Source organism: Alligator mississippiensis, chromosome 2 (assembly GCF_030867095.1).
Source record: "Alligator mississippiensis isolate rAllMis1 chromosome 2, rAllMis1, whole genome shotgun sequence".
Taxonomy (NCBI): domain Eukaryota; kingdom Metazoa; phylum Chordata; order Crocodylia; family Alligatoridae; genus Alligator; species Alligator mississippiensis.
The window spans coordinates 180,060,725-180,313,628 of NC_081825.1; the positions used below are offsets into that span (position 1 = coordinate 180,060,725).

At 46.9% G+C, this 252,904-nt stretch overlaps 4 protein-coding genes and 1 long non-coding RNA gene across 9 annotated transcripts; 2 read left to right on the forward strand and 3 right to left on the reverse strand.

Moving 5' to 3' along the window:
• Window positions 1-255: 255 nt before the first annotated feature.
• PKP3 (plakophilin 3) lies at window positions 256-40,622 on the forward strand. The gene is made up of 14 exons (XM_006275059.4): window positions 256-437; window positions 15,649-15,823; window positions 24,924-25,015; window positions 25,779-26,497; window positions 27,300-27,423; window positions 27,754-27,958; window positions 31,639-31,813; window positions 32,355-32,472; window positions 32,981-33,148; window positions 34,012-34,197; window positions 35,267-35,420; window positions 36,232-36,424; window positions 37,081-37,168; window positions 38,769-40,622. Exons 1-14 carry the CDS (start codon window positions 369-371, stop codon window positions 38,802-38,804), a joined length of 2,502 nt encoding a protein of 833 aa, XP_006275121.3. The 5' UTR covers window positions 256-368; the 3' UTR covers window positions 38,805-40,622.
• Window positions 2,782-9,210, reverse strand: LOC132248671 (uncharacterized). Its single transcript, XR_009459988.1, has 2 exons — window positions 9,008-9,210; window positions 2,782-7,715 (listed from the first exon to the last, which is right to left on the reverse strand). It is a non-coding gene; the product is annotated as an uncharacterized LOC132248671 (long non-coding RNA).
• Window positions 40,623-42,960: 2,338 nt separating the features above from the next.
• SIGIRR (single Ig and TIR domain containing) lies at window positions 42,961-67,047 on the reverse strand. 3 transcript variants are annotated; one of them, XM_014604265.3, is made up of 10 exons: window positions 66,654-67,047; window positions 60,029-60,358; window positions 58,193-58,391; window positions 55,946-56,076; window positions 52,887-53,027; window positions 49,957-50,100; window positions 49,284-49,386; window positions 48,300-48,450; window positions 45,374-45,548; window positions 42,961-44,021 (listed from the first exon to the last, which is right to left on the reverse strand). In XM_014604265.3, exons 1-10 carry the CDS (start codon window positions 66,760-66,762, stop codon window positions 43,819-43,821), a joined length of 1,686 nt encoding a protein of 561 aa, XP_014459751.3. In that variant the 5' UTR covers window positions 66,763-67,047; the 3' UTR covers window positions 42,961-43,818. The 3 variants fall into 3 exon arrangements, with proteins under 3 accessions (XP_014459751.3, XP_006275120.3, XP_059578501.1); XM_006275058.4 differs by having other exon boundaries at window positions 66,757-67,046; XM_059722518.1 differs by having other exon boundaries at window positions 66,647-66,712.
• Window positions 67,048-79,030: 11,983 nt separating this feature from the next.
• ANO9 (anoctamin 9) lies at window positions 79,031-143,073 on the reverse strand. Of its 2 annotated transcripts, XM_006275061.4 has the most exons (24): window positions 142,852-143,071; window positions 115,634-115,696; window positions 112,438-112,554; window positions 110,873-111,009; window positions 110,240-110,289; window positions 109,673-109,731; window positions 109,306-109,388; window positions 104,365-104,499; window positions 103,475-103,571; window positions 102,980-103,040; window positions 100,807-100,889; window positions 99,503-99,607; window positions 98,022-98,186; window positions 97,885-97,921; window positions 95,131-95,242; window positions 94,619-94,676; window positions 93,076-93,173; window positions 91,958-92,115; window positions 90,786-90,938; window positions 89,685-89,832; window positions 85,827-85,934; window positions 85,300-85,393; window positions 84,226-84,338; window positions 79,031-82,059 (listed from the first exon to the last, which is right to left on the reverse strand). In XM_006275061.4, the coding sequence occupies exons 1-24, from the start codon at window positions 142,855-142,857 to the stop codon at window positions 82,032-82,034; spliced, it is 2,268 nt and encodes a 755-aa protein (XP_006275123.2). In that variant the 5' UTR covers window positions 142,858-143,071; the 3' UTR covers window positions 79,031-82,031. The 2 variants fall into 2 exon arrangements, with proteins under 2 accessions (XP_006275123.2, XP_059578502.1); XM_059722519.1 differs by lacking the exons at window positions 79,031-82,059; window positions 84,226-84,338; window positions 85,300-85,393 and having other exon boundaries at window positions 85,843-85,934; window positions 89,685-89,737; window positions 142,852-143,073.
• Window positions 143,074-157,629: 14,556 nt separating this feature from the next.
• Window positions 157,630-237,506, forward strand: PTDSS2 (phosphatidylserine synthase 2). 2 transcript variants are annotated; one of them, XM_006275057.4, is made up of 12 exons: window positions 157,630-157,921; window positions 179,492-179,593; window positions 197,436-197,518; window positions 205,718-205,785; window positions 210,641-210,775; window positions 211,907-211,957; window positions 216,574-216,687; window positions 220,226-220,344; window positions 221,157-221,271; window positions 225,119-225,264; window positions 232,636-232,821; window positions 234,816-237,506. In XM_006275057.4, the coding sequence occupies exons 1-12, from the start codon at window positions 157,731-157,733 to the stop codon at window positions 234,958-234,960; spliced, it is 1,455 nt and encodes a 484-aa protein (XP_006275119.1). In that variant the 5' UTR covers window positions 157,630-157,730; the 3' UTR covers window positions 234,961-237,506. The 2 variants fall into 2 exon arrangements, with proteins under 2 accessions (XP_006275119.1, XP_059578503.1); XM_059722520.1 differs by lacking the exons at window positions 157,630-157,921; window positions 179,492-179,593; window positions 197,436-197,518; ... (1 more) ...; window positions 210,641-210,775; window positions 211,907-211,957 and adding an exon at window positions 211,987-215,354.
• Window positions 237,507-252,904: the final 15,398 nt, after the last annotated feature.

Genomic DNA, 252,904 nt, shown 5'->3' on the forward strand with positions numbered 1-252,904 from the left:
AGGGAGCTTTGCGCAGCAGGTCAGGACAGCTCAGAGAGCCCCAAGAAAGTCCTGGCGCCTCCCCAAGGTCTGCCTTCCTATCCCATGCCAAGGCGCCCTAGCTGCCAGGCTCCACCACAACCCCAGAAAGTACAAACTTGGCTCTGAGGATTTTGCTTTTGAAATGCGCACAACAAAGGCAAAGCAACCAGTTGGATAACATCGGTGGGCGTCACCTGCTCCCCACTCCCAGCCCAGCTTGTTCCTGAGCTGCACAGACACAGCTCCTCCACAGCTGTGCAGTCATCGTCATCCTCCTGCCTGGCTGGGGAAAAGGGATCTCTACCTCCTCATTGGGCCCAGGGACCTTGGCGGCCCCAGGCCACAGCATGTGGGAATCGGCTTCCATCACCAAGGAAATGATGCAGGGCAATGCACACCCTCAGGCGCCCAGCAGGGTATGTCTCCCAGGCCCTTCTCTCCTCTGCAAAGCGGTCTGGTCCTTCAGAGGGTGGTGATGGTGGGGGTTCAGTGTGTATGGCATAATAGTAGGTGCAAGGCTGCTCTGAGCCCCAGCCCACACAGGAGCACGTTGCGGCTTTATGCCTGGACTTTGCTGAATGAGGTGGGAGGTCAGTGCTAACATGGGTTGAGAAGCTCTTGGGGACACCTGCTGCCAGCACGTGGGGGTAGACAGGGGCTGAGGCATCTTTGGTAGAGAGGCTGCAAGCCCCCTTAGCTTCCAGCTGCATTGCAGGGGTGACTGGCTGGCATTGATGGCTGTAGACCTGCTTGCAAGGTGCATACAGAGGGAAAACGAGGCCCAGGCTTTAATGCGTTAGCCCAACTTCTCGCTGTCGGTTCCTGTGAGCAGAGGCACTGGGTGCGGACAAAGCCCCTGAGGGTGAGGGCCATTTCCCCCGCAGTGCCAGCAACTTGGGATATTTTCTGTGCCAGGCCTTGGACTTTGCCGCTAGGCCCCTTCAGTTCAGAAGGAAGAAGCATTGTGAGGGATGCCCTGCCCAAGATGGTACCATCCCCTCCTGCCACGCAGCTGCAGCTGAGGTGAACAGGGCTGATTGCTCCATCGGGGAGCAGGTACCGACCTGTGTTGTCCCAGCAGTGCTTGCCTGTGTGGGTGGCTGCTCCCCAGGCGGCAGCAGAGCCTGGCCATCCAGGTCAGCACAGCTTTTGCCCAGGCAGTCGGGGCTGGTGGACAGAGCACTGACTGGCACTCAGCAGACCTGGGTTCCATTTCTGGCTCTGCCACAAGCCTTCTGGGTGACCTTGGTCATATCCCTTTACCTTGTTGTGCCTCAGTTTCCCTACCCATAAGATGAGAATAATGCTACTCAGTGCAGTGCATCTCCCTTGTGAACTGCTTTGGGCCATGCCGGGGGATGTTCTGTATTGTCCCTGCCCCATGAGGAGGGGACAACAGGGCAGCTCGGGACGTCTCTTCTCTGCAGTCCTCGCTTTAGGCTGATATTAAGAGCCAGAGGATGGTACCACTCCAACAGCTGTTTTGCAGGGAATGTCTGGGGGCCATAGGCTGCACCACTAGCCTCCCCTGATAACACATGATGCCTCAAGGAAAGGGCAATGTGGCCATGTGGTCTGGGCAAGACCCAGAGCCATGTTCCCACTGCACAGGGTGAGGAGACTGCTGGTGGGACAGGGATAAAGGTAATGGCATTGTTCTCAGTGCTTCTGGTGGCTTTGCAAAGTAGGACCAGGGAGAGAAGGGAGGACGGAGCACAAAGAGGGGAACACAAAGTGGTGCGATCACAGACTGGGGTGCTGCTCTCTTTGTTCAGGGCTCAGCTGAGGCAGCTGTTGCAGGAAAGGATGCTGCTGTGGCAGAGGGACCCAGCTTGGATTTGCCTTACAGGGAGACTTTTTTTTGCTGCTTCTCCTTTGCTGCTCCGGCTGTAGGTTCAGACCAGCCCTTCTCTGAACATGGCTGTGTTCCCTGACTGCTGTGGGTGCCTCAGCCCGCCTGGCCCACAGCGCAAGGAGCTGCACGACTGCTCCACCCACCTCATCCCACAACAGCAGCAAAAAAAGCTTACCTTCCACTTAGGGGTGAGGGGCATCTTCCTCCCAAAGTGACACTGGTGCATCAACCAGGGTTTGTACCAGCCAAGATTTTGGGCCAGGGTCTGGGACTGGCTCTGTTAGCTGTTCTCACACTAAAGCCAAGACTCCACTTGTGATCCCAGGAGAAATTCAGCTGCTGGCCTCAAGGATTTAATTTGCTGTAAAAAGGGAACCCAGGGCTCATGTATTAGCTCGTGACAGGGGTTCAAATCCCAGCTTTGATAAGAGTGGAAAGGGACTGGGGAGAGTCAGGGAAGTCCTTCCTGGGCTCAGGGCTGGAAGAGCCAAGTGCACTGTAGTTGAGGACAGATGAGCCTTGGCACTCAAGTAATGAGAATGGGACCTGAGGAGGGGGCAGGTAGGACTGCAGGGTGCTGGCAGAGCTGAGAGGCAGCAAGAGGGCTGCCCCTGTTGTTGTGGTGCAAACGGACTGGTGAAGAGCTAGGGGTGATGGTGGGATAATGAGGGGGTGGGGGGCTGATCAGGAACAAGCAGGGATGCTGTGGTGGAGCAAGGGGACAGCTGTAGAATAGTTGAGGGGCTGCAAACAAGCTGGCAGTGCCTTGGCAGAGCATGTAGGAGGAAGCCTGCATACAATCTGCTGTGTGTCCTCACTGGGCTGGTTTCCTGGGGCCAGCAGTCTGTCACTTTTACAGGGTCCATTAATCCACCACCAATTTAAGCTTGAAAGAAAAATGGTACTTCACATCCCAAATTGGTCTTTAATCACGGTGCACTGACTAGTCTCAGGCCCTCTTGGGAGCAAGTTCCATCATCCCTGCCCCATGCATGCTCCAGCACACTGTCGTCCGCTTCCTCCCTGGCATGCACTGCAGCGCTCTTGCTTGCCATGACTGGGTCAAATTGGGCTCTGCTTCGAAAGGCACTTAGAGTCATAGAGAAGTAGGGCTTGGAGGGACCTCAGAGGTCATTTGGTCCAACCCCCTGCCTGAGGCAGGGTCATCCCTATCCACAACATCCCATACAAACATAATCTAAACTCTACATAAGACTATCCTCAACCCTAACACCCTAACCTGCCACAGGGAAAGCAGGGGAACCACAGCAGTTAATATCCTGCTTCTATAAAATATTGTCAATGTACTATCAAGAGGTCCCAGGTAGCAGTGTTGGAAAAAAATCACTCCCTGCTTTAGGACTTACAGCCTCTCTATCCCAAGCTCTGCCAAACTCAGAAAGGAAAGGACTTTGGGATGGAAAGGCATGTGGTGACCAGAGAATACTGTTCTTCAGCCTATTTGGCCAGGGGTAAATAGAGCTCAGGGCTGGGTGGGGGTTGCTCTTCTGGGCTGCCCAAAGTGTCGTGCAGTGATCACTCCATGCTTTATTCTGCATCTGGTTCCATCTGGCTGTACATAACCCCTCTAGCTCCTTGGGGAAGCTCGGCCCCTAAAGGTGCAGTCCCCAGTGCCATATCTTCCCTTCCAAGCCAAAACAGGACTGGAGCACGTAAAAACCCACCAGCCAGAGTGCACAGGGCACTCTCTTTGTGACTACCATTTCCCATCGTAGATATGTATTGTCTTGTTTTCATAAGTTGGTGGCATCTCTTACATCCCGGATGATATAGCATCAGGTTTGCTTTGTCTCTCTTTATACCTCTGCCAGTCTTTGGTGATTTCAGGTGTTTGTTGGAGAAACATCACCTGAAGAACAACCCCAGCCTTGTTAGTGTTAGCCTGTAATTTAACAGTGCTAAATAAGATCAGTCTGACTCTGAAATCCATTGGAGTAGTAGGCATTTGATTGTTACTGTACTGCTTTCCGTCAGTCTGTTGGGTTGGGGGTAATGAGGACTAGTGATAACATGGCCAAGCTCAGGCATCTCTGCAAGCAACTTATGTTCATGCCCACCAAACTATGGCCCATTGTCAGACAGTACTGTGCCAAGGATACTACATCTAGCATGGTCTTCACATGTACAATCGCTTGGTTAGCTGTAGCATCTTCTAGCAGAAGTAGGGCTATCTCAGGGAAGGGAGGATAACACTTGGACAAATAGATTTTCTTTCAAATGATGTGAACAAATCTATGCCTATTTTGTTCCAGTGTGGCCAGTTTTTCCTATTCCACAAACATGGGTTTTCCCTGTGACAGGGCCTATATTTTTGGCTTGTGAAACAGGCCTTAACAGTTTCCTCTAGCATTGCAATTATTTTGTGTGTAGTGCATTTGGCCCTCCCATAACTAAAGACATGAACTTTTTTCCCCTCCATAAATTAATGTCAAAGCTGCCTTCAGCATGACTGTATTGACATACTGTGTTAGCACCTAAGCCACTGCTCTCCATTTCTGACCACACAACAGTAAGGGGACTGTGCCATTACTTGCCTTGAAGGCATGTGAAGACAACTTGCTTTTACTTTTCCAGTGACGGTATCTCCACGCTATGGCCTCATTATCTCACTTTTTAAGTGTCTCAATCTCATTACAACGATTTGCATCCCACGTCTTTTGGACACCTTTGCCCAGTGATGATCTCAGTGTGCCAAGTCAGACAGCTAAATAAAGTCAGATTTCCCTACCTGGTTCACTGTTCACAGGAATCTAGATGCCTTCCTGGTTTGGTGGGACAGGCAGGTCAGTGATGGCTTCAACCTTAGTGTGATTCCTCTATACACATTGTGCTAATCCCTCTCTTGCAGGTATGACCATTCCTTAGCACAAAGTTTATATTTGCATTTGTGTAGCTCAGATTGTTCAGAACCTCTGGTCATACTCTTCTACTGTTTCTCCCCAAATTGAAATGACACTGTAAACCTCAGCACTCTCTCTCCCAGTTGAAATAGCTCAGGCACATAGCACACCCAAATGGCAGTTTTGGAATATGCATAAACCTGTCCTCTGTAGGTAGAAAAGCACCTGCTATCATCTCAATGGCAATGCCAGCATAAAAACTTTTATAACATAACAAGTCCATCAATATTTTTCCTCATTTTAGGTAGTGGAAAATGTTCCCCTTTTATATATTTATTTAATACTTTTGGGTTCATACATAAGCAAGAGGTTGTTTCTTTGCAATATGGGGGCACCTGCCCACTCTGCTAGTTTCTTTACTTGCAGTATGATTCCCAGAGCAGCAAAGCCAGTTCTGCTCCTCTCTTTAGCATCTGCTTTAGTGCAAAGGGAGCTTTTGCAGGGTTAGGAATTGTGGCACAGTCAGTCTCTTTTGTCTTTGTTCTCTACTCTGGGAATTTTCCTCTTCTCTGATCTGCTGACCACATCTTACTCTGACAAATTGTCTGCCATTGCGGTGGCAGGTCAAATGGTCTTGTCTCCTCTGCTCTGTAACTGTGGCATTTGGTGCATTTCTCCCTTTCCTTTAGGGACTGTGTGGCTGTGGTGTGTGGGAGGGATGAGACCAGATGGTTTTGTAGACCCTTTGGACAAAATGTTGCCTGCAGAGCATGGGCACAGAGGCCCAGGAAGCCCCTTCCAGTCCTGTGTTCTTTTTCCAGGGAAGACGCTCTTAAATTCTTCTTTAATTTTTTTCATCTCCTGCCCCATTTAAGCGTGGTCTGGTTTTTACTCAATTTTAGGTGCTCTTTTCCCTGGTAGAATTACACACTGTATCTCCTGCAACTTACGTTCATCTGCATGTTGAATTCTCATACCATGCTGAGCTAATTCACACTGAGGGCGTAAATCCCAAGTTGTAGCCATTCACTTTCTACTACCCAAGCTTTTCCTTTTAGTGTCACTGACACTGGTACCACATTGGCTGCTCCAACAGAGCCCACCTTAAAATGAATAAACATCTCATTTGTTCTTGGATTGACTCAATTGTAGCTTTGCCTTCTGCTGCTATGAAGAGTTTGTTTGGGCTAGTGGAGCTGTTGTCTTTTATATGCTGAGCACACTCTTTAGGTGCTTGCAAACCCTGCAAAATTATATAATCCATTGATGTTCTTGCAACTTTTCCCAGATGTCGGGCAATATCTTGGCCTGAGTTGGTGTCTGCAGTGTGTGTAGTTTTATGTGCTGCTGTTGTTTGACTTGGACTTGGAGATACACATATGTTTCTGTCTCAGGTCTCTCTTGCAGTATTTTGGGATCGCGATCATGTCTACCGTGTTGGAGCACTGTCTACCCACCAGGTGCTTTTTTTGGACCGGGTGACTTCTGTGACTTGGCAAATTATAGTTGCCTGGTCAAGGGTTCCTTCTCTAGTAATCTTTCCCTGATTGGACACAACACACTTATTCTGGATTAAAATGACTAAACTCTGTGGTAAAAGTGTAACGGGCAAATGAGTGGAAAAGTGACAGCGGCAGTGGCCAAGTCCAAGTGCCTGCCACCCTTTTCTAACCCAAACTGGGTCATTCCAGCCCGCAGCTGAAAAGGTTGCTGTATGCTCTGGCAGCTGCGGCAATTAAAGCTGCCACCACTCTGCCACTTTAAAATTTCTGAACTACCAGGGAGCCCCGCAGGCTGGATGACACGGTCCATCACACCGGATCATGCCAGCATGAGGTTGGCCCATGGCTGAATCCAGCACAGAGCTGGGCCAGCATGAGAGGTTGACCCCACAGCAGACCACATGCTAGATCAGACCCACGGACCGACCCCGCACATAGGATCCGGCCTGCAGCCCCATACCCTTCGTCCAATCTTCAGGGCCAGTTGGTTGGGCGATGCTGCTCTGGACAATGTCATCATCACAGGCCAGATGTTTGCTGCCTGCAAACCTGGTGTACCTAGTGGCCAGGCCCTGTAATATCACCTGCTGCCACAGCCAGTTTGACAGAACTGCTCTCATGTCACCTGCCCGCTGCTTGGAACTGAGTAAAAAGCCAGATACATGACTCTGTAGTAATCATGATGTGTATCTGAACCCAGCGTGTTTTGTTTAGGATCCTAACAGAGATTTGTTTTTGCTTTTTAATCAGGGATCAAGTTACTCCCCACAGAATTGCAGGATTGGCTCTTTAGCCAGTTGCTGACTCTTCTAGGGTTTCACCTGTTTTCTATGCCCTGTACTTCAAATCCTCTTTCACATGGTTCATTCCCATGGGGATGGTAGCACTCCTCCAGTTCCATTCAGCATTGTTAGCCTCCTCTGCCCAAGTGACCGGAGAACCATTAAGCACATCTGCCTGCCTTTGAACTGGTACTCATTGCTTCCACGTTTTTAAAAATATATATTCCATGTTCCGGGTCAAGTCAACCAAATCAATTCCAAATCATATCAATTGAGCAGAACTCAATCGTTCCAAAACCCTTTCTAAATACCATGTATGGTGCTACAGTTAGTGAGTATCCTTCATCCCAGGCTCTCCCCCTGGGACTTCAGATACTCCCAAATCCATTGGCAGTCATCTTATATGCAGGCCTAAGCCTGGAGGCCTTGGGATTCAGATACTATCACTTGATCTTAGTCCACAAGACACTTGATCTGAGCCAAAAGGCCAGAAGCACATACTCTAGCACTGCTTGGCTTCCTTCCAACTGTTTTCCAAAATGCCTGGGAGTTCAGGCTCTGGTGAGGCTCTTCATTGCAATGGTCTTCCAGTCGGGGTATTTTCTTAGTCCGTTTCCTCCTGGTACCATGTGATGTGCACAATCATTCAGGGCTTGCAAAGGGTTTGCTCTGCTTTGTGTCCAGTTCTGTCCAGCTGTGGATAGCAACAATAGCTTCGTAGTGCCTTGCCCAGAATCTCTGTCTGGGAACCTTACCCCATAAAGTTGCAGGCCCTGCTACCCTACATAGTCTCCCTGCAGCTTACAGCCCCAGGTGAGGTCTCACCGGAGAGGTACACCCCACTGAGGCCACGCCAGCATGTACCACGCCTGGCGGCCATAGGCCGATTAATGCACAGGCCAGCTGGGCACAAGCCCAGGGGCCCCTACCAATTTGGGGCCCCAGCATCCTCATCAGCAGGGAAGTGAAAATGGGGTTTTAAACTGGGCTCTTAAAGTGAGTAGAGTGCACGCCTGTCTGAGTCTATGTGTGCAAATGTCTGTGTGTGTGCCTGTGTTCATGTCAGGGAGAGTGTGTTTGTGTCTGTGTGTCCATGTGCAGAGAGTGAGTGAGAGTAGAGTGCATGCCCATCTACATGCACGCCTGTGTGTGCATAGCTGTGTGTGTTTGGCCATACTGGGGGAGGGAGCTGGGGAGCAGGGAGAAGAGGAGAGCATGTGCCCCTCCACCCCCAGCCCAGCAGGGTCCACCTAGCCTCCCCTGCCAGCACCAGGAGGGGAAGGGGCCAGGTCCCATGGGGGCGTCCAATTTTGTGTTTGCCAAGAGCCCCAGTACCTCTTAATCCACCTCTGCTGGGTGCACTATAGCACCATGTGTCTTGGGGCAGATGCAGCAAGGAGACCATTAGTTACTGGGCTGGCCTCTGGTTGGGATGTCTGGAGGTAAGCTATGGGGGGATCAGAGTACACTGCAAGAAGAGAGGTTCCCTGTGCAGTGGTCCATCCTCTAGGATGTGCCAGGGGAACTTGGCTGCCCCAGCAGCAAACATCCCCAGCTCACACCTGGCCTGCTCACTCCCCAGAAGAGAAGCTGCTGGGTGGGAGCCATGGCAGCGTTGGCACACAGTGCTGCCTCCTGCTGCCTCCCGCAGTGCTGAGAGGAGGAGCTGGGAGGAGCCTCCATCCACAGGAATTTGCCCTGGGAGGGAGGGGGGAAGTGTGTTGACTGCCAGGAAGCCTCTCTGCAGCAAAAGGCCAGTGCCGACTTGTGCTGGGAGAGTTACTGCCTCTCTGAGCCCTGTCCCTGCCCCACCCCAGGGGAAGGCTGGGATTCACACACTATCATAGGCTGGGGGGGAGGAACAGCAGCTAGGGGTTGTAGATGGGTCTCTGCCTGCAGAGACTTACAACTCTGTTGCCCTGCTAGAGGGACAGTTTCTTTAGCACCGTAGCAAGGAGACAGGAGACAAGCAGTGTCAGGTATTACCTTGACCTTGGAGCCGCGCCAGCGGGCTGAGAACAGCAGTGCGTCTGGCTGAGTAATCCCCAGCAGCTGCTCTGCTCCGGGCTGCTACGACTCACTGGAAACTTGGAAGACTCTCAGAGCTGGGCCCGGATGGGAACTTCAAGGAGCCATTCCTCCCCTGGTCCCCCATTAGCACCCATGTCTCCAGACTCCCCAGCAGAGCGCTTGGCACCTGCTGGCTTTGAGGCCTTGGAGACAAATGTCCTTGACAGTTTGCAACCCAAGGGCCCCCTCCTACCCCAGGTGCCCCTCCCCTACAGCCCTGGGGCACTGCGCCCAGCCCTGGGAAATACTGCAGAGGAGAAAGGTGGGGCTGCAGAGAGGGATCCCTGAAACAAGCCCTGGATTAACCCTTCCAGCCCGAAGGTAGTGCACCTCTCCCCATCTAGGGGGTGGGGATCCCAGTAGGGGTTAATGAAGTCACTGAAGATTAGATCATCTCATCCCCCATCCCTTATGCCCACACCATGAGAAGGCACTGGGCATGCCTTCCTAGCTGTCCCTTTCTGGGCCATGTTACAGCTTTTCCTGCCTACTTGCACCCTAGCTAAATTCTGGCTCAAGGGAACTTGGGTCTTGCAATATCCTGTGCCAAATGTCCCTCTTCCAGGTAGATCTGGCTGTGTCTTCACCATCCTCCGCTACTGATTTCTGTGAGTAGGACTGGTCACAAACTCCTCCAAGACCGTTTCAGGTTGGACATAAGGAAGAACTTCTTTACTGTCTGAGCCCTCAAGACTTGGAACAGACTGCCACCAGAGATGGTGCAAACATCTACTCTGGCCTCCTTTAAGAGACATTTGGGTGTTTATCTTGCTGGGATCCTTTGACACTAGCTGACTTCCTGCCCCTGGGGCAGGGGGCTGGACTCAATGGTCTTCTGAGGTCCCTTCTAGCCCTAATGTCTATGAAATCTGTTCTCGTGGTCAGGATGGGTTTGGGCACCTTCCTCTAGCCCTCAAGACTATCCATCTCCCCCCCAGGGAGGTCACTGTGAACTGGAAGGAACCTCATAACTCTCATGAAGTACCCTCCCACTCCATCAGAGAAGAAAGCACAGTGGGTCATGGGACATGTCCAGTCCGGGATCCTGGTCTGTGGTGAAGAGTGGGGGTGTTAGCCTTCCAAACTACAACTCCCAGGAGGTGGTGTATCACCATAGGGAAATGCACCTGGTTTGGCTGGGCTATTCTTTAGCTGTTGTAGGCTAGCGCAGTTGGCAACCTCTCTGCTAATATTACATCCTTTCCCCTGCACCTCTACCATGAAATTGGTTAAAATTGCTGTGCCAAAATTGTAGCCTTGGCTGTCTTTAATTAAGGGCATGACAGGGCTACCTGAATGGAGGCACCAAGCTGGGAAGAGGGGATGGAGGCTGAGGGAGCAAGTCAGGCAAGACGCTTGGGTGGAGTGAAGGGAGGTAGACTGAGCGCCAGAGGTAGAATGAATAAGGCTTTGCAGGGCTGTTGCCCCTTTCATCTGAGGATCTGCAAGCCACTCGGAGCCAGGGGTTGGCGTCAGCACACCCAGTGTGCGTGCATTCCTGAGCTGTTCTATTTTTTTATTACCAACGCTTGTAGATTGTGCTGTGGGGTGCACTCATGTTCACATGACTAGCCCAAAGGTGGTAACAGTGAGTCAGTGGCTGCAGAAGGAAAAGTACCCCAGTGTCCTGGCCTTCAGTGCCTTGTGCTAACCATTAGGCCCCGTTGCATCGGAGAAGAGAGATGAGGGGAGGTGGCTGAGACTGTTTTCACTGTTTTCCTTTGTTCCTGGATGTTCATGTCTTGCTCTTAAGAATAAGGTTCTGTGACTGCTTTGGCCAGCTCCTCTTTTAGGCCCTGAAAGAAGTCCCCTTCTAGTACCTCCATGGAGGCTGGGCCCATTCTGGCCCCAAATTTTTTGTGTTTCAGGAGCTCTAGAAGGACGTTGTCTGTCAAACTCAAACTTGCTTTGCAGGAAGAGCTTTGAGGGACTGTCGGAGTGGAACCCCTGGGCAAGAGCAAGGATGGTTCAGGATGTGGTTCCCACATTGGATTGGGTTGCAAAGGCTCCCTGTGGAGAAGCGCAAGGGTCAGTATCGCATAGGCAAGCTCCTGTGAACTTTTCAGGGGTGGGGAATTCAACCCCTGGATTTGGAGTTCGCAAATAGCAACCAGACCCCTGGAGTCGAGCACTGAGAGGTCCCCAGCACGGATCTGAATTTCCATTCTGTGAAACGATTGTCAGAGGAGTCTGGGACCCATGTGTCAATCCATGTCAAACCCTGGAACACTCATGCTAACTAGGTTTTACTTGTTTGGTTTTTGTCGCTCCATCAGCTTACTTGTTCTCGGATAAGCCAGCAAGACTTCCTGGAGAAAGTGTGCTTGCTGATGGATACAAATTTCTTAAATTAATAAATGATCAGCCACAGACCAACCTTTCTGACCTTCTTCAGACCTCATACATAAGCATAAAAAGCTGTGTCCCCAAACTCGCTTTTTTTTTTTGAGGTCACTTTTAAAATTCACATGACAGCAAATCCAGATAATGCCCTTACAAATGTGTGATCAATCTGATTGACCCAGAGCATTTAAAAATCCCAAGACTTGGCTTAAAAAGCATGAAATTTCAATCAGAATAAACATGGGCTTCTTATGGGCTTCTTGTAATTTGTCTTTTGGTTTTTTGAGCCAGCAGGGACCATATTTGTCACGCTTTTCTCCACAGGTGCAAGAAGAATTTACATTAAAAAAAAAAACAAAACAGATCAAAGCTAAGATTCTTACATAGCCCCATGACTCCAGAAGATGGGGCTTTCAATACAAACCATTGATCAAGAGGAAAGGTTCATTAATATAGCCTCTTAGCTGCTGGCCACTGTGCACTGTAAGATATACACGACATTTTTAAATCAATGCTGCGTGATAATGTGTATGCAGAATTGAAAAATGAAAGGAAAAAACACTAAAAGATCCGAAGTTAGTCCTAAGATGCACCTGCTAAGGCAAAATAGAATGGTAATTGGCACAGGTTAGGAACACATTGCTTCATTGTGAGCCTTTCTTCCAAATGCCCTGAGAGTTGCCACTGGTGTGAGGGGGTAGATCTGCAGGGGAGGCATGGTGGGAGTATGAGGCCTGGGAGCTCCCAGCTCAGCACCTGACTCACTGGCTGGATAAGTCACCTCTTTGTGCTTCAGTTTCCTGCTTCATAAGTCCCGGATAGCCCATCCTTGCCTTCCAAGGGAGGTGCAGGCATCCTTAATTAGTGTCTGGGGACCATTAATAGCAGATTAGTCACCCAGGTTTTACTAGTTGGGTGGGCAGAGCAGTGGAGCTATCCTGGGCTAAATAGGTCTTTTCTCATCGCATTTGAAAAGGGAAGTAGGGGTAGGCCTGGCTGTTAATACTTGTCATTGTAACTTTTCTGCATATCTGTAGTATCTCTCATCCTGCAGCATGTGGAGCATTGCAAGCTCCACTTCTGTAGTGGAGGCCTTTCAAGGGACAAGGGCTCTCTGGAAGTGATGCTGAGGGGAGCAAAGCAACTGATCTGGCTCTCTGGCTGGAATGGATGTGATGTGCTTTCCCTGTATCACAGCAGTGCCCTGCATCTGCACTTTGTTAGAGACAGCCTGTGTCCCACAGAGGTGACTGTCGAAACAGGCAAGACAGACCCAGAGTGGCTAGGCAGAAAAGATGGTTCTCCCTGGGTTTTAGCTGGGCCCTGACTCAGATGGGCGGCATTAACCTGTCCTCGTTGTAGGTTTCCATCAGCATGTGGGCTGAGATTGAGTGTAGGGAGTATTTGAGGTCCCAGACTGAAGAGTGGGATGAAAGATGCTCGCTGGTTGTAGTGCCATACATGGTGTTTAGAATGATTGTGTTCTGCCTGCTCAGTTGATATGGTTTTGTAACAATTGAGTTCTGCTCAATCAATATTGCTGGGATCCTTTGACCCTAGCTGACTTCCTGCCCTTGGAGCAGGGGGCTGGACTTGACTTTCTGCCCCTGGGGCAGGGGGCTGGACTTGATGATCTTCAAGGTCCCTTCCAGCCCTAATGTCTATGAAATCTATGACATCTATGAATATGATTTGGAACTGATGTGGCTAATTTGACCTGGAACACAAAACATATTACATAAAAAAAAGAAAAACAAAAACGCAGCCCTGATTGTAAGTGCCAAGCACTTGGAAATCAGTTCCTTTGGTAGCTTGCCCAGGCTCTCCCCACTCCACACCAAACTCCTGACACCTGGGCTAGTGACTGAAGCACAGCTCCTTGCTGGGAAACCATGTGCACCTAGGTTTGATGATGCACCTTCCTTCTGCCTGGCAAGACACCCTGCCCCTGGTGTTGGCTGGGCATGTTAGAGCACGGGGGAATCATTCCTGGTGGCTGAGCTGGGGCCTGAGTGGTCAAACCTGCTTTTGAGTGCACTTGGGTATTGGAGGTGCAGGTGTCTGAGGCTGACCATGCCCTAGCAGTCTGCAGGTGAGGGGATGGGCACTGAATGGGGGCTCCTTTCCTCCCCAGCTCCTGGATGGTTTTATGAGACCACCAGCCAGGGATTTGAGCAGTGGGACTGCTGATCATTCATGGCCCATCTTGTCATGTGTGTATGCATGAGATAGAGTTAATTTGGCACGTGGAAGAACCTTACCAATCCCTGCAGCCCAAGCAGTGGCACATGTCCATCACCAGCACTCGCTGGGCACGTCTATATGAGATGCTAGCAGTGCAGTAGCCTAATAATGCTGCACAGTAGCACATCACAGCACAAACAATGCTAATACTCTACTGTGCAGTATTATTTGGCTACTGCACAGTAGTATCACTTAAAAGGCATTCGCCGGTGCTTCTGCACAGTAACTCTGGTTACTGCACATTTATTTAGTACTTGATTATACAAGTGGAGTAAGTGGGAAGGGAATTTGGCCTGTGGCACATAGGGTTTGCCCTCCTACAGCTGCCAGCATGGGCATGCTAAAGAAGTCCAACTCTGACCCCTCTCCATTCCTTGCCCTGTGGTTTCATGTGGGGTCAGATCCTGCCAAGTGAAGGGAAAGTTTGACTGTTTCTGCTCCACTGCACGGCCCCCTGAGAACTAGCTGCATTAACCCGATTCCCTGGCCCTTCACCAGCTAGGAGGGGGCTTGCTGGTTTTGTTGCCCTGGACAGGGGAAACACCATTGATCTGGGTCCATGAAGGCAGTTTTCCTTAAGCGCCCGGAGAATAACTGTTCTTCTGGTGTGGTTTAGTCCTCACCGAGGTATTGGGGCTTAAAGCCCACTTTATGGAAATGGGAGGCTCCTCTCTACCTTGCTCCTGTGGCCATATGGCTGAGGGCAGGCGAAACTCGGGGGCATTGGTGATGCATAAGGGGTGCACGCGGGTGCACGTGCACCCCCTGAGATTGGCAGTGCACCCCCCTGAGAGGAGCGCCACCAATGCTACTGGCAGTGCCTGCAGGCGGTCGCCAGTCGCTGCTGGCTGTTGTCAATCACTGCTATCTGTGGGTGGTCGTCCACTGCTGTTTGGTGCTCACTACCTTCCCCGGCCACCAACACTGGCACAGCTGCCTGCAGAAGCTCCCCGCTCACTGCCACTGCCTGCGGGTGGTCGCCATGCCCCCTCCCAGCCTCCAGGGACACGTGTCGTTCATGCTTGGGGGCATCTGAACCTCAAGCCTCTGGGTTTAGGGCTGCACATAGGATGCCTGCCAAAAGACTTTGGAAATATCTGAAGCCCCTGGTGGGGGTGGAGGATGTTTGCCGGTTGTAGGGCCACTTATGGTTGTGGACTGACTCATGGATTTGGACTTGATTTGGCTGATTTGGCTTGGCACACAAAAAATGTCTTTAAAAAAAAATTACAGTGAAATGGCTCAATATCACCACTCAGCTTTCCCTGGTGCCATCACCTCAGGCCATGGGCAGAGGGGCTGCTCAGCTACCCAAACCCACCACTGCCCCCAGAGGAGACTGCATGGGAGGGACTGTCTGGTGCCTGAGGCTCCCAGGCCCGGCTACGCCCATAAATCACCCATGCTAGTTTGCACAACTGACAAGGTGTGGCAGGACAGGGGCTGGCTTTGCCTCCTTAGCTTTCCACCTTAACACAGAGAGGAAGCGGGGCCCCGCCAAGGCCTCACCTGCTTAAGGTGGAACTGGCAGACCTGCTCGGCCTTAAAACCGGCTTCTGCTGCGACGTCAGTTGCTATGAAGAAGGGTGTAACCCTGTCCCTCTGCAGCCCTGGAAAGTCCTGCCCCAGGAAGGCAGGGCATGGACAGGGACAGGGACAGGGGTAGCGTGGGCTGAGGGTGTCCCATGCTATTTCTCCAGAGCAGCTGGGACTAAGCAACTCCCCCAGGAGTGCAGAGGGAGGATCCAGCAGCTGGCCCCACCTGCACTCCTGACAGACACGCTTTGCTCCCTGGGAGACTTAGCTTGGCACCAGGATTGGAAGAGACGGAAGGGAGAAAGGAAAACTGGACTGGTGGCCTGGGACAAGCAGACCTCTCCCTCCCCCCGGCTCTAAGGGGCAGAGCGAACCGGGTTCCCTGCCCACCCAGGACCATGCAGGAGAATAACTTCTTCTTTTCGGCTTTGCAGCCCGAGGCGGGCGTGTGCTCCCTGGCGCTGCCCTCGGACCAGCAGCTGGACAGAAAGAGCAAGGTGACACAGGATGCGGCGCTGCTGAAGAGTGCCCGGGTGCAGGAGCAGGTCCGCATGAGGATGTTGCAGAACAGCCAGGCAGCCAACAGGGCCAATGGCACTGAAGGCAAAGGTAGGCAGGAGGGCGCGGGCAAGGGTGTGGGCCTCACGGCTGTGGACAGAAACAGTAGTTACATGAGGGGGACATCTCAGTGGACAGCTGGCTTTGACCCAGGGCACTGCCCCTCTCACCCGTCACCTCTGGTAGGGATGAGGCTGGGTGAGGATTGGGAGTCGGGACACTGGGGTTTGACTCTGAGCTGTGCCCGGCCACCCCAGGTAAATCACTTCTCTTCTCTGTGCCTCAGTTTCCCCATCTCTGAAATGAGGCAGAGTGTAGTCACCTGGCTCACAGGGGTTATGTGAGGCTCTGGCAGTCAGAGTTTGTGTGGTGTGGCTCCTGGCTGGGGAATCATTGCTATCATTCCCATGCTAATGGGGGCACTCCCTCCCCAAATATGTAACCTGGAGTGTCCAAGGGGTTGGCTGTTATTTATTCCCAAGCCCTGCTGCATGGCTGAACGTGCTGTGGGTGTCGAGGGGCAGCATCTCTCGCCAGCCTAGGCAGGCGGCAGGGGGGGACTCTGATGGGGGACAGGGGAGCAGAACTTCTGCCCGCACCCTGGTGTCAAAGAAAGCAGGAAGCAGGGGTGAGCTTGTACCCATCTCATCAGGAACCTACCTCCCCTGTGGGGCTCAGGTAACACAAAGCAAGGGGCTCCCACCTGTTGTTGCTGCTTCTGCCTTTAGACACTCCCTCCTATCCCAGGGAGTCCAGCCCGCACTTTATCTCAGTCCCTGCCTCTCCCTAGAGCCTTCCCTCTGGACACAGTCTCTGGTTTTGCACCAGCCTTGGTTGCCTCTTAGAGCTGTTGCTCTCCTCCCCACCCGGCCCAGAGGGCACAAAGACCTCCTTCCTCCTTGACATAGCCAGAGGATGAGACAAAGTGGGGGAGGCAATCTGTGGAGTAGGAAGCGGCTGTATACACAGAGACCTACCTCCCCGGCAGCTCTTCACCGGGGCCAGGGGAATCCCAGGATGCTGGAATTCATGCAGTTTCAGGGTGAATTTGTCTTCTTCAGCATTCAAAAGCTCATGATTTTGTCCCCAGGGGAAAAATTCTTCCCCCGTTGCTAAATGAGCCCCTCTCACCCTCAAGACCAATAGTAGATGTCTCCCAGTTTCTTCAAAAGCTGCTTAGCGCAGGTCTGTCCAGGGGTGGTGTGGTGTGGCGGGTGGAGGGGAGAAGGGAGGTGGGAGTTACACTGTTTTCTTTCACTTTATTCAGGGAACATCTGGATTTGGTGCCAAACTAGGAGGTGGAGGTGGGGAGAAGATAAACCCCAAATCTGAGCCCCCAATCCCTGCCTGATGTAGCTGTGAGATGTAGTTAGCTGCATTAGTCTGACGTCAAGTAGCTGTGTCAGGAAACCCCACCTCCCCATAGTTCAGCAGGCATCAACCAGGAGCAGTTTGCCTACTGCCAGAGACCAGGCCCATGGTAGACTTGGGTGGGAGGGCTGTTGACTTGCCATGCCAGGCTCCAAGCTGGCCCTCAAAGACCTGGCATGGTGTACTTGGTTTATCAGTGCCCCGTGGGATCCTCCCCTCCTGCTCTCCCCAACCCTGGCCCCTGCTTGTGTTCATCAGCAAGTGTCTCCAACACTAGCTGAGATCCAGGCCAGGGGCACAGTCCCCAGTTCACTCTGGTCCCCCAATTCACTTGAAAAACACTGAGTGGAGATGGCACATGAGGCATCCCACTCAGTGGTTTCTGCCATGTGCCTTGACAAAATATTTAGGTGCTACTGAACTGGTCAGCTGCAGTCTCTAGACTGGTGTTTGGCTGAGGGGCTAGAGAGTAACTGCCCTCCTGCCCTGCTCCCTTTTGCTGCCCAGTTCCTCCTCAGAAGACCAGCTTCTCTAGTTCTTAAAGCCCAGGACCATGAGTCAGGAGGCCTCGGGCCCCATTGCTCATTCCTCCTCCCCTGAGCAATCCTTCCCACAAAAGCACTGTAGGTACAGCATGTCACTCTGTCGCTGCATGCACACTTTGGACCCCTCCACACAGGGCAATGATGAATCAGGCCCAATGGTTCTGGATTCTGCAGATATTTTCTGTGTTTGCAAACTATGGGACTCGGGCATGGCTTAAGGCAGGCAGCCAAGGTTAGATCGGATTCCACTGGCAACCTAACCCCAACCTACCCCAGCTCACATCCTACAGCCTGTGCAAAGCAGCGTGTCTTACTTTGGGTTTAGCTCCATTCCTCGGTCTCCCTCCCTGCCCAATGCAAATTGACTCGCAGAGACATTGTAAGTGATGATTGGTGTGGTGGGTGATTATCATCTGCACTAAGACTAGAAGCCTTCATCCCAAACTAGAACCCCACTGTGCTGGGCATGGGATTGATGCCTGCGAAGTGCTCTGAGCTTCTTGGATGAAACGCAGACGAAAACAACCATGTCTCATTGCCCCTATATGTCCTCCCCCGCCGTCTTCTCCCCAGCAGGTGAGCAGTTGCCGTGCCCATGTGGAACTTTCTTCATGATTTATCTCTTTGATCTCTCACTCAGAATCTAATTAGCAGGGCTGTGCCCACACCCTGACCTGGTATTTTCTTCTCATGGATATAAGAAGCTGCTCTTCTGCAGCCTGAAGCCCCTAAGAGCTGCTCTGGTGCGGCCTGGCAGGCTTCTCTGAAGCTGCTTTTTTCAATGAGCTCCATGCAGGACATCAGCATGCCTCAGCACACAGCCATGGAGCAGCTGGTACACCCCAGGCTCAAACAGGCTGGCTATTGAACCCCCAACATGGGAAGAAGCCCACTGGCTTGTCCCAGTACGTGTAGCTGCCACAGGAGGAAGTCAAGCCTTGTGTCACCTAGTACATTCCAGACATGCATGCATATTCATGCACGCACGCGCACACACACGTGCACACAGACACACTCAGAGACTTGACAGGCCTCTCAGGCAGGAATGTATGCAGGCTACCACACCTCTTCTTCCCCTGCTCCATATCCTTCAAGCTCAGGGCTGAGGCGGAAGGGCATTTGACTTCAAACGCCCTGTGTTTTCAGTCTAAGACTTGGTAGCAGCCATCCATGGAGGCAGGGCACTGGGCGTTTGTCTATGTGAGGACAGGTGGCGGAGGTTAGATTAGGTTCCATTAACATATGGAAGATACAGCTAAAAACTAAACTCGTCTTGTTCCTAGCGTGGATTCAAGGGGACAGCTTTTCACTGCCCAGACTGCAACATGGGTGGCTAAGCTGAGGTGAAAAGCTTGTGTCCTAGCTGGGAATAAATCCTGGCTTGGCTTCCATGTGTTGGCCAAACCTGAGCTCATGTCTGCCACCTCTCCTGACCTAAACCAACCCCCTGTCATCTCCTCTGGCTCCAATCAGGTGCCAGAAGACATTGCTTGCAGGATGGGACATGGTCTCCTGCTTGGTTGAGAGAGGCATAAGGAAATCATGTTCCAGCTCCTCAGCCCATGCACCCACCTGCCCCTCCAGGTGTTTCTTCCCACGGCTGTGTGGATGCAGAGTCCCGGGTTGGGGACTGGAAGGTACATCACACTCAGGGGTGGGGCTGGAGGAGCTGGGCCAGGAGGAAACGGCTTGCCAGGGAGCAAGAGATCCAGACCCCCAAGGGCATACCTGGAATGTGTGCAGGGTGAGAGTACAGGGGTGCAGGCCTCTTTCCTCAGCTTCTCCCCACAGGTGCAAGGCAGGAGCCTGCTGCCTGCCATCACCATGTAGGGAGATCCACGGCACAGCTGGGCTGGCCCAGGGCTTTGCATGCAATTGGATGCAAGTTGGCTCAGAGCTCTTGAAAGCTGAACATCCCAGTGGGGCCAGGACTGCAGCAACCTGCAGCCAGAGCTGTTGTCAAGGGCTCACCCCTATCCTGAGATAATGGTCAGCCCTGCCAATGCAACCCCATCTCTGAGACATCCCCCGGTCACAGCTTTTCTCCTGGGAAGGAAATCCAGCTGGGCTCTGGCATGAGGCTGGGCTTCAGTAGGGGACAGAGGAACACTGAAGACCCTGAAGACTTACCTCCCACTCCCCCATTTGTTTCCCACCACCACAGGGCTGGGGGTGGGGGAGAGGGAGCCTTTGGCTTTGGGAAGTGTTTGGGAAGGCCCTGGTAGCCTGTGTGCGTTCCAATCCAGCGGGACTGGAGAGCCTGATGGGGGGTGACATGAGGTGACATGAGGCCTGAGACATGTCAGACGTGCTGTGCAGAGCAGGAACCCTCCTGATGCTGAGGGTTCATTGATGTCTGCTCCTGTGACTCTGAGTCCTAGACCCAATCCCCCATCTCAGCAGGATTCCCTTGGATTTTATACTGTTTGCATCAGGCCTGGTCTTGCAGCTGTCAGTCAAGCTGCTTCCTAATGTTTAAGTGCCCAATCCGAAGCCCACTGAAGTCAGTGGGAAGCCTCCCATCTGCAGTTTTCTCCTGTGAGGGATTGGGCCCTGACATAGGAGTGCCAGAGGCGGCTGGGCGGTGGTGCCTGACCTATCTGATGTGCTAGGACAGGCGTCTTCCCCTCCCTGGATGTGCTGTGTTCTCTGGACTTTGTCACATACTCAAGGGTTAAGCCAAGGGTTATACATGCTTCATAAAACAGAGTGTGTTAGGGACAGTCAGAATGACAATGTGCTGCATCAGCCCAGCAAGCCATCATCCAAACAGGGTGTGGGCAGGCCAACCCACTCCAGCAGAAGCAAGGAGGGACAGCAAGGAGTGCATCGGTGATTCATACTGCCTTCATTGGCTTGCCGGGCCTGGCGGGAGCTGGAGGCTGCCCTTTGGTGCTGTGCTCTGCCTGTTGCTCCAGCCCTAGTGCTCTCTTCTGGGGTACCTCAGTCTTGGGGTGCAATCCCCTACTGCTCCCAGGCTGGGTCTCCATACAGCTCTGTTAGGACACCTCGGTCTTGGTGGGTAACACTCTCTGCCTTTCCAGCCAGGGACCCTGTTCCTCACACTTTGTCGGTAACTGCTCCTTGCTCTTTTCTGTTCCTCTGTGTTATAAGCGACCTCCCTCTGGGGCTGGCATGTTCTCATTCTACAGGAATCTCCCTGCCTGGTGTGAATGCCAAGCCTGGGACCCACGCAGGCTTCAGGGACGGGAGATGTGAAGGCAGCAGGAAAATGTCATGTATAGCAAGTGCAGGGCAATCAATCACCCAGAATACTTGGAAGTGCCATTACATGAACTTGGCCAGCAGTCTTCCCAACACTATCAGTGCCCCTGGCCTATGGGTGGCCTCCCCAAGAGCTCTGGGCACCCTGAGCCCTGGTGGCTATCATGGCTGTACGCTCACTCGGGGGGATGTGGGGCTGGGATTGAGGACCCTGCTCTCTTCCCCAGTGAGAGAAGGAAGGATGCTCACACTGTAGGCTGAGTTCTGCTTTCTGATGGCGCATGTGGCAGTAGCACGCCACATACACCTGCACTACATGGACCTTTGACCTTGAAGTGCTTTTTGCATTGCCGCTGAATATTGTGAGCTATTGGCAAGATAACAGAAGAGCCTGGCAGGTGGGAGAAGCCTCTGGGTTTCTTCCTCCTTTCCAGTGGCAGCCCTTACACTCCCAGGCTCTGGGAAGCTGAGAGACTGAAAGCAAGCCTGCACCTCCTGGCCTCTGGCTGTCTGTGGTCCACCCCTGGGGCTGTGTTCCTGGCACTATCGGTTGCGCTGTGTACCCAGCGATAAGCAGCCATTCCACCTGTGTTGGCAATAAGCGCACAGAGTCCCTGCCCCCTCAGGTACTAACCGCCACCCTGTGCCCTATCCCTCCTGCCACAGGCACTGTGCAACAGCCAGTTAGCATAGCAGGGCCACAGCATGGCCCTGCAAACAGCACCAGCAGGGTGCTGCTATAGTGTGTAGGGCAGGCTGCAACTGGCCTTTTCTTGCAATAGGCCTCCAGCCAAGTCCCCATGGGGTGCCACAGGCTTCCTCACCAGCTGGGACTCAGCTGGGTATAGCCAGCACTGGGATTCCCTCTGGTTTGTGGCACATGAACTTGTAAGGACTTCCCCTGGCCAGTAGAGGACAGTGCCCCCTTTTGTCCCCACTCAGCTGGGCCTTGGACCATTGCCACTAAAAGCTCCTCCCAGACCTGAGTGCCAGCTCCATCTGTGACAGCACTTGAGCACGTTCTAGCACAGTGATCCCCACCACAGCCATTCCCAGTCCAAAAACACAGATGCCAGTCTGAAACCTGCTGCTGGGAGAGCTCCCAGGCAGCAGGAAGGCCTTTCTCAGTGTCTGCCCAGGGATTTGGTGCATCAGCATGGTCCTGCCAATTGGTTTGGCTTCCTACCCACAAAAGGGAAGACAACAACCCACATGTGGGGTCTGAGTGCCACATCTGGAAATGATTGGCAGGGTAGTGGCAGGGCAGTTGCTGGGCTCCCTGTCCCATACTGGGGTTGGCTGGCAAAGTAGGGCATCTCTTTGCAGCCTTGCCCTCTGCTGTCTGGGCAGGGCTGGGAAAAGACAGGAACCATCCTACCCTGAGCATTGGGGTCCCCACAGAGGCTCCTCAGTGGTGGAGTCAGCTGCTCTAACCTTCTCTGTACATGCTGGGGTTCTCATGGCTCTGTTTGTTCCTGCTGCAACCATGAAGGACCAGAGCGTGTTGGCTTCCAGCTCCTCCTGATGGCTCCCCCCAGTTCTGGGACACTGATGTCCAACTCACCCAACAGGGCCCCAACCCCGCACAGACTGACTCCCCAGCTGGTCTGCAGGAGTGTATCGGAGCAGTGTGTTTACATAACATCCCAGGCCTGCCTGGCATCTCTCAGGCTCCTTGTTGTTGGGATGAAAGTAGCTGCCTGAATACCTGCAGGCTGGGGTGTAGTCTCTGGGACATGGGGCTGGGCCAGGCAACCTTGAGACCTGGGCAGCACTTGCTTAGCTGTAGAAGTTGGCAAGGTGGCACTTGAGCCAGTCTCCCCCTCCCCTTCCTGATCAGAACAAGTGCAGGCCTGGGCTGTGCAAAGTCTTGCACAGACCTGTCAGCGCACCCCCTACCTCACAGCCCTGCAGGTATGTGATGCCCGCATCCCTCTACCAGTACACCCCAGTATCAACCTGCAGTCATCTTGCCATCCCAGTCCTGGATTCTGGTCCCCACCAGACTTCTCCAGTACCCTCAGTCCTAGCACAGAGTTTTGCCTTTGGAGAGGTGGTAATTGTATATAAATCTGGAATGGTCTGTCCAGTCTCAAGTCAAGAGTTTGCAGTGGGGACCAGACAGATGGGACCAACATGTAAGGTGGTATGCCAAAGAATGTATTCGTGTGAGTGGCAGTAAACTGTGACTGCTAATGCCTCAGGCAGGCTGTAGCCTTTTCGATTCTGGCTGCCTTGAAATGAACTCAGTCACTTTTTCTTTTTAAATTGGGCTCCTTGCAATTTAGGCCAACTCTGCGTGAATAAGCAGCAGAATGAATCCATTAAACAACCCCCAGTAATGGCCATGATTTGGTAGTGTCCCAGATAAGTAAGAGGAGAGATGGGCTGTGCCAGTGTCCCTGGCAGGGAAATAATTGTTATTCTTTCTACGGGGATATCACAAAAGGATATTAGACTACACGGAGGCAGTGTTTTAGCAATGGCATGGGGGGCGGGCCTTGATCTGTGGCCTATACTCCTTCCACTGCTAGAAAACAAGAGACCCGATCTCTATTGGCTGGTCAGTAGGGCAAGTAACACCCAATGGATTGGCTTCATTGACTGGAATTGTTTCCAAAACAGACACCAATAAAACTGGTGGCTCCACCTCTATAGTTAGCTCCACAGGTGAAAGCAATCGTAAACGGTAGGTCAAGGGAATGGGGCAGATGTTCAGCATACCCCAGGACCCTTTTTGGTACCAAAATAACAAAGAAGTGCTTGGCACCCAGAAATTCAGGTCTTATTTACTCTGGCAGACGTCCCAGGCAGCTGCACAGCTAGGAAGAGGAGGACATCATACACCTAAGCTGCTGCTTGCATGAGAGGGGAAGGGATTTTTGTTCAGGCCACTTGAAACTGTTGAACTCAAGCCCTTGATAGATAAGCTGCTTTTGGCAAGGCTGATCTTTCAGGTAAGGGCTGTGAGAGCTGGTCTGAGACCTCCCAGAACCCCCCAGCCAAGCAAGAGGAGACAAGAGGTGATCCTGATTACACTGTTATTTTCCCAGCAGCCAAAGGGCAAGGATGATTGATCTTAGATCTCACTGAAACCAATGTGGATCAGGAAAGGGATCGGCGAGCTCCATAGTAATATGCTGCTGTGAGCCAGAGGAGACACGGCTCCTGCCCCACAGGAGTTTAGATTCTGCAGACCCGGAGCAGTTGCTTCACGGCTCCCTGCTCGATGGTCTGCCACTGGCAATCTTGGCCTCTGAAGAGGCTGAAGCTGCTCAAACCCATTCCACCTATGACCCCAGCAGAGTCTTAGTGCAGGTCTCCCGTGGTGCACTGGTGATTCCTGAAATAATCCATCATCTGCTCTGCCGTGGCACTGATTCCCAGGCACAGGTGGGGCACCTCCCTTCCGCTTGCCAGGCATCCTGCCAGCTCCAGACCTTCTAAAAGCCCTTTGTTAGGAGAGGGCTTGAAAGGGGAGTTGTGTACAAAGGGAAAGTGTGTAGAAAACGGCAGGGGCGGGGGAGAGGGAACAGGAGCCAGATAAGCTTGGCTGTGCTGAAAGACCGAGTGTGTTTGGTCAGAAAAGGCAAGTGCCTCCCAGGCGGGACTGCAAGACCCCAGCTTTGCTTGTGGGGCCAGACCAGCCCTGTAGGCACAGCAGAGCTGGTGCAGAGATTGCCCCTTCCTCTGCTCAGTCCAGACTCTCAACCTGAGCCTACTGACCTCCTGGGGATGGTCCCAGATCTCCAGCCAGCCCAGGTGCTCTGCCAACCTAACTCACAGCGGGAACTCTGTGTAGACCCAAGGCTGAGTACCAGCCCACTGCTGAGAGTGGGGGCCAGTCCCCATCTCCAGACTGCATCCCTTGCCCTGAGCCAAAGCGCCAGGGTGCCTACACCCATCCAACTGGTGTCACACTCAGCAGAGTCTGCAAGGCTCTGAGTACACAGCTCGCTCCTGGTTCTGCTAAACACTGCCTGTCTTGTCTGTCTGTCTTTGTCCCGCAGGTGGTGGCTCCTCCCAAATCCAATACAACAACACCCTGAAGTCCTCCTTCAGCTCCAGGTCCCAGACCAATGGCTTAGAGCACAAAGGCACTGTACGTATGAGCTCACCTGCTGGGTGTGGGTAGGCAGACCAACCCACCCATCTGTCTGATCTACCCTGTATACAACACATCCCACTTGCAGAATTTTGTATTATCATAGTGACTGAAGTGTTTTCCCCTAGTGCCAGCTGAGGAAGGAGGAGAAGCAGAGAAGGGGGAATGATCCAGTAACAAGTGACCCTTCCATGGCATAATAGGAACACTGGGCTCATAGCAGCCTCAGGGTGCTCGGGGGACATTATATCTGAGCCCTTGTAGCACAGAGCGGCTAAATACAGGCCCATGGGGTTCCCTGGTTATCAGATGAAATCCTGGCATGAGCAGTTGCCCGGCTTTCATTCAGTACAGCCAGGATTTCACCCTTTGTCAGTCAAGGGGCCCCCATCAAATGTGCTCAGGGTAGGAATTAAAAGATGCCATTAAAAAGAAAAAGAAAAAAAGAAGAGTCCCATAACCTCAGGCTGGGAGCTGAGATTCCTGGCATGATCAATGATATCTGATCTGCCAGCTAAATGATGGCTTCAGTTATATCTGTTCAGCCCCTATCTCCAGGGGATGATGTGGTGGAGGCTACACAGGTACTGCTGAGGGCAGGAGGATCTCTCCTCCAGGTAGCAATGGTGAGCAGAAGAAGATTCTGCCTTAGCTATACAATCCCAGCCCAGGAGTTTGCTGGGCTGGAAGTTTTCAAGGAACAGAGTACTTCTGCTATTAAAATGGGATGCTGGTGACTCTGGTCTCCTCCTTCCCACAGCTGTATCAGCCAATGGCCAAGGACTACGGCACAATGAAGTCTGCTGGGTGGTCTTCCCGTTCAGCTGTGGACCTCTCATCCCACAGGAAAATGGCTGCCATCAGCAATGGTGGTGTGCCAAAGGTCTCTACCTATGGCACAAACTATGCCCCCATGCCAGCCACCCACACCTCACGGCCAACCTCTTTCCATGAGCGGAGCTACCGGGGCCGGCCGAACTTTGACACCATGTCGCTGCATTCCTTGCGCCTGACAAATGGGCCGAGCAGCCCCACGGGTGCAGATGATCGGTACAGCATCATCTCTGAGCAGCTGGATCCAATGGCCCATGGTTCCCTCTACAAAGGCAGGGCCGGTGGTGGCTTCACCAGGTCCTACACCTTCGAGAGGCAGATGAGTGCCGGCTCCAATGCTGGGATGAAGGGCCCAATTGACTGGATGGATGGCGTAGAGGCACGTCAAAACCGGACCATCCGTGCGCCTGCCATGCGCACTCTCCAGCGCTTCCAGAGCAACAACCGCTCACGCCTGAGCACTGGCTCCTTCAGTGGCCTCCAGACGGGACTTGGGAGCTCTTATGTGGGCACAGTAGAGCGCAGCTCCCGTGCCCCATCTGTGCGCAGCCTGGCAGAGTCCAACCACCAACTGCAGGACCTGCGGTCCAGTGGGATGTACAATGGGCACCACACACTGATGTCCCAGCAGTCCTACTCTGGCGGGTGAGTGCTGGAGACAGACCCATGGCTGGTGTGTCCTGAGAAGCTGGGCTGGGGACAGGAACCCACTGAAATTCCTGCACAGGGGATGTAAGGAAAGCAGCTTGCCGCTCAGTGGCAACCCCTACAGGCTGGTGTTGGAGCAGCATGTCAGGCTCTGAAAAAATCCCATCCTAGTTATTCATTTTTGGCCAGGGGTTGATGACCACATGGTGCTGGGCCCAGTGAAGAATTATGCTGGGGCAAACTGGGGGACCATAGGCGCCAATTTGGGTTTTTGCCAGCAGGTGCTTGCAGATGTAAAAAACCCCAAAACCTAACACTTTACTTCAAACTTGGCACATGCCCGCACTGAACCCCACACATGCACAAAAGAGGCAGTGCATTACTTCAACCCAGCTCTGCAGCATCTGTGGAGATCAGGTGCTTTAGTGGGGCTTTTTTGGCACTTTTATCTAATAGCTGATGGAATCAGCTTTAGCTAAAAGTGCCAAAAAGCCCCATTGAAGTGCCCAATCTTTACAGACACTGCAGAGCTGGGTTGAAGTAACACGCTGGTTCTTCAGGTCAAGCACACTTTTTTTAACATCAAAACCAAAATGGCCATAGCTTGTGGGTACTGAGCACTGACTAACATTTTTCAGTGGGTGCTTAAGCCCCAGAACACCCACGGAGTCAGCGCCTATAAAAGGGGCTCCTTGATGTGGCAGGTAGGACATGGCAGAGCCCTACATTAAAGCAGATTAGGAAGGAGGGCCCCCTAGGAGGATGTGGTAATGCTTCCTGACCCACCTTTGTCTTTCAGATTTGATGACATTGACTTGCCGTCAGCGGTGAAATACCTGATAGCCAGCGACCCGAACCTGCAGGTCCTGGGAGCTGCCTACATCCAACACAAGTGCTACAGTGACAGCAATGCCAAGAAGCAGGTGAGGGGCAGTGAGGATGGGGCTGTACCCCAAGGCATGCAGGCAAAATACCCCCTTGATCAGGGCTCAAGTCTCGCAGTCCTGTTCATGGGTATACACACTGGTGGAAGATACTGAGAGGAGGTGGCCCTTGTTAGTCTGCAGGAACCTTTTTTTGCCAAATAGTGATGCAAAGGGAGTTGGAAGGGCCTGCTCTAACTTTCCTGGTTGGGGGCAGGTGTGGGCACAGATGGCAGCAGGGCAGGGATCCAGTGGAGGCCAGAGCAGACTCTGTTCTCAAGAGTTCCCTCCATGTCTCAGTCCCACAGCTGTTGCTCCCTCTCCTTTCAGGCTCGCAGCCTCCAGGCTGTGCCCAAGCTGGTGAAGCTCTTCAACAGCCCCAACCAGGAGGTGCAGCGCCATGCCACCGGCGCCACACGCAACCTCATTTATGACAACGCTGAGAATAAGCTGGCACTGGTGGAGGAGAATGGCATCTACGAGCTGATGCGGACGCTGCACGAGTCCGACGATGAGCTGCGCAAGAATGTTACAGGTGGGGGTGCACACACACAGGAGAGGACACCGGGTGGCATATGAGCACTATTGCTAGTGTCCTTGTATTCCAGGGGCACCTAGAGGCCACAACACAGTATAGGGCTCTGTGGTACTACCTGTTGCACCCAGAATGAGACAGCATAAGTTGTCCCATGGAGCATATGGTCTATACAGATAACAGGGAACCCAAACATGTGTTGCTAAGAGTCACATGGTCACACAGTAGGCCAGTGGCAGGGCAAGGAACAGAATCCAGGTCTCCTGAATCTCAGTCTCATGCCACATTGTCTACAGCAGGGGTGCACAACCCCCACAAGTGGCACAGGCAGCCTTTGTACGTGGCACACAGGAGGTCAGGGAGAGGACAGGCTCTACAGCAATAGATAGGATAGGCAAGAGAAAGCAGAGCAGCAGATCAGACAGGGAGCATAGGGCAGGGAGCAGGAAGAAGAGCAGCAGGTCAGGCAGGAGAAGGGTACTGGAGTGGCTTTTGGACAGAGAAGGCATAACTTGTGGCATGCCTGCCAAAAAAGGTTGGCCCCCATTGGTAGAGTGTAGCAACTTCCCCCTGTTGTTCCTCTGATAGAAAATCACCATCCTCCTTCTCCCAGAGTCCGTCTTCTGGCTCCTTATCTGTGTCGGGACCTTGTTCAAAACCAGCCTACTGGCTTTTGCCACCTTCCAGGGACATGCTTATTTTACAAAGCACACAGGGGCCCAGGCCTCCATGAAGTGCAACCAGCCTGGAGAATTCCGCTCTGCAAAGTCCAGTGGTTTCTGAGCTGCATGCAAAATCAAAACCATCATAAAGCTTTGCTTAGAGTGAGGACATGAGGCTCAGTTCCTTGGAAACAGCTAAAAAAAATACATGCCACTGCTGAAAAATAAATGTCTCTCTGGGCAGAGCCAAGCCTAGACAATTTCAATGGAGAGAAGTTATCAGAAAGTCAGGAACATCTAAAAATAAGAGGTTGTCCTGAAAGTCCATCCAGCACCTTCACTCCAGAGGCTGTTTCCAGGCAGCTGTGGATTCATTTGGGATCAGGAATGGCTGATGTGGCTTTATCATTGTCTGTCGCCCCTTTGGATTCATACTACAGTTACACGACCTCCCCATCAAGTGGCACTAAACAAGATACATACTGGGAGAGGAGGAGGGTTGAGTTGAGCAGGTTGTCCTTTTCCAAAATGTTGCATCAATGTTTTTGTCCACAATGTCAAATGTTGATAGAAATGTCATTTGTTGGAAATGTTCGTAGACCACTTTGCCCATTTCTGGCTTAGGGTGACAGATAAGATGCCATTAAACCTAGTCAGTCAGCTGGTGGCCTCCTAGCCCATGACAATGTAGCCCTGGCAAGTAGCTTTCCTAGTTGGATGTGATTGGGTGTGAAATGTGAACGCTAGCAGCATTTGGTAGTGTGGAAAGCTGGCCTAGTGATTAAACTGCCAAGCCTAGGACCTGAGAGATGTAGGTTCAGATCCCTGTTCTACTCTGTCACAGACTGGATGAATCATTTAATCTCTGGGCCTCACTTTCCCTTATCTGTAAAATGGTGATAACAGCACTGTTATACATTTCAGGGTTGTTATCAGGGGACATACAGTAAAGATGGAGTAAATATTAAAGTGACAGAGCCATAAAATTCAGGCAAAAAGCACATAGTCAGGCTGTGGCTGTACTCTACCGCATGCTAGTCAGGCTGTGGCTGAACTCTACCTCACATTATGATGAGGCTGGTGGCTGAGCCTGGAGGCAGGCAGCCAGCAATGCAATGAGGGCACACTGCTCCCCTCTGCCTTCCACAGTTTCAGTACCAAGAGCCCCTTCAGTCATAGCTCTCCATGCTTCCCTATTCAAGCCCACAGTGGCCTTCCCTCAGGTGCTCAGGGGGCCTTCACACAAAGCCTTCTTGGCATGTATGGGCTTGAAGAACAAGCAGCCTCCCTTAGTAGGTAGTCAGGCAGCTCTGGGTCTTATTCTGCAGGACTAGGGGCAAAGGAAGCTGCAAATAGTTGACGGGGTGGGAGGCTTAGACATTGCCCTAGGTACAGGGCAGGCAGCTGGAGACCCAGCTCCTGTTCTGAAGCCTTGGCTAGAGAAGAGGCATTGTTGCTTTAACTGGGTTCAGAGTTCCTGTGCAGGGGGGAAACCAGGCTGGTAGGAGCCAGGCCCAGGCAGATACAGAGGCTGGGGAGGGATGCAGGATTCCCACACACAGGCTGGCTGCTGCTGTCTGGAGCAAGATGAGTGGTGAGGGGGGAGAGAGCCCTGGCCTGGGGCCAGCTTCCACCTGGCTATGTGTGTCACAGGCAGTGCTGGGCAGGGAGAGGCAAACAGCAGAGATTACATTTGCTTGTATTAAAGGGCCCGTCTAATCCTGCCCGCCAGGCTCCGATTGTCTCATCTAATACCAAGGCTAATGGGAAAGTCGGGCCCAGGACCTATGATGTGAGGAGCTCAATGCCTATTACATGCATAAAGGAGTCCATGAGAGTGGCTTTAGCTACATTCAGTCTGTAAATGGAGAGAATAATCCCTAAAGAGCTTGGTCTGGGGCTGGCTTTGCCTTGCGTGGTAAACAAATCGTCCCCTGGCCTGGTGCCATTGCCCCTGGCTCCCCACCCCACTGTCCTGGCAGGGGAAGATCAGAGCTGCCCCCTATCCCACTGCTTCTTGGGGACATGGATGCTGGCTTTTACCCCCTCCCCACCTTCCCCCACCCCAAAGGAAGATCAGAGCTTCAGGGAGTCTATTGATCTTGGAGAACCCAAGCACCTCACAACTATGAGGGTCTCCTGATTGTTCTGGGAGATACTGCTCCCAATTTACAGGGGTGGACCTGAGGCCCAAGGCAATGAAGAGACTTGGGGAAGGCCATGCAGGTAGTCTGTAACAGAGCCAAGTCCAGCTCTCCTAAATTCCAGTCCAGTCCCTTATCCACTAGGCACTCCTACCATGGGATGTCTTGGGATGCTCTGCTTTCTCCTGAGGGCTGTGGGAAGCAGGAGGGAGCAGGGAGAGCCCAGTTTCTGGAGCAGGGCCCCTTGGGGAGCATCGGGAATGAAGAAGGCGGTGGGTGGCTGAGCCCACAGGAACCCCATTCTCCAAAGAGGTCTTCCAAATTTCAAGGGGACCCCCCAGACAGCTTATTCTTTGCCGCAAAATATCTTTGCAATCCTGTGGACCTGTGGGGCATGGGAGCTGCTAGAACAGGCTCCTGCTCAGCTCAGATTCAAACAACATCCACCTTCTCCCATTTCCTCCTGCTGCTGTATGTATCTATAGTGCCCACAGAGCAGGGTGGCTCCCTGGGCTCCTCAGAGCTCCAGGGCAGCAGCTGTGTGTCCCCCACCCCCCAACCGCCAACCCAACTGTGTGTGTGGTTTTTGACTGAGGCCTCTGCAGCCCCAGGTAACTGGGCCACACCTTGGGAGGCTGCTGTTTAACAGAGAGCAGAGCCAGAGCTGGGGTTTGCCTGGTGTGGTGTCTGCTGAGTGGGTGGACTCTTCACCAGGCCCTGTTTCCATGTCTGGCAGGCTCAGTGAGCCTTAGGGACCACTGGTCACTGTTGCTGGAGGCCCACTGAAGGCCAGGAGTGGGAAGGGAGGGTTTTTGCTCTGTGCTGAATGCTCCAGGGGGCTTAGTGCTGCTTGCTTCTGCCCTGGCCCTTGCAGGGATCCTGTGGAACCTCTCCTCCAGTGACAACCTCAAGGACCGCCTGGCCCGGGACACCCTGGAGCAGCTCACCAACCTGGTCCTGGTCCCACTCTCGGGCTTGGGGTCCCCCACCGTCATCCAGCAGAATGCCTCAGAGGCTGAGATCTTCTACAACTCCACCGGATTCCTCAGGTACTGGCTGCCTGATGCCCATGGAGCACCCATGGCTCCAGTCCAGCTGTCACAGAGGCTGATGGCCAAAGCCAGGCCTCCAGGGAGACCTTCACGGCTCTTCTGCGTGGGAATGGGCATGCCTCTGGGCCCTGGCCACTGTACAATGGGTGCAGGAAAGGGGCTGCTGGGACAACTTAACAGCAACGAAGACCATGTCTCCCCCAAGATTTAGGTTCTGCTGCTGGTGCCAGTGCCATGAACAAGGCCTACCACACCCCAGTTAGGTTGTTGTATCCCTGTCAGCCCTCCTGTTAACCTGGCCGGAAGTCAGGGTCAGTGCCCCAGGGCAGCATTCCCCTGAAAGGTCACATCACAGGGGTTTTGTGTCTCTTGCTGCAGCACTCAGTGTTGACCATTACATTTAGAGATGGGATATCCCCCAACATGGACGGTGGGTATGAGGCAGCAGAGGAGGTGGCTCCTGGCAGGGCCTGGAAGTAACAGGCTGGTGGGGGCAGGACTCTTCCTCACTACAATCTGCCTTGTGCTCCCTATGCAGAAACATGAGCTCTGCCAGCCAGCAGACCCGGCAGAAGATGCGTGAGTGCCACAGGCTGGTGGACTGCATGATTCACTACATCAATAGCTCCCTGGAGGTGGGGAAGTCGGAGGACAAGGTGAGCCCTGTGCCCTATGGGGAGACTGTGTGCATTGTTCCATGCTAAGCAGCAATTTCCACTGCCCCCTACTCCCTGGATTGTGGGTGCCACATATGAATGTTGAGGCTGGGATGTGGCTCTGCATGGGCTGAGGGATCAGGAGCAGGAGGGAAGCGCAGTGTTGCCAATGGTTCCTCCTGGCTCTGATTTACTGCAGTACCAGCTGCCTTACTCCATTCCTTACATACACACCTGAACCTTAATAGACTCTGCCCAAAAGGCCTCATCACCCCTGCTTACATGGGAGATCCTTGTCCAGGCTGATCCCCAGTAGCTTAGCCAGCCCTGCAGCATTGGAGTGATATCATCAGATGTACCCGTGACACAATGCTGCCAGGCCAGTGGTGGGTCAAGCCAGCCCCACCACAGAACAGTGGTGACCCATCCAGTCAGTGGGCTTCTGAAAGGTGCTCTGACTGGCACAAACAGCATAGGCTGACACCCTCTTCCCTTCCCCATCTCCCAGAGCGTGGAGAATGCTGTCTGCATGCTACGGAACCTCTCCTACCGCCTCTATGATGAGATGCCTCCTTCCGTGCTGCAGCGCCTGGAGGGCCACCGGAGAAATGACGGCACCACTGGGACAGGCGAGCTGGTGGGATGCTTCAACCCCCAGAGCAAGAAGGCACGAGAGGTCAGTGCAAGAGGAGCACAAGGGTGGAGTGGGAGGAGGCAGGCCAGCAGAGTCCATGGCTGCCATTTTGTGGCATGGCCACTCATTGAGTGGACTAGCAGTGGCGAGACAGAGTGAGATAGGGCTGGACATAGAGTGTCCAGCCAGCTAGTGACACAGAGTGACAAGCTGGGTCCTGACACAACCGAGGCCTGACCTCAAAGCACATCATAGTCAGTGTGAGTCTCTCCAGGACTCCAGTAGGCAGCAGTTCGAGCCTTGCATTTGCAAGCATAATGTCTGCAAGTAGATCCCTATGCCAGAGCATGACTTGTTTGAACCCCAAGAAGGCTAAGCACAGGCAGCTGTGTGGCTAAAATTGGCCAGGTCAGATGGGTCACGTGGTGCCTATCTCAGTGTGCTGGTGTCCCCCATATGAATACTCATTCGTGGACATTTTAAAACAATCCCTTTCCACCTTCATAAAAGGCCCCAGGGTGGGAGGACAACATGTCCCTGTATAGTGAGAACTCCATAACCCCTGACACAGGGATTCGACCCTGAATTAGCACTCAGCTGCCAGGGTGATGGAGCTGAGGCCCAATTCACAGCATGTGTGCTCACTTACGTGGTTTGACATTAGCTCCCTGTGAGCATTCACATCAGTGTAAACGAAGGGGAGCAGAAATGGTGTTGGATCACAAAGAACTGAAGAAAGGAGTGGGCAGGAAGCTACGAGGGAGAGGTGTGCAGAAGAGGGGATGATATGGGGATGTAGGGCTTATGGATGGAGGTGATAGGAACATCTGGCTGGGAATATGTCTGCAGGGCCTGTGTATAGTCAAGTTTATTTGATGGCCTCTCTTCTCTCCTTGATCTTGCAGCACTACCTGAACACAGATATTGTAACCTTTACGGAGGTGTCCAAGGACCCCAAAGGGATGGAGTGGCTCTGGAACCCCCAGATCGTGGGCGTCTACAACCGCCTGCTCCAGAGGTGTGAACTGAACAAGCACACGACGGAGGCTGCCTCGGGGGCGCTGCAAAACATCACAGCTGGGGACCGGAGGGTAAGGCCAGGAGCAGGGCACAGCCCCACCCAACCCAGCCAGGCAGGGAAGGGGAAGAGTCCTGTCCTCCTAGCCACAGTCTGGGAACAGCCACCCCCACCCCCACTAGCACAGTGACCTCCCAGAGTCTTTCACTGCAGAGAACGCAGTACTTAAGTCACTCCTGGAGGTTGCATTTGTGGTAGAGGCCCCTTGGTGAGCAGAGCAGGGAGGCTTCTCGCGTGCAGTTGAACGGAGCTCCATGTGAGCTGGTTGTTTCTCAAGGCCACAGCCCTGTGCCAAAGAGCTGCAGCCTTCCCCCTCCCCTTCGCCTGCCACAGCATTGTGACGCCACCCTGCCTTGAGGCTGCTGTTTGGCTCACAGCTTGCCAGGGTGGGGACTCCCCTTTGCCAATTCAGCAAGTCCTGTTCAGGCTTGGGTTGGGACCTGCCTCCCACTACCTGGAAAAACTCCTGGGGACAAGGGAGTGGCAAAAGGGAAGAGGAAGACAGATTACAGGAGAAATTGCTGCTCTAAGGGCCCAGAGGGAGAAGGAGGCATTGTACCCACTCTCCAGAGAGTGGTACCCCCTGTCCAGGCCTGACAAGTGTGCCTTAGGCCTTCCTTCCAGCTGTGTAGTGGTCCCTATGACAGCCACTTTCAGGGGAGGGCAAAATGAGGGTGTTGAGGGGCAGGGAGGGGAGGAGGTGATAGCACAACAGACTGGACCTTGCCCAGTGGCATAGGCACAGGGACCAGAGAAATGTTAATAGAAATGGTATGGAGGGTGGAAGGATGGGTAAGCCTGGGAGGGATGGGGAAATGCATAAGCTGGAATCAGAGGGCAGGAAGGTGGGTGTGCTGGGGCTGGCTGGATGGGAATGATTCATGGGTAGTGGATGAGGATATGAGTGTGGGGTTTGTGGGCTGTGGATGAGGATGGGAGTGAAGGCAGGTGGTCAGGTAGGTTGAGATTGGGGCTGGGGCTTGGAGGGGTGGGGGATACATGTGCTTGGGATGGGGCTGGTATTGAGCAGTTCAGGGGGTGCTACATGTCTAAATCTCTCTTCCCCTATCCCCCTTTCCCAGTGGGCAGGAGTGTTGAGCCGGCTGGCACTAGAGCAGGAGCGGATCCTGAACCCTGTGCTGGACCGGGTCCGCACGGCCGACCACCACCAGCTGCGCTCCCTGACAGGACTGATTCGAAACCTGTCCCGTCACGCCCGCAACAAGGATGAGCTGTGTGAGTCCCGGGCGCCCGTGGGTCATACATGGCTCCAGCCCCACTGTCAGAGGCTGATGGCCAAAGCCAGGCCTCCAGGGAGATCTTCAAGGCTCTTCTGCCTGGGAATGTGGGCGTTGGGGCTGCACAGACAGTGCCCCGCATTGACTGCCCCTGAGATGAGCCAAATGTCTTGAGGTCCTCCTTCCTAACACAGTCACACCAGCCCCATCACTCATGTCTCCCTCCTGGGCACATCCTGACACCTTCTTGGTAGAGAGGCTCAGTCCCACCATGGTGGCACTTGCTCTTCTTTCTGTGGCTCATGACAACTGGAGCATTTATCATGGATCCAGATGCACAGTGATGGGGGGAACCAGTGATTAACCAGGGACTTGCAAACTTCCACCCTATCCCTGCTGTCCTGCTGTCATCCCCAGGACACACTGCCCCATTACTTTTCTTGGCTTTATTCTCTACCCCATCTCCTTAGCACACCCCAAACCTGGTCAGTGACAGGCCTTGTAGAGACCCCATGGGTGGAGAGAGAGCTGGATGGAGGAAGAGTTCTCTGTTCTTGCTCTGTATTACCCCCTTCTCTCAACTTAGTGCCACCTGGGAATCTCATAACTGAATAGGCTCAGACCATTCAGTGAGCCCAGCCCAAGCCCCCTTCCTGTGCTCTCCAGGCATACCCTCCCACAGCCTGGAACATGCTTTGGGCCAGTGGTCTCCCCTCTGAGTTGCCACCTGCCCCTGAGGCCATGGGGCACGCCACTGCAGGAGCTTTGCTGTAGCCATAGCTTCTGATGTGTCTCCTTTGCCTTGGCAGCAACCAAGGTGGTGAGCCACCTCATTGAGAAGCTCCCTGGGAGTGCTGGTGACAAGGAGCCCCCAAGCGATGTCGTCGTGAACATCATCGCAGTGCTGAACAACCTGATGGTGGAGAGCCCCATTGCTGCCCGTGACATTGTCTACTTTGACGGCCTCAGGAAGCTCTTCTACCTCAAGAAGAAGAGAGACAGGTGGGAACTGGCAGGGCTCCAATGCCCCCATGCCCCTCCCCTGCCAGCATCAGGCCTCACCCCCAGCCCCAGCTCCTCAGGCTCAGAAGCTCAGCATGGGTCAAGGAGAGACTTCTCCTAGCTCCACTTCACCTGGCTGCCAGGGCCTGGTGAGATGTGAGAAGGCCAGCACCTGTTAGTCCCCAGCCAGCCTGCCACCCTCCTTATCACATGACTATGTCACCTCAGCTTGAGACTGGCCATAGTTCCCTTGGACATGCTCCAAAAGTTGCCCTGTTGTGGTGTGCGGGCATCCCAGCCAGGGGCAGTCATCCCAGGCCTGTTCAGTCCTGCTGCTGCCCTCCTGCAGGTGGCTAAAAGCCACCCAGCTTTCTTTCCCCCAAGCCTGTGCCAGTAACTCCTGCAACCCCACCCAGTGTAGGGCTCCTGGTGAAGGCTGCTCATCCCTGATCCCTGCCTGGAGCAGTGATCATCAGTCTCAGTGGGCTCGAAGGCCTGTCCCTCCTGTTTTGCCCACCAGTGCCAGATCCTCACCCCTGGTTCAGAGGGACTTCTTTCCTCCTGAGCTCACCCCAGTTAGTCACCATGTTGCTCTGAGCTCACTTCACCTCACCAGGTGTCTGAAGGTTGCTGCGTCCTGTCTCTATTTGCCATAGCTCAGACAGCGAGAAATCCTCCCGAGCTGCCTCCAGCCTGCTGGCCAACATGTGGCAGTACACCAGGCTTCACCGGGACTACAAAATGGTACACTCCTCCCTCTTCTCTGTGAGCTGGGGTGGGCAATGTGAGCTGTGCTTAGCCCTAGAGCTGGGTAGTTTGGCTCAGGGGGCAGGCTGAGTTCTCTCTCCTGGGGAGTGGGGGGCTTCACATGGTAGGACTCTTCCTTGCAAGAGGATGGGTTGACTCAAAAAGTCAAAGAGAATGGTCTGCCCATCCGGTTAAAGTAGCTATGGCCCACCAGTTTCTGTAGCCCACAGAATACCAAAGAGCAATGGAACGAGCACCACCTCCAGCTGCCTCTGCCTCCCCAGCTGAAACGGCCAGGTACCCCTTTAGAGCCAGACACGTGGGGACAGTCTTCAGTATGACTCTGCCTATAGCCTTGCCCCTGAAACCCTGGCAAGACACCACCATGCCTCAGCTCAGAGGCTGACTAGCACAGGATGAGAGTTGTGTTGCCCTGACGTGTTAACAGCCACATGGTAACTAAAAGAGTTGTCTGGAAATTTTTGGAGCAGCTTTTGATGGGGAAACGCAGCTTTGCCAAAACCTAAACATTTCACAGGAATGTGTCAGATGAGACAGCGCAGTGTCAGCATTTTGTTTCCTTCCCCCTGGCTGGGGGAGGCAAGCTCCCTGCCCAGCACCTTCCCCTAATCTCCAGGGCCCTGCAGCTCTCTCCCAATGAGGATTTCTGTGGCATGAGCCAGGAGGTCACAGGTGAGGCTCAGCCCATGCCCCTTAGAAGCAGTCCCATCCTGGGACAGAGGGCATGAAAAGACATCCCCAGTGCATCATTATGTGCCTGTCCCCCTCACCCCCAGAGGAGGCTGGGCTCAGTGGTTGCTGTTCCATTAGGTTCCCTCCCTCATGGGGGAAGCTCCGGGCAGGGAGGGCCCAGCTGCAGGGAGGTGGAGTGATGACATACCCAGCACCAACACAAGCTGTTTAACCCTCATCTGGTTAGGAAGGGCTGGGGACTAATCACTGCTTCCTCTAAAGCACTGAGGTGCATAAGCAAGTGGCTGGTGGGTCTGCAGTACCCTGTCCTCCCTACAGCTCTCCCAAGAATTCCCCATGGGATGGGGCAACTTCTTCCCCAGTCACACCCTGAGAAGCAGATGACCCCAGAGCATTGTAAGGGGGCACTAGGTCACCAACCCCAGGTCCTAGTGTGAACTGGGAGATTCAGCAGCAACTTGTTCATGAGAGTGACATCCCCTGAGAGTGCTCATTCATCTCCCACCATCTCCTGCTGTTTCACATGCCCAGGCCACACACTCACTAGCAGCTGCCTCCTCCCACTCTGCTCCATTTCCTCTCCTGTGCCCTGTGTAACTTAGCTCATAAATCAAGGAACTGTCTAACGGCCTGTCAGCTGTGGCCAGATACCCCTCATGGAGTCCACCCTTATTTTGGTGTGACCCACCTGGTGCTAGATGAACCCCATGAACTCACTTTCGTTTTTTAAGACCAAGTCTACCACAGCAGAACCATGAGATACCGGTAAGGGGGGAAGGTTTCCAGAGGGTGGGTCTCAGTCACTTTGGGAAGGGTAGGCCAGCCCATGCACCTTGCCCCTTGCCCCACCACTCTTTATGACAATTCTCTCTGTGCCTTGCAGAAGGGCTACCGGAAGGAGGATTTCCTCAGCCTGTGAGGACAAGCGTCCCAGAAGAGGCAGAGATGGGACTGATGAGCCCTAATGCTCCTAAGGAAGCCGCCCATGTAGCTGTGCTCATTGACTCTGCCCCAGGAAGCCTCCTTGGTGCGGCTCTCCCTCTCTTCATAGTCCCACACCAGCAGCAGCTTGGCTCACCTGCCTTATCTTTGCAGCCATTACTGTTTCTTATGCGAACACACTGAAAGCCCCTTTCCTGCTGGGGCCTTCTGGGGCAGCCTCGCTTCCTCCTTGTGTTGCCTTGAGAGTTCAGAGGACTCCGGTGAGAATGGAAGACTCTGAGAAGCTCCTGGGACTCATGGTTGCAGTGCTACCGGAGGTCTACCAGTGCCGGTGGGGACACAAAGGGACTGATGCACAGTGTTCCTATGCTTCTGGATTTCTCCTCACAGAGTGACTCTCTGAAATTAATACTCTTCCTCCCCGCCGCACACCTCCCCAGAAGCATGTCATCTTCAAATTAAGGAAGATCCAAGATGCTTGTGGAGTCGTGGGGGGTTTAGAGGCAAACGGCAGCTATAGAGAGGGAGCTTAGCAGCAGGAGTTTCTTAGTGGCATTGGGGCAACGCTTGTATACTCGTGGCAGGGATGTCTGTTACGTCACGCTCAGAGAACAGTGAGGGTAGGGAAGTGGGTTGTGCAGACATGTGGTGGGCTTGTAAGTCTAAAGGGCTCAGGGAGGCAAGACACTATTCACACACAGAACGGTAGAGCTAGAAGTAACCGCTATTCAGCTAGGCTGCCCTGGAGTTTCCTGAATTACTGTAAGACATCCAAACAGACCCTCAATACAACCAGACCCTTCCCTCAGATGCTATCTCCCTGGCTTTTATAGCCCTGCAAGAGTGTCAGCTGGCTTGCAGGGAACATATCAGAGGATATCTCCCTCCCACCAGCCTCCCCATGGCCAGCCTCACTCTGGTTTTCTCTAACACTTTCCCAATTGCATGTTGGTTGTTTGGGGATTTGCAGGACTCTGTCTTGGCTCAGGTAGGTGCATTTTCTGCTAGCTCCATGCAAGCCTGGTATGCCCTAACAGCAGGTGGATCCTGGTCCCCCCACCACCGTTTGGTAAGAGGGCACATTTCTCTCCCACCTCCAAAGCTCTTTCAGGTCCTGACTCTCCTCAGAGGAGTTCCCCGGGTGCTGCCGAGCATCCCGTTAAGCAGATCCTCCAGGAGGCATCCTCTGTGCCTTATCCAGGACGGATGCAGTGTGTGTGTGTGTTATGCTCACCTTTCCCATCGCCAGATGTACCATAGTAACACATCAGAGGGTATTTAAGGTGGGTGGGGAGGGGGGAGGTAGATTGTGAGGTGTGGTGCTGTGGGGTACCTGGTGGGGTTTGTTTTGCTTTAGAATAACCTGTATGTAATACAATTGCTTGAGGAAAGAGGTCTCTGTGGGCCTGTACCAGGCTCCCTGGGAGTTATGGTGCATCACAGGTAATGGGGCATTCAAAGTGAGATGCCTACAATAAACTGTCTTGAAACTAGCAGGAAATTGGACAGTGGCACGGGGAAAAGAGCAGTGCTCTCTTGGTCACTCAAGACCCCATGGCTCTTTCTGTGGTACCAGGGTGTCTTTGGCCACGTTCCACGACCTGCCCAGCACCTGTGTTGTTTCCCCTTCTAACAGCGGGAGTGCTGCTGCCATACTGCGCTGTCTGTGCACCCTCGAGGTGGCCACAGTTTGGTGGGTGGGCACCCGGGCCTTGCAGCAGCAGAATGGTTTGATGCGCTTTGGGATGGGAGCAGCATGTAAGGGACGGTGATTACAATTAAGCATCTGACAGAGCCTGTGCACTGTGTTTGGTTTATTGCTGTCACCCTCGGGAGCCCTTGGGGTCCTGGGGCTGTTTTAGGCTGTGGGGAGGGGACTGGTTCTGCGCCTCCTCACCTGAGAAGTCAGTGCTGTGGGGAGGCAGGGAGCCAGCAGGCCAGCTGGGGCAGCCGTAGAGGGAGTGGCATGCTCGCTTCATGCACAGCGCGGCCTTCCCTGCCCCCCATAGGGGAAAGCTGTGAGCCTGCTCTGTGCCATCCTGGATGGAGCACCCCACTGCCTCTTGACAGGTCCCACTTCCCTCCTTTCTCACCCCAAAACCAGCCAGGCAGCTGCCACAGGGGACAACCAGTCCCTGAGAGCCAGTCCCTCAGAGTTGGGACTGCACCACGAGGGACACAGCAATGGCTCGTGAATTGCTGTGAGTGTTGCCTTCACTCTGCTTGCCGCCCAGTCCCACCACAGGCAGGGTGTCCAGGTGTCTCTGGGACCTGTTCCCCTCTGTGTGCATAGGGGAAGCATCTGGCTCAGCTGTCTCTCATGGACAGGCTATGCTGATAAAGCTGCTGTCTCTGGTCTTCCACTCAGCAGCCCTGGGCCTCATCCTGTCCATGGGCTCGTGTGGGGGAAGGCAGTTTCCTGGAACCAGTGTCACCACAAGCTGCCTTGAGCCCTGTGGTTGTCACCCGTCCACGGGGGCAGAGGTCTTCTTAAGCAGTTGGTTTCCTTGCATCAGATGCAGGCAGGCCAGCCAGCCCACCTCCAGCTGCGCAAGGAGACACTCTTCATAACCCTGTGCCATTCGTTGGGCATGGGCTTCCTTGTGTGTACATCAAAGGGTGAAGGGAAGATGTCTCAGGAGCTGCTTAGATCCCCCTGACCCTTCCTGCCCCACAGAGGAGCAGATGCTGCTTCTGCCTGTGTGACCCTCGGAGCACGGGAGCTCCCTTTTAAAATGCACCTGAGCAAAGTACTGAGATCAGATCAGGAGCCAGCGCTACACCAACTCCCTCCCTCCCCACCCCTGACAGGGAGGAGTCTACATGCCCCAACAGGTCTCCCCCAACCTGGGCCTTGTGCCTGCTGGAGGGACCCAGGCTGGGATTCGCTGGCTATTGTGTTGGTTTGTTTGTGTGGGGCTTTGAAGGCAGGCCAGAGACCAAGAGACCAGGGCATGAGCAAGCGATGGTGCTGCCTCAGCAGTGTTGACATATGGAAAGCAATAAAGAACTAGGCAAAGGGCATGGGGTGGGGCTGCTAGCAGAGCAGATCAGGGGAAGTCAGGAGTTGCTTTGCTGGAGAAGCAGCTTTGGCAGGAATAAACTGTGGCTAAGGAGAAAATCTGCTGCCTGGGGCTGAGTCTCGGTCCCAGTTCTTGCAAGCCACTGCCCCCTGAGGAAGGGGCATCTGCTTTCACAGCAGTGGGGCAGAAAGGGAGGCTGCTGTCTCTCAGTGTGTTTGTCTTCCTAGCTATCTGCCCCTCTCTGCAATCTCTGAGCCAGGCATGCAGTCCTCTCTGTTACCTAACTGAAGGCCTTGAACACTGGTGGTGCAGTGGGAGGGAGCCTGGGGAGGCATCCATGTTGCCTGTGCACTGTGCATGACCAGCAGTGATGAGGTTCTGGCTGCCCACCTGGTAAGGGGTGGGGGTCAGCATGCCCACGCTGCATGCAGCCAGGAAAAGAGCTCTGCCTGCCCATGCGGCAAAGTGGGGAAGCCCAGTTGCCCACAGAGTAGATATGGGAAGCCTGACTGCCCACCTGGCAGAGGGAGGCAAAAGAGGTGGGAGCAGCTGCCTGTACAGGGCATGGAACCTGGAAGGAAGTGGGACGGCCCTTCCCTAGCTCACAGACACTACCTCTTTTTATGCTACAGCCCTTGCTGGAAATGAACATAGTCCACATTTCCTACACCATAAATCTGGCCTGCACTGCCTTCTGGCATTCCTTCTGCAGCTTAATGTGGGTAAGCAGACGGACACCACCTGGCAGAGGTGCTGTGTTAGGTGAGCACTCTCATCCTGAACGTTGGCATAAAGGTAGCACTAGGAAAACTGCTATCAGAGTTGTGACCCCCCTCAGCCTGCAGATGCTCAGCAACCCTGGCCTGCAGTTCCTGCTCTTCCAGCCAGGAGGAACCCAAGGCTCCATCTTGTTGCCTGCCATGCCAAGGAGCTAGCTCAGGATTAGCTCCCCCAGAGCTGCACCTCACTTCCCTCGTACTGCAGTAAGAGGCAGGAACCGGGCTCTTTACCATAAGGCCTTGTCATGTGCAGCATGGACTTGGTCACAGGCTGCATCTTACCACAGAGCTGCTGGTGGGTGCTGTGGGGAAGGTGGAGGCCAAGACAAAGTTAAAATGACAACTGTTTATTTGAACTGCTGAAATTGGAATGATGAAATGGGCAGAAATGGTGAGAGATGCTGGCAGTCCCCAAGGAACAGTGCTGGGCAGCTTGCCAGTGAGCGAGGCAGGCAGGCCAGGAGCACTTCCTGGAGAGAGCTATATGCCCGTGGTCCTGCCCTTCCACCAGGAAGCACCTGTTATCACCTCTCTGGCTCGGGCAGATCAGCCACTGTGCTACTGTAAGGCCATGCCTTTCTCTTCCTTCAGTCATGGTTCCCTGCTGCCTGGCCTCTTCCCCAGGCATTGCAGCCGATGGCCCAGGGCTCCACTAAGAGAACTAAGAAGCCGATTGCCTTTCTGGGTGGTGGCCATGTCCCCATCCCAGATGCAACAAGCTCCGGTGGCTTGCTAAAACCAGCCATGAGACACTATCACAGATCCTACTGATCATGCCAAACCCTAGCACCTCAGCAGCATCCATTCCTGCAAAACCCATTCAGCAGGGCTAGCAAATCCTTAAACTCATGCTGAAGCCTGAGGCACCAGCTTTCCCTGAGTGCTTTCCTTTCCACCAGGGCTATCAGACAGTTCCAGGCAAAAGGCTGAGTTCTTCTCTCCCGACAACTCCCCTTGGTGTCAAACCATTTCTAACAGGCAGGTACCTAGAGTCTATGCTGGGCCATAAGGCTTCAAGGGGCCGGTGGAAACCAAGCTGTGTCCCTGGCTTGACTCCCTGTAGGAAGCATGCAGGAATCAGAGTGCTAAAGGCCATACTAGGCTTTTGGGATAAAGAAACTTGGTTGAATGGCTCATGTTCCTCAGGGGGACACCACACCGACACAGTCACCTGCTGCCTTTCTTCCCTTCAGAGGTCGTCCTCTGTCACAAGGCAGTAGAAGTCAGTCCTCGCCCCGTAGTTGCGAGACCCCAGGTCAGAGACATCTATTTCATTTCTTTGGCCCTCGCTCAACTGCACCTCTTCCATCGTGCCACCTGCCAGTGCTGTTGGTCCGTCAGAGCTGGTCACTCGAGGAGTTGGTGGGCCTCTGAAGATGGGCCCTCGCAGGCCTATGGGGAGGGAGAGGTATTGCTACAGGTATTGCTGGTACTGAGGGAAGCCCCTGAGATACGGTATGGGGGATAGAGTGGAAATTCTGGACGTGGGCTCCAGAGGGTGTTTTCTACCACAAAATAATTCAAGGGCAATACCTGTCCAGTCACAAGTGTCAGAACAGGCAAAAATAAGTTAGGTACTTAAAGAGCTGTTGGCGTGAATCCAGGTCTCAGCATCCTAACACACTACCTGCTGTTGTCCCTTCAAAGCAAGAGGATGCCCTGGCAGCCTGTGGGAGAGCTGGACTGGGCCAGACAGGGAAATGCAGTCATTCTTTGTGCTGGAGTTCAGCAGACCAAAGGCAATGCACATTCACCACATTTAGGGCCCTGTTTCTTGACAATTTGCCTGCAACGAACACCCAGTGCAGTGACCCTGGCCAACAAAAGCTGTGCCAACCCCATCTTCCCTCCTGACAATGAAACCAGTGAGGACAACCAAGCTGGGCTCTCCGTTACCAGCTGCTTGTAAACCTGCCTCACGCCATGCCACACCATGCCACAGCTGTTCCAGAGGCTTAGGAGAAAGCCACTAGCAATGCCCTGGTTCTGAAGGTGCCATTAGCCACTGATTTAACCCCACCGCTCCCTCGCTGCCCTTGTTTTCTAAGGCAATGTGGAGGATGGGTCATGGCCTTCTTTGCTCTGACCTGAATGGTGGGGCTTTCCCCCCAAAAAGGGAAGAACAGCTCCTCCGAAGTGGAGGCACTTACCAACACATTCAGTGTGGTGGATGGGAAGTGGGGTTAGTAGCTATCTACAGCTGGTCACTTCAATTTCTTTTGTTAGAGTAGTTATTTGAAGATGATTTGAGCAAATAATTGAAACATATGGCTCAACTCAGACTTCCTGGCCTCTGAGGCATGAGAAGGGGCACTGAAACTACTGCTTCGAGGGAGGGGGCAGAAGCCAAAGCTTTCCTCTACAAGATGTCTTCTCCTGGGACCCATCCTCACATCTTTTCCTCTCATCTGGGCCAGACTGGAGGACCCTTTCATTTTTGACACAGGGCTGACGTGCAGCAGGAGCTGTCCCTGAGAAAGGATGTGGGCTGGCCCCCGGTGTGCAGGCCCTTGTTCACAAGGTGTCAGTAGGATATCTGCCAGCAGCCCAGCCTGTATGTTCTGGCATGACCCCCTGCTGAATGCTGCTCAAGGATGAGGGCGGCTAGCCTCCTGGGGAAGGGCACGTTGTGCCCAAAAGCTTGTCCAGCACCTTTTCTAGCTAAACAGTTGGTCCAGTATAAGATACCACCAATGAAAAAAATCCCAGAGCCACCTAAGAACCAAGGGAGATGTCGGACATACCCAGGTCTCCCTCAGGATGTGGTTCTCCTCGGTGCTCCAGGGAGCTGCTGTGGAGAATCAGCATGGGGTCCTTGTCCTCCTGGAGCTGGGTTTGAGGATCTCCCATGGCGTGCTGGAAAGAAACTTTCCGCGGCAGGGCCAGACATAGCTCCTTCCAGAAGTCTGAAGAAGGGGTCTGTATTGGGGGTGAGAACACAGGTCTCATTAACAGAGTTTTTTGGGTTCAAACTGCCCTCCACCTTGTGAAACACCCACACACTCCCTGGCACTCTGGGGACAACTTTCAACAACTCTACTTGTTGAGAGACTTCTTGCGGGGGGGCGGGGCGTGACTTGGGAAGCATGTACTGAAAGCCTGTCTCCCGGGGTGTTTGTGGAGGTGACAGTCCTATGGCTGCAGAGGGAGTTTGGCTAAACTCACTGGGGCGAAGGGCTCTTTTCTTCTGGTAGAGTTGAGAGGTTCCAGCAGAGTTCAGAGCCCCACTGCGTGCTGCACTGTACCAATGCACTGCAAAGAATAACTGCATGCCCTGCAACACGCAACCTAAGCACACAAGATGAAGGTGCAAAGAAAAGAGGCTTGCCCGAGGTTGTCCAGCAGATCAGTGGCAGCAGTGGAGAAAGACATGACTTGATGTCCTGTGATCCATCTGCTGAGGCAGGTTCCTCCCTCCGTCTCCTTCAGATTACTGGCATTCCCCTGAGGTCTCCTGCACATGCCCAGGCCCCAAGAGAAGCATGGTGATGGTGGTCTATTTCTGTCTCTCCAGCAGGAGTTTCACATCATCTTAACCAAGGGGGACCGCTGGGTTATCCACTGGCTGTGCCAGAAACCATCCTGAGGCTGTGCTATAGGTACTCCAGGGCACTCCAGACCCTGGCAGCCAGGCTGCAGGGCTTCTGCTGCTTTAAACATGGACTCTGGCACTTGCAATGCTCTCTCCTCCCTTATGGAGAACCTTGTAGCTTCACTTTGACTGAAAGACTCCCTGGAGCCAGCATGGACAAGTCCCTGCACATACTTGCAGTCCTGGCAGCAAAACTCTGGTAAGAACCCTGCTCAGACAATGGCACCTCGCCCGAGCGAGGAACCAGCAGAACCTGTGTGGGGAACTCTGAAGAAGCACAGCTGAGGCTTCAGGGGCTGGGAGCAGCAGGTCTGGGCTTGGGTTTGAAGGAGAAATTGCTCTGGGAATCAGTACAGTTTTGTTATGGAAACAGAATCAGGCTTAGGTCCAGCTTTCCAAGCTAATATCACTTCTGAAATGCAACCCTTTGGTGGGAGCTGATGTTCAGGGGAGAGCTGTATACCAGGGTCTCCATGATCTCTGGGTCTTCACTAAAAGCCCTGGTTCCTATAACCACCAGCCCCTGAATCCTGGGATTCAAGACACTGGGTTTTCCCTTCTCATGAGTCAATGCTGGGATTAGAGATTTTGCAGTGTGAATGGTGCCCTCCTGTGGCAACACCTGTGCCATCCCACTAGCCATTAGAGGGCTTGCAGTAGTATAGACCAGGTTAGAAAGACCTCTCTGAGGACTGCAAGTCACATTTCTTCCTTCTTTCAGTGATGAGCAATAAAGAAGGAAAGAGCCTGTTGTGAGTTTGGGGCTGGCCGTTAGAAACCACATCAGCCTTACAGGCATGGAGCACTTTGACCCTGTACTTAGAGAGACTCCCTTGCACTGAGCTCTTGCGGAGTATACATAATGCATAAGGCTACAATGCCACCTCTTCCTTGACTCCACGTAGGATCTTTATTGGGCTCTTCATGGCACAGAGGATGTACTGCCAATGCCCCTCCACATGCAGACACTAGCTGCTGCTGTCGCTCAGGTGGGGGATCAAGGAGCAGAAACAGTGGCTTTTCATATGCTCTTGTCATGGAAAGAGACCATGAAGCTTGTCTTCTGCTGTACATGTCAAAACCAAATGGAGAAGGCAGTGCATCCATGTGAACATAATGAAAACAGGGGCTTGAACTTCTGGCCTCCATTGTAATCCTTGACCTATGTAGAACAAACACAGGACTGTGGCTGGCCGGAGGGAGCTGAAATGCTAACGATATGTGCAGGCTGCTACTGGCTTGAAGGTCCTGGGGCAAGTCACTTACAGGCCAGTGATTTCCACCCCGTGCAAATGCACACACGCATACACACACATGCTTACTTGCTGCCCACACCAGTCTCAGTAGGAGCTGAGCTCATATCCTGTACCTGTAACCTCTCTTTCTGTGCTGGTATGATCTCTTTGCAGAGAGCTGACCTGGCTTGGCTGCTGCCTGTTGCCTTCTCTCAGGTTCTGGAGCCCCTTCATGGCCACCAGCATCAGTAGTTAAAGCTGCAGCTCCATGAACCTCTGGGCTTGCCTTACTTGAAAACCAACTGATATTTTCTGATTTGACCAGCTCTGTATGAGACCTCATATTCTCTCTTACTGCACCAGGGTTAGGGTTGGCTCTTGCCTCCAAGAAGGAAGGCTTCAGCATCTCCTGGTAGCCACTACATTGATAGTTCACTGGGGCTTTCCCACTGTAGGGCAAGGGCAGCAATAGTAGATGCCCTGAGGAAGAACATAGAAGGACAGTGCAGGGAAGTGTCCCAATAGGATAGTGGGGAGGATATCTTTAAGACCCCACTTAGCCTATCTAAAGAATATCTTCAAGGCCTCACTTAGCATATCTAACGCTGCTCTCTCAGCTTTGCAGTAATGGAGCTGCTTCTGGTATGTGCTGTTGCAGTGGGCCTGTGGGGCTGAGGCAGTCTTTGGCCCTTCCCCTCAAAGAAGCATAGCTTCTCTTCATTGCTTCTTGAGAGTCTGACATGCGCTCCTCCCAGAAGAGCTGTTTCCAGAGTCTCTGCTGTAGCACAGTACAAAGCAGCACTGCTGGGATCTTTCCATCCCCACCTCCCACACCCAGCTTACCATTGAGCCAGTCCGCCAGAGCAACAGGGTTACAGCCTTCTTGTGCTGCTTTAGCAGGTTAATAGCTGGATGCACTATCTCCCGGTACTGAGTTTGAAAAACTATGAAGATGGGCCTCTGGGACAACTCCATTAGTCTCCATAGACCTTCCCTGGAAAATAAGATAACAGTTCCAGGGGGTTAGAAGTGTCATGCATGGCTTCTGCTCAGCTAAGGCTACAGGTCCTCATTGCTGCATAGTCCTAACCTAACTGCAGAGTAATGGAAAGACTCCCACAGACTTTGAGGGGCATTGGCTTGGCACTCGGCTTCTTTGTGAGATGGAGCTATAAGAACTGAGGCAAGATGTTAGGACTCCTATCTGTACTAGGTGGGGAATGGGGAGCAGGGAGAAACCTCTGGAATTAAGGGTCTCTACTTCTTTACGTGCCAAGTTGCAGCCTTCAGTAATTTTACCAAACTTCCACATGGCACCGCCTACCAAATGTTTTTGGAAAGTCAGCTATTGTGGAGGATAAAACTAGAACAAAATACACTTCTAGCGTGGGAGGAAAACAACAATTGTTTCACTCAGAAGTTCTCGGGTTCCATTGTTCTGAGCAGGGACTAGAGAGGGGCTGCTGTGGGGTCATTCTGTTTTCATGCAAGTTTAGTATGTGAGCTTGGCAGCTAGGTTTTATCTGAAGGCTCTGCCTGCACTGAGTATGCTCCAGCCTCTGTAAGACTGAGCAGGATTTATCCTGAAGTTGTTCTTCTCTGGTGCTAGGGGGTTCTGTAGTTTTAGGCACAGGGGGACTCAAGCCCATGCTCTCAGGGCATGGCAGTATCATGGAGAAGCCGCTGACTGCAGCTGTGGGAGGGAAGAGGTCTGTTTGCCAGGCCACAGCAGAACTGTGGGTCACTTGAACAGTCTCCTGGGAATTACCTCGGTGAGTGGGAAGCAAAGCAGCAGCCTGTTGCCATGTTCAGTGGCTGGCCAGTTACCTGAAGTTGTTGTTGCACCAGTCTTGCTCTAGGTATGCGTTGGAGAGAACCACAATGAGGCGTCTGCACCGACTGACATTCATGATCAGGTCTGCTGAAGGCTCTGTGGGGGTGGGACAGAGAAGCAGCTCAGCGGTAGCCATGGCAAAGGATTAGCAGAGCCAGCAAGGGACTCTTCCTTTGGAAACAGGCTGTCCTTGCATCCAAACCCAAATAAAGAACCCTCCATTAAGAGGACTGTAGCCTGTCGAGCAATGGAAGTCATAGCCCAGTCCCTCTTAAAGTGCCCTTTTCCCACCCTCCCCTTGGGTTACAGTACCAGAGCTAAAGAAAATATTTCCAGCTGTTATAGCAGGGAAAAAGGTGTCAGGAATTCTGGGTTTCATTCTGTGGGGAAGCACTGATCCTTCCAGTAATTGTTTTCCCCACCTACAGAATACTCTGACATCGCCACCTGAGCAGGTTTAATGTTAGTAAAACTGCTCCATGGAGCCTGAATGCAAAGGAAGGGATTGCCCCAGAGAGCAGCCCAGTGTCATCAGTAAATGAGAACTTTTTGCACTCCCAGCCAGAACTCATCAACCCTTGCCCAAAGATGACTTTCTGGAAGGGGAAGCTTCATTCCCTCCAGGGCAGAGATGAGACAGGAAGTAGTACTGGAGGAAGTCCCCACCTGAGTTGGGCAGGATGGTCTTATCATCTAGAAAGAGCTTGTAGCCATAACGGTTTTCCAGCTGTGGCTTCACAATGAAGTTCACAAACTTCCTGTCATCTGAGGAGTTCATGTAGGACACGTAGGCATCGTAGAGTTTCCCATCTGTAAAAAGTGCTCAGCAGATCAAGAGGAAAATAGACATGGGCAAAAGAGACACACCACATTGTATGGCAGATGAGGAAGTTTGGTTTGCCTCCGCAGCCAGCTGTCTTCATCTGTGCTACTGACCAGGGAGAGACTCTACCCTCACCCCTTGTGCTGGACTCTCCTGGTGGCAGGGCATCTGTGTTAACTTGCATAAATGGTAGAAATGGCAGGCTCTATATCCACAATGTCTAACAGCGCTAAAAAAACTTGCCTGTCATTAAATAAAATTGAACCCTAGATCCAGGTGGAATAGTGCGTTCCAGAGGTGGACAAGCCTCTGCTCAAGACAGGAGAAGGATCAGAATGGGAACTGTGTCTATTTGTCATATGCCCTAGTGCCCTACTGTCCCAAGTACACACAGAAGTGTGTGGTAGTAGATCACAGCCATGGTTTGTATGATGCTCGAGGAAGGGACTATCTTCAGAGGCATTTGGAGAGCTCCTAGCAGGTTGTGGGTGCTACTGCCATCCAAATACAAATCCCACAGAGATGCTGGCAGTGGCTCCAAGAACTTGCCTTCATCAGTTCTCAACATCTCCACACTCACACATTTTCAAAATACAGAGAAATATGAGGTAAAATATATTTATACCTGGGACTGATGTTAGGGAAGGTGATGAAGGTTTTTTTTAGCACTGGCAGAAGGTCAAAAAGCTACAAACTGGCTATGGATAAATGGATTGGAAATTAGAAGCAGCTATCTAACTCCTGATGATTGCTCGTTGTTGCAGGGAGTGAGTTCTGTAGCCCACGAGACCCCTTTCAGTCCTAATGCTATTCCCAGATATTTAAAAAAAAGGACCATAATTTCTCTAGAATCTGAATTCATCATATATGGCAGGGGAAAAAATCCTGAAGCAAAAATGCTTAGCCTGGAAATTAAAAATGTATGCTTCTGCTTCAAGGAATCCCGAAGTGTTGGAAAGAATACATATAGTTAAGATGATCCAAACAACCTTTACTCTGCCCCATAGCACGAAAGCCCCCAAGTAACAAGAAACTCGGAGACAATTTGAAGGATATTTGTAGTGATTAATAAAATGCTAATGAATTTGAGCAATGGACTGAAAAGGTTGCCTTTATGTTTTTGGTGGCACTGTGGAGCAGAGTTAAGGTTGGCTGGGTGGCTATCATTATGCATCTACATGCTTTCCCACATTTAGAGGGTTTGTGGAGTTACTAGGATTCCTAACTGGGTGCAATAACTTCTGCTACAGAATCATTTATCAATTTCCACTTTTACAACAGTCTGGAAAACCTGGTTTATGGTTTAACTTTTTAAGGTGTGATTAGGCCAATTAAGTTAACCTGCAAGCAAAAGGAGGTGTTGACATTCTTGTTTGTCCAGATGAACAGAAACAGGTTTAGCTACTCTATAAATGGCCACTCCTAAAATTGAAGTATATCCACAGGGCTCTGTATTGCTTGAAGTAAACCGGTGTACCGTGTTTTAGACAAGATCTCACAATGGGAAGTGTCTCTCATAAAAGTTAGGGAAATGGGAAGGGTTGCTTTCATGGTAGTGAAGGAACTCCCATATGTCTGGTTCAGTATGATGATAAATTGTACAAAATTATATCCCTTTAGGTATACATGATCATTAACACATTGTCTTAAATATATTGTAGGTGTGACCTTCACAGAGGACAGTCTGGTTATCCTCTGTCCTCTACTGATATGAAACCAGACGCCTTTATGTCCTCTTGAGGAGAAAAATAGAGGACATAAAGGTGTTGGGTTTTATATCAATAGAGGACAGAGTAGCAGAAAACCGGAATGTCCTCTATGACGGCCATCCGATAGATGTCATGTTATGGTAAGTGTGTTTTTTAACAACATACTAGAGAAGAGTGCAGTTTCAGAAATCTCCCTAGGCAGTTTTTCCCCAAGCTTTTCAGAAATTAAACTGGGATGAGATGTTATGAGAAATTTCAGAGCAATTAGTTTAATTTTGATATAATGGGTTTGACCTTGTGAGGAAAAATTGTGCTTTTAGTACAACTCTAGACTCTATCCTAACTTCATGTAGAACCAAGATTCTCCACCAAGGTGTTATGAGATCCTTTTAAGGGTGCCATGCAATATTAGCACTATTAGGTGTGCAAACACCTACACATAATTCACAAGATAAACCCAGAGATTTCAAATAGAAATCCATAGTGGCAAAAATATTTTGACCTCTTTAGTCTGATTTCTTTTCAACAGAAGAATTGTTCAATTATTTTTCTATAGTCAAAAAATTAGTGAAAGATAAGAGTTGGTGTTTTTTGATGGGTGCCTGGGGTATAATAAGGGGTGCCCCGAGTCTAAAAAGATTAAGAACCATTGGCATAGATGGTAGCATCTCTTCACTGTGTACTAAAATGCTAGAGAGAGCTCTTAAACCAAAAGATGAAAGATTCTAACAGTGGACCAATGAGTTGCAATCTAGATGTATTAGGGATCATTAAAAGTGGCTTGGCTTTACAGAATCATGTAGCCCAGGGGCATGCTGAGAGGATGCAGGCTGGTTCCTTGGGTGGGTGCCACCCTGTCAGTACAGAAAGGCAGAAAGACCACTTGGATCCAGCATAATGCCATGAAACATCTACTTTCCAATCACTCTCCGTAAAGCTTTAAGAGAAGCGACAAAAGCCCAGAGTGTCTGGATCCCTGAGACTTTCCAATGTACCCTCTCTCCCACCACCAAAGCGCAAACCATCCTGGCATGACCAGACCTGACCAAACCCCAAGCACCTACCATTGAGCTCTAGCTCTCCATAGTGGTTCCTGTACCAGAGCAGCATGTTCAAGCGGCACTTCACGTAGATCACAGCCACAAACAGCAGTAGAGCCAGGACTGCCAGGGCTGCCAACACTGCCCCTACATGCCCAGCAGCCTCTGCAATTATCAGAAATGGCATTTTCAGTACAGTTAGCAGTTGCAACCAAATGTGGTGCTGCTTTAAGTGAGAGGTTTAGTTTGTATCCATGCAGGCAGTGGTGGGTGTTATTGCTTGAGGCAAACCTTGAGTGGGGTTACTGGCCTTAGAGCTTTAAGCTAAGACCTAGGGCCAAGTACAAATCCACCTACAAGAGGCATTTACCCAGCTCTCAGCATCTAAGTCACTAAATACAACCTTAATCCACCCTGTACCACAGCCATTCAGCTGTCTAGCTTTCTTCTCTCCATGTTGTGCCTTCTGATCATGGCTCTGTGAGGCCATCCTGAGCCTCTACCTTCACTTATGCTCTGTGGTGATTCCCAGTTCACCATGGGGAATGTCACTATTCAAGAGGGAGTGCAACTGTGCTCAGTGAGGAAGCTAGCTTGGGTCTAAACCCCTGCTCCCAATATTTTTCCTCCAATGCAGAACCCACTTTAGGAGCAGAAGCCAGAACCTTCCCTCTCAGACTAGTGCTGTTTGCACTGGGCTGCAGTGCCCCAATCCCAATTTTTATGTTCTTCTTCTGGATCCACGACTTCTCCTGTTGGCTGTCCAGTGGACAGCTTCAACATGAGGGGTGGAAGGTGCTCTTGGCCCTGCTGAGCTCATGGTCTGGTTTTTACTTTAGGGCACGTTGCTGAAAAGTGGGAAATGCAGATTCTAACTTTCTGGATGAGGGAGCCTAGAAGCTGGGTCTCACACTCAGTGAGCACGTGCCCTAACATTAGGCACCATTAGGTTGTGGGTCGTCTTTCTGCTCCTTCTCCACTATTTAGAAATCTCCCCCTGAGTAGGCCCCTTTATGATGTAGGTGCGTTAAGTTTTTCACTAACAGACCAGGACAGAGCTTTGTGCCTTCTTGGCGAATGAGGATCTCTGAAGGCAGCCCTTTGTCAGGATAGGAGAGCAGTACATCTCCACACTGAGGTTAGGGTGCATCTCTAGGGCCCAACAAATTGTCCACTGAGAGAACAGGAAAAAACAGGGCAGGGGTTTTGGGGTGGCTTTGGATCACACACTGAGGCAGGACATTAAATTTTTGCATTAGCTGTGGGACACATTTTAGAGGCAGAGCAGGCTTTGGGCCCTAGCATGCTGTCAGTTTGCTAGCTAGTATGACAGCAGCACCCAGAGGCATAGCTAGCTATCTCAGAGCCCTTGGCAGAACTGGGGGCATGAAGAGGAGGTTGTGCTGAGCACAGGAGAGCAGGGGTGGGGGGACGGGCAGTCTTACCTACCACAGTATGGGCTTACCCAGGAGCTGGAGGCTCCTGCTGCAAGAAGTGGGGGTGGCCTCTTCCATGGGAGCCACTGCTGCTGCAACATCTACGAGGTTAACCTTTTCACACCTGCTACTGAATTGTATGTGGAACGATACTGTACAAGCCTTTGGGTGTGAGAGGGTTAACCCAGCAGTTGTTGGCTGCACAGCAAAGGGAGGGGAAGTGAGGCTGGCAAGAGGATTCCTGCCTCCAGTCTGGGATGCTGCCTCTAGCCCCTGGGTGAGCCAACAGCCAGCCCTAGTTAAGCTACTGGCAGCACCACTTGCTTGAAGATGGTGCCCTGCACGTACAGGGGATAGACTCTACTCTCAGGGGTCTTTCACATCTCTGCCTGTCAGAATAAAGAGTACTGAGCTAGATCAATTGCAGGTTAAAGTAGGAGCACATGGATCATTTGATCCAGGCACCAAGCTACAAGGGACCCCTCACATTTTGTGATGAGATCATGAACCTAGGAGGTCCCTGTATCTAGCCATAATCTCATCAGTAATCTCTCATCAGTAATCTCCCTATTGCAGAACAGGGTTCATCTATCCCTTCTAGTGTGGGGGTGAACTCTTTCTCTCTCTTCCTCTCCCTCCCTATGCTAATCTGAAGAGACCCTTCAGCTGGGCTGGATCCAGAGGTCCGTCATCATCAGTTCTTTCACTGCTGATCTAAACAAAGAAGTCTTGAATTGGGTGAGGAGTTTTTATGGAAAAAGCATGGTTTCCCTCCTCTTAGGTTATGGTGCCATCCTGTGGCAACTTTCTATCATCCTATTTAAAGAACACTTCCTATTTAACAGGGAACCCTTTGCTGTTCCTGCTATTGAGTAGTGGTGGGAAGGGTTTACTTTCAAGACAGCTCTGAGAAATTTCAGCAGCAAAATGAGAAGTTACTTCAGGACCTGGCCAAAAGGGTTAAACACTCACACTCCATTACAGGCCAGAATCAAAACCTGACTGTCCTGTATCGTATAAACTTGGACCTACCTCTCCATGTCCTGTTTGAACCATTCCCCCTGCTTAGGCTGATTCTGCTGCTAATTACGGCACAGACAAGAACAAAGTGCTCCAGAAATCTGCATCCCTCTTGCTCACTGGACAGAGCTTGGGAGTGTGTAGATAAAGCCTCCCCATTATTTGAAAGTCTTGCTGCTAACCATTCCTCATACTCTGGTCATTTAATCGGTGCTGGGATGATGGATGTCTCTTTGTACAAGAGTGCTGTTCGTGGACTAGTGGCTTTATCACCACTGAAATGCCATGTTTTCCCTTTCTTGTCAGACAGTTCTAGTCTGAACACAGAAGAACTGTGGCCTTGTGGACTCTGACCTGTGTGTCTGGAGTCCAAACCCTTTTCTGGAGTCAACAGGTAGTCAAAGGAAGTTTGCATCCCATGTGGTCCAGAACATGACTCTGTCCACAGCTGTAAATATCAGAGCTGGATATGGCAAAAGTGTTACCAGGGCAGGCATATAATTCCCAACACAACTTGGAAATGCCCAAGGGACTCTGCTTCTACCTGGTAGAACCCCCTCTACTCAACTGCTCCAGCCCTTTGCTACATCATTACCAGCATGGGGTAAAAGCTCAAAGAGTTACTACCTGATCTCTGCAGTGTAAATGTGGCTGTGATGTTGCTAGCCAGGCAGGCAAACACACCATAGTTCTCATCGCTTGTCAGATTCACCGACAGGAGGCTGGACATGAACTTCTCTGATGCGTTATCACTGCGCCTGAAGGACAGAAGTGCCTTGGGTTAGCATAGAGCTATGCTGAACATCTTCTGGAGGGAAATGGAAGTAGACATCAACTAGGAGACAGAGAAATACGAGAAGGCACTTCTGGATAGAATTAATCTCAAATATGGCCCAGAGGAGCTCTAGCTTGTTGTCCCGTGCTACTACAAGGAACTGTTCAGCCTGGGAAAGTAGGAGGGCCAAGATGGAATAACACAAGTTTCCATCTCTCCCATCTGCCAGGATTCTGGTATCAGTTTGCTGCCTCTCCCTTAGCATCAGCCTTTTCTTAGCTTTTGTCCTTTGCACCACAAATGAGAGGGCAGCTTCCACCTCAGCTGGGAATTTCCTTGTGCTTAAAGACAAAGACAAAGATTGGCAAAAGCAGGGCCCTAACCGCAGACTCCTCGACCTACATTTAGGAGATGAACTTTTGTTGAATGTCATTGACTGGCCAGGTTTGCTTTGCTGATTTCCCCGTTGTGCAGCCAGCCAGGGAAATGGATCAATGTGCTTAAACACATGCACAAGAGCAATTATTTTACAATGGCAGCTGTTAGGGAGAATTTCATATGTCTTGTGTATGCAGAATTTAGCAGCCAGCTCTGTTTTCCACCCATTCAGCCACCATAACACCCCTCCCACCTGGACCTCTTGCTGGCAATGACATAATACTTTTGGCTGCAGTATAGAAGCAGCCCCTGTTCTCAGTTCTAGTGTGGGGTCTTTTGCTTTCACAAACCAGTACAGCCCCTCTGGGGGAGAGAACATGCTTTGGTAGATAAGTGATGTCTGCCAGGTGAAAACCTTGAAGCTTACGTTAACCCTCTCTAGGAAAAGGAGACTTGTTGGGACCTGCTGAACCTTGCATTTCCCTGTGGGTACACAGAAAAGATAGCTAGCAGATGTCTCAAAGTATGGGAGCTCCTAGCAACTCTGGAGTCTCTGTGGGGAAACTCCTCTGATCTCAAGGCCTGTGAATGCAGCAGCACTTAGAAAAGCTAAACCAAGCTGGCTGAAAATGTGAAGTCAGTGCACAAACACAAAAGTGTGTTAATCCCTGACACAGGTGGTCCTGTTCAGAGTGAAGCAGTGTTAGATCACTGCCCATTAATCCTCCATGGAGGTTTAACATGCTGTAATTCACGCACATTAAGACACTCTGACTTCATGCTGGTGTTGCTGAGGTTGTTCTCGAAGCCAGTGAGTTTCGACTCCTAGCTATGTGCAACAGGGAGTCTTGTGTTGGCACACTGAGAAATGTACAGAAACCACCAGCTGGCCTACATGCATACTGTTGCTCATGCTGGGCTTCATTGTTCGTTCAAGTCTGTATTGATCTCCTCTGTTCAGATCAGGAGTAATACCTGAGGGAAAGGGGGGATATATGTCCATGTAGCCATGCTTTTATTCCAGAGATATGAGTTCAGATCCTGTCTCTGTCACAAATGAATCGAGGCTTGATCACAGTCCACTCATTTACAAATACAAAGTCCCCTGGGAAAAAATCAACACTGTTTTGTCTTGCTTCAAGAAGCAGAAGCTGGGAACTGTAAGCCAGGAGTCCAGTACACTCCGAGCCAGTGTATAACTGGGGCTGTGGTAATAAGGGTAGCTCGGCTTAAGCTAGAGGTGCACTGGGTTGGCTGTGAGGGGCCTCTGGCTAGCATAGCAGGGTGTGGTCTAGGCTGGCAATGAAGTGCCCTGGGACAGTTGTGTCTGAACCTGGAAGAATAAAGGTGCCACAGACAAAGCTCGAGATAAATCTGCAGACCCTAATCTGTGTCTAGGGCTTGAATCAGGGGTGAGGGAGCACTTGGTTGGGAGGCTGTCTCGCTGGAGGTCAGAGCACTGGCCAACGGGTCCGTGATTCATACTGAGGTTTTCATTAACAAGACAAAGCACTGGGATTTGGGGTACAGTTCACTGGAGATGGGTGCTAGCAGGAGGTGAGTCCAGGGCACCCCCTGAGACAAGCCCTGTTTCGCATTGCCTCAGCTGTCCAGTTCATGGCATTTGCTGAATGACTGGAGCAATTAGCCCCTCCCAGCACCAGCTGTCAGCAGCCTCTCCCAGGCCCCAGTTTTATAGGCTCATAGGTCAACCTCCTTACCAGGTTTTCTCCTCCAGGGTGTACTGGCTGCTCTCGTTGCCTAGCCAATGGCCATCTTTCATCCAGCTCAAGATGGGGTTGCAGTGTTCATCAAAGGGCAGGCGCACCGTGCAATTCAGTGTTATCTGGCTCCCTAAAGTAGGCTCCAAAGTCTGACTGCTGGATGGGGAAAGGACTTCAGGTGGCACAGTGCAAAGGTCTGTTGGAAGGCAAGAAAAGGCTGAGAGACAGGCTTTTTAAAGGGACACTGTCAATTAAAAAATCTGTGGGAGGATCCTTTCTCTTGGGCATATGCACAGAGAAATCTAGCAGCATAACTATTCTGGTAATTACCCTGCATAGACACTCCCTACAATTAAATCCTTCTATTTACAGTGGAGGAAAACACTTTTCCTCTGTGCATGCAACAGCACTCTGTAAACTCAGTCAGCCCAGCATGCCTAAAGTACAAGCTGTTCAGCTACTCAGTCAAATAAAATGCAGACATGCAAAATTCCCTCTCTGTACAGTCTGTGATGGGGCGTGTGGCTGGTCACCAATGACAGGGAACCTTGAATTTGTTTAGCAGCTAACTAAATTCCTCCATTAGCTCAAGTATTGGGATTTGGGCTCCTTGTGCTCTAGGTCCTGGCTTCATTCCCTACTGACAACTAAGGGGTGTGCATAGAGCTAGCATGTTCAGTAGTAGCAGCGGGTTCAATTTCAAAGAACAACAGCAAGTATTTTTCAATGACATTTTTCACCCAAATTTTCTGTTTTTCCACCAGCATGAATGACTAAACACAGATGGGGGCTGGGGAAGGGAGACTTAAGAGGCGCTTGCTCTTGCAGAGAGGAAATGCCTTAGCGCTGCCTGCTGTTCAAATGCCCATCTCCTCACAGCGGGTCCTTTTTGTCCTCTAAATGCCAGCCTCCTTTCCGTGCCAAACCCAGTATTTACTTGACTTCAACTGGGGTCGCTACCTTGTCCAGAGCCTTCTTTACATTATGCTTTATCTGGAAATGCCACCTTGGATTTTTCCAGATCTCTCCTGAAACTCTCCTCTCTGTTCCCATTGGGGTCTGTCTTTCTCCCCTTTTGCAGCCCAGTAACTATTACATGGTGTCAAAGTGCAGCTCCTGAGACTGGTCTTTGTGTTTTTCTCTGTGAAGTGACCCTCTGAGTGTGTTTCTGTATCTGCCTCTGAGTGTGTCCCACACAACATTTTTTATTTGTGGCCCAGCTGGAATCTTTGTATCCTTTTAAAATTCTCTGTGCAGATAAAACAAATGGAATTTAGCTGGAGGGAGAACGCAAATCTAGTTTTTAGGCCTTTTCCCTCAAACCAACACTACTTAGAGCAGTGCATATGCCCCCAAGACTTCCCCTCCTGTGCTCAGGCAAGCATACCAGCTCTGGGTCAGAGGGACACTGCATGATATCTGTGTGCATATCTGTGCATGCTATCAGTGTGCATATCTACCAAGCCTGAGCTGGGCTGGGCTAGGCAGGGCAGATAAGTACCCCCCCCCGAGCTCACCAGTGCTACTTCCTGGGTTATCCAGCAGGAAGCAGCAGGGTTTAACTCAGGGGTGGACAAAATACAGCCCACGGGCCAGATGCAGCCCGCCAGGCCATTCTATCCGGCCCATGGGGCCCCTAAAAAATTTAGAAAATTAATATGTATCTGCCCCTGGCTGCCTGTCATGTGGACCCCAATGGCTTGCCAAAACTCAGTAAGCGGCCCTCCAGCCGAAATAATTGCCCGCCTCTGGTTTAAGTCCAAGGATGGCATCAGCCTGCATGCAAGTGGTCCCCCTCACCATCTTCCCTCCCCCACTGCCTTCCCCACCTACCTGTCATGGTCAGTCTCATAGTGAAGGAGGCATTTCTCTGGCCACCTAGGTACAGCGTGCAGGTGTAGTTCCCAGCATCGGTGGCCTGCAGGTGCAGGAAGGTGAGGTAGGCTGTCCCATTGGTGTGTTGTGTGCTCTGTAGGTGGCCCTGTGTGCTGAGGTTCAGCGGGTGGCAGTCTTTGCTCCATTGGAGGTTAAAGTCCTGGATGGACTGAAGGAGCTGGAGGCTTGACTTGTCCAGTGGGCAGAATAAATGATTAACGGGTGGCTGCTGGCTCCACACGTGGTGATCGTAGATGCGGCTGGAGTCCAGGCAGGAGAGATCAGGAACTGATGGAATAAATTAAAACAGCTTTTCAATTTGGTCTCTTTTACCAGCTTGCGTACACCACACATATCCAGCAGGGTGGGGGGTTGGGTCTAAGTAATGCTCCCCATAGCAAGAATGCATCTGAGACCACTGTGCCACCTGAACCAGCCAAAATAAGACAGCCTCCAGAGCCCCAAGCCCAGTTGTGCTAGGCACTGCATATGCATGTGGTAAGGGACAGACCCTGGTTTAAGTAACTCATGTTTGAAGTAGATGAAACAAAATATTGTTATATCCATTCTATGAAACTGAGAATGAGATTATTTTATATTCTTGCCCCTCTCTGCACTAGTCACTTATGCTGTACAATAATTAGCCTTTCTGAAGGGGAGGTAGGGAAGTAGCATATGTCTACTGCTTTACCTGTGTTGGCTTATTTTATCACTTCCTGTGAGAGGATTATGTGGCAACGTGATTATGGTGGCAGTTCAAAGGTAGTTACACAAACTGTAAAATCAAACTGAACAAAACCCTCTTTCTTTTTCATCCCAGATGCAGAGACCTTACCCTCCCCAGAGAATGTTATGACCCTTCCCCAGATCCATAGCAAGGCTGTGCCACTTAAAAACACATTACTTTGAGAGTACAGCATCCCCATAAGCAAAACCATACAACTTGAAGCATGTGCTACGTTGATTTAATAAATTAAATTTGACCAAAATATCATGGCCTGCATGTATGCTTAATGGCACAGGAACTATGCATATACTTTGCTCATCCAGCAACAGGTTAGCCCTTGTGATCATGGACAGAGTACAATAGGAACTGAGAGCCAGAGATTAAAGACTTGCCTACAGTCTGTAGTAGAGAAGAGGTTGCAACATATATCTCTAGCTCCACATAGTACCTCAATTCATGTATGGAACAGGCCTAGGGTGACTGACATCTGCACTGCACTGCACTGCATGGACAGAGGACAAACCTTCACTTCCTAGGATACTGAGCAAAGTCAGGAGGGAGAAACAAGGAGCTGATAGGCAAGGGAAGGCTCTGGGAGTGAAATGGCTTTTGTCCTAGATTACCTGATTTCCCAATGACATGGGAAGTTAATTCATCAGTGTAAGTATAATTGTGTAAATGCCCTCCCTAATCCCAGCAAAGTCTGTGCTATGGAAGCCTTGTCAAACCCTCCTCTTCCATCTGACCTTGGCTTTAAACTCTGCCTTATCTCCATTAACAGTAAAACCCACACCCTGCTCTATTTAAACATCCAGAGTGTGGTCCTGGTGGGAGCAGGGCTCTGGCCCTGCTGATATGTGAACATGCTGGCTTTGCTTGCTGAACAAACACTCTGAAGCCAGGCTTCGGGGACTGCCCTCAGGAGAAGGACGTGTCACTGCTTGGGGTTTCTCCCTTCTCAGAGCACACACAGCCAGCCTACCCGGGGGGTAGATTGAGCTGCAGCACTGAGCAGGGCTGTCTTTCTCTTGTCCCCATGCTTAAGTGGGATCCAGCCACACAGTCAATGAATGCAAGGCAGGGAGTTCCTTCTCTCCATAGGCTTCCTGCCCATGCACCTCATTCCTCGTACCTCAGTGAAGGTCTGTAGCACTCCTATGGATTTTTAAGCTTTTGGGGTCCCCCGACCATCCTCAGAAACAGATGGAGTGGGGAGGAAAAGCCTTGTTGAGCTCTTCATCCAAGGAAGACAAGTGGGCACTTCTATCTTCTCTGGTGCCCTGGCCAAAACACTTTTAAAGGGTTCAAATAATGGGGCTCAAATGGATTTTGGTGGCAGGACATCATTACTGCTCTTCAGCCTAACTGTTCCTCATCTCAGTTTCCCCCCTTAATGCTATTTTGTCCTAGATTAAGGACAAAAGACCAAAGCCTTTGTAACCTCTTTGGCCCTAGCTGCTCCTAGATTGAGCCTTATGGAGTCTTCTCTTGGCCCAGCCAAATGTATTTAGTTGCCTTTGTCTTCCCACTCCAACCGGCTCTTCCAGCCTCTTTGTTATGTTAATCAGAGCTGCTCCCTGCCCTGTTTAGAAGAGAGCTGTGCTTTCAGCTTACTGTGCCTCCAGGCTTTAACTACAAACTTTGGAAGGTGAAAATGCCCTGACTGGGCCAGATGCTCCCTGCCCATGTCTTCCCATCAGCGCAGGGAGGTACAAGCTAGGGAGCAGCCTCCCATTTCCATAAAATGGACTTTAATCTCCAACACCTTGGCAGGTACTAAACCATGCCAGAAGAAAAGTCCCGCTCCTGTAGCCATATGGCTGCAGGCAGGCGAAACATGGGGGCATCCGAACCTCAAGCCTCCGGGCATGGGCCTGCCCATTGGATGCCTGCCCAAACACTTTGGAAATATCTGAAGCCCTTGGTGGGGGTGAAGCATGTTTGCCTGTTGTAGGATCACTTATGGTTGTGAACTGACTCATGGATTTGGACTTGATTTGGCTGATGTGACTTGGAACACAAAAAATGTTGTTAAAAATAAAATCAGTGCTGGGAGGTAGAGAGGAGGTGGGATGCATCTTTGTTCAGCTGACCTCCTCACACCACAGCTAGATTCTTCCTGCTGCCCTCCTTAGTGTACTGATGGGTCCCATACTGCTGACCTGCAAGGAGGGAGTGTGGTACTGAAACCAGCCACTGTCACCTGCCCTGCACTACTGGTGTGCAACAGCAGCTGAGCACAGATCCTCCTGTTCCTCTGTTAAAGCCCCAAGTTTGACAGGGTATCACCCCTGGAACAAGAGCCCATGGAGGGAGGACTGTGAGGGGCACACACTTCTTGAGGGCACTGTATCCTTTCTGACAAGCTGGCAGGCTCTCCCGCAGAGTTCCTGTGTCCTCAGCAGCACTGCAGAACCCGGCAACTGCCTCCAGCGCAGACAGTGGTGCAATTTATTTATAGTAACTAGTCCTTTTTACCCTGGGTGCTGCGTAGCTCAGGAAAGTTTGTGCAGCCTGCATGTCAAGAGCAGGGACTTGGGGCCTGCTGGGCTTTGGTGGAAGAAGGTGTGCACTGATGTACGCGGTGTGAGGGTACTGTTGACAAAGCAGTGACTTGTTGGTCACAGGCTTGGCTAGTGTAAATCAACCCTGCTCTGCTGAAGTTGCCATTTTGATTCTCGTGAGCAGCACCAGACATGGGCAAGAGAAGCCCTAAAGCCTCTTAATGTATCATCAGTTGAGTCAACGCAAGCAAGGACAGAGAGTCCAAAATAGTCAGTGAACAGTTTACAGCAGAACGTGTATGGGGTGGGGCAGGCTGAGCTTGAAGAGCCTTCCAAATGCAAAAAAGCCTCCAATAAAAGTGTTGCATCAACAAATGCCTTGTTTTGACCTTGTCAGTGTTTTTCCCAGTGCTGGTACCATCATAAACAGGTCCTGCTTGTCCGGGAGGGGCAGAGAGAGGGGCCTTATCGGCCTTCCCTGAACCTGGCTCCACCAGCATGGGCTGAGGGCTCCATGACAAAATGGGCCTCCCAGCACTGTTCTGGGGCTAGGCATGCAAGCCCCTCAGGCAAGCTGATCTCTGAAGAAACAGGTCCTCATTTCCTGAGAAGAGCAGTGAAGCCACTCTATTCCATGGGGTCAAGGCCTGGAGCTTCTCCTTTGGCTTGAACAGCAGCTGCCATCACTCTGTCGCCTTTCACACTTCCCCGTGTGACTGGGTGAAAGGGACTTTGGGACAGACAGAAAACAGGAGGGAGAGTTCTCAACAGGAGCCTAACAGGTTATATGAGACCCCTGTACCTTGAGGGTCTTCAAGAAGAGACTGGACATGCACCTAGCTGGGATCATCTGACCCCAGCACTCTTTCCTGAACAGGGCAGGGGGTGGACTCAACGGCCTATTGAGGTCCCTTCTGACCCTAACATCTATGAATCTTTGAATATGCAGAAGAAAGGGCAGGGTGCAGTGGGTGGGGAGGTGCACAGGCTACCGCTAGGAACATGAGCAGGGTATGCAGAGTAAATCTGAGACGAGGGCAAGACCCTTTTTCCAAACAGGTGAGAAGGTTTGGGTTCAGTGCGGTTATGTCCAGTAGCGACTGGAAGAGACTGACGACCCTAAGTGAGAAAGTGGAAGCTGGGGAAACGTGCAGCCTCTTCTGTGAGTTTGGAAACTTTCTAAGGAGCAGCATAAGAGTGTTTGGCCTTGGCCAGGGAGGTCCTCTCCCCGTACTCCAACCCCATGGAGAGCCCTCCACAGCTGGAACCTTCTCATTCCTGGCCTGCAGTGGGCACATAGTAAAGATGGCAGAAAGGCCGAACTGCAGAGTGTTTGAGGAGGTGGGTGGGCAATTTCTGCTTGCTCACATCCTTCTTCTAATTCCCACCAACCTCATAGCCCCAACTCTGTAGCCTTGCTCACAGGCAGCAGACGGGTTAAAGAGCAAGCACTGCTGCCCTTGAACAACATACAGTACTCCAATCTCTGGCCAATGCTGCCCCCTCGGATATCTTCACGCTCTCTCTCCTTTGCAGTAGCATCTGCTTTCACTTTTTGGAGAGGCTGTGTTTGTCATCCAGGATGTGTAGCAAAGGGCAGTTTGTGACCCTAGGCTAACAAGAGGCAGGGCTGCTCCTCTGCACTGTTCACTATTGATAAGGAATGAACAAGCCCAGAAGTGCTCAACCCCCAACCCACAGGCCAAATCTGGCCAGTAGAGCCGTGTAATCCAGCCTGTGGGTCTCCCCACAGGTCCAGAAATGTGGTAGTGGGGAAATGGTGGCAAATAACACTGCCATCACTCCCCCACTGCCAAATTTTCAAGTCCCACAAGGCTGGATCGGCCCCGGCCAGGCCAGATCAACCCCAGTTAGGCCAGCCTCACATAGGAGTTTTGGGCCTCATTCCCATGTGGCTGGGTCAAGTTGGGGCCCATGAAGCTGTGCAGGAATGGCCTGGCCAGGGCCTGATGCAGCCATGCCAGAACGGGCCCCCTAGACAAGCCATTCCCATATGCCTGGGTTGACCCCCTACCAGGCCAGCACCACATGCCAGACTGGGCCAAGGACCAGATCCAGCCTACAGACAGCCTGGCACCATTCATCTGGCCTGTCAAACAAGCCAACGGGCAAAATCTTGAAGGAAGCCATATCATATCATTTTGTAGCAACCTACAAAACCCAGTTGATTTCCCAGCTGTTGATGGCAAGACTGCAATTTATCTGGAGCTAGGACACATGCATTGGTTTTTATACTATGACCTGCTCCTAGGTAGACATGAAAGCCCTGAGCTTGGGGGGCTTGGGGTAGCCTGGGAGACATGCAAGGAAATTTCATAGCTGCTGCCTGCTCACATAGTGGTCAAGGCAGGGCAGGGAATCTCTGTGTATTCCCTCGGGCAGTGGTTCTCAACTTCATTAGATTCAAGGCACCCTTGGAAAATGCCAGCTCTTAGTTTTCACTCATTTTTTGACTACAGAAAAAGAATAGAGCAGTTCTTCTGTTGCAAAGCACCCAGAAAGACCACAGCAGGTCAGACACCATGAATTCCTATTTGAAATCTCTGGGTTTATCTTGTGAAGCATCTTTGCGCGCTGAACAGGGCTAGTGTTGTGTGGCACCCCACAGTGCTCTTTAAAGGCTCTGAAGGCACCCTGGGGTGTCACGGTACCCTGGTTGGGAATAACTGCCTTAGGGTTATATCTTAGCCTCTGCTTTGCTCTTGGCCAACTCAGGGGCCAGATGACTACGGTAGGCTATGATAAAGCAACATGTCATTGGGCTGTACTTGTGCAATTGGTGTGGTGCTGCCAAAACTCAGGAAGATGGTGCCATTTGCTGCCCTGGCAAACTTCAACTTGGTGCCAAAGGCCAGAGAGGTGGGAAGCAAGGAGTCTGGGACAGTCAGCACAGGATTCCTAGAGGCCTAAGTTGAGAAGGAGGGACAGATGGGGGTGGCTGTGGGTTCGGGCAGCAATAAAAGCTGTCAGTATTGAGCCGAGATTTAACCCCTGGACTCAAACAGCGGGGAACCAGGGTGGAAGGGATGCCACAGCAGGGCCTGGACATAGAATAGGACCCCGAAGATGAGACAACAGAGACTGGGGAGAGAGAAGCTTGCAGAAGGGCCTGGGGGCTAAGCAGCAGAGACTGAGGATGGAGGCAGACCCTCAGAGTTAGAGGGAAACAGAAGGGCCAGGAGCGGGGACCGGGGAATCTGGAGGGTCACTTATCTGGGAAAGAGGAAAGGAGAAAAGCCTGTGGATCAACCTGCCTGCTCCTTTCGGAGAGAGACAGGGAATCTCCCTTTCCCACCCAACCAACCCATAGTCATTTCCCCTTACCCCTCACCTGGCGGGGCTGCTGTCCATTCGGGCTTGCTCCCAGCAGCAGCTTGGGGAAGGCCCAGGGCCCACAGCACGGCCGTGCCAGCCAGCAAGGAAGCCAGGCTCACCTCCATTGCAACTCATTCGTGTGCCACACACCGCAGCGAAGGGAAGCACAGGGGATGAGAATCACCATCCCCAGCTCCCCCTTCCAGCTTCAGGCCCAGGCCTCCCGTCCCAGGGACTGGGACTGTGCATCTGTCCCCGCTGTGCACTTCCTGCCAGCCACCTTGCTCATGTGACTGGCTTGTTGTGGCCTGGCGCTGCCAGTTAAGTCATTTCGTTTCATTGTTCCACCCATGCCCTTGGTTTTGTGCTCTCAGGGCTTGTTCCACTCTCCAGCCCCAATCACAAGCCTCCAGGCTGGCACTGGGGAGAGCCAGTCCCCTCCCACCTGCTCCTGTGGCTCCACCTCCCTTTCCACCTGAGCGCTGCAGGAAAAAGGAAACCAGCCTGCACTGAAGAAATAATTAAAAAAAAAAAGTCCTGAACCCACCCAACCTGTTGCCAGGAGGAAAAAAAAAAAAAGCCTGACAAGGAATGTGCCGTGAGAGGCGCTGCGGCAGGTTGCACAAGAGCTCCCTGTCACTGTGGGAACAGCTGCCTCATGGGGCTGATCCTGTCACCCCAGACTTGTGCCATGTACCAGCGTGCGCAGGCCTCAAGCTGTTGTCATGGAGGAAACACAGAGCTGCTCCAAGCCTGGGGGAGACACAGAGCTCCCCCAAGAAGGAGCCTGGCTTTTCAATGCAGCAGCAGAAAGCAGAACCATTAGACAAGACTATACCTGTACACCTGTACTAAACCTTTCTTCTAAGCCTAAAACGGAGGCTTGGAGATTTTGCAGAAAGCAGGGCAGATTTGCACCTTGTAGGCCAACTAAATCAGAGATGCATCACATAAGCTTTTGTGAGCAGGGGGCTTACTTCCCCCATGCACGTATGCACTCCGTTTCCCACCTTTCTGTATTGCTGAATTACTGTTTCAACTGAACCTGCATGTAGGGCCAAAGCTTGCACTTAAGCATTGGCGGTGCGTAGGGGGTGCATGCGGGTTCACGTGCACCCCCTGAGATTGGCCGTGCCCCCCCCACGGAGAGATCAGGTCACTGGGGGACACCCCCCCACCCCAGGTCAGTGATTGGCTGCTGGGAAACCCCCTCCCTCCCCACCGGTCAGCAATCAGCTGCTGGTGCTCCCCCCTGCCCTATTAGGAGGCACCAGTTGCCCATGCACTTAAGTGCCTGATTCTGTCTGGTACTGAGTACCCACAACTCCATCTGAAGTCACTGGGAGTCCAGGCATTCAGCATCCTTTTGGATCACAGCCCCCATCCTTTACAGACTGACTATAACTAGAAAACAGACCAGCTTCCCAAACACAGCCACATGGATTCAAAGTCAACAGGCCAGCCCTGTCATATATCATTGCAACTAATTGCAGAAATACTGTGGGAAAGGAACAACTGGAGCTGTACAAGATTTTTATAGAGTCAATCTAGTGTGCTAATCTCTTGGTTTTCATTGATGATTTAAAGGCATTTACTAATTTAAACCAATTCCCAAACTATGCTGATTGCTCACTTAGCAGTGAAATGCAGCTAGTTCTGGGGTAAATTAGAGCAACTGATAAGGAAGCACCCAGCAACCTATACTTATTAACAAAGCATTGCTAAAGCAGTTAACATCCCCTAGGAAATATGTTAAACTGGGATGATGGCAACTCAATCCTGGAGGTATGCAACCTGCCAGGGCTGAGTTTAGAAGAAATAAGAAGTATCTCTGAACTTTCCCCACAATCTCACGTTTGATTGTGAGATCTTCGCAAAGGGCCCAAATCTGCTCCTATGGAATCAATAGTAAGACACAGTGGTCACCATCACTGAAGGACAGTAATTTAAATGATCACCCCTTTTTCTTGCATGCTGTGATAAAACAGTAGTATTAGCATGTTTAGATTTCTCATTGGACTTCTCAACTGATGCTCCACTGAGATCACATTTCTCAGGGTTATTGCACTATGCTGCCTGCAGACTCAGGCAGGCACCACTGCATTGGTCACAGACTATTTGTGCAAGTGCAAAGAGTGGTAGAGATTTAGGGTGGTTTTTTTCAAAATTCTTAGCCCAGGCTTTGCTGTTCCCCACTCCGCAGTGGGACCAGAGCTGGGCCAATACCAAAGACTTTTTTGTTTTCTAAAAAAAATCTCCTCCTTTAATTTTGATTTTCATAAAAATGGTCACATGGATTTTGAAGCACAGCCTGGAAACCACCAGGAAAATAGGCTCTCCTGTCAATCAGCTGCCAGCAACTGAACCCCACCCTCAATATATCTGATAATGATAAGTAGGTTGGCTGTCAGTTGCTGTCTTCAGCATCCCGTGTAATACGTGGCTTTCTTCACTAATGGGTTCTCATGAATGGTATCTTAGCTTCTGTAACAGAAGCTTCTTCTTTATTGCACTGTGCTACTTGATTTGCAAACTCCATTACTCTTTCTCATACACCTGTATTTTTTTTTATTCTCAGTATTCAACACTGAATTGAATAATGAGAAAATAATCTATTCCCTATACTCCAACTTCCTACCCATGCAGAGAGAAAAAGCATTTTTGGATAAAGAATAAAAAGTTATTAAAGCGATATTTTTTTCTGTCCTACTTGAAAATAAAGTGTGTCAGGTAACATTATGGCTCTAGTGGGAAGCAAACATACTGAGATAGTTTAGCAAATCCAGGCAGGGATATGTAATGACATTAATGGGGGAGAAATCATTTTCCTTTTTTAATAACAAATGGGCTGAATGCTTTGGAGGTTTCAGGAAGAGCATAAAGCGAAACCACAACCACTTGGCAGACAAGGTTATTTGGGTAAATGTGATATCTTTTATTAGACCAGCTGAATAGTTGGAAAAATCATTTTTTGCAAGCTTTCGGGCACAGACACCCTTCTTCAGGAATAGGGAGAGTTTGCTGGTGTTCTCTCTAGGGTCGAATAGAAGCTTAAGCCAATATGAAAAATGCAGGTCTATGAAAATGTAAATTTGTGGCAGAGAAAATCAGAGGGGATAGGTGTTAATGGGTGTGACACAGATAGTTGGGAGGGGGGAACACAAGAAGGGAATGTGGACAGATGTCAACAGGTGATAAAATGTAGCTGGTACAATGTAGAGAGGTTCGCTAGGGTTATTGGATGGCAGGCAGGTTATAAAGTGGCATAAATCCAATATCTATATTTATCCCATGATTTTGTTGTATCAAGTAGATTTATGAAGTGAAGATTTGTAGGCTCATCTACAACAGGTGTTTTGTAAATTCCCTTTGAGGATCCGAACTCAGAGACTGGAGAGAGAGTGGTTGTCTTGTAAGAAATGTGCATCCACTGTCTTTGATAGATTTTCAGTGTGCGTTCATTCTGGTATGCAGGTGTTGTTGTGGAAACACCACGACCACTCTACATTTTGTCTTAGTCTCCTATTGCTGGGAGCCCTATCATAGACCAGCCACCAGATATGATCTGAGATCACTGGAACCTGTAGGCTATCTGTGTGTTGCTAGAAACCATGACCTAGACCAGGGCTATCCAACTGGTAGCCCATGCTTTGTATGAAGCCCATGAGGAGCTAAGTCACAGACCTTGAGCTCTCAGTCTGGGTGCTGTTCTCCTGCTGCCTTCTTCCTCCAGCTGTTGCTTCCTGCCCCTACATGTAGTGGTGGGAGGGGGGGCACAATGGCCCAGGACTTCTGTGTGGCATGGGGGTGCCTGTGCAGTGCAGTAAGGGGGGATGCCCACTGCACAGTTTGAACCGCCTTGTTCTAGAAGAATAAGCAGAGATACAAGGAGTACAAATATGGGTGGATCTGAAGATGGAACCAGGTAGTAGATCTTGTGGTAATGGAGGGAAGTGATCTGTCAGTTTGACCCTCTATCCAGCTCTGGAAGGCAACATAACAAAGAAGGGAGGAATGGAAAACAGTTTGCCAGAGAAGGACTCCATCATTACTCAAGAGATGTTATTATCAATTTAAGGTTGGTGAAAGGTGCCCACTTGATTGTTCAGGAAGCTGGTGTTTCCCTTCATCCATGCAAGAGGTACTGCCCAATCAGCAGCAACCCGCGCTGTGCTGTGCCATCTCTCAGCTCCTGACATGGCAGGAGATGGATGCCAGTACTGCTGAAATGGCCAGTAGTTTCAGTGCTGTGGGTTGCTGCCTGCTGGGGTCTGCCCTGACTGAAACTGTCCCTCTCAAGTTTGATTCTTGGACCCTGATCTATCTGTTGGAAGCCCATGTTTTCAGCCCTGGGCATGTGCGCTTAGCTATGTCCTACCCCCATGAAAAAGACATGAGGGAAGGAATTCATTTGATTCAGCAGCCGGATTAAGCAATAAGTAGCTAAGTTATACACCTGTCAGAAAATATCAAGGGGGAAAGGATTAAAGATGATGTTGCCTCCCTCCTGTCTCCACCAGCCTTTTCAAAGACAGCTCTCTTTGCAATGTGCTGAGCTGCAGGCCAGACACATCACACCTACTTTTCTTTTCTGTTTGCAGCCATGCTGGGTCCCTGTCTTTCTGAGAAGTAGGAGGGGACACAGCATAGCTTTGCTCGATCACTGTTGTGCACTGGCTCTCCCCAGCTGGAAAACTCCCCTCCCTCTAGATCTTCAGGGCAGTAGAGAAGGAGAGACCCTCTAACACAATTCTGTGGTTAAAATATATTTTCAAATGGGAGGCTAAACTCTCTGGTGAGGTCATGTCATTGGTTTCAATGGGTCTGTATCTAGAGGGGAGTGTAGCTCTATGTAAACAGTTATACATTGCCTTTCTCATCTGCTTTTGAACCTGATCCTCAAAATGTTGAATGCCCTTCCCTCCATGAAGGCAGCAAGCTCCAAAGCACTCAGCAACTCCCAGGAGATGTTCAGCCCCTCACATGACCCTGCCGTGGACAGAAATTACACATCAACTGGTATGAGTGGTCGGAAACCTGTTCAAATTTGTAGCACAACAGAAATTCAGTGCACATAAACTGCTTTCAAAGGCTGGGTACAGACTTTCATGTTATGTTGGCCCTTTGGTGGGGGGTGCAAGCCTTAGACTGGGTTCTGCCATTTTTAAACAAGTCCATGTGTGTGCCAAATCTCTATTCTGTTACAGGTACAGACCAGTTTCCAATCACTTATACTGGTAAAAGTATAATGTCTGTACTTGCCAAAATGGCTGAAACTGGTTTAAGATAAAACTGGATGGATGTAGTATCAGACTTAACTAATTTGATTTAGGTTAAATCTGTTTATTGGACTTCTGTCCCAGATCCCCTCCAGATTCAAGTTAATTCACAGTCCCCCAGCATCCCAAGATGCTTTGCACCTCCCCCACAAACCTCGCTCACAGGGTGTGTGGGCCAGCCTTGGCCCAAGCTGTCTGCTCCAGCATCCCCCCAGCTTCTGGCCTGGGCCACTGCAGGCCTATGACTACATTTCTGAAATCAAAAGTGAATATCTGTTCACTTGCTTATCAGTTCAGTCTATATAGTTTAGACTAATCTGCGTATATTGAATCGATTCAGCCTTGGACTTTTTGACTGTCTGTACTTAGTGCAGATGTCCCACTGATCTCTACTGAAATGTGGCTGTTGCTGTTGCGAAAACAAGACGGGTGTTTAACAATGCATATAAACACTGTATACTAGTTTAGGATAGGAAATGAGGAAGATATTGAAACCAAAATGAGATTGTCAGGATGATTAAAAAAACCCAATTCTAGCTTTTCCAAGACTTTGGGATAAACCTCTCTGCTTCTTCAAATCCAGAGTTCAGTTTTCCTCATTCAAAAGACAGTGCATCCCTTTAAAGCCCTCCTACTGCATCTGTGGCAGAGAGCCTGGGCAATATGCCCAGCTTCCCTGGAATTATGATCAGTGACATTTATTTCTTGCCATTGTCTGCCTCACAGCACAGGTGAACGAATGCACTTGGGTGTGGATGATTAAAACTAAAAGAACATTGAAAATCCACCTGCTATTTCTGCAGCTAGTTTCTTTTAAGAGGTTTGTTCTTTGTGCTTTTGTTGGCTAGGACACTGCCAATCCAAGCCGTCAGATTTCTGCTATGGTTAAGTCTTATAGCACCAAGGATGTGCAAGGTATACAGACCGCTATGAAGGCACAGGGCCAATTCTTAGTTACTTTTCTTTAGTACCTGAGGGAGGCATAGGAGCAGAGGTATCTGAGCTACAGTCTAAGATACCTGGGGAATCTGAGCATGGCATAACTGCTTCCCTATAGGCCATGGGAAGCTGATGTTAGTGATAACACCTTGTGCTCCACCCACAACGGTCCCTACCTCACTCAATCCCTTTCTCTTGGATGTGACCGTAATGCTGGGGCCTAGAGGTGACCAGTGTAGATCCCTTATGCTAGCCATGTACCATTCAAATTAGGCTTCTAACACAGAAGAGAGTCTCAGTCCCCTTATATAGCCCAAGCATTGTAAAGGGGCTTAGAGTGCCATCCCTTAAAAGCTGGGTTGATTCCGGTTCTCAGGGCTGCATTGGTTAGAGTAGAAACACAGCAAGGGAATGCTTTTATTAAAAAATAAATCCTTCCTGTCTAATTTTGGGAGACAAAACCCCATAGAAACATTTATAGCCATATTTTTTATTGGTCCTTTTACAGTCAGGATTGCCCAGTGTCAGGCCACTCTCATGTGCACACACCTGCCTGCAGCTCAACCATAGTCTGGTGCAGCAGAGATGGCAGCAGCAGGACCAGGTGGCAGCTGGCAAAGATAGCAAGTGCGGGCACTCAGGATAGTAACCACTTCATCTGTCCTAGCCGTTCTACATATCCCAGGACCCCTTTCTCCAAATCCTCACACCTGCCAAGCTTTGGGCAGCTCCCTGTCCTTTCCCAGCACTACTTGGAGCAAAGTGCATTGACTATAAGCTTACAGGCATGTAGGTTGTAGTCGTGTTGGTCTAAGGACATAGGCAGACAAGGTTCCTTGGGTGAATCTGATATCTTTTATTAGACCAACCCAAATAGTCGAAAAATAATTATTAAGCAAGATTTCAGGTTCAAAAACCCTTCGTCAGGCTAAGGAAGTTTCAGCAGCTGGTGTGTGCTCTTCCTGGATGGAATGAAAAGTAAAGAAGCCAGGGGCTGAAGTTCACAGTCACTTGTTAAGATGGAAATTACCTTTGTTGGCTGATTTTCATGCCATGTCACCAGTGCCTAAAATCTGGCAGTCCCCATTTCAACAGTAGTTGATCACTTGCATTTTTGTCGAATGCCACTTCTGTTAAAGTTTGTTTTACAAAATGATTATTTTTGGCCAAAGTTGAGACGACCATGACCTATTAGACAACAGTTAAAAAATCAAACAAACCCATAATTCCTAAAGAACGAAATCCAGGGAAATTCAAGAGAGTAAATATTGGGATATTCAGGAGATTAATGCATGTGGGATGTCCGACTGGAAAGTAGGAGCCTTAAAGGACTGCTCATTGCTGCTTTGAAAAAGCCCTGATAAAAATTAACTGAGGCACCAGTGTTTAAAAAAAAATGCCAGGTGGCCCGCTAGTGACAGGTCATTCACTTTTTCCAGACCTATGGATTTATTCACAAAGCTGAGGGACCTCCAGCAAGTCACCAGGCAAAAACAGGTTCTCAAGAAACCAGCCCACCATCTCCTGCAATGAGCTGTATTTCAGATCTGCCTTTTCCTCACTGATCAATTGTCTCTGGGCCAGCACATTTTTATTTCCCCTAGATCCTTTTATAGAAAACTAGAGTGAAATTCACTTGAAATGAAACAAGTCTCCAAATGAAATGCTTGGGGTTTAATGCCACATTCATAACAACCCGCTTATGTTCTCATTTCAGTGGGTGATTTTTCCAGAGTTTTTAGTACTCAGTCAGTATTTTCTTTTAGCTTTTCAAAAAAAAGAAATGACAATGCCTTTAAGTCTTTTAGGTATTTTTTTTTTTAAGTGAAACATGAAAGATGAAGCTAATCCCTCCCATCTCTGCTCTTTTTCTACTATTCAGCTCATCCTATTTAGGACATTGATTCCAGAATTTCAGCTCTCAGCTTCCATTATTAGAAATAGGCTCAATCCATGAATTTGAGTGTAATATCTGAGCTTTCTCTAACTTTAAGGGGTCTTTTCACTAGGGATCGAAAGGGGAATTTTTCTACTTTATTTCAGAGAAAAAAATAGTTGTGAAGTTTGGATCCAGGTCCTCACTATTACAATGTTTATCTCTAGAGTGATTTATTCCCTACTCAATACTCTTCCTGGCATCCACCATCTCCAGCCATTCTGTTCAATAGCCATTAATAGATATATCATCCATGAATTTATCCAGTTCGTTTTTGAACCTGGGTATGTTATCTGCCCCCTCCCTCTCCTGTGGCAATGAATTACTCAAGTCAACTACACCTTGCATAAAAAATACTTTCTCTTGTTAGTCTTATGTCTCCTAATCTGTGTGCTAATTTCAATGGGTGCCTCCTTGTTCCAGTTTTCTGGGACTTGGTGAACAACAGTTCCCTATTCACTTTGTCCCCACTCTTCATGATTTTAGAAACTTCTGCCGTATCCCCCCTTCAGCCTTCTCCTTTCCAAAATGGAGTTATAGCCTTTTTTAAATTTCTCCTGCTATGGCAACTGTTTCAGGCCCTTGATCCTTTTGGTTGCCTTCTCTGTCCCTTAGTTGCACTCTTTTGACTCCAGAAAAATAGCCTAGAAGTCCTAGCAGAGAGACGTCAAATAGGCCATGGCAGGGCACAAAAAGGTTTGTTGCACATTGCAGACTCCTGAGTGATACCTCTGGGTTATCCATTGAGTCCTGCAGGCACCTCTCACTGAGCTGGCACTGTGTGGCACCCCTGGCACCAGGGAAAGGATCTGCAAGCGTCCTGGGAGGGTGCTACACTACCTGGGCTTGAGAATTGCTGCCGTGCAGGTTGAGTGGGGAGCAGAAGCACCGCCGAGAGCTCGGGAGTGTTACTACAGTGAGTGCTATGGGGTGGCTGTGGTGCCAAGGAGGGCAGTGGGGTGGGCATGGGGGTGTGGCATGGGAGGGAGCAGGCAGGGTGTAGGTAGGGGGAGCCCCTGGGGTGAGTAGAAGAGGGATGCATTCTGGAGTACAAGGGGGTGAAGGGGCACCTCTGAACCTGGGCCCAGTGGTGGCCCATCACCACATCAGGAACACAAGGGACATTCTGGGTACTGTAGTTGGGGGGGGGGGGGGGGGATGCAGGGGAAGGCTTCCTAGTGAAGCTTGGGGGTGGGGGGACTGCAACTCCCAGCATACACTGGGTGGGTCTGCCGTGTCCTGCAGGTGGAGCTCACCTGGCCGGTTGGGAGGAAGCAGGGATGAGTTTCTGTGGCCTGGGCCTGCCTCCTGAATGGGCTTTGCTTCAATCTCAGCTGCTCCAGAGGTGGGTGGAGGGCACTGAGCCTGGGCTGCTGTGCTTCAGGGAGAGGGGGGTCCAGCCCTGGGCCACTCAGCAATGCAGTAGGGCAGAGAAAGGGGCTATGCTTCATCTGGGCTACACTCAGGGTCTGCTGCTGTGCCTGTTGAGGTTCATAGACATCATAAGCGAGTAGGGCTGGAAGGAAGATCACGCAGTCATCTGGGCCAGCCCCCTGCTCGCCTGTATCTGTAGCTATTCATTTTGGTTGGTCTATAAGGTGCAAATCCACCCTGCCTTCTACTTGACTTCATATTAATGTGGCTCCTTGGGTCTCTGAACCAGCCCAGTCATATCTGGTCAATCTGCTCTAGAAAACTTCCAGGGATGGACCAGCCACAGCTTCTCTAGGCAACCTGTGACAATGCCTGATCCCCCTCAGAGCCAGAAAGTTCCTTCTCATCTCCCACCTAAATCCCCACTGCTGCAGCTTGAAGCTGCTGAACTGCTAGTACCCAGTCCTGGCCCCTACAACATGGGCAGGGGCAGTCCCTAACACAGGGGCGGGCAAAATGCAGCCTGCGGGCCGGGTGCAGCCCGCTAGGCCATTCTATCTGGCCCGTGGGGCCCCTAAAAAATTTAGAAAATTAATATTTATCTGCCCCTGGCTGCCTGTCATGCATCCCTCGATGGCTTGCCAAAACTCAGTAAGTGGCCCTCCGCTGGAAATAATTGCCCGCTGCTGGGATGTAGATTGGTGTTGCTCCATTGAGTTCAATGGAGCTGCTGTGGACTGACCAGAAGTCCAGGTTCTCACACTTGAGAGTAAAATTCAACCCTTGGCACATCCATGAGACTCTGATAACAATAGTAGCTCTGTTATGAACTGACAACAGTCTAGGCAGCGGCTCTGTACCTCTGTGACTGTTCCTTACTTAGGAATTGCTCCTAGGAGTTTAGCTGGTCTAGGCTCTCTCTGTGCTAAGTTAATGCTCAGTGTTTTGCTTTCTTGACATGGACAGGTGGGTCACCATGTTAGAGGTGCCACTCTGTCCTGCCAGCTGCAGTTCTTGATAGAGGAACCAGTTCAGGAGCTGTAGTTCCTGATGCAGCAGAATAAATAATTTGGGGGTGGAGAGGAGGTATTGTTTGGTAAATGTGACTTGCTGCCAGGTAATCCTGGGCCATGGGTTTTGTCAGATTTTATCAGTGATAGCACTGGGAGCCCACATTTTTTGCCAGAAATCAAACCCCATGGCCTCTCTGAGTGCTATTCCAGTCTCCTTTCCCTTCCTGCTTTGCTGGTTTGTCTTCTACTCCCTGCCCTGTGCTCCCTGCTCTATCTGCTGCTCTCCTTTTTGCTCCCTGCCCTGTTTGCAGCTGTGCTGCCTGCCCTTAGCCCAGTCTATCACTTGCTACACACACACAGGCTGCCTATGCCACTTTTGGCACACATGCCACAGGCTGGCCACTCCTGAGTTACACAGGTCAGACCTGACCCTGCTTATGAATGAGGGATCTTCAAGGACAATCTCTATGTCAAAAAACAAGACTGAGGATTTGGCACAGGGTACTCCTCCTTCTCACTCTGAACTAATTTATTCCTGCCCAGTCTGGTGTCAGAGCTCCTATTTTTCAGCAATTCAAGAATAATTCAAGAATAATTACATTTTCCTGTCAAAATTCTCTGTGCAGTCTCAGTTTGAGACCACATGCTCCCCTGCTTTCTTTGCAAAACTGTTGTATTGTAACTGAGTGTAAGTAAAGAGTTGTTGTGTTCCAATCCAGAGGTGGCTGCATGAAAAAAGTTTTCATGTCTGCGGTCTGGAAGGACCTATGAGATGAAGGTTACTGTATAAATGTGAGATTACTGGTTACCACTTTCTAAATGCATTTAATGGTATTAAGCTTACTGAATTTAAGCTACTTATAGTAGCTTTCAGGGATTTCAGCCAAAGGCATCTCAAGGCTGTTGGTAAAATGGGGCATTAGGGTTCTGTTCCAAATTAAAAAATGATAATGATGGTGCAATATGCCATGTAAAGGCATGGAAGAGATTTAATCATTATTGCTGCTCCCCTCCTTGATACTTTTTCAAGGAAAGAGTTGGTAGAACTTGGCTTTGCACTCATTTTTAAAAATAGGACTGAAGTTATCATAGAATTCATACTGTGTTAACTATGCAAGTACACATGCCACTTTATACCACTTTAACTGCAAGCTTAGTTACAGTAGTAAAATAGCTATCCTGTGTATGCTGCTATAGTGGGATAAAGATTTTTAATATGGGAAGGGAAATAAACCATACCAATACAGACATTTTCTATAGTGGGCTAAATGCATCCACAATAGGAAATTGTACTACTGTAGCCGTCAGTAACAAACACCCTAATTTAAATTATTATACAGGTATAAAAAATGGTGTAAACCTGTTTTGTACCCCCTTGGATGCATTTAGGGTGCAAATTTTTAATAACACATATGATTATGTACATGTTTTCTCTACCACTAATCCCAAGCACTGACTGTAGCATCTGAGCACTTTACAAATGCTAGTGAATTAATCTCTCCTAGAAAGTAGGGAAGCATTATTCCCATTATACCAGTGGGAAACTGAGCCACAGGGATTAAGGCTGAGATTTCCAATGCCAGCTAAAGGATTTGGGACACCAAGGTCCAGGTTTCTCAGACACCTTTGAAAATCCTGTCTGGATTCGTCTACAGTCAATACAGTCAGTGTATGACGCAGGTGGAAGCTGAATCCAGAGGTCTGGGTCACATTGTAATACTGTTACAACTAACTGATTTTTACACAGGTTCATTGTCTTGCTCAATGGCATGTAATTAAAACAGTTTTCCTGTTTCAGCCTTTTCCACTCCTGAACCAGCCTGGTTCCTTGCCTACTAACAAACAAAAGCAGCACTTTTAAACAACAGTTTATTGTATAAAATTGCATTGAATAAAATACAATTATAATGTTATTGCACAGTATCTCAAACAACCATTCCAATATATTTAAGTACTTTTGTATAACATACCTGGCAACTAAAATGAGGAATGCAAGAAAAAAAATGTAGTGCAGTGATTTTAGGATTACTGCCCCAATCAGCAAGCAGATGGCACAGGCATACCTTAAGCATATGAATGGTCGCACTGGATTTCAATAGACTACTCACGTGCTTAACATCCAATGTGACTACTTGTGCATAAAACGACTGGTGTCTCCAAGTGCCCTGCTGAATGAGAGCTCAGTGCGTTTAGCATAAATACATTCTTACGTTCTCTGTTTCATGATTCGATGGGTCTGATTTAAATAACATAAAATTACATGGAATGCCAAGCCTAGTACAAGGCTGAGAAACCAAAACTTCACAAACCGGGAAACCAGAAAAAAATAATATTTTGACTAGTGCAACATTCATTCAGCCCTTGTGCTCGATCTGTGTTTTATAGCATAAATGAACTAAATGCTGTTATATTTGCCAAGTAGTGCAGATTATGTATCTACTAATTTTACTTTCTCTAATAGCCTGTCTTCTGAGTGCCTTGTTACTTATTGTTAATTTGCTTTGGGTGCTAACGTTTTTGCTTTTAATTTTCCTGATTTTGTAGAAAAACTAAAAAGTCTCAACATGCTCCTTGAAAAGTCTTGAGGATTTACCTAAACACCAAAACTATACTGGCTTTGTGGATTAAATCAGTATGGTTGAACCACTGCAGCTTTGTATATTGACACTCTGAGGGTTTAAGCCTGGTTTACACTAATTTAGCTTGCCCATGTTAAAAGGACTGAGTAGCATGTCCCAGACCCCACAATGGTCTCCAAATGGGTAGATCCCTGGCTCTGTGCTTGAAGGTAGGTGCTTATGCAAAGTTCATTCCAGGATCAGGATGCAAGAGGGCTTTTATGGATCTAAGATTGTTTTATTTACGCTCTCTTACTTTTATTAACTGTGCACCAGCATTTTTTGGGTGTAGCAAGACTTTCCCTTCGCTGAGGACTATTTGCATTCTAAGTGTGACTCAAAGCTCAGAGTCTCTGGACTTATTCACGCTAAAAAAAAGTAGGTGTGCCTTGTCTTCCACTGATGTAAATGGGCATAACTCTAGTGAATTCTACATGGGTGTGCTGATTTACATCTGATGAACGTGTGCTTATGGACTTTTTTTGTTGATGTTGTCATAATTAAGCAGAACATGATTGGCTGAAATACTCAAAACATATTGGGCAGTTGGGTAGAAACCAAGCATGAAAATTGTCATCCCCAGAGGCACATTTCTCAGGTTATGAGCCAGTAAGAGTGCATTAGAACAGAAATGGTGCTGCAGCCTTAATGATGGCTGTGTGATTGTTCAAGTAAAAGAGATAATAATGGCTTCCTGAATGATGGAAGGGTTTGGGACCGTGAAGGGACTCCACTCATTAGAGGAACACGAGCAGAAGCCATGAAATTCACGGGGGACACAGAAAGTAAACTATCCACCGCTCAGCTGGAACAGCCAGCAAAGCTTTCCTTGTTAGCCCAATGAAATGGTAAATCAAGGCTTATGGTGATTACTGAGAATAAAACCAGGTCACTCTGTGAAGATGAGTATCAGATTTCCTGATGGTGCTGAAGCTTTACTGAATGCAATGGACTTTTGCAGATCATTGATGAGATTACCCAAGACCTAGACTACGTCATCCTGTCCTGGGCCTAGATGTGCTGTTGTGAAGACAAAGCATAGCAGAGGAAGGCCCCAATTTACTTCTGTGGTGCTAACTCCAGTTGGGATAAACTCCACTCATGCAAACCATAGCTTCCCTTGTGTCCACTTAAGAGTTTGTACATGCATCTTAACATGGACTAATAGTATCCTGATCCTGGCAAATTCCCTATGTAGACAAAACCTCAAAGTGCTTTAGATATTTGATACTGAAGCCTTGCATTATCCCTATGAGGTAGGTAGGAAGGTAAGCCCATTTCATAAACTGAGGCACAAAAAGGCTAAGGAACTTGGCCATGGTCATGGAAAAGCAGAGTAAGAGAAACAGTCATTAGATCTCAGTGCTTCTGTCTGTAGAGAACACTTTCATCTAGTCAAGAAATGTCTCTGAGAAGTAAGGCAGGAGAACTAGGTGGACCATACAGACTGTCCCAAATCCTGGGGCAATTCTGATGAAATAATCTTGTACCAAATGAGTCCCCCACTGGGCACAACCTGGACAGAGAAGCATGGGTCAAGCTGAACAGACTGATATGTGGATACAGATGCTTCAAAACAACACTTCACCAGACGAACATCTTGGACAGCCCCTGTATGAATCAGGTGTCCACCAAACAGCATAGCACTCAATCGAACGCTGCAATCTTTACAAATGCCCAAGTGGGGCAGATGAAATCTGCACATTGAACAATAATGCCAGACAGTGGCTCATAGAGTGGACCTTGTCTGTTCTTTCTATTCAGTGAGGTGGGAAGTGGGTTCATCTGTAAAATTCCCGCCTGCCACTTATGGTAGACAAGCATGACAAATTTGGCAAAATCTACACATTTTTAACCTTCTGTGAATGTGGCAAAATGCTGGACATTTTTCTGATGGTCCAGAGGTTTTTCCCCCAGTCTGATATCTTTGAAGTGCAGCCTTTCTTATATCATCTCTTTCCTGGCTGTGCAGTCCATGCACTTCCTCCTCAGAATACTATAAAATTCAAAGCAATCTGCTCATGCAAACCGAGCATTATATTATTTCTTCCTTCTTAAGAGTAAAGTCCAAACTTAGTGGTAGTTGGGGAATGAGCTTGCAGTTTCAGGGTTTGAGAGGAGTGGTGGTGTGGAGGGATGCCTTTGTGATGTCTCCAAAGCCTGCAGCCATGTCCTGTTGGATAGTAGATCTGCAGTTTCTGTGCTTCTGATTGCTATATTCTTCTCAGGGGGTCGCTACACTTCTGTAGAGTGATCCATTACACTGGAAGATACAGAAAACAATCTAGGTCATTCCAGTAGCCCCAGAAAGCACATGTATTGAAAATAAGAAGTGGATCTTAGATGAATAAAACTATTACGAAGGGATGATTGAAAAATATTCAGACAAGAACATTCATGGAAAACTGGGCTTTCAATTAAACTATGTTTTTTTAAAGACTCCTGCTCAAAGAAAAATATCCATTTTATCAGAAAATCAAAGGCTCCAAAACTAAAATAGTTTAATTTGGACATGCCAGCATGTTCCCTCATGGCAGTAGCATAATATGAGGTGGGTGAATGGGGCACGTGCTTGGGCATTAAGGGGAATGGCATTAAGGTGCTTGGGCATTAAGTAGATGGGGGTCATTGTCTGTTCAGCTTGCACTTCTCAGCTGCATGAAGCAGGCAATATGTCATGCAGCACAAGGCATTTTGGGAATTGTAGTTTTGTAGAGCAGCAATAGCGTTCACTGCTTCTGGGAGAACTGACTCCATTTTTTTGCCATCAAAGTCAGCCATGAGAGCAGTTGTCTCTCCTAGAAAAGTGGTCTTGTGGCAATTTGGGAAGAATGTTTCCATTATCCTATAAATAATGTGAGTGACTAGCCCTTTGTCTGACTCTATTGCTGCCTGAATGAATAGTTCAGTCAAAGGAGGCTGTGAAGGGGTTGTTATAAAACCAGCAGGAAAGGTAAAACATCTCCTGAGATACCTAAGTACTTAGTTCAAAGAAGTTGAGAAAACTATATCTGGGCCATCCACTGGGGGAAGTAACCTAGCTGGTTTAACTCAGGTTTTACTTCTTCCCATAGGCAACAGGTAGGGGGAAAAGGGGGGGGGGGCATGTGCCCCCCCGAGATTGGCCCTTGCCAGCTGGGGAGTGGGCAGGACAGCTGGTGCCCCCCCTGAGATTGTGGGGGCACTGAGCACTTCCAGGTATGCCACTGGCACTTCTGCTGGTGGCAGCTATCATCCCCCACCCCGCAGTCAGAGATTGGCCACTGATGCCCCCCTCCAGTATCAGGAGGCACCAGTCGCCCATGCTTCTTTCCAAGGTGACCTTCAAAGGAGACCTAGGGTACCACAGGCACTAGGAAAGGGAGAGGGCTTGGGTCAGCAGGGAGAGGCTGCCCCTAGTTGCATCACTGAAAAGAAGCTGGCAGAGGGGGCATGTGTATAAACAGAACAGTACTCAAGACCTGGGGAAATTACCACCACCTCCTAGATAAATTACATTTGGCTAAAGGAGCATGCCATGCTACTCTGTGCTGGTTTGAATCTGCTCCTCTGAGTGCTGCATGTCCTCTGGAGAAGTCAGTCATGCTTTTTTCTAAAGAAGTAGTTTCTCGAATCACTGCAAACACAGGGGGTGCCAGGCTTCTGGAGGAACCAGTTTGCTGGACCTGCCAGATTAGAGTTTCTAGGGGATTGTAAATCCCAGTCTGCCCAACAGCAGGTGAACTGTGGTATTCCACCCCAAAAGAAGTGAAGTCCTCACTTATAGGGCGCAATCGGCAGAAGCCTGACCGGGACAGTGGGGCCAACAGCCTGTAACTGATCTTGAATTGCTGAGTTAGCCCAGTCAGCAAGAACCAACAGTGGACTGGTCCTTCTCGTCTCCAGTCTACTTATAAATTTATAAATGGGTCTAGCAATGAAGCTACCTCCGTTTCCTGCAAGAGACTTGCCAATGCCCCCATGACTTCTCCCACATGTCTCTGGAGTTCCTGCTGAGCATGCAGATTAAATGCCACAAGGCTGACCTGTGGTAGAACGGGTGCTTCAAGGCCCAGAATGCCAAGGCTCTGCCAGTGGCACAAGGAGAAACCCTTGACCAGCACAGACCATTTCTACTCGAAGCCACTGTGTCAAGGCCCACAAGGAGCAATCTCATCCATTCGTCTGCTGTGCCCAGCCACTCCTGCCCAGGGCAGCCCTCAGGGGAGCATGAGCCAAGGGAGGGCAGCAGGCATTAAGACCATGGCAGGCAAGAAGACAACCTTTTCTCTGATGATCTCAAAGCACTTTACAAAGCTGAGGAAGCCAGTGCAAAAAGGTGAAGTGATTGGCTGCAAGGTCAGGCTGCCAATCAGATCCGCACTCTGGATATCGCTGTCTCCAGACAGGGAGAGGGCCCCTTCAGTGTTAGACTTAGGGCAATACCTACCTGAGTTCTTCCTGAAGATGCTTCTTTTTTTCCTCCAAGTTCTTATTCTTAACCCACTGGGGGACATCAGGGACGTACCAGGCTGCGATCAGCTTGATGCATAGAGCTACGTGCTGAAAAGAATCAAAGAGAGTCCACCATGCAATCAGGACCCATGTCTCTGGAGACTTGAGCTGCACTTATTGGTTGAGCAGGGACAAGCAATCACTCCACAACAAAGCTCAGCTGATTTACTGCTATCACATAAGTGATACATAATCTGGTCCAACTCCCACTGAAATCAATACAGAGACTCCTATTGACTTCAGTGGGAGATGGAGAGCTGCCATGAAACATACAGTATTGCCTCTGCGGAGTTGGAGGGGGGGAGGTTGTTTCTTCTGGTATGTGTGTCCCCCTCAAGCTATCAGGGGACTAAAACTGGTGCCCTTCTCACGCCAGTGCTGAGAAATGAGGGCCCCATATCATGGCATGAGGTCTCCAAAGAGTCCCTTGTTTTGCTTGACTTTACCCCTGTCCCTGGCTGCATTTCACTGTCTCCTTTGAAATGCTGGCTTCGCCATGGTACTGTTACCAAGTGGGCCTTTGTTACCAATGCAGCTCCCCTGTGCTGTGAGCTGCCCCAGCTAATGGCAGTGGTGTTTCCTTGGTACGGCAATGGCATTACTTGAAGGGCTGAGGGCACAAGCGGACAAGGCTTTCCAGCAGGACGGAGCAGCAGATGCAAGGGCACTGGGGTGAGGGCAGGGGAGGGAAGAGAAGAGCAGGAGCGAGTGGTGTGGGCAACGGCGGGAGTCAAGTCTGATGAGAGGTGAATGGATCAGGGGGCTGATGCAGCTGAGGAGGAAGGCTGTGAGCAGAGAGGAAGAAGGAAACTCCCTCAGTTCCCAGCTGGACTACCACAGAAGCAGCCTCTTCAGAGAGTCCTGCCACTAATGCATAAACCCTCACCCCTGCTGCCATACTGCTTTCCTGACATAAATGTATGATTCTCTTCCCCATCCAAATGCTATGGGAGGTTGCCTGGGCAGCCCTGGTGCTGCTGCTTGCTGAGGCCCCATTCATCACACTAACCTCAAATATAATCAGGAAGGCGAGTCGGGCTGCAAACACATGCCAGAACTGCACAGAGTAACTGTAGTCATCATTGTTCCTGTAGTCCCTGTACCTGAAGGACACAGTGCATCAGCCCCACCTGCACAGCCCCTCAAACCCCATCCCTGGCCTGGTTATCATGGGCTTCACCCAGGGGTGATTCATGGGTTTGCGTGATGGGGCAGCCCTGGTAGCTCATCCAGTCCCTTCCCCTGGCATCAATCCCACATTATTCCCTAAAGACTCTGTTCAGTTCATATATGAGTAAATTGGACAATAAAGCTTTCTCCACTGACTAACCCTTGCCCCTGGGATAGATCAGTATAGGTCCTTTGACCCGCAAGGGTGTCACACCAGTTAATACTAGCGATGTATCTGGCCCTCTCTGAGAATGCAGAAAGGAAGTGTGTTAGGGCCAATTTAACAAGCAATTAGCTGTGTATTAGGAAGGATTACTGTCAAGCTATGAGAAGGCCTAAGGGTCAGCATTATGGAGCCACCATTACCTGCATTCTGTGATCTGCTTTTCAGCTAAGTCCTGCAGCTTCATATGCCATTCAAAGTCTCGAACGCGGAACACCGAGAGGCTGTGGTTGATGTAACCCGTCAAACAGCTGCAGAAAAGGAAAGAAAACAGCTATATACAGAGGCTTGCTCATGTCTCAGTGAGCTCATCCCAGCCAGGATACCCAGGTCAGACTTAGGAAAGATGGCAGACTTCTGGTCTCTTCCAGGCATTTCAACAAAGGGAAGGAACCTTGAGCCTGGTCCTGCTCTTGCTAAAGTCCATGGTAAGGACTTTAGCAAGAGCATGAACAAGACCTAAGAACTAGTTGTTATCAATAGTTAAAATCATGCCAATGGCTCCAGAAACCTACACAGCACTTCTTAAGCAGAGTACCCAAATCTGACAGCCACTCAGCATCCACAATACCTGTTGGAGTCCGTGGAGGTTGAAAGCATTCATTAACCCGCAGGATGTTCCCACCCCATACTGGTGAACCCTACCCCATACTGGTGAACAAGTTAAGAGGCTGTGGCGTGGATGACTACACAGTACGGTGGGTGGCGAATTGGCTAGAGGGTCGCACCCAAAGAGTTGTGGTGGATGGGTCGGTCTCGACCTGGAAGGGTGTGGGCAGTGGGGTCCCGCAGGGCTCGGTCCTTGGACCGATACTCTTTAATGTCTTCATCAGCGACTTGGACGAGGGAGTCAAATGTACTCTGTCCAAGTTTGCAGATGACATAAAGCTATGGGGAGAAGTGGACACACCGGAGGGCAGGGAACAGCTGCAAGCAGACCTGGATAGGTTGGACAAGTGGGCAGAAAACAACAGGATGCAGTTCAACAAGGAGAAATGCAAAGTGCTGCACCTAGGGAGGAAAAATGTCCAGCATACCTACTGCCTAGGAAATGACCTGCTTAGTGGAACAGAAGCGGAAAGGGATCTTGGAGTCCTAGTGAACTCCAAGATGAACATGAGCCGGCAGTGTGACGAAGCCATCAGAAAAGCCAATGGCACTTTATCGTGCATCAGTAGATGCATGACGAATAGGTCCAAGGAGGTGATACTTCCCCTCTATAGGGCGCTGGTCAGACAGCAGTTGGAGTACTGCGTGCAATTCTGGGCGCCACACTTCAAAAAGGATGCAGATAATCTGGAGAGGATCCAGAGAAGGGCAATTCGTATGGTCAAGGGCCTGCAGACCAAGCCCTATGAGGAGAGACTAGAGAAACTGGACCTTTTCAGCCTCCGCAAGAGAAGGTTGAGAGGCGACCTTGTGGCTGCCTATAAGTTCATCACGGGGGCACAGAAGGGAATTGGTGAGTATTTATTCACCAAGGCGCCCCCGGGGGTTACAAGAAACAATGGCCACAAGCTAGCAGAGAGCAGATTTAGACTAGACATTAGGAAGAACTTCTTCATAGTTCGAGTGGCCAAGGTCTGGAATGGGCTCCCAAGGGAGGTGGTGCTCTCCCCTACCCTGGGGGTCTTCAAGAGGAGGTTAGATAGACATCTAGCTGGGGTCATCTAGACCCAGCACTCTTTCCTGCTTATGCAGGGGGTCAGACTCGATGATCTATTGAGGTCCCTTCCGACCCTAACATCTATGAATCTATGAATCTATGATGTGCTCAGTACCCTACCTGATTGGGCTTATGAATCAAGAAATATTTCCAGCCGTGACAGAGTCACAGATGATTCATAGATGTTTGGGTTGGAAGGGACCTTAGCAGATCATTGAGTCCAACCCCCTGCCCTGGGCAGGAAAGACTGCTGGGGTCAGATGACCCCAGCCAGGTGCATGTCTAATAGGGGTGTGCAAAGCAGGCCCTATTCGAATCGGATTTGGATTCGGCCTGAATCAGGGACAGTGATTCAATTAGTTGATTCAGATCATTGTCACTGATTCAATTCGGCCAAATCCAAATATGAAGATTCGATGCTGATTTGGAGAATCAGTGATTCGGCCATAGACACAGCCTTAAATGTTTTTTCTATATACCTCAAGGTACCAGTGTGGTTCCTGATCATTGCAATGCTGGGGCGCATGGAGCATTCCACAGGAGCATGGGGGGGCCCTCCATGTGCTCGGCAGCAAACCTGGGTCCATCAGGGAGCACCCCCCCCCCCCTCCGGCTCAGCAATTGGTCATGAGGGGAGCCCGGGTGCCACCCCAGACCCAGGAGGCACCAGTTGCTGAGCCAGGGAGGAACGGGGGGTGGGGCTCCAGCACGCTTCCCAGCAGACCCACTTCCGGTCCACTTCTGGGTCTGCTGCTGAGTGTGCTGGGGAGCCCCCCGCACTTCTGTGGGACATTCCATGCACCCCAACATCGCAGCATTCATGAGCTGCCTACTACCTCGATGTATGTAGAAAAAACATATGCCTATGTCTGAATCACCAAATTTTTCTGAATCTCTCCAGATTGATTCAGAGGGTTCCAATTAAATTTGAAGAAATTAAAAGGTCCTTTGATTTGATTCGGAGATTCAGCCACTGAATTGGGCCGAATGTCCACCAAATCGAGTCAGGGACCGAAGCTTCGCATTGCCCTAATGTCTAGCTTCCTCCTAAAGACCCCCAAGGTAGGGGAGAGCACCACCTTCCTTGGAAGCCTGTTCCAGATTTTGGCAACCCTTACCATAAAGAAGTTCTTCCTGATGTCTAATTTAAATCTGCTCTCCGTCAGTTTGTGGCTGTTGTTCCTAGTTACTCCAAGGGGTCCCAGGTAAATAGAGCATCTCTTATTCCTTGCTGGCCTCCCCCGATGAATTGGAAGGCGGCCACAAGATCACCTCTCAGCCTTCTCTTGCAGAGGCTGAAGAGATCCAGGGCCCTCCATCTCTCCTTGTAGGGTTTTGCCTGCAGGCCCCTAACCATATGAGTGGCCCTCCTCTGAACTCTCTCAAGGTTGTCCACAACAGGGCTGATCACACATGATGCTAAGCATCCTCACCTCCAGTAAAGCCAGTGGGGACTGAGCATGCACAGTGTAGTACAGGATCCCACCTTTTAGAGAAACCAGGCAAAACATGGAAGGACAGGTCATGGAAGGGAAAGGAAAGAAGAATTGTCAGTGAGAGGGGAGCGAGACCGAGAAACTTCCATTCTGGGATTAATCCACTGATTTACTGCTTGACCAAGTATCATGCAATTAAAATGTAATCAAATATTGACTTTGCATACAGAGAATTGGCTCATGCTGTAGGAAGTAGGAAAGCAATCAGAGTGAAAAATTGTACTGTGCTCATTCATGCAGTGCTACATAATTACAAAATGTAAAAGTCTCCTTATAGATTTTTAGATGGATTCTTTTAGTTTCCACTCTTGACCCAAGCATTCTTCTGCACAGCCACAATGGGCAGTAGCCACTGAATGGCAGTCATCGTGCATCTTTCTTTTGTGGTGCGTGTTTGTATGGCACAGCTCCCTAATCATTGTGTTCCTTTCAGATAAAGCAGAAAAAAACCACTCGGTAGATTTGCTCCACCCTGGGCAAATGAGATGGGGAAAGAATATTGACTGCAGTTCTTGCTCTTCCCACTGGACGGCACTACTTCACCAGCTGCCAAGTGGTTGTTCTTTATTGTCCACTGCTGCTGGTTTGCCCGTTGCCCGGTGACGTTAGTAAGACAGCTTGGAAAATGATGCAGCCTGACTCAGACAGGTTCCTCTTAATGTTGAGAGCTTAGATTAATTGTTCCCTTCCTACAAGTGCCACAGCAGATGAGGAAAAACAGAGATAAGGGTAGTAGCAAAGATCCTACTCTTCCTGTCCAGCTTTGCCATCCAGCAGCCCAGGGACAGAATGGCTTTGTCCCAGAGCAGCGTACATGAACATGATGATGTAAAGCTTACTCGATGTTGGTGTCATTCCCCAGAGTGCAAGGGCTGTATGTGTACTTGTAGACCTGCAAGGGGATAAAGTCAGAGGTGATGGCGATCACTAAGCCATTGCCGATGACAGACAAAATGCCAATGGCCTCCAGAACCTGCAGCCAGATTCCTGTAAGGAGAGAGGACATTAGAGTTATGGCCAGTTGGGGGCATCAACTGTACTCTGGGGCACAGGGCACTACCTGCCAGCTTGAAATCTAAGGGAATTTTGCCACTGTTGTGAATGGAAAGAGGACAGGGCTTGGCAAGGCAAAATCAGTGGAATAGGGGTCTGTGGGGCACAGCCAATATGTCTCAGCACAGCAGCTCAGTGTGGGGGCAGAGGGCACTAAGGTTGAGATTTACTGAGCACTACATCCTAACCAACAAAGTGGGCAGATGGGCCATCAGGAAACTCCAGGCAAAGTTGTGGCTTACAAAACAGGGGATGGGCTGTGTGGTTCAGACTGATTCAAAGTGTGTATCCGTGCCTCTCTGATGTTACCCTGGCAAAGCACCTCTGTCTTGATCTGCAACCCCACCCGCAATGTTGCTCTCCCCTCCAGCTCTTCTAGGGTACCCCTGTTCTCTGAGCCCACCCTGGAATAGCACTTATGGGCAGACAACATCATGATTTAGATAAGGAATGTGTGGCAGCATTTCATGTCACTTATACCAACACCAGGGCCAGCCCACAATTTTTTAGGGCCTCCTGCAAGAAATAGCTCTGGGACTCCCTGATGTGAAGAAGTCAGTGGTGGGGGGCAGGGTGTGGTGAGCAGCCAAAGAAGCTGGAGGCAGTGGCGGTGGCAGTGGCAGAGAGGGATGTGGGGGATAGCAAATGGCTGGACGTGAAGCCGGTGTTGGTAGCATCAGTGGCAGGGGTGGGGGTGGCGAGTGGCATCAGTGGCGGGGGGGTGGTGAGTGGCCGGACACCAGGGGTCCCTTGGCTACAGGGCCCCCTGCAGCCACTGGTTTCGCAGGATAGGATAGGCCAGCCCTGGGCAACACATACACAAACTGGCTCCCTTTAGTGTTGAGCACATGCTCTGACCAGTGAGTTCCCCCTTGTCCCTATCTCACCGATGTCCTTGGCTTTCCTAGGCACCGTGCGTCTCTGCAGCCTCACCATCTTGATGGCATCCAGACGGATCTCAATGATATTGTTGAAGAACGCCAGCAGTGGGGCAAGGGGGAAGGCAGCCACAAAGATGGTGGTAAAGCTGTACTGGATCACTGACAATGGGAGAAACACCATGCTCTGAGAGAGGAATCCAGCAATTAGAGGAGAGGGCCTTGTGTTTCCTATATTTGACATGCCAGGTAATGGCATGACCTGGGTTGGCCTTGCAAGGGTGAAGGGTGAAATGTACCATCTTCCCTTTCCCCCTGTGACCTGTTTTCATCATAGAAGGAGATCAAGAGCTCTCTGTCCCCCATACAGGTGAGTAGTTAGAGAGGGTCAAACTCTAGTGCTGGCCAGCTCAGCTGGGCAGGGTGGTAGTATAGGTTAGTGGTCACACCACTACCAGTATGTTATGACAGCCATGAATAGGGCACAGTTGGGAAGGATAGGAATTGCCACTCCTTGGGCATAAATTGGTCAATTTATGCTCGTTGGACATAAATTGCTCAGGGATCCTCCTGGGGCAGCTCAGCTCAAGGGCCAACCTACCCCTCAGTGTGCGAGGATCACCAAGCAGCCGGGAAACTGGACCCAGTTTCTCCTGCCCCTGCCCTGGACGCGGCAGGTTCTGCACAAGAATAGGCTGCTGAGTGAAGAAGTTGCAGGGGTCCTTTCCTTCCTCACCCATCTCTCAGACATGGACACAGATTCATCGAGCCTGACAGCATTCCACAAGCCCCACGACGAGACTGAAGCTCTGACCCCACCCCACTAACACAGAATCATAAAAAAGTAGGGCCTGAAGGGTGTTTAGAAGGTCCAACCCCCTGCTCCATGCAGAATCATCTCTAAGCCATCCCAGCCAAATGGTTGTTTAACCTGCTCTTATCAATGAGGGTTGCTGCTACTACTCACAGGAGCTCCATCCCTGACAGCTGCATGGTTAAGAACTACCCCTCACACCACGCTGTCAAGAATTGGAGCCTTCTAAGAGGAGCACTGTCACAGGGCATTTACATCACCCTGAGAGAAACTGACCCCCAAGCGCTGAGATGCTGGGAATGACTATGCATATGTCCAAGACCCAAAACTGAGAACTACATTTTCTCTGCAGCCCAGTGTCACTTACTCATTTCCAAGAACTCATTAAATAAGCTGAAGACGTTGACTTCATTCAGCTGGTAGTTTCTCAGCCACTGCTCCTTGCAAGGGTCCTCAGCTTCCTGCTCCACCTGGACTTTACTTTTTGCGTTCACCTGCAGCTTTCTCATCTTGTAGGCAATCCAGCTGGAGGGACAGGGGTATGAGGGATGAGGGATGTGAGCTAAGACTCCAATTCTGTGTTTACCTGAGCTGCTGTGGAATGGCTTCCTCTTGGGTGCCAAAATGAAGGCCTGAGCCAGAGGTTTTTTTAAATGCAGCGTACTAACTTAATGCATGCATGTGCACCCCCTCCCCCCCGTCCCTCAAATGCACATGGACAAATTCCTTCTCCCAAGTTTATTACTTTATACCAGGGTGGTTTTACCAACAATAGAGAGGTAACGTCCCTCAATAAGATGATCCAGTAACTCTAGTTCACAAAGAACTCAGCTGTGGACTGCAGCCTCCTGTTGATGAGCAGGTACTTGTGTGACTAGGCCTGCTGGGCTGGTGGGAGGTGGAGTGGGGAATGAAAAATCTCCTTTGGTGTAGCTGCTAATGGGTGGGAGATCTGCCTTGGAGTTTGGGGGATAGTTTACAAAGGATATGCTAAGAAGCTACAAAATCCATTCCAACATCCAAAGAAAATCTCTCTTTTAAATCTTGAGTTTTTAGAGAAGGTTCAAGATGCCAGATTGACAGCTATCTGTGGGATAAGCTATTCAGTGGAAGTAGTTTTTGTCTGTGACTTGATCTATTTGTTCCTTCCTTCTCTTGTTTTTGTGAACGGATCTGAGTTGAATTCTTTGTAGGGACTTTGTTGGGCAACTCATTCTGTATTCAGAATGAACTACTGCAATCACCTTTGTCACAGGATCTCACTTCTGATCCCTGATCAGATGGTCTAACCGTTCTAAACTACTTCTGCTTCTTCCTGAAGCAAATGTCATTTCATCGTGAGAGGATTTCAGGATTGAACTAACATCACTGTCTGGCCTCACATTCGTTTTCCCTAAGGAGACCTCCCATGAGTTCCACTTTCTGTAGAATATCTGACTCAGACACACAAGAGCCTCTATGGATGCCCAGGACATGCTGACTTACGGGGAGATGTACTCTACCACGTTGCTCAAAGTCTGCTTTAGGATCATTATGGTAGCCATCTGGATAAAGAGGTCAGTTATGCATCCACTAGGGTGGCACTGCAAAGAGGAGAGAGACTAAGAGTCATACTGCACAAAAAAACTGGCCTGGCTTGAGGCCTGGAAGGGAGGTTGCTAGATGTTGTAGCGGAAAGCCCCCTTTGTACATTTCCCTTCCGGACATGGATATAACAGAACCCCCTTCTTGCCTGAACCCCCCCACTCCTATTTTGTGCATTTCTTATCCTTCTCAGTATTGGTAGAGACCTAGCACACTCATTGCATGGGTGTGGCAAGACTCAGAGCCAGCCAGAAAGCTGAAGTGGCTTTCTGTAGGAGAAACCTAGAAACTGCATCTACATATCAATTAAGCTCAGTGTCACTACAGAAAACAAAAGAACTAAAATATCCACTGCAAAGACTGTAAATATATACTGTGATAACCTAACTCACTTATTATCCCCAGTAGCCTTTGATCCTCACTACCTCACATTGCATTTTTATATATGTCTCACAGTACATTTTCATATTTCATCTGTTTCATCTTTATATTTTATACTTTTAAACTCTTAAGGAATGTACTCCCTGTAGAATGAAGTTACACGCTGGACCATTGTTAAAACTGGATTGAAATTGTAATTGTAAAGTGATAAAATCTGTTGAGTGAATGCGAGTGAATGATGATCATCAGTAGACAATAGCCTAGCCAAAGGAACTCCATTTTAAGCTAATCAAGGTAAAGAACTGATTCCTGGAACTGAGCACTCACCCTATGTACTATTCCTATAACCCACAACAATACAGCCATTAAGTCAATAAGTCAAGGGTGGACTCCCAAAACTTCAGGTACCAGCAGGCAGAGACCCCTGTGACTAACAGCTGTCAGGTACTACTCAAGACCCACGCGGGACAGCAAGCTTCGGATTGGGTAGCCAAGATGATGCTGGGGGATTACACAAGTCTGCCAGAAAGGGATAAAAGGCAGTGAAGTGTGACCCGCAGTGGCACCCTCTCATCCAGCATCTGACCTACCGAGACAGAAGGACAAGCAGGCGACCCCCTTCTAGAGAAGACGTCACCTTGAAGGAAGCTGACAATCAACAGCAAACTCCAGGGCCTCGGATAGGTAGATGTACTGACGCCAGTGCTCACAATCACTGCAGCAGCCACTACACACTATACTACATGGGTTTGAATGAGTGAGTGCATGTGTGTGTGTACATGCTAAGGTCACCAGTAACGCCCATAACTCAAAGCTTGCATTTATGATTTTATAGGTAACTTCACATCCCACCCAATAAACTAGAATTTATTATGATCCTGTGAGTGTCCTTTGTAGCCAACAATGTACCTTAGCCAGGAAGAAAATAAAGTGAAGGAAAGGGTATGCTGGATAAAAGAAAGCAAAGGGTCTTACAGAGACAGTGCCAGGTAGAAGGGAGGGGCAGCAGGAGAGAGACAGAGCAGACATTAGCACCAAAGGGCATTATAGGAACATCACTTACCTCTTCCAGCCTCCATTTGCCAGCTACACGCACGTAATTCCCAGGTCGGCCATTAATCCTGACCAGGAAAGTATAGTTAAATATACCAGAACCTGGTGCTGAGAGCCCTTCACCCTGCATGCACTGGACTGTGAGGCTAATGCCTCCCCTGCCGCCCCCCTCCCGAGGATTAGAGAGGCAGAGTTAAGAACACCAACCCAACAGGAAACCACAAGATGGGCAAACAGAGGGAGGCAGAGAATTATTCTCAGGAGTTAAATCTTGTCCCCACTGATCTCAACAGCAAAAGTCCTGTTGACTTCAGTGGGGCCAGCATCCCCACAATGAATCAATGTGGGAGCACTCGCATTCCCTCTGTCTTTACTAGCTGTCCATGCCCCTCCTGCCAGCACAGCCACTCCCAAGAGCTTGACGGTATTCTCCAGGAGCAGAGCAGGCACACAGGGTTCAGCCCATACCATTGTTGCTGTGAACATTGCCAATGTACACAAGCCAGCGTGGATTATGCTCACCTCCCCAGGAAGAAGGCAATGTAGATCAGCGAGGAGAAGTGGGTGAAGAACTGGAAGGTGAAGATTTTCACTGTGAAGTTGTTTTCACGCTTAGAGAATGTCCGCGGCTTCTCTGGAAACAGGAGGGCAGGTGAGCATGTGGGTCATGGAAGCAGAAGCTTCCTTCTGTCCTTGAGAGGCTCCCATGGCACGTCAGAGTGGAGCCTTCCTTGCAACATGGTCAGGGATTTGGAAAGGTTTTATCTAACACTGATCTCCTGAAATTCATATCCCCTTCCTACAGATCCCCAACTGTCCCAAGGCATCAGCACAACAACCAGTGCAGATCTGGCCTCTAGGAGGAGGCTCCTCAAGTTGGCTGTGCATAGAGTTCTACTTGAGGCTAGAGCAGAAGCTAGCACTCATGAGGGCAGGATGGATACAGTGGTGTGAAGGAGACAGAGACACATGCAGCCATCATGTGGGTTGTAATCTGGCTTCTCACCAGGGACTATCTAACCTTTATTAAAGACCCCCAACTACTGCCTGTCTAGTGGGTGTAGAAGACCAGAACTCTGTGATCACTCCACATATCCCTTTCTTTACAAAGAACAAGATTAGATTACAGCTCATTATAAATGATTAACAACAAATGATAGCCCTTAAAACTACTTGCACTGCTATACCAACCAACCAACATACATACCTAAAACTATAAATGGATGCTCAAAGGTCAAGTCTGCAGAGGTCTGCTTGGTCTTCCAGACCTTGTTCTAAACTCTTTATAGCTCCTGTCTAACAGCCTTCTGATTCATTTCCTTGAGGAGGCGATTCATTTTCATGCTCTGCCCCTGTTCCTTTTGGTGGCTGATCCTTTTTATGTTGAGGTAGAATATACTGAAGAGGAACCCAACCAGCCTTTTGGAGTCCCCACTAAGTAAACCCAGCGGTGCTTGCCATATTTTCAACAGTTCCAAGCATTTGGAAACTTTTGAGCCAACCTCTCTCCCCTGGCAGCAGGTCTGATAGTGGTTTTGCTCTGTATCAAATATTGAAATTTTTTTGCTGCAGCAGTTTTTGTTCAGCATCTTGTTTCTTAAATTCCTGTAGGTTGGGCCATCTAGGGTTAAGCTGCACTGGTGCCATAGGTAATAGCATCCTAACTTGTTGTCCCATGAACCGTTCAGCCAGGGAGAATCCTGATGCCAATGGTGTAGATCGATATCTCAGGAGTGCTGGATATGTATCATTGTATCTACACAGAAGCTGTTTCAGAGTCTGTACTGCTCTGTCAGCTTCTCTGTTGCTCTAACGATAGTGAGGACTGCTAGTGTGATGCTTAAAATCTAAGTTCTCTGCAAACTAGGAGTAATTCAGTGGTAAACTGAGTTCCATTGTCCAGTATGAGGACCTCAGGAACACCATGCATTGCAAAAGATAGACCTCAGTTTTTAGATGACCTGTGCCCATGACATCTGTATAAGTAAATCTAAGTCAACATACCTGGAAAAATAATCAAGTGCAATAGCATATGTGTGTTCTTTTCATTCCTATCTGCTGCTAAGGTCTATCTGGTATCATAGTAAAAAGTAATGGCTTGAGAGACAGTCTTTTTTCCTTGTTGTATTCCTTACCGCCCACTAAAATTTGAATTTACTCAACCTGGACCAGTATATAAATTGCTATGCTCTTGCCCTGCATTTGTTTATCCCCTGGTGTCTTTCATGGATCTTCAAAAGCATTTCTTCCTGAGGCACCTGAGGGATTGCAAAGCATCTTCCTTTAAGGAGCAGACCATCGGTTATGTGGAGGTCATTTCAGCCCTGCCAACATGGTTGTAGGTCTTTTGGAAGTTGCATCCTGTGGCCCCATCCATTTTGATAGAAATAAACTAGTTTCTGGCAAATGTCATCCTTCCATTGCTCATTTCTATTTTACTCAAATCTAGCAGCAGTTATTTCCATACCCAGCAACAATCTTATGGTAGATACATCCTGAAGTTCAGGTGAGGCATGCAATGTCTGTATTGTGTTTGGATCTGGCTGAATTCCATTTTTGCTGATATTATGTCCAACAAATTTTATTTGTTCTTTTCCAAATGTATACCCTCTGCACAGTCTGTACTAGGGGGACTGTAATAAAGGATGGACAGTCTGTGGTGGGGAGCCAGATTACAACCTATACTATGGTTGCACGTGCCTCCCTCACACCATAGATACCACATACTAAGCACATATTTCAGTATTTCTCTTGCAGCTGCACACATTGGTTTCCTATTCACAACTGGATTACAGTCAAAGTGCTAACTTTGCTTTCTGGAGACCCCAGTGACTGTGGGGTGCTGGTTTTCCTAAGGTAGTATTTGATAATAGCCTTCAAATACAAAATTGGTTGCTACAAACAGACAAGCTATTCTCTGGATTCACAGGGGACTGGACAAGAAGTAACAGACTTAATTTGCAACAGTAAAAATCTAGGTTGGATATTAGGAAGCAGTTTCTAACTCCAAGGGTGACTAAGCACTGGAACAAATTGTTAAGAGAGGTAGTGAAATTTGCACCACTTGGAAGTTTTTAAACACAAATTAGAAAAACATTTGTCCGCGATCATTTAGATAGGGCTGATCTTGCCTTGAGCAGAATGTTGCTATGAGATCAAACTCATGCTTCTGTAGGGAGGGTTTTTTATGAATCCACAAATAAATGCTGTTCAAATGAGTGCCAGCTGGCTGTGCTGGTGGTATCTACAGTGAATATATCACAGGGTTCCCCTTACCCAGGTCACAGAGGAAGAGTGCCACACATCTGTTCACCTGCAAAGGAGGAGGGAGAACAAAATGAAAGACCAGTGATAGGACAGGGGGGTGGATGGCAGAAAGGAGAGGAGAGACCCCATCCCATGATGCACCATACCTTGGTCATGATGACAATAGTCATGTAATGCAACACAGCCCCAGTCAACACCGCCAGTGTGTTGGCCCATTCTCGTATTAAGTCAGAGTCACTCTGGCTGAAGATCACAGTGGCCACCACACGGTATATGACAAGCGCGTGAGCGATCCCTATCAGCACGATTATCTGTAGGTTGGAGGTGTCATTAGAACCTGGGAGAAATTAGATCCAGGAGTCGGCAGAACATGTTGCTGGGGGAATGGAGAGGAGGTGATAAAGCAGTTGGGGGAAGCTGACCAAACAGAGTAGATGTGGGGAAATGACTGGGTGTATGTGCTAGAAACTGGCTTTTGCCACACCAGGTGCTGCCTCCCTTCCACTCCAGTGTGAGTCTATAATACTGTACAAGATCCTGATTTATCCAAAGAGGAAAATTATGCTCAGCAGCAGTACACATTTCCTACACAGTTACTGTACTACCCTGTAAGTGTGCTTGGTTTGTGCCCCAGTGGGCTAATAGGATAGCTCATTGCCCATGTCCACACAGTCTGTACCAGGTAATGCCAACTCTGATGTGGGTCCTCGTGTTTTAGGCCTATTTGATGGCCTTGGACACATGGGCATATGCCCACTACATTACTTAGAGCTGCCACTCAGTGAAGCGGTGAGAGAAAACAAGAGCACCAACTGATTATGTGGGACAAAAAATGAAAAAAGGAGCGTGCATATGGACTAGACGTTCAAAAACAGTGTACCCTCGGGGGACACCAAGCAAAGCACCCCAGACAGCGCCCACTGACTCTTAATGGTGGCCAAAGAGCCGGCAGCTACTGCCCAGTGGTGCTCCGCTCAGAGACAGGAATGGAGGAGACCCAGGAAAATGGCCCCGCAGTTCCCAGGGACCCTCCTGGCCAGAGCCTCTTTTCTGGTGAAATAAATGGCCAGCTTGGCCAAGGCCAGAAGGAGGTTGAACAGGAGGTCCCAGGGCTTGGTGGGGCCATGGATGGGGTGTGCAAAAATAAATAAGTGTGGGGAAAAGTGCAGTCAGAACCTCAATAAGAGGTCAGGGGTGGGCATAAATGTGCCAGATACATGCCTGTGGTGATGGCTCCATGAAGAAGCCTCCAGCCGAGGTCCCTGGTGGCACATGGGATCAAGGTAGAGTATAAGCTAGGCCACTGGGTCCTTGTGTTTTAGGAGCTAGATTGAAAGCACCAAGTAATTTTGCACTGAATGGTTGTTGTGTGGCTCACAGTGAAAAGTTTGGGTTTCTAACACCTTGGTTCTGGACCTAACTGGCTACTTGGGAAGGCCTAGCCGATCACCAAGCTCCTGAGATAATTAGTCACCCTGCAATTGCTTCTCTATGGCATTCCCATTGCAAGTGAGACAGCCATCCAAAAGAGATACAAGCCGCATGCATGATTTCCCCTATAGCTTAATGTTGTAAACATTCATAGGCATTTGGAAATGGCTAGTTAGGCAACAGTAATAGCACCTACTGTAAGCAGGACCAGGAGGAGCACGATCATACTGCGGACATAAGAGTGCTGATACTTCTGGAGATCATATTCTGGGTTATTGATAAGCTCCAAGGCCAGCTCCTCCTGAGGACAAAGGAAAAGAATGAATACTGAAGTCACGCACTAGGGGCATTGGTAGCAATGTTTTCAGCTGGCAAGCCAAAATGACCCAGCTCAGGTTGGAGACAGGCTAGCAACTGGGCCCAGCTGCTGCCACCACCACTACTGCTGCTTCTCTCCACTGTCCAGCTACCGTGTGGGCAAAGCTCCCACTACTACAAAAGTCCTGCCCCCTCCCTATTCACCCCCCAGCTCTGTGGGCTGGATCTGGCCCATGGGCCATAGGTTGCCAAAACCTGCTTTAAGAGAATGCAAGGCATGGGGCAACATAAGGTACTGCACCTTATGTCAATGAAAATGAAAGCATGGGACATCATGATAGGTACCAGCAGGTAGAAGAGAAACAGGACTCTATTGTGGTGAACCCAAAAGGAACTAATTTGCAGTGTTGAGCTTGGACTTTCTCTCTCTCACTGGCCTAGGCTGTGTTTATACAGCTTTCACAGTGCACCTTAGAGCATTCCTGAGCAGCGTATCCTGTCACAGGCTCCTGCCCTGCATATGCCAAACATGGAAATGGAGCTGTGAAACCACCCTGAGGCAACCCCAGCTTCTGCTCTCAAGCTGCCTCTCTCTGGGGTGCTTGAGACCAGAGGCAGGAAGCACCCTCAGGATGGCTTCCCCATCTCATTTTCTGGGTTTGGTTCTCATAGAGCAGGATCCCAGTAGTGCTCTAAGAAGTGCAGCAGAAGTCATACAAGCAAATCCATGGAGTCTCCAGATAACTTGGTCAGGCTCACATGTTCCTGGAAATCGCTCTGGCTTATATTGTGGGCCTACAGGGCTGTTGCTTTATGTCAGAAGTGACAGCACAGTTACTGTGGTGTGTATCTGGGAGGGAAGATCTGCATCTAAAGGCACAGCAAGGAGAACATTTCTTGAGACTTGCCTTTCTCTCCTAAAAATCTCAAGAAGATCTGAGGTCCCCACTCCTCCCACTGTGCTCCACTGGACCCTGTTAGGAATCCAACAGGATGACACTTCCCTCCCTGCCCCATACTGCAAACTAGGAGCCCAGCTCCAAGCGTCCTTTCAGCAGTGCCTTTCTACTCCATTTGCCAGCACACAGTTAGATTTTTACCTTGGTCCTGTCAAGAAAGATGACAGCACAGGGAGGGAGCAAGGAGAGAAGAAGACAGTGAAGAAGAGAACCTCATTCTCACCTCATCTTCATCCCAGCCATACAGTTCCCAGCCACTGACCACTTCAGCCCTCTTTCTCTTCCACAGTTCCAGGAACAAAGTGGCTGCAGGTGTAATTATAAAATAGCATGCTCAGAAAGGGTGTCATACAGAGACACCTCCTCCCCTTGGAGACATGGGCATTGTGGAGCATTTACAAGAGCACCCATGTCCTCCCTGCAGGCTAGAAGTGGGAAGGCCTCCTGAGCAGACTGGAAATCAGGTTAAATGCCCAGCATGAAAGGTCACCTGGACCCCCCAGTAGATGAGCCCACCAGTAAGAGAATTGGGACCATGGGGACAATCTAGAATGAGGTTCCCAGATGGGGCTGAGTGGGCTCCCACAACATGGTGGCCAATCCTCTCCTTTGTGTAACAGACTCCCATTCACAGGTTACCCCTCATCTTTGCTCTGGAAGGGACCTTCCCCTACTGGCAAAGTATTCTATGGTCTGCCCTGCAGCAGCTACAGGGCAGTGAGTACAGTCTGGGGTAGCAGTGGGGGAAATGGAGATGCATGAGGTTTATGTTGTTACTCTGGGCTGCAATAATGACGAGAAAGCCCCTGGTATAAACTAGAGGAAACAGTTCTGACTTACAGGCCTTATCTACATGGAGACACTCAGAAAAATTAATCTGAATTGACTTTTAGAGTGGAATGATTAAATTGAATCAATTCCTCTGGGTGGATGATCTTATTAAGAATAGTAATGGCTTTAATTCAAGTTAGCTTACCTGGCTATACAAAGTGAAACAAACTAAATGGAATTAGAGACATTTTCATGCTGGGTAAAAGTCTGCACCCCAGGGGCCTAATCCTGTTTAAATAATCCTGTTAATTTGGCACCTTTAGTTAATTCCGGTTTATTTTCCTGAGTCTTTCCCTTGAAATAGGCCCACAGCAAATTCTGAAACCACCTCTTCAATTTCCATCCAGGCCAGTCGAACTGGATTATGTGCCTAGAGGCTATTGCCATTGGAGCATTTAAAGCCCACAGAGAGATGGTCTACCAAACTCATCCTACACTGCTTCACTGTGATATGGTATACACACCCTTATACAGCAGTAGCCCAGAAAGGGTTAAGGGTGGGCTTGATTGCCTCTTTCTGGGCCCATCTACAGGAGATGCTACATTGCCGTAGGGACAAGCTATGTTGCTGCAGCTCATCGCTATGGCAATGTGGCATCTCAAAATAACTGTGTGCCGCTGGGACTGCTCAGTACAACATAAGGTGGGTACTGCTAAAGCAAGTCCTAAATGACTGCAGTACCAAATGTGCAGTCAGGGGCATGTGTAGATGTGCCCTTTGTGACCATTTACGTGGATAGAAACATCTGCTATAAGGCCACGTCTAGACAAGACACTGACTGAGCAGTTGTTACTGCACAGTCAGCGTTTCATGTAGACGTGACCTAAAAGACTCAGGCAAAATGGTGGCAGCAGATGGAGGAATGGCAGGCTGCTTTGAGAGAGATGGCAGAGCTACAAGCTGAAAAGCAATGGAAAGGGAAAAAGCTGCCCAGTTAAGAAGGTAGGTAGTGGCCTGAGAAAGCAGCAGTTTTCTGATGCTTATTACAGGCTCCTTGGGCTGGACTACAGAGGACGTGGGTGGGCTTGGATAACACTATCTTTGCTTCCCTGCAGGAGGGATATCAATGGCCATGGACACAATGGTGCTAAGGACTCATGAGTGAGGAGAGGCTCAAGGTGGAATATATGGCCCTCTGGGATTTGGGTTGTGAGCCTGAGCTGTTATGTGAGATGGGTGAATCACTAGGTGGTAGAGACAGGATGTGTCATGAGTGAGACAAGGAGTGCTTATACCACAGCTGGCTGTGATGAAGGTCAGTGATGCACCACAGATAGTGATGGAGGCCTCTGAAGCCTGCCCCGTGGCTGTCAGATGGGAACATCTACATCTGGATTTCAAATACTGATGTAAAGTTGAAGGTATCACCATAACTAATCTCTCAGAATTTCACCAATTCCCTTTCCCTGGTAAAATGAGCAGGTGGTCCTGGTAAAATAACACCAGCCCTCGAGGCAAAAAGGATGTTATTAGGCTCTGAATGAACTACTGTAGAATCCAGGTTGCCATCAAACCGTGACTGTAGATTGTTCAAAACCTTATTATAAGAGCTGCTGGAACCTACCCCACAGAGCCATGAATATTGCGAATACAACAGTCCCCTCATTGTCAAGCAGGTGAGTGACCTGGAAAAGAAGAGACCAAGGAAAAAGGGATCATGAAAGAGCTGGGCACCAGCAGAGCTGACCATTTCCAAAAGATGGAAGAGGTATGTGTCTTACAGAAGGGACTCAGGCCCACCTGGGACAGCAGAGCATCAGGCCTCTGCAGCCCAGCCAAAGACTGGCCACAAAGGTTAAGGATATCCTAGGTGGGATAGAAAGAGCCAAGCTGAGGGATCCTTGCAGCCTATCCTGAGCCTGGAGAGCCCTTGCCTCTCAGAAAAAAACAGCCAACAAATATGGCTATAATTCCCTCATGTATGGCAGGGGGCTGGTGAATACTAGTAAGATCTCTTTGGGCACATAGCTTTAAGGCACTGGTTGATCTCGGATTACAACACTGGGCTCCAAGCACAGCAGCAATTGGCAAAAAGGACATGTTGACAGCATTTACATACCTTGGCATAAGTACAAGTGTCAGACAGGTGCCAGAATGGGCACTTCTGGTCACAGAGTGGGCACATGATGGTGGTGTTGGCTTCACAAATCTCTTTGCTGTAACAGGAAAGCATATAAGGAGCAAATCAATTGCTTTTCTACCCAACCCATCATTTGTTTGTTCTATACATCCATTACATCCATCAGCCAAAGGAGAGATTGCAGGGTCATTTCCCAACTAATGGCCAGAATAAAGCTTTATGTGTAGCTCTCAGATACTAATGCCAGGGGGATCTTCCCCTTGACAAGCCTCCTCAGAGAGGGGTCCACAAATCCCCACATGGAAATGTGGATACACTTGACTGTCTGTTGCCCATTGCCTAAAATCTACTCCTTCCATCCAGAGCAGATGTCCTATTAGTTACAGTGAGCCAAACTCTTTATGGGGCTATATCCTTGCACATTCAAGGTGAACTCAATAGGAGCCATTTCACTACAGGTCTTGTTCCATTCAGATAACCACCATGGAGCTGGAGGGTTGCTGCAATGTTTCTGATGGAGATCTATTTATTCCATTAAGTGGAGCTATCATTAAAGCCAATGACTTTGCAAACCATCTGCATGCAGAACTCACATAGCAGACATAAGCAGTTCCATGCTCATAGGATTTATCTGCAGTAGTGAATGCCATGATATACACAATAGGTAAATTTCTGAAGAATGCCTTGCATTCAAAATTTTGGCTAACTACATACCAACTATGCAGTTGGTCTAATAAAAGACATCACCCACAAAAATCCTTACCTCCTGAATTTCTCTAGTCACACATACCTCTGTATGTTTGGGCACACAGGCTCACGTGCTTGACATGCCTAGGTCTATGCACACAGTAACCTCTTGTTGCACTTGCCTGACTTGACTGGAATTGAAATAAATGATTCCATATATGAAGAGGAGCAGGCCTGGAAAAGCAGCTAGAGCCAGGATGCAGGTGTACCAGCCTAGCCAGGCAAAATACAGAGCCACCTTCTCCCCAAAATAGGACCTGAAAGACAAGGCCAGAGCTGAAAACCAGTCTTCACAAAGATTTCATCTAGCACTAGACTGGCAAATGTTGGGGAAGTTAACTGTAAAATGTCCTTTGGAAATGTTCTTCCCACTTGGATCTTTCCTTTGGAATTTCCATCAAGATCAAGTATGCTGTTCAATGCCCAAGTATTTCCACAGTGAGGACAGATTTGACATACAACTGATTTATAAACAGTTTGGGAAAGGGGAATGAGCTGTAAGATGCCACCATTTCCTGAAAACACAAGAACTTTATCAGTGGAGTCAAACCACAGAAGAACTCAAGGGGCTTCAGAAGGATGACATTAACTTAAGAGAATGGGCAACACTGCTGCAGATGAAGTTTGGTACTGACAAGTGCAAAGTGTTGAACAATGGAGGGGATAATTGGAACTATTCTTACATGAGTTTTAAATAATTTTCTGACAACATACAGAAGATTTGGGGATTGCTGTGAATAGTTTAGGGAAGACCACTATTCAATGTGTAATAATGGTCTAAAAGTAAAAAAGATGGTTGAGACTGGAAAGAGGGAATAATATAAGCATTATCTATGTGGCTTCTTCTGTAACTGTTCAGTAGAGGTCACCCTATTCAAAAGTGATATTCAGAAAGTGTTCAGAACTGGCTGATGAGAGTGATTAGGGGCTTGAAAAAACCTGGTGATGGAAAAATGGAAAAGACAGGAATGCATATCTTAAAGAAAAGATAAATGAGAAAGGGTCAAAGGTTACTGGAAGAAATCTCAAAAGATCATCTAGCTTATCCCCATACGCTGAGGCAGGATCAATATACCTAGGTCATCAAGAAGAGATGTTTATCTAACATGTTTTTAAATATCTCCAGGGAATGAGATTCCACAACCTCCCTAGGTAGCTTGTTACATAATTTCATTACTCTAGTTGTTTTTCCTAATGTCCAACCTAAATCTTCTCTGATACAACCTTAAGCTGAGTTCTCATTCTCCCAGTAGCCACACAGAACAGTTGGTCACTGTCCTAGTAGCATTTTACACTTTTGAAAACTGTTATCATGTCCCTTGCCAGTCTTCTTTTTTATAAACGAAACAAACCCAACTCAGAATATATCTACATCAGAAATTTAGAAAATTAATATTTATCTGCCCTTGGTTCCTGTCAAAAATGACAGAAAGCAAGGGCAGTAGGACGCAGGGGAAGCTGGGCCGGCTCCCACAACAGCAGGGCCCATCCGGCCCTGACCCCCCACCAGAAGCCCCAGCAGGGGCTTCTGGCCCAGGACCACATGGCTGCCCCAGCCAGAACCTCAGGTAAGGGGGGAGGGGGGGAAAGGCAGGGGCGGACCCCAGGCAGGGAAGGAGCCCAGGAAAAAGTGGCTTGGGGAAAAGCTGAGCACAGGGAGGGAAAAGCAGCCCCTCCCCCGCCCCATGGCCAGCACCTTGCACTGCAGCCACTCTCAGCCCACATGGGGCTGCCTGTGCCTGCTCCAGACAGCCCCGCATGGGTTGTGAGCGCCTGTAGCAGGGAGCGCCAGCCACGAGGCAGGAAAGGGGTCACTTTTCCCCTCCCATGCTCAGCTTTTCCCCAGGCTCCTTCACCGACCAGGGAAAAGCAGCCCCTCCCCCACCCCATGGTCAGCACCCTGTACTGCAGGTGCTCACAGCCCATGTGGAGCTGCCTGTGTCTGCTCCAGACAGCCCCACGTGGGCTGCAAGCAGCTGCAGCTCAGGGCACTGGCCACAGGGTGGGCGAGGGGCTGCTTTTCCCCACCCTGCGCTCAGCACCACATTGTAACCTGGCCCCACTGCCAGCCTGGGCCCTGCACCAGCTCCAGACTTGCCCGTCAGGTCTGCATGTGGTGACAGCAGCTGTGGCCCCCGCACTTGCTGCACTGGGCAGTGTTTGCCACTGCTGCCTCTGGGCTGCCCAGCACGCGAGCTCCGGGTGGCCAGCAGCAGCCAGCACTGCCCAGCATTGCAAGCAGGGGGGCCATAGCTGCTGCCACTGATGGGCGAGTCTGGAGCTGACACGTAGGTGAGGCTGGCAGCAGGGCCAGGTTACAAGCTGGTGCTGAGTGCGGGGAAAAGTGGCCCCTCACTCGCCCCATGGCCAGCACCCTTCTGTGTAGCCGTTTGCAGCCCATGTGGGGCTGCCTGTGCCTGCTCCAGACAGCCCCGCACGGGCTGCGAGTGCCTGCAGCAGGGAGTGCTGGCCATGGGGCAGGCTAGGGGCCACTTTTCCCCGCGCTCAGCACCCACTTCTTCCCTGCTGGTGAGCAGAGGGTCGGGGCTGTGCGCTGCCCCTCACCTGTACCACGGGGCTGAGGAGTGAGCAGGTGTGCAGGTGCGGGAGCCAGCAGGAGCATGGGGCCCTCACCGGTGTCCTGGGGCCAGTGCTGGTGGGGCCTAGAGCAGGGTGGCAGGAGCGTGAGGTCCCGGCTGGCAGGGGCTCTATGGAACTGGGTCAGCTCCCCACTCTTCCTGCTTGTGCAGCCCAGCCCAGCTCCACAAACCCCTGCCAGCTTGTGCACTGCTTTGAGCCCCACCGGTGCTGGTCCTGGGACATTGGTCCCAAGACATTGGGACATTGGTCCCAAGATGGTGAACAGGGGGCAGGGCATCTGTCAAGGGGAGGGACTACCCAAGTGGCCCTCAACAGCTTGCCAAAACTGGGTAAGTGGCCCTCTGCCCAAAATAATTGTCTGCCCTGATCTACATTATAGGATCCAGTCCTCTGCAATCTCAGGTGACAATGTTATAGATCTTAAGTTCACAAGGGTCCAGAAGAACATCTGTTCCAGCCCCTCACCCTTGCACTCCAAGCCACAAAGCGTTCTCCAACATCTAATACCAATCTTAGAGTCTTTAGTACAAAAAAAAGCCAAAAATTTGCGGTGGGACACAGAAGGAGATCAAAAGAGACCTTTAACCTTTTTTGCTGGCTTAGGATTTATAAATATCTTATCATGCTTGTTGCTTTCCTCTTAATTCCTTCCAGTTTGACCACTTCTTTTTGGGAATATTGATTATAACAGCGAACACCATTGATAATAGGAGTTGATATTGTACTGACTAGTCTATAGTTTCCTGCATCTTGCTCATTCCCTTCTTTAAGACAGCCTTTGGACACAGACAGAAATTACATTTGTCATGTGATCAGCCCTTTGAAAATGCTCTACAGCCATGCCCTAACAGAAGAGCACAGCTGCGGAGCACTCGGATCATGTGACAAATTAACCCTCATTATATGAGGGTTCAAATGAAGGCTCTCCAAAGTGGAGCATCTTCATTAACTTGTGTCTGCTCCAGTGGTTGGGCTGCTACAGCCCAGTGCCATTCCCAGTATTGTCTCAGGATGGGAGAGAGGGAGAAGGGAGGGGAGGGGAGCTTGGATTGGTGTTTGCCCAGCTTGTGCTGGAGTGGAGACAGGTGGATTGGAGCCCTCCACCTTGGAAGGCTCCAGTCCACCCACCCCCACTCCATCACAGGCTGGGCAAACACCAATTCCAGCTCCCTCTCCTCTTTTCTCTTGAGACAGCACTGGAGCTGGGGGGAAGGGGGCAGGAGCTAGGGGTAACGGTTGCAGATATGCAACTTCTCTTGCTGGATCAGCTCCAAATTGGAGCTCAATTGCCCACCTTCCCAACACAACAGCTAATGACTGTTGAGTTGGGAGGATTGGTCTACTTCATGGTGCTTTCTGTGAAGTGCCATGAGTTAGACTGGGAAGATGCACTTCTGTCTGTGCCTTCCATGTTTGTCCTTCTCCATTTCTCTGGGACCTTCTCTGTCCTCCATGAATTTCTAAAGATAATTACCAATAGTTCAGAGATTATGTTACCTACTTCCTTCAGCACTGTACAGTGAATTTCCTAGGCCCTGCTGACTTGAATACAACTATTTTATCTAAACATGTTGTACCTGATCTTTCCTCATTTAGGTCTGAACTTTACTATGTAAAGACTGAAGGCAGTGATTACTTCAGTTTTTTTCTGCCTCACCAGTTATTTCCTCTGCCTTCCTGTTTTAACAACAGACCTATAGCTTCCTTTGTCTACTCTTCTGATATATTTTATGGAAACTTTGTGTCCCTTGATAACTGAAATTCACTTGGCATCTTAACCTTCCTGATGTTATCCCTACATGCTTGTGTAGTTCCCTTATATTCGTACTCAGTCGTGCACTCTTGTTTCTTATAATGAATGGCCTGATGAAAGCAGATTCAGAAATCTGTCTTCCTGTACAAGACTAATGGGACATTCCACAAAGATGAAATGTAGCAAATGAAAAGGAAATGCTGAATTAGCATATGGAATCTTTTGCTGCAGAAAACCACGGAGGCCAAGAATTTAGAAGGCTTACAAAATGTCTAGCTATAGCCATGGATAAGAATGGCCAAAGTTAGTATTTTAAGAGTTAATGCAACCAGGACTTTTAGTTCAGGCCATAAGCCAGCTTCTACCTATGAGAGTAGAAAGGAGAAGAAGTCTATTCCCTGGAGACAGCTTATCCCAAAACTACCTACCATAGAATTGCTGTTCCTTTCTCTGTTGCAGCTCATTACCCTCAGAGAAAGAGAATTAGATTAGACTATCTGCTTCTTTGTTCTAGCATAACGATCCTCAGTTCCTCAACCTACAGCATTTAAACAGATTGAAAATTAAGCAGATGAGGTTTGTCCAGCCCACAAAGAGAGTTTTGTGACTTGAGTCATGTACAGTGAAGATATTCTGGGTCCTGTTTGCTGGAAGGGCATTTTGCACAGTGGCTTTTGGTGTCCCATTCTCTGTGTCTCTGTGTAGTTACCTGATTTCTTCAATTGGCTGTCTGCAACACATCCTTCTCCATCGGGCCCATTTATGCTTCAGGAATTCTATCTGTTCTTTTTCCTGATAAAAGAACTCAATTAGATACAGAAAATAAAATGTTACCTGCCAGCCTCTTCCCCCTCCCCCTCTGCAAATCCTGGGTCTCCCATGCTGCTGCTAGAGGCTATTTGGTATTGGTATGTTTTCTTCCAGACATCTCTCCATCCAGCCAAAGGATCCTTCCTCTACTATTCCTACATCTCCCTTATCATTTTAGCCCAAAGACTTGCTTCCTATCCTGTACCTACATATGTACGTTTCCCCTCCCATCCCTTTCTCCATTGATGCACCCTCACATTCTTCACCTCATGCAGTGGAAATGCAGTCTCAAATACTTTCTCTTTGATCAAGTCTCTTAGCTTCTCTAAAGCAAGACAGGGAAAAGAAAGTTAGCAAGGACAGGATAACATGATTCCTTCCCAGTAGTCAGGATGACTCCTAGGCCAAAGACCCACCCCCCATTTAAAGAAAGGCAGTTTCCTGCAGAACAGAACTGGAGCCCTAAGACAATCTGATCAGGTGTTGGAAAGGAATCTTTAGTAATCAGTCTCTCCCTAATTATGAAGTGCTGCTTGATTGGTGGAGACAAGCAGCATGGAGGAGGTTAGTTTATAGAGTGATATTGATGGCACCCTCACCAGAGTCTGGCTGGAACCATTAGTCCATCTCTTTAGGTGGTTGTGTAGGGTACATCACTTTGGTGCACACATGACTCTGTGTGCACATACAAGTGAGCTTGTGTTTGTATGTGCATGTGTGTGTGGATATCCATGAATGGTGGTGTGAACAGCATTTGTGATACTGTGTAGATATTGGTGGCGGGGCATATGGGAAAGCTAGTGGTGAGCTGGAAGCAAATAGTGTATCCTTACCCTGAGAATTAATCTCTGTGTTCTGCAGGATAAAGTTGACGATGCGTATTCTGAAACACAAAATAAATGAGAATAAAAGAGAAATAAATGCTGGGCAGCTAACATGGGCCAAAACAATTGGCTTTGGGTTACCAGGAAGGTGGGAGACAAGGGGGAAGAACTACACTAGGATCCAGGTTAGGTAGAGGGGATATAGTCTGCGTTTATTAGTGGGGAATGGGTTGGGAATAAGCTAGAGAGATGAGCAAAGACAACCCAGCATCAACCCACAGTTGTGGGTGTACTGAAACAATCTCCCAAGGCTTCTTTCCTTCATGTGAATAATAGCACATGATACATAGAATCTATATAATGCTTTAGGTTTTCTCTCCTTGCAATCTGTAACTATCCCAAAGTCCTGACCTCCCCATGAGGTCAGCAAATATTATCTTTGCATCTTAGATAAAGAGGTGGAGTGGGTTTTCTACTGGGTCTGTAAAGCTCAGTAAAATCATTCTTCATCTGAACAGCACTTGCAGCTTTGACTTTGTAAACAGGCCTTTCTTGCACTGAAACATACGAGCCATCTGAGGCATTGGTCTGCAGTAGCAAACCCCAGCCTAACAGTAGGACTGAGATCAAGGTAATGCTCACCTGGTGGTGATGAGCACATCCTCCTGTGTACTGGAATTCTGTGACCCTCTGTCTGGGTTTCTCAGCAGCCACTGGTATTTTCGGAAGATTCTACTTGGAGCCCAGACACCATAAAATAACTTCTTGTCTTGAATTTTCTGAGTGCAGAAACAGGGAAGGAGGTTAGAAAGTGGCAGATAGAGACAGTGCTGATAAATATTGACCCTGGTTAAAATGAGATGGGCAAAGAGCTATGACATAGACAGGAGGTAGAGGGTTCTACAGGATATTGAGATGCTGAGCAAACTCTTGTGAAACCAGAATAGCAACATCAAGAGAATAGAGCAGAAAGTCCTGTCCTCATCTTTTCCACAACTAGCTTCTCTCCTTGTCACTCCACTTCTGCTCTGTTTCTCACCTTCTACTATACCTCCCTTCTCTAGGGTAGGAAGTCTTTCATTCTCATCTAACAAAGGGTTCACTCTCTGCACTGTCAAGGCCCTGTCTTTAGAACCCTCTTCTTCCAGGACATCCTTCTGCCTCCACTGCTCACCTATAATACCTTGAGTCATCCCTCTCATGAACTAAGGCTCTGCGTCTCTTCTCTCCTGTGCCCTAAGCCCTTAGAGATAAGGTCTTATTTTGTGTCAGTGAAGCACCATGTTCTACACAGTGGGTGCATCTACACGAGACGTTTATGGGAAGCTGCCTAATTAGCTCCACAGTAAAGTCTCTGCATCTACACATGCAGCTCTATTAGGCTACAATAAACTAATAAATGCCACCAACAGTTAGTACTTGTAAACCTGGTGGGTGGCCAGGCTTCTGGGAAAAGTGGTAACACCAATGTTGCACAACGTATGCCTGGAAGCAATTTTAGGAGAAGCCTAACACTTGCAACTGTTGCTCTGAATGGGAGGAATATGTTTGGCAAAACATCCAGAATCTTTGGACTTTGGTGTCAAGCAATCTACAGGCTTTTCCTTGCTTTCTTCTGTTTCTTAAAAAAACGGATAGGGGAGGCAAGTTAAAAAACAAGCTAAGGAGGACTATGTGAAAGGAGTTCCAGAAGCAAAGAGGACTTCTTGTCTGAGCTGAAAGGGGAGTCCTTCTCTACAGTTAAAGGGACAACCTATGTGTCAGGCACAGGACACCTGGATCTTGGATTTAGTCTTTGGGCATCATCCCCATTTTTATTGGCTTTTATGTAGGATTTTCCCAAGCTCTGCCAGACACCTACAGATGCCTCCTGTGTGAGGTGATCTCTCAGCTCCCTGAGGCTGGAAATGGGCCCAAGTGCAAGAAAGAAAGGGAGGCAGTGGTGAGCCTTTCAGGCTGTTTTTTGTTTCCTCCAAGCAGATCACATTACTTCCCCCAAATTCCTGTTTGACAGATGTACCGTAGCACCATGAACTGGCACTTGTTCTACAATGGTCATGTGAAGAGCCCAGAACCAGCTCAGCTAGGAATAATGGGTTGAACAGGAGAAAAAAGGGGGAATTCACAGGAAGCTCAACATGGACATATTTCTGAACAATGAGGAGACGCTTCTATAGCCAAGTCTCAAGGGAGGCTTTCCATCTCACCTTTATGATAAATTCTTTCTTTTCCAGCTCTTCCAAAAATTTCTTCCTTTTAACAGCCTTCTCACTGCCCAGCTTGTGGTTGTCGCACACTAGGACAAAATCCCATGTCACCTGGTTCTGGTCAAAGAAAACAGCCAAGTGAAATCCATTAGTGGTAACTTTATGAGGGCTACCTTGATAGCTTCATCCTTGTGTTAAGGGAATGGATCCATCTCACTGGGCCCATCTGGTGGCCCCTAAGCATTCTCTCAGTGGCAGAAAGAAGTGAAGGAGCATCCTCTTTGTGGTTTTGGGGGGAGACTCCCAATGTGGCTGGGAGCACTGGTCACTCTCATCATCAGGTTGGACACTTGGAACTTCCTTCCAGTAGGACTTAAGGGGATGCCTGAGGCCTTTCACAATCCCAGTAGATGAAAAAATGAGAAACTGGGTAAATGTTCCCACTAGGGGAAATGCCTTACTATACTTAGTGCTGGTCACAGGGGATGACTTGGTGGGGGATCTGCAGATATAAGGTAACCTAGGGCAGTGCTTCTCAAAGTGGTGGTCCACGGACTGGCACTGGTCCACGAGCCACCGGTTGCCAGTCCACAGTGAGTTACCAGGAAAGAAAGAAATATATTTTCAGAAGCATAACATTGATATGTCATAGCGCCACAGTTCATACGTTCCAACACTCCAGGTGACGTCATGTCGTGCGAGGTGAGGAAAGAGAAAGAAACTGCTGGTCGCGCATTCGTGTAGCACTGTTACACGCAGTTGTTGCCACCGACTGAACCAGGCACTGGTCCCTGGCCCACTAGAAAAAAAATTGCTGGTCTACCACATCAGATAGTTTGAGAAGCACTGACCTAGGGGACAGTGACCACCTATTGATAGAGTGCACTATCCAGCAAAAGGTGGGGAAGATAACTAGTAGGGCTGAAGTGCTAGACTTCAGGAAGGCCAACTTCAACAAGCTCAGGAGATTAGTTAGGGAGGAACTGATGGGCAAAAGCATCGGAGAGATGGGAATCCAGGAGGGGTGGGTGTTTCTCATGGGACTGATCCTGCAGCCACAGAAAGGGACCATCCCAGTATGCATAAAGGGGGGCAAAAGAGCAAAGAAACCCTCTTGGTTGAGCAGGGAAATCCAGGAGAGCCTGGAGGTGAAAAGAGAGGCTTACAGGCTGTGGAGGCAAGGGGCAGCCACTAAAGAGGAGTATACCTGCTTGGCTTGAGGTTGCAGGGAAGCAGTGGGGAGAGCCAAAGCAGAATGGAGCTTAGGCTGCCAGCAAAAGTTAAGGATAACAAAAAGTAATTCTTTAAATACATAGGAAGTGAAAAGAAAGCGCAGGGTAATATAGGGCCCCTTCAAGATGGGCTAGGGCAACTGGTAACAGATAGGATGGCCAAAGCAGAGCTCCTAAATGATTTCTTTGCATCTGTGTTCCTTGACACAGATACAAGCATACATCCCAGTGAGACTCTAGGTAAGTGCGAGATAGGTACCAACCCACCAACTGTTAACGCAGACCTAGTAAAGGGGCACTTGGAAGGGTTGGATGTATTTAAGTCAACAGGCCCTGATGATCTTCATCCTAGGGTACTTAAGGAATTAGCTGGAGTCATAGTGGAACCACTGACACAACTATTTGAACACTCGTGGCACTCAGGACAGGTCCTGGAGGACTGGAAAAGGGCCAATGTGGTCCCTATTTTCAAGAAGGGGAGGAAGGAGGAATCAGGTATCTATAGGCTAGTTAGCCTCACCTCTATCCTTGGCAACACCTTTGAGAAAATTGTTAAAGATCACATTTGTGGGGGATCAGCAGGTAAAATAATGCTAAGGGGCAACCAGCATGGGTTCATAGCAGGCAGGTCCTGCCTGACTAACCTGTTTGGGTTTTTTTTATGAGAGGGTCACAAAATGCTTGGACGAAGGAATAGAGGTAGATGTTATTTACTTAAATTTTAAAAAGGCCTTTGACACAGTGTCACATCCAGTTTTTATAAATAAACTAAACAGTTGCAATGTAGATTATTACACAGTCTGGTGGGCGGAAAATTGGCTTACGGGACACACCTAGAGAGTGGTTGTGGATGGGTCGGTTTCTACTTGGAGAAAAGTGGGCAGCGGATTCCCTCAAGGCTCTGTCCTGGGACCAGCACTAATAAATATCTTCATTAGTAACTTGGACAAGGGAGTAGAAAGCATCCTGTCCAAGTTTGCTGATAACACCAAACTATGGGGGAAGGTAAACAAACGACGTCAGGGAGCGAATCCAGACGGATTTGGACAGGCTGGCGAGGTGGGCAGAACAGAATAGGATGCAGTTTAACAAGGATAAGTGCCATGTGTCGTACCTAGGGAGGAAGAATCATCAACACTCCTACAGCCTGGGAGGTACCATTATAGGTAGCATAACTGTGGAAAGGGATCTTGGAGTTGTAGTCGACTCCAAAATGAACATGAGTCACCAATGTGATGAAGTAATAAGTAAAGCTAACCGCACTCTTTCTTGCATAAGTAGATGCAACACAAACAGGTCTAGGGAGGTGATTCTTCCTCTCTGTGTGGCACTGGTCAGGCCACAGCTGGAGTACTGCATCCAGTTTTGGGCGCCGCACTTCAGGAGGGATGTGGATAGCCTGGAAAGTGTTCAGAGGAAGGCCACCCATCTGATTAAAGGCCTACAGGAAAAACCCTATGAGGACCGATTGAGGGACCTGAATCTCTACAGCCTCCACAAGAGAAGGCTCAGAGGTGATTTTGTGGCTCTCTACAAACTCATCGGGGGGGGAGACACAGCAGGAAACAGAGGATATTCTGTTTACCAGATGCCCATCGGGGTAACTAGAAACAATGGCCACAAACCGAAGGAGAGCAAATTTAGACTGGACATCAGGAAAAAATTCTTCACAGTGAGGGTTTCCAAAATATGGAATATGCTTCCAAGGGAGGTGGTGCTGTCCCCTTCCTTGGAGGTATTTAACAGGAGATTGGACAAACACCTAGCTGGGTCATCTGACCCCAGCACCCTTTCCTGCACAGGGCAGGGGGTCAGACTCGATGATCTAATAGGTCCCTTCTGACCCTAAAATCTATAAAATCTATTAACTGGATCAGACCCTGGTTCTGCATTTTGATGTCACACAGGGCTGTGGTGATCACACTTTGAATGCTCCACCACTGGACAGAATTAATGTAACTTACTGGGACCAAGACCTCAAATTCTTCTACAGGAAATTCTCTCCAGGGAGTCAACATAATTTCATCCTGTGGAGAAAGGGAAAGAATTAAAAAAGGAACGGATTGGAGTTCTCCCAATCATAGCATGGTCACGTTTTCCCAGTGTCCTAAACTAAACTCTGGGAAAGGAAGAAAATACCTATTATTACACTGCCCCAAGGTCTCCTGGACCAGAACCTGATTTGAGTAAGGAGAGAACACCTGGGGTGAACAGTTACTCAGGACTCTGTTCCAGACTAAGTTTACAGGAGAGCAACCCTTACAGGAGAGTTACCCTTACTAATAACTACAGATGTAATGGTATCCTGCAGAGTTACAGTCTGTCATCTCACAGGACTGCAGACCAGAGTTTCTGCCTAACGATAACATTGAGTAATAGCTTAGACTAGAAAGTGAAAATGAATAAATGCCTCTAAACTAAACCACAAAGATCTCTGATGGAAAGTGTTTCGGGGCATGTATAGAAGGCACCCGCAGGAAATGTCTGAGACAGCCATGGAACCTGAAGAGGACAAACTAGGATTTCAGACTTGCATCCCCAGAGCTAAGAGCTGAACACACAGGGTAAAATTTAACTGCACAGGAAGAAAGCAAAAGGGAGGAAAAAAGTATGTGGAAATGTCATTGTTTGCTTCTCTTTTCCTTTTGGATTATCTGGGGTGGGGAAAAGGTGAGCAAAGGGTACAGGCAGGTAGTGGTTATTGATTATCCAGCCAGGCAGAGAGGCATTAAGATTCTGCTTTGTGTGTGTATTATCAAATGATTAACCACACACCTTAAAGTTCAAAACCACCTGTGTCAGAAAAGGCATGATCATAACTGCTGGATCTGTTCCCCGTGTACATTGCATTCATACCTACTGATTATAGTTGTTAGTACTTTTTGGTCCTGTTAGTCCTGCAAGGCCAACACTGTTGAGATTTGGTTTGGTTTCTGTTTGTTCATCATCAGGACAGTTGCTTGCTGTACTCCACATGTATAAACCCCTTGAATAATAATGGCACCATGCAGATTATCTTTGAGGGCACAATGTGAAGACAAGTGGGTTGTGTGGGTGCAAATGAGAATATCACTGGTCTTAAAGAATTGGTGTTAACTGGTCTGCAGATTTTTTAATGATGATGGTGCTAGGAAGCACTGGGATAAGGGACTTGAGCCAAGCTGTGGGAGCAGGGTGGCCCTGAATCCAAACCCTAGGCCTCTGCTAATGACTTATTGGACATGTCTATCCTGTTTCTTTCCCAGAGAGCACCACTCTCAATCATGCCCTACATGATTACTAGGGGTGTGTGAAGCTGCCCCTAGTCATTAACGATTCGGATTTGGCCTGAATCAGGGACAGTGATTTGATTAGTTGATTTGGATCACTGTCCCTGATCTCATTCGGCCGAATCTGAACATAAAGATTTGATGCTGATTCAGAGTCCACTTCCAGTCCACTTCCGGGTCTGCCAGGGAGCGCACGCCCCCCCGCGCAACCCTCTGGCTCAGCGATCGGCCGCTGGGGGACCCCGGGTGCCTCCCCAGATCCAGGAGGCACCAGTCACCAAGCCAGGGTGGCACAGGAGGGCCCCCAATGCACTCCCCGGCAGATCCGGAAGTGGACCAGAAATGCTTCTGGTCCACTTCGGGGTTCACCACAGAGTGTGCTGAGGAGTGCCCCGCACTTCTGTGGGACACTTCATACGCCCCAGCATTGCAGCACTCATGAGCCACCTGGTACCTAGAGTTATGTCGAAAAACATTTAAAGCTGTGTCTGTGTCCAAATCGCTGAATCCTTCTGATTCAATTCAGAGAGATTAAAGGGTCCTCTGATTAGATTCAGGTTTGGAGATTTGGCCACCAAATTGTGCTGAATCTCCGCCGAATCAAATCAGGGACCGAAACTTCTCACAGCCCTAATGATTACTTCCTATTACAGGTGCCAACCTTGGAAAGGAGGGAATGAAGGTGCCCTGGTGCTGCCCCTGGCACCACTCTCAAATATGGGGGAGGTGGAAACTTTGAGAGTGGCAGCAGAAGGTAACCACAGAAATGCTTCACTGCCTCATTTATGCATTTATTTACTTATAGGTGTGTGCAAGCAGAAGCAGGTGTGCTGTGTGCTGGGTGCACTTGAGGACAACATTTCCTGAGAACATGAGGGATGTAGCATAGATATACCCATTTTCTCCCCACCTTGATTAAGTCCAAGATACAGAGATAATATTATTTACACACCTCACAGCAAGGTTAGGAAGGTGGGTTAGTTAATGATTGCACAGAGATATCAAAATGTAAAGCATTATATGGATGCTAAATATTATCATGTGTTGTTGTATACACGAAGGAAAGAAGCCTTTTGGGAGATTGTTTCACTGCAGTATGGCCAGTTGTACAAATGGACTCTGTCTCATGGACACTTCGTATTTGTAATGCTCACTCAGACTGAAAGTGTGTGGCTGCTCCTTATCTATGTGGAGCATACAGCCTACTCCAGAGACTTCCAGCTGACAGTATAACAATTAGTATGCACATTTATAAGTTGTTCATGACACGTGCTCCTCTTGTTCCTCCTGGCCTGATATATTTGTGATTCTATGAGGCAAGAAAAGAGATAGCCATAACATACTAATGAAAAAGCTTTGAATAATGCTGAGAAGGGCAACAAAAGTCAAGAGGCTAGTTCCCAAATCAAGAAATAAGGGTCCAACCCCAAATAGCATAAACTGGCAGAGCTCTATTGGCTTCAGTAGATCTATATGAATTTTATATCAACTGAAGATCTGTTCTCTAATGTGTCTTCTTGGGGATTGGACTAGATGATGTCGTAGGGTTCCTTCTAATCCTAATTTTCTAATTTTCTATGTTGTTTAACTACAGCTGAGTTCCTACAACACAGGATATATATTGCAGCGAAGCACATATGCTGTCTAGTGTGGCCACAGCACTGACATTGTGACATGGTTTCCAGCTGAGCATCTAACTGATGCAGGTTGTGGGAGGAAACATCAGGGAACTTTGTGATCACAAGACACTTAGATGCAATACAGGCAGGTCTTGGGACCTTAAATAAAAACGGAGAATAAATGGTCAGAGAATCTATTCTTTCTTTCTTTTGTATGGCTTTAGGAGCAGGAGCTATTGTCACATTTTTAATTCCAAGTTCCCCAACCAAACCAATGCCTTGCTGGAAAGTGAGTGTAACTCCAGGATGTTGCCTTCAAACTTGTATCTGGGGCAGGATGTTATTATGTGCTCCATGGTTTGGTCAGGGTTTCCACAATCACAGCCAGGCAAGGTTTTTAGGTGCCACTTGTACATCAGGTGGCCGCACCGGCCATGTCCAATGTGTATAATATTAAGGGTTGCCCACATGCCCTGTGGAAGGTTGAAGCCCAGCTATTGCATTGTTGGGTCAGAGGCAAGGTGTTTGTTTGGGAAAGTGTTTTCTGCCCAAGCTTTCCTCCAAGATTTTTCAGTATGAGGTGCTCGCTTTGTGTTCCAAAAATTTTTTTCTGAAATCATGTGATGAGTTGGGAGATCTTGAAGGTCTCTGTGGATGGGAAGGTCCAGATTACTATTGGTATGCATTATTCCTCTGTATGTTGCTGCATCCCATGGAACAGAGAGAGGAGTACGGTTTGAAAGTACTGGTAGCCACTGCACTGGAGTTGGTATCAAAGTTCCAGAGATAGACCTCATTACTTAGTAAAGTTGTGTGTCAATGAGTTTGGTATGTCAACTTGAGGCCCAGACAGGTGCACAGTACTCAGCTGTTGAGAAGACCAGAGCTATGGCAGAATTGCGGAGGATGGCAGCTTTTGCACTCCAGCTTGTGCTGATGAGCTTTCGGATGATGTTCACTCATGCCTTTGTTTTCACAGCAGTCTTTCAGAGGTGATGATGGTAGGTTAGGGAGTGGTCAAGGGTCACCCCCAGGTAGGTAGGAGTTGGGTTGTGATGCCCTTTTTCTCCACAAAAGGTGAGATTGAGGGTGTTATGTGACTTGTGACTGTCAAGGTAGAATGTGGAGACCATCTGTTTTCTGTTGGGAAATTCATTTAAAATATGAATGGAAAAGCAGGGCAGGAAGGGCCCTCAGGAGGTCATCTAATCCAGCTTTCTGCTCAAGGCAAAATCATTCCTGGCTGACCCATCCCAGTCAAGTGTCTAATCTGCTCTTAAAACCTTCCATGGATGGAGATTTCACAGACTCTTCGTAATCTGTTCCAGTGGTTAACCACCCCCATGGTAAGAAAGTTTCTCCTAATATCCCACCTAAATCTTCCTTGTTGCAATTTAAGCGCATTATGACTTATTCTATCCCTTGTGGACACAGAAAGCAGTTTGTCACCATCCTTTTTATAGCACTCCTTTTTTTATTTGAAGACTGTTTTCAAATCCTTCTTCAAAATGCTCACCAGGCAAAATAATCCCAGTTCTTCCAACCTTTCCTTATACATCATTTTTTCTACATCTCTAACCATATTTGTTGCTTTCCTCTAGACTCCTTCAAATTTGTCTTCATCTTTCTTGAAGTGCAGTGCCCAAAACCAGACACTGTACTTCAGGTAAGGCCTCTTCAGTTCTAAATAGAGTAGGGGTGCATCTACACAAGGTGCTTTACTGTGAAGTAGCATAGTTTACTGTGTAGTAAGCATGTGCATCTACATGTGCACATGCTTACTGCATGGTAAACCTTGCTAAGTGCAAGTAAATTTGCTACCTGAAAATGCAAGTAGCAAATTTAGTTGTGATTACTAACTGTGCAGTAGTGCTCATATAGATGCCTGACCAGAAGCAAATCTGTTCCTGGTCAGCCGGCCACCCGGGAGCCAGAAGCTGCTTGCTGCCAGGGTGGGATCTGCCACCAGAGCAGGGGCGGGCAATTATTTTGGACAGAGGGCTGCTTACTGAGTTTTGGCAAGCCATAGAGGGCAGCATGACAGGCAGCCCACAGCAGATTAATATAAATTTTCTAAATTTTTTAGGGGCCCCGCAGGCCAGATAGAATGGCCTGGTGGGTTGCATGCGGCCCCTGGGCTGCATTTTGCCCACCCCTGCACCAGAGCCTAGGCAGGGCTATGTCCCACTGCCCCAGCAGCAGAGAGCTCCAAGCCCCCTGCTCTGAGATGGCAATCAGGGAATGGGAGCTGGGAAATCCTTATCTCCCAGCACCAGCTCCATGACTGGCACTGAGAGATAAGGATCTCCCAGCACTGGCCCTGTTGTTGCGGAGCTGGTGCTGGGAACTCCCTGCTGGTGGGGGTCGGGGAGCCTTTTCCGCACCCAGCTCCACGATCATGGAGCTGAACAGGGAACAAGCTCTACAGCCTCTCCCCCACCCAGGTCTGCAATTGCCGAGCTGAGGAGGGAACAGGCTCTCCAGCCCCAACCCTACAGTCAGGGGCAGGTGCCATCCCTGCACCCTGATTGGGTGACTGAGGCCTTCCTACTAGCTGCCCCACTGGCAGATTAGGGCAGGGAGCTGGGACCCGTCCCACCCCTGCGGCTATTTCCAAGTCCTCTGTCCTAATCAGGGAGCTGGGGCTAGAAGCTCCCTGCTACTGGGGCAGGGGGACATTGTCCCCACCCTGGCAGCAGGCAGTCCCCCTGCGGCAGGGAGCAACTCCCAGACCTGGACAGGAGATGGCTGTCTCCCCCTGGTGAGTGGTAGAGATCCCCCTTGTGATGACAGGCCCATTGCAGGGCCCCAGGAAGTGCAAGCAGTTTGCTGCCATTAGCAGCAACTCCTAGGGACAGGCTTGACTCCTAGAATCAAGTATTGCAACAGGCTGCCTCAATCCCCCCAAATTGTCAAGAGCACATTTAGACAGACACTTGCTTGTGAGAGTTTAGTCAAGGGCAATCCTGCCTTGAGTTGAGTGCTGAAGTACACAATTATATGAGCCTGGATAGTTCAGTTGGTAGGGGCATCAGACTTTTAATCTGAGGCTCCAGGGTTCAAGTCTCTGTTCAGGTGGTAGCTTGCTGCTTTTTCTTCATGGTAAGGTTGGCCAAAGTCTGGAATGGTCTTCCAAGGCGGTGGTGACGTCCCCTACCTTGGGGGTCTTTAAGAGAAGGCTGGATAGGCATCTGGCTGGGGTCATCTGACCCCAGCACTCTTCTCTGCCTAGGCAGGGGTCAGACTCGATGATCTGTTGAAGTCCCTTCCAACCCTAACATTTATGAATCTACGACTTCAAGAAAACCCTCCCATCCCTACTTTCCTATAGGCCTGTGCGAGTCGGCAGCGATCTGATCCGGCTTTGGATCTGGACGCCTCAGATGGCCATGATCTGATCCAGAGCTCCAGACCAGGTTTCCATCTCAATCCAGCTGAAGCAGCTCCGAAGTTTTGGGGCCACCTCGGAGATCCAGCCATAGGTTATAACGGGGAATCAATTAAATATCTATAATTTTGTTGGGTTTTGTCCAATTTGGATGAAACATGCAGGGATGGTAGGCTCTGCTGAGAGCACAAAATGTGCCAAGTTTCAAGAAGATCAGTGCAGGGGTTTGGCGGAACTGTACCCCAAATTCCTGAAAGCAAAACTCCTGTCACGTCTATGTGTTACACCACAGGGGGGTCAGAACTGCAGAGCTGGTAGCTCTTACTGAGGCCACAAAGTCTGCCAAATTTCAAGAAGATCAGTGCAGGGGTTTGGGTGGAACTGCCCCTCAAGCTGTGGACAAGCAAAACTCGTGCCAAGAGTGACACTGCATGTGTTAAGGCGCAGCGGGGTGACAGCTGCAGCGATGGTGGCCCCTGCTGAGGCCATGACGCCTGCCAGCTGTCGAGGAGATCAGTGCAGGGGGGTTCTGGGGCCCTGTATCCCTAGCTGCTGACGGACGAAACTTGTGCCATAGTGCTTGTGGGACTGACTGTGTCTGTCTTGGGGCAGTTGATTGTATTGATTCGGTCCTCTCCTTTGTCTCGTTTTGTAGGTGCTAATTGATGGTAATTAACTGGCTACATTACCTAGGTCCTGTGTATTGAGCTTGTCCCTGAGTGAATCATGGTTGATTGGTAACTGGTAACACTGCAGTAGTGGCCTGCAGTAGTGTCTCCCTCGCCCCAAGACACAGTTATAGATATTTTATTGTTTCCCCATTATACCCTATGGCCGGATCTCAGAGGTAGCTCCAAGGCGGCTCCAAACAGCTTCGGGAAGCCTAATGAGGCCAGTGTTTTGACCTGGACATGCTGCTTTGATCCCTGAAGCGTCCAAAGCTTCTCTGGATCCAAAGCTCTGTCCGAAGCCTCGCACAGCCCTACTTTCCTATGATCCTGTGTGCAAGCTTGACTCAAAATCCACCAGTCAAAGGAAAGACTGTCATTGACTTAAACAGGCTTAGGATCAAACCCAGAGACAGTAGCATACAAAGGCTGAGTAAGTACTTACTTAAGCAAACCTTACTGATCATTTCGGCTTACAAACATGTGAAAGCAGTACTGGTTTTAAATCTTGGATCTAAATTTACAGCAACAGTAAATAGACAAAATTCCATGGATCTATGCTGATTTAACCTGAGTTTAGGCCTGTGGGATTGGACTACATTGAAGATACATAAATACAGAAGTTACTAAGCACAGTCAGCAAGATGAAGAAGGAAACCAGCAAGCTCACAAGCACAGTTAGTGTTCTCTTTTTACTGGAGAGTCCGTGACCCAGAGAATTAAGACAATTCTCAAGTTTTTCTTTATATTTTGAATGTGACTGACAGTAGTAGCCATGCCCTACAGAGATGTAGGGATGCCAGATCTTATAGATGCTACTGTGTTTCAGCACCTACTTGACCAGCTTCACGCTTACAGTCAATGACTCATTTCTGAACAAACAACCTGAAGTGTTGGCAAATAGCAGTGCTAACATTGTGCATGGCTGAAAGATAAGTATTGCTCAGAGGCTTATGCACAATAATTTAGAGGACATAAATACATAAGTAGTGCTATAATGGGTCAGACCAATTGTCCATTTAGCTCAGTATCTTGTTTCCAGCAGTAGCAGAAGTGAATGCTGTACAGGGAGAGCACTGAATCGGATTGATCTGAAGTCATCTATCCCCTCTTCATTACTCTCCATGACATCTACCATTGTTGGTTTAGAGATGCCAGAGGAAACATCTCCAACCATTCTGTTGAACAGCTATTAATAGATCTACCATCCATGAACTTGTGTAGTCCAGGGCTGGGCAAAATACAGCCCATGGGCAAAATCCAGCTTGCCAGGCCATTCTATCTGGCCCGCAGGACACCTAAAAAATGTAGAAAATATTTATCTGCTCCTGGATGCCTGTCAAAGATGACAGGAGCCAGGGGCAGTAGGATCCAGGGGGAGCCGGCAGGACAGAGCAGCCCAGACCTGCCCCACCCCCAACCATTTCCCTGCCTTCTTGCCCCCACACTGCTCCAGCACCACCTGGCTTCTAGCTACATCCCCAGGCTGGGGGAGCACAGGACCCACCAGTAGGGGTGTATATGTGTGTGTGTGTGTGTGTGTGTGTGCGCGCGCGCATGTGCACATGTGAGGAGAGACTGTGTGTGTGGAGGGACTCTTTGTGTGGCGGTGGCAAGGAGGGAGTGTGTGTGTGTGTTCATAGGGCGAGTCACACAAGCAAACCCCACAAACCCCATATCCAGCCAGACCCCATATATCCACACACACACCCACATGCTCCCACACCCCCTACACCTATCCACCCCACACAGACACACCCTCCCCCACACCCCACATACCCCCAGACCCTCAGCCCCCAACAAACCTATACCCTCCATACCCTGCAAACCCCTACAATATACAAGAGTGAGAGTTCATTTTAAGCTATTATATACTTAAGCTCTGTGTAATACTGCACAAACACATGTAAACCAGGACAAAAATATTTTTTGAAATCAAATTAATGAATGTTTTAGATGTTTGCTTTTTAGTATATAATTTGGTCTTTTTCTGGGTCTGAGATGGCAAAACCCCTTGCTGAAAGGACTGTTTCCAGGGGCAAGGGGAGGGACTTCTAATGGCAAAGGTCAGGGATTAGGGGGTGGGACTTCCAGTCAGAAGATGGTGACTCAGGGGCAGGGCACCTGTCACAAGGCAGGGCTACCCATGCAGCCCTCGACAGCTTGCCAAAACTGGGTAAGTGGCCCTCCACACAAAATAATTGCCCACCCCTGGTCTAGTCCCTTTGTGAACCTTGGTGTGCTATCTGCCTCCACCCCCTCCTGTGGCAATGCATTCCACAAGTTAATATGTATTGTATAAAAAAGTACTTTTCTTGTTACTTTTAAACTTGTCTTCTGCTAATTTCAGTGGATTCCCCCTAGTTCTAGTATTTTGGGACTTGTTAGTGAACAGCAGCTCCCTGTTCACAGTATTCAAGATGCAGTGCACCATGAATTTGTATAATGGTATGATAATATTCTCGATTTTGTTTTCAATTCCCTTCTTAATAATGCCCACATTTTTATTGGCCTTTTTGGTCACAGCTGCACACTGAGTTGATGTTTTTAGAGAAATATCTGCAAGGGTGGGCAAATATTTTGGCTGGAGGGCCACTTAATGAGTTTTGGTGTCCTCTCAAAGGCCACTCTCTCTCTCTCTCTCTCTCTCTCTCACCCGCCTGATCCCTACACCATCTGATCATGCCTCCCAGAACTGTAGCACACCACCATGTCAGCACTGGGTAGACAGTCCCACCCACCTGTCCAGCACAGCAGAAACAACCCTGCCCTGCCAGCACCACGTGGCAGCCAGAGCCACCAGGTGCCCACAGGCCAGGTCCCATGAACTCACAGTCGCCCACCTATGGGCCAGATACAATTATTTGGTGGGCCAGATCTGGCCTGAGGGCCAGACTTTGCCCACCCCAGTCTACAATGACTCCAAGGTCTCTTTCCTGAGTTATAACAGCTAGATCAGAACCCAGCATTATAGATGTATAGTTGAAGTTATTTTTCTATAGGTACTATAATGGGGCCTGTACCCCAATACTAGACAGGAAAGAGGACCTAAGCATGTGTGACCCCTTCCCCCCTTTCTTCTCCCTCACTTTTTGGCTGCCAGTTCACCCTGTCCCTGGTTTCTTCCTCCTATGATTTCACCAACCCCAGCCTTGTCTCCCCCTTTCTTTTGCTTGCACCTTCTTTGTGTTGCTCAAATCAGACTCACATGCAGGGAAGCCTGTAACAAGATAGCCACTGGGTCCAGGTGCAGGCAGTGCCACATGATCTAAGAGGCAGAAGCAGAGGGACAGGTGACCCAAGCACCCTGTATACGTGCCAGCCTCTGGAAGAGAGAGGGAAGTTGGCTTGTGGCAACCACCAGAGACAGCACATTCCTGGAGGGGCGCAAGGCTCGGAGCTCAGACTGCAGCAAGAGGACTCAGGAGGGAGCCCCGAGGAAGGAAAGCTGCAGACCTGCACAAGAAGCAAGCTAAGTGCCCCAGATATTTTCTGTTTTGTTTTCTTTCTACTTGGAGCCCACCACCAAGGGGAAGTGGTGAACCCTGTGTGGGACATTTCTTTGAGTCAGTACTGGCACTGGTGTTTCATGTTTGTCACATCTCCCCAAAGGACTGGATCATGGCTAAAGGGAGGTGGAGGCCACTGAAGGGGGTGACTGGGGACACCCCAAACTTGGAATTCAGTTGAGTGGACAGAGCATAGGGACTAGAGCACTCGTTCTCAATAGGGGTACACCAATAGAGATTTGGGGGTCTGAAACCGATAGCTGATTTTTAAGGAGGCATATAGGTCAATGCCAATCTGATTTCCAATACAGCTGTGTGCAGCTGGTAAATCTGTTGTAGTAGACAGGGAGAGGGAAGGGAAGGGACATGGGGGGGCAGATCAACACCCCCTATGGTGAGGGAGGGAATGGGGCAGGGGCTGGGGTGGGGTGGGTGCAGGACGGAGCCGCAGCAGGAAGGGGGAGCAGCTCCCGCCACTGAGCACACCCCAGGAGGGCACCGGGGGGGTGCTCCCAGATATGCACAGGGTGAGGTGGGGCAGGCTGCAGCTGTAGGCTGGGGCTGGGAGCATGGGCGGGGGGCTGCGCTGTGCTGTACTTGGGGTCAGTATTTCCTCTAAGGAGTAGCAGTCTGTGAGCATGCTGTGTTGGTCCGTGAGCGTGCCGCGTTGGTCTGTGAGCATGTCATGTCGGTCCGGTGTGGGACGCTTACTGAAGGGGGTTGGGGCCTGGGGGCTGGAGGCTGGGTGCTGGAGCCAGAGGCTGAAGCTGGGGGCTGGGGGCTGGAGCTGGGGGCTGGATGTTGGACCTAGGGAACGGGGGCTGGAGCTGGGGGCTGGATGTTGGACCTACGGAACGGGGGCTGGAGCTGGGGGCTGGAGACAAGAGGCTGGGGGCCGGAGGCTGGGGCTGAGGGCTGGGGCCAGAGGCTGGAGCTGGGGGCTGGGGGCTAGGGGCCAGAGGCTGGAGCTGGGGGCCGGGGGCTAGGGGCCAGAGGCTGGAGCTGGGGACCAGAGGCTGGAGGCTGGGCCGAGAGGCTGGGGGCTGGGGGGCTGGAGCCAGAGGCTGGGGGCCGGAGGTTGGGGGCCACAGGCTGGGGGCCACAGGCTGGAGCCAGAGGCTGGGGCCGGGGGCTGGAGGCTGGAGCTGGGGGCTGGGGGCTGGGGGCCAGAGGCTGAAGCCGGGGGCTGGCATGGGCTCCGCCGGTTCCGGGGAACTTCTCTGCTCCCCTACTTCCCCTATGGCACCAGGGCCGGGGAGTAGAGAAGTTCCCCAGAGCTGGCAGAGCCCCCGCCAGCCCCCCGCCCCAGCCTTCATCCCTGCCTTGCCACACCTTGGGGAGGAGCCGCCGCCTGCCCTGAGTGAGGCTCTGCTGAGTCCGGGACACTGCTCCGCTGCCCCACATCGCTTTGGAGAGCGAGGAGACACCGCCCCCACCTCCTCTTGGAGCTTACCTTCAGCTCCTCTCCCAGTGTGCAGCCTTGAAAAGGCTGTGCATGGCCAGACTCTTAGTTGTGCGCAGCCATGCACGTGTGCACCTTAGAGGGAACCTTGCTTGGGGTGGGCAGTGGTGGTGCTGGAAGTGGGGCTACCGGAGGAGGCTATGGCAAAATTTGGGGTGGCTGCAGCCCCCCTTGTAGCCCCTGTCCCAGCATCGTTGCTGCCCACCCTGAGCCCAGCCCAGCCCAGCCCAGCCCAATGCGACCCCTGGTCCCAGCCCACAGCTGCAGCTCACCCCGCCCTGTGCAGATCTGGGCACCCACCCCGCCCCATGCCCTCCCAGGATGCACACAGCGGCAGGAGCCAATCCCCCTCCCTGTGCCCTCTGGATGAACCACAGTGTGCTGCTGCTACTGCACTGTCCTCCTCACTGCCAGGGCCAGACCACTTCAGGAAAGGTGCAGTGTGCAGGGCAGGGTGGGAAATGGGGATGGGAGGGTGAGGCACCTCCCTAGTTCCATCTTGGTGCCCCCACCTCCTTTGAAAGATCCTCTGGTTTGTGCTCCACTTACCCACGCTTTGGTATACTGTTGGCAATGAATGAGGTGTCTAAATGGCTTCTAGGTGCTGGGTGTGATTTGATTCCACCCTATTCAAGTCCCTGAAAAACAGTTAATATAAAAGATTGGCAGGTCTCCCTTCTGCTTGCTGCTTTTTGTAACTTAATCTTATGGTTAAGATAATCATGTGCCACAAAAGAGGGACTTGAGCAGGATGGAATGGGATCACCTCTGGCTGCGTGTTAAGCATGCAGTGGGTAGTCAGGCTATTACAAGTCTGTGGTACAGATGTTCTTTACTGCACACTCCCTCCATAGCTGACCATTACAACAGATCACTGTCTGATAGACCTATTTCCAATGACTGCTTCATACAAGAGGTCCCATTGAGAAGATCCGAATTTCAAGCACTATGAAGTTCAGGAAGGTTCAGATTCAGGGGCTTTGTTCAATCAATTTTAAAGTTAAGAGTAATTTGTGAAATTTGGCTCTGGATTCAGAACCTCCACAGAAAGTTAGCAGTTGTAGAGTTTGGTTCACTCTTGTCTCCATTTGAAATGATCATTCAGACTCTTTCTGAGGGGCCCTGCAATTAAATGTGCTGCTCTGGAGTCTACCTGCTGGCACTGATTCAACTGGCTTTGGTGTAATTATAAAAGTTAAAGGAAAAAACTGTTCCCCGGGCATGTGAATTGTTCTTGCTTCAGAATTGCAACTGTGGGTCAAATCCAGATTTGGTGTAAGCAAGTGAAATTCTATTGACTTTAACGGAGCTAAACTGTGCTGACTTACACCAAGAATGGGTGTACGTTACATCTCTTGTTTATGTTGCATTTGTCCCACTATCCAATTTGCTGAGGAAATGTAAGAGCAGCCAGAAACACAGATTACGAGAGCAGATGAAGCCACTCAGAAGGGAAGGTTTGGTCCAATGACCGCAAACTCAGCAGTGGAGAACATCAGAGACAGTTCCTTCCTGTTACTGAGAGCAGTTTTTAAACAGCAATGGCTCGTGATACATGCATTGACTTAGCTGGGTTCAGATTCAGTGGTTTGGTGCTGGTTTGAGCAACTCAGATTTGTGCATATGTTCTCAAAGCAAGTATGGATCCACAAATTTGCCTCCTGGATATTGTGGCTCACAGTTGAAATGTATGTAAAAGTAACTAAGATTACAATTATGGGAAATAGGACCTGTGATTTAAGAACCATTTAAAATTGATCCCCTGACGCTTGGTTCAGTGCAAAGGCAGCTCCAGCATACAAGCGTGTAAGTTCCTTCCTTGGTCCACATGATACTTTCCTTGTGTAGCCTGGGTAGTACCTAGTTGTGTACTCTCCTCTCCAATCAAAGGGAAAAGTTAGCAGAACAGGGGCACTGTGGGGTGAAACTGCTGCTGCTCACAGTTTCCCTCCTATCCCTATAGAGTAGACCTGGACACTCTATGAACTTAGCTATGTACAAATTTATTTAATAATAAATAAGAGTTAAAAGTGGAACATACATATGTATACAGGACCTGGAAACTATATGTAATGTATATATACAATCCTACACACACCCCTCAGGATTCAGGTAAATATTGTAAAAAGATCAAAACCAAGGTCTCAGATAAAGATGATACAACCTTAAACTCTATAAAATGTGAGCTCACCAACAAAAGACACAAATACACCAAATATAAGGCACTAACTTACAAAATATGAGGTGCAAGAATATCAGAGATAAGCTTAAACCTTGAAAGACACAAAGTACAACCTGGGCTGCCTCTGAAGCCTTGGCAGCACTCCAGAGGGGGAAAGATCCCCAGTGCCCTCGACCATCCAACTGGTATAGTCCACAAGGGAAACCTCCAAACCCAGGGGTGCCTCCCCTTCAGGCTTCTCCACCTGAGGTTAGGCTCACTGATGGGCGATTCCCACCTCCACTGTGGGAAATCCCCTTTCCTGGCACTCATGACTCCAAAGCCCGATGAGGCCGTCCCCATCTCCCCAATCATGATGCTTTCTGGCTCAGCAGGGGCTCACAGCTGCCCCCGGCTACCCCCCTGGTAGCCTGCTTGGGGCCCTGTGCATCATTCCTTGTACCAGTGGCTCTCCCTTATGCCAGGTGTTGGAGACCTAAGCCACCTTGTGCAGCGCCGGGGTCTCGGACCGCTCCCAGACCCTCCATGCGCTGCCTGCATGCCAACAGCCTGGCCTCGTGCCAGAGGTTGGAGAACCCGAGCCGCCTCAAGCAATTCCCAGGGCCTGTTCCTTCTCAAACCCACTGTGCACCAGCCTGTGCACTGCTACCTGGCCTCATGCCACAGGGGTTAGAGACCCGAACTGCCTCGAGCAGCTGTCAGGATCTCAGTCCACTCCCAGACCCAGCATGCACTATTCGTGCACCAAGTTCCTGGCCTAGTGTCAGGGTTTGGAGACCTGAGCCACCTCAAGCAGCTCCCAGGGTCTTGGTCCGCTCCTGGACCTGGCGTGCACTGTTCGTGCACTGCTCGCCGCACTCCCTCATAGATTCATAGATTCATAGATGTTAGGGTCGGAAGGGACCTCAATAGATCATCGAGTCTGACCCCCTGCATAAGCAGGAAAGAGTGCTGGGTCTAGATGACCCCACCTAGATGCCTATCTAACCTCCTCTTGAAGACCCCCAGGGTAGGGGAGAGCACCACCTCCCTTGGGAGCCCATTCCAGACCTTGGCCACTCGAACTGTGAAGAAGTTCTTCCTAATGTCCAGTCTAAATCTGCTCTCTGCTAGCTTGTGGCCATTGTTTCTTGTAACCCCCGGGGGCGCCTTGGTGAATAAATACTCACCAATTCCCTTCTGTGCCCCCGTGATGAACTTAAAGGCAGCCACAAGGTCGCCTCTCAACCTTCTCTTGCGGAGGCTGAAAAGGTCCAGTTTCTCTAGTCTCTTCTCATAGGGCTTGGTTTGCAGGCCCTTGCCCATACAAGTTGCCCTTCTCTGGACCCTCTCCAGGTTATCCGCATCCTTCTTGAAGTGTGGCGCCCAGAATTGCACGCAGTACTCCAACTGTGGTCTGACCAGCGCCCGATAAAGGGGAAGTATCACCTCCTTGGACCTATTCGTCATGCATCTGCTGATGCACGATAAAGTGCCATTGGCTTTTCTGATGGCTTCGTCACACTGCCGGCTCATGTTCATCTTGGAGTCCACTAGGACTCCAAAATCCCTTTCCACCTCTGTGCCACCCAGCAGGTCATTCCCTAGGCTGTAGGTGTGCTGGACATTTTTCCTCCCTAGGTGCAGCACTTTGCATTTCTCCTTGTTGAACTGCATCCTGTTGTTTTCTGCCCACTTGTCCAGCCTATCCAGGTCTGCTTGCAGCTGTTCCCTGCCCTCCGGCGTGTCCACTTCTCCCCATAGCTTTGTGTCATCTGCAAACTTGGACAGAGTACACTTCACTCCCTCGTCCAAGTCGCTGATGAAGACATTAAAGAGTATCGGTCCAAGGACCGAGCCCTGCGGGACCCCACTGCCCACACCCTTCCAGGTCGAGACCGACCCATCCACCACGACTCTCTGGGTGCGACCCTCTAGCCAATTCGCCACCCACCCGACTGTGTAGTCATCCACATCACAGCCTCTTAACTTGTTCACCAGTATGGGGTGGGATACCGTATCGAAGGCCTTCCTGAAGTCTAAGTATACGACATCCACCCCTCCTCCTGTGTCCAGGCGTTTCGTAACTTGGTCACAGAAAGAGACTAGATTGGTCAGGCACGATCTGCCCGCCACAAACCCGTGCTGGTTTCCCCTCAGCATAATTTGCCCTGCTGGGCTCTCACAAATGTGAGCCTTGATAATTTTTTCAAAGACTTTACCAAGGATGGAGGTGAGACTGACTGGCCTATAGTTGCCCAGGTCCTCCTTCCTCTCCTTTTTGAAAATGGGGACCATGTTAGCCCTTTTCCAGTCCTCCGGGACTTGGCCCGTGCACCACGAGCGTTCAAATATTCCCGCCAGTGGCTCTGCAATGATGTCGGCCAGTGCCTTCAGCACCCTTGGATGGAGCTCATCCGGGCCTGCTGACTTAAAGGCATCCAGTTCTTCCAAGTGACTGCACCATCTCAGGGTCTACGCATGGAAGTCCGGCGCCTTGCTGCTGCCTCTCTACAACCCCAGTGAGAGACTTGTCGTGCCCCTCGCTTAGGAACACTGAGGCAAAGAACTCGTTGAGGAGTTCAGCTTTGTCCCTCCTGTCTGTCACCAATTGTTTCTGCCCATTTAGCAGGGGTCCTATTCCTCCCTGGGCCTTCCTTTTACTCCCAATATATCTAAAAAACAATTTCTTGTTGTCTTTTACTTGGGTTGCCATCCTCAGCTCCATGGTAGCTTTGGCCCATCTAACTGCCTCCCTACAAGCACGAGCAGAGGAGGTATATTCATCTTTAGTGATCTCACCTTGTTTCCACTTTTTATGTGCTCCCCTTTTGGCCCTTAGGCTGCCCTGGATTTCTCTGGTCAGCCATGGAAGCCTCCTGGCCCCTTTCCCTTTTTTGCCTCGCTCAGGGATCATCTTGCTTTGTGCCCGAAGGGTCGTTTCCTTAAGGCACAGCCACCCTTCTTGGGCTCCCATCCCTTCAAAACTCCTACTCTGCAGTGTGTCCTTGACTAATCGCCTGAGTGCATTGAGATCAGCTTTCCTCATTGCGGGACTGGCGAACACGGCCACCTGCTGCTTCCCATCCAGCAAAGGGGGTTCTTTGGCCTCTTCAGGGCAAGAGCTCCACCTCATTGACCAGCTCTGCCAGCTCTTCTTCACCCACCCTCTTCACTGTCCCTCGATGCAGACACCCATGTGCCAGGCACACTGTTCTTTTATTCCCTCCGGAGGGTCTGCCCCTGGATTGCAAGTGGACCAGTCAGGGAGAGGGGGTGTAGTCCTCACCCAGGTCCGTGCTCTTTGCCTTGCCCAAGTTAGGGGCAGGGGAAGCCTCTCCCCAGCTATTACCTGATTGGTGGGAATGCCCCACCTATCATCCAGAGCCCCTTTCAAGCCGGCCACCCAGGCTGCTGCTGACAAACACGCCACACTTGTTAAAGTCCTCTAACTTGCTAGCCCTTTGTTAGTGATTGAGATCTGTAGTTTTACCTCATCACTGGGTTACACAATTCCTGCTCAGCCCACAGGACTGAAGCCAAAGAAACTTGTCTGTCCACCAAATCCATGTTGGCAGCTCCTGTAACTGAGATCTGGAACACAGCTGATGCTCTGATGTTCTGCAGCAGTCTGGACTCTTTAAGACATTCAAGAGGAAAAACCCAAAACATTCAACCCAGCTTGTTACATAAAAGTGTTTCTACAATTGTTTAAGGTTAAAGATAGGAAGACTGATTTAGTCCAAACAGAAAGGTCTATCAACACAACTCTGGGATTGTGTTCAGAGCATATGAGCCACAGGGAATCAAAGAATTAAATAAGTGTGCCAGAAATTAGGCCTAATTCCTTCAATAAAGGAATTATTCAACTTACTTCCCCTTCAATTTCTTCAGTTTGGTGAGCCAGCCAGAAGAAAGCATCGTTCCAGTTGAGATAGGAAGAAGATGGAAGGACTTAAAAGAGTGAAATAAGTGTCATAGCTGCCACCCACCCTCCCATCTCCTACTACCTTGGGATCTGCCATGACACCACTGGGTCCTCACCAGCTTGATCCTGAAAGATGTCCTGAACCAGACCAAACCACATGACATCACCATCTCCAGTACCTTTTCCTAAATTCTGAACAGCATCTGGAACATGAAACATGAGTTTCGGCTTTCACCCCCTCCCTGGGGTATCCTTTTCCTTCTCTACTTTATTTCTTCTGTTTCCAATATGTCTTTCTTCTTTGGGTTTAGTAACAATCTGGCTTAGCCAGCCAAGGCTCCATCTTTTGCCACACTGCTGTGAGCTGTGAGCAGGGAGGCAGTTAAACCTAATGCCTTAAACTGTCCAACACTGGTACAAATGGACCAAGTCTCATAGTGGTTGATATTTCATAGATTTCATAGATTTCATAGACATTAGGGCTGGAAGGGACCTCGGAAGATCATCGAGTCTAGCCCCCTGCCCAAAGGGCAGGAAGTCAGCTGGGGTCATAGGATCCCAGCAAGATAAGCATCCAGTTTGCTCTTGAAGGTGTTCAATGTAGGCGCTTGAACCACCTCCGGTGGCAGGCTGTTCCAGACCTTGGGGGCTCAGACAGTAAAGAAATTCTTCCTTATGTCCAGCCTGAAACGGTCTTGTAGTAGTTTATGACCATTCGACCTAGTCGTCATCCCTTGGGGCGCTCTGGTGAACAAACGTTCCCCCAGATACCGGTGGTCACCCCTGATAAACTTATAGGTGGCCATCAGATCACCCCTGAGCCTGCGCTTTTCCAGGCTAAAGAGCCCCAGGGCTCTCAGCCTGTCATCGTAGGGTCTGCTTCCCTGACCTCTGATCATGCGCGTGGCTCTTCTCTGGACTCTCTCAAGCTTCTCCACATCCTTTTGAATTGTGGAGCCCAAAACTGGACGCAGTACTCCAGCTGCGGCATCACTAAGGCCGAGTACAAGGGGAGAATGACGTCCCGGGATTTGCTTGAGAAGCATCTATGGATGCAAGCCAGCGTTTTGGTCACTTTACTAGCCGCAGCATCCCACTGCAGGCTCATGTTCATCTTGTGATCAATGGTGACCCCCAAGTCTCTTTCTTGCATAGTGCTAGCCAACATAGCACTGCCGAGCCTATAAGGATGCTGCGGGTTTTTCTTCCCAAGGTGGAGAACCTTGCATTTATCGGTGTTGAACACCATCAGGTTCTCGTCCGCCCACTTGCTGAGCCTGTCCAGGTCAGCCTGGATCACCCGCCTGTCTTCTGGTGTGGATGCTTTGCCCCAAAGTTTGGTGTCATCAGCGAACTTGGCCAGTCCGCTTCTGACTCCAGCGTCCACATCATTAATGAAGATGTTGAACAGTATGGGTCCAAGGACAGAGCCGTGGGGGACCCCACTGGTCACAGGACACCACGATGAGTGACTTCCATCAATTACTACCCTCTGGGTCCGACCACGGAGCCAATTTTCCAGCCAGTGGATCGTGGAGGACCCAAGGCGACAATTGGCCAGTTTCTCCAAGAGGCGATCATGGGAAATCAGATCGAAGGCTTTTTTGAAGTCAAGATATATGACATCAATCTCTTCTCCCTTGTCCAGGTGATAGGTCACCTGGTCGTAGAAGGAAATGAGATTGGTCAAGCAAGACCTACCCGCAACAAACCTGTGCTGGCTATCCCTTAAGATGTTGGCATCGGCCAGTCCATTAAGAATGGCCTCTTTAATATGGCTGTATCCATGGTTGTATCCATGTGTTTTTCCCTAAGTGAGGGTGCAAGTAAGAGTCAACATCAAAGGCAGAATCTGTATTTTCAGTCTTTGCCTTTCTTCCTCTTTTATTTATCTTTCAAAAAAAAGTTAAAAAGGTTTAACAGTGGTTGCTGCCAGGGGACTGGGACAACTGAGATCTCTCTGACACGAAACCTTGAACCCAGTTTACAGTTTAGTGGGGTGTAGTGACAGGGTCACATTAATGCCTTTGACTCTCTGGGCCTATCTGTGCCACCAAATTTAATGTAACAATGCCCTGGTGTTTACTGGCTTCAGAGCTCTGACTTTCTTGTGCCTTTCTTTAGTACTAGGAGGGAGCTCTTGCAGCTCTGAAATTGCCCCTACACCCTTCCTTTAGGCCACATGGTGTGAGTCAGTGGCAGAGCTGAGAACAGAGCTCAAGAATTGCCGGCATCTCAGGTTTAGCTACTTGAAACGCTGGACATGAGTCTAATCTGTGAGGGCAAAGCGCTCATCACAGCTGAGGAGGGGATATGTCAGACTGGGGACATAGAGGGGGCGAGGAGTGCAGCAGTGGTTGATAGCTGTCTTTTGCCTCTCTGATCCAATGGCAGCTCTCCATCAGTATAGTTTCCCTGGTGCAAGTTATAACAAGCCTAATGGCTGTCCTGTGGCTATTATGAAGCAAAGTATGATTAAGGCACAGAGGAGCAGCAGTCCCTTTTCTTCAGCTATGAGTCCTGTACCAGACACAGGCTGAGGAATGGTGTAGGAGCTATTTGATTGGCTTTACACCAACCTAGGAATGCCCTAATAATGGGGAGGATCTTGCTATCTCCCTGGTCCCCTCACCGCTCCTTCTGCTCTCTCCTTAATTTGCTAAGACTCTCTATACAGATACCAGCATTTCAGATGCACAAGTGGTAGCAGAGATAGGAACTTCAGCATAGGCAAGCACTGGTATGTGAGCTACCATGTTCTTTTAGCAGGGTTAGGTGATATGGGGTGCGTCTACATGTGACCCTATGGTGCCTTTGTTACTTCATCATCACTTAATACTTCCTTTTGGAAGCAGCCTGTGCCATGCTGGCGGTGCAGTTATTTTTAACCACTGTGTCACCATAGCAACATGCTATACTGAGGGATTGCGTTATTACGGCGACGTAGTGTCAGTGTCACAGTTTTTGCCCGCAGATGCTATGGCACCATAGCACATTGCTACGGCGACATAGCATCATGTGTAGATGCGCCCATGGTGGTTCAAACACAGGTGGCAAGTCCACACTTATATCCTCTTGTTGCTACCACAATATCAGTGATAACTGGAAGTCTTTAGAGGAAAAGGTAATTTAGGATTTGCCTTGCTTTCTTCACTCAGGAATTTCCTGGGTAGTTACCTTTTGCTCCACCTTCTTTCTGGCATGCTTTCTCTCTTTGGCACCCTCCTGGGGTATCAGAACATCACTGCAGGGAGCCATCCTGATCTCCCCCTGCAACTTTGGCTATTATTAGCACCATCCTAACTATTTGTGGTGTGTGACTGAGAAGGTGGTGCCCCATGGCCCATAACATATCCTTACATTAAGGGAAGGACTGCAGTGATCACTTCTTGGTCATTTACATTTGCCCCTGACTAGTTTGGGGCCTTTCCTCTCTGAGAGTGGGGGGAAATGCCCTGGGGATCCTAAATGCTTCCCCCTAAAATCTGTCTGTCTAGAAGGACTTAGCAGCAAACCTGATAAAGTTTATGTGTTCAGTGGGGCTAAATCCACCCCCTTTACCCAGGCAGAATACTGTATTTTCTTGCATACAATATGGCATGGAATAAAATATGCACCTTGTTTTTGAAAGGCATTGTGAAGAAAAAAAGGTCTTTCCTTATAGCAAGTAACTGAGTAGTAGCTGCTAGGGAGCCAGGCCTGCTCTTGTTTTGCTCCCTGCAGATTTTACTTTGGTTTTACCCAGTAAGTGCCAAAAACTGCTTTTACTATATTTCTATCATATAATACACACTCCAATTTCTAGCAGCTGGTTTTGGGGGAAAACTTGTGTGTTGTATACAAGAAAATATGGTAGTTGCACTGGGTGCGGAGGGATAGGGAAGGGACTCTTGCCCTGCAATGCAGATCCATTATACAGTGGCTGCTCCAGCCATAATGGCTTGTGTTGCCCACACAGTCTCTAGAATGATTTCTCTACAGTGGGAAGAATAAGGCAAACTTCAATAGAGCACACCTTTCAACCTAGCCCCTGCCCCTGCTCCTGCCCCTGCCTCTGCCCCAGTTTGTCCACATCCTTTTCTATTTAATGTATATCCCCTGCATACTTCTGTACAGCAGTTTTGACATGGAGATCCATTCTGCACTACATGAGGGGATACATACCTACTAAATAGCCCTTCCCCCTACAAGGAAGCTCAGGCCTCCAATTGAGACTGCTTTACAGGGCAGATCTCAACTGCCCTGGAGAAAGAACCAGAGGAGTGATGGCTAGACAATCATATTTAGAGGATTGCTTTTAGGAATTGGCTTGTAGATAAAGTAGATATTGCATTAAAACAATGGTCTAGGGGAATGACAAGGGTTAATTGATTTCTAAAAGCCTGTTTGTCACGTATTTTCATAGCTTGGAATTGGACAGGGTGTCTGAGGCCAACAGACATACACATCCTGGGAAATTAAAAACATCCAAACTTTATTTCCATAATAGAGATAGGCCTGGCTCTAGGGCTATAGTACCCACTTACAAAAACCCTTGGAATTTCTGTTTTGGAATGAAATGACTAAATGAAGGTGTGTGCATATGATGGGTTTATGAAGATAGGATTTTGGCTGACAAAACAGAATGTGGACAGCATAGCCACATGGAAATCAATCAGTGGTATCCGGAAATGAAAAGTCATCAGAGGAGAAAAGACTACAAAAGCAGTTTTCAGAACAACAAGTGGGCATTAGTCCCTGACCTCCAAGGTTGCTGACATCAGCCATTCAAGCAAAAAACCTCAAGGTGGCATTTACATACCGGCCGAATGCACCACTCGCCATGTGTATATTCTGGGTACTGTGGAATTCGGGTAATGTATTTTGTAGTCATCTTGCTTGCTTTGCCTGCATTACTCTTATTTCCTATTACTGTGTATCAATAAAATTCACCTATTATCAACCAGAGGATTTGTAGTTGATCTAAAGGCTGTGCTCGCCTGGAGCAAGGTATCAGAAATGGGTTGTAAATCCAGTGCCTACAGGGAGCGGGAGTAAATGAGTATACAGCACCCTCTTAAACACAACTACACATTCACAAGGCACATCATAGGTCCTTCTATGTAGGGTCTACACAAACCTGTTTATATGCTTATATTGTGAAGTTCTGGGAGGAAGAACTGTCATTTCCCCCTGTATCTGCCTGGTGTCCAACACAGAGTTTCTCAACCTACTGCAGGCAGGAGCACCTGCTCCTGCCACAGCCCTTCCCAGTCTGTCCCTGTGTGCTTCTACAGGAAAAAGAGCCATGCCACATCATTTTACCTGGAAGCAGTGGCAATAGTGCTGCAGCCTGGAGATTTATCTGTGCATTCTTCTGCTGCTCCACCACCACCACTGCACCCAGGTGGAATTATCCTGAGTGCCTTTCTTTCTTGGAGGAGAATATGAGGGTAGATCCAGGAAGGGCTGGGGCAGAAATGCCTACTTCTGCTGCAGCTGCCTCCAAATCTGGCTCCATGAAAGGTGTGTGGGGCAGTTCTACCTTACTGCAGTGGCAGCAGCAGCACCCCAATTGAGAACCACAGAGGTAAGGGGAGGCAGTACAACAGTGGTTCTCATCTGAAGTGTTCCTGAGTTCTGAAAAGATATAGGGCAGGGATCATTGAATCTAAAAAGGCTGAAAATCATTGGTCTAATGCAATGAAATCCTAGTCCCTGAAGAGGACTTCAGAATGTGCTACAACAATAATAAGTAATAATAATGCAAAGAAAGAGTCATTAAATTTAAAAATACCAATCAAGCACCAAAACTAAATCCCAGTCTCTAGTACAATGATTGGAACATACCCTATGCTAGTATATAACATTCAAGGTAAAAGACATTTTGTGAAACCTCAGTGGCTTGACAGTATCTGTTTAACTCTCATTCCACGTCGTCAGTAAGTTGGTCGCATAGCATATTTGCATATTCAGTAGGCATTAAAGAAAACTTTATGTACAGCAGCAATGGTGGAATAATGAAAAAAGTGTATTCACGAATAAATTATTCAGAGATTGCTGAAAACAATTGACAAATGCTGTATCTGAACCTCTCTTGAGATGGCTGATTAGTGAGGAAAATAAGATTCACAAATCATTTATTCAACCATCAGTAGTGGGGGAAAAAATCATCATATAAACTATTATTTGAGCATTTTATTTCACCAGCTCTAGTATGTGGCAGTGTGAAGCTACTGTGGGCCAGATCTACAAGTCAGTCTAGCTAGGCTTAACTCATGGCCAAGGCAAATGAAAAGATTGCTTTAAGGCATTGGATATTGCAGCTGTTAATGAACCAGTCTCAATCACCAACATGCATCAGAGCAGTTCTTGAACTGCTGTAACTTATTCTAGCTGTCTAAATGGATCACTTGAGGAGTCATCAATTGCTAGGATGTGGGGATGCCCTGATACACCCTGGGCACATCTACGCAAGTCACAGCACAAACAGTACTGATATGCTACTGCACAGTATTATTTGGCTACTGCGCAGTACCATCACTAAAAAGCTTACTGCACATTATTTAGTATTTGATTATACAAATACTAAATTTAATGCACAGTAACCACCACGCATTAATGAACATGTAGATGCACCTCTTACATACCAGGGAACCACATCCAGGAGCAGGAGGGCATAAGAATTATTATGTACTCTTTGCAGGCATTCTCTTTACATGAGAAATTTTCAGAGAATAATTTAAGCTAGCCTATGGCTGTGTCATGGGGTGGAGACAGCAGGAGGTAGCCAGAGAAGGATTATGGAATTGGTCAGGTGTGCTGGCAATGTGCTTGAATTCAAGCAACTTTAGCAACAACTCTGAATTCACTAAGTATGGAGGAAGGAGCTGTTGTATCTCTTCCCTTCCCTGTGTTGGGAGAGCAGCTAATCAGCTTCCTAGAGGACAAAAGGTAAAGAAATAGCTAATCCCCAGTCCCCTGCCCCACTTCACTGCTCCCCAGCCCCACTTTAATCTGCACTGGCCTGAAGTACAGTGTTCTGAAACATCAGTCTCCACTAAGGATGATCCCTCAACAAGAAGAGATCATGCCCTGCTTTTCTATGTGCTGGACCTATGGTCACTAGTAGGCTCCATCAGCATACTAAATGCTACAGAGCTCGTGTGGCTAGAGCCCTGCAACTGCTCATGTTATAAAGGGCTACTCATGGAGTAAAGAATTCAGGAGCAGGTGCCTTTTTTAGTTTACGTCCATTAGCAGCTGTCTTGGGGTGGCACCTGCCTTAACAGTAACAACAATAGTATAACTAGGGTGAGCTGAATGGGGCAATCGCCCCCAGCACTGGCTAGTTGTGGGGGGAGCAGCTGTGAGCAGCTGTGAGATCATTATCGCAACTGTGGCAGCAACCAGGCAAAAAAACAAAAAACAAAAAAAATCACAGCAGCAGCCAGAAATCGCTGCTGTTCCTGTGCCCTGGGCATCCAAACTTAACCCTGTGCGGTTGAGTAACAAAATTAAGTTACTGGTCTTCCAAAATCATTTGTAGTAAATATCCTATGGGCATCTGTACATGATACAGGGGTTTAATTCTCCCTAAATTGAAGTGGTGTTTTAAAAAAAAAACTGCTTCAGTTTAGGGAGAATTAAACCCCCCCATCGTGTACACACCCGATCCTTACCTGCCTCTCCAGTGGTGGGGAGGGGAGAGTGAGGGGCTGGTGGGCTGAGCTGTCCCTGAGCTGCGGGGGGGACACTGGGGGCTGGTACTTCCCTCTGAAGCAGTGGCAGTGGCCCCCAGGTGGCACCTGCCTGTAGGCACCCAACTTGGGCAGTCCCGGGGGGTGCCACAGCCTCAAAGGGAAGCACCGGGCCCCCACATAGCTCAGGCAGGCAGGAAGGCTCCAGGGGAAAAAAACCAAAAAGATCAGGCTCGCCATTTTTTTTCCCCGCCCCCGCCCCTTTCAGTGGAGCCTGCCTTCCCGGGCTGCTGCCAGGCTGCCTGCAGGGGTTGCCTGCACAGTCCCTGAGCTGCACGGGGCCTGGTGCTTCCCTCTACAGCTGTAAGGTAGGAAACTAAAACACCTCAGAGGTGTTTTAGTTTCTTGCATCCCAAAGTCATTTGCTGCATCCCAAAGTCACTTAAGGCTCATTAGGCCACGAAATATGCAAACAGCAGCGCAATTAACGCGCAATACACTGCCAAATGTGCAAACAGTGCAATTAATGCTGTGCAAAAGGGTGCTTAACCTGCTTTAAAGTGTCATGTACAAATGCCCTATAACTCTGCATCTTGACCCTGGCCTAGAGACATTTGAAACTCTTAGGAAACTTCAATTGCATTGGTACATGGTATGATTTTCAAAACCCAGGTAGACAAAGCTTTGGCTAGGATAATTTAGTTGGAGATGGTCCTGCTTTGAGCAGCGGTTGAACTAGAGGACCTCCTGAGGTCCCTTCCAACCCTCATTTTTTATGATTCTATGATTGAATGTTTGCCAAATGTTTTGGTCTCCCTAGGAGACTACAAGAGTCTTTTGGGATTAAAAAAAGTGCCTTTTATTTTCCAATTTAGCAGGGCATGTAACTTTACTTTTTTGTGAAGCAAATACTAAGTTAAGCAAGCAGTTAATTGAGCAAATATGATGTTTCACTGGACTTTGTAATGCATGGCGGGCCATGCTTCCTGCTACTACAAATCAGTGTACTACCTGATTTATACTAGACATAAGAACCATACTGATTTTTACAAGCTGAGGTTCTGGCTCCTGGTTAAACTCTCCTTTAACTCAAGCAAATGTAACTTTCTCAGTGGAATATGTTTCTTTCTCTCCCCACATTTTTCCTCACATTTGCTCACCAATAATCTAAAATTGACAGCAGCTAAACATAAATGAACTGTATAACCAAACCTAATCAGCGCAACTTGTGCAACTTGCAGGCGCCGTGGGGAACCGTGAAACCAACATGACAGAGTGACTTTGCTTAGTCAGTTTCATATGGGGAAACAGGTCACTCACTGACAAGAGGCACTAGATTTGCTGAGTGTACTAAAAGCTGATTGTTGCGGTTTAGAAGGGCTTGGAGCGCAAATGTGAAAAGGATGAGATTTTAAAAGGTGCTGTGTTTCAAAGGCATGTACAGTCCAGAGAGACTGAATGCAAGTTAGTTGAGTTGCTAAGTGGTTTCTTTTTCTTACCTTCATGGTGAATTGGTGAAGAGAAGAATCTCTCCGTCTCCCTACCAAGATCTGCTGACAGGAGTTGGGTCTGGGGCAGGTCTTCTGGCTGAGGAAGCAGGAAAGAGAAACTGATGGTATCTTCTGTGCTCTGACCAAACCTGTTTTGTTTTCCCCCTGCTCTCTGTTTCTGAGGTTTCACACAGGCTGAGCTGCCCAGACTTGACTTCCGTATAAGGCTCTCCCTCCTCCCACCTGTGACTCCGGTGATAGAAAGAGAGAAAAGGAGGTGGGAAGGAAACTACCCTTTCACCCTGCCTCCCTCACCTGCCTATGTCTGTCAAGACGGGGAGTGGCAGGCCCAGCACCGCTTCCCATAGGCTTGTTGCTACCTTCATCAACCTTCACTGTGGGCCAAATCCTTCCAATATCCAACGCAGGGGCAAAACTCCATAAGACAAGATGTGCAAAGGTGGTGCCAGATCTAGGAGTCTTTTGTGTTTTGGTGCCCTGTCTCTAACTGGGTGGCTAATTTTCGTAGGTTCCAGGCTCTTCCAGCTCCTGCTGATTTCAGTGCACTTTGGAAAACCAGACTCATGGGGCAAAAACCTGGACCTATTGAAGTCAATTGGAACTTTGTCCCTAGAGTCCAAAATCAGTGGTCAATGCTGTATGCTATTGTCACAAAGGGCAAGAGCACTGAGCCCAAGGGGCCCTTTCTCCTGGGCACAGTAGACTTATCTTTGAGTGGATTTTTTATGCCTTCAGTTCTGTATACCCTTATCCTTTCTTATGCTCTAGATATCCCTCCTCCATTCCTTATCCTCCTCCTTTATTCCTTCCTCCCTTCCCCTAGACCTTCTGCACCATTTCCCCTCCCTCTTTTTTAGGGGCTGTTGTCCTCCTCTTCTAGTGTGTAATAATAGTTGTCTTCCCTTCCCTCTCCCTCCAACCTACCCCTTTGCTCTCTTTTTTGTACCTACAATGTGGGTTATATTATTATTTACTCATATTATCACAGAGTCCAAGTCAGGGTCCTGCTGTGCTGGGTCCTATACAGACATGGAGCAAAATAATGGTCAATGTTACAGAGAGCTTGTCTTTGCTATGGGCTCCTTTTCTTTACCTTCCATGCCCTTTCGCAGCTTGATCCAACTCTCACCCCAATCCCTGGGGAGCTTTGCTGCTGTTTATAGGAGGAGCTGGATTAGTTCTTACATCTAGTCAGCAGATCTTACATTGATGTCTAGTTGGCAGCTGGTATAAAGTAGAGTGCCCCAGTGGTCAGTCCCGGGGCCGGTTTTGTTCAATGTCTTCATTAACAACCTGGAAGATGGCATAGAGTGCACCCTCAGCAAGTTTGCAGATGACACCAAGCTGGGGGGAGTAGTGGATACCCTAGAGGGTGCGGCTAGGATTCAGAGCGGCCTAGACAAATTGGAGGATTGGGCCAAAAGGAATCTCATGGGGTTCAACAAGGACAAGTGCAAAGTCCTGCAGTTAGGATGGAAAAATCCCATGCACCAGTACAGGCTGGGAGCTGTCTGGCTGGGAAGCAGCTCTGCAGAAAAGGACCTGGGGGTTACAGTGGACAATAAGCTGAATAGGAGCCAGCAATGTGCCTTGTTGCCAAGAAGGCTAATGGCATACTGGGCTGCATTGGTAGGTGTCTTGACAGTAGGTCAAGGGAAGTAATTATTCCCCTCTGTTCAGCAGTGGTGAGGCCACATCTGGAATACTGTGTTCAGTTTTGGGTCCCTCACTATAGCAAGGAGGTGGACAAATTAGAGCGAGTTCAGCGGAGGGTGACAAAAATGGTTAGATGGCTGGGGCACATGACTTCTGAGGAAAGGCTAAGGGAACTGGGCTTATTTAGTATAGTGAAGAGAAAACTGAGGGGGGATTTAGTAGCAGCCTTCAACTACCTGAAGTGGGGTTCAAAAGAGGATGGGGCTAGACTGTTCTCAGCGCTGGCAAATTACAGAAGAACGAGCAATGGTTTCAAGTTGCAGCAAGGGAAGTTTAGGTTAGATATTAAAAAGAATTTTCTCACTAGGAGGGTAGTAAAACACTGGAACAGGTTATGCAGATTGGTGGTGGAATCTCCATCCTTGGAGGTTTTCAAAACCCAGCTAGACAAATCTTTGGCTGGGATGATCTAGTTGGGGATGGTCCTGCTTTGGACTAGCTAACTTTCAGTCCTAATTTTCTATGATTCTATCTCTCCTTCCCCCTAAGCCTCTCTTTCACACCCACATTTTATTTCTCCCACCCTATCAATTCCTTGCTCTGGTTCACCCTCTGCCATTGCTCCCTTTCCACCCCATCCTTTAGCCTTCATTTCTTCCTTGGCCACACACTCATCATTCCCCCTAGTTGCCTCTATCCTCATCATCAGTTTGATGATGCTCCCATCTACTCCCACTCCACCACACACTTCCTCCTGCCCTTGTCCACTCTGAGAAGGCTTTAAGAACTAGGTGCTTGGCCATTCCAGTTTTTCTTATCCCTTTCTCACTGACATACTCAGGCACCAACAAGACCCATAATGCCAGGTTACATTTGGGACTTTCCTGCAAATAGGATCTCTGAGGAGCCTCCTCCCGCAAGGAGTCATCCTCTACAGCCCTGTAGAAGCACAAAAGTGGGTCTCAGCTGCCTATACAAAACATCAGGAAGCTTCCTCTCGTTTCTCAGGAGCTGCAGAGAAGAAAGAAGAGTGGACCAGGGCCTGAGGTAAGATGGGAAAGAGAAAAGTGGGAATTGGAGGATGTAAATGAGCTTAATAAATTTCCCCATGTAACAAACAATTGTAAGGTTTTTAGTTCCCACCTGGTGGTTGTAGACAAAGTTCACTGAATTAAGGTACAAAAAGTTAGAGGAAATGAGAAAGCAACATGTAAAAAATACCTCCAGCTTACTGATGGTAAGGCTAGTCAGCTGGACAAGGCTGCAGGATTCAGTCCTGTACCCCAAGACAGAAAATCAGCTACAGCTGTTGTCAGGGGAAGAGCAGGTGATTTATGTGGCCATTCTAAAGTATCTTTTACAACTCCCCAGCAGTTCATGTGGCTCTGCTGCCAGTTCACACACACTGAGAGTCTAACTTTGTACTAGCTCTATGGGACAATTTTGGTTAGTATTAAAAATGACAGACCTTCAGAGTTGTGGAAACATCCTGCTGTCCTTGGGTCTCAGATGGAAATTCTGAACTCCTTGGCAGGGTCAGGCTGACCATTTGGCTGCCTTTATATACATTATTTCAGATTAAAAATGTATGTGCTATAAATAGGGCATTTTAATGCAAGAGTCATTAGTGAGACTCATGTTTGAATAGTGGCAAGCTACCAGTATTTTAACAAGAGGCTCACACAATATTTTTCTTCTTCGGCTGGGGATAAACTGTGATGGTTCAAGGTTAAACAGAGCCCAGACCTAAACCAACCAAAGAGCAGCCATCAAATGAAACTTATCACACACTAGCCTGACCCAGTGTGATGGCCCTACCCCATGTGCCAGACTTTGCATGATGGAGCCAGCCTCATGTAAGCCCAATCTAACACAAAGGGCCAAGTTATTGCAACCTGTAGGCTTCTCATTGGTTTGGAAATTTAGCAGCAGGGGAACAGCAATTAATGCTGCCACTGCTCCCCTGATGATAAATTTCCAGAGCTATAGGAAGACCCATGGGCCAGAGGTTGAGCACCATTGCTGGACCCATCCAGACAGGTCCATGGTGCACCCTCTCCCCCCCCCCCCCCCCAGCTCAGGGCCAAGATCCAGCCTCACTTTGACCTTAGCACTAGCTTCTAGTTCACCTTGACTCTGACTTTGGATTCCTGGCTCCCTGGGAACCTGACACACAGACAAAATCCCAGGGTCAGGTGACCTTCCCTGACCACCTACTCCCTAGTTCCTAATGCTTTGCAGAAAGTCACCAATGATCCATCCCTTGCATCCTCCCTGTCACTTTGAGTAGATTGTACCTGTGACAGATGTGTTCTATAGCTCCTGATAGACCCATCCTCCTTAAATTAGTCTGGCCCATTTCTTAATCCAGCTATACAGTTGTCATTGAGTTCCATGGTTAGGGACAGACACTCAAAAAGCCTGAGCCTGAATTGATTCAATCTTTGCAAGTTAGTCTAACCTGAGAAGCTTGAATTGATTTGGAGGTGGATAGACATTCCCTTTTCATTCCAGAAATGCAGGCACATGCCTGCAATGGCTGAGGCTCAAAGCGCGGGGGCGGGGGGGCTAGAACAGCCCTCCCTTCCATTCTACAGTACTGAGCTGAGGGGGGGCATGGCCAGGTCCCAGCAGGATGCTCTGATTAGCCCAGCAGGGAATTGATAACAGTGCTTATCACCTCTAATTAGTGTTTATCACCAGGGCCGGCTCACAATTTTTGGGGCCCCTTGCAAGAAATAGTTTTGGGGTCCCCTGCCCCAAAGAAGCTGATTGGGCAGGGAGGGTGGCGAGTGGCTGGACATGAAGCTGGCTGCAGCAGCTGCAGCAGTGGGGGGGGGGTGGCAAGCAGCTGGACACAGGGGGCCCTTTAACTGCAGGGCCCCCTGCGGCCACAGGTTTCTCAGGATAGGACAGGCCAGCTCTGTTTATCACCCCATTAAGAAAACAACAGAGGGACAATACCAGCTACCTATTGATTCTGACCATAGCAGCATGTGGTCTGCTAGCTAATACACAGATACCTCCCAGCAAGGCAGAGGGAAGGGGGGAACTCCTGCTTAGCAGGGAGTGGTGAGGGGGAGTCGGGAGGAGCAGCCTGCAAGTCTCTGCCGGAGCTGCAGCCAGGGAGCAGAGGGGAGGTGCCAGCCCTCCTGTGGAGCAGAGAGCCCCACCCAGCCCAGAGAGCATGCTGGGATGCTGGGGGAGTCTGATTTATCTTAAACCAGCAAGGGGTCTGGGACAGACTTTGCTTAAGCTGGTTTGACCCAAATCAGTTAAGTCTGATACTACATTCAACCACTTTTATCTCAAACTGGTTTCAGCCACTTTCAAACTGGTTTATGTGCACTGAACATCTGTTCTGTTACAGGTTTAAACCAGTCTCTGATCACTTATGTGTCATGTCTGTCCCTAGCTTATGTGTTAATTATGTGGTGTCTAAAAGAATACTTCCTTTGATTTGTTTTAAAACTGCTGCCTGATAGTCTTATTCAGTGCTCCTTAATGGTTGTGTAGCAGAAAGCCCCCTTTTCCTCTTGCCTGCATTTGCTGTCCCCTCTTTGGATATGTTTCTCTTTTTCTACCTTTTCTTCCTTCCTCTCTCTTTCACTTTAAGATAAGGAATTGTGTTTTAAAATTTGTATGTGCACATTTTGTATCTCCCCTTGTAGTTTGGTATTTTTATCTATTTGTGTGCCATGGCATTTGTAGCTTATATTTTATACTCCTCACCTTTCAACTTTCAACTAAATGTGTTAAGTAAGTTATACATTGTAACAATGTTAACAAGGGCAGGAATCAAACTGCCCTTCCCTGTATCAGGCTGGCCCCTGAAAGAGGGAGTGAATCAGTGATTGAATGTGTGACAAGGTAGCACACAGCAATTAACACCTGGGAAGCTGCAGATCAACCAACAGAAGAACTCAATAGAAGACAATTTAGCAACTGGGAAATCTCTAAACGTCACTGATCAAGGGCTAGAAGCCCTGGCCTGAGTTAATCAATGCCGGGGACCAACTTTTGGGCTGAATATCTCCAGATCGACCACTCCCAGAGCCCTATTCAAAATTCATCAATGGACTCCCAAACCTGCACGTACATGAGGACGACCCCTGGGGCTGACAGATGCTGTCCAGTAGCCACCGAGGGGGGGAAGTCCCATGAGGGTCAATGACCCCTGGATTGGGCAAACCTGAAAACTGGGGAGTCACCAAAGTCTGCTAAGGACAGATAAAAGGCAGTGAAAAGTGACCCTCAGTGGCACCCTCTTGATCTCCAACTCGACCAGACCTGTCCAGCCAGAAGGACCAGCCAGCGACCCCCTTCTGGAAGATAACACCACGCTGAAAGAAGCCTCAACAACAGACTCCAGCGCTTATAGGATAGGTATACCTGACTCTGTAGCCTGCTACTGTGTGTGTGTATGTGTGTGCATGTGTGCATGTGTGTGTGTGTGGGGACCAGCCCCAAGGTTTATGATTATAGTGTTTCAATCTGCCTAATAAACTAGAATTTTAAGGATCCCGAGTTGGACACTTGTAGCCAACAGTTGCATTATGAGACATAGCAAATATTAGTTCCCAATTCACTTTTTCCACACTATTTATGATTTTATAGATCTTTCTCAGTCACCTCCCCACAGCCCCTCCAACGCAGTCATCTCTTTACCAAAATGAAGAGACTATGTCTTTTCAGTCTCTCCTTTAATGGAAACGTTCCATAACTCTGATCACCTTTGCTTTGAAAAGAAATTATTGGAGGAGGTAAATCAGCATTTGGGGTTTCTGCTCTGCCAAATGTTTCCAACTGTATCACAAGTCTTGTGTTATTTGGTGTGCTTCTTTAAAGACAGAGCTCCTGGAGTCACCTGATTTCATGAGAATCATATTTTTATGGTGTCAAGTTCTCACAGTATCAAAACTCAGAGGCAAAGAAAAAATCCAAACGTTTATTTTTTTTAATGTCATTACTGTCATGGCTTTGCAGGCCTAATGCTTGATTTTTGACTCCTCAAATGATACTGAGCTGAGTGTATAGGATGACTCATCACCAACTTGTTTACATAGTACTCCTTGCCGCATGTACATTCAGTGTCTTGCTTCCCTGTAATTGATCCATTATGTTAATGTAACAGCCCATGCATCCTCCACTGCAGGTGTAGTTTGAAAGGATCAAGGAGAAAAAAGGTAGCAAGAAACAATGCACTCTAGGGAGCACCAGACTTCTTGAATAAACAGCCCTGTTAAACAAAGTCATTGCCATGTTTAGGAGATGTTTGTTTCCAGTAGTGTGCTTCTTTTGGCTCTCTTTCCTGGGATGATTATTTCTGCTAGAGATGAGGATAGACATGACAATTGCGTCATTATTCAGGGTCACACAAGTGCTCAGATACCATGCTGATGGGTGCAGGGCTGAGGATATTATTTAGGATTTATTCAAACTGTTTGTTCTGTTATAGCTCTGGTGGTATAATGCCTGGTACATGCTGTTTAGCACTAGGACAATATCAGTGACACAGAACTACTCCATTGACTTATTCTGGCAGCCACACCAGGTAGGTAGTACTAACTGAGTATGAAGACACTCTCTGTGATGTAGATAAAAAAGGGATGCAGATAAAGAGGGGTTCTGCTATGATAACCAGGGATCATGGTTTTCTCTGATTTAAAAAAAAAATATTTTATATATGTATGTGTGATGTTTCATTTAAATCATGGAAAAACGTGGATTTGGGGTTACTTCTTTTTAACAAAAAATTGGGGATTTTTTAAATCAGAGAAAACCAGGATTCCTCATAACTCCAGGAGCAGCAGCCAAGGGCAAGAGAAAGCTTATGTACACATTCATGTTTGTTGTTTAAGTTAACATTAGAGAGACAGGCTGCAAGAAGGGTACAGCTTTGTGCTGGATTTGGAGCATGACAGTAATAGCAGGTGAAAGGGGTGGAAAAGACTGATGTGTTTTGTTATACATAAACCAGGGATGAACACATTCTCTCATACCTCCTGCCATGTGTGTTTTGTATTCTGATTTTAACTACTTTATTAAAATGGAACAAGACTAACCCCTCCATTAGTAGTTTTCAACTTCCCTTATTTTAGGGGCTATAAAATGACACTCTTAGGACAAATAAAGAACATTGAGGGAATTCCAGATATACTGTGACTGGTGAGGCAACCAGAAATCACAGGGCTTGATCCTAAGTCAGTTTAGCTCAGTAGTTTTGCCAAATGACTTCAATGGATTCACAGTCAAGACTAGAAGTCTTAGAAGAGTTCCAGTATTTATGGTATCTGTGGAATCATCTAAAAGTTAAGGAACACACAGGGTTTAGTTTCCTACAAGCTATCTGGTGGGATTGAAAAGAGGGAAAGTTTCCCTCCCTCCCTTTTATCAGGTGCATATATATAGTGGGGTGTGGGTGGCAGGACAAAGGTGTTTGCATGTTTGCACAGCTTCTGTTGCAAATACCAAGAGGTACCGACTTGATAGGATAGATCCTATTTCTTGTTTCACAGGAATAGTGAAGAGCAAAGTTCAGTTGTGTGTAAAGCCTTTCAGTATTCATGTAGTGCAGTCATTGCTAGACTGAGGTGAAAGGGAGTTAAGAGTAGTGATGCCATCCCTTTCCAGCTGACCAATGAAACCCAGGAGGTTTTAGGAGTGTTACTGGAAGCACTATCTCTCATAGCAATCTTCAAAGGTAAACATTTTTCAATTCAGGGGGTATTTGGGGCTCATGAAAATGGTATGGAATAGCCTGGTTTCATTCTGCCTAGTCATCATGATGAGAAATGAAAGTGGTGGCACTATTCCTTCACATTACACATGGCAGGACACCCTCCTGCATATATGTTTCTTCCACAATCTGAGGATGATGGCCTAGGAAGATGAGCTTTAGCAGGGAGGTTGTCCTTAGAGCAAAGAAGGACCTCAGTGAAAATCTGCCTTGGATTTTGCTGGGCTCTGAGTGTTTTTGATCCAGGGTTCACACATCCACAGAAGTGTTTTACTTACAACAGTGATCCTCCAGTGCTCTAAAAAAAAGAATTGCACATCCAAGCCTATCCAATTTAGGATGGCACTAACATATTTCATGGGGGCCATCCAATCTGAGCGTTTAGGACTGGGGAGGAAAAGGACTTAAAATTATGCTCTCTCCTCCTGTGTAGAATGGCTTAAGAACAGATGTTTGTGCTCTGGAAACAGGGGTGAGAGAAAAACTGTATTATCCAGAGTTTCCTGTACCTAGGGCACCATAGTGCAACAGAAGGTTTGTCAAAGAGCATATTATACCTTCTTCATGATCATGATGCATTTGCACCAGTCCCTCAGAGATACTTGAGGGCTGCTCTGTTACATCCATAAGCAAATGCCTCTGTAGCACTTTACATCAAGCATGTGTGTCAGAGTAGCTGATGTAAGAGCTGCTACACCACTTCATGCTCCCTTACACCATGAGATGGACAAAATATCTTAGTAGTGATAAGCTCATGTTGAAAACATTGGAGTTCAAGTAGAGCTATAAATACCCAGAAAAAAACATGTCACAAAGCAGAATAAAGAGAGTTAAATCCTTGTACTGAAACTGCATATTATTGTAAAAAGGAGGAAGACAGATAGCAGACAGAAGTAAGTACATGTAATGTTGTCAAACTGAGACTAGCTAATACTTGTTGGGCATGTTATTCTTGGAGATTGATTGTAAAGAATATGTTTCTCAGCAGTGAAAGGAAATCCTATTAGAGAACAGTGTGAATGAGGAACCTGGCCACAAGCTAGGAACAAGACAACAAAAATGTCAGTCCTGAAATAGGAGTTACTGTCTCATAGCACCATCTGCTGTACCTTGGTGAGAGTGCAACAGGAACAGTCAATGTGTCAGGGGTGGGCAGTGTTTGTGGGCAGTATCAAAAGTACCAGCAACCTCGACTTGTAAGATGTTGGTGTGCCAGGGGCAGTTGGCAAGGAAGCCATGCGGGGCCCAATCCTTGATGTGGCAGCGCAGCCCCAGCTTATTCCCCAAGGTGCGAGTCCCAAGCAAAATGCCTTTTTGTAACATGCTCCAGCGTGCATGCCAGGGGTTACCTATCCCTGCTCTAGCTCTTTCTTAAATTTCCTCAGGGCTTGAGAGGCAGCCAAAAGCATTAAATCAGATACACTGTTTCCAGTTAGGGAGGCAGTAGGAGTGGAGTGAGTGCAGCATGTCTCAGTATAGTACTCTATGGTGCTATGCTGGGGTGGTAGAGACGTGCTCATGATACTATTGTTAGGATCCTAGATGTATATGTCACTGAAATGAATGGAGACAGTTCACCTAGGGATATATGCAGCAGTTCTATTGGGCTCAAACCTGAAGATGTTATTGCCAGGTATCAAAATAATTTTTTAAGATTACAATAAGTGAAAATCTGTATTTGTCATGAGAGAAATGTTGTGGGTCCATATAAGTAGATAGATGGATAGACAGACACAGACATCAGTAGACCTGAGTCTGGTCCATGTGCTGGGTGTCTGACATCACTGCATTAATCTCACGTCCAGCTGTATAATAAGAATTATGTTTGCTTCTCTCTTTATTTTTATGCGTTTAGATTACAATATACTTATGTTAAATATCCCTACCTAGTTTTGTTTAGATATTCTCCAGGAAATGGTTCTCATGCATTGGAAAACAACCTGTAAGATAGTTTTTGAAACTGTGATGGTCCAGGAAATATACAAGAGGCAAGAGTTTTTTTGTGCTTATCTTTTATTGGACCAACTGCATAGTTGGGAGAGGTATTGGACAAGGTTTCAGGAATCTTAGGCTTTGCATTTGCACAAATTGGTGACATCTGTTGCACCAAGCTGAAAGCCTCTTTGAACTTAGGAGAGTAGAAATAATGAGAAGGGCAACACTTGATTTCATTTGGTTTTGAGTTATACAGTATACTGCTATGCTGCACATATATGGAATTGATTTTTTTCTAGATCAATGATGACCATTAAGATATCTTCCACTTTTCTATTTAAATATTTTATTTAAAGCACAATGCTTTTAAAGAACCCCACAGCCTTGGCTAATAAAAAAGCAAGGGAACTTTTGGCTTTGCTGATCTTAGCAGAGTCCTTCTTATGGCAGGGAATGAGGTTTTAAAACATTACTTCAACCTGATGATTATGAAATAGTGGTGTTCAAATGACAGTGTTATGTGCAGCTTCTGAAGCCACAGACTTTAGGCACTTGTAACTATGTGCTGCCATCACATGGCCACTTCATTCAGTATAATGGGAATATTTTCCTTGTTCTTTCTCATTATTCCTTTCCTTCCTTAGCCCAGCACTCCTGTGTTTTCCATATTGTAACCCCATATTACAACAGAAGGTTTCAGTACCTCTTCCCATCTAGCTATAAAAATGGGTATGTTTTGGACTGTCTGTGAACACAGAAGACATAGCTGTAATTTCCTGTACCCTTTTCCTCCCTACTTGGTTATCAGTGTCGTATTTGGATTTTCAGTGCTTTGAGGGTTTCCTACAATGCTCACAGAAGCTGCTGAGCCTTTGTACTGAGTCCAGTGGATTTTGGATCATGTTTTGAGTGAAGGGAAATGCAGAAAAATAATTAAGAAACTGGAATGACCTCAGGTGCCGCAGGCATAAATTCTCCCAAAGCAAGCCAGAATGTATTAAGAACACTGAAGACTGCAGAATACAAGGATAGGGGCAGAGAGATTTGTTACAGTGCACTGTTGTGTGGCCCAGTGTTTAGACGCTTTAACTTGCGCACCCAAAATGGTGTTATCAAACCCAACCAGCTGTGCTTAACAGTAACACTGAGTAGGTTGTATCATGTGCAGATTAAAACCCATGAAAGCAAAAACTATCTGCTGTTTTTATGAATCAAAATATATGAAAGGCCATAACTGATTAAAGATTCTTCTTTCAGAAATACATGCGGCAGGAGTTGTCACAGGACAAACTGGCATCTTCGTCCACAGCAGATCACCGCTGTCCTCCTAGAACATAAAAGGAGCAATCCTTCCATTCCCTCCCCACCTTTTTTTTCTCTCCCCCCGGGTATCCTCAGAGAGAATGAAAGTAGCAATGGTTTCTTTTCCCTTCCTGTGGCCTCCTTTGACAGATTCTTATCTGCCAGACACTGACCTCCAGCCATCACACCTCAGATAGATTTTTTTACAGATCTCACCACCTCATCTTATACTCCTCAAAGATCAAATGACATATTTCTCACAGCAGGAGGTGTGTTTAAAGCAGTGCCCTAACCAGGTTGCAAGATGAATAATGACCATCACCATCTCTAAATTACTGTTTCTTTCAGTGAGATATAGTGTAATCCTCCACCTCCTGTCCTGCATTGCTGCTGTGCATTATCAAACAGCTGCTTCATTCCACCCCACAACCTGCTGCACTTCACCTTCAGTGATAAGTAAATTTGTAGAGAAGTTTAGGGGGCAGGGTAGGCTGTTGGGTCTGCTCCTCAGTATTGGCTCTGTTTCCTGGTGTGGTTTTCATGTGCAGCTGGGATAGCATCAAAGTGGGGATTCTGTAAGAACAGCTGGGTGGAGTGACTCCCCTCAGAGATGGCCTTTGTGTAAATGGTGCCAGTGCCAGGGCAAGGAAGTTTGGCGCATGGGACGTGCACAGATCTGGGGGGCATATGCCCCCCCTCACTTGCCCGGGAGTGCACGCAGTGGTGGGAACCACCCTCCCCCCATCCCTGTGCCCCACCGAACAAGCCACTCACAGCTCCATCCCGCGCCCTGCCCCAGCTGGGCAGTGCCTGTTGGCGCCTCTTCACTTTGGCGCCCGGGGCAGTCACTCCCCTTGCCCTCCCTTGATACAGCACTGAATGGTGCCCTGGGCAAACTTATATTTTGGTGCTGCCCCCCTCCCCCCCCCCCCCCTTGGTGCCCTCCCAGGTCAGAGACAAGCAGAGGCAGAGGTGCAGTCTGTCAGGGAGGTGGAGTGGCATGGTGCACCAAGCAGGTGGGTGGATAGGTACCAATGCTGCTGCCCACATTGCCTGGCCCTGCTTCTGAGCAGTGGCTGGAGGCAGGCAGAGGAGGTGGGGGCACTGAGCTGGGCTGGGCACTGCTCCTCCTGCCTGGGGGGTGGGGATCAGCTGGGTCGGGGCAGAAGGGAGAGCACTGCTGTGAGTGTGTGTGTGCTTGTGTGGTGCCCCTCCTCACCACAGCACCCTGGGCTGTTCCCCATATTTCACAGGCAATTGGTATCCCTTCACTTTTGCTGCTGCAAATCATTGGTGCAAAAACAAATACTTGTGAAGGCATGAGCTCCCCGGCATTTTAATTTTCTCCGTGGGTAATGCCACATCAATCTTCCTTGCATCAGCAGATCTCAAAGCACTTTTCAAGAGAGTGTTGGTGTAAAGTTGTAGTGATGGTGGTACAGGAAAAGTGCAAGAGACAAGGTTCTTTGTGGGCAATTAATCTTTTATTAGACCAAGGTCTTTGTTACTTTAAGAGGGCAAAGCAGTGGGCTAGAGCCATGTTCTAGGAGACAGCTGAGCCAGGGCCAGCTGTATTTGAGTAAGCAGCCAGAAGAAAGTCCAAAGAAGGGTTTAGGGCTGCTTATAACCACTTAGGAGCTAGCCAAGCAATAAGCAAACAAGGCAAAGCTCCAGGCAGGGAGGAAGGGCTACAGTAGCTCAGCAGAGCCAAATGCAGTTAGGGAGAGCAGGCTGCTCATTGAGGTCAAGGGCACATGGCCCAAAGGGGTGTCGGTCTGGGAGATACCAGCTTAGCTCCTGAGCCAGAACAGCCAGCCTGGCCCAGGGGGTGATGGGGGGAAGAGCTCCTGGCCCAGAGCTGGGGCGGTGGGAGCTGTGAGTAGGCCTGGAGCTGGGGAGAGGCTAGTCAATCAAGACAGGAGCTTAGGAAGAGCCTGGAGACAGGCACCCAGCAGCAATTGAAAATGTTGGGGTTTTGGCTATTGTAGACTGTAAAAGAGCAGGGGTTTTGGGGTGCAGAGGAGACCCTTGAGGTTCCTGGCAGGCACTCCCTGCTATCAGGGGCTCAGGTCAGGAGAAAACCCCACAAGGGTCTGGGACCCTGTGGGTTGTGCAGGCCAAAGCCCAGCTGTGCAGGGGCAGCGAGAGAGCCGCCCTGGAAAGGTGGTCAGGGGTCTCGGAGCTGGGGAGGAGAGGGTCAGAAGAGGCAGGGCCAATGAGCCCGAGTAGGCTGAAGCCAACCAAAAGGGGCCAGGGGCCCAAGCCACCGCAAGTTAATGTAGGACCAGAGGGGCCAGCAAAGGATGAGTGACAGCTGCGAGACAGGTGTGGCTACTGGGGCAGCTGGAGCCACGAGTAATGCCCCTTAGGCGATTTTGGTGCCACTAGGCACGGATAGGGGCAGTAGGGCCACGAGGGGCGCCTGCAGGGCAGGACAGGTGTGGTATTGGACTGTGGGTCCAGAGAGAGGGACAGCAGCGCGACCAAGCACCCGCCTCTGTCAGTGAGGTGCACTCAGGATCGCTGTGGGACTCCAGCGGCAGCCCCACACATTCACATACATCATGGTGCAGCCGGCAAAATAGCGAGATAGTACACTAGGGAGCTGGAGTGGGAGCAGGATTAAGGTGGCCATTGTGGGGTGTCACAGCTGCTCTCATGGGTGAGTCCTGCTGCAAGGCTGGAGGGACAGAGACAAGCTTTTGGGTGCTGCCACCGTGCCCTTCCTCTGGCCTTTGAGAAAAGCAGCACATGCTCCTGGCCTACAAGCGAGGTCAGCGTGACTAGCTCCCTTTCACAGACGGGGACACTGAGGCACCAGGGAAACGCCAAGACTTGCTCTAGGTCGGCAGACCGCACCCTGGCCCAGCGCTTTGCGTCTCAGGCCTTGCCTGCTTTGGGCAGAGGGGCCGCCCTGCCTCGCGGTTGCCATGGCAACCCATCCCTCCGCCCGGGAGCCTTGGCCCCACCCCGCAACGGCGAAGGCAACGCCCCATGCGCGCCCTCCAATCAGACGCGAGAAGGGCCGCGCGCCCGAGCCCCCGCCTTAAACCGCCCCCGTGCGCCTGCGCCCTGAGCACCGCGGCCGCCGGGGGGCGGGGGCCATGGGTGACGAGGCCCCGCCCCCTGCGCGCGGCGCTGCTGCCGCCCCTTGGGGCCGCCCGGCTTGGAGAGTGGCGCCGCCTCAGCCCGTGGCCCGAGGGGCAGGGCAGGGTCGGGCCGGGCAGGCAGCGCCATGCGGCGCGGCGACAGGCGCGGGCCCGCTGCGGCGCTGGGCAAGGCCGCCCTGGAGGAGCAGCCACCACCACCGCAGCCCAACGGCGGGGCCCCGGGGGCGGAGGGGCCGGCAGAGCCGGGCTCGCCCTCCGCCCTGCGCCGCAGCACCGAGTCCGAGGTGTACGACGACGGCACCAACACCTTCTTCTGGTGAGGGACCGTCTTCGCATCCCCCGCCCGCCACGGGCCCCGCGCACCCGCACACGCACACACGGGCCGGGGATCCTCGGGCACGGGGCAGGGGAGAGCCGCGTCTGGACACTCAGCAGTGCGTGTGCGCGTGTGTCTGTGCACACGGCCCTGCACGCATGACACTGGTTAGTCTGTAAGGTTCATGCTCACGTATGTGTGTATGCGCATGTGTGGATGTCTGTGTACACACAGATATACCCAGCAGGGGAATGGCCAAGGGCAGGGGAAAAGTCGCACCTTATCAACTAACTGAAGAGTGTGCACCTGTGCGTTTGTGTACACGTTCAGGAAATGTGTGTTTATGTATTTTGCACGTACACACATGCTCACGCACAGACAAATGCACAGAGACACACTCTTTGGTTAGTCTGGTAAATGCGACTTTCCCCTGTCCTCTGCTTGACTGAAGCCTCTCTTGGCCTTGCCCCTGCTGGGTATACACACATGTGTATGCATACATACATTACACGTGTGTGTGTGCCTGTCTGTGTGTAAAATACACACAGATTACAAGTGTGTGTGTGCATTATGATACACACATGCCCCCACAGGTGAAATGGTGTGGGGGGGGTGTTTGTGTAATACAAACACAGATGAAATGTATAAAATAGACATTTTGTGTGTGTATATATACACAGAGTAAATAAAACTGTGTGCATATAAACACATGAAAGTGAGTGAAAAGAAGCTTTCATGGTCTGAAGCTCATTTCATTGGATTCTGTGTTAAGCATCTGATAAATTGATCTCAAGCCCATGAAAGCTTGTTTGTTTATCCCCCCCCCCCCCCCCCCCCCCCCCCCCCGTTAGTCTATAAAGTCTAAATCTACCCTGTTTTCTGCCCAGCAAACAGTCATCAGGCAGGCTAGCAGTAAAGGACACTTTAGGCAGCACAGCAAGAAGCATTTCCTGACATCAAGAAAATATCCAGCTGTTACAGGGCTTTGGGGGAACTTCATGTGCCACCCCAGCTGCGTGGGTAGCTCCAATAGAACAGGTTTTGGCCTGGAGCACTAGTAAACTAGTAAAGGTTCTCCCCAGCATTGCTGTAGGAAAGAGACTAGGTGACTCTCTAGTTCATTAACAGCTACAGTGTTTGGGCAGGGCAGGGTGGCACCTTGTAGACTACCTGGTTCAGAGAAGCACAAGCTTTCCCCTTAGTTTCCTTCTGGGAACAAGTAAGCTCCTTTCCAGAAGGTGAAAAAAGGTACTATTAGCATTCTAGTTTTGGCTCTTGTTATTTGAAATATTCTGGAAAACAAGTATCCTTGCCAAGACTTGGTTATTAGCAGCATTAAATATGGAATATTGTGGTGCCTGAAGCATTGCCTTTCCTGCGTCTATCAAAGAATTCATCTGATAACTTTCTTTTGCCTAATCGTTTCTTCAAAAGATCTAATGAATAATTTCTTTTTCTGCCAAAACAATTCTCCTTTCTCCCTTCAAGTTGCCCTTTAAAAATTCCCTCAGTCCACACCTGAGAAGTGGGATTTAATGTTTAATCTCAGATTATTTTTTCACCATCACGCACATGCTTATCACACGCACAGCATTTCAGGTGTGAGTATCTGCCTCATCTGCCTTATCTATGTAATCTTCCTTTATTACTTCAGAAAGCTAAAGCTGGTTTAACCTTGCAAGTCAGGTGGACAGTGTTTCAGCTGGTTCCCCAGCATGTCAGTTTCACAGGATCAGGTAAACAGGCTTTTTGGCTAAAACATGGTGACTGTTCACTTTCATGCTGGTGATGAAATTGAGTATCACTTCAATTTTTGTTGGTTTTTAAGCATGATGGAGGGAGAAATTTGTGCATAGTGGGAAAATTCAAAGGAAAATACTCCTCTAAGTTAGTTGTGGAATCTGCCTCTTTGTATGAGTTTCTTTTGTTTCCCTTTAAATTTGTTTTTACCTGCTTGCAATCATTTTCTGAAAAAGGAAGCCAGGTTGCTAGGGATCTTTAGAATTTTGATGTTTTTCTACTTTTTTGCTGGCTCTACACACAGCCAAACATACCTTCTTAACTCTGCTAGAGGCTTGGTTGGGTGGACTGTGTGCAGAGGAAGATATGATTCGGCTTGGGCTTGGCATTGATGGGGGCTGCTTGGCCCTGGCCCAGACCCAGTTGATTTTGGCAACACTGAAGGGGCTATGTTGGAATTGACAAAGTTCCTAATATTTGGCAACACCTCTCTGCTACTTGAATGCTCAAGGGCTATTAGGTTCCAGGATAGTCGCTAGGCAAACATTTGAAGCCAAACACAACCCTTTAAAAAACACCATCATCTTGAAAAGCCAAGCAATTTTCTTGGAGAGAATATCTTGCCGCATCTAGACTCGGCTAGCAATGAAGTAACTGGATCTTGCTGAAATCTGCAGAATATTGCCATCTTGTAAATGGAAAATGGGTAAAATTGTCATTTGTTTTTTGCTCTTTGAACATGGTCTGGCAAAAAAGTAATTTAAAGCTTAGAAATTCTAATGCTGTTCTGTTTTGCTGTGTTTAAAGTTTTGTTAAGATTTTTTAACTTTGTTTTAATATACTTGGGGCTCTGCCTATTTCAAAGGATCCTCCTTTCTGTGCAGGTTTTGGTCTGGTCTAGTCTAGTCCTACATTTGTGTTGGTTATTGTGATTAGGACTAGCTTGTGAAAATGCCTCATTAAGCAAAAATGCCATTCTAAGTAATGATATTATTTTTTATACTGCAACTGCAAGAATTAGGATGATGTCCAAATATGCCATTATTTTTATGGCTGCATTACAAGAAAACTTCTTTAATGTACAGGCAGTGCCTAATCTCATTAAAAAAACAAACATTGAGGATAAATTCAGTGCATCTTTTTTCAGTATTGTAGAAAGTATATAGTAGGAATTACTCCCTCCCATCTCCAGAGTACTCTTGTGCTTACAGCCAATATTTGTAGTGTTCACCAAGCTTTCAAGTTTTTCTTGTGTTTTGTCATGCAGTTGAGACAACTGTGGGTTTTGTAAGATGCTCTTCAGCGTTTAAACCCTCCCATCCTCACCTAAAATTACTGTTTTCTAGGGGACTTTACAGGATCTTTGCTGTTGTTCTTACCAGTTGAGTCTTGTAGTATTCAGCACTATTTTGTTTGTTGTAGGTCACCATTTTCCTTAAGGCTCTGTTTCATACCCAGCAGGGTGTATTGACTTTGTCACGAGGGCTATTTAATTAAGACGGTGCTTGTTTTCTCTATTAGGACCCATAAAAGCACAAACTAAGTATTTGTATGGCCATGTCCAGCATTAGAAATTAAAGCATTTAATAAATTTTTAGATATACTAAAGGCAGTCTTTCCTGGGGGTAACATAGCTTATTTTCTGTAGGCAATTCTGCTGTCATAAAACAAGGTCTTTTTGACACATGTGCCTTTATTTTCATTGTTTGTTTGTTTGTTTGTTTGTTTGTTTGTTTGTTTGTTTGTTTGTTGTATGTCACCCTTCCCAACAGCAATAATAGGAGAACAGAATAGAACAATAATAGGGGAACAGAATAACTTACAAAACAGGAAAATGCATTTAGTACAGGAGAAAACAAAAATAGAAACACACTAACCAATATCCCAGCCTCGCTTGGTTTGCCAAATACCTGCCCAACTAGTCCTGCAGCACTTCTGAAGGATGCCCAGGCATGGGCTGGAGGCAGAAGTTGACTGGTAGGACTTTAAAAACTGGCTTGAACATTACAGTAAACTTTGTAAAACTTCTTGCATTCACTGGGGGAAGAACAGAGCAGGTGATCTGTATCTTAACTGAGGACTGAGAGAAGTAGTTGGAAGTCAAGCATAAGGCTGGGTAGAAATACATTTTAAAGATTAATCCAAGTCAGAGAGAAGTTTCTAGCAGCTAGTATTTGATGAAGTGAGCTTTCACGCTCAAAAGCTTATGAATCTCTTATCCAAGTAGTCCATAAGGTGCATCTCTGTCCTGCCTTCTGCCTTAATTGAGAGTTAAGACTAACCTATATTACTTTTGTGATATATTTGGAGATCATTCATGCTTATGGTTATAGCGGCTGTTTTTATCAGCAGCAATGTCAGGTACAAGATTGGAGGGGAGAAATGTTACGAATAGGCTTGCAGTTGAATTTGGTTAAAAAAAACAAACAAAAAACCTACAACCTTCTCTCTGATGAGAGGTTTACTTTTTTATAGCAGGCCTGGAATTACCCACTTGCCTATGATGAGCGGGAAACTTCCCTAGGCAAATACAGATGTTAAGATCTATTTAATGTTTTTTGCTCTTCTAGTTATAAAGCTTTCTAAGTAGGTCCTTAGCCAGGTTATTCTGAAGTGAGGCAGAAGGTAGGGCACAGTGGCACCAGTTAGTCTCTAAAGTGCTACCCTACCCTTCCTACTGCCTAAATATAAAGAAAGGACATAATTGGGCCAGGACTGACTTATGTTTGTGTAAACTGAGCATGTTGGGTCTGAGACTTGGTGACTTTGTCCTACCCTATACAAATAAGTGTTGTACTATCATATGTATGAGGCAGATAGCTCTAACACCACAGTTACGGCTCATTTTCCACAGGCTGCAGAAGAGTGAAAACTGATCAGTGTTGTTGTCTGTCTTCACTGCTGTTTTCTGGTTCCCTCTGGGAAGAATTGAAACTAACAGGACTCAGGTATTCATTCTGCTGCAGTCTGGGGATAGGTATAAGCAATAGTTGAGGCTGAGTGGATTTGTCTAGCAGGATGCAAGATTTGGTCATAGAGCAGCAGAAAAGCTTAGAGCACCATGGCAGAGACGCATCATTACAGTGAGCTCAGATGTATCTCTGTCTCCTTTCCAACGATGTGGGTCATTGAAGCGGTCTTCAGGTTCTTTGTTGCCTACCTGCCAACAGTGGCTGATGTACATGGATGATAAATTCAAGACCATTGGACCATTTAGTCTGACCTCATGTATAACACAGTCCCTAGAATTTCACACAAGTACTTCTGTATTGTTGTTAATAACATGCATTTGGTCAAAACACATCTTCCAAAAAGGCATTTATTGATTTGAAGACTCTAAGAGATGGAGAAGCTGCCACTTCCCTTAGTAGTTGGTTCCAATAATTAACTGGCTTTGCTATTCAGAAAAATAGTTTATTTCTTTCTTGACTTTCTCTAGTTTTAACTTCAGCCATTGGTTCTTGTTATGCCCTTCTCTATGTTAAAAACCTTAACTACCCCCATGAAGGGGTTCAGTATTGGGTACTCACCCTCCATAGTCAAGTCATGGTATGAAACATGGAGTCCCTAAGCAAGGACAAGAAACTAAGCAGATTGAGGAGGTGGGATTAGAGCTAAATTTAGATCTGTATGGTTTTGTAGCAATCTTATAGAGCTTCTGGAGCAGGGGAGTTTGTAACAGACAGCTTGCAAACCATATCTGGCCCATGGCCACATGTCATTAGTCCACAGGGCTCCCCATAGTCCAGAAATTTGGCAGGAGAGCAGTGGGACTGCTCCCCTACCACCAAATTTCCAGACATATGGGGAGCCCTGGGGCCTGCCTGCTGGATTGGACATTTGATCCCAGTGTGCAGGGCAAGTTAGGGGCAGCATCAGGCCCCAGGCCCCAATCCTGGTGTGGGGGGCCTGCAGGGGTCAGCACCAGGCCTTCAGGACCCAATCTTGGTATGTCGGAAATTGGAGGGGGCAGTGCTGGACCCTTGGGACCCAATTCTGGTGCGCTAGGGTGGGAGGAGGAGGTGCCAGGCTCCGAGGACCAATCCTCGAGTGAGGGGGTAGTACTCAGACTCTGAAGACCTGCTCCTGGAGCTCAGGGAAGGGAAGGTGCAGTGCTGGACCTCAGAGTTTGCAGGCCTCGATCCTGGCGTGCATGGCTGGATCAGGCCTGTGGACCTGCCCTGCCTCACTGATCTGGCCTATGAGCCCAAAAAGTTGAGTACTGTAGTTCTAGAGAAAGACCAAGTTAGGGGTTTGACATGAGGAAATATGAACTGTAAATGCTAGTCAGCACAGGGCATAGCTCCTTCTGGTGTTTCCCTTGTTGCATTCTGTTCTGTGGAGCCCTTCATGATGGCTGGAAGAATGAACCGTTTTAAGGACTAAGCAGTCAAAGATCAGAGAGACTGTTTGGGAACTTCATACAGTGGTCTGCAGAACAAAGTGTTGTCTAGTTACTGCCTGCATGTATATCATAGCCAAGAGCAACTAGAAACTAAACTCTCACCAGAGAATGTTGATAAAAGTAGATATTGGCTTAGCTAGTTGGTATAGTTTTTAACTTTTAGGGGTGGGTTGTTTTTTTGGGGGGGGGCATGGGTAGTTAAGGGTCACTCACCTTCCAGGGAAGGATAAATATTTATGCTTATTTGGAGACTTGTTAATATTAACAGAATATTCAGGTATATAAGATTAACCTAGTTGAGGTACCATATTTTCTGATTTTGTGACCTCCTGTGCATCTTCCCAGTGGTACCTTCTGTTGCTCTTAAAAAAGTCTAAATAAGTTGCTGTAGGATTATTGACATTGATTTCATCACCCAAACAACTTCATGTATATCTAAGAATACATAAGACAACATCCACGTGATCAAAGACCATCTAGTAGAGTTTAATGAAATGCAGCCAGCTCAAATGGCAGGGAAAAATATTTCTTGTCCACTGGATATTGTTGCTTTTACAGACCTTGTTCCATCCAATTAGTTTTATGTCTTATTCCAGTTGTCATCTCTTCCTTCTGTGCTGTTGCTTCTGAAAATGTCTAAAAGCATAAGCCTCTAGATGGTAGTATAACTTTCAGATAAAATAGAATACTGTATTTCAGCAGGACTCTTCCTGTTTGATGTGGGCATAGTATAGTTGAGCACTGGATCCAGTGATATGCATTTAAAAAATGTATTTCTTGGGGACAGAGTTAAATTGAAACATCATAGCTTAATGCTATGTTTAGTGTGAAACAATAACAACCTTGTCTACTTGGAATATAGGAAAACAAGGAGCTTGAAATTGGCTTTGGCAAAAAAATGAAGTGATTGTGGAGCATGAGGGACTCAGTGGAACAGGGAGGAAAACTGTTGGAGGTGAAGGTCCTTGTGGAAGAAGGCGTCTGTGATGCTGTTGTGTGGAGTGGTGGAAGCCTTGTGCCTCTGAGATACTGGCAATTGAAGATTTTTTTGATGTTGACATTTCAGATCCCTGGTATGCTGAACCACTGTCATATGACATGTTTTGTAAATTGCTTTATGACCTGTGTGTTCTAAAGTGGCACCAAAAACCAATTTTATGCTTCCTTGAGATTCCTCTTTTGCACACTGGCACTCTTTCCTCCATCTCTTAATTGAAGGCCTTCTTTCGATTTGGGTTTCTTTAACCTTATCTGTGGTATAAAATCGTATGAGATTATCTAAATTGATATTAAGTAGCATAAACTCTGAATACATATGCACTTAAAAACACATATGCACTTTAGCAGATTTAAAATGGGCCTATTGGAAGTTTGACTAGGTTACTTTTAGAACTGATCTAGTCATAGTTGCTTACTCTGTGCAGTAAACTTGGTCCAAGTCTTCATTTACCTTTTTTTTCTCTGTCAATTCCCCTTTGCTGTCACCCTCTGCCCCCTCCCCCCAAAAAACCCTAATTATTTTTTTAAGTTGTTGTTTTTCAGGGCAACTGAGCAGAATTTATAAAATTATCATTTTGGGTACCTATACACATGCTCTGACATGTTCTAATTGGAATGCATTGGAGCAGACCTGATTAATTGTGTCTGCTCCACAGTCTCATTAGAATGCTATAGCATTGCCGCAGTGTCAGGTGTATAAGCGTCTGTCGGTTTAAAAGTGGCTGCTGGGGCGCTTTTAGTTAAAGCATGTTGAATGATCTTTAGTTCATGTCCCACAGCCATTTTTAAATGCGTGGGGGCTTAATCCATGTGATGCTGTGGCATTTTAATTAAAGCGACTTTCCAGGAACTGCTCTAATTAAAATGCCCCCAAGCACATGTATAGACACCTTTTATTGGGGCCATACAACTGTGTGAGTGGAAAAGTGATGGAAAGGTAAATGTATGTTAACATCCTTATGTGTTATAAGTTTGTATAGGCACATAATGGTCTCATTTAATTTCTGTAAAGGTGCTTAAAGCTTGACTAGCTCAAGTCAAGTTACTCTTTTAGTAGCTTAAGCTGCAAAGTTCAAAGTTTTCTGAGGTTCCTTATTAAGCTCTTTAGGGCAAATAATGTATCACCCTGTTTCTGGGCAGCATAATGGAGTTCTGAACCTCTGATTCTTTTAGACAATTCTGCAGTATACATGAAGTACTAAACCAGTATGGGTTCAACCTGCTGTTCCCTCGGGGCTTAGATATATAGGAAAATAGAGTGCTTAGATTCTTGGAAAGGGGCAGAGGATAAAATGCATCTCTTCACCATTTTACAATTCTGTCCTGAGTGTGTTTTGTGCAGTTTCTATTTCAGAAAAGTAGCTATATTAGAACATAGAGGCAAAAATTTGAACAAGTTTGCTACTGGCTTCTGTTTTTCCAGCTCTGTCTTTCTAACTTTGATTTGGAAAGCTGGGTTAGCTTAATTATCTGTTTTACTCTGAAGACCATAGCATGATTCAGATTTGTCCAGTTGGTTAATTTAGACCTAGCTTAACCCAGATTTGAAGTCTTGATTTTTTTTTTTGATTTTTTTTTTTTTTTTTTTTTTTTTTTTTTGTCTGCCTCCATCTGTCTCAAAACAGCTTGTTGGCTTTTTAAAATTTTCCAATTCTGCAAATGCTTTATTTACATGCTTGCGTTTAAGTATGTGCTTGTCACCTGGATTTAAATAGAGATTACTGATATGCTAAGGTTTAAGCACATAGGCATGAAGGGTTGAGGTTTGACAAGGTTTTTTTTAGTTTCAGAGTTAGAAACTTTTAGTTTGAGTCTATAATATAAGGATTCTAGTTCCAATTCTGCAAGTGTATGGGACCTATGGAGTGATCATAGTGGCCCTTTGTACACCCCACATTTTTTGCCCTTTCTTGCGCTGCAACAGCATGACTGTTTGCATGAGTGGGTTTTTTGGATGCTTTAAAAGTCTTTCTGGAGCATTAAACTCCTCAGATGTAGTTTAGTTTCTCGTCGCAAATTAAAGCGTCGCATCCATGGATTCATTGCATGCAAACACAAAGGCAGTCAAAGATATGTAATGAGCCTCTTTGTCTGCCAGGTGGAGCTGTGACTTTTTTGTAGTTTACTCCTTTGAATTGCTTTTGCTTTCGAATTGCTTCCACTTTTTTTTCTTGTGCTGTTTGCTGGCTCTGTGCTCCCACAGCTGCATGGCAGGGCATGGGGTGGGGGGCCCTGGGCTGAGGGGGCAGTGCTGGACCATCCTGCTCTTCTGCAGTGTGCTTAATTCATTCAGAAACCAAGTATGTGCAAACACTGATGCGACACTCCAAAGCTCAATTTATTTGAAAACCTAGTGCATGCAAACACTGATGCGATGCTCCAAAATAAGCAAGTATACATTTTATAAACCTATTTAATTTAATGATTAAACCCTGTGGTGCCCAGTCTTTCCATAGTCAAGGCTGTAGTCAGAATTCCTATATAAGACAATTTTGAACTCTTTTGAAACCCAAGGTCAGTTACACCTACACCTTCACAGAAATAAGCTGTCAGACATTTAGTATTGTCTATTATTTAGTGTTCATTTTGGATTTGAATGTAAGAAGACTTAAATGGTTGCTGAATGTAAGCATTTTAATTTATTTCTGTTTCCCTCTAAATCACATAGATAATCTTCCTTTTTGAAATGTATGAGCAGCTCTTGAAATATTTCTGTGCTAAGTGATGCATGAAAACAAGAGTTTGGTTAGATTTGATGCTGACTCATCAGGAAGTTTTCAAGGCAGGAATATTTTAAAGATATTGTGGATACTTGAAAGGAATAGATTATTCTATCATCAAAAATGTCATAAGAAAAACTAATGGAGAATATGTTTGCTTGACAGCCTCTCATTAACTCTTGTATTAAGCAAAGAGTGGGATGACTGTTTTGCTTCTGCATAATGCAGCCTTGTTAACAAGAGTTTTCCATGTTTGCTAACAATTTTTTTCACCAGAAAAGCAACTAGCGCAGTTTCTAAGACTAAAGGTACAAATGGGGCTGGCGAAACTGATATTCTGCTGACCTCCATTTGATATTACAAAAACCAAACCAAACAAAAGATGTTTAAAAGAAGCAGGGAAATTCCATATATGAATGTTCAAAACTAAACTACTCATGTTGGCTCTGGGATAATGTTTCGTATTGCTTTATATGTAAAACCTAAGCACTTAAGGCAAAGAATTGTATGGTTGGTGACATAAATTTCATAATGTCCTTGTAAACTAAAATATTCTCCATTAGCAGTTGCAAATATAAACACAATAAAAACAGAGAAGGGGGGTGAGGGAGAAGGCATGCTGATCAGGCTTAAGTTTTAAGTTAGTATGCATTTCTATTTAAAAACAGCATTAAATTATTAAAATATGTACATCATTATATTCAGACACCAAGTATTTTATCAAAACTTCCTGTCCACTGACAATTATCTGACATTTTTTTGGATGAGTCGGCATCAAATCTCTGCTAGCTGGGGTTGTTCTGACCCAGCTCAACATGCTGTGGTCCCGGGCACATGTTTAAACAAAGCAGTCTTGAGCAGTAAACTCCAGCACGTATTACTTTGCCTTTACAGCATGGGTAGATGTCTCCACTAGTAGCTGGAATTTATATTTTTTCTAAGGTTCTTTGTATTTATCTGGGAAATTAGCTTTACTAACCTAGAAAGGAGGAGAGAAGCAATGAGATATCACTTATGAAGCAACTACTGCATTTACACAAATATAAGACCCCCCCCTAATAATTAGGTTCTATATATGGGAAATTTATACATTTGTTACAATTTTCCAGGTATGGAATCTAATGATTGGAGATTTTCCTTGAATTTGTCCTCCTCCCGCTTCTACAACAGGGAAAATAAATCGGGGGGGGGGGGGGGAGGTCAGGTAGTCCCCTTGCTCTCTTGCCCCCCCAATATCTCTCTCCCCCCTCACCCCACTTACTGTCAGTCCCTGCTCTTCCTGAGCATGTGAAAGTGAGGAGTAAAATTTGCACATAGGCAGATTGCAACAGGTACCCATAGACTTAGTTTGGGCACAGTTGATGCAGTTTACCTTTTTTGAATCTGCTACAAGGGTTTTTGGCACAGGTACTCCATGAAACACTTTTAAACAGGACTTTGATATCAATTTTATATATAGTACAAACTATACATGATATTGGTCCAAAGCCAAAAGGCTTATAAATTACCATCTAGCTCATTGGGTTGGGTTCTAACAGAGTCAACAGTGTTTCAAGCCATGGTAACCCCACATCTCAGTACTGCTCAGTATATGTGAATACCCCATATACACCCCACCATGTGCTAATTTGCCCTTCCCCCCCACTTATGGCTGGAACTGGGTGTTCTTGTCACAAGTCCTGGGATCTTTTAAAAATATATATACAGATGAGGCTCTGGGCAACCTGGTCCAGCTCCACTTGATGGAGGGTGGGGCCTCACTAATCATATGCAATAGTCTGAAAGAGGAGGCCACAGAGGGATTGTGGGTGAACTGTTGGGGCCTTGTTTGGTGATGTTTGCCAGACATTTAAGGCTGAAGAAGAAACAGGAATCCTTGGAGATGGGAATGAAAGGTGCAGATTAGCTATGGGAGTGAAGATGAAGTCGAAATGTATTGTGTTAGTGGCTTGCTATGACTTGAAAAAGAGTTGGCACTGATGGGGACTGCATGCAATGCGCACTACCATATATTTTAATCAGATAAATTGTATTAAGCTACCTTTGTAGATTTTCATTGGTATGCTTATCCCATATGAATTATATGTTTTACAGCAGGAGTGGGGAAAATGGTGGATCTGGCCAATAGTTAGCTTCCATTTCCCAGCAGCCACTACCTGTATGACTGGGGTCAGTTTCTGTAGAGACCCCAGCTGCTGTGCTGTGATATCACAAGGCTGGGGTTGCCATGGAGACTGGCACCAGCCACACTGGCAGGACAGAGCACTGCTCCAGAGCCACTGGGATCTTGTGGCAGGGGCAGCTTGGTCCTGGGTCCAGGGCAGAGCCATAATCTGCCGCCTGCAGGCTTCTGGCAGGGGCATGCAGGCAGCAGTTTGTGGCTCTGTTCCGGGTCCTTGCAGTGGTGACAGCGTGGTCCTGAGCCGGGGCAGAGCTGAGATCCACTGCCTGCGTGTCCCTGCCCAGAGCATGCAGGCTACAGTTTGCAGTTCTGCCCTGGCCCTGGACCAAGCTGCCCCTGCGACAAGATCCCAGTGGCTCTGGAGCAGCCCCTTACCCTGCCCTGCTGCCCACCCTCCATGGTAACCCCAGCCTTGTGCCATCACAGTGCAGTGGCTGGGGTCTCCATGGAGACTGGCTTCAATCATGTGGGTAGTGGCTGCTGGGAAATGGAGTCCACTGCTGGCTGGATCCAGCCTGTGGTCTGGACTTTGCCCACCCCTGTTTTATAGTCATGCTCAGTGTTGGCTACATTTAATCAACTTTGTCTTTTAGCAGCAGTTTAATGATGGACAACGAAGTTTCCTTGTCTGTGATCCTAAGACAGGGGGTTCTTTTCCACATGCTGACTGGGGAAGAAGAACCTCATCTTGTACTCGAGTAAATATAGTAAATTGCTTCTAGCTCATTTGGCTGCTAACTAGATTAACAGGGCAACTATTTTTATACTGTTCTATAATTTTACTTACCATTCAAATGTGTTCATTAGAAAGGTGGCAAACATGAGACAATGGATAGAAGGACGAGAAAACTGGTAGCATCTAGGTGCTTTTACAGTTGGATTTAGGAGAGATGGTGAACTCGGTCTTTGGTCTTTTGGATTGTCATTTAATTACAAATCCTTTTTTGTGTGTATATTCTTACTCTCACTTTTAAAATGTCTATTAAAACCCTTTTAGACCAGTTTTATTTCTTTTTATGCTTCTGGTATATAGTTTGTTCCATTTAAGTGCCTGCACACCAGACTGAAGAAAAAAAAAAAGCTATGCACTTACTGGAACTCAATAAAAACAATGCTATTTAACTACAGAAACCATATGGGGTGTGTTTTTTGACCTCCTTGCCTCATTTTTCAAAGCATCTTATACCTCTAATAGCAGCCTTAAATTGACAGGATCTAGTAAGGTCAGGGCTACTTTAGAAGCTCTCAAATTGGCCACATGTATTCACAAATTAAGTGGTAAAGCACAGTTGCAATGCAAAGTAGGTGATGGGTCCAAAGAATACTTATGCATTCAAGTGGTTCATGCACTTAACCAGTTGAAATATAAGCTAGAAGCAGAAGACTGGGACTGGTATTTTTTTTGTTCAGGGAAGTGAACTGTGCTTATCTGATCTGCATGTAAGTAGAGAACACAGTATGAACCAAACTCATGTAGTGTGCATTTTCCCTTTAAAATTATTTGAGATGTGTGTTTTCACTTTCCACAGGCTAAGAGAGCATAAGCCTTTGTTCTTATTTTCCTTAGTGCTTGCTTCTTTGTGGTTGTCCTTTACGATGTTGTTTCTATCTTTTGTAATATTCTAAAGCAGGGGTGTGAAATGGATGGCCTGTGGTGCTGCCCTGTCCGGTCCATCCCCTGGGCTATCGGTAGATCACTAGAAGTTGTGGAGTGGAGCCTGCCCCAATCTGGGGCCGTTGAGCCTCAGTAGACATGGCAATCGGCAACAGGAGGGAGCGTGAAGGCTGATACAGCCCTGATCATCCTCCAGCCACTTCACCTATCATCACTGCTGCAGCTGCAGCTCCTTGCTTGCCAGCCTTGCCACCCCCCTACTGGAGCTGGTGCCACTGCTACCATCATTTGCCAACTAGTACAGCTAGAGCTGCCACTGTTGCATAGAGTGGCAGCAGCTTCAGTTTTGGCACGGAATGCAGCAGGAGCAGGAGCTGTGCTGCATGCCCAGTGCCAGAACTGAAACTGCTGCTGCATGTCCTGGGTTGGAGCTGGAGCTGCCACCACCACCATGTGCCCAGGGCTGGTTCTAACCCACAAGGAGCTTCAAGGTCCAGATCTGGCCTGGGGTACAAGATGAGTATAACACCCCTGTTCCAAAGTTTATAGCACTCCTTTGGAATACCTCATTTTGAATATTCACAACACTTCCTTAAATTATCTTTATGGTATTCACATTTCTGGTTTCCTTAAACCCCAAACTTTATCTTGCATCCTCAGACCATTATGGCTGTTTCATGTGTAGTAACTTTATGCATAGCGTGTCGAAGCAAAGCTTTTATTTTTGCTCTGAGCAGGTAGGTTTGTGACACTGCGTTTAACACTAGCTGTTCTTGTCACTTTTTGAACACCACTCGTTCTACAGTGGAGAGAAGTCATTAGCCATGTTAGTCAGTGAGCTTTCATGTGGGACAGCCTTTTTTAATCAGATGCTATAAAGTTGACTGTGTTACCAACAAACACTTATGCTTCTGAACCAGTTAGTCTTTAAAGTACTAGTTAAAATGGCTAATGACTTCTCTTCACCATAGAAGGATTAGTGTTCTCAAAGTGACAAGCACCCTACCCTGCCTTTTACAGAAAGCCCCATAGAAATGACCCTCTTTCAACTGTTGAACTTCCATGTTGTGCTGAATTATTTGTGTCATTATAACTGCCTTTTGAAAGTTTGATACTAGAGACATTGAGCTTTAACCTCAGTGTGGAAATGGAGACCTAGCTGAAAGGGAAGTGATGAAAGCAAGAAAGGTATTGTTTTGCCTACTGAACCTTTCAAGTTTCAAGTAATGGCAGCGAAGCCTGAAGTTGGGGAAGACGGGGTAATGATGGAAACTGAAGCGTTGTGTTCTAGGAGATAACCTGTCATGTGCGTTTATCCAAATAAAAACATGCTGCTAACTAATATATCCTAATACATGTTTTGGACAAGCAGCTGATTTTGGAAACCATTGTCTTAAATGAGAAGAGTTGGTGACATGATTAAATTCCATTCTCTCCTTGGAATACCTTGCAGAAAGAAACTCTAATAGAAGAAGTGATGAAATATAAGTGGGAAATGATATGGAACCTTAAAATAAATTGCAGGGAAAGAATGAAGCTTTTCCCAGTGATCAAAATGTGACATGGCTATTTTGTCTTGTTTACAATGGTTAGCTATAATTAAGAGGCCTTTTTCTAGGTATCTGAATTAGATCAACTCCCCCAGCATCTTCCTGCATAACATCCGTTTAGGAAGAATAAGATTAGTTTTAAAACTAATATATTCTTGTAAAGTCAGACACATGACAACGAAATGAATGCTAAGTATATAATGTCTGGATCAGTTGGGTTTTTTTTCTGTATCCTTGAGAGAGAGGCTAGTCAAAGTGGAAACATTTGTTTCCAACAGTGGTCACCAACCTGTGGATCCAGGAGCCTGTTTTGGTTGATCCTGGGCTGGGGGACAGTAGGGTGTGTACTCATGCGCACACCGCCCCCAGCCCCAGCAGGTCAGTCTGCAGGAGGGAAAGGAAAGGGGGCCAGATTGAGGCCCCTGCAGTGAGTGACTGGCCGTGTGGCACAGCCAGGGGCAGGGAAAGATAAGTGGTGCCCCAGTCTGGCTGAGTGGTGGGAGGATTGGAGTGTGGGGGGCTCCTCCACAGATGCAGGGAGGGGCTCCTGCCCCTTTCTGCAGGGGTGGAGATGGCAGTGGCGGCTGCTGCTGCGCCTCAATCCCTGCTGCAAGCTGGCCATGTGCAGATATGTTTCAGCTAAGCAGTGGGGACTCGCGTGGGGGCAGCCCTGGTCCAGCCGGGTCTGGGAAGATCTGGTTGTCCAGGAGCCTGTGAGGGGGCTCCTGCCGCTGGAGTCCATTCCCTTCCCCCACCCATGCTCTGGGCACAGCAAGCAGCCTGCAGCAGCAGCCACCTTGTCCTGAGCACAGGTGGGGAGGGGGGGCTGGGCAGCAGCAGCAGTTGGCAGCCCGCAGCAGCAGCCTCCTCCTGGAGCACAGGTTGGGGGGGGGGGGGGGGGCACAAGCCCCTGAGATCTCCGGAGCCTGGGGGGGGGGGGGGCGAGGGGCATGGACCTCTAGAGCCTCCACTAGGCTGCATGCAGCGGCCTTCCAGATCCAGCCAAGCCAGGGCCTGATGCCATATTTGTCTGGCTGCCGGGCAGGCGTGGCTCAACGCAGCTGCAGCACAGAAGTGGGATTGGGCCTCAGCTGGGCCAGGTCTGGGACACTTGGGGTGGGGGTCTCACAGTAGGTCCTGGGGTGCCTTTTACTTCCAAAAAGTGATCTTCACCATAAAAAGGCTGGAGACCACTGGTTTACAAGAGAATTTTTCTTGAAGCCCATACGTAGAATTTGGTTATATTAAAAATTAAGAAAAAATTGAATTGTGATTTTAACGTCTAATATGTTGGTTCTCAACCTTTTCTAGGCTTGAGGTACCCCTCCATAACTCCTTTGAATTGAGTTGCACCTCATTTCAAAAACTAATTTATTTATTGTAGTATGTACTTCTTTATAGAGGAGCTCTGCATTTAAGGCAAGGGAGCAACCAGGCAGAGCCTGAGCCTACACTTATCTCTCTATGCCTGCTTATCTCCTTGTACCTGCTTTATCTCCCTGCACTCTGGCAAGTCCCAGCACCCTGGGTGAGAATCATTGACCTAGTCTAGTACATTGTTTCTGATCTGTCTGTTCCCTTCAGAATACAAGGGAGGACAGTATTAAATTATGAACATCTTTTTTAATAGTGACAAAGAGGATTGCACCTGCTTATGAGGTGCTGCGTATGCTTTCCATTGGGATTAATAGAACTCTCTGAGTGCTGGTTGCATTTTGAAACCTGAGTTCTTATAGGAAAACTGGTTTAGAGTAACCCTTGGCTTGGACTCGAACATGTTTTAGAAGTTAGTTAAATCTGCTGGATTTATTGCTTAAAGATGGCTGAGCTCTTACAACAGCCTGCATTTTAAGGAATTGAGCACAATTTAGGAGACGTGGTAAAAACAGAATAACTTTGTTCATATCCACATTTGACTAAATTGATTAAAGGAACTAAGTTTTGTTCAGAATCATTCTATACTGTGCAATTTGAAGTTTAAACCAAAGTTACTTTAAAGATTCAGTAGCAAACTTTGCTGTACAAATTTCAAAAGGAAGCTTTTAGACTACAGTTTGTTCTCAAATAGGTGGACTGTTTTTCATAGATTCATAGATGTTAGGGTCGGAAGGGACCTCAATAGATCATCGAGTCTGACCCCCTGCATAAGCAGGAAAGAGTGCTGGGTCTAGATGACCCCAGCTAGATACTCATCTAACCTCCTCTTGAAGACCCCCAGGGTAGGGGAGAGCACCACCTCCCTTGGGAGCCCGTTCCAGACCTTGGCCACTCGAACTGTGAAGAAGTTCTTCCTAATGTCCAATCTAAATCTGCTCTCTGCTACCTTGTGGCCATTATTTCTTGTAACCCCCGGGGGCGCCTTGGTGAATAAATACTCACCAATTTCCTTCTGTGCCCCCGTGATGAACTTACAGGCAGCCACAAGGACGCCTCTCAACCTTCTCTTGCGGAGGCTGAAAAGGTCCAGTTCCTTTAGTCTCTCCTCGTAGGGCTTGGTCTGCAGGCCCTTAACCATACGAGTGGCCTTTCTCTGAACCCTCTCCAGGTTATCCGCATCCTTCTTGAAGTGTGGCGCCCAGAATTGCATGCAATACTCTAACTGCGGTCTGACCAGTGCCCGAAAGAGGGGAAGTATCACCTCTTTGGACCTATTCGTCATGCATCTGCTGATGCACGATAAAGTGCCATTGGCTTTTCTGATGGCTTCGTCACGCTGCCGACTCATGTTCATCTTGGAGTCCACTAGGACTCCAAGATCCCTTTCCACTTCCATGTCACCCAGCAGGTCATTCCCTAGGCTGTAGGTGTGCTGGACATTTTTCCTCCCTAGGTGCAGCACTTTGCATTTCTCCTTGTTGAACTGCATTCTGTTGTTTTCTGCCCACTTGTCCAACCTGTCCAGGTCTGCTTGCAGCTGTTCCCTGCCCTCCGGTGTGTCCACTTCTCCCCATAGCTTTGTGTCATCTGCAAACTTGGACAGAGTACATTTCACTCCCTCGTCCAAGTCACTGATGAAGACATTAAAGAGTATCAGTCCAAGGACCGAGCCCTGCGGGACCCCACTGCCCACACCCTTCCAGGTCGAAACCGACCCATCCACCACGACTCTCTGGGTGTGACCCTCCAGCCAATTCGCCACCCACCGGACTGTGTAGTCATCCAAGTCACAGCCTCTTAACTTGTTCACCAGTATGGGGTGGGATACTGTATCGAAGGCCTTCCTGAAGTCTAAGTATACGACATCCACCCCTCCTGTGTCCAGGCATTTCGTAACCTGGTCATAAAAAGAGACTAGATTGGTCAGGCACGATCTGCCTGCCACGAACCCGTGCTGGTTTCCCCTCAGCATAATTTATCCTGCCGTGCTCTCACAAATGTGAACCTTGATAATTTTTTCAAAGACTTTGCCAAGGATGGAGGTGAGACTGACTGGCCTATAGTTGCCCGGGTCCTCCTTCCTCCCCTTCTTGAAAATGGGGACCACACTGGCCCTTTTCCAGTCCTCCGGGACTTGGCCCGTGCGCCACGAGTGTTCAAATATTCCCGCCAGTGGCTCTGCAATGATGTCAGCCAGTGCCTTCAGCACCCTTGGATGGAGCTCATCCGGGCCTGCCAACTTAAAGGCATCCAGTTCTTTCAAGTGACTCTGCACCATCTCAGGGTCTACGCATGGAAGTCTGGCGCCTTGCTGCTGCCTCTCTACAACCCCAGTGAGAGACTTGTCGTGCCCCTCGCTTAGGAACACTGAGGCAAAGAACTCGTTGAGGAGTTCAGCCTTGTCCTCTCTGTCCGTCACCAATTGTTTCTGCCTGTTTAGCAGGGGTCCTATTCTTCTCTGGGCCTTCCTTTTACTCCCTATATATCTAAAAAACAATTTCTTATAAAAAAATGTTTTTATAAAGCTTTATTTCTGGTCCCTGGTCAGGGCATGAGAATTTTCAGCTCAAAGTGATAACAGTAAAGGAAAAACAAATTTCATTTTGGGATGTCACAAACTTAAGCTTTTCACTACAATGCAGAATACTGTATACCTCATATTTGTAAGGCCTGAAATAAACAGGCATGTAAATGCAATATATGTATGAAAAATGAGGCATGACCAAGTACATCTGTCTCAGCTAGTTTGGTTAGTCATACTATGTTCTCAGGTGAACTGTTGCTAAAACTATCTGTATGTAGACATTAGTAAAACCTAGAAAGAATAACTAATTATTCCCAGGTCATCCTTATCCTGCCATGTTGATCATGTTGATCACCCTGTTTATCTGAATCCAAGATGACTTTGAATTTTGAGATGACCCACCCCCTCACAATTAGATTCTATACATGGAAAATTAATAATTTTCCATGTATGGAATATAATTATTGGAGGGTTATCTTAAATTTGCTGCTTCCCACCCATACCATGTCTATTGCTGCCCCCCTGCCTCTTGCCCCCTCCACATCCCTCATGAGCTTATTGCCTGCCCTGGGCCTATACTCAAATCTAAAACAAGCCCCGCCTCCCCCAGTGTCAATTGGAAGAGGAGAGCCCATGTCTTGGATTTGAGTACATGTGGTTCTCTTATGTATAAAGAATGAAGTTTGTCACTTCAATGACAAGTTCAAGTCAGGCTCTTCATATATGAACTTATAAATGTCCAGGCATCCTGGTTTTCTCTGATTTAAAAAAAAAAATCCCCAATTTTCAGTTTAAAAAAAAAAAAAAAAAAGTAATCATGAATCCTCATTTTTCTATGATTTACGTGAAACACTGCTTATATATATGTGGGATGTTTTAAGTAGGAGAAAACCAGGATCCCTGTAAATGTGTGATGAAAATGGATTTCATGCCAAGTAAATGGGCTCTGAGAGGTGGGAGATCTTTAAGATTGAGTGCTATAGTGGCATCCTTGTAGTAGTATATTATACCAGCATAGTTCTTCTGATGTGTATGCATCCACATTAGCAAAGCTGTGGTTTTTTTTCCTGTATTATACAGTAACAAACCCAAGAACAAGTTGCAGTGGTACAGTTCTGCTATCTTAGTTCTGCTGACAGAAGCTCCTAGTGTAGATTCAGCTGTTTTGGTCAGGGTTATGAAGATCTGTGTTCCCTGATCAATATGGAGACCATCTGTAGTGTAAGCTCAGCTTCAAATGACAGTCTGAACTCGTTCTAATTTTTATTCTAAAGGAACACATACATATTAGAGTTCCTGCCTGAGGGAACTCTGATAGTTGGGGGTGGTCCTGCTTTTGAGCAGGGGGCTAGACTAGATCAGTGGTTCTCAACCTTTTTTTTACCACAACCCGTTTGTAAACATTGACCACTGCTGCCCCAGTGCTCCTCACTCCTGGCCTCAGCCCCCCAGCCCGCCCCCCCCCAGCAACCTTCATTTTCTGTTTCCATGTACTGTTTCCAGGCAATATTGCTCAGCTCTTGCAGTGCAGCGTTATTAACTTTTAGTGATGGTAATGCAGATTCTCAGAATTGCTCAGTGAAAATGAGGAAGCAACAATGACCCTTAATTGTGTAGAAATTTTTAAAATAAAAGCTTCCTTTTTATTCAAGAATGTGTAAGGAATTTGTATCATGTTTCTTTAGAAAGTAAGCGCAACATTTCATCTTCAAACTACTGGATTTCTTTCTGATCTTTGAATAGAGACATCTTGATCTCATAATCAAATAAGATCAACCAATTTTGGTTGTCTAGAATGCTTTTAAATAGTAGACCCTGATGTTCTTAGGAAATCTAAAAGCCTAGAAGGGTTTTGTATCTTTCCCTCTTAATGTTTATTAGTAGTTTTCAGTCCTTTTCAGTCTTTCTCTTTTTTTTTTTTTTTTTTTTTTTCCCCTCCCTTCCAACAGAGTCTATGTAGGAGTTCAGTAAAAAAGACAGTTCACATACTCAGAGTACTGAGGAATTGGGAAAGAATGTCAGGTTTTGTTATCTGAAGTATTATAATAGGATAACATTTTTAGTAGATTTGATTTGTAGAAAGGATGCCCTTCACTTTGCCAGTGTCTCTGCAGATCCTTCAAAGTAAATTTTAAGGAAAAAACATAAGGCAGGCTTAAGACCTCTTAGTGATAGTCCTCTCTCATATGGGTGTGGATGATTGACTAGTCAATAAATTATTTTGTGCTGATGCTATATTCTCTGTTCTTTGCATTGTACATTTGTCAGAAATAGTAGCTGTGCAATTGTCAGAAATAGTAACATGAATTGAAAATGTAAAACTTGTTCAGTGTTGTTGGTTAGTTAGCTTTTAGCCTGGCCAAGAAAATATTCCAATATACTTGACTTCTTTTTGTTTTTCCTCCACCTGGCCTTCTCTTGTTTGAATGTTAATTTTTGTTTTCCCCCTAAACTGCAGGAGAGCTCACACCTTAACAGTCCTGTTTAGCCTCACTTGTGCACTGGGATATGTAACCTTGTTGGAAGAAACCCCACAAGATACTGCCTACAATACTAAACGGTAAACCTTTTTTAAGATAAATATTTTTGTATGGCATTAATCAGCATAAAGCTGATAAAAGTAAATCAAAATCTGGATGCTCATTAGATACAAGTATTTAAGTGTAACGTGTTGCTTACTGTGGTGAATAATATGTGCATCATGTGTACATGTAACTAATTACAAAACCTCATTGTACCAAGTTATGCTTCCCATAGCAACAAATTCTTCTTGGCTAATATAGTGAAGTCTGCCACTTAGATTTATCTTGTGGTATATTGTTACATGTGAATTATCTGAATTATTTGACTTGTACGTTAATGCAAAGTTATGTTTAAGGCTTTCATGGGGATGGGTATTTGGGCTAAATATAAACACGGGAGCTTATAGCTTAAACAGCAGCTCTTAAAAAATATATATGTTTAGAATGATTCTCTTAACTGTATGTTCTGTTGCCAATGTGATGCTGTAGTTGAACTGGTCAGATTGAGTGAAACCTCTCTTGTGTAACTAAAATAGCAAAAAGCATGGTTCACTCAAAGATCCAAAACTCTGATTTTAATGTACCCTGTAAGTCCCTTTTTTTTTTTTGTTTAAATTGACTAACTTGAAAAAATAAATGGTTTAATCTCCCGAGAGCTCTACATGTTCCTATTATGAGACATAAAAATAAATTAGAATTCTGGAAGAACACCAACCTGTCTTCTCTCTGGCGCATCTTATTTCTTACATATGTGAAAAGGAAAGAAAAGGGGTATATTACAACACTTCCAGTTAAAGTATCTAACATTCTCCCTGTCTCTTTTGAGTATGATTAGGAAGACATCTATCTAGAGATGCACCGATATATCAGTCCATATTGTATTGATGCCGATAAAAGGAAAATTGACGTTATCAGCAATTGGCTTTTTTTGGCTGATGTGTCACCAATAAATACCGTATGCATGTGCACAGCTGTAGCATGTATGTGGCCAGGAATGCAGCCCAGTGCCTTGGAGAGCAGCATCTAGCTGGTACGTCTCTGTGGGGGAAGGGGCGTGGGGGTGACAGATCGAGGCCTCCACCATGAGGGGGAGAGTGGGGCTGGGGCAGGAGCACATGCTGTCCAGCCAGGGTGGAGCAGGGCGCAGGATGGAGCCACGAGTGGCTGAGTGCAGCCCTACCCCAGTCCCCACCCTGCCAGAAAGAGGCTGATGCAGCCCCCTAGTCCTGAGCCTGCAGAAGCAGCCTATCCTTACCCCATGGCTCCATCCCATGCCCCACCCAGCCCCAGCTATGCAGTGCCTTCCCCTACCGTAGCACCACTTCCTCCTTCATCACGGGGGCCTTGATTTGCTGCCCCCCACCCCAATCTCTTTCCCCCCAATAGATTTTCTTGCTGGATGCTGCTCTCCAAGCTGCCTGGCTGCATATCAGCAGTTGGATCGGGATTGGCCAATATGGCTGGTTAATAATCGGTCATTGGTATTGGCCCAAAAAACCTTTATCAGTGCACCCCTGCATTATCAGGTATAGTAGATTCACAGTGTGTCATTTGCACTTGCTGGTCATTTCACGTGTTGGTGTGAAATACTCAACTGATCACTGTGGTAGGTCAGAGTACAAGAACCCAGCCTGGAACTGAAAAATACTGTACAACCTTCAGTACCTATAACTAGCAGTACTGTTACTCAGTTGTCACAATAAAGAGAAACTAGGCAGTGGAGGGAGCTGAGACATACTTTAGAACAATGTCTCCAAAAATAGAGGGGGGAAAATACTTCAAGGAGGAAGTGATGACAAATCAAGTGTGTTGGGATACAAATATAATAAGGTGACTTAGTGGAATATTTTATTACTGTGATAATGGTACTAATCTCAGTAATAAGATCTGGAAAGAAATTAATCATCAAAATAACTTTCTTTTCATCTCAATAGGAGAAGATTTTTTTGATATGGGAATGTTATTTAATGTCTCAACTTGAATCCATTATTAAAATAAGTTAAATTTATGTGGTAAGGAATTGAATACTCTGTGTTTCCATCTGGAGTAAGGAACTTTCTCCTCAAACTCTGGAACTTCTTTGAAAAGCAGAAAGTGTGAAGAAAGCAGGGTGTGTGAAGGGGCTTTCAGATCGCAGTCAGGTGGTACAGGCAGTCCTGAGACTTGCGTCACAATTGGTTCTTGAAAACCATGTCTTAAGTCGAAACATTGTAACTCAGAACTGATTTTTCCCATAGGAAATAATGTTATAAATGGGGGATTCGTTCCTAAATGAAGGCCCGATACCCTATTGTCACCAAAAATAACCCAGAATTTGGTACTCAGTCAATTATAGATGAGTAATATAGCTACATTAATGTATTTATTCTGTAAATAGCAGTCATTGATTTGGAAGGATTTCTTTGAGATGACTTTGCTGGACTTTTTGAAGGGCTCTTGGTTGGACTTTTTGAAGGGCTCTTGAATGTAGTCTTCTCAGGAGTCTTGGCTGCAGGTTTTTCTGGAGTCTTGTCTGCTTTCTTAAAGAAAGTGTCCAAGGAAGTCTGGACAGATGTTCTCCAGGGAGATGGGCGATGCAGCGAACTTGTTTGCTGGTGTGGCTTTACATCAGATCAAGCATTGTAAAGTTGAAACTGATGTCAGAAAGTCAAAACAGGGTGTCAGTTTATAAACATTGTAAGTGCGAAACATTGTAAGTTTGAGGACTGCCTGTATCTTGCACTTATAATGGGGTTCAATAATTTAGTATATGAGCTTAATACTTGTCCCAGAAGCTTTCCCTGATCCACTCCCTTTTTTGTTAGGGAAAAGTAACTAAGACTATTGATGGTTTTGCATACTCTTATAGAAATGAAGTCAATCACACATGCACCCAGCAACCAGTTTTAAAGGTATCTTAATGTCAGGAGGACCAGGTCTCAAGTGGAAAAACAGTAGAGATTCTATAAAAACTGTTGCTAGTAAATATCTTTTGTACTGCTCAGTAACAATTGTACATCTTGAGGGTGGCTAACCTAGGGTGGTTAAGCTTTATAACAGGCTACCCAGAGAAGCAGTGGAATCTCCATCCATGGAAGTTTTCAAGAGTGGATTAGAGACGCACTTGACTCTAATGGTTTAATCAGGAGGTTAGACTAGATGAGTGGTTCTTAACCTTTTTAGACTCAAGGTACCCCTCATTAGACTCAAGGCACTCTTGGAAAATGCCAGCTCTTAAATTTCAGTCATTTTTTGACTACCAACAAGTAATAAAGCAATTCTGCTGTTGTAATGATCTCAGAAAGATCACAACAGGTTAGAATATATTTGACACTCTGGATTCCTATCTCTGGGTTTATCTTGTGACTTGTGTGTAGGTGTTTACATACCTAACAATGCTAATATTGATTGCCACCCTGCAGAGCCCTTAAAAGGATCTCATGGCACCCCAGGTGCTGTGGCATCTTCGTTGAGAATCACTAGAGTAGGTGGCCTCCTGAGGTCCCATCCAGCCCTACTTTTCTATGATGTTATGACCTTCTGCCATTTAAATATCTTAATTAATCTTCTGCCACTAAATATATGGTTGCATTTTTCTTGAAAGGTCATGTCAGTAAGTGGATGAGCACTGATCAGTGTACATGCACTGAGTGGGACAGTCATTTTGTAATGCACTCCTTCATTTTTATTAAATGAAATAATTAAAGCTGCATGAAGAAGTGTTGTGTCACTAGAATAATGGACTAGATAGTAATGTTGGATGGCTAAATTTAAGGTATCAGGAAGCAGAAACTGCATTCTAATCTTATTTCTTTCATTATGTTTTTTAAGTTATTACTATTTAATTTGATATTAGATTAATTGCTTCATCCCTTTCCTATCTAAAATTTCCACTGGTCTGTACAGTGTTGCATGTGAACCCCATCCTCACAGAAGAAAAGGGTTGTGTAGATGACTCCAGATACGATTTAAATCCTTTCCATTAGCAGCAGCATACACTAATCTTCCTAAGTACAGACAGGCAAATTGGTTACCCCCATTAGTTTCATAGCTTCATAGACGTTAGGGCTGGGAGGGACCTCAAAGATCATCAAGTCCAGCCCCTGCCTCAGGGGCAGAAAGTCAGCTAGGGTCAAAGGATCCCAGTAAGGTAAGCATCCAAATGTTTCTTGAATGAGTCCAGAGTAGGTGCCTGCACCACTTCTGGAGGGAGTCTGTTCCAGGTCTTGGAGGCTCGGACAGTAAAGACATTTTTTCTTGGGTCCAGCCTGAAATGGTCTTGGAGGAGTTTATGACCATTGATCCTTGTTTTACCTTGGGGCGCTCTGGTGAACAGATGTTCTCCCAGATCCTGATGTACCCCGTTATGTATTTATAGGCAGCCACCAGGTTCCCCTTGAGCCTGCGCTTTTCCAGGCTGAAGAGTCCCATGGCTCTCAGCCTCTCTTCATAAGACCTATTTTCTTGCCCTTTGATCATGCGTGTGGCTCTCCTCTGGACTCTCTCAAGCTTCTCGGCATCCTTCTTGAATTGAGGAGCCCAGAATTGGATGCAGTACTCCAACTGCGGCCTCACCAAGGCCAAGTACAGTGGAAGGATGACATCCTGAGATTTACTTGAGAAGCATCTGTGGATGCAAGCCAGAGTTTGATTAGCTTTACCAGCTGCGACATTGCACTGGTGGCTCATGTTCATCTTGTTGTCAGTCATGAACCCCAAGTCTCTTTCAGCAGTGATGCTAACAAGCGTAGCACTGCCGAGCCTATAAGCATGCTGCAGGTTTTTTTCCCCCCTGGTGGAGTACCTTACATTTCTCGGTATTGAATGTCACCAGGTTTGTATCCGCCCACTTACTAAGTTTATCCAAGTCAGCCTGGATCACTAGCCTGTCCTCAGATGTAGATGCTATGCCCCAAAGTTTAGTGTCATCGACAAACTTAGCCAGTGAGCTTCTGACACCAATGTCCACATTGTTGATAAAGCTGTTAAAGAGGATCGGTCCAAGGACAGAGCCTTGGGGGGACACCACTGGTCATGGAGCACCATAGTGATTCGCTGCCATCTACCATTACTCTCTGGATCTGACCTTGGAGCCAATTCCCCAGCCATCAGACTGTGGTGTAGCCGAGGCCACAGTTGGACAATTTTTGATCAGTTTAGTTTTGTTCTCTGGTGGCAGTCCCTGGCCCTAGTGTAAGTGCAAGCAACCCCCATCAATACTGATGGGTTCCTGAAGCCACCTAGCCTGGACCAGACTGGGACTGTGTTGTTCCAGTCTGCAGTTTATAAAGGTTGCCAGCCCCCGCCCTAAGGCCTCAGAGAACAAAACTAAACTGATCAATCAGTGGAGGAGACAAACCCCACCCTGTTCTGACAAATGTACCTGGACTAAAAGTTAATAAAAGAGAAACATAGTACGGCAAATGTAGAGGTGTTAGTGACTGGTAAAAGACCCCAACAGCAATGCCCTCTGCCTTCCCCAGTCTCTCATTCTTCACTAAAATTAAAAATTGTCCAACTGACAACCTCTCCAGATTCCTGAATCACTGTGGCTGTCCTGAAACGTGCTCCCCCCTCCCCTTTATCCCCCCACAAGGAAAAAACCAGAAATCCTCACTGGAAGAAAAGGCTAAGAGCCAACCAGCGAGGCCCAATAGAGAGACAGAGGCCTAACTGCTTACTGGGGCTGTTAACACACATTACAATCAAAACTGTAGGTGGTCATGCTGTAGCTTTATTTATAATAATAATTGGTGAACTCCTAACCTGCATTTTAGCCAAAGCATAATGAACTTCTAAATTCTACTAGTACGACCGTGAACTATGAGGAACAAAACAGGGCGTTCAAGTTAAGCACTGGCAAACCAGTGGCCAGCAAGGAAGAAACAGGAGATCCTCCCTTCCAGAAAGCACTTACTCACAGTGGGATAAATCTCTTCTAACTGACATTTTTCCAGGACCATAAGGAAACTGGGCTGAACTGGTTTCCTAGGGCAGAGTGTGGCAACATTTGCAGGCTGCTGGATCAGGCCTGTGGAGTCCTGTCCATGGCCATACTGGGGCTGCACCATGATGAGCTGCACTAGAACCAGGCAGATAGAAGCTGTGCCTGCATCACCACCACTTCTTTCTGACCTCCCACTCCCTGGCTGCAGCATGAGCACAGCTTCCAGCTGGTGGGAAATTGATCTGGGGCCAGCTAGCTTCCAGATGCACCTGTGTTGCAGCCAAGGAACAGGAAGCAGGAGCAGCAGCAGTGCAGATACAGTTTCCAGATGCCCAGCCCCAGCTCAGTTCCCCAGGAAGCTGCACCTGTGCCACAGCCCAGGAACAGAGGGATGCAGGGGCAAGAAGTGATGGCGGCACAGACGTAACTCCCAGTTGCCCAGCCACAGCTCGGTTGCTCACTGCCTGGAAGCTGTGCTTGTACTTCAGCCGTGGAAGGCAAGGGTGGGGCTGAGAGAAGTGGTTTCATAGATTTTAGGGTTGGAAGGGACCTCAATAGATCATTGAGTCCGACCCCCTGCATAGGCAGGAAAGAGTGCTGGGTTTAGATGACACCAGCTAGATGCCTATCTAACCTCCTCTTGAAGACCCCCAGGGTAGGGGAGAGTACCACCTCCCTTGGGAGCCCATTCCAGACTTTTGCCACTCTAACTGTGAAGAAGTTCTTCCTAATGTCTAGTCTAAATCTGCTCTCTGCTAGTTTATGGCCATTATTTCTTGTAATCCCCAGGGGCACCTTGGTGAGTAAAGCCTCACCAATTCCCTTCTGTGCCCCCGTGATGAACTTAAAGGCAGCCACAAGGTCGCCTCTCAACCTTCTCTTGCAGAGGCTGAAGAGGTCCAGGTGCCCTAGTCTCTCCTCATAGGGCTTGGCCTGCAAGCCCTTAACCATACGAGTGGCCCTTCTCTGGACCCTCTCCAGGTTATCCACATCCCTCTTGAAGTGCGGCACCCAAAATTGCACGCAGTATTCCAGGTGCGGTCTGACCAGCGCCCAATAGAGGGGAATTATCACCCCCTTGTTTCTGTTCGTCATGCATCTGCTGATGCACGATAAAGTGCCATTAGCTTTCCTGATGACTTCGTCACACTGACGACTCATGTTCATCTTGGAGTCCACTAGGACTGTTTTTTTCCTTGTGGGGGATAAAGGGGAGGGAGGAGTACGTTTCAGGACAGCCACAGTGATTCAGGAATCTGGAGAGTTTGTTTACTTTTGTATTCATTACTTTTATTATGCTTCCTTAATCTGGAAGTTAATGCCACTGGTGTGTGGGTGTCTCCAAGATTTGAGTCGGCCAAGTTACAACTGCAGCTGCACCATCAGTCTCTTTTGTAGTATATGCACAGATATAGGTTGGATGAGATGACCAGAAATATGGTGTTGACTGGCTGCACTGCTTTCCTTTTGGATTTGGTGTGCTCCTGTAGGCCTTACATAGGTCCTTAAGTAGCTGGAGTGGAATTGTGCATTTTGCCTGCTGTGGATCACCGTCTCTGGGGACAAATTCCTTGCATACCAACCACAACTTTTTCAGTAGATCCAACTACTTTTGAACTTTGTAAGAGTATCTGGATAAGACATGTCCGTTGATTTAAAAACAACTTCAAAACAAAGTGTTCTTGTTTGTTGTGTGTTGTTTTTTCTTTTTGTGTTTTAGCCTCAACGTATAAAATGCCACAAGGGAAGGGTATGAAATACAAGTTCTATACCAGTGATTCTCAGCTGGGTGCCATGGCACCCTTGGGTGCTTTGATTTTTTTTTCAAGGAAGCTGTGTGGGTTCCATGCAATGTTAGCACTGTTTGTTGTAGAAAACTGTTTCACCAAGAGATTTCAAATAGGAATCCATAATGTTAAAAGCATTCTGGTGTGCTCTTTCAGACTTTTTTACAGTAGAAGAATTGGTCTGATATTTTTCTGTACTCAAAAAATGAGCGAAAACTAAAAATCGGTGTCTTGAGTCGAAAAAGGTTGAAAAGCACTGTTCTGCACACATACATTAGCTAAGCTTAAGTTCCTCTAGTGATAGTTTGGTTAGCTCCAGCTTTTTCTCCATCTAAGTTAGAACTCAAACTAAGACAGGAAGTTATGAAAGCGGGACAGGTTGTTCTATCATGGCAGCTTTTCACTGGTACCCTCTGAACCCTGTCCTAGGTCACTCAAACATCCTCCCATTTCTAAGGCCTCTGAGGTTAAATCTCCTTTTCATCCTAGGCTTGTCCTTGGGAAGATTAACCCATTCTAGCCTGGATGGAGCCATACACATGCCTTTCAGATGATACTATCTTCCCTCCTTTGAAGCTATCTATGTACCTGTTGCTTTTTGTGTCATTGTTTTACCATTCTTACTTGAAACTTTAACCACCCCTTTACAGCCTCCTTTGTCTGTGTGCATAGATTTAGATTGGGCACCAATACAACACTGATCAAAGGAACCAGGAACTAACCTAGTAGTCACACAGATAATGTGTTCTTCCCAGTGCTTCACATGTGATTGTTGGGTCTTTTAGCTTGCCTTAGGTCACCTTGCTTAATTTAGGCTAGTGCTGTTCTTGTTATTTATGGTGTTGTCTTCTGTTCCTTATACTTCATAAAATCTTGCACTGCTTAAGGGTGCTACTCTGTAAAATAATGTTATAGGAGCAATTGCCTGACTAAGGAATGCAAGAGTTTGTTCATTATTCAAGCTGCATTTGGAATCTGTAGCTGTCATTGTTCAGTACTTAAAAATAAAAATGGTAAATAAAACTGTTATCCTGACAGTATATTGCAGGGGTAGGTAACATTTTTGGCCAGAGTGCTGAAAAATTCACAATATCTACCTTGTAATGTGCTGGAGTGCCAGCATGCCAGAAAAACAAAAATGGGGTGGGGGATACATGGCAAGACACACTGCGTATTAATATAGTTAATCATATAAATGTTGCTTCATTTTTTTTATTTTTTTTTTTTTTTTTTTTACAGTAAATACCAGGTTTTCTAAAAATCCTAAACCTGGTGGCACTAAATAAAACTTCATATACTACCTTTTGTTGTTGTGTTAAGCAAGTGGTGATGAGAGAGGGAAAGAAAGAAAAAAGGGAAGAAAGAGAATAAAGAGAACCATACACATACACCCCCAAACACAGAGAACCAGACACATGTGCATGCACGCACACGTGCACGCAGAATCACACATGCGTAAACAGAGAACCAGACACATGCAAACACACACAGAACAGACACATGCGCACATACACACACATCCAGAACCAGACACGTGTGCATGCATACAAACAGCCCAGGGCATGCCACAGCCCCTGTGCTTCCCCCTGGAGCTGGCTCCTGGGTTGCAGCGTGGCCGCTGAGGCCCTGCCCTAGAGCCTGCCCATCAGCCAGCTGCCTCCTCCTGGGGAGATGCCAGGGAGCCTTGCCCCAGGGCTGCAACTGTGCTGCAGTGGGAAGGAGGCAGCACAACAGGCTGGGAGGGGAGGGGAGTGGGGGCAGTGCAGTCCCAGCCCCACTGCTCTCACCTTCTGCTCTCCTTGACCAGGTGGCTCTGATGCAGCTGCAGCAGCCACGAGGAGCCAGGGAAGTGCTGCTCTGGAACCCCGGCATCAGCTCCGTACCACCTGCGGGTGCATGTGAGCCTCAGAGCAGATGGCAGGGGAGGGGCCTGAGGCAGCGCAACCCCAGCCACTCCCCCACTGTCCGCTCTGAGGCATGCATGCACTCACTGGTGGTACAAAGCTGAAGTTGGGGGCAAGTGCTGAGGGACCGGCAGGGGAAGGAAGGAGCAGAGGTTTAGTTTCTTGCCCCTTGCCATGGTGGGGACAAATTTAAGATGACCCCCCTATAATTAGATTTTGTGCATGGAAAATTATAACAAATTTATAATTTTCCATGCGAGAATCTAATTATTGGAGATTCTCTTAAATTCTGTCAACTTGGATTATGATTATGCTGCTGTGGCATCAGACTATCCTGTTTTGCTGCCCAGAATGTACCCCTTAGGTAACTAAGCACTTCTGGGCCTTTCTGGAACAAACTCTATTTGCTCTACTGAAAACAGGAACAAATCAATTTGCAGCTGGAATCTTAACCAGGCAGGAACAGCAGGAATGAACCTGCTTGTACTAACAGGGGAGTACTTGTTATTGTCCTGCTGGTATTTTTTATCTTGTGCTTTACTCTAATGGGTATTGAGCAAGATTAGCTAGTTACATTGTCCCAGACCTTCTGAATATTTGTGTTAAAGGGAAGCCTGATGCTAGGTATGTAGTAGGCCTCTTTTCTTCACCAGAGTTGGGGGTTTGGGGGACTGAGAAGGATGGTGTTGAATAAATTGGCAATTTGGAGTTTGCTTTGTGAAAGTATCTAGTCTTTGAAAGGGCCTGGTCCAAATTTTGAGGCTTATTAAACATCAGGAATACAGCCAAAAGTAGTATTTAGGAGGGAGAGGTGCAAAGTTACAAGCAAGGACTAGCATTCTGTCTTCCCTCCAGAAAAACTCTTTTCTGTATGTGGTTTTTCTCTCGGTTATTGTTTAGCACTGAAGGGAGGCTCAGGGTATATCTAAATTGTGTCCCTGGTGTATTTCAGCGGGGGGTGTCCTTCAGCTTGCCTTGCTCCTCTTTGTATGTGCCAAACCCTGGAGTGTCTTATCTCTGGCTTGATTGAGAGTAGCTGTTGGGAATGCCTCTGGAGCGGCTTCACCACCACATTTCCTGCTCTGACAGACATGATTAGGATGTGTTTGGGGGGCATCCTTCCTAGGGCAAGCAAAGGATGAGGTATTGATGTGCCTTGAGCGATGAGACCCTGATAAGTAGGTAGAGGTTTCCTTTGCTTTATGCAGTACATGCGTTCCTGGAAAACGGAGCATAAGTTGAATGCACATAAAAGGGGAACCCATTTTACAATGTAACACATAGAGATATGTTCCAAGACTGTACTGCCCCCCAGACCCATTTCTACCACTTTTACAAGGCAGTTTTGGTATTCGCCAACAGCAGACAGTACACATAAGCACAGGGTGGTGGTGAATGTTACCATAATGGGGATGGCAACTACAGAAACACGTGTCGCAGACAATGAGCAAGGAACACAGATCCACACAGGAGACTATATTTTTGCGTGTGTAGCTCCCACTGTGCACTGCACAAAGCAACTGACTGCAGGCTTCCACCATGTCAATCGCATAAGAGTGAATTTACCTCGCATATAATGAATCTTTGGTATAAAAAAGGTCATCTCATAAGAGCGAATTTACACATACAGAACCTGCATAAAGTGAGGGAAACCTGTATTCATATACCAACCTCAGCATCACTTGGTCAAATATAGGCCATGTTAGTAATGGCCAGGGAAAGTTTTCTTAGAGTGCTTGTGATGCTGAGCTTTTGAACGGCATCTATCGTGAAGGTTCGGAGAGAGGATGTAGGTATGGGTGCTGGTGTGTGCCCGTGTTCATGCACATGCATTTTCATGTGAGAGATACTGAACTGCCTTTAACTCCAGTGGTGGTGTCTTCAAAATAGTTGAGCAGCTGTAATATGACTTGTAGAGGTGTCTTGTACTTGTGGCTTATAGTGGACTTCTCTGTACACAGCTGTCAAACTGGCACTTCTCAACAGCATTGGTGGGAGTTTTTCCCTCTCCAAATTAAGAGAAGAGGGAAATGTTATGCTTTTGAGTGCTTCTGAGGGCTCATTTTGGCTGATGATGCATGTAAGTGTATTGCCAGTGCGCTTCTATCCTGACCTACTAATCACTGCTATTTTGGTTTAACAGACCAGATTGCACTTATATAGCAGCAAGTTTTTAATTTGAGTGCACAAACACAAATGAATTTGCAGACATTTTAGTGCATTCTTCATAAAGAACTGAGTGATGCAATATTACATTTTACATACAAAGGTGCTGAAGTACTAGGAGGGAGTGAGATTGTGGTGCCATCAAATTTGCTTGAAGTCAGATGGTGTAATGGTTTAAAAAAGACTGTGTAGCTCTTAAGTCCAGGAACTGTGTGCATTCTTGCCCTCAATAGCCCTTGTTTTCCATACTGTTGGGAGAACAATACTGGTATATGCTAGGAAACATCCAGCATTAGCGTAAGACTAATCTCTCAGACCACTCTGGCTGCTGTTTTTTGTGGGTGAATCAGCTGATGGAATGAATTAGTTGCATAACCAAATCCTATTCCCAATATCTCAGACAAGTAAACGTGAATTCCGAAACCTGACGTAGCTTTTGAATGCTTGATTATGAAAAAAATGCTTCTAGGTTATATGCTGTCTATGTAGCGTGTAAGGAAGGTAGACCTCCATCCCCTGCTGTCTACTTGGAGCATGCTTGAGAACCTATATACCTGTGTCAGTAACTTTAAATAGCTGCATACTGGTGGTTGAAGTAGTGACTGTCAGTTTGCTGTAGTGTCCTTCTGGCAGACATTCAGCTCCAAGGATAAAATAAAATTGTCCTCTGTACAGGAAAAATCTTTGTGGAGGATAATGAAGATCATTGCAGCTAGTAGGCATAAACTGTGCACAAAATCATCGTTTCTACTGCCCTGTTTTAGTCAGTATCCTCTTCTGATCAGTTTAATTCTCTGACCAAGGAATGCAAGGTAAGTAGCTCTAAGTGCTTTAGTGTCTTGTTTTCACATAACTTTGTCGGTTGGCACCTCTAATTCTGTGAGGGAGTTGAGACCAAAGTAGCTGATTGGTCTGTTGAGTCATTTGTGTCCGTTGCTTTAGTTTGCTCTATTACTCTGATGAGAAAACAATGATTAACCCAAATGAGAACAGGAGGTCAACCCAGTCTGTCCACTAGTTGATACATTTCTCTGTTTATTTGCCATCTACAGCTGGGTGTATGCCCTAACAGTTTTACTGTGTGTGCTGGCAAGTGAACACCAGGCTCCTTTTCTGGAACACACAAAGAGAGGTGAAACGTTTCAAAATTTATATGTGAAAAAATTAAATATAATTTAGTTTTGTTAGACTCCCTGCACAAGGCCACCATGTTATAATCTGATCATGTCATGCATGCTAATAGATTAGGTCCCATTGATGAGCATTTTCAAATGTCTTATCTTGTTAGCTGAAGGACTGTTTGTTCTGTTGAAACAGCGTATCTTATCATTAAGGTGCTTGATTGGCATGAGCTCCACATCAGGTTAATCTTTTCCGGCAAGTGTCATACCTTGGGCTGATAATGGAGGATGATGGAGGCAAGATAGGACAAGGATACATCTACAAAAGCATATACTTCTCTGAAAAGGTTCTTTGGGTAAATGTGCTATCTTTTATTAGACCAACTAAATAATTGGAAGAATTGTTCTTTGCAAGCTTTCAGGTACAAACACCCTTCTTCAGACACAGGGAGACTATGTTGTTGCTTTGTGCCTGAAGGAGGGTGTTTGTATCCAAAAGCTTGCAAAGAACAGTTGTGCCAACTATTTAGTTGGTCTAATAAAAGATAGCACATTTACCCAAAGAACCTTGTCTGCCTATGTCCTTAGACCAACACAGCTACAACCAAGAACCCCAATATGCCTTTCTGAACCATTTAGTCTCTAAGGTGCCACGCTGGCCCGCCTTCTTTAGAGGGAAGAAATGCTTTGAAGGCATTCCACATGACATCTAATACAGACATCCAAAGTTAGGGTTTCATTGACTCTTGCTGTTATACTGTAGTAGTCAGCCCATTGGCAGATCAGGATTGTAAAGGACTACATGCTCATTTTTTGCCTTTCATACAAATTACTCTTTGTTTAAATGAGTGGTTCTTTCAACTTCCATATTGTTACTTTTAGAACATGAATGGACACAAGTCTCTGGTGGCTCTTTGCAGCTATATAGTAGCCTTTTTCTATCCCCTCTTCTATCCCGTCTTCCAAGCATCTAATAAAAACAGTTGTGTGCCTTTTTAGTAACTTGAATATAATATATTGGGATACCAAATCATGATTCAAGTCATTAAACATCCGTTTCTCAGATGTCTTTCTCTACCGTGGTTTTCTTTGAACTATATCCTTCAATCACAGCTCCAGAGATGGCAAAAAACAGGTGTCATAGAGTACACAAGCTGATGCTGTTTTAACCACTGCCATGTAGACCTACTCATAATTTTTAAAAATCATGACTATAAGATTCAAGCTGCCAGTGTTCCTGTTTCACAGTTGTTGATACCACAGATAGATTGTACCATTGCTGACGCAATGAAGGGAAAGTGGGGAAAAAAACAGTACACCCAGGCGGAGGGCAGGGCACAAGGCCTGTGGAGTTTAAAACCTAAGAACAAAGGATGGCATGCGGCCACATGCACAGTCTCATCTCATTGTTTTGTCTCTCTGAATTGGCTCTTTTAATAGCAGTGTTGTCTTAGTCTTGGTAAAGTGGTTGCTGTATTCCATTTTGTATTCTTATTTTTTTTTCTTAAACATCATTGAGCGCTAAAATTATTTTAATGACTGTACTTCAGTATTTTGTTGCAGGTATCCAAGAAAATACATAAATTAGCTGGTCTCTAAGTTAACTATGTCAGTTGCTTTTTTGGTTTTTTGTTTGTTTGTTTTTAACCAACTATCTGAAGCCTAATCAAGCCTTTCTTTCATTTCATGATAAACCAGAAGGAGAATAGCAAGAGGGTGCAAGCTGGGGGCATTCACTGAAGGTTCAGGCTGCCTTGTTACACTGTGTAGCATACTGTACAGCAGGGTCATGAGCAAACTTTAAAAACAGATCAACAAAATTAATTCTCATTTAAAGCAGAAAAATGTGGGAAATGGTGGCTTTTCCCTTGCATGCTGGCAGAGTTCCAGCCTGCAGGGGGCTGCTTGGGCCCACCCCCTGCCGCACAGACCCATCCCCTGCCCTACAAACTGGGTCAGGACTGGCCACTGATGTTTACAAATGGGTCCTGGTACAAAATAGGTTGAGAATCACTGCTGTACACTATACTGATATCTAAGACAGAAATGTGAGCCTGGGGAGTATCAGTAGCAGTTCTGCCACATGGGTTTTTTGGTGTTGCATAATTTCTTGCACCTAGCTGCAGTTTAAAAGAAAATTGTAATCAACCCTACAGCTGATTTTATTGCCGTCTGCTATTAAAATAGATTTTATGCGCAGGTCTGTACTGTAAGGCTCCACAGCAGTTATCCCTTTGATGACATGAAGGAATCACTTGGAATACTTAGTTCTGGGCTAAACAGAATGATAGTAAACAAGGAAACTTGCATCATGGCATGATACAAGTACTGAGTCAGTTTAGATGTAAATACGCAGTCAGGCAGTGTTGGAATGTGTGTGACATGTAAGAGCATAACTCTAACGGAGAAAGAATATAATTGGATTATTTGGGACCTACTAGATTGTAAATGCTTGGTTTGTCTTTAGAGAGCTTGGTAAGAAAGTTATGTCTTGTATCAAGGGGTGGCAAAAAAAACCCTGCAACCTCCACTTAGAAGATGTTGGCGTGCCAGGGTCGAATGGTGGAGGAACCACAAGGGGCCCAGTCCTTGTTGTGGCAGTTTAGCCCCAGCCCTTCCCCACCAGGCCCCTTGAGTGAGGCACCTGTGCAGCTGCCACCAGCGGTGAGCCAGGCTGGGGCTCCAGATCCTGGTGCAGCCACTTGTAGCCTTGTGGCTACCTACTACAGGCAGCCTAGGCTCTGAGCAGGCTCCTGCCACCTTCTGTGGAACCTGAGCTGCTTACAGCAGAGCTTGAAGCCTCCTTATTGCCTGGGATCTGTGACTGGTGGCAGGGACCTGCCCAGAGCCAAGCTGTGGTACGCTGAGCAAAATGGCTTCATGTGCTATACTCTGGCACACGTGCTTGCAGTTGCTGACCCTTGCCCTAGATCAACAGTTTTGTTTAGTAACTGTCCCTAGTGTGTACCTGTAACATAAATCTGCACTGCAGCCTTGCAGGCTGTGAAAGGTGATTGGTCCCGTGTATTAATATCGGTTGATATCAATTTTTTTATTTGTAAAACTTCTAACTTAACCATTTTCTTACTCAACTTTAAATCAAACTTTGCTAGTAGTCAAGTCAGGTTGCAAGTACTCCATCTACTTCTGCGGGATCTTCTTGTCAAATATTTAAACATAAATAATTTAATATAGCTGCTTTATACATGCTAATATCTCGCACAGGTTAAAAACATTTATAGAGTCATCAGACACTTCCATTATTTGGAGACAGATTGCTGGTGTAAACCTGATGTCTGAATAAGAGTAGAATCATCCTCAATTCTCTTTCCCACAAATAAAACCAGCCTGTTTATAGGCCACATACTGGGGGAAATGTATTAAGGCCTTGTATCGTGGAATCACAGTGATTCTCAAGCAAACACCCCAACAGGTACTGTATTACAGTAAAGTATCAAAGCTGCATTAAAAACTCTAATGCAAAATATTGTCTTCTAAACTAACATACTACTATATACAGATTTATAGTATATATGGTGCTTGTACTATACTCATTCGGCACAAAGTTGAACTTTATTAATGGTCCAACCTTGGTTCATGTGGTAGCAATTAACTGACAATCCTCAGCCTATGCATACAACTACTTGATCAGTTGTTTTTAGACTGGTCTGAATAAAGTTACAACATTTTTACTTAAAGTCCTTAAAGTGAAAGGGTGAAATTAAAACTGACAAAGTAGTGGGGCAGTCATGGACATATTTGATAGATGTTGATTATGCTTTGTAATGGTGTAAATTTTTTCCTTCAGTCTAACTGATTAGTGAAAAATCTTTTAATTTGAGTTTATGCAGTGCCTGTTACTGATGGCATGCTGATTGCTGAATATCCTAGGATAGAGAGGTGTAAGGTAGCAAGGTGGTGGATAATGATATTCATTTCATTTGGATTAGAGAATTTACTTTTCCCTAACTTCAAATAAAGTTACCATCCTGGACAGGTGGTAACTGCTAAAGGTGTTGGCTCTTCAGGACAAAGTTAACAGGTCTTCTGTAGTTCTAATTTTTTAATTGTTATTATTTATTTATCATTGAGCAAAGAGGTGTCAGTTTTTGCAGTCATGTTTTAAAGAATTGTATTAATCTAAATAAAGTGAGGTGAAACTTCATGTACAGATTGTACTCAATGAACATTGGAAGTTTTCAATATTCATTTAGTTCTGTAGATTTAGTGCCTTGAAGTTGTAACATTTGCTAATTTTTAAAAAAAATCTGTAAAGCAGGGGTGTCAAACATATGGCACATGGACTGGGTCTGGCCTGTGGAGCTGTATGATCTGGTCTGGGGTTTGCTGGTGTGCCAGTGCCAACAGTAGGAGAAAACTGTTATCCAGAGTTGGGATTGGGGTACTGAGGTTGGGTCCATGGGATTGTCAGGAGCCTGACCTTAGTTATCTTCCTCCAAATCGACTTTATTGCTGCTTTAGCAGCAACCAGACACTCCCAGTACATTGTATGCTGCTGGTTTAGCAGCAGAATGGGCATGTCCTTAAAATATCCTCACGTGTTTTTTAGGTTTACTACACAATTCTAGTTTACCCTCCAAAGTTTTTTCTGGCAGAATTTTGTGTTTACTTATTCTCAAAGGTTCTTTTTTAACTTCCTGGCTTTTTTTCAGCTGATTTTTTTTTTTTTTTTTCCAAATACCATTAGCCCACAAAGAAGGTGTTAAAACTTCAGTCATCTTTTAAATAATAGCCACTGTTAACCTAAATATAGGGCTTAATACTAGTTCCCTTACAATAAAACTGTAAAAAAAAAAAAAAAAAAAAGGTTCTATAGGTGTTGTTTAGAGGTTAACAGGGGTAGAAACATGATGTCCTTGGCCTTAGAAGAACTGCAGTTTTAAATTATTTCATGGCTTTGGGGAGGGGAGGTATAGTCTAAATGTATACTGAGAGTTTTTGTTCTTTATTTTCAGAGGTATAGTTGCCAGTATATTGGTTTTTCTGTGTTTTGGAGTCACTCAAGCTAAAGATGGACCATTTTCAAGACCTCATCCAGGTAATTTAAGTCATTTAAACTTTTCAAATGTCTGGCAAATTGCTGACTTTTTACTTCCTTTAGCTGCAGTGTACATAATATTAATATGGCATTTATCCAGTTATGTTAATCCCATAGCTTCTTCTTAGTACTGAAAGACCACCTTTGTAATCAATAGATATTTCCAACACTACATAATTTATTTATAATTTAGAAACTTAAAAAAAAATTATAGAAAAATAGGACTAGAGGTCAGGAGGTCATTAGTCCAAAACCTTTGCTCAAGGCTGGTTCATACCTGTCTAAACCCTCTCAGCCAAGTGTTTTTGTGCAACTCATTTAAAGACTTCAAGTGATGGAGATTTCACAACCTTTCTGGTTGCACTTATAGGAATGAAGGTCCTTGTCAGACATCACTTCTACGCACTCCCCTTTTTTGAGAATGACATGCTAAAGTAGGGACAGTAACAATTACTCTGAACTGCATGCATATTATGTACTGTGCTTTAAGTCACTTAATAGCAAGGGATTTATTCTACTCTGTAATCTGCAGTCCTCATTACCAACAAAAAAGACTTGTACTTCTCCACAGCTCCCTTTTCATTTAAAATTCCCTTTCTGTTTTGTAATTTGACCGTGTTTCTGATTCTGGACAAGTCCCTAATTGCCAGAATTCTAAACAACCCATGTGATGATGGGGATGCTGTAGCACAATTTGATAGAATAAAAGTTATCTTCAAATCAACTTTGTGTTGAAGGCTTCTATCCCAGTGACCATACTTTTGAGTCTTTTTAAAAATACAAAATAAAACTTGTGTTAAGTGTACCTAAGGAGTAATTAAACTTACAAGTCCCTGCTCCTCCTGCTGGATATTTTTAGGCATTAGTACTTGTTTATAATAGAGGTAATTTATATAACTTTGTGTAACAAAGTTGCAATCAAAGACAACTTTATTCTAAACATTTGTCATAGTTTTATCATACCCTTTCAGGTTGGAAACCTTTATTTGTTTTAAGGAGCAATAGGTTAAAAAGAGTGGTCTCCTGCAAGCAGACAATTGAAGCAACATGCAGCAGGCACTACAATAAACTTAAGCAGAGTTCCAGCTTTTCAGTGTGCTGATTAGATGGCAATGTCTGATACTCTGCCTGGCTCATGAAGAATTTAAAGGATTTCAGAGACATATTTGGGCTTATGTTCCAGCTCTCTGTGAGATGTTTCAGTTGTTTTGTATCTACAGATGTAAAATTTCATTTATTTATTTTTTTTTAAAAGCAGACTTTTGGAAGCAGAGCAGTTACCAGGTTGAACTGATCATTTTTTATTCTGGTCAGATGCCCATGAACAGAATATTTAAGGAATCTTCCTTGTGTATTTAATCATTTAGAGCAGGGGTGGCCAGCCCATGACCTGCATGCCACAAGTTGCATGGGCAACTTGTGTGTATGGCATGCAACAGATTGGGAAGGGATCAGGGAACACAACACAGGCTTATTTTACACAGGTTACAAACTGTGTAGCATGAAAGTGGACATATGCTCTCATTTGGAATTGTTTTTACATTAATGTTGAGTATTTTCTTTACCTATATGATCCTTCTCAAAGTGACATTTAAAAAGGTAGAGCATTTACATGCTGAATGTGTTAATGCCTTCTTTGCATGAAATGTTTGCCCCCCAGTTTGTTCTGGGGCCCTGCAGGTGTTGCACTTAAGGTGTGATTAATGTGTTAATCTCATCATAAATAGTAACCCTGCCATATGTTCAAACAATTAAAGATGCAATGAAACAAGAAACCAGCTACAAAAATGTTCCACATTTGCCTGTCCCCATTTGTTCACCCCCCAGCTCCGTGGTGCTGGCAGCTGGGGATGGAGGAGCTTTAGGTGCTGAAGTGTCTGGAACCCATGTGCCAGCAAATCTAAAGGGTTCTGTGGGAAGCATAGCATCAGTGGCCAAGCTTCCCATCTGCCTGTTGCCTAATTGGGATCTGATTAATTTTATTCCACATCCAAAAAATCACGTGTCTTGCCATGCACACATGGCACAGCATGACATTTTTTTGTGATCTGGGATGAAACTTGTTTGATCCTGATCTTGTGCTTAAATCAACATGCGCTGAGGGCTGTAAAAATAGACCCTTTTCAGGAATGCATGAAGGATGCTTCCCCAGAGCTTTTTGAAGGACAATTTGGGTGTCTCCTGTAGGAGCATTGTATTGCAGGTCTTGAAGTTAGACTTCTGAATATACACAGCGCACACTGAGAGATGTGGTAGACTATATTGGTGAAGTAAAAATAGAAAATGGATCCATTTTGATCCCACTCCATGATTTCTATTCTTGGGGAAGATGTCTTTTAATCCCAGGAGAACTAATACCTTATTTGTATATACCTCTTCCTTTTTTATAGACCTCATTTAAATATGATTGTAGGCCTGAAAGGGGCCACTGGGTCATTAGATGCAGTCCTCTGCGATTACAGGCAACCGTGCCATGTAATTTAATCAAGCTCCTTCTTTAAAATAGCTAGATTTGTTGTCCCTGCTACACTGATTGGGAGGCTGTTCCAGAATCTCACTGTTTCGGTAGTTAACGCTTTATTTTCAGCCTTGATTATGATCGGCTTATACCCGTTTGTTATGGTGCCAGCATTTTCCATCCCTAGCATTTACCTCAGTCATAGCCTCTGAGCCTTTGTTTTGCTAGGCTAAATCAGTCAAGCTCCTGTAGTCCCTTCACACATGATACTCTCTATTCCCTTGATTTATAGTTGTATTAATCTATAACTCCTCCAATTTGAATTAATTTCTTCTTGAGCACAGGTGACCAGAATTGCACGCAGTGTTCCAGATAAGGTGTAACCAGTGCCTTGTAAAATTATATTAATGCGTCCCTGTTTCTTTTGGAAATAACTACTGATATATCCTAGAATTACATTTTTGGTGGGGAGGAGGGGAAGGGGGTTGGGCTGTTTGTTTGTTTGTTTGTTTGTTTGTTTGTTTGTTTTATGGCTGCATCACATCGGAATTCATAGTTATTCTGTAATAGACCAAGGTGTATTAGTCATTGTTCTTCTGTTTCCAGCTGAGCTGCCAGCTAAGAAATAATTCTTATTATGTTCCAAGTGTGTGGCCTTATTTTTGTATTGCAGAATTTCATTTCCTTTTTGTTATTCCACTCCTCAGTGTTATCCAGTTTTTTTCTGTATGATAGCTTGATCCTCTTTTTATATTAATGATACCTCTTAGTTTTGTCATTAGCTAATTTCACTGGAAAACTTGTATTTTTTGTGCCAAGTCCATTAATGAAAATATGAAGAGTGATTTTTTTTTTTTTTAAAGATCAGTTTTTGAGGACGTCATCATTTCTTCAGCATAATAGTTCCCCTTTCAATGTTACTCATTGCCATCTCAGTGCAGAGATTCTGCAATTTACAAACCGTAGATGAACCACCACCAATAGATAAACAAATTCAGTTATCCCTAAGGAGTCAGGATGGATCCTTCCTCACCTGGGGACTTGTGATGCATATTGCCCTGTTTACTGCTGTCTGCCAGCTCCTGAGTTTCTAGGCTAATATCCAGGTATGGAGGAAGTGATTTTTCTTACCGTTGTATATGATTAGATAAAGAGCTGCAATATTTTGCCTTTATAGCATGTATAAATAAAAGGTACTTCTGGATCTTTTGACAATTGTTTGTGCATCATGTACTATATGTAATTCAAGTATACAAGATACCAGTTCTCTGAGGGAGTAAAAGAGGATACTTGTCAATTTTGAAATCAGGATACCATACATAAAATTCAAATAAGCTGGATGCTCTATGATGCAGTTATGCATCATTGTCTGTGTTTAACAGGGGAACATGTCCGCAGTTTCCATGACTTATGTCTCCAGAGATGACTTTTTATTTTACGTTTGCTGATGCAAGATTATGAATTTATCTCCTTCTATGTACAACTTGTATGCCATTTGTAGTTTCATAATAAAAGCTATAAATGACTTAGTCTGAAGATTTAGGGATGGAGGTAACTAAACTAACAGTGGATAAACGTGAATTCATATCAGACTTGCAGACAAGAATTCAATTGCTTTTGTATGGATTCTAGATAGAATGAACATGGATAGAGTAGATTGTGAGTGGAATTGAATGGAAAAGCTTTCTTAATGTTGCAGAAGAAAGGCCTTTGCTGGAACTATATACAGTAAAAGCTCTGTTATCCAGCATCCATGGGGCATGGAGGGTGCCGGTTAATCAAATATGCGGGTTATCTGAGAGTTATACTTACAGTTCACCAAATTATTGGCAACATAACAGACTTCTGCTTCTGTCCTCTGCTTGTTGGTGGATTATTGGTAGCCATAATTGCAGGGTGGGTGAGATATTCAGCGATGAAGTCATGATATAGCACAAGCTCAATGCGATCACAATGGCAGATAGCGGATGTTCACAATTGAGACTGCCACTAGCAACACTGCTCGGCAGTGTCCTGAAGCTTCCGTAAACAACAGATCTATGAGAAGCACACAGCAAGATGCCAGATGGCTATCGGAATTTTTCCAGATACGTAAAGGAAGTTTTGTATTGCTGTCTATGACAGGTGCCGGTTTATAGAGCATTCTGGATGGTAAAGTGCCAGATAACAGTTTTTACTGTACAACAAATAATTGACAATAAGGGTTTGATTTAGGTCTCCTTTAACAATGCAGGAATCTGGGGTGGGGGGCATCAGAGGGAAGTTCATTTGACTTCCAGAATTATTAGGATAGGTGTTTAGTTATCTTGTCAACTGCATTTTACACATCAGGCAAGCCATTTGTATTTAGTAGTTTGGACAAAGTGAAGATGTTACTGAAAGGTGTATGGCGATACAGGCAAGGATCTTTGAGTAGAAGTGATACCTTGTATTAGACCAACTGAGTACAGTAGTTGGAAAAAAGTTCTTAGCAAGCTTTTGGGTGCAATCACCCTTCTTCAGGCATAGGAAGTCTCTGCTGTCTCTTCAGTCTATGCCTGAAGAAGGGTGATTGCACCCAAAAGCTTGCTAAGATTCTTGTGAATCAGTGTAGGTGTTTGTATACCTAACGATGCTACTATTGTGCATGTCTTCTCCTTCTCTCCCCCCCCCCCATTAATTAGGGTTTTTATTTAAAGATCTGAAATTAGAGCAGAGTGGACCAAGTTTTTTGGCAGGCATGGCACAAAGTAGCCTCACACCCTTCCCAAGTACCACTCCAATACCCTTCCTCTGCCCAATCTGCTGCTCTGTTTCTGCTCCCTACTCTGTGCTCTCTGCCCAATCTCTTCCCTTGCTTTCTGTCCTGTGTTCCCTTCCTGATCTCCTGCTCTGCTTTCTGCCTCATGCTCTGTCTGTTGCTGTGCTACCTGTTCCCTCCCTGATCTGCCATGTGGCACACATGAAGAGGCTGTCTGTGGTGTTTGTGGCACTTTTGCCACAGGTTGACAACCTCTGCATTAGAGGAACCAGCAATAGTAATAGGAACCCAAGAGTAAAACTGCTTTTTGCACTGCACAGATCCTGTTGTTGTTAGTTTTTCTGTGGTGGAAGGTCCCCTAAGAGGGCTCTCCTGCTGCTGTGTGACAGAAAAATGGCTAGATGAGTGTAATTTGGAAAACATGACTAAGAATTATAGTTTGTCAATCTGCATAAAGCTGTCTGGGTTGTTATTCTTTTAGTTACTGTGAGGGCCCTTTTCTTCTCAGAAGTAAACTTGAAAGGAAAATCATTGTAAAACAGACTCTCCAATCTCAGTTTGTGACTTCCTAGGTAGAAATTATAAACCCCCAGGTATCCAGGTCACTGCTGCTTTTTCCCCTAACATGCAAAGTAGGTCATTCTGATTAGGTTAATTGAGCAGTTTGGCTGAAAATGATCACGTCCTTACACATCTAGAGCTATTTTTAAAGGGTGTCAGAAGCAATTTATTATAGAGTAAACTTGTTATGATCTGAAAGATGTTCTTTGCTCAGTTCAGTCTCCTAACACAAAAAGCAGGTGTTGCTGTCTGCCTGTCTCAACTGAATGAACTAGTGTGTGCTGAAATTTTTGTTTCAAAATTTTGCAGCATGCTTGTGGATCTTTGGCTCATGTAAAGCTAGCTCAGATGTCTCTATACTACATTGCAATCTCCAGTGCAAACAAGTCCATTGTCAAGATTGGAAAGGCTAAAATTTGATAACTTTTTCCTCTGCTTGGAAAGCATTTAATCCTGCTTAAATCGGTGTCCTCAGCAAACTGCCTGTGAGCAAATTTGATATGCCTGTGTACCTGTCCACATCCTCCTGGTTTCCAGTTTACCTGGGGGAGGAGTGGGTGCTAATTTTGTGTTTCTAATACTAGAATTGTTAATCTGTTCCTCTAGAGCAAAAAACTAAGGCTCAGGTTCCCAAAGTCATTTAGGCATCTAACTCCCTTTTGAAATCAGTTTAGCACTTTGTGGCCTGGAGAGGGTTAGTTTAACCTGAAGTCAAGCAGAAAGCAAGGTAGGGTGATTGATGCTTTAGAGACCTTGAAGATTAAGATTCAACCTAACAACTTGGTCCCCTCTCCCTCAGTTAAGTAAGCAATTTCACACAGATATGTAGGAAGTAATTATGTGGATTAGTTTTTGGGACCCCTTTGTTCCTATGCATTTTTTCATGTTTGCGTCTCCCAGCACTGCCTGCTTTCGCCACTCCTTCCTTTCCTTCCTGCCTTTTGTATTTAGATCATGCTTTCCATTCTGCACACTGCTCCCTGCATGACCCACACAGTCTTATGATCAATCTATGTATCTGTGCATCTCTAATTTAGTTAGTCTAAAAGGTGCAAATCTACCCTGCCTTCTGCCTGATTTGAGACTAGTACAGCTACTTGTGTATCTCAGCACACAGACTTGTATCAGTTAACTGACTCTCCACTTGACCATTTGAATGTTGATTATTATACTGTATGGAATCCTCTTTGTCCAGAACCAGTCTCAACAACTGTTTAGATCTAGCCCTGGAAAGATAACTCTTGTTTGCAGTGGGGCAGGAAGCCTATTTAAAAAAAAAAAAAAAAAAAAAAAAAAAAAAAAAAAAGCCATTGAAATTGTTCAAAGGAGATGAATGAATGAGAGTGTCAAGGGATGTTAACTCAGTTTAGACTGTGTGAAATTTCACTGAATTGTTCCTCATTATTCAAACTCATGGACATGGTTTTGGAAATGGCTAGACCAATCTGCTTACAGACTCCTAGATGCTAATCCTGAAGTGGGTTAACTCTTGAAATGGAAGTTTACCCCTTGGCATGAGCCACACCTAAACTGACTGAGTTCACAGCATGAACATCTGTCCAATGTGGGGATTGGCAACCTTTGGCCTGTGGGCCAGAGCCTTTTCATCTGGCCAGAGGGCATGGGCCTACTCTTCCAACTCACTGGCACCATGCCTGTCACCCAAACTGAGTCAGCCAGGCCTACAGCCTCAGAAGTTGCCAACCACTGATCTAATGAAGCTAATTCAAACCTCTTGACATGTTTGAGAAATTGCAGGTTGGGGGGGGGTCAAGCTCCTGAGCTTGAGTTGTTTCAGTCTGGAGTGTCTAGGTTTCCCCATTACAGACTGTCCCAATCCAGGATTTTGGCTTCATTGGATTTTGCTAGGATTCTCTGTGATGAAGTACTATTCCAGCCTGATAAGTTTTTTTGCTTGTATTGCTCAACTCAAGAGACTGCCCTAAAATAGGGGTTATCAACACGTGACCCCCAGAACCACTAAATCAGACCCCTGAAGCTGGACATCTTCAGCAGTGTGTTGGCAGTAGGAGGACTTGGCAGCATTATGGTGGCAGGGGGCTCCTCCCATGGTAGAGGCATAAAGGAGTTGTAGCAGGGATAAACCACAGTGGCAATGGCTGAACCAGAACATTGGCCTACCTTGTACCTGAGCTGTATTGCTTCAGCCTACAGTTCCAGAAAGCTGCTACTCACTGTTCTAAAACATCACTCCTCTAATAGAGGGTTTTCCCCTAATTTCCAGTCTAAATCGGATGATTTCTGTTTTGCACCCTTTAGGCAGGGCATTGTCCAAATAATTTACTCCATGCTTTACATTTATAATTTCTTAGTGAAGGACTCTCTGCTAAAAATGTTCTGTAATTGTGTTACTGTTAAATGAACAACCAACAGCTGTTTTGCAAGAAGTCTTGCTAACCTCCTTTTTCTTTTTCCTTAGCTTACTGGAGGTTTTGGCTCTGTGTCAGCGTTGTGTATGAGCTCTTCCTTATCTTTATACTCTTTCAGGTAAGAAGTTTGAAAATTTAGTTCTTAATGCCTAGATATCTTAAAAAATATTTTCTGAACAATTTTAAACATAGATCATTTACTCTAACAGCATCATTCACACTGTCTAGAGATTTTTTTTCCTAGCCCAGTGCTGCTTAATGCTGCAGCCATCTTGATATGAAATTGTTACCCATTTTCAGTCAAAGGACTTTATTATGGAGAGTGGTTAATCTTCTTAAGTTTACCACCACCTTGTCTCCCTTAACTCTTTTGTTCAAAGGGTAGATCAGCCTACCAGGAGTCTGCATCCTTAAATGAGATGGTGGGGAGGCATTGCTCTGGGTTGGGTATGTGAAATGTCTGGGAGTTGCTATATTCCTGGCTGCTAATGTCTGTTTCATTACCAACTTAGTATGTGAATTTGAGCAAGTTGTGTCACTTATCAGTTCCTCGGTTAGCTCCTTTGTAAAACCAATATGACAGCTCCTCCAAGGCCTAGTGTTTGTGAAGTTGTCTGGTTGAAAGTTGCTATACAATGAAACACTTCATATGTACATCCACATCTGTATGGAACAACTATTGAGTAGGACTGAATTATTCTCAGAGCACTGTCCTGTTTCCAAATGTTTTATTTTTGATCACTATTTCACCCTTGAGTAAATTAAGAAGACTTACCTCTACTGCATATCTAGCTGTCACAAAAACATAGCAGCTGAGATGCACAGTATTTTGGAGGTTGATTTTGAGTCGGATAAAATCTGTAAACTTGAGACAGCACAGCAAAGCCAGTGCCCCAGCATATACCTACAGTATATGAGCATTAATTGTAAACACAAAAAAGGTGCTTCACATATTAAAGGAGATGCGCGTGCTTTTTTCAGTCATGATCATATGGCAGTGCTCCCCTAAAAACTGCACTTCACTTGGATTCACCCGTCACATTGATTCCAAAGGGAGGAGTGAGAGCAAATTGAGTAATAAGAATAAAGTCAGTTAATTTTCGTAGCTGTGATCTTATTCCACGGGTGGGCAAAATGCGGCCCGTGGGCCAGATGCAGCTCACCAGGCCATTCTATCCGGCCCGTGGGGCCCCTACTAAATGTAGAAAATTAATATTTATCTGCCCTGGCTGCCTGTCATGTGGCCCTTGATGGCTTGCCAAAACTCAGTAAGCAGCCCTCTGCCCGATTATAATTGCCCAACCCTGTCTTAGTCTAACAGTCTACAGTTTTTACTTTACAGATTATTAAGGTTTTAAGTAGATTTTATTGCATTTCACATAACTCTGGGCTTTTCTCACATTGTGAACTTTGTATTTAACTCTTCACATTTGGTGGTGTTTGTACAACTCTTTCAAAACACTTAGGTAGGTAAACAACCTAATTTTAAAACCTTGAGAGAAAAAAGTGAGATGTTTAAAGAAACTGTGGGGAGAGAATGAATTATACCAACATGGATCAGAACTCGGGGGTTCTTGGCAGCCGATCCTCTTAGCTTTGTAAGCTAGTTCTAAAGTTGGCTCTGTATACAAGCTACGTCAAGCACTCTATCTCATTCAACTTAACTGTTTTCCCAGTACCATCCCAAAAGTAAGTCACAGTTCTTCTCTTCTAAAGTTTCTGTTAAATTCTTACCTCAGCTGGGTAGTCCAAAACCATTTATGACAGTATTTGTGATCCCATTAGGAAATATTTGTTGTTCAGCAAGTGCTTACATGATTCATCAGCAAATTAATTACATGTGATGGCAACTGTGTTTGATGGTACACGGATTAATCTTCTGTTAACAGCTTCCATTTGGTGTGCTTCAAATCATAATATTTATGCTGATAGCATAACTTTGACAATAAAGTTGTATTTCTTAACTGAAGTTCTATAGTAAATTCTTTGTCACTGTCCTGACTCTGACCTTCCTATAACTGAAGTAAGCATATAAGTATGATGGCTTCTCTGAATATATCCCAAACTGTGCTTTACATCTCCTAATTTTTAACACGCACTTAATTTGTTGACATGCAGGCTATAGTTGGAACTACAAACAGAGTTATACAATGATAGAAGACATGCTAGTCTCAAGAATGAACCTGATATGGATTGGTGGCGGCTGATCACCCACAATACAGTTGGCTGGGAAAAGGAGAGTGGGGTATACCATAGTTACTTGAAGACAAGATGAGGCTCACCCCCCCTCAACCCCGTTGGTATGGGGGAAAATGCCCCTCATTTTCTTCTCACACAAGGAAACCTCACTTAAATACATTATCTATCATTAAACTGCTACCAAAAGCAGCATGTTTTCAGCAGTGGAAACCAACTGAAGTTGATTAAATGCAGCCAACACTGAGTGTTACTGTAAAATACATGGCCCACATTGGGCAGATACGCTGCTGGGAACCCTTTTTGTGTTGCTCTTAAAAAAAAAAAAAAAAAAAAAAAAAAAAAAAAAAGGCATTAAAAAAACAAAAACCCAGGTGGGTATTCCTTCTGCAGGAAACTGGCATCTAGCCTGGAGGCATTGCAGTACCAGGCCAGGCATTGGGAGGGCCACAGCCAGCCCTGACACCTTCCCCATGGTGCCAGAAATGCAAGACTGGTTCCCAGCCAAAAGGCAAGATGCTGATGGGAACCTACTACTTTTTACATTTGGTGTCTCAAGCCAAATTAGTCAAATCGGTTCCAAATTCCATCCACTGAGCAGAGCTCAGTTGTCCAGGTCCACCTGGTGTTACCACAACAAGTATCTTATCTCTCACACTTTTCAGCCTGGGGCTTCAGATACTTCCAAATCGAAGGCAGGCATCCTACATGCAAGTCCCAAGCCTACAGGCCTTGCGGTTCAGGTGCCCCCAAGTCTCGCTTACCCTTAGCCAGAAGGCCAAAGGAGCAAGCTAGGGAGAAATCCCCCATCTCCATAAAATGAAGTGTGTAGTCGACGGACTCCCATTAGGAGGCTATAGCAGATACTTGCTCACACTATAGTGGACAAGTTTTCACCCTCAACTACACAAGGTCACTTAAGGTCAGGGAGAAAGAGGTGTACAGCAAAACCACCTGGAAAATACAACCTCCACCCTGCTATCTCCCCTGCCAAGTACCACTAGGACAGGTCAGCACAGTCCATCTAAATAAGACATATGGCATTGCCCATTAAGTGCAGTCCCTGTCTGTACCAACTGTTTTTCAATTCATGATGAACCCTACATTGCATATATTTTGATGCCTTCTTTACTCCCACAGCTGAAGTGCACCTTCTTTTCCCATGCCCATTGATTCCTGTTTCTTCACCAACCTTAAATGCCTGGCAAACATCATGAAACAGGGCTCCAAAGAATTCACCCAGAATGCCTTTGTTGCCTTCTCTTTCAGCCTGGTGCATGTGATTAGTGTGGCTCTACCCTCCATGATGTAAAGCTGAACTAGGTTGCCCTGCGTCTTGTGCGGGCCGGGAGCGATCCGGGCCCGTTTTGCGCACGCGGGCTGTGGCCAGCAGCCCGGGCACGCGGGGTCGGAGAAGACTGGGGGCGAGCTAGAATTAGTCACGGACGCGTAGTGGTTGATTTAAAGATTGTTTACTTACACCAAAGATGGTCGTGGTGTAGGCTGGACAGTTTTCCAGGCACAGCTCCGCTTAAATCCTCGTTTGAGGATTACGACAAGTTCGCTCTCTCCCACAGAGTTGTTGAAGCTCCGTGGGTCCGTCTCTTTTTCTCGCAGGAAGGGATACGTCTTGGAATCTGTCGGCGACGGGGAGAGGCCAGAGGCTGTTCAGGCCCCTGTTGCCTTTTAAGAAATGCGTTGGGTCCATAAGGATCCGCAGCGCTTAGAGATCTTCACACAGCGTGAAGTCTCCTCCTCCTGGTGTTCGTGGAGTCCTCCAACTTGGGCGGAAACCACTCAAGCTCTTTATACGGCTAGCAAGCCAATTGCTAGCTGCCACGTATGCATAATTTAATGTGAACCAATAATGTGGCTCGAATTTGAATACAAATGGCGGGAACTCGTTGCACCGAGCATTTCTTAGATGCAAAAAGAAATGCACCATGCAAAGAAAGCTACAAATTGGTGGGAAATTCTCCGTTGCACCGGGGTTCTCTTTTGCAGCAGAAAACTCCACCGTGCAAAGAAGCTGCAATTTAACGGGAAAATAATTTAGCAGCGCCGAAGCACACACAAAACACAAAATCACAACTTTGGGTTGTGATGCGTCTTAGCTGCCTATAATTTTTTGGAGCATCCCAGGACTCCCAGAACACCCAGTTTCAGTCATGAGTGAGCTAATTAGCACATGGGTCCTTTGTGGGGAGTATCTAGAATATACACCCTGAGCAGTGCTGAGCTGTGGGGTCACCATGACTTGAAATGCTGTTGACTGGTATGGTCCAGCCCAGCCCAGTGAACTGTAGTAAATCATGAGCCTTTTGCTTTGGACTGATACCATGTATAGTTTGTACCGCTTATAAGTAGGTGCCAAAGTGCTGCTCAAAAGTGTATTTATGGAGTACCTGTGCTAAAACTTGCACCAGTTTCTGGATAAACTAAGTATGTGGGTACTGTATGCAAATTGCTGCAGCAATGTTTAATTTCAAGGTTCTGTTATCTTCAAATTTGCTTCTCACTTCCATGTGCTCAGGCAGAGCAGGGTCTGATAGTAAAGACAGGGGGAAAGGGCTGCCAGGGTAAAAAGATGGAGAGGAAACAGAGCAAAGGGGGGCCACCTGACACACCCTCCCCCCCCAATTTATCTTTCCTGCTGTAGCATTGAGAAAGGGACAGATTCAAGCTGAGGATGGGCTGCTTACTAGTAATTTCCTTTCTTCAGGTTTTCCTGCCTATTAACTATCAATTGCTAATGGATGGATGTGTTAATTCTGCAGACTGTACATGATGGCAGACAGTTTATGAAATACATCGATCCAAATTTAGGCGTTCCTTTGCCAGAAAGAGACTATGGTGGTAACTGCCTTATTTACGATCCAGGCAATGAAACTGATCCATATCACAACATCTGGGTAAGAAACTGAAATGAAAGAGCTCCTTGCCCGTGAGTGTTACTGTTTTTGTGTAAAATGGTGTTCAATTGAATTCTGAAATGTGCAATCTTGCCTTACTTGGCTTAAAACTGGATTATGGATTCAGCACTGTGTTTCTTTTAGATTTAGACTCTCACCTGCTACCTTCCTTTTTCCTTTTCTCTTTTGACCTTTACAAGTGATCAGATCAAGACCACGCGTCTCATTTGTAACCTAATTACCTACTTGGGGAGAAGGGGTAAATTATTTAAGTATGTTGCTTGCACTTCAGAGTATTGATGTAAACCTATATCAGTTCCTCTGTTCCAATTGGAGTTAGCTGTCTTTATATCTGGCTACAAGTTGCATGTTGGTATATAGCCCATAAATTGTATCCCATGGAATCTTCACCTGATATTTAAGAATCTAACTGAATTTTATTCCAAAGTTCACAACCAGAGGCATAAAATCTAAGAACACAGGACTTGTGGCTAGTATATCTGTCTCCAGAATTGGTCTGGTAGCTTTGTAAATGAGTGGGTAGAAATCTGTGGATCCATCGCACAGACCTTCGTCATATCGGCTCCTTGAGTTATTGACAGCAATAGGTTGTCATAATCTCTGGATCAGTGCCAGAGGAGAATGAGGGTATACTTTTACCAGTGGGTTTCTGGTGCATTTAAGGAATGATGGGACTCAAGAGTCCTGGGTTCCTTTTCTAGCTCTGGAGTAGGGAGTAGGATTCAGTAAGGAAAGATGCCTTTCTGCCCTGTCCCACTGTACCAGGATTCTGTTACCATGGTCCACCTCTCTCTTCACCATTTCCGGGCTGGCCAAAAGAATGAGTTGGAGACAAGGAGCCAGTTTTCTTACCCAGCAAATTTTGTCACATTTTCCATTCCTGTCCCTGATTGGCCTTTCTAGTATTGCTTTAAAAAACATTGCCTAGGTATTTGCAGTTTTTAATTGGTGCCAAAATGATTATGAAATACAGTAGATGCCAACATCCCAAGCATCTGAAAGGTTTAAGGACCACTTCTATCTTTTTTTTATTTTTTTCCAGAATGTAAGTAACGGAAAAGAGAGCTGTATATATGACAAATTAATTCAATTTCTCTGCTTGGTTTATAGGACAAACTGGATGGATTTGTTCCTGCTCACTTCCTTGGCTGGTACCTAAAAGTAAGAATCAGTCCTGTTTGTGTTCTGACACTTCTGCTACAGGACTATTCTGCTTTTAAAGCTTAACTGCTCTTGTTTCAATGTTACCAGTGTTCAGAATTAATTATAGTAGGCAGTCATCTGTGAACCAGCTTAAATAAGCATCTCTCAAACATATGAGACCCCTTTTCTTTTTTTGACAATTTTAGGTCATCTAATCTCTTTCTCATCCAACATTGCATTAACAAGCTTTCATTAACAAGTTTTTTCTTCCACATGGTTGATATTTCACGAAGGTCAGATCAATGAAACAAAAATATAGAAGTCCACATTAATTTTCCCAGCATTTTTTACTCTTGAGTGAACTTTTAACATAGATTGCGGGGAAGATGCTGTGCAGCATAAGCTGTGAAAGTCACCATTCACCCATAATGATGTACCCATAGAATTCTTCAAGTCAAGTATTTCACACTATCTGTTAAGCTCCAAAGTCGTGATTTTAAATGACTCGCAGGGCAGCGTTCTCATAAGTGTAACTGTCAGTATCTGAACAAACAAGGAGAGAGTTCCAGCTACACCTGCTGGAGAAGTAGCATGTGTTAAATATTGTTTAATGTGTATTTAGATCTAAATGTGGCTCTCCTGCTCAAGTGAATTTACTGACTAAATTGACCTCACACCAAAGCCCTTGTTTACCCTTTATTCTACATCCCCTTCTAAACAATCTTGCAGACAATCAAAGCTCAGCTTTCTTGGAAAGAGAAATTGCAATTTTCAGTTTACTTTTGTCCCTGTTCAAAAGTGCAGCTGTTAACACAGCCATGTCTGTTTTCAGTGACCAGGAAAAAGCCTAGGAATTCTATGAAGTGCTTTCAAATCAGTAGAATTGTAACTTACTCTGTATGTGTAATGGAATACTTGACAAACTCAAGGAGACGATGGCTTCTTGTAGTCTCATACCCTTGCATAAGGAGACATTTCTCAAAATAAGGATCCCAATTAGTCATGTAGTGTTTTTATGTAGACAGAATTTTTGGTGCACTATTGGTACTGAAGAATTTTGTTACACTACAGAAACATAGCACATGTGTGGCCGCATGTGCACAACCATTTCTCTGGAGTGAGACTTGCCACAAAGTTACCCATTCCAGCTAGGAGACAATAGCAGGCTGCTCCATAGCTTCCTTCCCCCACTGGAATTCAGTGAGTAGGACACGTGTGCAGACACGCTTGCCTGATCAGCTGTTGCTGCAGTGGCAACAGTTGACAGAGCTGCCCACAAGCCACCCACGGGACTTCTCTGCTGTGGATTTGCAATTTTTGTGGCAGATCAGCATTTTCTTGTAGTGCAACAAAGAGCATGAATGAACAAACAGTTGCTTTTTGTTGTGCTAGAACAGCTGATATGGTGTGATAAAAGTAACATCTGCTGAAGTCCATCAACATGTTTTTGTAGTAGTATATAATATTTTTGCCTTAAAGTGAGGCTTTGGATGAAAAGACACAGCACAAATGGTAATAGGACCTTTGTAGGAACTAGGGGTCATGGACAGATGTTAAGTTTCAGGAGCTACATAGTCGAGGGGACAGACATGCCTGCCACCTGTAGTGTTAAAATATAAAGGAAACATCACCAAAATGTTCCTCTGAAACAGGAACTTCTCTGTAGCACTACATATGATGGCCGTATGGTCCATTGTAGCATTTTGGGGGACAAGGAGCAGGCTGGCTGTCAGTTATTGGATTCAGTGACAGGCTTCCTTCCCCATTGGTGGGAGGAAGGGGGAAAGATAGAGGCACAGGGCCAAGCAACCCCCTGTCACGCTCCCTGGATGTAGTAGACCAAACTGCCTTGCTACAACTTTTTACCATTCCACCTGGGGGTTTCCTCACACCTGTTCTCACCAGTAGAGCTACTTTTTCATTAGTTCTTCACAGTGCTGCTGCACTTGTCTGTCCATGGCCAAAAAGTTGGTGTAGGCATCTCTCTTTTAAATCAATCTGTTAAATTTATTTCATATTGAAAAAGGTATAAGCTATATCTGAATCAGCTGGGTGAGTGTCCTCTAGAGCAGTGGTTCTCAACCTTTTACACACCAGGAATCATTAGCATTGTTATCAGCTTGCCATAACCCCCCTGGCCTTGACCTACTCTGCCTGCCTGCCCCCCCCTTCTCCCTCCCTCTCCGGCCCCTGGGGCTGCTCTCACAATGCTGTGTGCTCACCACACCCTCGGGTGCATATGGGCTCCATGCAGGCTGCCAGTGTTGTAGCCTGCGCAGGAAACCACTCGGATTCTCTGGGACCTCCCCACACCCCTTTACAGTGTTCTTGCGACCCACTTTCGAGTTGCAACTCATGGGTTGAGAAACACGGCTCTAGATAGCTGTTTGAGACAGCATCCTTCCTGTCCATCTCAGGAGTTTTGCCCATTGGATTTGGTTTTAACAAGCACCACAGAGCAATGATTTGTATACTACCACACTAAAAGAATATTCCTCCTGTATTCCTCACTGGTCATTAAAACACTTCATACAACAAGGTAACAAAAGTGGAATGTCTGTTATGCTGCTGAGCACAAAGGTGAGCACCTCCCTCTTGTTTCTGGTTTGAATAATTAAACTCTACCTTGTGTATGCCTCAGTTCCCTGTAAAAAAAAAAAAAAAAAAAAAAAAAAAAAAAAAAAAAATTAAGGCCCTCACTCATCACTAGGTCAACCTTTTGTCATTGGTGATATCAGGACAGGTGTTTGTTGCCCATTATCAGAATAAGCACATTTAACAAGTGTCTGCTTTTCATTGGTTTCAAGCCAGTATTTAGTCACCGTAGCTGAGCACATTCAATTACAGCTCAACTTAGCTGCAGGAGACCATATGTTGGTACAACTCTGCATGCTGTCAGCCAGCATAAGAGGGAGGAGTGTGACAGAAGGGGATACAGAGCAAAGCATCTAATTCCACAGTAGATTGTGGGAAAGCATTTCTCAAAGAAAGGGTGAAAACTGTGGCGTGGCCATAATCACTGCCCACTTCCACATTGGGGCAGCACAGTTGCTTGATCTCCCTTTGTTTTGTAGGCTTGTGGCACTGCTTTGCTCCTTGGAAGTTGCTCCAGTAATCAGACAGAGGAACCCTAGCAGTGGAAGAGACTCAACTGTGACCTGCACAGTTGCTGGCAATAAGGAGGGTCACTTCTGTTGCATGACTGTAGCTAGGAAGAAAGGACAGAGGGTCTATCCTCATTTGTTTACCTTCCAGTTGAACCATGAACCATACTTTCTTCCCATGTTCAAGTACTAAGGAATTTGGTTCATTATTCCTCCATATAAATGTTGCTTGAAGGACTATAATACCTGAAGAATACTGCTTCCAAAACTGTAGTTGGACCTAGCCATGAAAAAAGCTACTTGGACAGAAGGTAACGGTAGAATCTGTTCACTCCTCAACTCCTTTTGACGAAATCCCTCAATCTGTTGTATTTTTAACTTGCACCTAAGTGTCCTCTCCTCATGTCCACATCTTAATTCAGGCATGTGAACAAGTTACTTCTGGGTAAGCTTAGGGTGCAACTTAGAATGTGTCAACTACTCCATGGTAACAGCCTGATTTATATACTCTTGGCCACAGTAAATGCGAGGTAGCGTATTCTGTTTTCATTGAGGGATCCTTGGATTACCATGGGGTAAGAGTTACTGAGGAGTATCTGATATGCTGCAAGTTCACACCGTTGCTTCTCAGTAATTTGTGTGCCCATATCCTCAGGATAAGAGAAGCAGCTAGAGAGTTAACAGCCTGTCTGGTGGACTCAGGAGGGGCTTAGGATGAAGTACAGCTGGATCTCATAAGCAACTGCTGCTTATTGCGTCCTAAGCAGGACACTCTGAGGAGAGAGCAAGGCGGGAACACTGCTGTATTGCTGACTTGACAGAGTTGGGGATTGAGGCTGAGGACAGATGGCTGCTTTGAGAGTTGCATTAAGCAGGCCATGGGGAGCCTTTTGAGCATCTCTGATCACTGCTAGCTGTTCACTGCTTCCACCTGGTAGCAGAGGCACACACACTGTATCCATTGTGTGACTTGTATTTCTTTGTTGCTGAATCCTCCCTGCCTGCTGTTATTCTTTCTGGTAATGTAAGCGATGGCCTCAAGATTTTGTTCCACTGTAATTCCATGGCATCTTTTCTGACCAGTGCATCTAGTCAGTTTATGGGTCATGGTACATTCTTAAACCTGACTTTTTTTTTTAAATTAAAGTGAGACATATAGGCGAAGTGGTGTCATAAGCTTTCTAGCTCTACATACTCTGCCGTATCTTGGGTCTCACAGGCCAGAGTAGAACTAGAGTAAATGAAAATAACCTTTGGCCACAGTATGTTCAAAACCAAATTATCACCTTGGAGGGTCAGTCCTGTATCTTCAAAAAGATCAGACCAGAGGCTTGAAAATAAGTGTCGTGCTCAAATATCTTTTCAAGTAGCAGAAGGTCTCTAAATCCATCCTAGGTCTCCTAAAATGTATAGAGTCTGACTTGAAATGACCAGTATTTCTCTTCATACAGCTATTTATTTTTCAAAATGACTTTGTGTATTATGTAATGCAAAGTATTCTGAAAGAAATCTCTCCCTTTCTTCAATCAGACACTAATGATTCGGGACTGGTGGATGTGCATGATTATCAGTGTAATGTTCGAATTTCTGGAGTACAGCCTGGAGCATCAGCTTCCAAACTTCAGTGAATGTTGGTGGGATCACGTATGTACTACATACCATATTCATCTAAGATGGAAAAAAGCAGTTGGACTATATGGTGCACATAGAGCCAAAATAGCCGCATAGGTGCAAAGGCACTTTGTTACAATGGCACAATATCAGTGACTACAATGTGTATTCATATCTTATACATTAAAAGTAAATTGGTCAGTTGCATATTCATGCAGGTGATTGAAAGTCTCCACTGTGTTAATTTGTCCTTTTGACTAACTTCATTTGGTGTCTTTTTAATATAATGGCCTTGTCTGTCCCTTCCCTCATTTTAAGATTGTCCAACTGTCAATGGGTGTGGAAAAATGTTATCAGCAAAAATACTGTGATTTTATAAACTATTTTTTTCTATGGAACCACTAGATGTCTGTCTACCAGAAATGAAGAAGCAGTCTCTGCCAGAATAAATGTATACTAAAATATATGAAAATGCTTCAATAAGGCTCTCTGGTGATGGTTTTGATCACAGAACTGGTGTGTGAAGAATGCAGAGAAAATGAAAGCCTTTAATGTAAAGTCTAAGCATGTGTTTCTTCAGTATCTGCTTATCAGTTAAGAGTGTAGGCCAGTGATTTTCCAACCTTGTGAGACTCAAGACATCCCTTGGAAAATACCAGCTTTTGGCTTTCACTTGCTTTTTGACAGCAGAAAAATAATAGAACAGTTCTACTGTTATAGCAGATTCAGAAAGACCACAACCAGTCGCAATGTTTTTGGTGTGATGGATTCCTTTTTTAAATTTGCAGGTTTCTCCTGTGAATTATGTATACCTAAAAATGCAAGTATTGTGTATTGCCCTTAAAAGGCTCTATCTCACAACACCTTGGTTGAGAATCACTGGTATTTATTCAGAGCCACCTGTATTCTATTTGTCTTTTAAATATATTTTGAATCTACAAAACCACATTTTTCTCTGTTCTATCAATAACAAATGCAGTGGGTTGTCAAAGAAGTTATAGGGAAATAAAATCTATCTTAGAGCAGTCAATTAGGACATGTCACATCCAGGCACCACTTGTGCATCAGATCTGATGACGATCAACAGAGAATAACAGTTTTAGTGCTGGTCTACTCTTTGGTGATATACTGTGCCCCAATCTGGTTAAACAATGCTCATGCTGATAAGGTTTACATGCAACTAACCGAGCAATGCGAATCATTACAGGAACAATCTGATCCACCCCTCTTCAGTGGTTCCCTATTATTAGTAACATACAGCCTTCCCCATTAGGAAAAAAATGCCTTAATTAAATTATGGACTAAAATAAAAAATAACTCACAGCTGCGTATACATAAAGATCTTTTAAATCCACCATGTCCAAAATTTCAAATCTAGACATCCCACTTGGAGAACAGAAATTCAGCTTGAGCAAGACTCATCCAAGATGCCTGGATGTAAGAGTGGCTCAATTCACCCCTAAATACAGAAATTATTATTACAAATCCTACCATTACACCTAGACCTGGTCTAATTAATACAGAAATTATTACAAATCCCACCATAAGACCTGGATATTAGACCTGGACCTCCCTAGACATCTTTGGTATTCTCTAGACTGAATCAGGACAGGACATGGAAGATGTGGATTTCTATTGCATCAATTGGGCGGGACTAGCTCAACAAACTGCAGCTGTGGCTCCCCTTTTCAAACTTTGAACCACATCATCTCTGAATGCCTTCTCTGTGCATTTAATGGAACTCTATTGGATTTGCACAATACTAGACATGAGGCAATCAGCTGGCTGCAAAATGTAGACATAAAATTGTTAATATGTTTTCCCTTGCTTTGTGATTATAATCTTATCATATGCTAACTCCCCCCCCCCCCCAAAAAAAAACCAAACCAACAACAAAAACAACAACCCCCAAACAAACACTTGAGGACTTGGATCTTATGGACCATGCTGGGGATCTTAATTAAAGCTTTGCTTTTGGCAGTGTACTGAATACATAGAAGCATTCAAATACTTAATATTTCATTTTAATAGCAGAAAGAAGGACTTTTAAAATTTTCTGTTTTGATCTTCTGCTGTGCAACACAGGCTGCATATCTTGAAGTGATGCATCCTTTTCTATATTTAAATAAATTGACTTTTGGACTGGTCTGGGTATCTCAGGTCCAGAACAAGATTCCTAGGTGTGACGCTATTTTTAGCTACAGTTGCATACAAATTCACCTTGTTTTTATTTCTGTTTGTAGTCTTTTTTGCAAAATAGACTTTGCAAACAGGGTTTTTAACATTTTTAATGTTCATTTTGCTTTTTAAAGATGGTCATAAAACCAAGAACAGTTTTTCTGAACAGTAGATTAGAGTGCTAGAAACTGCCATTGTTGAACTAACAATGAACAAGAGATGCTATTGTGCTCTTTAATTAAAAAGGCAGCCAGTATTTTCAGCACTGAGCTCCATCTCTGGCATTAGCATTTAGTAACAGTTTGGGGCCATGGGAGAAATTCAGTTCTCCCATAAACTTCACATTCTGATCCTGGAGACAAGTTATGTCCAGTTACACACAGGAAATGAAAAGCACTGCAAAATCTATTATGGCATAACAAGGTAATATTCCTTGTTTAGTGTGCTTTAAGACATTCCCACCAAGGAGCAGAGATGTGAAGGTCCAGTTGCAGTAATTAATAGGAGGTCAGTTCCACACTGGTTTTAGTTTTGAAGAGGAGGATTAACACCTCTTCCTCAGACATCTGTTGTTCCATCACATGAATATCTGGACAATTAAAATAGGGATATGTATAAACTCTGCATCCTAATCTGATTAACATCAGATCAACTCTGTTCTAGACAAATTGTTCTGTTGAATGAAAACATACCTCTATATAGAAGCAGGTATCTAATATTTCCATCTGAAGGTTTCACTAGGTTAGTGGTTCTCTATAACGAATGGATGAATGCATCAAATCAGTGATGGTTCTCAACTTAGGGTGCTGCAAGACCCCTCCCCCAGTGCTGCTACAGCAGTGGCCAGGTAAAAATGCCCTACATACCAGGAAGGGCTGGTTCTTGTCTCATTAGGGTTCTTTACTAACCCTGAAGCAGTCAGCAGAACCAGCTTATGCTGCAGCCCTTCACAGTCTGACCCTGCCACACTTCTCCCCAAAACAGACATGCTGGACAGTTCCACCTGCCCTGTTTGTCTGTTTCCTGGAGACATTGCAGGGTTGGACTGGGAAGGTCTGCAGCATGAACTGACTCTCCTGACTGTTTTAGGATTAACACAGAATGCTAATGAGGCAGGAGAGCGTGCACGTGCTGAAGCCCTTCCCAGTCTGGCTGTGCAGTAGGTGCACAAGGGCAGTTTTACCTGGCTGTAGTGGTGGCACCTGGTTGAAAACTGTTGAGATAAGATTAGGCAGCATAAAAGTGATTCTCAACCAGCTATGCTGCCAAATAAAAAAAAAATAAAAAAAATTGAAGAGGGGTGCTCTGACTCGAAAAAGGGTGTGAACCACTACAATAGGATAGTAAATTTAACTTTGATTCTGCTACCTGAAATATTTTTTTTCCTTTTCAGTGGATAATGGATGTGATCATATGCAATGGCTTAGGAATTTATTGTGGCATGAAGACTTTGTCATGGCTTTCTTTGAAGACATATAAATGGCAAGGACTTTGGAACATTCCGACATATAAGTATGTTGCATTTGACAGTATCTCAGTTTGTGGAACATCAAGTTGTAAGGATTTAAATTGCATGCTGTAACAGTGATTTAAGGAACTTGAAGATTGAAGGACCCATTAGTTATGACATGACTGCAGAATTAAGTGTTAACATGATCTTTTTTTCACACAATCACTGAATTTTTAAAAAACATATCCTCCTGCAATGATGATAATCGTTGATTAGGAAATGTTTATAAATGGTGGTGGTTCATGGAAACCAGACTAATGTATGTACTAACATGAAGGAAAGATAAAAGGGGATCTGTTTTGACCTCCCAGGGGTGCACTCGGTGACATCCAAGGGATCCCAATTTGGAGGGACTAGATCACCAGCATACAAAATTTCAGTAGTAGTAAGATAGTTAAAATATTATTTTTTCAACTCTTTAAATGATTTTAAGTTCTTTAATAGTCATGCCGCAGTTGTGTACACTATTGGTACTGAATTAGCTTGTTTTATATTCTCCTTAATAGATGATGCATAATTGAAACAGCTTCATGTACTGACTGCAACAGCTCTGAATTTAAGTTTGTATGACTCAATAATGCAATATTATAGCAGGTTTTTTCATGAGGAGAGGCTGACTCTCAGCAATTTTAACTTAATAATGAATCGGATATAAGGCAAACTCAAGGCATCCCTAGATCTGTGCAGAAAAAAAAACTTTTCAATTGAAGCCTGAAATAAGACATAATTTGGGTATCTTTCATTCCTTACAACTGGTGTTAGAGGGATGATTAAAGGTTCTTCTTGTTCTCCTTCCCCTCCCCCCCCCCCCCAGAGGTAAAATGAAGAGAATTGTCTTCCAGTTCACTCCGTATAGCTGGGTCAAATTTGAGTGGAAGCCAGCATCAAGCCTGCGCAGATGGCTAGCAGTTTGTGGCATCATTTTCATAGTAAGGAATCATTGTGCTTTTTAATTGATCAAATGACTGTTCATCTCTTGGAACACTGAGTTCTGTTAGATTCTTTCACAGTAATGTTTGCTTAAATGATAGATGTCAAGTATAAGTAATTTAACATGCAACTTATGCTTAAGTAAATTAATAAAAGCTGCCACTCAAAATGCAGATTTCACGTAAGTCAGTGTTGCTCCTCATTTCCCAGGGAGACCACCTACCAACTGAAAATGGAGGTGGCTCCAAGTCAAAACCTTAAAGCTCAGCATTTCAGGACTGGGCAGTATCTGATCTTTTGGCTCATGTCTGTTTCTCTAACATCAGGGATAATTAAAGTAGTATTATATGCAGCCTAAACATTTTGATGTTGGTTGGTATGAGACACTGTGTGTTACGTAGTTTTGTTTTCAAGGATAGTATAATTAACCCAGATCAGTCCCAAGTTAGTGAAAAAGTGCAAAGGGCATTTTAAATGCTTTTGATGTTTTCTGAAAATAGAAGCATGTTAGTTATTACTTTATATATGTATGTAAATATACACATACGTGCATATGTATACACGTATGCATGACATCTAACATGCCACAACTTAGAATTGCATACTGATCAAATGTAGATTTTACATATGTTATATGATATCCTATAATATACTGTAGTAAATTATGTTGTGTGTGCGTGCATGTGCACACACACGCTCACATATATAATATACACATTTGTACATTTGATCAGCATGCTATTCTAATATGTGGCTTAATCAGTTTTGAAATTAGGGGAGAGTGAATGATTGTCATGAAAAGATTTGTTGACTCTTTCAAGGGTTGCCAATCAACACTTTTTAATCCATTTAGCATTGTGCAGTTTATTGGTCAGCCTGGCATACCATGTTGATAATGGGATGTCTTTAAATTGATCGTGGGAAAAGTTAAGTTGCAGGTGCTAAGGAACAATATGTTATCTGTAGCAATTAAGCCGTGTGGGATTGTCAACAGCACAGGCTTACAGTTTGCATGAAAGGAACCAATCAGTTGAATGAAGATTCTTTAGTATCAAACTTCTCTTCCCAGACATTAAATTCTTGTGCCAAAATAGAATTATTGAAATTGTATGGAAAGGCTCAGTAAAAATATCAGTATTAAAATAATGTGAATGGTTTTCAAATAACCTTCCACCAGACTTGCACACTATGCACAGCTAAATCAATTTACTAGTTAGCTGAATCTGAAGCATGAAGGAGCTGACAATTTCATATTGATCTGGGGTGATTACAGTGATTGTCTCATGGCAGCTGTTTTGTGGTTTATAACAAGTTTTATTTAGCTGACTAAGTAGTAGTATTTAAATAAAAGATAAGATATAAATACTTTTATTCAGAATAAAAAAATTCCTATATTCCTCAACCATAACCAAAATGTTTAAGCCGCCTCCCCTTCCCCCCCCCCCCCCCCAGCATCCCCTCATTCTGCCTCTTGAAACCTCAGTTCATCTAAGAACCATGTTCATTAAATGCCTAATTCTTGTTACAGGTATCCAGGCTGTAGCCATATTGGTCTAAAGGCAAAGGCAATCAGGACTCGTAGTAGAGATGATATGTTTTATTAGACCAACAAGATTTTTGCAAAAAAATCTTTAATTGCAAGCTTTCGGGCACAAACGCCCTTCATCAGGCATTGGAGAAAAGATTGTAAAAGTTCTCCTGGGTAGAAATGAAAATTGATATTTTATAGGATTTCACAGAGGAGTCAATAGCTGGAAAACTCCTCTGGGCAGTCCATTCATTGCTGGTATGGAGCTTCTCACCTCTTGTGAGGATCTGTGATGATGCAAACTTTTTAAATGAAATCATCATATTTTCCTAAGCAGGAAGCAACTGACCACCTGAAACCTGAGATCCTGCCCCTGCCTTGTTTCAAGGTAATTTGCATCATCACAGATCCTCACAGGAGGTCAAAGGCTCCATACCAGCTATGAATGGACTACCCAGAGGAGTTTTCCATCTATTGACTCCTCTGTGAAATCCTATGAAATATGAACTTTAATTTCTACCCAGGAGAACTTTTACAATCTTTTCTCCAATGCCTGATAAAGGGCATTTGTGCCCGAAAGCTTGCAATTAAAGATTTTTTTTTGCAAAAATCTTGTTGGTCTAATAAAACATATCATCTCTACTACGAGTCTTGATTGCCTAATTCTTGTTACTGAGCTGAGGTCTCATCAATGCTGTTTGTATAGTGCACAAAGCTCAATTGCTTACTTATACTTTTTGAATCCATCAGACCTGAGATTTCTTAAGAGTTAAGTCACCAAATGAACATCCTTAGAATTGGATATAAAGCTGTTACCACACTTTACCTGACACACTAATACAAAAAAAGGTCCCACACTACATCCCAAATAAATTTTAAGTTTAGTTTTTGTTCTGACTCCCGCATAATATAACAGTGGACATGGCAGGACCCTATATAGACTGAAATCTTATGCAGCCTTAGAAAGCTGAAAGTAATTTTATCTCCAGCTTCAGATTTGTTTTTGGTTTTTTTTGGTTCAAATTTCATTTTTTTTTCAGTAGAGAGAACATGTAACTACAGAACAGAAAATCTGAGGAAGAACATTTTCCACACTTTTCCTTCTGACTTCTTTGTCTTGTCAGCCTTGTTCTCTGTCGTATCTAAAGTTACACAGCTACTAGGACCAGTGGGAATCTAGGGTCTAGCTTTAAGACTAGCTTGTTCAGGTATCAGTAGAAGTCTAGACTTCACAGCAGAGAGCTCAGCATAGTCTGACATGTCTGCCTGAGATGCAAGATAAAATAATACCAGCTAAGCTCTGTGCCAATGCAACTAGTAACAATGCCTACCTAGATTAAAGCTACCTTGGGTACGCAGTCATGGTTATCACAGAGCAGATATACCCTGTGAGGGCTTTAATGCACTTCGGCATAATCCACTTCAGTGATGATTCTTCTGGGGTGTTTTCTTCTATAGGCAAGTTCTTATGCTGGGGCATAGCTTACATGTACTGGGTAAGGTAGAAGGGCACACAGTGCTTCCCTGCTGTCATTTAAATTCAATTAACTTATGGTTTATCATAGGAAAGTTCTGATACTCCTTCCTGATCTGTTTGCTCCTAACTGTCCCTCCTCTCTTTTATTCATAGCAGCCCAGGTGTAGGAACTCCCAAAGCGAGATGTTTCCTTCTCCTGTTCTCTCAGACCTTTTCTAGTAACTAATCTTGGAGGCCAAGACTAGCAAGGCAGTCCCTGTTGGACTTAGTGGGCTTCCAATTGCTAGCCTGAAATTCTGGACCTGTTGGAACTAATGGGAGTTTTGCCATTAGGTTCTAGTGGAGCTGTTCATCTCCAGTCTGAAACTTAAGTACATATGTCATCATTTGCAGGGGTGTAGGTTGTAGCTGTGTTGGTCTAAGGACATAGGCAGACAAGGTTCCTTGGGTGAATTTGATATCTTTTATTAGACCAACCCAAATAGTTGGAGAATAGTTATTAAGCAAGCTTTCGAGTTCAAAAACCCTTCGTCAGGCTAAGGAAGTTTCAGCAGTTGGTGTGTGCTCTTCCTGGAAGAATTTGATATCTTTTATTAGACTAACCCAAGGAACCTTGTCTGCCTATATCATCATTTGGTACTTTCAACAGTGATTCAAGATCTGATCAAAAAGTAATGTTGCCTAATGCAAAGCAGATAATGAGCACACTTTCTACTCGTTATCTTTAAGTGACCCGCTCCATACAAGCTTAAGTGCAAACTTTCAGAAATAAATGAGGGTATCTAGGTTTCATGCAGTGAAGCCTTTTGAACTAAATTATTGAAATGTTCTTTTCTCTCAGTTTTTATTGGCAGAGCTGAACACATTTTACTTGAAGTTTGTCCTGTGGATGCCACCAGAGCACTACTTGGTCCTCTTGCGACTTGTCTTCTTTGTCAATGTGGGAGGTGTAGCCATGAGGGAGATCTACGATTTCATGGACGACCCGTAAGCCATTTCCATTGTATATACCATACAGAGCTTCAGCTGCTTTGTTTTTACTTCGCTCTGGTTTGCTGCAGTTTGTTGACACAAGCACCATAGCAGTAGATCAGCCTGGCAGAGGCAGAGAAGCCAGCAGTCCAAAGTACTTGCTTTGTTCCTATTGCTTTAAAGGTAAAATTAAAAAAAAACCCCACACATTCCCTCTTGCAAATCGCATGTGGCTAGCTGGCAAGTGATGGCACAGGCCATTTTATGCAAGTGCTTTTAAATTTCAGTCTTTCTTAAAATTAGCTTTTTATTTGAGAATGCAAATGTGTGAATTAGCTGAATTGGCTTTTACTCAACTGCACTTTCAAACTGACAGCCTGATACTACAGTCCTTAGACATACCTTCTAAGGATGACAAGGTCTCGCCCCAAACCCTTTTCCTTAAAGGATGTTTCTTTCTTGAGTTACCTTCCAACAGGTCTGTGGTCCCCTGGTGCTTTTGTAGCACCACTTTGTAAGTCAGATAATCCTTTTATTGATGCCTATTAAGACAATGTACATCTGTACACAACAGTGCATGTACTGTCAGAGTGCTCCTACTTAAACATCACATTTGTCCTTGCTGCTTTTGTTTCTTCAGTCTATAGGACTTGAGAATGCTTTTAGTTCTCAAATTCACTTTTTCTGTTAAGCTTCAGTAGTAATGACACAGACTGCATATGTACCTCACATCTTAAGACTATGATCACCTTTGGCCTTAAGGGATATTTTGTTTGTCACTGACCAGCACAAAAGTGTCTGTGTTTAGAATTTAGGGTTCCAACCTTCTCTGAATATCAGTTTCACTTTGAAGAATCTGACTCCTAGAGCTGGGAAGAAAGTTTAGCACACATTACTTAGTCAGATTTCAGGATATTCAGCAGTGACAGGCCATCCCCTTCCCCCTGGTGCTGGGCTTATTGGTTTGGGACATGCCTCCAACTCAAAGGTAAGAAGAGGTCTCTACCGCTTACTGATGAGCTCCTCTCATTGGCATCACTCCCCATCTTCTGATCCCTTGTTTGGATTGAAAAAACTATTCTTTTGCCCCCTATTCAACCACATGGGGCATAACATTGAAATTTAGAAGCTTCATTAGTCACTGGGGCATCATTGCTGATCCTGTTTGTTACCATTATTTCAGTGAAATGAAGAATTAATTCAGTGAACAGAGAAACTCCATTTGGGTTTCATATCACCACTGCTACCACTATCACCTTCCTTTTTTTGCTTTTCTTGGTAGATGAAGTGATGGGCATCCTCAGTCTTGAATTTCATGGTTCTGCTGATTTATCAGCAGACTTGAGCTGGGGTCTTCATTGAAGGCTGGTGAATTATGCAACTGATACTTTCTTCCTGCTTAATCTTGGTGACTGGAGCTGGTTCCTTAATACATTTCATGTCATTAGACTAGAGACTACTTTTTTCACCACCCAGCTAGTGTTTAGACCATTTCTAAATCACTTTGAATGAAGAAACTGGTGGAACCTTCATATTTTGACTTCCAGGGAGAAACTGTTGAGGAGCAGCTGACTGCTCAACACTCACTGCAAACGTCCATTCTTTTCCCCTGAGAAATTGTTGTGGCCTTCAAATTAAGAGCCAAAAACTTATGATATTCCATTGGCCCTCTTATGTGAATTGTAGTCAGGATGTCTTGTATGTGACTAGACAATCAGAGAGCCAACCAATGATATTGAACTCATTTCTCTAGTCCTACAGTATTTATTATAGGAACTAAAGAAGTTCCAAACAAAGATTGTTAGCTTCTTTTCTCATTCAGGGTACTTGTGGTCTCAGCAGCCACTTTTAGGACTAAAAATGGGTGGTATTTAATTTGAGCCTGCTAAGAAAGCATCTAGAATTTGTTAATGGGCCAGGGATCTTAACGTTCTGGAGCTGAGGATTTTGTCAGACCTTGATAATCCATTTCTCCAATCATGATCAGTATGTTTCCACTGTCTGAATTCAAAAGGACTTGGTATGCTCAGTGCTTCCACGAAGAATCTTCCAGTGTAATGAAATATGCTGCCGGACCCATGACACCTGTATTTGATCCCTTTAGGTCTGGTTTCAGGTATCAGGCCTTTTTCAGAAAGCCAAGAATAGGGCCATGGATTTTATGTTTGGTCTTGTAGGGAAAATAGCCTTCTCTAAAATACTTTTCCAAATGAAGGCCAGTGCAACGACCTTGTATTTTCAAAACATTCTTAGGGTCTGCATGGCATTTTCATCTTGTTATAGCTGGGACTTTTCCTTCTCTTTTTCTTAATTCTCTCTCTTTCTCAAGCAGGCTCACTAAAACTCTCATTATAATCAAGGCAGATTATAAACAGATTTTGTCCTCTGAACAGGAGTTTGGTTACAGAGATTTTGAATTACCTTTTGTTTCTGTCCTTCTATTTGTCAGATTCTTATCTTCTTTTAACTATTTCAAAATGCAAAAGTCCTTGGTCTGAGGTTCTAGTTGAAGAGGTTTTTCTTGAAATTGGAGTGCCTTGCCAATCCCATTTGCATCGCAGAGTAATTCATGCTATGCTTATCCTATCTTGTTCCCAAGTATACTTAGATCATCATGTATAACTTGAGCTAAAGCAGTGATGTCAAACATGTAGCTCTTAGGTGCCATGTCATTAAGAAAATGTGCATTGGACTAGTGAAGTGGTGTTTTCCTGGACTTTGCCATGCAGATTTTTAAACTGTACTATTTAAAACCTTTAAATGGTTTTAAAAGTGGTTTTCAAACTTTTTTCATTGAGGAACCCTTGGAAATTTTGAATGGAGATGTGGAACCCTTTGAATTGCAAGTGTGGGTATTCATGTACTTTTGATTGATCATAGTCATCTTTTGTGGACCCCGATCCATGGACTACAGGTTGAAAACCACTGATTTAAATCATCCCCTGCTTCTACAAGAAACAGTAAAGGAGTCTTTACAACTGCTTCCCATAGCTTCTGCTGTTTCTTTTGTTATAATGTGGAAACCCTCTAGGGGCTGCTATCCATATTCCCTATTCCAGCTGTTCAGCAGGAATTCCATTAATCACCTGCTGTATCAGGAAGGAGAGAGGAGAATGTTTCTGGCTACTCTATTTTTCTGGTTCTCTGCTGGAAAATGGAACACTCCAAGGGAACATGATAGTTAAAGTAGATGTCCCTGGGTGAACCTATTAAAGGACTGGTCTTTTCCCATACACAGCCAATGACATTCTACAGGAGAGGGGAGCAAAGTAATGAACAAATATCCAGTTATGATACCCTGATTCTCTGCTGAATCAAAGTTAAAGCAACCTGTGGTTATTCTAATTTGAGCTAGCTGGGTGCTGGCAGATCAGAGTTATCACATATTTCCACTCTGCTATTATGCACACTTAGCAGGTGGGAAGGATAGAAGTCAGTTCCATTAACCTTATACCCTTGGGGCTGAAGGAATGCCACAGTGATTCCAGTCTTCTTTCCACTACTTGACAGAACTGATCAGAGAATCTGCCCCCAAATATTGTGTGACTACTTAACTTAGACTTTCTCGAAATCTAATCAAGCTGAATGCCAAGGAATTTAAGAGGCTTGAGCACAGCAGTCGCGAGTAAGGCTAGACATTCCTGTTGCCCAGGTGTCCAAAGGACCACAGTGAGAAGCAGTTTAATCATCCTGACATGTCCATTTCCCCCTTCCCCAACATAGTGTAGATTTCTAGCTCCTGTTTTGCCACATTGCACCCTATCTCCTCCACCCTGCCTCAGTAGTTGTATTGCCTTATGCTGTGCCTCCTCATAGTTAAGTTTCACTCTGCAACTTGTATTGCACTTGAAATGGGCTATTGTAGAGAAACTAAGCAAAGGAATAAAGTGTGTAGGAATGTAACATAGCATGGAGGAGAGAGATGAGCAAGAGGGGAAGCCACCAGCAGAAAAGATGGCTGGTGAAGAAGAATGGATGATGAGAATGAGAAGGAGTCAGAGGTAACATAGACACATGAATTAGGGCAAGGGATTAGCAACGTACAGCCTGCAGGCCAGATCTGGCCTATGGAGCCACTGGATCTGGCCCATGAAGCTGTAGGGCTGTGCCCATGCCTGCACTGGGACTGAGCAGCTGTTCTGGCATTGGAGGGGTACTGCAGGGGCAGGGAGAAGCAGCAGCAACATGGAAGCATTTTGCTGGTCCCAGTGCAGCTACCCTCTGGCTGGACGCTATACTCACTGCAACTAGAAGAAGCGACACTGGTACAGCTTCCAAAGCCATACAGCTTGGGAGGCTCAGGAAAAGTTGTCCCTATGCTGTTCCCTGCCGTCCTACCCCCAAAGACATCTGGCTCACACTGGACTGGGGCTGTGTTGTTCTAGTCCATGGCATGGAAAGGTTGCTGACCTCTGCATTAGGGTTTAGATTAGTGATTTTGTTGTTATTTAGTTGTTTTGGAACACTTGTTAAAGAAACACTAACTTTATTTTAGAAGTATAGGAGGTAGTGTGACGGTTGACTTAAACTGGGGAGAGAGGGAGGAAGTTAATTCTCAGAAAAATGTAGAAAGTCCAAAGCCATTTGGCAAGGCTAGAGCTGTGTTGGAAGGTGAGTAAAGAACTTGTTGCCTGAAGTAGCTGGTATGGGTATTGCTCCTCCAAAGAAGGATATTTGGTCTCGCTTGATTTGAGTCAAGTAGTTACTCATTGTTGCATGTCTAATCTTTAAACAGGCTCTCTGAAATCGGATACTCACTGACTCGAAACTTCTAGTGTGGTTCTCTTAGCCCTCTCCACAAGTGGGCATAAAGTCATATCTTGAATTTGTGGCATTTAGGCTGGGGTTGTTCTGTACCAGTAAACTTTTTTTTGTTTGGCAGAGCGTGAAGTGAAGTGGTGTTATATGCTATTTCCACATGAGATATTGAGGCAGCCAAAAGTGAGAGAGGGTTCCAAATGCAATACAAGAAGTAAAGGATACCACGTGCTTAATAATCTGCATTTGATACAACTTAACATTTCCAGACTCTCCCAGGTGGGGCATGAATTGTCATCACTTTGGAGTCAATGGCCCTTCAGACTAAGTACAGAGAGTCAAAAAGCTTGAGACTGAATCTATTCAATCTTTGCAGGTTAGTTTAAGCTGCGTATATTGAACTAGTAAACAAGTGAGCAGACATTCACTTTTGATTCCAGAAATGCAACCACATGCCTGCAGTGGCTTGGGCCAGAAGCCACTCGGGCCAGGGCTAGCCCGCCCACCCTACAAGGTGGGTTTTGTAAGGGAGATGTAAAACATCCTAGGATTCTGGAGGACTGTGAGTTAACTTGAATCTGGAGAGGATCCAGGACAGAAGTTCAGTACACCAATTTAACCTAAATCAGTTAAGTCTAATACTACATCCATCCAGGTTTATCTTAAACCGGTTTAGGCCATTTTGAAAGTGGTTTATATGCACTGAATTTCTGTAGTGTTACAGATTTCAGCCAGCTTCTGATCACCTGTACCAGTTTGTGTAATTTCTGTCCCTAACTTCAATGTCAGGTTCATAATAAAAGGAGACGAAGGTCCCAGCTGGTTTGGTAGAAGCAATGTTTTCAGGCTCTTTCTAGTTGTAAAGTGTCAGAAGTTACTTGCTGGAGCAATATGTGATTTCCTTGATGTACTTCTTATAAATGCTTTAAAAAGCTCTCTTTCCTTGAGTGGCCAAACTACAAGGCAATAAATCTTTTTAACCTCCCTTGGTGAAGGCAGCTTTTGAGCACTCACTCTTGAGATCTTGGTAGGCTTTCATTTCAAAATGTTACTGTTTCAGGCCTTTCCCATAATTAAGACATGTACAGAATAGTACACTTTTTTTGCTTTCCTGGTATTTGGTAAGGATTCATGGGGAGATTAATGCCAAGAAGGTTTACACTTGTCAATAGTGTGGCGTTAAAAGTGGGCTAGGCTCTTTGTCTCTTCCAGTATCTTATTTGCTCATAGTATTTAGCATCTTGCTTTCTAAACTCCTTAAGAGTCGCACAGATTATTTGTTGGATAACTTTATCTGGAAGAGGAAAAGCCTAAGAGCATAGTTACTTAAAGATTAATTGTAGTGTAAAAAGATATGGACTGTGGTTTAGTGTTAGTGGATTGGTCAAGTAATTGCTTTGCAAGTGATAGATCTATTGAAAATGTGGAAACTTGACATATCTTGCAGGGGTGTTGAATTTGAACTCTTGAGAAATGTGTTTACACCAGGGCAGCCAATTACTTGGGCCTGTGGGCCACATAGGCAGTTCTAGGGAGTTGCCACAGGGCGGTCAGTACTTTCCCCACAACAGCCCAGAGCCCATGTGTTCTGCAGCTCCTCCTCACCACCACCACCAACAGTGCACAGCCCCAGCCCACCCCACCCCACCCTGTGCCTGCTCCAGACTTGCCCCAGCCAGAGCAGACCAGCTGAAACCCGCATGCACAGCCCCAACCCCAGCCTGCCCTGTGCCTGCTCCAGACCATGCACCCATGCTGAGAAGCGGCTGGGGAGAAGCTGCTGCTCGGTGCAGGAAACAAGCAGCAGCCCCTTCCCCTCATTGCTGCAAGGGCCTTCTTGCTGCAACTGCTCGGAGCCCTCGCCTGGGCTTCCCTGCAGCTCCTTTCTGCTGCTGTCACCACCCCCTCTGGGCTGCACAGCAGGGCAGCGGTGGCAATGCAGAGGAGCCACAGGGCAGCCCAGGTCTGGCTCTGGGCAGCTGCAGCAAGAAGGGCCCTGCAGTGATGAGGAGGAAGGGCCACTTTTCCCCATGCCAAGCAGCAGCTGCTCAGCCACTGCTACTGCTCATTGTGGGTGGCCGGTCCAGAATAGGTGTGGGGTGGGCTGGGGTTGGGGCTGTGTGGGCAAGTTCTGTCTGGTCCACTCCAGCTGGGGTGAGTCCAGAGTGGGCATAGGCCAGGCCAGGGCTGGGGCTGTGTGCGCAGGTCCCTGGCCATACCAGGGGGCTGTGGCCAGCAGCACCGGCAACCAGAAGGAGCCACAACCACCGGGGCTGCCTAGAAATGCAGTCCAGCTGCTGAGCCTCTGCAGCTGTACTGCATGCCCAGGCGAGGTGTGCCATGGGCACCTGGGCCAGGCAGGGCCAAGGGATCCGCCACAGGCCAGACAAAGTCCCCATATTTTGCCCACCCATGGCTTAGAACCTCTGAATGCAGGAGTAGGCGAGAACAAAATGACGTTAGCATGAAAATATATTGGCATGCTTGTTCCTGATACGTGTGTATTCAAAAGTAGATTTCCACAGTAGCATAAAGGTAAATTTATGTATTTCTACCTTATCTTTCCTTTGGTAAAGGAATATTATATTGAATATTTATTATTGAAATACTGTTTAATCTCTATTGCAGGAAGTTCTACAAGAAGCTGGGTCAGCAGGCGTGGCTGGTTGCTGCTATCACGGCCACAGAGTTTCTGATAGTTGTAAAATATGACCCCTACACTCTCACACTGTCACTTCCCTTCTACATTACTCAGTGCTGGATCCTTGGAATCATACTTGTGCTCACATGGACAATGTGGCGCTTTTTCATTCGGTAAGCAAAAGCAATTGAGCTCTGATTCACATGAACAGGAGTACCCCAAAATTAGGCCTAGTTAGGGCATATGAACAGCCACTTAAAGTGGAATAAAAGGTCTTCAAAGCACGTCTTCCTAAAATGTTACGTAATGTTGAGATTTCAAGGGAAATATATTTTGCTAAATCGCCTCCTTGAAGATGAGTAGTAAAAATTCTGTTCATGAGTTTTGATTATGTCTTTTACATGAGCAATTAGGTCTATGCAAAGCTTCAGTCCCTGATTCAATTGGGCGGAGATTCAGCCCAATTCAGTGGCTGAATCCAAACTGAATCGGAGGACCCCATAATCTGTTTGAATCGAATCGGAGCCCTCTGAATCGTTTCAAAAAGATTTGGCGATTCAGACACAGACACAGCTTTAAATGTTTTTTCTATGTACTTCTAGGTAGCAGGCAGCTTGTGAACGCTGCAATGCTGGGGCACATGGAGTGTCCCACAGGAGCACGGGGGTGCTCCTCAGCATGCTCAGCAGCAGATCTGGAAGTGGATCAGAAACACTTCCGGGTCCACCAGGGAGCGCTCTGGGCCCCCCATCACCCTCTGGCTCAGCAACTAGTGCCTCCTGGGTCTTGCAGGGGGGGTGCACCCGGGGTCCCCCTGTGGCCAATCGCTGAGCTGGGGGGGGAGGGGGGGCGGTGCGGCCAGCATGCTCCCCAGCAGACCCCGAAGTGGACCAGAAGTACCTCTGGTCCACTTCTGGGCTTGCTGCCGAGCATGTGGAAGGCCCCCCTGCACTTCTGTGGGACACTATCTACCCCAGCATCACAGTGTTCACAAGCCGCGCTGGTACCTCGAGGTATGTAGAAAAAGCATTTAAAGCTGTGTTTGTATCTGAATCGCCAGTTCTCCAAATCGGCATCAAATCTTCAGATTCGGATTCGGCTGAATCGAATCAGGGACAGTGATCCAAATCCACAGATCGAATCACTGTCCCTCATTTGGGCCAAATCCAAATCGAATAGGGCCAGCTTCGCACATCCCTGTGAACAGTCGTTACAGTGTTTGTCTCTGATTTTTACCATCATTCTGGCATGTAAATGAAAGCACAGTCCTGAAAATTGGCTTATAATTACATGTTTTTAACAACATTGACTAGGTTTTCAGGATTCTATTTACAAGATGTCACAATTTACACTTCTCTGATATAAAAGTCGGTGATATAGAGTGCATACTTTGTACCCTTTATAGTTAAGGCTTCTGAAAATAATTTAAGATTTCTCACATTAGGTACCCAAAAGAGGCCAAATTATCTTCCCCTTCCCACTGCTTCTGAGTGGTGAGCAGCTGCCCTTGGACATTTTTTAAAACTTCTCAGATTTCCACAAAATCACTAGCGAATTCTGAAAATGCTAGCTTATTTTGAAACCACTCTCTATTTTGTAGCTTATTTTGACATCAGTATTTTCAGGGCTGTGCATCTGCTAGCCTAGAACTGTGCCATTTTTGAATGATCAGAAGGCGAATATTTCTGAAGCATCTCAATTAGCAAGACACTACTTGCTGTTCTCTGAGTCAAGAGCTTTCCCTGATATTCCTGACATGCAATTTAGAGATGCAGGTTTGGTTTGGTCCCTGTCCTATTGTGGCACTATTTCGCGTCAAACAAAGGCATGATTATATCAGTTAGTGTCATGTGCCAACAGCATAAAAGCTGCCTAAGGATTGTGGGCTCTGCATTGCAGCAGCTTCTTTCCATTTTTGGAGAGTGCAGCTTGTATTAGTGATAGCAACTTAGCAGCAATAAACCTATTCAGCTGAATCCATGCCATTGTTCAAAGGAAGAGGTAGTTCTTGGAAACCTTAAGCTGTCATATTAATTATAACAGACCAAATTATCCTGATTGTAATTACACCCACAGTTAAATTTGCACTAGTTTTCTTTGCTAACCTAAAGGTAAATGTTTGGATAAATCAACTAAGAAGTCTTATGTTTATTTGGGTTTTTTTAAGTGATATCACCATGCGGTATAAGGAGATAAGACGACAAAAGCAAGAACACAGACATGAAAAGGACAAATGCTTAAGCAACGGTGATAGACATTCTCCAATACTGGATGAACAGAGTGGGAATGAACTGAGAGAAGGAAAACTTTGAACTTGAGCAGTAGGCAAGAGGTAGAAGCTACCTATCATGCTCAAGTTGACCTGTTTTGACGCTTTCAGTCTTGTCTTACTTAGTTTGTAACTTTCATTGTTTTCCAACATGTGACAACCCTCTTGGAGAAGATGCCACCTTGACCCCCTTCTCTTATGTCTAGTCAGTTGGAGAAAGTCTGCAGTAGACCGACATTGGAACCAACCCTGTTGCAACAAGAAGGGATCTTTGGTCAAATGTGTTTTAAGTGTATATCTGTGTCTCTTGGAAAACCAAGAATCTTGGGGGGTGGCTTTTAAACCAAGGGCAAAGGGAATCCTGTGACCCTGTTTCTGGTAAACCATGATATTTCCGTTTTAACAATGTTCGGAGCATTAGGAGCACTCATCCTATGGAATACTTATACAGGGCATGGTAAATAAGTTGCATTTCTGCTGAAACTTTTGACTGTGGAGTAAAAACTATGTAATGTTAGTTTCATTTGTTAGTTAGCAGGAGTTCAGAGACTGAACTTACCGGAAAAAAATGTAACTATATGACAAGCATGAGAACAAGTTGCATAACTTGCACAGAATATGATACAGTCCACTACTGTTACAGCTCCCGCAGTGCTGAGTTGGCTCTGTTTCTCAAAGCTGGCTTATATTACTGTGGGGCAACTGATGACCGTTTTCTATTACCTCCCAACTCTGATTATACAGAAAACTGCTACTCTTAGATCTTTTTTTATCCTGGTCATCTCTCAGCACAGCTTCGTTCTTTAAACTTCAGTTAACCTGCATTTCATTAGCCTGATGGAGTAAAAACAAGCTGAAAACTGGTACTTACTCTTCCTCAAGGTATTCAGTTATTTTATTTGCCTTATTCTTAAACATGAGTTTTCTTCACTTGTTTTGCAAGGCAGGTTAAGTTCTAAACTGTTTCATTCCTTCCCAAGTAAGCTTCAAACTTACAGCAACCCTAAGCAAACTGGAAAAGATCTGCCTTTGCACAATAAGCTTGGTAACATTTAGGTTCCCTGAGTGGGCCTGACTTGATCACTCATGCTCTGTCACTTTGTCGTGTATCATGAGAAAGAACCTCATACCTGGTTATCTGGCATTCTTGCCAATAACTGAGCATCTTGGAACAAAATGGGATACCTGTGGCTCATTTGCAGGGTTACTCTTCCCAAACATAGTTGTAACCCATTGCCCTAACATCAGTGGTTCCTAAGGTAAGGATTGTGATTACAGATAAGGTAATGGCACTTAAGTGCCACTGGCCAGCCCTATAGTTCTTGTTATAGCAGTCAAGCTCAGATTAGAAGTGGGGTCACAGCTGAAGAAGATTGAGAGCAGCTGCTCTAGATCATCCAGCTGGCCCCTAACATAACTAATTTTACTTGAACCATATAACAGACTAACTTGACTTGAGAGACAGAGACACATTTTTCCTGAAATATATCAAATTAATCTGGCTCTTAAACACCACTTGAGGCACTACTTTTTCTGAGTAGTGTTCTGTCCAGCAAAAAATAAATATGGAACCAATAAAACCTAAAGATTGAAAGAACTGTAGCCTGACTTTCAAAAGTAGCAGGAGACTCATGCCAAAGCTGCTGCCTGCAGCAAATCTGCACACACATCTGAGTCATTTTGGTCTCATACTTGAATAGCACACTGTCCACACTTCTCCCATGTTTACAGAGCACTGAAATATTTTCTAATCCAAAACAATGGGTCCTGGCAAACATGATGGGATTTAACTTAAAATTTTAATGTAGGAATACATTGAATGTGCTCAACAAATGAAGCAAGGGTTCAGAGCCAGGGAGGCAGAAATGGTGGAGGCTGTCTTTCCTGCTGACCAGTAGAGGGAGAGGAGGTTGATCTGTATGAAAGGTCACGTGAGGCTTCTTCCTCGAGTGTGCAGACTGCACTATTTATAGTTCTCAAATGGCTGCTGTTAAAACCTTGGGATTTATCTGCTGTAATTTAATGGAGAATGTTATGATTGTATAACTAGATGTTAACAAATTCTTAAGAAATGGGCAGATGCTGAGTTGAGCTGGTCACTTATTTCATAGCCCTTTTCTACTCTTGAGTAACTTTTAAACTTGTTCAGATTTATTCATACCAGTCTTATGAACTCTTGACTGTTTTGGTAGGTGATACTTAGTGTACACGTCTTTGTGAGGTCCCAACTGAGCCAGGATCACGTAAATACATTTCCATTTATGGGTTGTTCGAGGTAACCAGTCCATCTTTTTTTTTATTATTATTATTTTACTTGCGGGAGGGGAGGGCTAAAAATGTCCACATCTGTATCATAATTCTGATGGTAAAAGTAGAATTCCACCTCCTCCTCCCTGAGGACTCATTTGTGTAAAATTTGAGGCTTTTGTGGAAAATACCAATTTTCTAATAATTCTGAAACTGACCTACTGTGCAAAGCACTAATTTGTGTCCATCTACACCCATTTAAACAAGAGTTTACAATTAACCTGGATAACTGAACAAATGTAATAAAACAACAAATGTTTGCTGGTGTGTTCTTTGGTACAATCCGTGTCTGTGTGTTGTTTCTGATCACTGGTCATGGGAGACGGCACTTAGTATGTATTCCTGTAAAACAGGAGTGCTTTTGAAAATGCCCTTGTACAGAAGGGTAAACTGGAGTAGCAGTCCATAATGCAACAAACTTGTCCAAATAACTTTCATGGCTGCTTTTATTTATTTATTTATTTAAGTCCCTTCACCCGTCTTAAAATGTTTTTTTCATGTTGGAGTTAAGCTTATGAAATGGCTCTGAATTGCAAGTGTGATCTTTATAACCAGAAGGTGAAACTGCTTGGGCTTTTCACAGCAAACGTAACTTCACATTTTCATTATTCCTGGGAGGTCTTGCATTGCTGAAGATCTGTAGCCATTGCAATCTAACCTGCTTTTAGAAATCCACTCCTGAATGCTCCGATTCACCATTGTTTGAGGCTGCTTCAAAGGAGTTAGGCAGGTATGGAACGGAAGAAGGAATACTGCTGGACCTGACCAGGAAGGCTGTCTAAAGGTAAGTGGATGTATGGAAAGAACTGCAGCTTTGGTCCCTACTGGAGATATGAAGTGTATCCCTTGCTCTGTTTTGTAACTCCCAAGCTTAACCTCTCTCGTCAAGTTAGCCTTCTGGTGTATTTTCCTTGTCTAGTAATGCACTGTGACTTGTTCAGGAAATTTTACCTAGGACAAGTTTCTTGTTATGGAGTAGAAAGAATGCAGGGTTGGGTAAGAGTACTTGGGCACAGCCCATGCTAGCGTTAGGAGTGACCTGATGCTCTTGATTCTTCTGCTTCTGGGGCTGCCTCTGTTTATATTTTGCAGGCAGCCTGGTGACTGGTGTGAATGCAGGGTATCACCTCTTCTTAATTGCAGTAGTTGTTCCAGGTTGTGAGTTGTCACACAGATCACCACCCAGTTTCCCTAAAGACCCCACCTGTCAGGGCTTTCACTGCCAACTGCTGGCGTCTGTCTATGATCTAGCAGAAATCTGTAACTTTCAAACAGAACTGTGAACACTTGTTCTTCTTGCCATCTCTCTCAAGTGCTTAACTGCCCCATATTCCTCTCTTGCCAATGCTCCAGTCACCTTGATAAAGATTTGCAGCACCTTGTTAGGAGGTTTCTGCTCAGATACTGTCAAATCAGAAGTCCAGATTCAACCAGTGGAATGGTGGTGGATTGTCCATCTCAAAGCCTTCAAATCAAAATTGGATGCCTCAGGCTTAGTTAGCTGGTATCAATATTGGAGTAATTCAGTGAAGTTCTGTTATGTCAGGACCAGATAAAGATCTAATGGTCAGACTGATTGCCATATTTGGGTCAGGGAGGATTTCTATCCCATGGTCAGATTGGTACGGACTATGGAGGGTTTTGCCTTCCACTCCAGAGGCTGGGGGGATGACCCTCTTTCTAGGATCTCTTGAGCATGTTTTAACAAAGTTTGGAGCAGCAAAATGTTGGCTGCTGTGGTCCTACTGCTTTAGCTGTGGCTGATTAGGGTGGTATATCTTGAGTTTGTTTGGGTGGATTGTGTAGTTTTGCTGAGAGGTGAGACAATGAATTTATATAGGATGGTTTTAATAGGGATGATCCTGCCTCAGGCAGGCAGGGGGTTGGACTAGATGACCTCTGGAGGTCCCTTCCAGTCCTACTTCCCTGTGAGTATCTACGATCTCTCCTGGCTCTAGAATCTAAAATGTGAATTTGTGCCTTTATTCTCAGTCAGATGCATATTCCATTTTCTTCTGCCTGAGGGCCTATGAAAGGCATGCTCTGATACAGGGGTGTCAAACTCATCTGGTCCCAGGGCTGGACGAGTCTCTCAGAATTGGTTTGTGGGCTGGATTGGACCCACAGACTGGCCCTGTATTCTAGATCCAGCAGGTGCCCTGGAGCAGCTGGACTTGGCGCCATGTGCAGCACAGTTCTGCTTTGGCCACTCAGGCTGTGCTGCATACAACAGCCACTTTATCATTCCAGGATGCAAGTTGGAGAGGGTGCTGCATGGGGCCATCTGGTGTACCCTGAATGCTGTCTTTGGGTCACTCTGAAACCCATGGGCAGCTCCAAGGGTTGCATGATCTGGGTCCACAGGCCAGATCTGGCCCATGTGCTGTATGTTTGACACCCTTGTTCTAATACCATCTGGGCATCCAGCATGCCTTCTGCAATGGACACTACAAAACATCTTGTCTTGCCATGTCTCCCACTCCTGCTTTTCCTTTTCTTGGCAAGATGAAAACACTGCCTTTCTCTCCTAAACTAGATTAACACCCAAACCAGATTGGACACCTCAAATAAATGCGCTATTTGTTCCCACTGGCTTGCTGGGGAGGCATCGGTGCACGCCAATGCCCAGAAATGGAAATGGGCATAAATGGAATCCCGGAACTTTCCTCCAACTTCTGTCTGCCTCCTACCTTGGTGAAGATTTGTTTTAATCATAATTAAAATTATTTAAGCATAAATGAATGTAATAGGAAGTCTATTGCTACTCAGTCCTGCTTAGTACCCCAGCCCATGCTGAGTTTAGTATAGGCATGCTGCCAGTTTTAATATTTTCAGGGTTTATACTGCTGATACAAAAGCAAGGTAATATGCAAGGGCTGGTTCCCCATTAATTATTGTTCTTGTTTAAAATTGTCTTGCCTCGGAAAATATTTTTGTTTTGTGGCAATTTCCTGGAAAGGAGAGCCATGCTCCAAAGTTTGTGCCATCTCAGTTGATACCGCACAGATAATGGTGTTGGAAGAGTCAAACAACAGATGCACTGTGGGTTTGCATGTAGAGATAGTAGAAGTTTTACAGTCTGCCAGATCTCTTGGCCCATACCTAATCTCTGCCCTGCCAGTGCAGGCTCACATACTCATGTATAACTGACCTGGGCTTTTCCATTATGGTTGAGGTGCTGTTCTTGGGATTTAAATCTGCCTGTTGCTTTGGAGTTTCAACTCTTGTTAATTTCAGCCAGAGTCAGCGGTAGTGTGTGCTAGAGCCTGGCTAGTGCTGTCACCATGTCTTCAGCTGGCAGCAATCATCCTAGCTTAAATAATGAGAGAATGCAAAGAAATTGTTTTTTTACAATGTCTTGGAAACATCAGCCATCTTGTTTCTGTTTTGAGGGAGGAAAGGCAGGAAACAGTTGACATTTGCAACGTCTTTGGATAAAAACTTTTGTGTCCCTCCTAAAAAAAATAAATAAATAAAAAATTGTAATATCCTCCTGCTTTTGCAGGTCCAGTGCACTATGGTGCTCGAAGCCTGTTTGCATGCAAATGCCCTTTCTAGGCATGCACTCCAGTCGCTGATCACAAGCTTCTAAAGGGTTTGCATTTAGGCCCTAGTACAGAAGATTGCATCTTGTAATAAGTGTCCAAGAAGACAAAAGATGGGGCCTGCAGGCAAGTACAATTTGAAGAATATCATCTTTGTAGCCAGTTCAGTATGCCTCAGTGCACCTATTAAAAGGGGACAGTTCCCTGGAAATGCAGGTGCATGGTGAAATCTGCAAGTTTGTAGATTGCACCAAATTATTCTGAGTCAAGTCCCAATCTGATGGAGAGGAACTGCAGAAAGATTCACCAAGCTAAGTGGGCAGAAAAATGACAGATGAACTTTAATGTCAATAAGTACAAGGTAATGCACCTAGGGAAAAATAACCTCAAATAATATGTACACAATGTTGGGGTTTGAACCAGCTGTTATTACTCAGGAAAGGGACCTTGGAGCATTGTATCCTCTAAAAATGTCAGCTCATTGAACCGACTCAGAAAAGCCAGTAAAATGTTGAGCATCATTAAGAAGGGAATTGAAAACAGAATGTCATGCCACTGTACAAATTCATGGTGCGCCCATGTCTTGAATATTGTGTGCAGGTCTGGTCCCCCACATCTCAAAAAGGATGTAGTAGAATTGGAGAAAGTACAGAAAAGGGCAACCAAAATGATCAGGGGAATATAGAAACTACAAAGGATAGAACTTGATTTTGGAAAGGAGATGGTAGAGAGGGGATAGGATAGAGATCTATAAAAATCACGAAGCATGTGCATCAAGTGACCAGGGAGCTGTTGTTCACTAAAAAGTTCCAGAATACTACAACTAGGGGGATCCCTCTGAAATTAGCAGGAGACAGGTTAAAACTTATAAGAAAGTACTCGCTTTATGCAGCATGTTAATTTGTGGAATTCGTTGCCACAGGAAGTGGTAGGGGCAGATAGCATAGCCAGGTTCAAAAAGGGGACTAGGTAAACTCATGGATGATCGATCTATTAATGGATATTGAACAGAATGATTGGAGATGTTTCCTCTGCCATCTCTAATGATGGTGGGTTCCAGAGAAGGTAATGAATAGGGGATAGATCACTAGACCTATCCAGTTTCGTGCTCTTCTTCTATAGTATCCACTTCTGTTACTGTTGGAGAAAGGGTACTGAGCTAGATGAACCATTGATCTGAATCAGTTTGCCACTTCTTATGTTCTTACAGTTCAGTTTAACTCCATTCAAGTCAAGTAAAGTCAGTCCAAAGGCCACTGCAACCACTGGGGCACCTCAGATGCTATAACAACTCTCCTCCACTCCACACTGGATGCAGTCATTTCAGACCCAGGCATCGATCACTCTAATATGAGGTTAGTTAAGTTGTTTTGCATCATTGGTGTTTCTTCGGGCAAAGTGACCTGGTGGCGCCCATCTTTTCTCCAGGTATGGATGGCTGTTGACTCTCAGGGAGGTCATCCACCCTATGAGAAGACTTGTTTTTATTCCTGCTGCGTGTCCACACACCCTCCTTACTCAGGCTAGCCCAGTTGGGGCACTGATTTGTGTCACCAGTAACCTGACCAGGGAACAGGCTGTACTGGTTTACATGGTACCAGATAGCAGACCAAGAAAGACCTGGCCTGACAGGCCTGACTCCCTTCCACCCTAAATTTTCATGACTGATTTCTTAGCACATCGAGCAAGTAAGCCTGGGGTTAAAAAGAGTTTCTAAAGAATAGAAACAGGGAAGAGAGATTGTTGAAATGTTAAGCCCTTACCATAGCCCTTTATCCTTACCCTTGCCATGTATTCTTATAGCTAGGATTCCTAGTAGATAACCTAAATCATAAGAAATAAGTGACCTACTCCCTATGGAGGTTGCCTAGGGCTGAACATGTACAAGGGAGGGCATGTCCTAAGATGCTGTTTAGGCTAGGGTTACCATACATCTGGGTTTTCCCAGACATGGCCTCTTTTTTGGATCCTCCGATCTCTGGGCGTTTGTTTGTTTTTAAATATGATCAAATGTCTGGGATTTTGGTCAGCTCCGCTTCAAAGTTTTTTCCAGCTTACCCTAGCAAGGAGATGGCCTGGGGGGGGGACACGCAGTTGAAAGCAAGGCGCTGCATGCACGTGGCCAGTATGCAGCCAGGCAGGGTGCTGGGAGCAGCCCTGGCAGCTGGATGCATAAAAGTCTGGGGGGGGGGAGAGGGACAGGGCTTGGGGACTGTCTGGGGGTGGTGATGGCAGTGAGAGGGGGACAAGTGCCTGCCAGTGCTGGGGGAAGCTGTCCAGCCACCAGGGCTGCAGGGGGTACAGGACATGCTTGCCCCTCCAGTCAGGGAAGGGGGCCCTTTGGGGGCAGCAGGGAGCTGCATGGCTTGGCTGGCGGCACTGGGGTCAGTGCCTTTGCTCGCAGGGGTGGGGCAGCTAGGAGATGCTGTGGGGAGCAGGAGGCTGCAGGCCCAGAGTGAAGGGCACCAGCAGGGCAGGGAGTGAGGGGGGAAGTGAGGGGGGGCTGTGGGTTAGGAGTCTGGGATACTGTCCAGCACCAGGGGACTGTGGGTCAGGAGTGAGGGGCGCTGGCAGGGCCAGCAGGCTGCGGGTCGGGAGCAAGGGGGAGCAGCAGGGCTGGGGGGCTGTGGCTTGGGAGTGAGGGGCAACAGAAAGGGCAGAGCACTGGCATATCACTGCCCCCCACAATCATCCCCTTCCACCACCCTGCACAACAGGCATCTTCTTTCTTGGAACTGGAAATATGGTAACCCTAGCTTGGGCCTGCCATTCTTGTGGCTGTTCTGTTGCTGGGAATGGAAAGAATGGACTGGCAGGAAGTGATCATTAAATAACATCCTGGCTATCCCTCTGCGAAGAGCGCATTGGAGAATCCTCACCTGAGTGCACATGTGGTAGCAGGTGCAGGCAGAACTCTTGTAGGTTTACGAGCCCCTACAGGCCTCCAGTGTTCCTAGCAGACATCACACTTGGCCTGGGATGAACAATTTTATCCCAGGACAAGGTGCAACTGCACAGATATCCATGTCCATTGTCTTGGGATGAATCCTGGGGAAGAAAGCTTCCTGGATAAGAGGTAGTAACAATTTATGCTGTGATAGGGCATAGTATATCTGTACAGTTGTCACAGGATTACATCATTAAATCAATGGCAGAAAAGCATCAGTGCATTCAGCCGCTCACTAAACCCTGATTAGAAGGGCAATGCATATATATGCCTATCCCAAGATATTTTTGTTCTGGGACAAACAGGCACAATTTATCCAGGGAAAAATGCAACGTCTGTTCCTAGCCCAAGGGCCATCAAGTCTGAGCTCACACCTGCTACCTATATGTGCTTCTGCTGTGATTCCTTTCTGTGCTAGGCTTTGCAGTGGCGCCTGGTCTCCTAATACAGAACTCTTTTCTTTTGCCTTGGACCTGGACAGTTCCTTCTTAAAGTCTGTCCTATAGTAGCGCTGTCATGCATGCTGCAAGAGCCACAAGCTGATCTGGCACTGAATGGGCTTGCTTTTTCCCTGTGTTGTCCCGAGCATTTCCTTTGATTTGGTGAACTAAATAAGGTATTTAGGTGTACACGGGCAGTAATCAGACCCTGCACTGTATGCTTCTGAGTAAGATCAGAATTTTGAGGCAAACTTTCAAGTGCTCAGCACCTTTCCCAGGCAGAAGAATCATTGTGGGATGTTCAAAAGTCACTGTCTCAATGTTATGAAGATTTGCAGGCTTGGTAGGGATTGTGTTTCTGGTTTGATGGATAACCTAGAATATGGAGTATCTAACTCATGGCATGCATGCCACAAATAGCATGGGCACCCTCTGCGTCATGCAACGTATCAGCCAAGGAGTAAAAGGTCAGGGCAGCAGGTCAGCCAGGGCAGGAAGCAAGAGAAGGGGACTGGAGTGGCGCTTGGGAACAGATGGGGTTTGCCTTATAGCACACCTGCCACAAAAATGGGCCTCCACTGACTTAGAGAATGTTTCGTACAGCAACCAAAGGGGGTAATTAAGGAAGATCTCTGAGGCAGAGACAATGAAGGTAATGAGGCCTTCAAAATTTCACCCTGCCCATTCCCACCCCTGTCCCAGGAGAAACCACAGGCCAGTTTAATTTTGGTGATAAGATACAAAAAGAGAGAGGTCCTAAGACTTAGATAATAGCAGCCCTGATCTGGAGAAGAGGAAAGATGCTTGATCCAAGAAGGGAGCCATAAGACTGACGCACCTGCCTGGTCCCTATATGGAATATGGGTGACCACCTGGAAGTTAAAAGCCATCTGCTTTTTAATGAGTTGATGTGATTCAGGTTTTGTTCTGTCTTATTTTTTTTTTAGGACCTGTTTTCTCTGAAACATTTTGCTTCTGAATAAATAGCGTTTGTTTTTATGAGAGCTGGAGAGTTGTGTGACAAACGTGTCATAGATGCTCTGAAACCAGAACCGCAGGTCTGGGTATTTAGCTCAGCCCAGACCTGAGATAACCGCATTGATTCATCCAACAGGAGGAGCCTGAGAGCTCAGCAGCTCCCATGGGACATTGAGACTGGTCCTAAGACCTCTATAACATGGAGCACCCCTTTTATTTAGTTCCTCTGCAATCTAGGTGCTGCGAGAAGGTACTGGGGAGACTAGCAGCTACAGCACAGACACCAAGGGGCACAGACAAAAGTTACATTTTTTGTGCAGTCAGCCCCCTGAAGGTACTGTACAGCTGTGCTATGACACACATGCACAGCTGCAGGGCACTTTTTAAAGTGGCTGATTGTGCAACAAATTAACCCACATCAATCGAGGTATCAAATGAAAACTCTCCCCTATAGAGCACTTCAGGGAACTTGTGTAAAGTTCCATGAATTAGAGCAGGGGCCTGCATGTCTTTCAGCATTCCATCAGCACAGTTTCCTTTTTACTGGGGTCTGTCCCTGTCTGCTAAGCTAACTTGATGCACCTTTCTGGGGTGGCTTCTCTGAGCTTGGGTGCTAGTTGCAGTAGTGCTCATTGTGCAGGTATTTGTCTGCTGAGAACTAGAATTGATGAGCCTGAATTGATGTATTTCATTAGCTGAGATCCCCTGGCTGACCTAGAAATGCAGCAGTTCCATTACCAATTGGCTTGGGCATCCTCTGCTTTGTAATCGCATTACAGGCTGAAGAATAGCAGCCTTGATGGCTCCTTCAAGCAGGGCCTGCAGTTAGACGACAAGAAGTCTGAAAGCCAGCTCTCTTGCTAAGCTGCCGGCGACAGAGTTATAATCAAAGGAGCTGTGCCTGCTGCTTGGGTGTGCCTGAGCTGGGTTTTTGTTTTCTTTTAAATAGTTTTACCTAGCATGGTGGGGGCTAAGCTTGCTGCCTGTGGCCTCCTCCAACCATTTTAGAATGTATTCTAATGAGATCTATGGCCTTAATGTGTATGAGATCTCTGGGTGGAAAGCGCGGTATAGGAGTTGGTGCTGCTACTAGTCTGGCCTGTTTTATTATCAGCCGAACCTCTTTTCCAGATGTTGAGTTGTTCCATTGAATATTTTGCTGTAACCAGAATCCTCCTGGGTGTTCAAGGCCCTGTCCAAATATGGGTATAATGCAAAGCTGCTTTGGTTAAAGAAACTTGCAACCGGTTAGCTTAGCCTGTAGACTGAGGTGGCAGAGCAATTCCTGTGACTTGCTGTGGATTCAGAGACATGAGTTGGAGCTTTGCTCTGGACTTGATGAAAGGTTGCCTCTTCCCCCAGTGACCCCAGCTGGAAACAAACTAGGCCTTTGGGTTTGGGGAATCAAATGCAGTCAGCCACAGCTCCCTTCTACAGTGTTGGTTACAAACTTTTCCATGACAGTACCATACTATCCAAATGGGCCAAGCAGGCTTGGGTGGGCTTTTGCCCTACTTGATAACTTTAGCTTGCACCTGCAGGTGTACTGATCCAAAGCCAACCTCTGTCAGACAGGTTCAGAACTGTCTGTCCGATGTGCTGGTTTAACTCGATTCATTCTGAATGATGCTGCCTGATTTAAAGTAGTTCAACTCCTGTTTAGACCAGGCCAAACCAAAGGCTCCCTCTTCCCTGTGCCTATGGATTCAGTCAATATTGCTTTAAAAGCAGGCTTTGCTGTTATCATTTGTCACATGGTTTGTTCCAAGCCTCTGACCCCTGCCTGGGGCTCCCAGAAATGACTATAATACAAATACTGGAATTCTAAGAGAATAGTAGCGGTTTCTAGAAACACTTATTTTAAAAAGTAATTGTTTTCCTAGAGGCTATTGAAATATTTTGCTTGGAAAGGAAGGATAAAACCATCTTAAAGATGAGCCTTAGTTAGGCCCAGTGTATTCAGACCTACTTGTAACTGTGCTCCCTGTAGCCACAAGAGGGTGCTAGTAGAACAGACTTGCCAGTGCTGTTTCACACTTTTACTTTGTCAAGTATAAATTAAAAGGTGATGATATAAGATCTGTCCATTACAAATTAGGTTTAGAATTAATTGTACCTGCTGAAGCTACATCCAGAGGCTGCACAGCCTGGCATAGGAACCATCCTGTAACTTTTAGGTGGTTTCATGTACTTGGAGAATGGCCCTGGTAGTTTGTTGAGATCTAGAATCTAAACTATGCCCCAAAGCCAGGCAGGATCCATTAGGAGAGTGAAGAGGATAATTTGCTATAAATTTATTAAATGCATTTTGCCTCCTTTCCTGCCCAGACACACTGTCCCTGAATGAACTGTGATTGCCTTCCGTTAATTAGATGCATTTCCCTGAGTCTTCCCCACTGCGGTGATGCTCTGCTGTAGTTCTTAGTCTGATCTGCGTGGGTGGGTTGTGGTTGGCTACATCACATTGTTTCTGTGCCTGAACTGGAACTGCAAACTGCTATAATGGTGAGCTGGGCTCTTGCTTTCTGAGAAGAAGAGACCAGGAGAAGGAGCAGAAACAGTGGTAGGGATGAAACTCGCTTCCTGGCTGTACAAGCCTTAATCTGCAGCATGATGCCCAGGGCTAGATTTGAATGGACTTAGGCACTCTATGGAACAGGCCTCCCTGCAATCTGTCCCCATTCCCCACATGGCTTAGAGGTGACAGGGAGACTCTCCTCCATCCCAGAGGGATGTCATAGGAGAAAGCACCCTTCTTTCTTCCCCTTCCCCTCCCTCCCCTGCAACTCAGACTAAGAGCGAGGGCCTTCTAGTCCTTAAACTTCAGCTGCTGGAGATTCAAATCAGATACTCGTCCTTCTAAACACTTCTGCTCCCTGCACTCACACACCCCTCAAATGCTGTTGGCAGGGCTTGCTCAGCATCCTGCATTCAATAGCTGCATCACACCTACCTGCATCTGTCGCATCCTCACACTTCTTGTTTGGGCCAGAACGCAGTTGCAGCCTGTGGCCTCTACAGGCCACTGTGACTCCAGCTGATGGCACACTGGGAGGATCTGGGGAGGAGAATGGATTGGGTGGGGTTTATGGCTAGGTATGTCTGATGTTTGGAGGCCAGTCTACAGCATCTTCTGCAGTTGCTTCAGGGCTGCATTTAAGCATGTGCACATGGGGAAGGCAGCAGCTGGGTGTGTGTGGACAAGAGGGGAAGTCTCTCCAAGTCATTCTGTCTGAATGTTTTCCTTGCTAAGGAGAGTGCCCAGCATCTCTGGCATAGGTGACCCTATAACACTTGGCAGTTTAAAATGCCCAGTCAAAATAATTCCCAGGGAAGGTTCCCCTACTTCAGTTGCATGACTGCTTGTGGGGAGAGGTAATTATTGTGGATTGTCTTTTCCAAGCCAGGCTGGTGTGCCTGAATGTATAGTACCCCAGCTATCTGGAGGCCTAGATACAGGGTTATGGGATGCTAAGATCAGGAAACATCCTGTGCTGATAATTCTGGAGTCAGAGGAGAACACAAGCTCTGGCGTACTTGGACAGAGCAAACTTCTACCATGATGCCTGTTACTGTCTGAGCTTGCCTTGTGCTAACCTCTGAAAACCTTAGGGGGCGCATAATAACTTCAATCCCCTGGGGAATTGCATGTTTCCCAGCTACTTGCCCCCTCCCCTCCCCTCTCCTCCCCTCCAGCTCTTCTTTACTGGTTATTGTAAGAGTCCTGGCTGAGGTGTGCATATACTTTTTAATCGCAGGCTGCTGTATATAGGAAACATTAATCAACTTTTTTGTTCACGCCCCTCCTAGACTTGCACAAGTTTTGGATTCTCTCTCCCTTCTCTAAGCAGCTCAGTGTAGGATGCCCCCTATACATTAGCCTGGCAGTGGGAGTAAGGAGAAGGCCAAACAGGATGTCTCTTTCCTCGGAGCCAGTTGGAGGGGCCCAATGGGGTTGAACTGGGCTTGCTAATAAGCCTTGCAGACTCCCTAGCAAGTTAATGAGACCTTTCCTCAGGCCCCTGCATGTCATGCACTGTGCAAGGCAGAAGGAAGGTTTGGCCAACACTCATTTCAGGTGACTGCCCCTCCCCCCCGCCCCCACCTGCCTCTGGCTTTTGTTGGGTTTTTTTGTTTTTTAAATAAAAAGAGAATATTCAGTTCTGTTCCCTTGAATAGGACCAAAACAAAACAGTCTGTTTAAAATGAAATTTTTTCTTTCATTTAATTGAAAAATGAGGATAAATTCAAACAAAGTGAAAACATTTCCTTTCATTCAGGGTTGGGTTGCGTTTTTTTTGCTGTTTTTTTTTGTTGTTTTTTTTTTGTTTTTTTTTTTGAGGGGGGGGTGCATTGGAAACCCTTTCCATGCTACCCTCATGAGGTATTCTCGTTTCAGTTTGGAGAGCAGCCTATTTCAGTGTAGTTTAAACCTGCTTCTAATCACTTTGAGCTAACTCGGTAATGGCTGGGTTTGTACTGTCATGGGTTGAGTTAATCTTCAAAGGTGCTGAGATAGTCATTGCCCTTTATTAAAGATAGTCACAAGAAGCCTCCACCTCAAATCTAGACAAATATTGCACTCAAAACAAGCAGAAGCATCTTTGCTGACTGTTGATCTGTGCAAGAAACAAATAGATCCAGCCTGACCAAGCTCTGGGCACTTGGCCTTGAAAAAGGCCTAGAGAGCATTTTGGATGGGGTGCTAGCTGAATGGGACTTGCAAAGGCACTTCTGCTATTTGATTCCTGCTGTGTTCAGGGACACGGGACTTTCCCCACTCTTCATGAACAATCAAAGGTTCCTCACAGTCACCTCCTGTTCTTCCTCTGAATAGAAACAACCCTCAGGACCCCAAGTTTTGGCTAAGTGCTCAATGTTGATATGACAGGACCCCCACACCTATTTTTGCACCGATTTAACCCATGTCATGGTAAATGGGCATGTTTGTATGTGTGGACAAGCCACGAACTGTCTGAGCAGAGGAGGAAAGTTTGAGCTGCTGGCAACAACTGGGAAAAGCCTGAAAATCAGGTAAGTAACTGGATTGTGGGAAGGAGGTCACCCTCTTCCACTCAACAAGGAGGGAGCACCATGGAAGGCTGCAAGAGAAGGCTGAGGGCAGATCTTGTGGCAGTATACAAACTCAGCAGGTGGGAGCAGCAGGAAATAAGAGATGCTCTGTTTACCAGGGTACCCCTTGGAATAATCAGGAACAATGGCCCCAACCTGCAGAGACCAGATTTAGGTTGGACATCAGAAAGAACTTCTTCACGGTTGGGGTTGCCCAAATCTGGAACGGGCTTCCAAGGGAGGCAATGCTCTCCCCTACCTTGGGGGTCTTCAAGAAGAGCCTGGACAGCACCTGGCTGGGGTCATCTAACCCCAGCACTTTTTCCTGCCATGGGCATGGGTCGGACTCAATGATCCATTGAGGTCCCTTCCAACCCTAGCATCTAGGAATCTGTGAAAGAAGGAATACAAGCAACCCTCGCCATTCACAGGGGATACGTTCTCGTATACCCCATGAATGGCGAAATCTGCAAATAAGGCACTGCGTTCATGAATGCCGTTTGTGTTCATGAACTCAGTGCCCCCGGCAGCTGGAGGTGTGGGGGGCATGGCTGCTTTGGCAACAGTGGGAGCATAGCTGCAGCAAGTGCGGAGCTCCTGAGGAGCTCCTTTAAGTGCATTTAAGAAGCGGGTTCAGCATTCGCGAATATTTGAAACCACGAATGCCGAACCTGCGAATAGTGAGGGTTTCCTGTATTAATAAAGCCCAGTTCTATGGTGGTGTCTAAATAGTCTGCAAACTGGTCAGTATTATTATCTCCATTTTGCAGATGGGGGAAAATAAGGCACAGCGGCCATGTGACTTGCCCAAGGGCAGTGACAAAGCTGGGAAGAGAGTGCAGGTCTGGTAGTCCTGGTGCAGTACTGAGTCTGCTAGCCCATCCCAACTCTTCTAAGGAGGGAACCAGAAGGTCTACCAGGAGGAGAGAAAGGGAGCTGAAAAGAGTGAGAGCACTGAAACCATGGGCCAGAGGGAGATGGTGATAATGTGGAGAGACAGGAGGAGGATAGGGACTCAGGGGGACTGACTGAGACTAGAGGCAGGTAGGAGCTGGATGGGCAAAAGGATTCATGGGGTAGCAGCAGGAGTAGGGCTATGCCAGCTGGGTGTGGGTGAGCGTGCTGTAGGGCCTGCTGCCACTGGAAGGGACTGTGAGGCAATAGGTGTGGAGATGAGAGGGAGCCAGCCAGAGCTGCTTCAGGAAACTTTGCATCCCTGAAGTGTGCCACCGAAGTGACTGCTGCCCAACCCAGAGCAGGTGAGGTCTGCAGCTTCTAGTTAGTCCTGACTGCCTTTTGCCTGTATGAGTGTCTGCAGTGTCCAGAGGGTATGGTCCCATTCCAGGAGGCAGAAGGAGACCTGCCTTGCTGAGAAGTGGATTTTAAAGCAGTGCCACAGCAAGAGCCGGCTTGGTAGTTGCACGGAGACATCATTCCCAGAGGAAACCTGCTAAGATGTAAGGATTTCTTCATGGCGCAGTAACTTCCATCTCCAAGGGAAGAGCCAGTGCCAGGAGCACTAGCATGAAGTTGCTGGCTGGGAACAGCGCCTCTGCAGTGAGATGATGGCATGATTTGGGCTCCTTGGGCTGTTTAACTACAAATCAATAGAAGAAAGGAAGCCTCTAGTCCAGGGCTGTTTGATTCATAAGGGAAATGAGAAGCAAATGGCAAAGGCCAGAAGAAGCCAGTCATGGATGGATTAGTCATAAATCCAGTGTCATTGCATCACTCACTGTCTATTAGCAATGGTTCTTTCTCTTGTTGCATGTAGTCATGTCAGAAGATACAGGCAGGGTAGACTTCTCTGCAGTTTGGTCCCTGCTCTCTAGTATGATTCGCGCAGCCGCTGCATGTGCCTATGTGATGCCATAGGCTTATGTCTGTGGTTTCACAGGCTCAGTGATGACCACAGGTCATTCTTACTATGGTTAAGTGGGCATCCTTTTGCTTGCCATTTCTCAGCAGCCTGCAGTACTCCTGTCAAGAAGTGGTTTTTGTTACCAGTGTGCATTTACATAAAGTATGCATCCTGCAGTCTTTCACTTGCATGGCTGGACCCCTTGAAAAGACCTGTGCCAAGCAGCATGGACTCAGACCTCTGAAACATCTGCTCCTCCTTCAGCTGAGATAAAAACCTTCTTCTGATTTTGGATTAGGCCCCTGGCCCAAAGCACTGTCCATGTCTAAACCATGCCTTTCAAATCCTAATGACTCCAGAGAACCTATGTCACTCTCTTCCTGTTTTCCTGTTCACCCTGTGACCTTGCGCAAGTCATTCTGCTTATTCTGTGCTTCAGTTTTTTTTCTTGCTAAATAGGGAAGCTAGTGCAGAAATTCTTCCCAAGCCTTTGATAGAAACCAACATGGTCTGCCATGGCCTGTTGTTATGGAACTGTCAAATTTTACCCACAGGAATGCTGCTCATATAAGAAACATCCCCCTTCATTCAGGAAATCCAAATCCAATGGTGCCCGAAGCCTGACACAGAAAACACCACAAGTTCATTGGCTCAACAGTATTGGGGAGAGGGCTGCTGTCCTTTCTTTCTAGAGGTGCTGAGTGTGGGAGGTGTTCACTATAGTCCAGTGGTGCCAGAATTGTTATCCATGTTCCTTTATCCAGGCATGGGGCTGGTGGGGGTGGCAGAGATGGGGAGAAGGATTTGAGGTGGAGCTGAAAAATGCTGAATCAACC

Excerpts from the sequence above, each read along its gene's own strand:
- PKP3 (XM_006275059.4), top strand. The coding sequence starts at position 369 with ATGTGGGAATCGGCTTCCATCACCAAGGAAATGATGCAGGGCAATGCA. Across the intron at positions 27,959-31,638 it reads GCTGCGCAAGAATGTTACAG|GGATCCTGTGGAACCTCTCC; the intron begins GTGGGGGTGCAC and ends TGGCCCTTGCAG. Across the intron at positions 36,425-37,080 it reads CTCAAGAAGAAGAGAGACAG|CTCAGACAGCGAGAAATCCT; the intron begins GTGGGAACTGGC and ends TATTTGCCATAG.
- SIGIRR (XM_014604265.3), bottom strand. The coding sequence starts at position 66,762 with ATGGAGGTGAGCCTGGCTTCCTTGCTGGCTGGCACGGCCGTGCTGTGG. Across the intron at positions 50,101-52,886 it reads TGGAGAGCTAGAGCTCAATG|ATGGGAAACTCTACGATGCC; the intron begins GTAGGTGCTTGG and ends CACTTTTTACAG. Across the intron at positions 49,387-49,956 it reads GACCATCCTGCCCAACTCAG|AGCCTTCAGCAGACCTGATC; the intron begins GTGGGGACTTCC and ends CCACCCCCACAG.
- ANO9 (XM_006275061.4), bottom strand. Across the intron at positions 92,116-93,075 it reads GTGGTAGAGTACATCTCCCC|CTGGATTGCCTACAAGATGA; the intron begins GTAAGTCAGCAT and ends CTGTCCCTCCAG. Across the intron at positions 82,060-84,225 it reads CATCTTCAGGAAGAACTCAG|TGTAATGGATCACTCTACAG; the intron begins GTAGGTATTGCC and ends TGTATCTTCCAG.
- PTDSS2 (XM_006275057.4), top strand. The coding sequence starts at position 157,731 with ATGCGGCGCGGCGACAGGCGCGGGCCCGCTGCGGCGCTGGGCAAGGCC. Across the intron at positions 157,922-179,491 it reads GGCACCAACACCTTCTTCTG|GAGAGCTCACACCTTAACAG; the intron begins GTGAGGGACCGT and ends CCTAAACTGCAG. Across the intron at positions 197,519-205,717 it reads ATTTTCAAGACCTCATCCAG|CTTACTGGAGGTTTTGGCTC; the intron begins GTAATTTAAGTC and ends CTTTTTCCTTAG.